This window comes from Aulonocara sp. 'chitande type north' Nkhata Bay, linkage group LG11 (assembly GCF_057382095.1).
Source record: "Aulonocara sp. 'chitande type north' Nkhata Bay isolate Kocher_YH1m ecotype deep benthic linkage group LG11, A_spYH_male_GT1.1, whole genome shotgun sequence".
Taxonomy (NCBI): Eukaryota; Metazoa; Chordata; class Actinopteri; order Cichliformes; family Cichlidae; genus Aulonocara; species Aulonocara sp. 'chitande type north' Nkhata Bay.
Window position 1 is genome coordinate 12,776,628 of NC_141354.1, and position 288,358 is coordinate 13,064,985.

The 288,358-nt window shown below is 41.3% G+C and overlaps 6 protein-coding genes and 1 long non-coding RNA gene across 17 annotated transcripts in view; 4 read left to right on the forward strand and 3 right to left on the reverse strand.

Moving 5' to 3' along the window:
• Window positions 1-8,382: 8,382 nt before the first annotated feature.
• On the reverse strand, window positions 8,383-22,231 carry LOC147318597 (galanin receptor type 1-like). Its single transcript, XM_086310625.1, has 3 exons — window positions 21,253-22,231; window positions 21,094-21,159; window positions 8,383-11,836 (listed from the first exon to the last, which is right to left on the reverse strand). Exons 1-3 carry the CDS (start codon window positions 21,919-21,921, stop codon window positions 11,516-11,518), a joined length of 1,056 nt encoding a protein of 351 aa, XP_086166751.1. The 5' UTR covers window positions 21,922-22,231; the 3' UTR covers window positions 8,383-11,515.
• Window positions 22,232-46,499: 24,268 nt separating this feature from the next.
• Window positions 46,500-95,654, forward strand: LOC147318598 (myelin basic protein-like). Its single transcript, XM_086310634.1, has 4 exons — window positions 46,500-46,805; window positions 65,221-65,279; window positions 77,441-77,504; window positions 95,365-95,654. The coding sequence occupies exons 2-4, from the start codon at window positions 65,235-65,237 to the stop codon at window positions 95,652-95,654; spliced, it is 399 nt and encodes a 132-aa protein (XP_086166760.1). The 5' UTR covers window positions 46,500-46,805; window positions 65,221-65,234.
• Window positions 95,655-95,773: 119 nt separating this feature from the next.
• LOC147318599 (myelin basic protein-like) lies at window positions 95,774-110,107 on the forward strand. 7 transcript variants are annotated; one of them, XM_086310627.1, is made up of 7 exons: window positions 95,774-95,907; window positions 102,200-102,304; window positions 102,991-103,017; window positions 103,620-103,649; window positions 105,322-105,405; window positions 105,532-105,550; window positions 108,721-110,107. In XM_086310627.1, exons 1-6 carry the CDS (start codon window positions 95,788-95,790, stop codon window positions 105,532-105,534), a joined length of 369 nt encoding a protein of 122 aa, XP_086166753.1. In that variant the 5' UTR covers window positions 95,774-95,787; the 3' UTR covers window positions 105,535-105,550; window positions 108,721-110,107. The 7 variants fall into 7 exon arrangements, with proteins under 7 accessions (XP_086166753.1, XP_086166752.1, XP_086166758.1 ...); XM_086310626.1 differs by lacking the exon at window positions 105,532-105,550; XM_086310632.1 differs by lacking the exon at window positions 103,620-103,649.
• Window positions 110,108-113,195: 3,088 nt separating this feature from the next.
• LOC147318600 (zinc finger protein 236) lies at window positions 113,196-167,928 on the reverse strand. The gene is made up of 32 exons (XM_086310635.1): window positions 167,824-167,928; window positions 166,550-166,689; window positions 161,214-161,378; window positions 160,942-161,120; window positions 160,015-160,145; window positions 156,620-156,792; window positions 149,993-150,115; window positions 148,768-148,941; window positions 147,748-147,925; window positions 147,354-147,626; window positions 146,412-146,615; window positions 146,179-146,311; window positions 142,672-142,932; window positions 142,345-142,565; window positions 141,373-141,474; window positions 138,855-138,997; window positions 138,006-138,109; window positions 136,118-136,269; window positions 135,698-135,874; window positions 135,141-135,444; window positions 134,368-134,471; window positions 133,263-133,706; window positions 132,205-132,350; window positions 131,573-131,804; window positions 131,293-131,478; window positions 130,255-130,413; window positions 127,567-127,724; window positions 127,291-127,419; window positions 126,979-127,167; window positions 124,858-124,987; window positions 121,131-121,304; window positions 113,196-114,556 (listed from the first exon to the last, which is right to left on the reverse strand). Exons 1-32 carry the CDS (start codon window positions 167,873-167,875, stop codon window positions 114,435-114,437), a joined length of 5,562 nt encoding a protein of 1,853 aa, XP_086166761.1. The 5' UTR covers window positions 167,876-167,928; the 3' UTR covers window positions 113,196-114,434.
• Window positions 167,929-170,264: 2,336 nt separating this feature from the next.
• Window positions 170,265-236,772, forward strand: znf516 (zinc finger protein 516). Of its 5 annotated transcripts, XM_086310640.1 has the most exons (6): window positions 186,582-186,707; window positions 216,313-218,546; window positions 221,699-223,009; window positions 225,996-226,100; window positions 229,069-229,139; window positions 232,185-232,381. In XM_086310640.1, exons 2-6 carry the CDS (start codon window positions 216,779-216,781, stop codon window positions 232,242-232,244), a joined length of 3,315 nt encoding a protein of 1,104 aa, XP_086166766.1. In that variant the 5' UTR covers window positions 186,582-186,707; window positions 216,313-216,778; the 3' UTR covers window positions 232,245-232,381. The 5 variants fall into 5 exon arrangements, with proteins under 5 accessions (XP_086166764.1, XP_086166766.1, XP_086166762.1 ...); XM_086310638.1 differs by lacking the exons at window positions 186,582-186,707; window positions 229,069-229,139 and adding an exon at window positions 170,265-170,506 and having other exon boundaries at window positions 232,185-236,772; XM_086310636.1 differs by lacking the exon at window positions 229,069-229,139 and having other exon boundaries at window positions 232,185-236,772.
• Window positions 196,965-200,740, reverse strand: LOC147318602 (uncharacterized). Its single transcript, XR_015131387.1, has 3 exons — window positions 200,651-200,740; window positions 197,989-198,041; window positions 196,965-197,217 (listed from the first exon to the last, which is right to left on the reverse strand). It is a non-coding gene; the product is annotated as an uncharacterized LOC147318602 (long non-coding RNA).
• Window positions 236,773-287,284: 50,512 nt separating the features above from the next.
• LOC147318603 (uncharacterized) overlaps window positions 287,285-288,358 on the forward strand; it is a 1,088-nt gene continuing 14 nt past the window's right edge. Inside the window, exons 1-2 of the mRNA XM_086310154.1 lie at window positions 287,285-288,237; window positions 288,317-288,358. The exon at window positions 288,317-288,358 is cut by the window's right edge and continues 14 nt beyond it. Of these exons, the coding sequence (XP_086166280.1) occupies window positions 287,391-288,237; window positions 288,317-288,358 (889 nt within the window). The 5' untranslated portion in view covers window positions 287,285-287,390. The remainder of the gene's footprint in view (window positions 288,238-288,316) is intronic.

Here is a 288,358-nt window from a genome sequence, read left to right on the forward strand (position 1 = left end):
CTACGATGATGTCGGCGTAAATGTGCACTCATATTCGTTGTGTTCCCACTAGTGCTTTCAGGTTAATCTCGTTGAAATGACCTTAACGCCACAAAACGGCAAATCTCCGTTAACGAGCTACCGCCGATCGCCCCGTGCATGGGGCTAGACGGCCAACACGTTAACGAGCTAACTGCGCTAACACACTAGTTCCCACCCATGTAATTGAGCATTGCATGGCACATCCAACATACTGTTTTACTTTCGTCCATGACTCGCTTACCTTCAGGGTCATACGTCACATGAAAACCAAAATAATTCCAAACGCCAGATCTGAATGAGGGTGGGGGAGGTCCATGTTGCAAGGAGAGCTTAACTTCTGTCTTGCTAGCTTGCCCTGCGCTCTTCCTTCTGACTATGCTGTCTGTGTTGAGCGCTCAGTGGATCTGCGCTCGACAGTGCAGCCTAGGCGGAGTAGTCGAACGCAGATTCACTGAGCCTCAACACAGACAGCATCGTCAGAAGGAACGTTGATAAAATAAATTACAAATGTTGTATTGTTCGATACATATGCGTACCGAACCGAAAGCACTGTATCGAACGGTTCAATATCGATACGAATATCGTTGCACCCCTATTATTTTTATAGTGATTCTGTCAATGACTGGGTTTTTAATAATATCCCTAAACCAATGCTGGAATAACTGTTACACTCAAATTGCTGCTCTGTTGTGGAATTAAATGTTTTTAATTTAATTTTTTTAAAATTTTGTATTAAAAAAAATAATTGGCATACATAACTGTTTCTTTTATTGCTGTTTTTCTGTTGAATGTTTTGGCTTTTTATGAGTTTGTTTCTACAGCATAAATATTTATATATCTCTATGTAGATATACAAATCATTAACAGCACTGGTAATTACCAAAATCCTGTTGCATTTTTAATGCTAAAATATAATTATTGTTTTACAAAAACACTTAAAAATATTAAAAAGCACATTATTTTTGATCACGATTTCATAATCACAGTTATTGCATTCGTGAACAGAAAAAATATGTTTAGTGGCTGAATGTTCAGATGATCTGTTCTTTGAAGCAAAATTGTCTCTGGAAGCCATTCTTCAGGAGGGGAAACACAGAAAAGGCTGAGGTATGCCAAATTACTCAAGAACTGGACTGAAAATCAGTTGTGACAAGTCTACTACAGTGAGTTTCTACAGCCTTCTGTAAAACACAGTGGAGGCTTTGTAAAGGAATGAAAAGCAGCCAACATCCAAAGAGAGGTAAATGTCCTTCAAGAAGCCTGGAGAACTATTTCTAAGGACTGCTTGTTTTGCACAGGGACATAAATATCACTATAACTAAGCCGCAGGTTTGCATCAGAACTAAAAAGTGCATACTTGAAGAACACCACCTGCCAAAAAAGAGATAAAGTGCAAGAGCATAATTAGCAAATGCAGAGCAAAATCATTTGTTATAATTCCACATTTGGGAATGTTTTTATTCTTACCGTTACGTCCCCATTCATAGCATTCTTAAGATAGATCTTCATATTTAAATAGTGAAAGAGTACTGAGTTCTCTGTTTGCTCAGATGCAGGTGTGCCAGGCTATTGGAATTCTTGTGAAGATTTATCTGACATGTGCATTAAGAAACAGCGAAAGAATAAGGAGTGTGATGCGGTCTGCTTGACCTTCAGTTATTGACGCTTCTCCGTCATCTTTTACCTTGCTGTAAGTGCATACGAAAAGCTCTTAGCTGATAGTGATAATAATAGAGATTATATGAAACTACAGAGTGCTTGGATAGCAGTGAGATGTTAAGCAGGGGCTGGTAGTCGTGACAACATAAGAGTTCTCAGAAGTTGACACCTGCCTGATCTCACAAGCAAATAATCCCAGACTGCAAAGTCTTTGCCCTGTACTCAAGGTGAAAGAACACTTTTACCTCGGTCGCCAACTTAACTCATCATTACTGATCATTCACAATAATCAAACCATCAAGTTTATGTTTTGGGGGGCGACAGCAAACATAAAGCCAAGTTGTGTCAGATTCCTAAAAACAAATAAAAGGCCAAAATGGATAAAAAGTTTGTGATTTTGCATTAATTACAAGTCACAAAAACAATTTTATTTTTCCTGTCTTCATTGAGCAACTAAGTCATCACTCAGTGCAAGCTGGAACAAAAATTAAGTGGACTCTTTAGTATTTAGTAACTGGTAGACTCTTGGGCACAGCGTGCTCACAAGTGCAGTGCTAACATGCTGATATTTAAAAGGCTGTTAACCTTCTTACTCCCACACTGTACAGCTGAGGCTGATGCAAACCGTTCATTTCGCGGATGTTTTGTCACAAACCGTTTTTTTTTTTAAATGGATTACTTAAAATGTAGACCTGAAAAGTCTTTGAATTCAGATGTTTTCACTCCCACTGCCACAGCACCTAGCCATACCTGCCTTTAAAAACATTTGTGAAAGAATGGTTTGGATGTCACTGTTTCAGCAAGTTTGGGAAAATTCTTCCCTTCCCTTGTAGATATTTCATTTTTAATGTAAAGTGGAAGCACCTAGAAACTACAGCATCTCAGACACTAAGTAACAGACACTAAGTAACAGATGCATACCTCTGGCTTTACACTTGGCACCATTGCACTGATAGGCTTTCTTTTCTCTTTTTTTTTTCTTTTAAGCGCAACACCTATAATTTAGCTTTCACTTAATGATTGCAGATCACAGTTTAGGAGGCATTAGTAGCAAAGTAATGACTATGGGGAAGTCATCATCTCTTATTAATTATGTATTACTGAGAGGAAAAAAAGTCTATTACATAACTTTATTGAATGGTGCTGCAGAGAAGTCTGTGGTCATTATTATGCTTCAGGTATTATCAGCACCTTATTATTCCAGCCTGTTTGCCCGCAGATACAGTATGTGTTCCATTCAGGGTGATTTGTAATAGCTGATGTCTCAGCAGAGGAGTGAAGGAGAGGGAATTAACTCCATCATCAGGGATCTCTTCAGCCTTTGTGGCAATGAGCACAAAGCCTGCCCCGAATACACAATGGCCAATTTGCTTTGATGGATCAAGAGTGTACAGATGGCATTCAAAGATGCCATGTGTTCAGCTCAGAGACCCTCAACATATATGATTTTCAAGTGTTACGAGCAGTCTCTCTATTGTAAATTGTCTAAAACATACTTGAAAGATGACCTTGAACAAAGTGGAAACAATCACTTTTCAGTTTACTGGCATCTATTATAAAAATCGAATTGGCTGAAATGGGCAACTTGTCAAAAATAAAAATGCTATTGTTTCCCTAATCAAGCTGAAATCATCGCCAGTGTTTTCAGTGCCTTCAGTTCTGAGCGGTTCATTCCCCCGTAACCTTGAAGGTTTTCTCTCGTTTACTCTCAATTCTGTCAGGAGCGGAAATAAAGCTTAGCAGTTACTTTTCACTTTCTTCTTCTTCACTTCTGAAGCTGTATAGGTCACATGCGCCTTCATAGCATTTTTCTGGTGTTACGTGTCAGTGACTCAGCCCATGCAGTCCATTTGGGAAAGCCCATGCTGTTTCCCTAATGCATTTCTGGGAACAGACATGTACCTGTTGTAATTGTTTTTTCACTCCATTTTTGAAGTACAGGTGTATTATGCGATCACAGCGACCTGAAAGCACACCGGCACAGGAGGAAAGGTGATCCCGCTCGATGTGTGATATTCTACTACTGTCAAGAGCAAAATATGCAGAAAGGTAGATATTGGATGCCACTGCTGATACTCATTTGGATGACCTTAGATGCATTGTGTTTTCAGTTGAATTAAGCTATTATTCTAAACTAAGGAAACCACTTACTTTAATTGATTCTGGTTTACACAAGCTGCACACTGTTCAAGTTTCAACTGCTCATGCATCACTCATAATTACAAGAGCACAAATATTCACAGTGTGATATCCACCTAATCTGCAAAAAGTCATCATAGCTCATCTTCCAGCAAACACCGTGATACTGTAACACAAAAAGTGTAGAAAGAGAGAGAGAGAGTTCTCAGCAGATACGATGCAGTCGCTGTCTTTATTAAGCACACCCTGCTAGTACGGGGTTGGACTCCTTTTGTCTTCAGATTGATTACAGTGATCTCATTGTAATGTTCAAGAAACCAGTTTGAGGTGATGTGAGCTCTGTGACATGGTCCATTAACCTGCTGGAAGCTGCCATCAGATTATGGGTACACTGTGGTCATAAAGGAATGGACATGGTCAGCAACAATACTCAGGTTCGCTGTGGTGTTTGAAAGATGCTCAGTTGGTACTAAGGGCATGAAAGTGTGCCAAGAAAATATGGCCCACACCATTACACACTACCAGCAGAAACCTGAACTACTTTTACTAGGCTGGATGGATCCATGCTTTTCATGTTGTTCACACCAACATGACCCTATCACCCGAATGTTGCAGCAAAAATTAACATTCATCTGACCAGGCAACATTTTTCCTCTTCATAGCTGACAAGTGCGGAACTCAGTGTGGTCTTCTGCCACTGTTCAAAGGTGCTCTTCTGCATACTTTGGTTGTAATGACAACCTGGATTGAAGCAGCCCATCAGCACATCATTCTTGACCACGTCTATAAGACTAAATATGTTGACTTGCTGCAATGTGACTGATTAGGTATTTGTGTTAAAGAGCAGCTAAACAGGTGTGCCTACTGAAGTAGCCAGATGTGGTGCACACCCTGGACAGATCACGAGTCTGCCCCACACATTCACATCTATGGGCATTGACGTAGTCCCACTGAGTGCTTTTGGACAGCTTTGGAGGAAGCCAGAGTAACCAGAGAGAGCATGCAAACTCCACACAGAATGGTCCCGGCAAGACGGTGAACTTGAACCCAGGCAACAATGCTAGTCACCGTGCCGCCGGGCTGACCTATTTCTAGTGCTAATACAATACAAAAAAATTGATTAAATGCAGCTCATATTCACTATGAAATTGAGAAACAGAGCAATCCACACCTTCTTCGTTGGCTGACTTTTTGATATCCTCTCTGCAGTCCACACAGCTGGAAGTCAAATTTCTCTCTCCATCAGTGTCAGTTAGATAAAAGCCAATTCAAAGGAAATGAGGCTGCACTGTCTGTGCTCGGATGGAGTGAACAGCATCTTTGAGCGACTGACTGACTGATGTGTTTTTCTACCAAATGAAGTGAGGGTGTCTTTTTTGTTTCTTTTCCCCTTGTCGTGTGGAGCAACATGTGGCTTTGATGCTGATTTTGATTTGGATCCAGATGTAAAATTAGCAATAATAGCTTACCTTCAAGAAAGGGAACCTCATTAATCCCAAGCTGCACACGCAATTTTACCCCAACTCTTTTGCATCAGAGGCAGAGATGCTTTTATGGCAGGAATACGATCGCTTTGACATCAACAAGAGTTTGTAGTTCTTCTGTTGCTGCAGCTGCCTGAATAGACGCCATTCAAGCAGGCAAACATGAATGGCAAAGATGATTTATAAATGGCGCTGACGTCTGTTGCATTCATGCGCATGTATTAACGATATTGGACAATAAGCACACATGTAAACTCAGGGGCCGGCAGCAGCGGCTACTTCCGTTAAGGTGCACATCTCTGTGCAGGTGAGTCCATAAACAGACAATGAAAGAATGAGTCAAAGGAAGAGCAAGAGGAGTCATTCACCATACTACACCCTGTGACTCAGGACAGCCTTACACCGAGACAAGACACCCACATCATCGTCAGACAGACATTTAAACCACGAGTAAAAATGTGTTGCTGTGTGAGAATAAATTGGTAAGCAAGTTATTTTCTCCATGACAGCATATTTAATCAGGAGTAGCAGTTACTCTGACAATTTGTGCTTTACATTAAACATTTCAGAGTTTGTCTAGTGCCAACAAAACACCACACAACAAAGTGATTTTGTCATCTCGGTGTTTAAATCACGCAGAAAAAAGAAAGCTTTCCTTGTGAATGTTTGAGCTGAGATTTACATAAAAGGACATGAATTTATTAGTTTATTTGTGTGTGTGTGTGTGTGTGTGTGTGTGTGTGTGTGTGTGTGTGTGTGTGTGTGTGTGTGTGTGTGTGTGTGTGTGTGTGTGTGTGTGTGTGGGGCTCTGCCTCTTTTTGCCTCTGTTACATTATCTTCTTTTACCTTGACATTATAGCTGAAAGTTCACCTCTATGGAATAAAATGTTCATTAGCCTCTAGAGAAGATCTTTGTAAGACTTTTCTTAAAAGATTTTAAAATTAAGACAGCAAAGGTTGAGATATTACATTTTGCTTTTTCTTGGCACCCGAGTTAATTGTAAAGTAACTCGAGAGCTCAGAGCTTTCATCAGAGATTTGGGAGTGCTACTGGTGACTAACGAAAACAACCAGTTTGCCAATGACAGCATATTAAACTGTCTTGGTTCTTCTCTCACTGCTCTTAACTCCAGCCTCCATCCTTCTATTCTCCATTTATCTACCAGATGCCCTCAGATTTGCTTCCAGATCCAGTCACCTGGCTTTGTCCCCTCCTTATTAACGCCCGTAAAGGCTGATCTTCAGCTTTACCATGCACCTGCTTCCCATTCAGCATTCCCATGAGGAATGCTCAGACCTCTACATTGGAGAGACCAAACAGCCACTTCACAAGCGCATGGCACAACACAGAAGAGCCACCTCCACAGGACAAGACTCAGCAGTCCATCTGCATCTTAAGGATAAAGGACACTCTTTCGAGGATGCCAATGTTCACATTTTGGACAGAGAGGACAGATGGTTTGAAAGAGGAGTGAAAGAAGCCATCTATGTCCACTGTGAGCGACCATCTTTGAACAGAGGCGGGGGTTTACGACACCAACTCTCTGCCATCTATAATCCAGTTTTGAGATCCCTCCCCAGACGCCTTAACGCCCACTCACATCCTGGGCCATCTGATTTCAGGAATTCGCATGATAAGGTGGGGCCAGGTTTCACAATGAGCTCACCCGAAACTCTGGCTGATTGGAACCCACACCCAGTTTCACACCTTGGCTCAGGCGATTAGAGGATCATCAGGGGGTCCTTTTGTCCCTCTGTGGGGGGTTACTCCCACTAGGTTTATATCTGGGACTCTCCACCATTTGACCTTAGAACTGAAGAAGCTTCTCGGATGAGAGGTGAAACGTCTTCAAGCAACTTAAAGAAGTCCAGACGCTTTTCTTTGCAAGCTCCTTTGACTACGATGACCTGGATGACTGAGAACCTTCACAGACACTTAGGCAACAACTGGTGTCAATTTGGCAGCCAAGGCAGGAAAACTAGACAGTGGCTCAATGCACTTGAGTTGGAAGTTAGGATTTAAGATACTTAGAAACAGCCAACTACAAAACATGCAAACTCATCTGTGAAAAAGAAGTGGATTGCAGGGGGCACCTAGCAACAATCAGGGCTTGCAGTTTACTCAACTATATTTCCACCTCACTGGTGAGGAAGTGTTGTGATTTTGCCATATTGTAAAAGAAGACGCATTAACTGAGTAAACTCATACCTGTCAAATGTCTGGTAGGAGATTTCTTGCACAAACATGATACTTATTAGTCTGAGTGGGGTTTATTTTCTGTACACTTTGAATAGACAATTTATGCGAAGGGAAACTGAAAGTTGATGGCAATATCACTCGTTTCACTGCTATTTGATCTACAAAAACTATCACAGATATTTTTTGATTAATAACCTTTATTATAATGAGTGTCACTTCACAAAATGTTCGCCTTGATGCTAGAATGTGAAGGGATCATTGAAGATATTGGTCACATGATGATCCAAAGTGGTGGGATAACAAAAATTGCCATTTGTCAGAACCCTCAGCAATCCAACCTCATAGAAAGGAAAATCAAATTCCCAGTTTGCTTCTGTTTACTGTTAGGCTTAGCAATTTCATTAAAGCTAAGAGGAGCCGTTTCTCTTATTTGTACTGATTTTCAAAGCAATAAAAAAATGTCCTTTGGGTGATTTTTATTTCAGCTGCACACCTGTGGATATACTTGGTGTTTCAAAGGGGATTAAATTACTGTTTTTATATTGATATTTGGCATCTTTGTACATAGAACTGCTTTGAAAAAGCTACATATTTACAATAGAAAACATCATTGCAAAGAAACCGGTCATTGGGTTCACTGGGTGGATTTGATGCCAGGACTCTCTATACTGTGTAATCTAAAAAAACAAACTGGAGGGATCTGAACTGGTGTGGGTCTGCTCCATGGTTTCATTCTTTTGGCACTTTGAGTTATACACAGTGATAATCAAGAAGGTGAGAGTTGGTTTGGGGTATAAATGAGGCTTAAGAAAATGCTACTTTTATAAATAAAGCCTCAGTGTGACATAAGAATTCGCTTTTTGAATAAACACAGTGAAATTTCATGTATGTGAGCAAGTGTTGTTTATGGAATAAGACAACTCCACCGAGGAAATGCCAGAGTTTAATGTGACTATAATACAAGCAGCACTGCATAAGACACAATCAAAAGCCTGAATATATTTCATAATACAATCCAGATATCAATATACTTAAAAGAGAGTTATATAATTGTTTTGTCAGATTTTGATTTTATATCACAGCTGTTTTAATACAGGAATCAGAGTCAAAAAGCAAGCCACACTAAACAAAATGCACTAAAAGTTGTACAAATGTGTGTCTCTCCAGAAACTTACAGTTAGAAAGAATTACATTTATTGCATTTACTCACAAAATGGTATGTGCATACATTTGGTTTTACCATACTGTTTTTAATTCCATTTTTATTTATGAGAAAAAACATTTTACTGAGCATGGAGTAGATGAATTTTGAAGAAAAAAAAAAGAAAGAAAGTTTAATCCATAAATCTACATTTCAAAATGAAAATAAAACATGTAAGAAAATAGCCGTCACATTACAGTTACAGTATATTCATTGTACTCATGAAACAGTAAATACCAAAGGGAACGCAGGGATAAAATTCTCATAGAGCCTAGAAATTAAAAGAGCTCACAGCGTTAGCAGTAATAATAAAAAGTACACAAATAAAGCAGAATAAAAGCTGGAACCACTTAGTCTGTATCCTCTGATCTTCTTCTCCTGTACTTAGATATGCCTAAACATATGATTAATATTGATCAGTAGTCTATAATTACTAAAACAGTTATACTGTAATTTGGGGACTGCAATAAAAAGTGATATCAAACTGAAAATACATTCTTGATTAAAAAGAAAAATGTTGTTCATTAACTCTTTTTACGGAAATCAGTAGCTATGTTCCCTACACCATCAGGATGTGGTTTCCAAGCACGTCCTATTTAAAAAGAAAGAAAGAAAGAAAGAAAGAAAGAAAGAAAGAAAGAAAGAAAGAAAGAAAGAAAGAAAGAAAGAATCCTGAGTCCTTTGTGGGTATAATTATCTGTGCAGTCAGCAATACAGTGAGCAAAGTCATCAACTGCATCTCTGTCAGAAAAAGCCTCGACTCTCACATCTAAGAGCCTCAATGAGAGCGAGGGCAAGACTCGGATGACCCTGATTACCGGTATTTGCTGTTCTCAGGAGAAAGATGGTGCTGTGGACTAAAATCTTAAGCAGAGTATTTGTGGTTACAGAGAATACCGAGCAGTACTGTATTTAAAGCTCTCATCTTGTGTACTTTAAATTATTTTGTTGCACTGAGATAAAGCTACTATACGGTGATTTGGCACATCACATATATTGTACAACATTAAAATTCTTCATTTCCATTGTTCTGTTGTTTTCTTGGTTACAAAGATGGCTACCAGGAAAAGTACAACAAGCATCGGTACATTCAACAGCCAGGCTGATTGATACAGCACAACACAATCTGAAAACTGTTTACGTAGCATCATAAGCAAGTACAGCAAGATTTCCAAAGACATATGTGAATATAAGCTTTAGCTTTTAGTATTTACAACCAAATGTAATAATAAAATACATTGTTTCTCAAGCAGAGTGCAACTTAAATAGTAGGTCTTTTATTTTTAATCTACGGTGAAGGACCATCAGCAGGGATGGACAGCTTACTTGAAAAATGTTACTCATTTAATACTCATGTATATGATCCTTGTCATGAGTGCAGTTAAGATGTACCTTATTTAACAACCCCAAAACACACACAGTGATGATTACAATTTCAATATGTAGAAAAACAATTAAAAAAATCTTTTAGTTCCAGTCTTTCATATTTTTTCCTCAATGGGAGGTACAGCAGACTATTTGCCAAACAGATGGCTGTGATACTGACCACAAACTCCAGAGGTCTATTACACAAAAATATTGTCTGTGGTCATATGAAATTTGCTTTAAGATGATTATAAAGCATGTTTGATAGTTCAATCAAATCAAAACAGGCTCTTAAACCCTAAAAATGGACTACGGGGATTACAATCAAGTCATTGCCAAATAAATTAAGACAATGTTGATTTAGTCTATGGGCACCTATAGTTTCCTGGTAAACTAGTTTTGGCACTGGTTTTAATTCTCAATCTGGTGTCTGTAACAACAGACAAAATAAAGAAAAGTTATCCACTACAGAGTTAAATATTAGCCAACTTTCATTCAACTTAACTTGAAACAAAATTGTATGTTTCCATGATATTAGTGAGTCATGCTTGCTAATCTTTTTTAAAAAGGGCCTTTTTGGTACTAATTTAACTAGAATTCACAAGCACATTAGGACTATTAAAGACCTTCATATCCTAGACCCTTTTTATGAAACAAAAGAGTAGCTTTTTAGAGTTATTGCGCCATAATCACACTCCTGTCTTCGGAAAACCATTGTTTGCTTTCACTGTCCAGGTTTTCAGGGTTAACATTAGCATACCAAGCTAAAAGTAGTTAGCAACACGTAAACTGGGCTTAAATGTGTCTAGTTTATGACATGTAATTTGTAGAAACAGTTTTGGATGTAGCTAGGAGCCACCTGTTTTAGAAACAGCTAGCTAAGAGGAGCTCATTCAAGCTAGCTCAGCTAGCATGTTATCCTATACCTCTTTCATCACTAAAGAAACAAAGATGGCAAAACAACCACTGGATCAGATGCATGAATTTTGTGATCCTTTACTACTTCTTCATTGAATAATCCAAATCCTGCAAAATCATACAAGTATTTATTTATTTATTTAAACAGACTGTATTACAGGTATATATGTGTTGCTTCTTTTAATACAACTCTTACTTTTTATGAAAAATTTCCACTTATTGGACCTGCACCAATCTTGTTTTTCTTTTCCTCATGCAGAGTTTTAAATTCATTGATTTGAATAAACTCACTTTCTACAGTTTAAGAGAGGTCACTGTCGAAGAAGGATGACTTTTTCTCAGTTTCAGACAGGTTTTTTTTTTCCATTAGTGATGACATGTACAGTAGCAATCACAGCCGGATCAAAGAGGCAGTAATCGTGTCCTGCAGTCACTGGTGCCTTATCCCCTCTAGTCCAGGTGAAATTAACAGCGCTTATGTGGAATATTACAGCTTTCGCGATATCCATGCGACAGAAAAAGAAAAAGTCAAACATTTGTGCAGTTAGTTGAGGGCGGCGTATCCACTTTGCTACGAATGTCCTTGATGTCATTGAGCGGGGAGTCACTGGTTCTAATCTGGCATTTAAACACCTGCTTATAGGCCTTTCTGAAGTTCTCCGACAGGAAGGCGTAGATGACCGGGTTGACTGATGAATTGCTGTACGCCAGGCAGTGTGCAGCCACCCGCAATACAAAGGAGGCTTGGTTTAGCGGGAAGGTCCCAAACTCCACCCAGAGGTGAACTACATGATGAGGGAGCCACGACAGGCAGAACACCACCACCACCACAAGCACCGTCTGAGCAGTCTGGGATCCACAAAGGAAAGGGAAAAAGGTAAGATTTTGTCAGTATCTACAAGGATAACAAATACAGAATTTAATATTCTATTTAAGCTTGAAGTCTTGTTTACGATAGAAGAATAAAGCTTGGAAAGTCATTGATGAGATAGTGGCATGTTTGGGACCAATCTGCATTGTAAAAATTGTGTGAGATCATTAACATCCTATAATCAAGTTCCTGCCCTCCAGTAGAAGTCTTTGAGACCATGCTCATTTTTAAGTATGCATTGCTTGAGAAACATTATGAGTTATTTTTGCTAACCAATATCTTAGATTTTGGCAGCAGTATGCACATCACTGCATTCTTATCTCTGCATCAGCAATGGGAGTGTGTGGAGAGATCTGTCAGACAGTCCATTGACAGCAAGTGAAAGAGAGAGAGAGTAAGCAGGCTCTGGCTTCAAGCCAAACTAAAGTGCGCTTCAGGAGACTTTGGATGACTAATGTCCAACAACTCAGAAGATAATGGATTAATATTCTTTGTTGATATGCCATTTTTCTTTGGCCTGAGGATCGAGGAGCTCATCACACATCAATAAACCTTCTCATACCCCCATTTACATTTAATCATTTTAGAGTTTAACAGTAAATACTGAGAACTTTGCACTGATAATATTATGATCCCATACCACAGACTTTAATTAATCAACATTACATAAGTGACTTTTAACATCTCTACATGCACATTTGGGTGATTCCTATTTGCAAATGCTACGTGTTATTTTTGTTAGGTTTACTCAGTAGCATGGCAATGTGGCATACTTGTTTAATTCTTAAATCTCATGACAGCTGTGTTGACTGTTCTGTTCTTCTGTATTACAGCTGTTTTCCCCCAAAAAAGTTAAGAGAGTTTTGAACATATTTATCAATTAGAAAACAATCAACTTAAGCACAGTGCCCAAGGCAAATAGTGCGTGAGCAGTGGATGAAGTTAACAAAGAACTGGTATGAACAAAAACAGCAGATCTGACCTTAGACAGCTGTTTAAATATTTTCAAGTACGGCCTAAAAACCTTGAAAAAGCAGACGTACTGTAAATGCCTTTTCACCCGACACTTAATGAGTCACTGGTGGCATTTCATCCACAGTCTGTGTCATAAACTCATTTCTGTAGCTACTTACAAAACCTGTAAAATGATGTGACAGTTATCATAAATCAAATTGTAATCGGAAGATTGCCGGTTCAAGCCCCGGCTCGGACAGTCTCGGTCGTTGTGTCCTTGGGCAAGACACTTCACCTGCCGCCTACTGGTGATGGCCAGAGGGGCTGATGGCGCGATATGGCAGCCTCGCTTCTGTCAGTCTGCCCCAGGGCAGCTGTGGCTACAACTGTAGCTTGCCTCCACCAGTGTATGAATGTGAGAGTGAATGAATAGTGGTATTGTAAAGCGCTTTGAGGGGTCCCGAAAAGCGCTATATAAATGCAATCCATTATTATTATTATTAAATTTACATAATATCCAAGAAGAAGAAATTAAACGATGTTATTCTTCCTACAAACAAAAAAAAAGGAAGAAAAACTAATTACATGCTCCTTGATTTGCTGAGGTAGTAAGAAGATTTATTGCAGGGCTAATTACTTCTCATCAAAGATAACGGAAATATTGAAAATCCTGAATCAGGAATTCAGCTTTCCAAGTTTTGATGGGTATAAGTTAGAAATAATATTTAGCCAACCATCTGAGCAAGTAGCTGTCAGAAGTAACAGAGCTGATGTTAAGTGTAAAGTGAAAATATTCTCAACTAAATGAATATGAGTGCACAGATTTTCACCTCATTGGAGAGCATTCTGAGATGCAGTATTTTTACTGTTATGAAAAATGAAAAGCCTAATATGTCATTTCCTTGTATGACAACTATGCAACCTACAAGGTTTTAAAAAACATTTTTATGGCAAGCACAAAAAATGCCAGAAAGTTGCTAAATCAGCTGACTGTAAGGTCTCGATGGTAACCTAATTGTTTTGGTGTTGTAGATTTCAGCATTGCTGTTTGGTTCAGTCTAAAAAGGCACAATCTGTAAAGCAGAAAAATGACACCAATGAAGAAGTGCCAAAAACTGAAGTTCAGCTCGGTGCCACTTGACTCCAAAAAGCAAGTCTTTCGCCACAGACTCCTGTTTTGAAATGCTCAACTTTACAGCATTAAAAAGTATGATTACAGCCTATTAAAAAAGACAACTCTGAGTGGGGTGAACGTTTGTAGAATTTTTAATGGATTATCTGAGTAATTATGGCTTGCTGTGTGGAAATGTGTGCTGTGTGTGTATTACTTAGCAAAAATGTGTTGCTAGCATAGAGTTTAGCTTGCTATCCAAACTAACGTGTTTGCTATTAAAGCAACAGTTCATACTCTCATCTAAATGTGGTGCTTTTGATCAAAAAAAAAGCTAACATGACTGCCAAATGCAGAGTTTTAAACCAAATGGTGATATCACGGTGGATATGTCTTTTGGTTGGTAATAGCAGCAGGCAGCAGTATTCACGGGCGCTAAAAGAACGCTGCTGTGTGCATCGTTAGAATCACTGTTAGGAACTTCTGAGCATAGTGATGGAGTCAAACATTCCAGCCACTAACCTGACTCCAGATACTGTTCAGTGCTGTGTGTATAGGCAACATGTTCACATGAGCGACTTTAGAGTATAATGCTATTTTATATGGCTAATATTTGTGCGGTCTGATGAAATGCCCTGCGATCCTTATTTAACTGTAACAAAATACAGTACTGCATTGATAAATTACAATAAATATAGTTTTAAAAAAATATTTTACCAGTCACATGATACAGTGGGGCAAAAAAGTATTTAGTCAGCCACCGATTGTGCAAGTTCCCCCACCTAAAATGATGACAGAGGTCAGTAATTTGCACCAGAGGTACACTTCAACTGTGAGAGACAGAATGTGAAAAAAAAATCCATGAATTCACATGGTAGGATTTGTAAAGAATTTATTCGTAAATCAGGGTGGAAAATAAGTATTTGGTCACCTCAAACAAGGAAAATCTCTGGCTCTCACAGACCTGTAACGTCTTCTGTAAGAAGCTTTTCTGTCCCCCACTCGTTACCTGTATGAATGGCACCTGTTTGAACTCATCATCTGTATAAAAGACACCTGTCCACAGCCTCAAACAGTCAGACTCCAAACTCCGCCATGGCCAAGACCAAAGAGCTTTCGAAGGACACCAGGAAAAGTATTGTAGACCTGCACCAGACTGGGAAGAGTGAATCTACAATAGGCAAGCAGCTTGGTGTGAAAAAATCAACTGTGGGAGCAATCATCAGAAAATGGAAGACATACAAGACCACTGATAATCTCCCTCGATCTGGGGCTCCACGCAAGATCTCATCCCATGGGGTCAAAATGATCATGAGAACGGTGAGCAAAGATCCCAGAACCACACGGGGGGACCTGGTGAATGACCTGCAGAGAGCTGGGACCAAAGTAACAAAGGTCACCATCAGTAACACACTACAACGGCAGGGAATCAAATCCCGCAGTGCCAGACGTGTTCCGCTGCTGAAGCCAGTGCATGTCCAGGCCCGTCTGAAGTTTGCCAGAGAGCACATGGATGATACAGCAGAGGATCGGGAGAATGTCATGTGGTCAGATGAAACCAAAGTAGAACTTTTTGGTATAAACTCAACTCGTCGTGTTTGGAGGAAGAAGAATACTGAGTTGCATCCCAAGAACACCATACCTACTGTGAAGCATGGGGGTGGAAACATCATGCTATGGGGCTGTTTTTCTGCCAAGGGGACAGGACGACTGATCCGTGTTAAGGACAGAATGAATGGGGCCATGTATCGTGAGATTTTGAGCCAGAACCTCCTTCCATCAGTGAGAACTTTGAAGATGAAACGAGGCTGGGTCTTCCAACATGACAATGATCCAAAACACACCGCCCGGGCAACAAAGGAGTGGCTCCGTAAGAAGCATTTGAAAGTCCTGGAGTGGCCTAGCCAGTCTCCAGACCTCAACCCCATAGAAAATCTGTGGCGGGAGTTGAAAGTCCGTGTTGCTCGGCGACAGCCCCAAAACATCACTGCTCTCGAGAAGATCTGCATGGAGGAATGGGCCAAAATACCAGCTACTGTGTGTGCAAACCTGGTAAAGACCTATAGTAAACGTTTGACCTCTGTTATTGCCAACAAAGGTTATGTTACAAAGTATTGAGTTGTATTTTTGTTATTGACCAAATACTTATTTTCCACCCTGATTTACGAATAAATTCTTTACAAATCCTACCATGTGGATTCATGGATTTTTTTTTCACATTCTGTCTCTCACAGTTGAAGTGTACCTCTGGTGCAAATTACTGACCTCTGTCATCATTTTAAGTGGGGGAACTTGCACAATCGGTGGCTGACTAAATACTTTTTTGCCCCACTGTAGGTAAACATTTTTGTCTTGATACAAGTTAGCACTGGCCAGAGAAATCTTTCTGACCCCAACACAACTACACACATAGACACAAAGACACGGTGACTATGAACAGGTTCTCACAGTTTTAGCGCAGTATTACAGTAAAAGCAGGGTTTTGTTTGAATGGTGTCCATAAAACATTCACATCTTCCCCTAAACCCACAGAGAGGCAGTCGTTAGGTTATTGTAAACGACTGCAGCAGAAACACCTTCTGTCATAAACTTTTAGCTCATCACTCAAGAACTGATTTACCTAACAACCCAAAGGTGATTCTTTCGAGTTTTTAAAGTCAAAAATGGACACCAAGATGACTTTTCTTCAAAGAGAAACACAAGAAAAACTGTTATCATGTTGGGAAATTATCATTTGGCAAGTTTGTGCTACATTTTTGATATTTCCACAACTAATCATCACTAGTAATCAAAAAATATCATTTGGATTTACAGTTTTCTGCAGCTCTTTTTAAATGTTCATTCAACATTGTTCTCATTACTCCCGAAGTCACTGGGAAATTACTGCATGCTGTTGGGTGTCAGTCAATTCATTCAGTCTCCCAGGCTTCAGATATGCATATTACAGCCTACACACATTCTTAAATAATTTCAGAATGACTTGGCCAAACATTTATTTTTGTAATTATCTATAACCATCTGTGTTTTCCATCTGCATAACAGACTTAAGCTCCTAAGATTTAACACTGCTTACTGCATGGCTCCTCAACCTCAGATTTAAAACAGAGAAAAAAATCCAGACACATATAATCAGAAAGGATTTGTAGCATATATGTGACACATATATAAAAAATCAACTCCTTGCAAAGACCTTGCAGAAAAGAAAGGTTCGTATTCCCTATGGTTTCCTAGATTTGTGTGTTGACAGTGTGTTGTGTTGTGACTTTTGAAGGCTGTGTGATTCCTCCTCTGTGAGGCTGAAGTCGATAAGAACATTGGTTGTGTTTCACAACAGCCATGGGAGCAACCTTGGTCTTCCCAGCTGCTTTTAACAATATATTTCACCAGCCTGACAGAGAGCAGCTGAGACCTAAGTTAAACCCATTTCTGCACAAATTCCCTTTGCTTTCACCAGATGCAATTTATTCTTTTTACCTGTTGATTTTCATCTTTTATGGAGGGAAACCCTTGATAATATGTCTGTGTGCTAATAGTATGAAAAAGAAGATTAGAACCAGAATGTCAGTCGGATTTTTGCTCATCTGGCTCATCAGGATTTGATATGTTTTAGACGTAATGGATTTAATCAGCATTTTGAAAAATATGCAGATTTTCATTCATGTACAGTAAACTGATAGGACTCTGATACCTCTCAGTTATAGCCTACAACCCAGAAAAAGTGGGGAACAGCTAAGTTCACCGATTCATTTTATTGGGGTGTTATTTGTGGGATTATTTTTGACAGGCAGTAAGATGGAGACAACAGGATGTCCTGAAATGGTCTGCTCTTACATAACATCATCTTATCGCAGATTAAACCTTCAGGTCAGCTTTCAAGTTGTAATTGTGAGCCTGAGAAATTTGGTGTTTTTTGGACAAAACAGTCAGGTCCATAATTTACTGGACAAAGATGCATTTTTTTTTAGTTTTGCCTCTGTAAACCACCATAGTTAATATGTGATTGAAGTACAAACCCACAGCTTTAATTCAAGAGTCTGTGTATGTTCCCAGTCATCAAAGTCATGGTAGTCTAGGCCCTTGAAAAGAAGAAGCCTCGTGGATGAGAGGTGAGGCATCTTCGAAAAACTATAATAAGTCCAGTCGCTGTCTTTTTCAAGCTCCTTGGACTTTAATTCAAGAGGTTTAACTTGACCCCAGAGGGTTTGCATGAACTGAGGACTGTTTTAAATAGAATAAGAATTGCAGTGACTGCCTGAAGTCTTGAACTCATGGACATCATGTCTTCCTCCTTTGAGATGCTTTACATTGATTTCAACCACCTTCCGTTGCTGCTTGTTTGTGGGTCGTTTTGTATTCAGTCTTGCATTTATGAACACAAAACGCTGCTCAACTTGGTCGAGCTCAGGTGACTCCGTTGGCATTTGAAGAACATTCCATGTCTGGGACTTTAGAAACTTGGATTGCTTTGCAGCTTTCGCTTATAAAACCATTTGCACTTTGATGCACTGTCTGATTGTTTTTGCAGCATTTTGCTGAATCTGACCAGAGAGTTTTCTTCATAATTCATCCTCCTACTTCTATCATGTCATCAATAAACACCAGTGATACATTTCTACTGACAACCATAAGTTGTCTCCTCCAAGTTTTTACAGATAGTGCTGTATGCTTCACATCATGAGCTGCTTCTTTCATTCTCCATACTGCTCACTTGAGGTTATCCTGGTACAAGTTCATCTTCGTTTCATCTCCCCAAAGATTTCTCTGAACTCTGCAGACTCTTGTAGATGTTTTCTGGCAAAGTCTAAACTGCTGCTAGCGTAGCCAGTGGTAAATCTTCTGTTCTTGCATTCATGAAGGCGTACCGAACTCTTTGAGAGTGTTCTTTAATTGGTTAGATTTTGCAAAGTGGTTTATCTTTGTCATCATGAACTTTAGTTATCTTCTGTTCTTACAGTGTTGCTGAGCTGGCCAGTTCATTCATTCTTTTGAAAAATGAACCAGATTATTGTTTTGGCCTCTCTTCAAGTTTTATGCTATCTCTCTGAGAGGTTTGTTTTGTTTTTTGGCCTCCCTTGCCAAACATCTGACACCGCCTTAGGTCTCATATTAAAAATACAGTGAAAAGCTATCAACTATAAATTCAACACTTTGAATTAACTTCAGATATTGTCCATCCCTCCATCCAGATAATGTGTCTGCTTCTTTTTTCATGAAAAACAAGGTAACGCTACTTGCCTTCTCAGTCAATTGTCCAAATACTTTAGAGCCTCTGAAAATGGGACACTGTGTATATAAATTGCTGTAATTCCTTAACCAGTAAATTATCATTTTTACAAAGCTTCTTGAATTAAAGCTTAAAGTCTGCACTTCAATCATATCTGTTTGAATTAAAATCCACTGTGGTTTATTTGTCTAACAAAGTATAGACCCAACAGTATGTGCTACTTTGTTATATGAATTATGTTTTCAATAAATCTGTGGGAAAATGTCTGCAAAGCCCCCATAGTTTTAATTCATAGCCCAGTTTATACTGTTACGACAGGAAAGAAGTTCATTAGCACTGTACGCGGGTAATAGCAGCTTCCAGTATTTACTGTATGTTGAGATAAGCTAAGCCACCTCCTCGCTGTATTTTTAAAGGACTGATAAGAGATTTTTTTAATTAAATCAAGAAAGCTGTAAAGCATATTTCCCAGCACTCCAAGCTGCAGCCCAGACTATTCTTCATATAATATGACCAAGCCACTGTGGTTAAGTTACTGGTACCAGCCAAGTTAGTCTCTGAGTCAGGCTGCTGAGAAATCAACCAGGGGTTTGATTCACTGTTGTGCTTGTGCCAGAACATGTGTCAGTCCAAAAATAGTTTCCTCTTGAAAGTGTGTTTCATTTAGTGTCTGCCATTTCACACCATAAGAGGAAAGACAAAGAAGTGTAAGTAGCTTAAATCCCTCTAACCTGTTTGTAGATTAAATGATAGAAATAAAAGTAATAAAGTAATAACCTAGAACAGGGGTGTCGAACTCCAGGCCTCAAGGGCCGGTGTCCTGCAGGTTTTAGATATCACCTTGGGTCAGCACACCTGAATCAAATGATTAGTTCATTACCAGGCGTCTGGAGAACTTCAAGACATGTTGAGGAGGTCATTTAGCCATTTAAATAAGCTGTGTTGGATCAAGGACTCATCTGAAACCTGCGTGACATCGGCCCTCGAGGCCTGGAGTTCGACACCTCTGACCTATAAGGACTGTAGGTATTACTAAACACTTCTCCTAAGACACACTGGACTAATCAGAGAGATACTGCCAAGGAAACACAAAACATGCATATTCATCAAAAGTGCATACACATGATCCAGTTTTCAGTATAAAATTCTCATCTTTGTCAGTTTTACACCGGCTTGTATTTTTCCTCACTGCAGCTGCTGATTCCCTCTGAAAGTGTGTAAAAGTGCTCTCTTCTGACATTCATTTTAGTCTCTCAGTACCTGCAAACGTAATTTATGTATTACAGGGTTTAATGATTTGTTGGACGACCATTTATCACAAAGTTATTGGTGTGACAATCTCTTCCAGGACTCCCCGCATAGCAAACACAATAAATCATCAGAACATCAGAAATTCCCGATTCACTTTCCACAGTTGTTTAGGTTTCAGGTCATAAAAGCATGTTTCTAGAGAAGTACGCACGAAAGCACATGTAAATCCTCATCGGTCCATCTCCCCAACTGACCGGGAGTCTGTACTCCTGGCTTTGTAACATTGTAAGCAGTTATCAGATGCTGTGACATATAACAGACAGACGTATCGGTAATCAAGTAGGCGACTGCAGATAGCTACTCTCAGGAAAGTCAAATGACCTCCAAAGAGTATGATAGTCTAGATGGCAGCTTGATTGTGCATTACCTTTTGGCCATCAAGCTCAAGTGCACCAGTTAATAGTACACGTACACAATATTGCATTTATATTTATTATTCTGGCTACAAGGGAGAGTCGGAGGTAATGATTTGGTGTATGGCTATTCCTGCACCAAATTATAGGTGCTGGACTGTGGTCGGCCAAATACTTGAGTGAATTCTTATTCTTTATTCAAAAAAATGAATGCATAAACTATCAATGGCTATACTATAATGGCTATTCCCCAACCACCCAACACATCGCTATGATACGTACCTTTTTCTTTGATGCCTCTGACTTTTTGGACATATTTCTTAGTTTTTTGTGCAAGTGATTTAACACCTGTAAACAAGGGATACAGAAGTCAAATGTACATTTCTTTAGCAGTAATTCCTCTAATTATATCACTGACCTGTGTGAACAGCCTTTTCTTACCTTTGCATAACAGAAAGAAATGAGCAGCAGAGGCAGCACATAACCAAAGATAAACGTGCAAACCACATAGATCTTCTTCTGGTTCTGATCCGGCCACACTTCCCAGCAAAAGGTGTGATTTTCCCCTCTCTGAAAAATATTCTGGTAATACATGATAGGCGCAGCCATGGCCAGGGAGAGTATCCAAATCACCACCACACCAATAAGAGCGTGCTTCGCCACCCGAATAGAGGACGACTTTCTGGAGTGAACGATGGCAATGTATCGGTCCACTGACATAGCGGATAGGGTGAAGATGCTGACCAGCATAGAAACAGTGAAGAAGTAGTGGATGAATTTGCAAATAAACGCACCGAGCACCCAAGTGGGCATCATGTAGATAGTGGACTGGAAAGGGATGCAGAAGAGCAAGTAAGACAGGTCTGCTATGCTTAGGTTCAGGATGAATATGTTGGTGGTGCTTCGAGGTTTTCCCGGTTTGCTCCGGGCCAGCACGGTGATCACCATGGAGTTGCCCAGCACGCCGAGCGTAAAGATGAGCCCGAAAACCAGAAGCGTGATGAAATTATCCGTGCCGATCCCGAATAAAAGTTTCTCGTCCTCCTCCTCCTCCACACGGCTGAGGTTCCAGGGCTCTTCCAAGAGCCAAACAGAGTCTGTCAAGTTCATTATTTATTCTTTGCTCTTCGGATTAAGTTAAAAGGTAAGCAAAGGCACCTGCAGCTGGTCTGTGCTGCTTCATTGCACGGAATTTTCTGGGCAAGGGTTTATGGTCAGGTACGTTTCCATCAGCGTTCCTGCAGACAGTATTGTTGCTCTCCTGTGTCTTTGTGTCGAGACTTCGGTAAATCCCCCTCTTAGCTTTCTATATTATATTTGTGTATATTTCAAAGCGATCTCGGTTTTTGTGCAGCGTTAAATCAGCTTTGCAGCTGCGCGTTTTGGAGTCGCTCTCCCGGCGCGCACCTGACCCGAGCGCGCAGCGACCGCGCCGATCCAGTCTGTTGCTTCTTTCTCCGCGTCGGGACTTTTTCCTCTCAGATTAGAGAAGGGGCTGGGCTCTACCGCTGCACGTCAGCATCAATACCACCTCCCAAGAAATAGGGGAGGGGGGGGGGGGGGGGGGGGGGGGGAGCGAGAGAGAGAGAGAATTAATGGAATACTGTTTATTCTACGTGTTTCCGAAACCATCCCATTAAAACTGAACGTCAAAGTAATTTTCCTTGTCAGATTCAGTTTGTTTGTGATACTTTACGGCCAAGGTGCAAATGCTGCTCTGATCACAGGGCTGGTCTGTCAAATGTGCAATAAACCACAAAACAATATCGTTCGCCAGTCATGGTCTGATTGGCTTAAATGGCTTTTATCATAGAAAGAAAATAAACTGCCGAAACATGTTATAACAAATGGTACTTGGTTGCAGTGTCATTTTTATAATGTCTGCCTTATTTCACCCAGTAAAAAGGAAATGTACATTCTGATGCACTTTTCTGATTAGGAAAGCTCTCATTTGTCTTATTTGACCAGTTTTTAAGTTTTGGTTACTCAATAATATGAACAATAATCAAATCACAAGCAGACGAAGATTGTTTAGCAGATGTTGACCTTAGTGTGCATGTGTGTGTCTGTGTGTGTTCCCTCAGATTGTTGTGATCCCTCAGAAGACTTGGGGAGTCTTTTTTCAAATCCAAGTTGACAAGAATGTCCTGCATGAACTGTTAACTTATTGTTCTGTGAATAACGTGGCGGAAAAGCGACTAAAAATACATTATGGAAATAACACAGGGGCACGCTGACTTTTTTCCCTCTAAACAGCAACAGTGAAAATAAATTTATACCAGCCAATTTCCAAGAGTCCAAAGTGACATTTTCAAGTCGCTTGAGTTGTCTTGCAGGCAGCAATCAAAAACTAGAAGATGCGCTGTGTACTATTAAAAAAAAAAGCAACGACAGAAATGCTGCAAATTCTTGCAAGAGAAAAGCAGTTTGACCGTTTTATTTTTTGCAGTAAAACTGCAAAATATCTGCCATTCTGCTAATAAATGTAACCACTAATCTCCAGCATTACTCAGGATTTTTAGAATTTGCTCTTCATCTATAGAAATGTATTATTGTTGAGCACTACAGGTGAAGCTCAGTGAATTTTAACCATGCATGCTCAGTCATCCTTACCTGAATGATTGAGCATGCATACAACCAGTTAATAAGCTCAAAGACCCTTAACAAGAATTGTACCTGATGTGAATTGCTTTAAATAAAGAATGAGTCTACCATGGTGCTCCTTACCCTCGTGCTGATTAGGAAAATGGATTTTACTGTGTCGCCTTTTTAATCCACTCTGTAATAAGTCAGCTGTTTGCACATGTGATTTTGTAAATTGTTGCTTGTTTATAGGTGAAGTAGCTTCAATATAGCAATATCGTTCATTTGGAGCCACATTTGGAGCTTCCTTGAAACTTTTAATTAAATCATTCAGACATTTTTTCCTTTGTGCGAGCTCCCGTGGGAACTTTTTATACAAAGCCAATTGCAAAAACGTTGGGAAAATGTTTCCAAAAATGTAATTAAAAACAGAATCCAGGAACATATCAGCCTATTTTAAATTTCATGACTGTGTGTTTCATGTGGGTTTTTACAAACTTTAGACAGGGTCATGTTTACCACTGTGTAGCATTCACTCTTTAACAACATAGACATTTGGGAACTAAGGAGACCAGCTGCTTGACTTTTGGGAGAGAAATGTTATCCTATTCGTGTCCAATACAGGATTATAGCTCCTGGAGTTTCTTTGATGTGTTTTCCTTTTCATCATGCTCCAAATGTTTTCGGTTGGTGAAAGGTCTGGACTGCAGGCAGGCCAGTTCCTCACTCTTAACTCTTCTGGTATGAAGACACGCTGTTGTGATAGATGCAGTGTGCAGTTTAGCATTGTTTTTCTCAAATATGCAAAGCCTTCCCAGAAAAGTCCCCACACTATCAGAGATGCAGGCTTGTTAAAAAGCTGGATGGCCAATCTTTGTCCAGAAGACAATTTGTTTATGTTTTCCAAAAGCAATTTCAAATTTTGAGCACAGAGCAGTATTTCACTCTGCCTAAGTCCATTTTAAGTGAACCTAGCAGCATGATCTTTATATAAGGCTTCTTCTTTGCATGACAGAACTGTAACCTGCATTTGTGGATGGCATGGAGATTTGTGTTCACAGACAGGGCTTTCTGGAATTGTTCCTGCACCCGTGCAGTCATGTCCATGTTTTCAATGTAATGCTGCCTGAGGGGCCAAAGATCACTGGCATCCAATACTGACTTTCAGCTTTGTCCCTTGTGTATACAGAGATTTCTCCAGGTTCAAAACACTAGAAGTATTTGCAATTTTACATTGGGAAACATTATTTTGAAATTATTCCAAAATATTATTTCGTAAAATTTAGATGTAGTTCTTTTTTTTCCTTTTTCCTTTTTTTTAAGAGTGATGAACCTCTGCCTCTTTAAGATGCTCTTTTTATACCCAGCCATCTTACTGGCCTGTTAGACATTTGAGAAGTTTTCTATGTTCTGTTACGATTGAATAAAATACATGCTTGTGAGATTTAGAAATCAATGCATTCTGTTGTTTACATTTTACACTGTCTTTAATAAACTTTTTGGGAACTGGATTTGTAATACACTGTATTACTGTTTGCCTTTCAATGACACAGACAGGAAACATCCAGGAAGAAACCACTTCTGGCATCAGCCTCAAATCCTGAAGGAACTAGAGATTTTCTTGGAAATATGGCCATCCTTTTTGATCTCAGCTACACATCTGCAGAGTGTTATTACTGCATCCTGCACAGCTTGACATTACTGTGTTAGCAAGTAGGCTCCGACAGAAATCAAGACGGACCTTTGCTGAAGCATGCTAAATCTTTGAATTGGACATATGGCTGCGTTGTGTCAAAGTCATTTGTTTACAGTCTTTGTAATTAGTTTATTGCTATCAAATGCAGCAGGTTAAATTGGCAGCATATTTGTTTCACGATGCTGTTAAGCTACTTGAAAGGTTACTCGCATCCATCTAACTTTACAGCAATCTGCCGCCCCTGCCTTGAATGTCAGGCAGCCCTTGTTTAAATCCAGTTTGCTGCCTTCACCTGACATATTTCATAACGTGGACAGACTTTTTTTGTCTTTTTTTTTAATGCATTTACAGCATGTGGCAAGGACTCCAGACCATCACAGACTACAGGACCACCAAACCCTCCCCCGCATCCTCTGATGTCTCCTTCCTCAACGAGCTCAACAACTTTTATGCTCGTTTTGAGCGAGGGAACCCCACAACCACAACCAAAGCAGACATGACGCCAGACCACCAACCTATGACTCTCTCCCCCACCGATGTAGGAGCGGTGCTGAGCAGGATCAATGTCCACAAGGCTGCAGGCCCTGATGGCATCCCCGGGCGTGTTCTCAGAGCGTGTTCTGGGGAGCTTGCAGGAGTGCTCACAGACATATTCAATTTGTCCTTGGCCCACGCTGTGGTACCGGCCTGCTTCAAATCCACCTCCATCGTCCCGATACCCAAAAACTCCAACCCATCTTGCCTCAATGATTACCGCCCAGTAGCACTCACCCCCATCATCACTAAGTGCTTAGAGCGACTGGTCCTAGCACACTTCAAATCCTGTCTCCCCCCCACCCTGGACCCCCACCAATTCGCATACCGCCGGAACAGGAGCACAGAGGATGCAGTCTCCATCGCAATGCACTCTGTCCTCTCACACCTGGACAACAACAACACCTACGCCAGAATGCTGTTTATAGACTTCAGTTCAGCATTCAATACAATCCACCCCTCACAACTCATCAGGAAACTGACAGATCTGGGCATCAGTTCCCTCATCTGCAAATGGTTACTGGACTTCCTGACCAACCGCCCCCAACATGTCCGGCTGGATAACCGCTGCTCATCTACCATCACAATGAACACCGGTGTACCACAAGGCTGTGTGATGAGCCCTTTCCTCTACTCCCTCTTCACCCACGACTGCAGACCTGCTGATGGTTCCAACACCATCATTAAGTTTGCAGATGACACCACGGTGATTGGCCTCATCAGTGACAACGATGAGGCCGCCTACAGGGAGGAGGTGGATCGTCTGGCTGAGTGGTGCGACAGAAACAACCTGCTGCTTAACACCGAGAAGACCAAGGAGCTCATCGTGGACTACAGGAGGAATGCTGACCCACACCCACCCATCCACATTAAGGGGACGGCTGTGGAGCGTGTGAGCAGCTTCAAGTTCCTGGGAGTCCACATCTCCGAGGATCTCACCTGGACGACCAACTGCTCCAAGCTGGTCAAGAAGGCTCACCAGCGCCTCTTCTTCTTGAGGACTCTGAGGAAGAACCACCTGTCCTCAGACATCCTGGTGAACTTCTATCGCTGCACCATCGAGAGCATCCTGACCAACTGTATAACAGTCTGGTACGGGAACTGCTCTGCCTCGGACCGGAAGGGGTTGCAGAGGGTCGTGAAAACTGCCCAGCGCATCGCCGGAGCACCACTTCCTGCCATAAAAGACATCTACAGGAAGCGGTGTCTGAAAAGGGCTGGGAAAATCATCAAAGACCCCAGTCACCCATCACATGGACTCTTCACCCTCCTGCCCTCTGGGAGGCGCTACAGGAGCCTCCGGACTAAGACCACCAGGTACCGGAACAGCTTCTTCCCCACAGCTGTCAGACTCCTGAACTCTGCCTCCTGACATCTGACCCACGTTAAACTCATGGACTGAACATACACACACCCACAATGGACAACTGTACCCTCAAACACACAATAATAACATGGAGTGAACCACCACTCACAACCACTAGCACTTTATATAGCCTCTGTAGAAATTATCCACACCCTCACTTATCTTAACTGCACTACTGTATAGCTCTGTGTAAACAATCATTCTGTACATTCGATAATCTTTAATCCTACAACTGTTTACAACTTGCATAGTTCCCATTTCTGTATAGCTGTATATCTCAGATTCTGTAAAGTTATTTATTTCATATTCTGTATAGTTTTTCATATTTATATCCTGTTCATAGCCTGTACATAGCTTGTACTCACTACAGCCTGTACATACTTATAGTTATAGAATATTCACAACATACTTCATACCGTGTACATTATAACATACCATAATAGACCCATTTCTGTAATATACTCACATATCTATATTATTGCTAATATATATTGTAATATATCTATATCACTAAAGCACTTCTGGATGGATGCAAACTGCATTTCGTTGCCCTGTACCTGTGCATGTGCAATAACAATAAAGTTGAATTCTATTCTATTCTATTCTATGTTCTGCTTGTAAAGCGTTTCCTTGTGGACAGTGATTGCTTCCATGTCAGAGAGTAAAGTCTTTTTTCCTGTCTATTGTTTGCCTTTCTTCTTCTCTCCTGACAGCCTTGCCGTTGGTTTTGTGCTCCGTTACCCTGAGCTGTGTTGGAAAATGAAATGCTCACGGGTTTATCGAGCTCTTCCGGCAGCAGCGGCAAGGCGGGTGAAAGGCGTAGATGAGGACAGGTCAAGGTGGAATAACTCCGTACTTTCTGCTCCTGCCAGATTTTCAGATTATCACAAGTGCAACTCGACACTCGGCGTGCCTCCCGGTGAACAGTAACTGGTGAGGCCGCAAGCAGAATGGAGTGCACTCACATCTCAACAGACATTCAATTTGGGCGTGATTCAATTGCATGTGACCTCTGAATGCTCAAAATAATTGTTATTTTAAAGGTCAGGCGCAAAACAAGCAAAGCAAACAGACACAAGAGTATTTCAGTGTAATAAAACATATCATTTGTGTGCATGCTATTAATATTTTGGATATTGTGTGCCCGCAAAGGGCCTGGCAAACAGACTTAAATGTGTTTTTTAGACCTTAAGAATTCAACAACATTGGTTTTGGTGACAATAATGAATGTAAAATCCCATTAGACGGCTCTAACTTTAACAGATGCCTGTGTTTTGGTACCAGGCTTTAGGGGGCTTAATGACAAATTGCAAAAAAAATAAAAAAAATAAAAAGAATGGTCACAATCAAAAGCAGCAGAAGCCTTTTAGCCCTCGTTTGTGTCCCACTGACTCACAGAGGATGTATTCAGGCTGCAGAGAATTCATGCATGCTGCTGTTCCATGCAAATCTCTGCTGGAGGTGAAGCTTTTTTCTTGATTTTCTTGATATCAGAGCACAGGTTTTGTAGGGGTTTCCAATGAGTAGAACGTGCCTATTTTTATGAATTAGAAACACTGCATGAACTGGGCATGCTTGAGAGCACTTTTTTTTTGCAAGGGGAAGGATAGATTTCAAGCATCATTGCTCTATCAGATATTGGCAAAAAGGAAAAGGCTGTTATCAGTTATTGAGAATTTCAGGAGTTAGGGCTGGAAGTAATGCAGTCTTTTCATTACTTTTATTGCTGAACTATTACAGACAGTTGCCAAGCCACAGCTTTACAAACATCTTGAGGTAATGTGTGTGACGACTGGTGTAAGACTCACAATATATTGGCTTTTTAACACACTGAATGGTGAATTTGAGGAACCAGCTATCTAACAGTAGCTATTAGCCTGTTAGTCAGACATTGCCTAAGATGAGTTTTTTAAAGTAATTTGAATTTTACCATGCATAACCATTGTGGTGGCTTCTGTGTGAGAGATCTTATCTCTTCTTCTTCTTCCCTTGTAATTAAACCTAGCAGGGTGAATCCAGGTAATATTTAATATCAATCAGGTTTCTTGGAACTCATTTTCCAAAGTGTAGAGATAAAGTAGAGCTGCTTGTATAATGAGACTTTGTGCCCTTTGGGTGGTAACCTTGTTAGCCTGACCATTCAGAATGAACTCAGCATTTCCACCCTCATACCTTTGATTATGAAAGAATTGAAGCTTTTTCTGAAAATAGATAGAGCCCTTGAGTCAAAAAAGTAAAGGCCAGTGTGGAGGTGGCTCAAATCTGATTAATTTTAACAGTAAACAGTCTGGGACTAGTCAGACTGAGTATGGGTCTATGAGAAAATGTGTGGTCACATTATGTGATTTAACTGTGTATGTAGTGCACAGATTTGTGTGACTTTGTTCTTAGTTTTTGTGACGCTGTTAAGGCATTTTAGCCCCAACCAAAGAGTTTGGTGTACAAGCTTAGCTCACCACACCCTTCATACCGGTGTGGGACTGTTGTTGGTTTTGTACACATTCTCAGTGATTGAAATGAATTAATGTAATTATAGAGGGAATAAAATGAGAGTGTCCACACATCCAAACATCAAGAGTGAGCTTTTTTTTTATCTATTAAAACAAAAATGCATGTAAATTGTGTGTATCAGAATGAGTGAGCAGCAGCAAGAATCCATTAGCCTATGGAGGTGATCTGCAAAGAGAAGAGGGAGGAAGACTGGTGAGCTCTTCTCCTTATATATTCTATAGGCCACACTCAACCCCTGATGGAAACCAGCTGACTAGGCCTCCTCAACACTACCCAAGGATCACATGACCTACAGTAAAATGTGGCTCATCACGCTGCATTTCTCTGTGCCTTGATAATGATAATCTCTGGAAATAGAAATATTACATCTGAGATGTGTTTTGGGTGCAATGAAAACACGAGAGAGCATGAAAATGAAGAGAGAGTGAGAAGCACATTACAAAATATAATCCCTTATCCACTGGACTGTTACACTTCTGCTGACTGAATATTTATAAAATAGGTTATCATGTCAGTCAAGTCTTTCTTAATACAACTTTATGGTCATTTTTAAAATGTTGGTCCCATTTAGAGGTCACAGCCTAAAATTAATTTTAGCCAAAATATTATTAAATAATAATTCCTTCATAGCTGAAAAGAGGACATAGTTACACTGGCAGTCTGTAAGTTCGACGCACGAGGAGGCTCAAAGTCATGTGGCAGCCATAGATCAATGAAAATTTTACATGCTAAATGGCCTGCATTTTGTATAGCGCTTTTCTAGTCCCTAAGGACCCCAAAGCGCTTCACACTACATTCAGTCATTCACCCATTCACACACAGGCGATGGCAAGCTACATTGTAGCCACAGCTGCCCTGGGGCGCACTGACAGAGGTGAGGCTGCCGGACACTGGCACCACCAGGCCCTCTGACCACCACCAGTAGGCAAACATGGGGTTAGTACCTTGCCCAAGGATATTTGGCATGCAGCCAGGAGGCAGCCTGGGATCGAACCACTGACCTTCTGATTAGTGGCTGATCTGCTCTGCCACCTGAGCTACAGCCACCCCAGGCTGCAGGATAACTGTTAGTGATGAGAAGTGGGCAAGTACTGAGTCTTAGAGGAAAAACACTGAAGCAACAGATGATGTGGTAAACACATTAGACAGTTAACTTCACATCTGCAAATCAGTGTTGTTTTGGTGACAGCGCAGCAACATTACACAGTGAATTGACAATTTTAGGCAACACTGTTACTGATGAAGGTGGTTTACAGTATATGGATGGCTAGGGATAGCTGATTGCATTTTCTTTTCCTTTTTATGCAATAGTGGTAATTACGTTTTTCAACGAATAACTAATAATTTGTTCTGTGGGAAGCGCAGTGGTGCACAGCGAGAAGTTACGGGGACCTTTCTGTGTGGTATTTGTTTGTAGGCAAGTCGTTCCAAATGTCCTTTCAGAGAAATTTTTCCACAGGTTTCTCCCCACAGCACATCAGCACAGAGGGGAAGCACCAGCGCAACGGGAGAATCGGGTAAATCCACAGCAAACAAAACGTTCACTCACAAAAATTCAAAACAAGAGGAGCCTGAGTTATGCCAGCCCTGCTGGCACAACAGTCTGGCACTGACTGAGTGGGATCTTCAGCCGTAAGTAGGGGGTGAGTAATCACAGACTGCACACAGGTGAGTGATTGCCAGATTGCTTCCAAGGTATGCAGATGGAAAAATGGGAGCCGGGAGGAGCCTTTGCCCCTAAAACTCACAAGCAGAGTTAAACACACACAGACACACACAGATAGAGGAGGGCAGAGAGCAAAAGGGGAAAAAAGTGGACCATAAGACCAAATCGTCTTGGCCCTGTGATAGACCTGTCCAGGGTGTACCCCACCTTTGGCTCTGTCACACTTCAACTCAGTTCACTCCAATTTTATTATATAGCACCAAATCACAACAACAATTGCCTCAACGTGCTTTATATTGTAAGCTAGGCTCTAGCCCTGGATGGATGGATGGATGGATGGATAAAGCCAGAAACTTCCAGTGTATGAGGCTGAGTTAAGCTGTGAATCATTCAAGCATAAAAACAGCACCAAAACAAAGGAATCAACCACTTTTGTGTCTACATAGAACAGACATCTTAGCAAAGAACCAAATTTAAATCATATCTTGAGTGGTTTTGTTACTACCAGCCGGTTACAAAAACCTATAATATAGTCCCCAGAGATAACACAGTTTGACAGGAATAAAATAGCATTTTATGACCAACAAGCTGATTCTCAAAGAACTATTTGCAAAAAATTGGGCATATCTCAACACAGTGGGCAGTGTGTTCCTAAAACCTTTGAGGAAACCGCATGCAACAAAAGCAGCAGGATAGTAACAGATGAACAGACTCTGAAAGTCATATCCTTAAAAAATATAGAAGAAAAATCCAATACAGGACTTGAGAGATGTAACCGGGCGACAATTGAAGATCGCCAGTAAGGGTGGCTGTCGAGAAGCCATTCTTGTTCAGATTGATGAAATTATGAATGCAGAAAACCATAATGAGATTAAGATCCACCGTGCAATATCATTTGGAAAACATCTGATAGACACAGCCAATGCAGTAAAAGCATAACTGGATAGAAAAACATACAATCACACACATAAAACACTCTCATTCATAGCTTGCCCTCCCCAGAGCTCAGACCTTGACATCCCTGAAGCGGTGCTTCAATAATGTCATCTTCACAGAGAAAACAACAAAAGGCAGCCAACATGCAAAGAGGAGCTTTGAATGTGTTCCAAGAAGCCTGGAGAACTATTCCTGAAGACTACTTAAAGAAATTACAAGAAAGATTGCCTACGAGCGTTCAGGATGTGTTGAAGAAGAGGGTGGTTGAAGATTTCCCCCATTCTGCTGCCTTCTAAAAATGTCAGTGTTTTTTCGGTCTGCGTGTTAGGTTTGAAGATAGCATTTGTTACACCCCCTGACAAAATGTTTAGTAACTGAGCAGAGGTTGGTATCGCAGTCCTGCAGCCTGAGTAACAATAACAGAGTCATCTGCATACTTTAAAACAGTCCTGCTTTCATACCTGCTCTGACACGTATTTGTGTATTGGGATGAATTATTATAATGGTAAGATCACACATCCATGTGAGGAGTCTGTAGAGGAGGAAGTGTGGTCAGGCAGAAATCGACTCTCATTTTTCTTTTCAGTGTGTTAGTTGAAAAGTCAAAATTGCTGCACGGATCAAATCGATCTGAAGCCCAATGGTTAAACAGTGAGGTTGAAAGGTTAAAAGTGGAAGAAACAAAATAGTAGTCTGGCATGAGACCGGATTCACTGTGTTGTGTTTAAGAAGTAAGTTAAACAAAGGGACTGAAACATCCTCTGCTCTCCTGAGGGGTCTGTAAGCAAACCTCATTGGATTAGGCACATGATCAGCTGCCCCCCATGAGATTTAAGTAAGCTAAGAAGTCTTATTTACTCTTCCCATCCGGAACGTTTTTAGCTTACTTACAAGGAATGATGCAAAAATCAGCAAATAGGTGTGTTACATCAGCGTGTTTCAAAAGTAACCACAGCACAGCCACTTCCCAGTCAGTGCAGTCACAGAACTCCTGCTGGGACATACATATTCCCAGTTATCACCTTACTTGCATACAGTACATAGTTTCAACATTCCCTAAAGCCATCCTTTTCCATGATCTGATTTGAAACACCCTCAGTGTGTGATGTTCTCTAGCACCCGGACAACAGTATAAAATTTTGTAGCTATTTTGATTTTTGTGTCACTTTAGTTCAAGTAATCAAATTTCATGCTAAAAATAATGGCATTTAGGTTATTTCTACTGCTGCAAAATGTCAAAATGGATCAAACGTGAACTGTAAGCCATGTAAAGATCAGATACAAAAAGAAAATCCTGTTGACCGAAGAGCAGCTAAATAATAAGTAACAGGACACAGAAACCTACCTTGAGGGTGACGGCAGATGGAGGTATATTTGAAGTTTTCACTTCACAGCTTTTCATCAGAATCCTCGTGCTGATTTAGTCTTTGATATTTTGGTATTAAAATGACTATAGAAAGCACTCCACTTCATCAGTAACACTATAAAAGCACTATATAAATCACAGACATTTGTGAGAATGAAAGTGGGAGGAGGGCAGATCATTCCTCTTTATTGTGGTTTCTCTAGACATATTCACTCAGCTTTACTGCGTTCTCTCTCAAGCCCCAATGTGCTCATTAATCCACGGAGATGGATACTTTTTCTTTTTGGATTTGACGGATGAGGTGGCATCAAGCACGAAGAAGCATCAGAGCACTGTTGTTACCTTGAAAAGGTTCAGGTTTGGAAGAGAACTTCATGAAATTTACCGGTAGAATAAAAAGAAAACAGACAACGGGGCTTGTCACTGGGTGGAAATAAAGCAACACTGAAAATAATAGCACTATGATGTGAGATTTTTTTAAAAAAGTCCTCTAGCGATGTTTGACTCCTATTAACTGCGGTGGAGTTTTAGAGGGGAGCAGGAGGATGGAGCAACAACAACAACAACAACCTTTATTTATAGAGCACATTAAAAGCCTAGGCATACCAAAGTGCTTTACAAAAAACAATAAAATAATACAGTTAAGAACATTAATATCAAATATAATAAGAACAGCAGACAATGTTCACAGTAGAAAGCCACTAATAAAATGGACTGCAGCACATAGATTATAGCAGACCCAGTGCCGCATGATAGAGAACACCAAGAATGAAGGAATAGTAAAAAGTTAATGCAATAGGTCGCAGTTAACAGTCAGCATTTAACGGGTAGAAAAGGCAAGTTCAAAAAGATAAGTTTTAAGGCGTGCTTTAAAAGAAAAAATAGAATCAGACTCCCGAATGCCAATCGGGAGGCTGTTCCATAACTCAGGTGCAGCAAAAGCAAACGATCGATCGCCTCTAGATTTCAACCGAGATCTGGGCTGAACTAACAATAACTGCGAGGATGACCTTAAAGCCCTGGCAGGGACATAAGGGTTTAAAAGTTCCTTAAGATAGGTTAGTGCAGTATTATTGATAATTTTAAAAGTAAGCAGCAAAATTTTAAATTGAATACGGTATTTGATAGGCAGCCAATGCAGCTCAGCAAGAACCGGAGTAATATGGTCAAACTTCTTGCCTACACAGGTTTTAAAGTCAATATTTTTTTAGGGGAGGGGTTTTGAGTGCATTGGAGTATGATAACAGTCACGCAGCTACCCTAATTATAGTGTTTTAGTGAATACTGAAAAACAAAATGTGAGAATCCAATTGGTTTGGATGCAAACTATCCGTTTTTGAGAAGCGCATTAGATGAATATTGTCAGTGTCGTGCACCCTGCAGTGATGCTGGATGTGGGAATAGTCACCCAGAGATGGAACCAGAGATAAAATGTTGCATTTTTAATATTTTAAATGTGATAAAGATATGAAGGAAGACACAGAGAATACAGTTAGAAGTGTTGCTATTTATTAGCAGAGTTGTACATGCTTATGTGGCTTTGAATCTGCTTTTCTATTTCTGAACACTTAGGTTTCACATTTCCTCACAAATGTTCACCAAAGCTCATGTGGAAACACCTGCTGCCAGTCTTCATAATGCTTTTGTCAGTTACGTGGGCAGTTAATTTAAAGGCTTTATCTAAAATAGGGGTGTCAAACATGAGGCCCTTGGGCCAGAATCAGTACAGTGAAAACTGTGGCCCAAAGGAGGGCATAAATTTTAGCTGACATTAAACTATATGCTCACATCTTTTTTGACTTTTGCTACTGATAAAGACCTCCCCCATGGCCACTCATAGTACACCAAAGTAACTAAGTAATAATTAATTCTATTGTTTTACACATTTCTTACAAAGAGAAGCCCAAAGTGCTGACTGATTTCCTTCTTTGCTACAGCAGCTTTTTCTTTATCATGTAGAAAAACTCATTGTACCAACTGCACTTCTTTTTCTCATGTTAAGATATATCACAGGGATTAAGCGTGCAGTATACCTATTTTCAAGGACAGAAAGGGGAGTTTCAGTTCGGCCCATTTAGTGACCCACGATGGGAAGTGAGTTTGGCATTACTGATTTAAATAAATACGGAGAGTTTTACCTTCACTTTCAATGACCACATAAGCAAGTTGGACTTCTGCTGTGATTGTCCAACGTTACACATGATCATGGCTTTACTGACTCACCCTATGCTAATACTAAGAGGTGTCTGTGCTCACTGCACCTTAGCACTGAACAAGGTAAACTAAGTAAACATTCCCAGATCATTGATGTTGATGAATGATTTTTAACATTCTTTTCAATAATAGATTTAAAAAAATTAATGCTTTGAGATAAAGTCTTTTAATATGAAGCACCATAATTACTGAAATTAACAACTCTGCTCTATACCTGAACAAAAGGAAGAGGAGATGACTTGCATACTTATTTTGGAGAACTTCTTGCCTTCTGCATATGGACCTTTTATCAATACTGAAACTCCAGTGATTTATTTCCAACCCAAATGATAGATGCAAAAAGAGGGGTTGCTCTACAGGTAGATGAACATTCATAAAGAAGCTGGAAGACCTTCAGATTAGTTAGGATAATAGGAAACAGGAAAGCAGGAACTCTGTCTTGCTTCTCTATGCATGAACACTTTCAATCAGAGTAATAACCTTCCAGAAAGAAACATGAAAGTAAGACCCCTGGATTTATTCTTAGTAAATCCAGTGATACATAAAAATGCAGAATCACAAGGATGCGTCCGTTCCCAGCTCTGTAATTCACCATCTGTCCTTACAAGCAACTGCTGAAAACAGAACCTCTGGTACTCATATTTTGTTTTCAGTCAATAACCCCAGACATGATTTGTATAAAGGAAATATGACCCCCACATATCTTGCTGCATGCTTTCCTCAGCATGGATACATAAGACGACAAACAACTGCCCTCTCCCCTCAGTTACTGTGATGGATAATCCATGTTGTTTTAGACCCATTACCTCGACCGAGGGCTGGCTATTTCCATGACAACGAGTTACTGTATCTCAGTCAAAATCGGTCCAGGCTCTAAGCTAATGGGTTATTATTATATGACTGATAATGTTGAGTCATTTTCTGTGCCTTGGGCTGATCTCCTTGGTAAGCAATCAGATTGTTGATTCTGCCAGCGTCCCCCACCCCACATAATTCCCACTCTTCGCATAAGTCCCACAAAGCCCAACTTCTACAGTCACAAATCAGGAGCTCTGAGTTGGACTGGATACATTATCACAAGCTATTTGATTTCTCTGGCCAAAGCAGAATTGTGTTACAGCCTAAATCCGATCATCCTCAAGTAGGACATTTATGGGTATGGTTAAAATGTCCTGAGATAACCTATGATTCCAAAAACCTTAAAGAAAAATGGATAAACAATTGTAACTGTTGTAAAGGCAAGGCAAGTTTAGGCAAGGCAAGTTTATTTGTATAGCACAATTCAACAACAAGGTGATTCAATGTGCTAAAAGGCTCACCTTTTAGCACATTCACTTCACCAGATGCACCTTGTTTCTTTTCCTCACCTTTGATTGGGTGTGGTGCTTGGCCTTAATTGCACTCACCTGTCACTCGTTTTAAAAGGACTGCACTCACCTACCCCTCACTCTTTCTTCACTCCCACATGGGGCGGCAGCTGAGGTGAGTTTCTCTTTGAGGCTCCTGAGTTCATGTATCATTTTGAGTTACTTAAATCATACTTTGTCCTTTTTAGAGAGAGCAGTCCATGTGTGTCTTTCTTTCCTTTACCCGTTATACAATAAAACAACAAAACCTGCAAATGATTGATGACTGCTTATTCTCATTCTAATCGGATGAGCCCATGATGATGACTACTGAAACCCTGAACCTTCCTTCCTCCAAAACATGGTCCTCCGAGCCGGAGTAGCGTTAGCGTCATGGATTCACAGCAGCCATCGACTGAAGATTTGAGACGTTCCGGTCATGATAGTCGACCTCCTGCCCACCTGCAGCAGTATGATGTTCAGTATCCTGGAAGTAGAAGTGCTAGATGTGATACAGAGTCAAACAGAATGCCAGCATAGTGACAAAGACACACATGGGCTGCAGGATCCTGACGGGGAGTCAGAAAGTCAACCAGAGACATCCCCTGCTCCTTTACCCACCAATCAAGATGAGGTGATGAGGGAACTCCTGATGACAATGAGGGAGATTAGGCAACTCATGATTCAGTTATCTCCTCCCCATTCTCGCAGTTCCTCCAGATCTTCAATTCACACTGTCTCATCTGATGAAAGCAAATCCTCTGTAAGCGGTTTACAAGCCATTCCCCAAACGCATCAGGAACATGAGTAGTTCCCAGTGATTGAGCCAGCAACATGTCAATCACCCTCTCAGCCCCCCCCCCCCCCCCCCGGTTAGCCATCACTCTGGTGCAGTTCTGGCTGCTAGCCCTCCTTTCCCTAATTCAACAATATTAGATGCTGCAGTTCCTTCAAGTGGTTTGCCTAGACCAGTTTTTCCTACACCAGATGAGACTCCTTTTAATTTCCTGGCCACACCACTGCAAGGTCCCCACCAGATTTCATGTGTTCAACCTGCTATTCCTCTAGATGAAGACCCCGCTCAACCTCTCGTTTGCATTCCAGAACCAAGGCAGCACCCTCCTGTAAAGCAGCAACCAGCTACATCTGATGGTTTGCATGCACAAAACCCTTCAGTACCCATTACTGCTAGTTCTAGTCACCCTGTTAGCACTAGAACACATGTGTATAAGCTTGAGGGTCCTTCTTTCCCAGACCTTACCAGAGAAGATGAAATCCAGTATAGGCTGTTACGAATGGCCCTTACTAACCTGCTTGACCCTCATGAGACAGAGCACTTTAAATATCATGTCCTTCTCGAGCATCTGAAAGTAGACCAAACTAAACGGTTAGCTATTTCCTTTTCCTATGCTCCTGACCCATACACTCAAGCCATCAAAGCTCTTGATGAGCGTTATGGGCAACCAAGACAGCTGGCATTGAAAGAGCTACGGAATATACTGGAGCTTCCTCCTATCAGAGCAGGTGATGGTCGGACTCTGGATAACTTTGCTCTTCGTGTGTGTTGTGATATTTTGATACCATGGTAGCATTTACAGGATATTGTTTTATTGTGATATTATACAGAAAAGAGTTACTCAATAAGGCCCATTTAATAGTTGTTTTTCTCTTTCTCTCTGACCCAAGAATTGATGTGTAAGACTCACAGGCTGGTACCCCAAGGTCGAAAACACCAGAGACGAGACCACTTCCTTACTCCCATCCTCCCTTTTTCTTTATCTCTTAGAAAAAGGCTCGTTAAAGGCCAGGTGGTTTGTTTCAGAATTCACTAATGAAAGAACTCTGTATTCTATGTCTAGGAGTGTATTTTGCTGGGATGATCATAAATTGTAGCTGAACTGATAAACTACACACAGGATACTTCTTTGCTCACAAGGCAGGAAGACGTTTCCTTATTTGGTCTGTACCGGAACTTGCTGACACACGAACCTTTTTTTCTCTATATAAGCTGTTGTATACTTAATAAACCTTTGAGTCGATTTGGGAAGGCAACCTGAAGCAGTCTGTGTTTCCTTGTTCTCCCAAGCTGCTCCCGACGTCGTAACTAACCCAGCTGAGCGGCATACCTGAGTGTTACTTTGAATAATTAGGAATCTTATAAGGAAAGGACAAAACTCTGCTTATCGCTCACGCCTTGGAGGAAACCGGGGACGGAAATTTCCTTCAGTGTGCAAGCTTTAGTTGGTTTGCTTAGCACTATGGGTGATCAGGACGGACAGAACTAAATTGTGGCTCCCATGTCGATTGCCTACTTGAAAAGTTGCCCGCAGAGCATTCCAGTCGCTTCAAACGGCACATTTACAGGGAACAAGGAGATATGACGTATGACTTACCTTTGTTCTCATCCTGGTTGCAAATGGAATGAAAGTGTCAACCAAGAAAGGACAGTCCTGTTTCATCCTTTAACCAGCCACTACCTGCCCATAAGTACACCTCTCCACTCACAACAATATTACATGGAACAAATGCATCCGATCCTGTACAGGCAGCACAACCCATCATAACGACTAAGGCAACATGTGCATATTGCTGCTCACCTGAACACCACATTAGCAAGTGCCCTGAGTTCATTAACAAGACAAAGGATGAGAAAATAAACTGGATAAAGAGAAACAAACTGTGTTGGTGTTGTGCTAGAACTCATCAGGCTGCGAAGTGTGATCTGAGGAAAGCATGTGCCACCTGCATGGGAAGACATCTACAGATCCTATGTGAGGTGAATTAGAGACCTAGAACTGAAACTAATCCTGTAGTGAGGACACTGTACTTTGATAGACCTAGCGATTGTCCTAGTGTACTACTAAAGGTTGTGAAAGTGCTCCTGCGTAATGGCAAAAGAACCCTGGAAACATATGCAATACTTGATGATGGCTCCCAACATACCATGCTTCTGACATCTGCAGCTAAGAATCTCCACCTAACTGGGAAAGCTGAAAAATTATCACTCAGAACTGTCCATCAAGAAGTTGAAACTATTCAAGGTTCTTGTGTGAGTTTCCAGATTTCTCCCATCGCACATCCAGAGAAAACTTACACAATTAATAATGCCTTCGCTACAAGTCACTTAGCACTTTCAGACCACACCTACCCCGTATCCTCTCTTCAATGGAGATACAAGCATCTTCAAGGTATCCTATTAACCTTTATTAACAAAGCAGCTCCACTACTGCTCATAGGCTCTGATCATACCCACCTTATTACGCCTATTGCACCAGTTAGACATGGACAGTTTGGATCTCCTGCAGCAGTCAAAACCCGCTTAGGATGGACACTCCAAGGTCCAATCACAGACTTCCAACCCCAGAGCAGTTCCACGCATGCCCAATGTTTGTTCACATCTTCCAGTTCAGGTTCAGGAGAACCGCTCCAGCACATCCTTGTGTCCGCTGATGGCTCTGAATTCATTCAGCCACCTCATACTCTACCATCAGCAGTACCGGCAGTGCCCCTATCACCAGTTCCACCGCCTGTGGCTGCCATTCCACCAGTGGTCAGGGCGCTGCCTGCTCCTGCATCACCTGAACCTATATTAGACCTGTAGCATGGCTGATTCCTCTGCCCCCGCTTTGTGAAAAAGAGCATCTCTAATCTTTTGAACATATTTCTCAGTAGAAATATGGGGGTGGCTGTTGTAAAGGCTCACCTTTTAGCACATTCACTTCACCAGATGCACCTTGTTTATTTTCCTCACCTTTGATTGGGTGTGGTGCTTGGCCTTAATTACACTCACCTGTCACTCGTTTTAAAAGGACTGCACTCACCTACCCCTCACTCTTTCTTCACTCCCACATGGGGCGGCAGCTGAGGTGAGTTTCTCTTTGAGGCGCCTGAGTTCATGTATCATTTTGAGTTACTTAAATCATACTTTGTCCTTTATGGAGAGAGCAGTCCATGTGTGTCTTTCTTTCCTTTACCCGTTATACAATAAAACAACAAAACCTGCAAATGATTGATGACTGCTTATTCTCATTCTAATCGGATGAGCCCATGATGATGACTACTGAAACCCTGAACCTTCCTTCCTCCAAAACAGTAACCCTTTTTTAAAGTAGCACAACAAAGACTGGCTGAAACGGATCCAGTCTTGGTGAGCCCAAATAATTTTTCCTGAAACTTTGGGTCAAATGTTTGTCTTATTTTGAAATACATGGACATAAAGTACTGGGCCACCTACATCTTACACCTATAGGAGCTGCTTAGACTTGGAAAGCCATGCCATGAAGCTCCCAGTACAAGGTTTTTGTGCTGATGCTAATCCCAGAGGTGGTTTCCCATATGGAAAAGATAAATATAAATCTTATAAAGTTTGTATCTGTCTTGTGTGAAACTTGTGTGAAAAGCATACAAGAGTGAAAACAGATATAAGATCCCTTGAGAAAAAATTATATAATGAAACTTGTATGTTTTGGATACTTACTAAAACAATGAAAGTAATGAGAAAGTGGCCACTTTCAAGAGTAAATCATATAAGTTTTTACTATTTCTTTTCCATATGGGTTGGAGGTCTGCAGTTATTGAATCAGAGGAGCGTTGGCGACTTTTACATACTATGTACCTCAGCACTCGACAACTCCACTCTATAACTTTATGGGTCACTTTGTGGCTGACTTGTTGCTTTCACCTAGCAGATGGATGCAGAATACTTAGGAGGAAAACTCACATAAACTGACTTATCGCCAATGGTAGGATCCTGCTATAGCAACAACTAGACTTCAGCTCTTTAGAACGACCCGTTTTTGTCATTTTTGTAAAGGCAGCCTGCATGGCTATTAGCTTGATTTTATACACCTGTGGCAATGAGACTAAAACACCTGAATTTAAGGATTAAGAGCCCATGTGGCCCAATTTTTTTTCCTCATAGTGTATGTGCACATCTATACACACACAGTATGTATAATAACATTCAAATGCTTGAACAATACTCTCAAACCCTGTAAACAGATTTTATTGCTTTCTTTCTTCTTTATAGTCTGTTTTTCCATTTTTGCCCCCAGATGTGTTCCTGCATCATTACCCAGCACAATACACCACTTTCAGATTATACCAAATGCACTTTATAATGTTCCAGATGCCATTTTTTTTACCCACTGCAGCAGCGATATCCCATTAAATTGTAAGAACAGACATGATGAACTGTAATGGTGGCTGTGGTGCTAAAGCATGGCATCGTTCAGTTTTTATCTCCAAGTTACTTCCAGCTAGGGTAAATTTATATTGTTGCTTACATTCACGGCCAACAAGTATCATAATGTCATCTTTAGATTTATCTCTGAGACCTGCTTTTGGTCATTTTAGAACTGACTTTCAAAGTCATGTGTGAATTTTTTTTTTTCTCTGAAAAAAACAACGAAAAGAAAAAAGTGTAAGAATGTAAGACAGTGCAGCAAACAGAAGACGAGGGAATAGAAAATGCAGAAGAGCATGAACATGCAGTGACATTTGTCACAGCTTTGTATTGTTAGTATGGTAAACCACTGTACATAGGAGCCATTATGTTTCATTTCCATTGTACGTTTTTGGTATTTTTTGTTCTGTTTTGTGTGTGTGTGTGTGTGTGTGTGTGTGTGTGGGTGGGTGGTATGTTGGAGTAAAAGTACTTTCACCTCGCATGACGTGGAAATCTGAAACTATGTCGGGCAAGATCTTTAGGAAAGACAATGAACAATACCCTTCTTGAGTCTACTTATACTCTGAAAATGTTTCTAGATATCAGCATAGCTTACACAGTATGAAAGACATTTCTATTGGGTGTTACTGGCTTACAGTATTCATCTACGCAAAATTCAGACAAAAGTTTGGGGAAAGCTGCAGCCTTCTGCTGGATAATCTGTCACTGTGGTAAGTGTAAGTGTTGATTTGGCACTAAAATCTTCAATGGTGAAAACTACTTTGAAACATTTGCTGCTATCATTTGTTGCCAATTTGTATTCACTTGATGGCTTAAATGAAAAAAAAATCATCTTTTTGAACTTTCAGTTGGATACATTTTTTTATTAATTAATTATTTTTTTATTTTTTGCTAAATTTCGTGCTGAGTGTTTTGAGAGTGGAGTTAAGTAGCGATGGGTGGCTCTGAGAAACAAAGGATACTTCACAGTTAGGGAGATTTTTGTGAATCACATGGTAGACAAGCCCTAAAGCATACCCTGCTTTCTAATGCTTTTTGGCTCTAATAGTGACCATAAATTACAAAATTCAATTATTATTTTTATTTAATAAGACTTTTTTTTTTTTTTTTTTTTTTTGCCTGTCCCATTTGGTTCTTTAGCCATCAGAATTGTTGTCTGAAGACCAACAAGGATACCCAATGGATTTACTTTGCCAAATGGATCATCGTGGCATTGCCGTATTGGTCCATTTGGTCGATCTTTGTTTTTATTATTTATTATATTTTATTTTCAGATGTTACAGACGGGACAGACATGAGTGAGGGATAGGAAAGGGAGAAAGAAAGAGGAAGGAAAGGAAAAACAGAAGGGGAGAGGGACAGTGAGAAAGGGGGGGAGAAAAAAAATAAAAATCTCCTGGATCACCTGTTGAGAGAAGAATAGAAAACAAGCAGAAAAAAAAAACAAAGCAACATACTAAACACAACACCATCGCATTAATCTAGCTAAGTGTAAACAGCAGTAAATACTAAATATTCAATGTTGTTGTGCAGCACGCAGGACAGATGTGCTTCGAAGTAGCAGCCAAGAAAGGTGTAATTTGGGTCTACGAGCAGTGAACACCCGTGTGCATACCTGTGTGGATCCGCGCGCTTGCATTCCAAAGGTTTCTCCATGTAATGATCTGCTAGGGAGTGTGTGGGGGGGCCACAGCCCCGTCCTCCAGGGTGTGAAGCGGGTATGGAGGAGATCAAAACTCCAGACATCCAGAGGCCCCCAGAACACAAGAGACCATGGAAGACCAACAGAGGGGCAGCCGCGCCACTGTTCCAGTAAGAGCTGAGGAGAGTCCCCGATGAGGGCTCACTCAGCAGCCGCGGAGCAGAAGCCAGGGGGAGTTGCAGTGGCGCCCATGAGCTCCGCCGGCCCCCAGCTGTGCCTGAGTGACCGAGCCCCAGGCCGAGAGGCCGGGGGCACCCAACCTCCGAAGGGGCCCAAGCGAGCCCTAGGCTCCAGGCCCCGATAAGCAGCCGCCAAGGAGTGAGCCGGTGTGTACCTGGACGCCCACCCCCAGACACAAAGAACCACCAACGCACCGACACCTGAGGGAGTCCGCCACTGGCAGGGGAAGTGGTGGTGGGCGGAGATAGGCCTCCAAACCTTGGAGGGCCTGAGGTGTCCCCAGAGAGGTGGCGTCTGATACCCAACCTGACATATAGACACAGACATACAGGCACACACAGACACAAACATCCATCCCCCCCCCCCCCCCCCCCCCCCCCCCCATGCTCTCATATGCACTCACTCCACACTCAACCAACATGGAGACAGACATAAAGAGACGCTGTACACACGATCACACTCCCCAAGCATACTCTACAAACCGGGTCTAGGTACCCTTGCCCCTGGAGGGGGAACTGCACCCAGACCCAGGTGGTGTTACCCTTTTCCCTGCGGTGGGGGGAGGCAGACCACCCCGACCCCGCAGCAGCAGGGAGGCCCCACACTCCAGACCGCAGTCGGACGGCCAACTCCTCCTCCTAGCCCCCCCGCTCTAGCAGGTCGCAGAGAATGGGGGTGAGAGAAGACTCCAAACCTCCCTCCACCCGCTCATTGTAGTGTTGATGCATGTGTGTTCTAAGGTGCATTTAAAACCCAGGAGGGCATGGAGCTACCTGCCAGAGAGCAGCAGGTAAGCGCATGGTCCCTCCTGCTAGCCCTCAATGTCTACGTGTATTTAACATTGAGAGGTGGGCAACGACGCCAGGGGTGGGGTGTACACCCTGATGGTACTTTGGATTCCGTGTATCGTGCCCACCCCCAAGATCCTATATGTATGTGTAATGAGAGTGTGAGTAGTGATCGATGTAGCGGTTCCGAATGACAGCAATATCAGGAAGAAGGAACACGAGAAGCTGGAGAAATACCAAGGGCTCAGAGAAGAGCTCGAGAGGATGTGGAGGGTGAAGGTAACAGTGGTCCCCGTGGTAATCGGAGCACTAGGTGCGGTGACTCCCAAGCTAGGCGAGTGGCTCCAGCAGATCCCGGGAATAACATTGGAGATCTCTGTCCAGAAGAGCGCAGTCCTGGGAACAGCTAAGATACTGTGCAGGACCCTCAAGCTCCCAGGCCTCTGGTAGAGGACCCGAGCTTGAAGGATAAACCGCCCGCAGGGGTGTGCTGGGTGTTTTTCTTTTATATAATGCATCAGAAAACAGACAAAGAACACATACTCCATCTTTAAACAAAGTACCAACTACTGTATAGTCCTGTAAAGTCACACTACATACATACAGCAACCACTTTATTATGTACGCCTGTTCAACTGCTCATTACATTAATCCAAATATCGAATCATCCTTTCACATCAGCAGCAACTCAAAACATTTAGGCATGTAGACATGATCAAGACAGCCTGCTGAAATTCAAACCGAGCAATTAATTAAGAAAGACGACTGAACTGGGCACGGTTGCTGTATGATGTGAATAATTCAGATGTTGTTGATGTATTGGGATTTTCCCACACAATCATCTCCAGGGTTTACAGAGAATGGTCTAAAATGAGAGTGAGCAGCAGTTCTCCGGGTGAAAATACCTTGTTGATGTCAGAAGAGAACGGCCAGACTACTTCGAGCTGATGGGAAAGCAACAGTAACTCAAATAACCCCTGGTTACAAAGGTTCAAGGTAGAAACAGCCACAACACATCTGATCTTGAAGCAGATGGGCTACAGAAGCAGAAGACCACACTGGTCTTTGAAATTTTTATTAAAAACACTATCAGCAATGCTGGGAATTATTCAGGAAAGCAAGTAAGAGCTGTGACTGACAAAAGTACAAACTTTTTTTGATGAGTTGTCAGATTTAAGTAAGAAGTGCATAAACACAGCAACAAATATCTATAGTAGTAAATTATGTGTAGAAACCACAGCTGTGTAAAAACAACAAGAATGTCTAGCGTGGGTGAGGCAATGCATTACTGATTTGAGAACTGCATTTGCAGTGGTAAGATCGACATTTGTGATATGAGAATTGCGCCAAAGCGATCGATGGGGGGAAACCCTGTTAATTAACCTGTTGGAGGCTTTGAGCGAGGCATGAACCTGACTGCCTGTCTGTATTGTGCAATCGTTGACCCTGCTGGCTGTAAAGCTTGCTCTCAGAGTGCGCAAATCCTACAGCCGTCTGTTTTCTGTGCTCGTGAGATCCACTTTAAAATCACGTTTATTTAACCCTCCCCACCGTGAACCACGAGTCACTAATCATGCACAGACGTGCACCAGCGTGCTTTTTAGTCCATATTTCTTGGCGGATTACAGCTGCACGCCGCCCCACCCCTTAACAAACAACATCATCACTACCACTGTACCTAAATCAGGAAGCACCGACACGTTTTTCTTTTTTTCCCCTTTTTTGTTTTCTTTCCTTTTTTCGTAACGGAGACACTTTGGTGATTACAGCAACTGCGAACCATAAAGGGGGAAGAAGGCGTTATCTTCGATGCTGCTGACGACCACCGGTGACCACTACTAAAAGAAGACTGACACTTTGTTTCATCCAGTACAAGGCACAGCTGTGGATGCATTTGACACAGTCTAACCGGAGAAGGGTATGTGCACAGTCAAGGTTGTAAAATTCACAGGGAAACAAACACATACACGTAAAAGAAAGCAAGTGTAAAGACAGTGGCATACACGCGGGGGATACGACACTATTTGCATTTTATGTGGACTGCAGCTCGTGTGGTTTAGCGATAGTAAACATGTTTCACACGTCGACGCCTTTACGGCGCGTAACAAAAGCTGAAGCGAAAATATGCTCGGAATGTAGTTCCTGAGTAACTTTAGAAGACAGCGACGGAGTGAGAGCCGTGTTAGCATCCCTGTCATCACACTGTGACACTGCGTTTGTCATGTGCTTCGGTGGTGTCGCCCCACCACCAGCACTACTACAACAACTCCCCCGTCCATCCATCCCCGCGGCTGTCTCCTCGCGCTCCGAACACAGTTAGCATACCGTGCGATTTGACTCTTCTTCGCTTAACCGCAACATGACAAAGCGTTTCGTGTGAGAGCAACGCCTTGTTCACAGTCAGCCCTTAAGTGCCTTTAATTCGGCGTGCACCTAACTCGACAAGCTGGAATTTAATGTGGTAAATTTAAGGGTTTATTATTTGCTTCCTAATGCTTGCCACCGGAAGCCCCACTTTGTTGTTGGTAGCAGTCGTCCACTGGGCTAGCAGAGAAAGGAACTATTTAGTCTAAACAGCGTTAATATCACTTTCGGTAGATGGCTTAAATGTTTTCCGAATTTATCCGTGGTTTAAATCGACTCGTTATGTCACGTTTCCCTCGACACGAACACACGCACCGAAGTGCGGCGCCTTTAAATGGCGAGAATTCGAATGAGGATTTGCGCCCAAACTTCAGTGTGGATCACTCTGGTTACATGTTATTTACTGAGCACCTTAATGCATGCGTAAAGCTGTTGAGTGTACCTTTCAGTTGCAGCAGTCAGCATTGCTACAACTGTTTGTTTTTAATGCTAGACAAGTCTTTAAATTGGACATTCTTTGTAGGTGTTTATCATGGGTTAGGCTTTAATTATGGTGGTGTTTTGACTAGGCTGCTGCCTTTCAGCACACTCAACCGTGTAAAGCAGAAGGAAATTGAAGTATTACATCACTGCATCCCAAGCAAAGGCTATTCTACAACAAGCTCACCTCCTTTCCTCACTTTTCATGAAACAGGCTGGTGACAGAAACCATAAGCCTCTCTGTGACTATGACGAAAGCATAGAATTTTTATCCACACACTGTTAGTGGAAGGAGCAGCAGCTTGTGCAGCTCAAGACCCAACGATAAGCTTTCCAGCTATGTGTGTATTTTTACTCTTTGCCAGTTATATATAAAAAGGGACATTGAAGCTCAAAGCTGTTATGACATGCTCACTTATTGCTGCTTTCCTCAAGCTCTAAATAAAGCACTTACACATGAGTGGGCGCCTGTGCCTGAACTACAGTGATTTATTAAAGCCTGCTGACCCTCTAGCAAGGGAACATTGTGCAAGATAACCCCTGGCTTTGTTTGATAGAAATCCCATGTAGGTTTAATCCTCACCTTTTTTCTATTTTGCTTCAGATGATGAAAAAAGTTATTAATAGTTATCGTAACATAACACAATTACACTCCGGTTTCAGTTCTGGTACAGATTGAAACGTGGATATTTTTAGTATCGCTGACTACACAGACATAGCTTTTACCAGCGGCTCCAGGTTAACCTTCGCAAAGTTTCTGGAGCCAACTCTATTTTCTGTGGAAGTACCTGAGTTGCGAAGGCCACAGGAATGCATTTGTCTAGGCCAAGAGAAAGAAATACCAGGAAGGTTTGCTCACATGTCCCGGCTGGCATTCCTTTGCCTTTATGAACATGCTGTACTTGCACCAGCAAGCCCCCCCCCCCACCCCCGTGAGTATCATGCAATCAGTTGTGCAAACATTCAGAATTTTTTCCTTGTCAGCCAACATTTTCGACCCCATTTCTGCACGTGCACTGAATCCACTTGCTACATCTGTGTTTTACAGGTGATACACTGAGGTTTGTCAACTTCCGTGCTCAGAGATTCACAAACTTCCTCCCGTTTCTCACTTCCCCCTTCCTGTCTGTGCCTGCTCTGGCAAACAGGTTGAGTCACATTACCTTCACCTCCTGCGCAGCAGTGCACTCGTTTTGTTAGTTTTACCCTAGGTGGGGTGTTGGCAGCGTTGCTCTATGAAATTCTTGACAGCATATGTTGTCATTGAAAGTAGCGTCACAGCCTTGAAAGTGTTGCTTAAACGTTATCCCTCTGGGCCAAGGATGGGCAATTAATTTTCTAAAGAAATGAAATGAAAAACTGGGACAGTTGTGGAGGGCTGCAACAGTGAGCTGAACTCAGTCCTGCTCAATATTAATTTTATGTCTTTGTAAGAGTAAATGTTATAGTTTTGTCCTAAATATAGCCCCTTGGGGAAAATGAATAATTGCCCATCCCTGCTTTAGAGTCATATTATAGATGGCAAATGCAAGCAAGTTGCTTGGGTCATACATCTTCATTGTGGAGTTCTAAGCTAGTGTTCAGGCTCCAGGTTATGTCAGTAAGGCCCCTGTGGGAGTGATGGAAAGTTCCTGTGCAAAACATCTCAAAACAAACATGAATTAACAAAGCAAATTGCTGTGCTTAGTATTGGACCACTGGGAGTATTTTTTTTCCAACTGATGTCTGGTATTCCCATAGAGCTATATATACCAATTTTTTTTTTTTTTAAAGACAGGAAGATCCCACAGCTGTCTTCTCAGACATTTCTATGCAATAGCAGCTCTGTATTTATACAGAGTATATTTGTAGTCTATGTTGTCATGGCCCTCCTTCGAAACAACATCAGAGAATCTTTGCTAGTTTAAGATGAAAAGTGCCACAGTTTGATATTTTAGTCAAAGAAAGGGGAGCTTATCCAAATAAATCACTCAACCCTGAGACCAATTATCTCATGTTAGGAGAGCAAGAAGCGAAGAAGGCAGTGACTCTGGTGTTTTAGGCAGACAGCTGGAGCCCGCAGGCTAGCATCACCTCTCTCTGTGGTGGAACTGCTGTAGTTCGGGCAGATGCGCGTGGCCAACTGCCGTTTCATTCAAGAGGAATACTGATGAAAGGGGAAAACGACTTGAAGGGTTTTCATTTAAATTCCGTTCAGCTTGTTTTGTTTTTGCTTTTAATGGCGTCAATGCAAAACATGCAAAACCCAAAGCGAAGGGCGCTTTACATAGTAAGCTAAAGATGCTTTGATTTTAGAGAGAGAACTCTAATGATCTCATCTGATTCTTCTCTTTGAGCAAGCACTTAAGAGGAGGAAGAGATCTGTGGCAGAACCAGAGGGGCAGTGAAAAAGATGTCAGAAGAGCATTGAGAGACATCACAAATATGGAGAAAAGGAAAAATGTCAAATTCTGAAATTTCAGATTCTTAATATAAAATTTCAGGCTTATTTGCTTCTAAATTACTTAATTAATCCCTTTTTAATTGGCCAAGTTGTTAGTCTAAACTACAAGTTTGACATAGTCCAAGAAAGTTAGTAGGCACAAACACATTTTAATTTCAAGGGGTTTTGGCACCCTGCTCTAACTTTATCTGCATAGTCAGCCTGTACAGTTGTGCCAGTTTCTCCATATTGTAGCCTTCATAATGATTCAGCATGAAAAGGAGCTATTCAGGCAGTGCATGTGCTGAGTGCCCTCAATAAAATAGCTATTTAAAAATGTAGACGGTAAATATGTTGTTATTGTGTTAGGCTGCCACAGATGAAAAACACTGGCATGACGTTCCATTCCCCAGCTCCTGCAGTCCACACACTGAATAGTTCTTGGAAAGGGCAGAGAACCCCAAACTTCTCCCCACCTTGTAGTGTAGAATCCTTGTGACTGCTCCAAATACCAGTCCATTTACCATTTTAAAAAGTTAAGTCTTTGAGTAAGGTGACATGTATTCTGCAAATCAGTGCTGTCTCAGAAAATGCAGTCTTCTTCTTACGGTAATGATTGCAGCGTATGTTTGTACTAGGGCTGGGCCATATTATACCGTTCACGGTAATACCGGTATAATGTTAGGCAACGATAGGAAAATGAAATATCGCGATAGAATATGAGTAAAACGCGCATGTGCAGTGCTTTTGTTTTCATACGCACATGGCCGATTGTTGAGTGAAACAGATGAACCAGAATTGGTTTGTAAAAATGGTGCAACTTCAGTGATGTGGAACTGGTTTGGTGTTTGTCCGTCAGATACACGACAAAGCACATTTCTTTGCAGAACATGCAAGCGGCCGTCGTTATTGTCGTATTTGTCGGACTAAGATGCCCTTAAATCTGGGAGTAATCTGGGTCCTAAACTCCGCAAACTTCAGGTCAACACTGCAGCATCACTAAGAGTTAAAAACTGTCTAAATTCTTTCATCTTTAATAAAACGATCAGCATTGCTGCTTTACCAGGTGTAACTATGAAGTTTAACTTCCAGGCATCCATGAAAACAAAATGTATTACATTTAACGGAGTTAGAAGCTAGCAGGAAGCTAGCGGAAGTTAGCTCGCTAGTTTCGCTAGTTACCTAAGCATGATATAGCATGTTCTGACTGAGAGATTTCTGAAAAAAATCAAACGTACAGCTCTGCTATCACTTCCAACATAAATGAAGACAGGAAACTAAACAGCAGTGACGTTTGTAGGGTTACTAGAGTTGGACTAGTTGGTATATAATGATGTGCTACGTGATCGCTAGCGACACAGCTATGTTAGCATAACATAAACAGTGAAGCTGGAGGACGAACACTAACACTTTACCACTTATAAAAGTTAACGTTAAGGTTCCTGATAGTTAAAGACAAATGCAATCGCATGGCAGGATGCTGTAAACGGACCAAACTTCAGTCAGGACTGAGATAATCCATCCACAATACGAGGTTAGTCATTAATATACTGCAACAACATGGGAATAGAGCAGCTGCCAGAGAATTCAACATTAATGAATCAATGGTACAGAAGTAGAGGAAGCAAGAAGAATGAGTTTAATAAAGTTTGATTTATCTGACTGCTTTGTTTCGCTTAATGTGCCTTATAATCCCGTGCACCTTATGGTACGAAAAATATGTACTGCACACTGCAGTTTAATGTTGCAAAGCACCTCTTTTTAACTTCAGTGGATATTATACATGGTTATGCTCAGGATATGTCAGCCCATTTCTACTGGAAATGCCTTTTGGTTAAACTTTCAGCAAGGAATTTGCATTTGCACTGTTACATTTTTATAAAGCTTTAATGTACATAAAAACCAGCTTCTTGTTTAAGTGAAAATAAATGGAAGGTTGTCTTTTTGCGCTAGTAATGTTGTGGAGTTGTATTTTGTCTCGCATCAATTATATCGTCAGTTATATCGTTATCGCAAATTTTCAAATATATATCGTGATAAATATTTTTGGCCATATCGCCCTGCTCTAGTTTGTACCCTACCTCCTCCTCAAAACTTGGGCCAATCTGAACGAAACTTTGCTTGAAAATTGTTACACATGCATCGATCATTAATATCCAAACAGCACAAAAGTGAGGAAATTTGTGTTTGATTTGTGCTAACAGTGCTACTTTGCAATAAATCTCATACTGTTGGAAAGCCTGTTTATTTCTCCTGAAATAGTCCCACATTTATAAGGAAAATGCATTTTTGGATTGAGGTGAAACTTGACAAAAAAAAATCTTTTTGCCAAAGAGCTTATTCTGTTACCAAATATTGTTTGGCGTTTATTGGATTGACTGAAGTCTGTAGAAACAAGTCACTGGCAAATTAAGAACTGATTCATTAACAAACGGGGGCCTCAGCAGATGTAGAGAACCATGACATTTCTTCCCCATTTCAGTCACAAGCTTGGTCACCCAATACTGTGGGATGGCGTCACATTCTTCAACCAGCATTTGTCACAAGTCAGCTAATGTGGTTGTGTTGGTCAGTCTGGCACGAACAGCACACCAAAGCTGACCCCACAAGAGTTCGATAAGGTTGAGGTCAGGACTGTAGGCAGGCCATTCCCTACTCTCTACTCCAAAATTCTGGAGGTAGTCTCTGCAAAACCTCACTCCGTGGGGTGAGCGTTGTCATCCTGGAGGACAGAGTCCGGTCCCAGTCTGTGGTGATATGGGACTGACACTGGTTGTAGAATCTCCTCTCGATATCTCTCCACATTGAGATTGTCTCCAGTGATGATAAGCCTTGTTTTTCCAGTGAGGGAGATGGTGCTCCACATCATCACCACGCTGCCTCCACCAAAAGCTGTTACCCTATCAGTGCAGCAATCAGCATAGCGTTTTCCACATCTTCTCCATACTTTGACCCAGCGATCCAGCTGCCGTAGGTAGAATCCGGCCTCATAGCCGAACGTAACGTCCCTCCACATGCTCAAGTTCCAGTGCACATCTTTCTGACACACGGGGCACCAGAAGCTCAAGATCAGCCATAAATCCCAGTGAGTTTGATTTTCCTATTCATCATCTCCCTGCTTATCCAGTGTTACCTTCTCTATTTGTGCTTATTTCACATGTCATGTGAAACCAGGGTTGTATTTATTAAACGGGTTGTTTTAAACGATCATCTCATGTTGTTATTTTGTCCTTTGGAAAAATTGCTGGGTAGTAACTAATTCATTGACATTTTAGACTAGGTAATTGTTGCAAGTTAAATAGTTTTGTCCATTTCCATTACTTTTGCTATTGTGCTTGTGATTATAGAAAGGCCAGGGATAAAAAGGCACGAGCCTCAGAGCCCTTTAAATGTCGAGTATTGCTCTTGTGTGGTTGCTAATCAGAAAAAAGGGGGTTGAAAATGAGTTTGCATGCGCTCCTTTTAAAGTAGGACAAGTAGATTTGGAAAGAATAATTTATTTCTGTTTTTTTTTTTTTACATTGGTTTGACAGATAGTAGTCAATGCTGCATGGAGGAACGGATCCCAGCCTTCGTTTTCCTGATCGACCACATATACCCCGTTTTCTCCATTTGGTGTGATTTTTATTTATTTTTTTTATTTATTTTTTTTTTTTTTTGCATTTGTTTAGGAGCAGTAACACATGGCACTCTCACATCCATTTAAATATAAATTTTTTAGTATTATATGAAAGAGAAGAAGAGAGAAAGGAGGTGAAGACGATGAAACAATCCAGTTTCTTTATAAGGATTGCCATTCTGGCATTGCACTGCCCTCCCTCTGGGACAGATTTTAACCTTTGACCTCAAAGCTATTGTCAAGAATATAGTGTACTTTCCACTGATACATAGGGAGAGCTATAGATCTCTTATCTCATCCCCTCTCTCCACTGCCTTCCGCCCAAAGGCACACATGCACACACATACGCACATGCTCCGTATTCATTACGTAATTGACTCTCGCAGTAGGGCAAAACACGGCGCAGTCACCGAGGCTTAAAAGAAGCTGTTATGTCGAACGCACAAGAGCAAACTTTAAGTGAAACAATGGAACCAAGCAACACATGCTCCGGTTAGAGACATGGGTTTGTCAGTCTGCTGCTGTGTGACGATATGCCACGCAGACGTCGTATCAAGTTATGGAAGCTAAATGAGTCCATCATACACGGGCCTCATGTGATTGTTAATCATAGGCTAGTATGTGAGAACTGCGTGCTGGGATCTGGCTCAGAGATGCAGAGTAGCTGTGTTCCTTTTTTTATTGTGTGCACACACACACACAAAAAAGAGGTAGTGTCTCTTTGGTCACAATGATTCGGTGGAGACGAACTACAGAAATGCAGCATGGACCAAAATGAATGTGTTACTTAAAGAATGTATTGGGACCGTGCAGATTGTGGTTACAGCAGTGGTAGTAAATGAAAGTGTTTTGTTTAGGTTAATTAATGTTACAGCAAGCACTGCATGCCAGTGTGATGCTTGATGTGTTCACCTCAAAAGCTGAATACTTCACTCTGACAAAGCAAGAGAAGCTGGCTTAGACAAAAGCCGAACGCAAAATTAATGACCGGTTATCCTGAAAGCTCCTCCTTACTTACTTTTTGATCTGCTACCTTTTATATATGCATCACGAACATACTATATATGGGTCTTCTGATTGGCTTTGGTGAGGAAGGTGCAGCTTCTGGCACCTCAGTGTTGTCTGTGTCACTTTCAGGCTCATTCTCTTTCATGTTTTTGGCTAAGTGGACTTTTCGACCACACATTTCTTTGGAAGTTTTAACAGTTTGCCAGCTGAGTTTTGTCACAATCTGCTTCATTAAGAGCTTTGCAGACAGTACGGTGGGCAGAGCAGAGAGCTGCAGCAAATGGCAAGAACAGGTCTTTAGTTGGATCCAAGTGCAAAAACATTTCTCCTAGGGCTGAACGATATATCGCATTTGCGATAATATCGCGACATGATCAAGTGCAATTTTCTAACCGCAAAGGCTGCGATTATACTCTGGACATGTCCAAATTCATGGGCTGCATCCTCCTGAGGCCGCATTTGTAGACCGATTACGTCATAGCGACGCGCCGAAGGCTGTCCAAATTACTACCATATCCCAGAATTCATAGCGCGGCCCAGCCAAACTCCAGTTTCCAACAATGGCGGCCGCTACTAAGTTTTAAAATTACTCATACTAATCTTTCTGGGTCACAAAATAAACTTTTAAAATATTTTCAGGCGAGAAAGTAGTTGTGTAAACATCAAATATCTGCTCGGTTTATCAAGATATCCCATATTTGCAAAAGTGCTTCGACGTTTTCAGAGGCGTCTGCTACCCACCAGCTCGACAGCTAGCCGGGAGCTCGAGGGTTACTGATGCGGCCGAGAACGGCACAACTCCCGGCACATCATTTTCAGATCACCGCGGAGTTTCGCTGCTCGGGTTAAACGTAATATATAAGTCACTTAGACAACCTAAAAATGTTATTGTTGGGCTTTTTTCAGTGTTTTGTTTGTTCGTGAGTAAATCGGTTTGGCTGAGATTAAAGTTATTAGATTAGATAAAATAAAACTTTATTAATCCCCCGGGTGGGTTCCTCCTTGGTTTTCACACAGCTGACTAAACGTCAAACAGAAGACTTATTAAACAGAAGTATGAGACAGTCGAGAATTTACACCAGTGTCTGGTTATATTTTAGATAGCAAGAAGCAGACGGCCGAGTTTATTAAACTCCACCGAGACAGCGGTGACGCTAATCAGAAGGCTAGACCGTCCAATTTCACGCCTTTAAACTTTAAAGGCGTGTTTGTGTGTGTGTTTATACAATTGCTATTATGTTTGCACTTTATGTGTAATGTTACTGACTGCAGAGATCAGTAAGATGTGTGTATTTTTTATTTATTAGTTTTATTTATTTAATATTATTTTTTAATTGAATGACTGTCTAGTAGTTCACAGATGTCGAAAAACTGAGTGTGGTAAAGCCACTGATTTTGTTTATGTATATTTCTGCAATCTGCACATTGTACTGACTTTCATTTTAATGTTTACACCAGGGTTCCTTGTCAGCACTTTATGCTCAGATGTTTGTAAGCTAAAAATAAACTATTGTGTATGTTCAAATATACTGTTGTGATTGAAGAAGTTAAATAAAAATGTCAGTCATCAATTCATGCATCACCTCATGTTATCATAACAGAGGTCTGTCTTCCAGGAAAGAACAGTTTAAAATTAATGTAATATAGTATTGGCCATACTATATGATGTATTGCTTGTCTTTGTTTAATAATACAGAAGACAAAGACCTTAAAAAATAATCGCATATCGCATCGCAATCGCAATATTGGGGCAAAAAATCGCAATTAGATTATTTTCCATAATCGTTCAGCCCTAATTTCTCCCTGTGTGTCATATTCTGCACTGGAGTTCTGAGGTCTTAGTAGCCACGGGTCTGTTATAAATCAGTTAGGTGATGGAGCAGATCAAAGAGAGCAGGGAGCAGCAGAGAGGTGTGGTCGTGGAGCTAGAGGATCACACATGCGTGCAGACACAGTATTAGAGCACTAGTGTAAATTTACTTATGTCCAATAAAGACAGAGAAAAATGTGTTGGGTTTATTGTAGTTAACACAAAGCTGTCATGCATTTTTAACACAGATTTAAAGCCAGAGGTCATTTTAGTTTTATCCAAAAGTCAATACCAATAGATCTGTCTGCAGCAGCCAGTCGCTTTTTTGGAATATTTGCCTTTGGTTGTTCCTTAAATTTGCTGCTTTTAAAGCACTTTGAAGAGCTGTGGAAATATTCTCCTGGGATGCACTAGCTTTATGTGGGCTCAATAAGCCATCGTGATGACTTGAAGGTGTTTTAGCTACCCGAGAGGCTGAATAAAGAAGGGAAAAAAATCTATTTCTTCAGCTGTTGCTCTCACCCACTCTGACGCATATTTGTCGTGTTTGTCACATTTTAAGCATGCTGTATTTTCTTTAAATGGTTATTTCTTCCTTTGGTTAGATATTAATTTCAATTTGAGAACAGCAAAACTACCTGATTCTTATTTTTAGAAACTCATTCACTTTTTGATTTTCAGTCTAACGTTAGCAACTCTGATTAGAGAAGCAACACTTCTCTAATCAGAACAGGGGGTTTGTTAGTCTTGAATTGTGTTTAATGAAAACACATACAGGTTTTGCTTCTGTGTTAACTATGTTATTTTTCCTGATCCTTATGTCCCCATTTATTAAAAATGCTGTAAACAACTATGAAGCAAAACAATTTACCATAAATGGTACTGTAAATAAGCTAGGTTAATAGTAAAACTCAACAGTTGTCACTGCTTTTAGCTAACAGGCTTCTGAAACTCAGGTGTATGGCCATGATTTCACAGTGCTATCCATCATAATCGTTAACCTGTTGCATTTAGAATTCCTGGAAAAGCTTGAGCCACTCGGGCGCCGGCGAAAGAATTATTATATTTTGGTTTATGCACGCGCATTAAACACAAATCTTGGATGGCTGGGACAGCAGTTGGATTTTTAGCCATGTCTTCCAACTCGTCCTAACTCCACCTTCTTTGCTGCAGCTGGCAACTGTAATCCTTGTTCTGCTCTTGAGGGCCACTCCAACCAGAAGCTGGGACACAGAGATCTTCAAAGCTACAGAGCAGTACAAGGACTACCTTTTCCAACTGTAGGACATGCTAATATGATGCAGCTTTGTCCCTCCACACTGTTGTTTGCAATAATTTCTTCTTGAGTCTTGTTGTAGTCAGTTATGGTTTCCCTACTTTAATGCATAATTCATCCTGTTTCATCAGCATTATAAAGCATTCACTAGACCCTGATGGGGGAGATTTATGATGTAGAAAACTAATCTCTTTCACCTGTACAGGCCTATAGTAAAGAAAGAAATAGCTTTGCAGTCTGTGCTCACTGAGAAATGGATGAGGGCCTTTAGTGTTACTTGATGCAGTGAAGTAAGCCGGCCAGATATGATAATCATAAAAGCGAGTGTATACAAACCCTTATGCATGCAAAACATATATCATACAACATATATTCCTCTTTGCCTCATCCCGTCTTAAATAATCCTGGCAGTGTTTCTATAGTCTTTTTTTTTTTTTTGTCTTGACACTGTAGAGTTTTAATTTGCATATGTGGATGCAGAAACAGACTGGGTTCAGTGTGCTTTACATACTCAGTCATGTTACTGAACAGGGTTCTGTCAGTGAAGCTATTTTTTTCCCTTAAATTTACATTTTCAACAGGATTGTAGTCATGAACGGAATTCAGTACGTGCAGCAAACAGATGACGCAAAATCTAGAAGCTTTTATTTAAATGTCAGTATGCAGGCGTTTTTCTAAATAATGAGCCCCATTTCTTATCCACATCAAATCCATGCAGAAACACTAGGGGCTTATCAGGATGATGATTTTAAATGGCCTCAGGTAATGGACAGCTCAGATGGATATAATTGCTTATTTATATACAGGCTTCCGCTTTGCATGGTAATGGATCAGGTGGTGGGCTTTAGGTAGCCATCCTATAATAAGAGCTTTTCCATCTTAATGACTTATTTAACGATAAAATGGAAATGTTTCCAGGTACGTGCTGACAGTCACAGCAACTCATGTAGGTTAAAATAGAAAGGGGCACTCGAAATTTGGCTTTTTCCACACAAATCCCTTTGTGTCAGGGACTGTGTGTGCAAAAACAAAATCCAAGTTAGCAAGTCACTGTTAAATGCTACTACTGAGTTGTAATTGCAGCCTTGTGTTACGCCCTTCCACATGCACACTTCCACCTCTCCCTCTGTCACTCGATTATGCAACAGTCCTGTCTTGCAAGTCCTTGCAGGATCTCAGCTTTGGATTGTGTAACGCTGAGATGGGAACAGGCTGTAAGGCCTCACATTTAGCCGCAGAGAATCCCAGCGACGCCTCGCCACATCCAGCAAATATTTGAGTCCTCAGCGGACATTTTTCCGCCACACTGATTGCACAGCCACTGGCACTTTAATTATATCACTTTGTTTAACCAGTGGGATTATGTTTTTCTTCCAGCTTATTTTTATAGTTTTCTGTGGCTGCTTTCATCCACAAGCAGATATGATTGATAGTGAGATAATACTTTAGTTATCCCCAAGGGGAAATTCAGATATCCAGCAGCTTGGTCAAAAAACAAACATCCCTCTGGTCATAAATAATAATAATATTATTAATAATAAAACAATAAGGTAAAGTTTCACGATACCGTCTTACTTCCCTTTGTGGGAAAACTTGGTGGGAACGTTTTGATGAACTAACATGCTATACAGGTAAGGGTGGGGGTAAAAATGTGCCATGTTGTTTACTTGACTCCTTAAATCCATCTTTTCTGTGAGTTACTATCTTGTAAAAGTCAGTTTGAGGAAGTCTCATGGAGACTGAACAATCCTAGAGGTTTGAAATGCTGCACAAAGGTAATACTGCTTTCATGCACACAGGCCTACAGTTAATATAATAAACAGCTTTACAGTATCTGTGCTTGCTTAGTAAAGGAAGAGAGCCTTTTATGTTACTTGAAACCAATAAAGTAAGCAGCCCAGAAAAGATTGTCCTGAAAATACAATTCCAACAGCACTTCTGTTACAAAACCTACCGCTTTTCCTTTATGAAAAGGGAATCTTAAGTTCTGACAGTCATGAAAGTGTGTGCAATGTTGGTCCAAGACTCGTATAAACCCTCCTTTTCACTGTTACAAGAAATATCGTGTCATTTTTAGCTAAATAAAGCTTTCAGTTTTGTTTAAACAGGCAAGAAGTAACATAGCTCTCAGCAAAGAATGTGTTGTGAATGCTTATTCATTGTAAAAACAGAAACTTTATAATTCAAGTCTAGCTGGAGCTAATGATGGTCAGAAAGAGACTGTCCATAGGTGTTTATCATGGCATAGAGGTGCACTGTAAGAAGCACATCGTGTGACAGAAAGTGCAGTTCACCTCGTCGTCTTTTATTGGTTCTAGTGCAACTAGCATGTTATTTATGTTATATTCATTCCCTCTAAGTTTTTGTGCGGTAGTTGTTGTAGGAAAGATTTCTAACGGCATATTTAAAACTGTCATTTTTGTGTTATCCACGTGACAAATGTGGTAAATGAAAGTGGTGCTCTGACTTTAGAATTCTTGTGTTAGCATGATTTGGCTAACTGCTTTATCTTTTTGGCTTATTAAAAAAAATAGCTTCAAGAAATGAATTTAATTTAATTTCAACTTTTACAAACTGATTTGGATGGTTAGAACTTATTTAAACAACCACTTTGTATTTCAAATGAAATTCTCTTCATAAAAGGGCTGTGGCTTAGAGCTAAGTTTCAGTTAGCAAGTAAACAGGAAGCGGATTGTTTACTTTTCTATAATATTCTTCTGTAATATTAAATTAGATGTTCTATCCTTTGATAATATTTTTGCCTATGAAATAATATATCAGTTACTCATAATCAGAAAAAAAATGGTTGAACTAATTACATTAACTTAATTCTTTTAAGAATTTTTTTTTTTTTTTTTTGCCTTTGCTGCTGTTGTTGCAGGATGAGGTCGAAATGACCACACTGGTGGTTCTAGTGTTCAGCTTATATTAGCCACATGATTGGGAGGATTTTTAACAGCCCACAGAATACTTGAAGTGAAATTTCAACATACAAAGTGTATAGATAGTTCTGTTTTGTTTTGATATTGGAACTAGCTAGGTTAGCTAGTTCTTGCTAATACTGCTTTAGCAAATAGCTTGTAATTTAAACGCTAAAGACACAAATGATTTTATCAACATTCACTATTAAAGCTTAGGTTGTATTTACAAGTTGTTCTGATCACAAGAAGATTTCAAATACTACACAGGGCAAACTTACTTTTCACCTTCTCCCTTTTTACATTGCAATTTTTGGTGAAATTTACTCAAGCTCACAGAATAGCTGTTTACAAAACACTTTCCAATTGAAAAAGCTCATTTCGCTCCACTGGGTATAGATTTGTGAGCTATATTATTTATGGTTTCCAGTCATTTTCTAAGCTTATTGCAATTTAACTACACTCATTCCTAAATAAAAAGCCAAACCACTGTGATGCTGCTACTGGCATTAAATCGACGTTCTCTTTTCTGATGACAGTGAATATAATAACACCTTTCAATAGGTGATATTTTTTTTTCCAGTGCAGGCACAGAGGAAACTCATATTTAGTTAACCTGGATTGACCGTTGCAAAAAGCAAACATGGCATTTAAATGTGCTTGTATAATGTGCTGTATTGATTTGTTTTGTGTTTTTTGTTTTGTATTTTATTGTTTAAAAGCTCAATCATTTTTTTTCCCTTCAATTGCTTGATTGACCTCTCAGTACAGAATGTGAGCATGTCAATACGTGTGAAATTTAAATAATACAGCTGACACACATGGTAATCTTGAATTAATGAAGATTCCTTTGGGACTTTTTTTGGTTTTTTATGTTGATTCTCTCCTTCTTGACTATCAATAGACCATCAATAAACCACACTACCGTTCCTTTTTTCCCTCCACATGAACAATGCTGACAGCACTTTTCCACACCCGCCATGTGAAAAAGTGAAGACAGGCCATAAAAGGTGATGAAAGGCTTTCTGATGGGTGCAGATCTCCTCTAAAAGCCAAATACATGCTGTGATTTTCTGAAAGTAAGAATATTCTTTTGGTGTAATTGGATGGTTTTTCCTTCAGTGGTGAGTGTCAGGCAGAGATTTAAATTGTTGCGATTTCTGGCCTTCATTTACTCATCACGTTCCTCCTTTTTGCACCTAAACATTTAAAGAATCTAAAGAAGTTTATTTTTGCTCTTTATTTCCTGCATTTGTTTGTTATTTACACGGCTTCCTTGTGATTTTTATGTTTGGCTTTTTAAGATTTAAGCTTAAATGAATATTCACGCTGCAGTGCACATGTTGGCACACTTAGCAAAACATTGTGTCGCCTCATTCCTCTTGATCAGGTTTCACTTCCATTCTCTGTGGAAATAAATAGACGTGTTGTATCCGTTCTCAAAGACGAACCCTTTCCTTTATAACACAAAGGTGCACACCTGTGCCGAGTCTGCCAGAGGTTTGGAGAATTGTTGAAACAAAGCACTGCACTGTTGTTAATGCTTACTGTATTACAATATCTCATGTCTCATAAAAAATAATGTATTAGATTCAGGTTGAGCATCTTGGAGACCAGTTTAAAGAGACAAGCCTGAGATGGTTGGGACATGTGCAGAGGAGGGATGATGGATATTCTGATGTTGAATACAGAGCTGCCAAGCAGGAAGAAAAGAGAGCTCACAGAGGAGGTTTGTGGATGTCATGGAGGAGGACATGCAGAGGGTTGGTGTGGATGCTCGGGGCAGGGTGAGATGGAGGCAGATGATTCACTAGTCTTTTCTAAAGTACAGTAAGGTTAGCCTAGACATGTTTACTTGGCTTACTTTTAGCTGACCCGTTACAATGATATGCATGATTTCCAGATCCACATGGACAACAGAGGGGTGTAGACTCTGTCACTTTTTTATATTGTATGCACACTCAAAAAAATCAAAAATCAAATGCACAGATCTGATCTCCGGTTAAGGTATCCCCTAACTGTTTCTATTCAAATCACTCCACACGTGTGTTTCTGATGCCAAGAACACAGTGATGGGAAACGCATACAGTCTCACTTTTGAGTGTTGTAGAATTAACTGAACTATTGTCGTCTGTAATCACATGAATCTGGGAATCTGAATCTGTGCAACTGGATTGTGGACTTCCTCACTAACCGTAGACAGAGTGTCAGAGTGGGTAAGAACACCTCTTCCACCCTTGTGGTCAACACCGGTGCCCCTCAGGGGTGTGTTCTGAGCCCTCTGCTATACACTCTCTTCACCCATGACTGTATTTCCTCCTGCGCGTCCAATCTCATTGTTAAGTTTGCAGATGACACTACAGTGCTCGGACTTATATCCAACAATGATGAGACAAACTATAGGACAGAGGTGCAACAACTAGAGTCATGGTGCCACGACAATAACTTGGTCTTAAACACCAAAAAGACCAAGGAGATCATTGTAGATTTCCGGAAGAGGGGTCATAACAACCATCTGCCTCTCTTCATTGGCAGTGAGGCGGTGGAGAGGGTGAGCAGTTTTAAATTCTTGGGGGTAACTGTGACCGAGGACCTGTCCTGGGGCAACCATATCACCTCAGTTGTACGGAAGGCCCAACAGCGCCTCTACTACCTGAGGAGACTGCGGAGCGCACACATTCCCAGATCTCTGATGTTGAACTTCTACAACTGTGCCATCAGCAGCGTTCTGACGTATGGATTTCTAGTGTGGTTCCCCAGCTGCACCAAGGCCGATCAGCAAGCACTCCAGCGGGTGGTGAAAGAAGCTGGCAGAATTATTGGAACAAGTCTGCCAGAGATCAGTAATATCTTCCCCACTCGCTGTCTGAGGAGGGTGCACAGTATCCTGCGGGACCAACATCACCCTGCGCGCCACCTTTTCCATCTGCTGCCCTCAGGGAGAAGGTACAGGTCTATACAGGCCAGAACATCCAGACTGGCCAACAGCCTGTATCCACAGGCTGTGAGGCTCCTGAACTCTCTGCCCCGCTCTCACGGACAATAACCATATCCAACTTCTTAATAGCAATGAACTGGTCTGCATTGGTGCATCATATCTTTATTCTCTTCCCCCTCCTGCCCCCCCCCCCCCCTCTTTCTTAAATAGATAACTATCATATCTGATATCATATCTCACAGTACAATAATATTGAATGGGTTGCATTGTTGTATTTTGTCATGTTTCTCAGGTCTTTGTCTGAATTTCTATGAACATTATTGCTAAGGATTGTCTTATTGCATTGGAGTCACACTGGGTTAAATATGTACACTTGGGTTTTAAGGGGTATTTATTATTTTCTTCTTTTTTTTTGGGTTGTATGGAAGCCCCAAACGCAATTTCATTGTTCTTGACAATGACAATAAATAAATAAATACTAAATACTAAATACTAAATTATCTGAAAAAGAAAGCCCTACAATGCTTTCCTTTTCCCCCCCATTGCGAGAAAACCTTTAGTCAGATGATAATGGTGAGGATGAGACTAATATGTGAGACCCTGCAGCAAAGCAATAACAGGAAGGAGCAACTGTGGAGAGCGATCTAATATTTAAAGATCACATTAATGGACAGGTAGCTACTAGCAGCAGGCAGAAAGTATATTTAAATGAATGGATGAAGGAACACAGAACTATAAACACAAACAGGAGGCTAGGGTTGAGCTCAAACAAGGTCTACAGTGGTTCATTTTTGAATTGCTTTAAATGTTGCACCTCATTTCATTTGAAATAACTAGATTTGTTGCCTGCCTGTTACCATACATTTTTGGCTGTTCGTCTTCCCCTTAAGAGGAAGGACAATGAATTGAATAGTATCTACTGTATTTTTGGATTTTTCTCACTTACAGGCAGTTTTCCAACATCTCCAAACTACCCTTGTTTTGACTTCAGATGATTTAGGCGATCATATTTTAAACCAAAATAAGAAAATTATTAAAAGCCTGCTTTCACTTTATGCACACAGTGTATTGTGCTTTTTTTCTTGTGTCCTCTGAAATACAGATTCAGGGATCATAACCCTTATAAGAGGGGCGCCTCAATTTCAGCTGTATATATTCAGTTTTGTGTTATATACTAGGATATTAATAATTAGAGCTATTTGTTGTTATTTGCTATTGTTTTGGTAGTCGTGGAGCAACTGTGACCACATACTTTATTAATCCCAGAAGAAGGTATTCTGATTCTAACTGTGGCATTTTAAATGCTATTGCTGCCATTAAGAGATGGAAGGGAGGGAAAGCCCCGGTGCCTTTTTTATGGCTGTATGTGAAGCTACAGTTTCACACTGAATCTGGAGCTTGCCTCTCTTGCTGCAATAAGGAGGAGTTCGTAATCTTCACATAATATGCTGTTTACAGTCTTCCCCTGGTGTAAACTCATTGTGTGTGTTTCTTACAGGCTCTGTTAGCAGCATGGGACAGCATCTAGGAAAGAAGGAGCCCAACACAGACGGCAAGGTAAGAGGGCTCATCGCAGCTTTATATTAGTTTTCTTTTATTTGTGTGCGAGCGGTGGCTGTTATCTGCTGGACTTTGGACTCTGTGGCACAAAAGCTGTTGGGCTCCTTCACTCATGCTAATGTACTGCTGCCGCTGAGCTTTGAGCAGGAGTGACAACCAGTTTAGAGAATGTGTGTGTGTGTGTGTGAGTGTGAGTGTTGAATCTCTTTGGATAAAAAGCTGCATAAATGCCTTGCAAGTGTATGTGTGTCTAAGATTTTTGTGGCAAGTGTTTTGGGTTTTTCCTTTGTTTCCAAGCAATTTAGTCGATGACATTGAGGTTTTGTATTTTTAATTGTTGCTAGACTGGAATAAGAAGCATGCTCAGTGTACTTTATATTGATCTCTAAAAATAGGGAAACCCTAAACCTTGGCACACCTGAGGCAGTCATTTTTAAAATATAATTCTGTGTAGACTTGAATTGCTGCAAATTTTCAAGAGATAATATTCGGCACGCTCAGTTTTCAACAGCCGGCATCCCACTCTTAATTGAACCATGTTGCCATGGCGATATCCCAGGCACCACGAACCTCCGCGGTTCTCTTGGGTCATCCCCTCGAAACAACAAGCCTCTCCGCAGCACCACTCTACGAGAGAACCCATTTGAACTGGAGAGAGTAAATGGATGATGGCGTGCATCAGGGCTGACATTAAACCCTCTCCAAGTACACATCTCATTTAAACATTAGCTTTGGCCCAGTGATCAGCGGCGCTCAGATGGGCTACCACCCTGCTAGTGGGTGTAGAAATAAAAACACCACATTTTGGGGAATTTTTGCCCATCTGAGTCGAGAAGATAAACTGTTGCTGTGTCAGTGCACTTGGCTAAAAATAATGAACTGGAAGGTGACGCTGGCTGGTAATTTCCTGTGTGCTGCTGCTGAGAGCCTGAGCACAGATCAGTGAAGTTATAGCCAACAAATACTCCACCTCTAACAGGAGTGCTATAGCTTAAGCAGAAACTATGGTATAAAATAAACAATGATCCAGTGGAGAATTAAGTGTAGTTCGTGCCGCGAGTTGACAAATAGACTTTTTCAAATTGGCTAGGACGCAAGGTGTGCTGCTCTGCCCTGGGGCTAATGCTCCACAGAAACTGCTTCTGATAGTGTTGTATTTAAACAGAACAAATCTCGGTGTGACTTTCTTGACTCATCTGTGTGCTCTGAGACTGCTTCTGTATGCCAAGCGTGGAGGCGTATTTGGAGGCTTAAATTAGGATGTTAATGTAGTTTAATGATATTCGATCATTAACCCGACCTTGTCTAACGACTTTAAGCCATTGCAAGAGAGGCTCCTACCGTACATGAAGAGGTTTTGAGTTTATTGTGAGGTCTCCGACCCCAAACAGTGAGCGAGTTAAAGCAAAAGGAAAGAATAAGGCAGCTTAATGTGTGCAGCGTGTAAACCCTGTAGTCTGCTGTGTGCTCTGGGTTATGTGTCACTACCTGGCCAATGCCTGTGACGGGCAGAGCGGTCATGTGGTGAATGGGGGAGCCCGAACCAGCAGGGGTGCTGCTGATGCAGCCCACGCATGATTTGTCTCCTATTCCTGCAAAAACACACACTGGAGAGCGCGGAGCAGAAGCAGGAGAAGTGGATGTATTAGTCACGTGCCGAGCTGGTGGGAGAGGTGTTGGGGGAAGCGTGTCGCACTAAAGCAGCATTGTTTAGCCTATGCAGACACATATTGTGCCGTATATCTTTCTTTGTATATCAATTATTTTCCCCTTTCTTTCAGCTCCATTATCGTAAATTGAAGTCAATTTTAAAAGGTCTGGCCAAAGAGCAGGTTGTCATAGTGACCGTGGAAAGGGAACAAAGCGTGACAGGGTAAGGCAGGTTGTGTTTAGATGCTGAAGTCAGAGTCATGATCCTTCTCCCAATCCCTTATCAGTTGTACCTATCCCTTCACTCACACACCAGGCAAAGTGTTTCTCTGTCAGCTTTCGGACAATTTCTCACCGCTGTTATTTTTCAGCTCTAAATCCCACCTGGATGTATAAGATGATAACACTGGCCTTTTTATTTTGCCAGAGTAGAAATTTAGCCATAATAAGGTTTGATCAAATGTGCTTTTAGTGGCTAGTGCTTTTGAAGATTTCGCAGAACTCCCGATAGAATACAACCCAGGACTTAAATGAGTCACTGGAAAACATAACAGAGTAACAGATAAGAAATATTTGCTTTTCCTTTGCTGCTACTGTATATTGGTCCTGCTCGGATGTAGTCTGATTGCTGTGTTGTCAACACTTGATTACAGACAGAGGCACAGGCTGTTGCATGCTTACAGTTTGTATAAACATTATTGACTAAATTTCGCAAAGTGTGAGCAAATTTTTTAAATGGGAACCCCAAAAAAAGCAACAAATGCTACATCGACACATGAATAGCAGCCCAAGCTAGCACCCATTTGCACGGCTTCTTGCAGTTTCAACCACCGTTTTGTTTGTGCTCATTAGTGGCCAACCACAGGCTTTGTGGCAATTCATGCTGAGACCATTTTTGCTCAGCGACATTTAAAGAAATTGACTTTACGCTTATCTCAAATGTCAGCAATTTTACCACGATGTGGTAGCATAATGCAGACTCTCTCCCCCTCCCCACCTAGAAGTACCTCTTCTTACCCATGTTGCGGACTCAGAGATACTATCAAAGCCACCAGTTTGTCAACTGACAAGAAGTTTTAACAAAGGGTTACTTTTTCCGCCTTCAAGCTCAAAAACAGCATGGGAAAGTGGCTTTTGTTACAGGAATACTATTTTCCCAGTGCTGCTTCAGGGAATTTGCAGTTACATTCTCGCATGGTTTTGTAAGCCATTCTGGGAAATGTAACAAAGGAAACGACAGTTGAAAATTTTCTTGGTATGATGGTCCTGAAATGGAAAAGAATACATTCATAGAAGTATCTAGTTAGAATAATCAACGCTAGAATGAGAGCACATATTCAGACAGGCAGACAGTTTCCTAGTCTACAGATGTGCAATTTTAAGCAACGATATGCAAAATAACTTTGGGGTGGGGTGTGGGGGCTCACTTTTCTCAACTAAGGTGAGTGATTGAAGTGAACATTAGTCAGAGTGCAGGATGCCACTGATTGGCATATGAGTAGTCATAGATGAGTTGTTCATAAAGGATTTTACCCCTTAGCAGTAAACCTACAACGAGGGCTTTGAAGAGGCAGAAAAAACAGCGTAGAGCTACAGAAGCTCACCAAAATACTCTTAAGTGATGATTAATGTCATCATTATTAAGTGATTAAATTAAATAAACCAGTTTGTATAATCTGTCTTTTTATGTTGAGGTGATCCAACCATCACTAATGTGTCTGTCACATTGATAATTAAATTGTGTTGATTGACTTCCACCTTAAAAAAATGCTGTTAGCTGCTAGTTGCCTGCGACTGGCACTGCAAATTTAGCTTTTTGTCTCTTTAGTGATGAAGGCAGGCGGAGAAGGAGAAGTAGGGACAGTTAACTTCATGAATGAGTCATAGGCTGTGTTCTATTTACATTGATACTCAAGTCAGAGAAGCCCCACCCACCTGACTTTGCAATCCAAGACTGCGGCAGTGTACATGCGTACGAGTAAAACTTGCACTCGCTGTAGAAGCCATATACAGAGCAGTGACCAGATTTTATCACCATGCTTTATTTGTGAATGTGTTTTTAACCATAAAAACATTGCTGTATTGCCAGTGATGCATGAAAGGCTCTGCCTTGCTATGGAGCAAAGCAAAGCTTGTTTGTTCTTGCATTTCCAACTACCTCTACTACTAAAACAACTGTCAGCTCCCACATCTGAACTTTGAGGTAAAAGGAACACAGCAGTTTATTTAACATTTGTGGTTATAGCTGACTAATATATGATGTAAATTTGCTACCAAGAACCTTGGTTGCACTCACAGACATGCAATTATATGCCATCAATGTTCTCAAGAAATTAAAAAAAATTGCAAAGAGGAAGGACTACTGCCGGGATAATGTTTGTGGTCGATCTCATGACAGTCACCCACATCACTCACTGCTGTAAGTTTAGAAATGAAGGTGATCGTCAGATGTTTTGCAACAGGAAAAATGCAACCGAGCTCTTTCACAGTAACCGACTTACAAAAGCCATTCGCAGACATTAAACTGATAAAGGCTGAATGATTTCCTGTGACAGTATCAAATAGACGAAGTACCAGCGTGGTAAATAAACATAGGGTAGGTGAACCTACCTCACAGGTAGGTCTGCGGTTTCAAACACTTTGTTAGCTAAAATAAAGGTGTTAATTACATTGTAGTATTTATATTTACTCTTATGTCTCCAATTAAATTCTATGATTAGGTCTAATGATTTCAGTCGATTGTGCTCTGGATCACTGGGACTAGAATGTTTGTGACTTACTAGGTTCCAGCATTATCTCGTTTGGCTGGCAAGCCTGTGTGCTTGATCAGTGTAACGCCCACCTGGGTAATGACAACTGGTTACTGCAATGCTCACTGAAACGCAGAGCAGAGTGAATGCAGACTGTGTTTTTGATTTCCAGTCTCTGAGCTAAGAAACTGCTTGGACAGGTGATCTGTCTCACTACAGATCACCTGTAGAATTTTCCAAACACCTTCAGCTACACAGGAAATAAAAATACAGTGTTAAAGGAGGAAAGCACAGATTGCAGATGATGAAATTGAAAGTAACAAGTTGTAATTATTCTTACCTTACTAATTCAACTTTATATGAAAGGATTTTAGGACCTTTGACGTTAGCCGTTTCTGTAGACGAGCCATGTGGATATCTTGCAGCTCATAACCTTAAATTAGGTCCTTTTGTAATTTCACAAAAATAAGTTATGTGCTACTTTGTGACTCACTGCAATATAGTTGCAATGCAGCACTATTACTGAAGCTGTTGAATTAAAGACTAAGGTCTCCAGATGAGGGAGCTGGATGCCCACTTAGTAGACGGCCAGTCTACAGAGACACAGCTGTGTGACTGTGACTGGTATGTCTGTTCCTGTGATATATAGCTACAGGGTTTACAAACCCTTTGACTAGTTATTTGCCTTGGATAACATTTTACCATTGGATACCATTGTATTCAATGCCCATGACTGGTAAAACTCTGTGGCTTTTTAGCCCAGTTAAGTCTACTGTGTCTCACTTTACTGACACATTTGTGCTTGAACGACACACTGCTCATTTTATATTGCTGTAATTGTACAGTATATTGCTCTTTGGTCTTAATTGGTTTATCTAATGGTGTTCTTACAGCTCTAATAAAGAAATAAATGTTGGGTACATTCGGTCAACATGGGGGATAAAACTGACCTTGAGAAAGTAGAGCTCCAGAGACTCCAGTGTCTTTTTATACAGTACCTTACAAATGTGAGATGAAATGTCTTCCATCTGTAAAGAATGGACAGGATGTAACACTGAAGGGTACAGTTATCACCAAACCACATGTACGAAGTGGAACCTGGATCCCTTTGAAAGTCTCAGAAGACCCAAGTGCTGAAATGTGTTCAAATCACTGTGTTCCACTCCCACTCTCTCTGCTCAAATGTCAGGAGTGCTCGGGAACACTGAACCGCTTACAGTATCCTAGTGCTGAATTGGGATCAGAGGCCTGACTGAAGCTGAAGCAGTGGAATTTTCCATTGTCACACAGCAGTACAATTACAGAGGAAGACTTAATTTATTACTTTTGATGGTGATGAGTGGACCAACCAAATAAACCTCCCAAAAAATAAGTACAATAAAAACAAGGCTAAGGCAATTTTATGATAAATGTTTTATTTGGGGGGGGGTTGGCCTTTAACTCTTTAACCATGATATGTGGTTCTGGTCATCTATAGTAGTAAAAAGACATTTTACCAAAGCTAACATCCAAAAGTAAAGAGTAAGAGGAACAAGATCTTGAGTAGAGCCCAATCTGTTTTATGGTGGGCTAATACAGTGGTCCTTCGCTATAACGCGGTTCACCTTTTGCGGCCTCACTGTTTAGCGGATTTTTTTGTTGTTGTGCAATTTCTCATGTTAGCTGTTTATTGTCATATCTTTCTGCTTATCCAGTTTGGGGGGTGGGGAGCTGGCCCAGCTGCCATAGGGCAAGAGGTGGTATACGTGGGGTACACGGTGTCACAGGGCTAACACATTTATAATGGTGATAAATAGAAGTGGAAAAATTAAAGAAGAGCCAGGAGAAACACCATTCAGCCAGGTTATGAGTGTTGATGTTACATTGCTTGCCCACCAGAGGGCACTTTGCAACTTTGCTGTTGGCAACTGGGTTTGAAACAACAAGAACATAACAGGTCCAAGCACAGTCCGACACAGAGTAAATGAGTAATTAAAAAAAAGAAATAAACCAAGGCAATATATTAGCAAAATGTTTTCAGGTTTCGTGTGTCTGAGAGAAGGAAAACAAATATAAAACAAATATCAGTCTTAAAGATCATATATTGGTCAGGCTCTAGTCTTAAGGTACTCTGGGACTTGTTTTGGTGGTCTCACAACTTATTCACCTGATTATACTCTCTTCAGGGTTTGTAATGACAGGGAGAGGGGGATCTGTTTGTGTGATTGTGTTTTATATAATCTAGAGAAATATGTCGCAGTTGGCAAGCTAAAAGTTCAGTAGGTTAGGACTGAGACGGGCAGGAAAGTATGAATAATTGTCAGGTGTTGTCGAAGCTGTCACAGGGTCAGGACGTGCTTCTGTCTCCAACATGAACCTCTTTTGAAAGCTCTACTTGACAAGAACTGTATTTTTAATAAGGCACCTGTGGCGAGTAGTGTCACACCGACAGCGAGGATGGCATTAAGATGTTAGTTTAGTTCTCTTAGTTGCCCACATCGCCCTTTTCATTTTTCCTTTGATGTGGTCGTGTTGTGACAAGTTTTTAACGAGGACCCCTTTAGCTTTGTATATAATGTGTGTCCTTCAGAGGCTGAAAATCCAAGTGTGCCTTGTGGCCAAAATGTCAGCTGTATTTTTTACAGTTGCACTTAATTCAAACTGATTTATTTATTTTTAAATGTGAAGTCATTTACATGCAGATCCAGGCCCAGCATCCTCCTTGGTGGCAAGGACCTTCATTTTAATGACCATCCAAGCTTCTGTGACTGAGGGTTTTGTTTTGTTTTTTTCTGTGTATTCCAATCTGTTTGCATTGCTAATTCTTTACACTATATGAAAAAGGAAAGGCTAAGAACTAAGGCAAGACAGCTAAGTCGGGGTGTGAAAGAAAATCTAGCAAAGGTTGAATGCTAAGGATTTTTAGTTGTGATTGCCATATCAAGTGTGCCGTACAACCACCAGCTGATGGATAAAAATGATGTATTTCCTGACTGCTAAACACTCGTTTCTGGAGTTTGCTGTATCTCATTGGATGAAATTGGATCAGAGATGGTGCTAGCCCCAGAAACTTCCTAGTGATTGCTTTGGTTGGTGGCAAATGATTACCTGTAGTTTGTTTTCAAATGTTATCCTGCAAATACAAACTACCAGCCAAGAAGTAGTAAAACTTAAAAAACAGCCATGCAAACTGGAAATGGAGAAGGTTCACCCTGCAGAGTAAAAGTTGTTTCAGCGCTAGAGCCAAAATCTTTCACAAGGTGCAACTTTGAAGGCATTTGATGGATATCTCCAGTTCCATTTTTGGCATGCTTTTCAGTTTGTTATAATTTATTTATTAAAGTAGCTGAGTCCATAACCCATGAAGTCTATAACTTCACCTCAGGCTAAGATAGCAATATACTAGTGACTAAAGTAATCACAAGGAGGTTTTTGGGGAACACCTTTTTCCCTAGGGACAGGCGGTTGCCAGGGAAGTCACTGCCCAATCTCTAGGCCTGTGTGATTATGTTATTCACTTGATCTTACATTGTCACATGTCCAAAATGGCAGATAAGTTCAAGTCACACGGTTAGAGGTCACATATCTGCAAATCCTCAATAGAAATTTAAGCTTTATCAGTGCACAAAAATACATGTGGTGTTCCTTTTTTTGAATCACTGATTTACAAATCATTTGTTCACCAGCGAAGTGCAGAGTTGTAGACTCATTATTCAGTAAACAAGCAAACTGGCAAAAGGACTTGAGGAGCTGAGGTGGCAACAGTAACCTTGATGTTAGAGTTGTAACCAGAAACCTGAAGTTTGGGTTAGTCTGGGCTGGTAGCCAGGGACCTGGAAGCTAGGCTACACGTTGGCAACCAGAAGCTAAAGCTGTGGCATTAAGATGTCACTAAGGTTTGGGCCAAGAAAATGGGAGTAGAAATAAGCCAAGACAAAGGGGAGCTGAACAGAGAGAACTGACAAGACGGGAGTTTGGGAGGCAAGGGCTGAATCAGCCAAAGAAACTGCATAGATAAGAAAGCATGAATTTCAATAAGCAGAATACTAACAGAACAGTAAAAGTGGCCAGTTTACAGATGAGCACTGCAAAGGCAGAGACTGTGTTCTAGTTGCAAAGGAGTGGCAGGGCAGAGCATTTCAGAAGACCTGATTGTTCAAGTGGCTGCAGCTGGTCAGGCACTGTTCAGGCTACAGGGCACCTGTCTCCAATCCTGTAATCAAGCACCCACTAACACAGAGGCTGCACGCGAAGCAAGAGAGGAGGCAGAGTCCCTGCTTGGCTATTCCTATTTCGATCAAACATGTGATTAACCATCTCATATCCTGGGAGCAGCTCTTCAATCATCCTACTTTGCTCACTGTTAAGCTACGTTCACACTGCAGGCGAAAGCGCATCAAATCAGATTTTTTTTTTTTTTTTGACCCTATGTGACCCATATCCGATCATGGTATGACAGTGTGAACGGCACAAATCCGATATTTTCAAATCCGATCTGAGTCACTTTCGTATGTGCTACTGAATCCGATACATATCCGATGTTTTAGAAAGCGACTGCTGTTTGAACGGTCATGTCGCATTAAATCCGTCTTTTACGTCACTGACACAAGACAGACACCAATTATCAGCGCCGGAGAAGCGCCCGAGAAGACATCGCGAACGCTTCCTGGCCATCCAGTGTAGATGTTAGTGAAACTGTTGGGAAGACAACGTGAACATTTTATTTGTACTGTATAATCTGCAGATTTTGATAGAAATCTGCAACTATTCTTTGAAGCACCGCTCCTCTAAAACAGCAATAAGGATCATTATTAGGTTATCTACATTATTATGTAAATAACAAAATAACTTAAAGCAAAAATTGGGAAACGTAAAGTCTGAAGTCTTTATATTAACAGCCATCAGTCAAACAATATTGTTTGCTCTGGGTCTAAACAGAGCGCGTTGTGTGTGACGTCTTCTTTTGCACATGCGGGCCGCTTTGAGCGTTCACACTAGAGCGCGTTTGCTGTCGCATTTGTAGTGTGAACAAAAAATCGGAATTGAGCATTAAGACTTGCAGTGTGAACGTAGCCTTAGTAGGAGTTGGCTGCATGACAAATATCTCGTTACCCACAGTCACTGGCATGACTTTTTTTTTTTCTCTAGTAGTCATTTTTCTCTTTTTTTTTTTTTTTTTTTAAGAATTTCTGCTCTTGATGAAAGGGGGAAAAAAACGTAATTAAATCTTGTCCAGTAGTAATTTAATCTCCTCTTATCAAGACTCATTTGTTTGCATAATAAAAGGCCAAAAAAAGGAGCACTTGTTGACTTTTAAGTGATTTGCATTAGTAAGTGCTTGCTCACCACACTCTACTGTCCCTCAGCTGTTGCGACTGCGTCACAGTTGCACTTTCCTCTGTTCTGATTTAATGGTGATCAGTGTGCCCACAGTTTTTGAATGTCTCTGATTCCCCATGTAGGCAAGCCCACTAAGAAGCAGGCAAGTTCAAGTTCAAAGTTTATTCGCCACATGCAGTGGCAGGTTGCCCTGCAGTGGAATGAACCCGCCCCCTGACTTACACATACAACACAGACATTACATGGGGATACAAGTCGGAGAACGGTTGCATTACAGGAAAAAAAACACTGAAATGTACACTACAGTGGGAAAGGTACAAGAGGAAAAAAAAGAGACCTCTACTCATGCTGGGCTACAGGAGGACAGCATGAGAACAGGAAACAAAAAAAACTCCTCTGCACAGAAAAACACATAAATGTCCACAGTACAACATTATAGAGCATGTGACCAGCAACAGCACTGTTCATGCCTCTTCTGAGGGGGGATGTTAAGAGGATTTATAAAATCAGAAGGCACTTCACTGTACATGATGGTCAAAGGCTGTAAACATGCCAGTCATAGTGACATAAATTCTTTGGATGAGCCAGAAGTGTGAATACAGACAGAAATAATAATTCATCTTGCATGCTAGTGTAAGCTTAGACTTTGTGTGTTAAAAGTGGGTGGGTTGTTGCAGATGAATCAGTATTTCTGTCATTATGTAACAACTAATGCCATTTTACTTTGTACGTTTCCCGTATCACTTCCTGCTGTTTCAATGCTGTCAAAATGGTCAGCTTACGAAATAAAAGTCACACAACAAACATGTGTGCACAGCTGTTTGTTGATGCTCTGTGAGTTAACAGTTAACATGTCCCACCCACTGCAGAGCCAAAATGATCACGGTGGTTACAGATTGTTTATTTCACAGGCTAACTGGGTTCTGAACAGATGTAATTATGATGCAAAACATTTTAATTGAATGACAGATTGTGTGCGGCCATCCGTATCAAATCGGTCTCTGATGGAGAGTTTTTCGGCCATTTCCCAGGTGACATCAGCAGCTAGCGAGCGACTGTGCTAACAGCGATCATCCGGTTTGAATTTGCTGACTTAATTCGACAAAGTTGGCTGTATGTGGCCTATGAACTACAGTAATTTTGACATCTCTGCAGTAGCCAGATCTCCTAAAGGATTGAAGATGATATTGAACACAGGATTTGCATATCAGAGCATGATCAAAAATGACCTTTCCATGACCTAAAATACAAACTAAGATTAATAATAACACATGCTATATTACACTGTGCTATTATTTATTTAATAAGAGTTAAGCCAAAATGTACAATCAGTGGAAAGAACTAAGAAAAAAAAACTAAGTACACTTCATATTTCAATCAATAGCTTGTGAATCACCTTGACTTTGAGTAACCTGAAATTCTCACTTTCTGCGTGACGTTATTCGTTTCTCATATTGTCTTTTAGGTGTTTTTGGCCCAGTTTTCTGTAGAATGTTTCTTCAGTTCATTGAGTTTTGTGGACATTTGCTCATGCACAGCTCTCTAAATGTCCCCCGCAGCCTTCAAGTAGGTTGAGATCTGGACTTTAACTGACTCACTACAATTTCTTTATTTTAATCTTTCAGCAATTCTTTAGCTCATGGGGAAATTAGCGCAAGTCTGGAATATTTGCCCCTGATATTTGAATAATCTTTCTCATTGAAGAATGGCAGACTTAAAATTATTTGGAAATAGCCTTATAACCATCCTCAGACTGATGGGGAGCAACAACTGCTTCTCTAAGATCATCGCTGATTTCTTTCCTCCCTAGGATTGTGTTAACGCACATTGCAAACTGCCAAAACATCTGCTTTTACACAGCTGCTCACACTTGCTGCTGATCAATCAATGCATTTGATTAGTAGCACCTGGCTGCTACTTATACTCTTAATTCCTTTGGAAGCAGTAAGCATGTACTCAGTTTTTCACTCGCTGCTTCTGCGTTTTGGTTTAACTTCTCTTAATGAATATTAGCAAATAACATGAAAATAATTGAAACCATAATAATGTCATTTTGCATATGCATTCCAGACAAGTTTCTGCCAAAGATTCACAAGTGCATACATGCAATAAATCAATTAATCAATCAAAATAAGACAGATGATAAATAGATAAAATCCTGACAAAAAGCACCGGTCACACATTCAGTGTTGCAACAGCTTCCAGTGTGCACAGGATGTACCCACTTCTTTATGAAAGTTGAATGAAAGGGTCTCAGCTTAATTCTGTTCTCATAAAGCCCCAAAATACTAAATGGGTATAATTACCTCCCCCTCGCATTGTCTCTCTTTCTCATCACCCCTCTCTCACACAGTTGGCCTGTTTGTCTCTGCCTTTGCTTTGTTGCCATGGCACCTCAGCATCTCACCTCTTCAATCTGTTTTTGTGTTCTCATTAAAGGCTCCGTCACTTGAACCCAAAGAAACGGCAGTAGCAGAACCTGAACAACAAGATGAAGTCTTTGGTAAGAGGTCTTTGAATTAAAATTTACATGCATATTACATATTGGAAATACTCCCATCAGACAGACGAGGAGATGTATATGTTTTTCAGTTGTTGATGAGAAAATGAATGACAGTTTGTAGTGTGCATAATCAGCTCTGGAGCAATCTAAAGATTGAATAGAGGCCTTCCCAACCCATACACGTCCACTTATGAGAGTCAAAGCTGGCATCAGTCAATTTACAGAATATCCATCATATTTTTAGCCACATCTGGCTGGTTTTTAAAAAGTTAGCAATGATTTATGAAGGACAGCCTTTCTTAAAAGTACTGTTCCAATCATTCCAAATTTTTTTGTTGATTCTTATAGTTTAGAAAAGTTTTGTCTTTGGGTCACATTCACGGTGATGTTTCGTGTGAAAGGATCAGGTATTACAAATAAGGCCTCTGTAATACTGCAGCTCAGCAGATGAGGGCAGTTGAGTTTGATCCACAGGAGTAGACCCATGTAGGTTGGTTATGATTTGATTTTAGGAGTCAGTGCTTTTGCAAATTAGAATGTATGGGATTATTTTTGCAACCAGAGGCAATTGCAGTTGTGCGTGCAAATATGCAGACTATGTCTTTTTTTTTTTTTTTTTTTTTTTAAAAGCAGACTAAATCTCTCTGGTGGAGTTTGCACTGTAAGGCACTCTGCTTAAAGAAAAGAAATCAAATTTCTAACACAACAAAATCAACATAGTCCCTTTTTTCATCTTCTTCTTCTTTTTGTCCCTACTGTCAGTGAAACAACTTGAGTTTGTGACACATCCTGTTGGCTCTTGTTTACTATGTAAAGATGCACCCTGCCAGGGTGAAGGAAATTGTTTACATTTATTTTTTTGTTTGTTTGTTTAAGACTTCACATACAATATGTGCTCTTCCTAAACATCCAAAGCCATCGGCCGCTGAATTGCAGTGATTTAAGGTCTCTTTAGCCACCTGCTGAAGTTTGTATTTTTGCCTAGAAGCAGCTAAAATACCCAAGAGTCAGAGCGGAAAATATGTGCAGCATATTTACTTTCCTCTCCTGAATTTTGGGACGTTTTCTGGGTGAGGCTTGGTGAATACCAAGCCAGGAATGATTGGCTCACATGTAGGGCTGCACGATTAATTGTTAGAAAATCGCGATCTCGATTCATACTTATGTGCGATCTCATTTCCAAATGACAACGATTTAAAAAAAAAAGAAGAAAAAAAAAGAAAAAAAGTCGACGATTGTACCGCACTTTGATCCGGGACGTAATCTGCATGAAAACAAGCGCTCACTCTTCCTGCTCAACAAATGACAAGGGCGGAGCCTTATACCACGTGATACAGAAGCTGTGCCGTGTGATGCTAAAATTAGCAGGGAAAAAACAACGGAGAGCACGTCAGGGATGACGAGAAAGTGACAGGAGAAAATCCGTCCCGGTCAACCACCCAAACATCAATAACGGGAACCTTATACAGCGCTTCCCTATACCCGTCGAACTTCCGCAGGCACAAAGAAATTACGGAGGATATCACTTATCACCTGACTAAAGATATGGCTCCCATCAACACTGTGCAAAACGAGGGATTTAGGAAAATGATCAACACCCTAGACAAACGCTACACAGTGCCGTCCTGCAACTATTTTTTTATTGTTGCACTACCTGCTCTATACACGCAGTGTATTAAATATTTATACTGGAAAAGAAAATCGTGAGAGAATCGTGATCTCAATTCTAAGCCAAAAAATCGTGATTCTCATTTTATGCAAAATCGTGCAGCCCTACTCACATGTATGAACTAAAGTGTCTAAAGCACAAAAGAAAATCGCAAAAGCTACTTTTTGTTTTTGCTTTAGCCACTTTTGACTGACTAATTTTCATTGAGAGCAGTGTTGTAAATGGCTCAGTCACTGCTTGTAACCAAAATAATTACTCAAAACAAAGATTTCAATATCTATTTTAAGGTTAAAACACTGAAATAATATTTAACTTTAACTCTTATTTCTTTGTAGTTCTTTAGTTTTTCATAGTTAAAAGAAAATATTTTTTATAATATTATAAATAATATAATAATTAAGTTAAACTGTTTCTGGTCTAAAACTTGAATATTAGCAGCTAAGCTAGCTTTAGAGTTGCCAGAAGGCATCAACCAGTAGAACATTCTAGTCTCTATTTATTTACGTTTCATGAAATTTTTTATAACATGCAAATGCGTTTGCCAAATCACCTCAGTCCATATTCAGAATAACCTTATTCAGAAGCTTATTATTGTTATTGGCAGGTTTAGCTTTCTAAGCTAACGCTACTTATCATTTATTGGCAGCGTTAGCTTAGAAAAGTAAAAATGTTTGTACAGTTTATCACATGGATATTTATGCAGTTGTGACAAATATCCCTTTTGACTTTTAGCTATGGAAATGTAACTTGATGGTCTTTCAAAAAACGTGTGATGATATTAGCAACTAGCTGGCTAAATGTGTCATCAATACTTTTCCAAGCTTCATTTGTATCATTTTTACATAAAGTGTTGAGCCCCAACTGTTACGAGCACTTTGGTTCAGTTACCATATCACTACTAATACTAATTATCATCAATTATAATTATTAATCCAATGCTGGGCACTCGATAAAACAGCAGAGCAGGCCTGTTAACATTCCAGCTCTTGAAAGCAGCAAACACTTTGAGCAGCTCTGGCTGTATATGGCTCACATTTGACCACATCTTTTCAAAAGTGTTTCAGTCACTACTAGCAACAAACTATTTGCCATAACTCAATATTTATGTTTGTTTTATAGAGAAATAAACCTCCCCTTACACTGGTCACATGAAGAACTCGTACAAACATGTAATGTGTGTTAAATTTGTGTTGAGCAATAATTTTGCCATAGGGGGTGAAGTTTGAGACTGATTGTTGGGTATATGACTTTTACATTTATGTCTTTAAATGACCCACCACTCAAACCCGGGGGATGCTCTGAAGAAGGAGGAATTGGTCCAGTCTGGCTTCTGCACTTCTCCAACCTTCACACATTAACGTTGGGGGAACATGCAGTGCTTTAGGCTGCTTTGTGTTTTGGTAACAGCTGTTCATAAACTGAGAGACTAGACTACACACAAAAACAATTAATGTAGTATTCAGTGACTATCCAAGAAATACAAAGTCATTGAAGCGTGAAATCACTGGAAAAGATATTGGAGTGCAGACGGCACTAACCGACTCATTTTCTAAGAAAGGTCAGTATTGATTTCCTATAATGCAAAACAAATTTATCAGTCCAGCTGCAGTGTGTTCGTATGCATGCATGTGAATGAAGGCACAATTAAATTTTTCTTTCCATAATGCTGTTATGTCATGGAAGCTTGTTTGAGTGTGTAATCACGCCTGTGTGCGCAGCACCAGAGAACCACCACTCTTGCTTGTTCTCACTGATTATCGGCAGGAAAGGTATACCACGCAGAAGCTTCATCAGATTGGATCCACTCGATATGCTCCTCCTCCTACAACCTCAGTAATTCATGTCCCTCCTGTTAAACACTCGTCATTGATCGGAGTGGAACAGACTTAAAGGGTCCGCTATTGACATAAGTGTTTTTAAGAGGCCACGTAGCAGTTCTGGCAGCTCATAGGTATACACAACTTAGGATACAGGTTAAAGTAGCCATCTCTTTGTAAGGCAACCTAAAACATAAATGACTCGACTGCATACCACACTCATTACTGAAAAGGGAAGAAAAATAATTAGTTTGGTATTTAGATTGATTAAGACTTTGCCCTTTCCATGTCAGCTAAGTTTTTGCTCAGCTTTTCCTGCAAACAGACTGGTTTAATTAGGTTTTTCATTGAAAGGACACCACCTCTGAGCACCTCAATATTATTAATGTGTCGATTCTGCTTCAACTCTTAATGTTTAACTGGATCTTTGCTCAGTCTGCGCTGGCCTCGGGTAGTGTGTAAAAATCATGTTTTCTTATCAGTTTCTAACTCATTGCTGCTCTGGCTTGTGCACCAAGGGTGAAATAATTTAGTACCATTAGGTGATTCTAAAGTGCTGGGCAAAGGAGGAAAATGAGGGATTTCCATCATATTGGCCCAATGTGAGTGGTTTATGACCAGCAGGTTAGCAGTCTCTATTGGAGCGTGTTGTAGGGTGTAGTGGTCATCAGCAGGTATCATGACTCATGTCTCCATACTGCACTTCCTGTTTGCAGTGCTTTTTTTTTTCTTTTTCACTGAAGGGCAAACACCACCATTGGCTGTATGGCTCTTAAAAGCCCATTATGACTCCATTACCTGCCCTAGCTTGCAGCAGGCCCACAGCAGAGCAAAACGGGCCCCCTTTAGCTGTCAGGGTGAGGGGAGGAGAAACGAACAGCAGCTGTGGATAGAAACCAGGAGAGGAAGTATAGTGTCAGGTGGGGAAAGGCTTAGCAATTGTGGCCTGGTCAAAAATCTTGGGGCAAGATGGCTTTAGGTTGTCATTTTTTTCTAAATTGTAGGTGGTCTGTAATGGAGAAACTCGGGAGATCAGAGTCTTGGCCAAGAACACTTTATCACACTAAGGGGCCTGAGTTTGACGCACCAACTCTAAGATTAGAGCCTGCAGTCTAACAGAGCCACAGCTGCCCAAGGTTGATTTAAAAATGTTGTTCTTAAACAAATGCCTGCAAACCTCAGTGAACTGAAGCAACATTGTCAAGAGAAGCAAACCGAAATTCATCCATAATGATATGAGAGACTAATAATGTCATTCAGAAAATTCTGACTTCATATTATTGCTGCTAAAAGAGGTTCTGTACGCTATTGAATTGTTACCTGTACCCAGGACCTGACAACAGCCAAACGTTCCTACTAAGTTGTGGGGTCACTTGGTGGGGACTTCTATGATTAAAAAAGAAAGGGACCTTCCACTTATCAAATACGTTTAGTGCAGGTGTGGGGAACTCCAGGCCTCAAGGGCCATTGTCCTGCAGGTTTTAGATATCACCCTGGGTCATCACACCTCAATCAAATGATTAGTTCCTTACCAGGCCTCTTGAGAACTACAAGACATATTGAGGAGGTAATTTAGTCTTTAAATCAGCTGTTTTTGTATCAAGGACACATTTGTAACCTGCAGGACAGCGGCCCTTGAGGCCTGGAGTTCCCCACCCTTTAGTGGAAGTGGCCACCCCATTTGTTGGTTTACTGCTAAAGGGACTGCTAATTGCTTGTTTGCTCACAGAAAAGTGAGTACTGCAGGCACCAGTCATGGGCCAAGGTTGCCTGGATAGATTGTTTGTACTCTCTACAGGCTCAGTACTGGGTTGTTACTCCATTATTTTGGGCAATGAACATGTAACTGTCCACCCAGGCTTATTGTTGAGAACTAGTCTCAACACTTAGCTTGGTTGGACCGTATCAGTGTATGAGAGTGTATCAAAGCTGTGTTTTTCCTACAGAGCATTTGGCTTGAAAAAATTCTTTTCTTTGTAAATGCTTGGTTCCTTAGCAGCCTCTTTCTGCACTCACACTTTAAGACGGCTTTATTGTGATGAATCTGTTTAGATAACCTTAGCTGGATAATGTAAGGGGCTCTGTTATCATGCAAAATTACATGATGACAGGCAGCCTGAGGGAGCCGGAGGATCTCTTGTCTTCCCCCCCTCATATTGAAATGTGTGGGGAACAATCCTGCCTTCTGTTGGGAGGAACCAATTCTGGAGCTACTGTGAAAACGCTCTGTAGCAGTGCTCCTGGGAAATTGTCTCTAGCTACAATAGTGCTTCATAAATAAGCAAATGAAGATGAAAGATCTGACTGGAATGGAAATATCCCTGCACAAAGCAGCAGATATAGTTTTTATTCTGTTGGTGTCCCATTAAATATATTTAGTGCATATAGTCATTTTGTGGTGATTTTAATTAAGAGCAGGAATCAATATCAACCAAATATTGTTCCATTAAATACTTTAAGTATACTAAATATTTAGGAAATGCCTTTCTCACTTTAATAATCTAATTTGTTTCCCTTTGTCCACTTAATATTGTCTTAAAAAGATCCCATTTAGCCAATACTGCTGTAATATATGTGGCTTGCTTTTGTCGAACTGTGAAGAATGCTCAATATGAGTTTACACAATCTGCTATAATTGAACCATTTGAACTGTTACAGTCTCTCTATACACAGCCAATCTGTCATTAATCATAAACTAAAAGCAGAGAGCTGTTTCAGTTTGAATAAAGAACTATTGGGAATAAATAATACGCTGCTGAAATACTGGGCTGTTTTTTACAGCAGGGGAAATGCACGCATTAGCTCTTCACCTCCACATGTCATTCAGTAGAACCACAAAGGCTTTAAGAACATTATCCAAAGCATTAGCCAGATTACACTATTTTCAGTTTGATTCTTGCCTAAAAGGAATCTACTATGTGAGAGACTGTACTGTACCAAAAAGGTTTCGGTCATGTGCACGGGGGGCTTTTGCAGCATGAAATCAATATAAACCAAATGAGTGCACTCTGAGTTCTCATTCAGCTTGGTTATTATTTTTAACTTTAGCAGCAGGACCAAAACTCTTAAGAAGAAAAGGGCTTGATGTCAATGAAGTCGTACGCCGGTTTGAATTCTGCTTTTTCATCTGCCTTGGTCACGTAACTTTTGCTTCCATTTATGTGACGACGTCTTGTTTTTTTGAACTTTGACAAATTTGAAAGTGAGCGTCTTATAGATCTGACATTCTCTCTTTTCACCTCCTTTGATGTCACGTCCCTCATCTCCTCCTCGTCCTCTTCTGTTCTCCTCTAAAAAAAAATAAAGAAAGGAGGAAAAAAAGAATGCAATTTGTTAGTTTTGTTAGCATATGCTAAGTCACATATTTTCGGATGCCATGTATACATATTATGGGGAATTTAATTTATCTATATACAAGATAATTTGTCAAGTTGTGACTTGGAAATACTTCTAATGGGGCCTTGTTCCGATAACATTAAAGAACCACTGAGCTAAACTAGCCAGCTAACTACAGAGCAGAGACAGTGACTAAAAGTTGAACATAGATACTTTGATGTCACCCACTTGTTTCTGAAGCTTCGAGATAAGTGTTTTATAGCATACCTATCTTTGTTTTGAAGCTGTATATGATGAGAAAGGGGCAGGTCAGGGCATGTTGTTAGCCAGTGAACATAGTGTACTACAAATGCTTATGTTCTCTGAAACATTGCATGACCAGTATTTTGAAAGGACACGTCCTTCAATGTGCATATTAAGGAATTATGTAGCACTTCCACTGCATCTGCACAATATCTCTAAAATTACAAACAAAGAGTCTCAGAGTGACGCTGAAGAACTAGTTCATTTGTTTTTTACTTCTAGGCTGAACTTTTATGATTCGTTATTATCAGGCTGTCCTAAAAACTCTTTGAAACTCCTTCAGTTGATCGAAAATACTGCAGTGAGTAGATGCGGACTAGATAGAGATCTTTTTTAAAAAGTGGTTTGTTACTGATGCATTCTGTAGCAAGCTAGCTTGCTAAAGTAAAAGAAAATGTTAGTCACAGACTGCGTCAGTAACCATGAAAAGTATTGCGTAGACATACCAATAGCCATTTTTAGCGCTGTTCTGTAATTTTGTTAAAATTGGACGTGTTCTGGGAAATTTGGTCTGTTAGGGCGAGGCTGCTTCAGACTCCATTGATCTACTTCGAGCCTGCTGAGGTTAATGAGAGCACTGGCTGATCGGAGCAGGCGGAGTGGCTGAGACTGATTCACCTCTCTGTTTGCTCATTACTAACTGTGTAGAGAAGCTCCTGAAAATACAGATCGAGCCGTAATTAAAACAGAATCGGAGGATGCTCGCTGGAAATTGGATTTCCCCCTCATGAAGTCGGGTGCATATTTAATATCTGATTTAGTCTCTGGGTGGAGTTAATGCGGCGTTGTGTGTGTGTGTGATGTACACAGCTGGCTTTTCATTTACTGACGTGCCCTTCAGCTGACCCACAAAGCTCCCTGTGCTTTCTTCAGTTATCACTATATATCTTCTTTAATCGGCTGGCTTCGCTGTTTGCTGGAAACAAATTTATTTATCTGAGAATGAGAGAGGAGAATAAATGAACCGAGACACCTCCTATAGTTACAAATCGCATCAACGTTGAGCGACTTCTCTTTAACAAATTGTGCAGCATGTTACAACTTCCGTAAATAAAAATTAATGTTTCAGCTCGTTGCTTTGAAGTTACTGGAAAAAATACTTCACATTTGGCCTGCTAGAGATTCTTAGCTTTCCGTGAGTGTATCAGCTTATGCAATAGACATTAACAATGAAAACTGGTATAAAACATTAAAATTCATGTACGTAGGGCTCTCTATTCATGACTTTTCTCATCAATATTACATCAACAACTTGCAGTGCGAGTATTGTGTGTCACTCTGCCAGATGCCACGCTTCTCTTTGACCTCATAGTGACATCATCACTATGGGTAAGTGAATATCTTAATGTGCCTGTACTGATCCCTGTGATAATGGAGGCTATAGTCAAACTTGAGGTGAGTGTGAGCAACTCAAATTTAACCTAATTTTTGCATGTTGGATTTGGTCTTCTGTGATGCGCACACATGGCATGTTGTCACTGAGATTGTGTAAGCACTGCTGACTGTGCATACAGCGCAGTATTGACAATATGTTTGGTGCTGTGGATTTGCCAGTCGCACATGTATAAAAGTGCAGTGGCTCAGTCATTTGTCTCCGTGGCGGAGGCTGACTCTAGCTGGTACGGGCCCTGGCACCGCCGATGTGAAGCACCTCCTCTCCCCTCCCTCCACCCTCAAAAGCTCTGATTGTTAAAGGGCAGCATCACTGGACTAGTGTTCTTTGGTTTGACACCATTGTTCAGTCTCCTTTTCTGTCCTCCTTCACCTTGCATTTCCTTTTTCTGACCCACTTTTGTAGTTCCCCCTTTTCTTTTCTTCTCCAGTTGATGAATTAATTACTCGGAAATTTAAAAGCCGCGCTGTTGCTGCTCTAAATGTGCCTGTGTTTATGCAGCCGTATTCATGACCTTCTGCATGCAGCCTCTGAACCAGCTCCCTGTGTATTCTTCATCTTTGTGCGTGAAGAAATTGTGCCTCATTGTGGCCATGAGTTCAGGAGACCACGTCATCTTGTCTCGGTCATCTGGCAGGACAATTACTGAATTTGTGTGTGTGTGTGTGTGTGTGTGGTTCTGAGGCTACAAGAGTCCAAAGGGAGGGGATAGATGGGTAACAAAACAGTACAAAGGTACTACTCTTGCTACTGTGTCCCAAATGTCAGACAAGATTATCTAGAGTCTTTACTCTTGGAGAACAGACATGCAGGTTCTGTATGGTAATCCCGATTGAGAGGGGTGTTTCAAGTGTTTTTCTGTAGTGGTCATGATGGGTTTGTATTAAAAAAAACAAAATGCACAGCTGATCAAGTGGTCCTTAAGTGCCACTAGAGACACATTTGAATTCATAGTTCACTGCCTGCAATATGTGGTTGTGTGCAGCTCTAATCACTGCCAAATGTTGTTTGTGTAGTGCTTTTTTTATGATCTGCTTTTTTATTGCTTCTCTAAGCTGTTTGCTGAACCTCCTCCATGCAAGACACAAGCACTGTAACTTCCAGAAGTAAATCAAATGCTCTATTCTAATACAGTAGATAATCACACTTTAGATTGGTTTACAGCTCTAGGATTTTTTTTTTCTTATCCTAAATCACCCCCACACACTCCCTGGATACTTTATTATGCACACCTTGGTATTACGCAGTTGGGCCCACTTCTGCCTTATTTATCAGAGATTTTGGTCGATATTGACATGTTGGTGTGGCACAGTGGAGTGGAGTTGCAAAGGCGCTGTGCTGAATTGAAATCTGGTGACTGTGAAGACCATTTGAGTACATTGCCATGTTCAAGAAACCAGTTTGAGATGACTTGAGCTTTATGACATGATGTTTTATACTGCTGGAAGAAACCACCCGAACATTGGTCAGTGTTCTTACAGTGTAACTTTCTCTGTAAACCCTGGAGATGGTTGTGGAAATTGGATGCAAAGTGTGATATTTCAGATTTGTAGTCTATGATCTAAACCAGGGGTGGGGAACTCCAGGCCTCAAGGGTTTTATAGGCGTCCTTGATCCAACACAGCTGATTTAAATGGCTAAATTACCTCCTCAACATGTCTTGAAGTTCTCCAGAGGCTTGGTAATGAACTAGTCAGTTGACCAAGGGTGCTATCTAAAACCTGCAGGACACCGGCCCTTGAGGCCTGGAGTTCCCCACCCCTGATCTAAACTGTGTTGGGAACAGTCTGCTTTATTTTAATGTAAGAAACTGCAGTTATTTCACTGTAAGATGTCTTTTTCTCATACAGACTGTCTGAACTACCTGAACTAGAAAAAGCCTTTTGGGGGTAAACCAGGACTTTCTTTTAGATCTAGTTTAAGAAATCCTTACAGCAGGTCTATCTGTCTATCTATCTAAAGAAAATAGTTCTGCTGTGAGAGAAAGGAGAAAACTGATATCATATTATCAGCACTGGTGATGGCTATATAGGATTCATAACCTTCTGTTCCATTTAGTCTACTGTGGTTATTTTTAGCAACAGATTCTTATAAAAAATACTGAAAATGCTTTCAGGTGCATAAAAACTAGCACTGGTGCTCTTCCACACATAGAGTTCATCTTCATTATGGTGACATTTGGATTTTGAGGTCTTGGGCGCTCGGCAGAGCAGAGTGTTTCAGAGTATGTCGGTCCTGTTTGTTTGAGGTTTGTCTCAGGTTTGTTTTTGGAGTGTAATGTCTCATCTCAAGCCTCAAGCATCCAGCTGGCTTATGAGTCCGGGACATTAGTCATGCTCACTCCCTTGCTGAAATGTGTGTATCTATAAATGTGTTTTGGCCTCTCCATGGGTGAGGAAATGTCCCTGAGCACTATGCTGATGGCATCAACCCATGTTGAGCTGCTCTGTGTGCTGGCTCTCTGTCATACTAGAGACAGCCATTCATAGTGGCTGCCAGGGAAAACCTCATCCTCCACAAACACGTCTGGCATGGCAGATATAGTTCTTTATCAAAACACCAGGCTTCACATGAGTTTACTGCGATTTGAATTTTTAAATGCTACAGCTAAGTGCACACTCAATACACTTTAATTTGGCATGGTTGTTGCCAGATTTATTTTGGTTTGTGAGCTGTATGTGACCAAACATTTAACATGATGTTCAACCTGAGATTATAAGATTTAGTGTTAAGTTTGGTGTTAAATGTGATGATAACTTTGGATGGCAAAAATGGGCCTAAAGAAGCTAAGCGGCTCTTTTGAGTCTCTTTTAGGACGCAATCATAACTTTAAGCTATAATATAACTTAAACAGTTGAGATATACAGTATAAAAAGTAATAGTTTCACTACAGCTGAAATGAAGGGGAAGTATCTAGAGACAGCGAAAACATTTGTGGAACATGTTAACATTATAGAAAGGCTCGTTTTTAACATTTGCATGTATGACTTTTAGGGACTGCCTCCAGTAAGTGGTTGGTGGTTTAATTCCTGGATGTTTCAGTCTACATCCCAAAGTATCCTTGGGCAAAACACTGAAACCTGAGTTGCTCCCTATGTGTTCACTGGAGTGTGAGTGTCTGAGTGTTAGCTTTAAGACACTGGTGTAGGAAAAGTGATTGAATGTGTGTGAATGAGCCATGTAGTAAAAAGCACTTCTTGATCAAGTAGAGTAGAGAAGCGCTGTACAAAAATCAGTCCATTCACCATACAGTGCAGAATGTGTGGGTTTTTCATCAAAACAAAATCAGACAATTAATTATATGAGAAAATGTCATCCTAACGTCAAGAAAACAAAGAGAAAATTGTCCCTGTTTGTCAGAAACAAGTCATTGTGAGGAGCTGTTCAATTAAAAGTTTATTTGTATAGCACATTGAAAAACAGAGTTGACCAAAGTGCTTCACGATCGGTTAAAAACACGAGAAAAAAATAGACTCAATTAACAATTAAAAAAACATAAACCAGTCTGATGGTACTCATACTGAACTTGAATTAAAAGCCAAAGTGAGTTTTAAGACGCAATTTAAAAGACTGAATAGACTCTGAAGTATGAATCTCCTCTAGCAGATTATTCCAGAGTCTGGGTGCTGCTACTGCGAAAGCCTGATCTCCTCTATGCTGTTGGTAATGACAAAGCATTGAAGCACTTCAAGGTCAGCCTTACAGCTGCTTGAATAAAAGCAGCAGCTGTGACACTGCTATGTGTATAATGGTGCCTTGCATCATGCATAGCAAACAAAAATCCAACTGTGGTGGGTCCTCACTCTTTGGATTTTTCAGATTAAAACCAAACAGAAAGACTGTAAGCTATATCTCATGTTGATTTATAATCACTCGAGCTTAACAGCAATGTGCATTGTTTCCCCAGGATGAAGTTCTTTTCCATTTAAAATCACTGTTTCAAGTGAAGTTCGGAGGTCATGAACATGGCTTGGATAATCAGGGAATGGTTCTACTGCTTATCTCTGCTAGGGAAATCTCTGGAAGACTAACGCCCTGAATGCCAGCGGGGGTTACAGAGACAGAGGACGTCTTTTTTTCCCGCTCTTAGCTTGTGGGTGCTTCAGATCCACCATCAATGCAGCAGCAGATAGATTTTTGCCCCTGGGTAGGAGGGTTGGTCCGGGGCCACATAGCGATGGATGTTTTTTCAGAGGAATGCTTCCCGTGCCTCAGTCCCACCACAGTCCTTGTTCTTGTCCCAGATGCTTGGCTGCACATCCTCTTCACACTGAGGAAGAGGAGGAAAAATGAGGAGATTGAGGCCCACTCCCTGCATGCCTTCCTCCTTCTAGATGCTGAAATTTCGCCTCTTGCACGGTGCTGAATTTCTTCATTGAACAGATCAGACAGGCCAGTTGTCTTTACCTCACTACTGAATGTAGATCCTGCAGGAAGCAGAGGTGGTGATGGTAATTGTTCATGTCACAATAATCAGAGATTTCAAAGGTGGGAAGGGACACCTGTAACTTCACCAGCATTACCCGCCCATCTAGGCACTTTTGTCACCTAAATTTTCATCGGGATATCTTGAAGCTGGTGTGGAGAAGTATTAAAGATGACATATCTAAAGATGAAAAGTTTATTTTGAATAAGACGAGCATCTCTTAATGCAAAGAAAATAGCAAAAACCTAGAGTGATATGTTTGAAAGAGCATGCACAGCAGTCTGACATTACTCACTGGTTCCTCTGCAGTGGTTTAAGGAGCCCTCGGCAGAAGCATTGATGGTAGGGCTTGAGGAGTTCTCATTATCTCCCGTCTTCAAACCATGAATAAATGCAGTATTTATGAAAAAAAGCCAACATGGTGAAGTGAGCACGCTTTCAGCAGATGCTTGCTTCTCTCCACCCTGCTATACATCATACTGCTGGATATGTCGTGTCGTCTCAGGTGTAGCCACGCAGCTGGATAAAAAGTTTTTAATATAGTCAAAGACTACATGGGGGAGAAACTATGACATGAATTGCTTGATTCTCTTCTCTTCAAAAATGAAAAGAAGCACTTTGTTGCTCCAACTTTTCTGTGACTTCAAATCAAACTAGTTGTCAGACTGAGCGGCACAGACAGTTGCAATCAATGGAATTGGCGAGGTGTTTGAAGGATATTTCTTAGGTGTTGATTGAGTCACCGACTCCCGGAAAATGCTATTAAAGGGTAGATTGAATCCTGGAAGAAACAAGTCATTCTGTATTTAGATGAAGAGCCTGGGATTCGCTAAAATGTCAGAGTTCACGCTGTCGCTCAGCCGTCAGTGACCTAGCAGCTGAAACTAGAGGCCTTCAAAGCATTTACCTACAGTTCAGCTTGTTTAGAAGTACTGTGCGAGCTGAACGTAATACTTCTTGACAGCAGCAAGGAATTATCAGTGAACATGTCGCAGAAAAGTTACCGAAAATCTGTGAGAACACACAGATATTTGAGAAGCTAGCTAACAAGGACATCTTGTCTTCCCAGCTTCATTACCTGGGATTCTGAGCTTGTTCTATTACTTTAATTGCAGTTCCATGGGCCACTGTTGTGCAAGTAGTTATACAGCAGGATAGTGTCCTGTTTCTTCTCCCAATTAAATTTGACAACTTAATATGAATTTGGGGGATTTTAAATCAAAATCTTCTATCTAACGTCCATCTAATTTCACTCTCAGCATGTTTTGTTCGTTGAGCTAAAACCGTGTGTCCAAAGCAATCTGGTAATCTTTCAGAAAGACTCTTTCAGCAGTTTAATTTTTTATAGACAAATGATAATAGGGTGCAAAATAAGCAGTAGACAAAATGAAAGCAGCAGGTCACAATCACAATTGATGGCTTTTTGCCTCGGCTGTTGTTTGATCAAATAGAAGACTAAGGTAGATCAAAAACACAGATGGCAGTCTGCTCCACTGTACGCAGAATGGTAATGGACACAAAACAGCCTTATCTCATAAGAGATCCAATAGAACCACTTAAAGGTGACGATGATCGATCATTGAACGGTAACAATAACATTTTCACAGTTTAGGACTTAAACAAATGGGTTCACGTCACTTTGTCATCTTCTACCCTTCATCATTAGGCAGCTGATGATATGTCTGCATGTTAGGGAGGAGGGGGTGTGTTTGTCCACCAGAGTATGGTTTGTTGAGTGAGTCCAGATTGGCTTCAAATGCCAACATATTGGTTCAGTAATCTCTGAGTCATCAGCATTGATCAACAGCCCCGTCAGTCACCCACATGTGTGCTATCCAGCTGTCATAAGCACACACAGAGTTCACTAATTAAGCTCTTACTCACAAGCATGCAACCTTATTTCTGGTAATATAAGATGAACATGTAGTTAATACTATGCTGGCATGTTATTGCCTGCAGTTACTGCACGTCAGGATATTATTCAGTGTAATTTGTATTTTCTTGGTATTGCGTTAGGTGATGCCAGCACCACTGTGCTGAGGAAAAAAGCAGATGATGGAAATCTAAAAGGCCTCATGGGCAGACCACTAAAAAAAACAAAAAAAAAAAAAAGTCTTATTAATTCTGCAGTTTGCTGTGCAATAACTGATACCACAAAACCTGTTGAGCATTTTAATATACTATCCCTGCTTTGTGTGATATATAACATTTTGTTCAAGAGGGAAATCCAAACAACAGAGGGTCTCATTCCCTCACTCGTCTGAAACTCCCGCTGTCGCCATATTTTTTTTCCTATCTGGTAGATTATAAACATGCATGCTCAGTATGTGTTTATATGCTAGGTAGAAAATTTTAGAGTTGGGATGCATTCGCTGGATGTTGGGGAAAGAAAACTCACAGTGAATTAGATGCAAACAGCTCAATATTTCCCTGGCAATTTATACTCGATGGTTACGCTAAAGCCATTTTAACCATCACACGTGGAAGAATTCGCAATACATCGAGTATATTCGATATATCTCCCACCACTACCATTAGGTTTAAAAATGGACAGGGAAAAAAAGAACAAAATGTGAAACTAAGTCAAAAAGCCAATGTATGGCATAAGTGGCTACATCCATCATATATAGCACTACTCCAGCACCCGGGGCTTGTTGTTGCTTATTGCTCATGCCTGTGAGGAAATTTCTTATGGTATCTGGCTCTAACTTTCAGGTCATTGCAATGCTGCAGAATTTGAAGGCCATCAAATGGATCCCTGATGGTATTCTTGTTGTAGATAAGAATCTAAAAACAATCTAAAAATCATTTTTTGTCGTAGTGCAGTATGTATTTGGTGCTTCAAGCAAATGAGATGACTAAGACTTTCCTTTGGAAATGCCACAGATCAATACAGCACCTCAAACACAGAGTTACACTGAGCCTTACTATTGGCTGCATATGTGAACAAACTGTAGTAACAGCACACAGGCTATTGGCCTCACACCAATTTGGTGGTGAAGAACTGAATCAGTGCTAGGACTACAACTTAAAGCAGCCTGTTTTTTTTTTTTGTTTGTTTTTTTTGTTTTTTCCTAAGGAAAAAATGAGAGTAATACAGTGAAATAGGTTGTTGTGGCAATTTTGGCTTTAATATGAGCTGCATCGTATTTGACTAGACCTTTTTTGCACATTTTATTTATTCGTAAGTATTTCTGTAGCTAATATAAACTCTTTATAAGAGGTCTTTGAACTGGATGTCTCACCTGCCTTAAAGCAAATGTTATGCCTGAAAGATTTTTATTAGATTACAGGGCCTTGCTTTCTCAAAATGGCCTTTTAAAGGATATGGCTTTCTTCAGAGGCTCTCACACCTTTCCTGGCATTAAATTGCAAGGGTATTAGAGGTAACTGGGCAACCTGAAAGTATTGGGATTGAATAAGTGATGAAAAAGCAGCACTGGTAGCAAAATACCTGCATTATTAGATCTGTTTAATAAGGCACTTTAAACGTCATTTTAGAAATGGTGGTGTTTTTTTTTTGGTTTTTTTTTTTTAAAACAGCTTCTTTCTTTCTCTATGGTGATGTGAGACTTTTATTGCAAAGCCTTTTGGACAGACACAATCAAAAGCAGTGTGTATAGGCATTTATGTTTTGTCTTTAAAAAGCTGGGTGAGAGGCTGATCATCATTATGTGTCAGTCTGTCTTAAAAGCTGTAAGTAAGAACAAAATGTACCCCTTTCACTTTTTTTCTGAGATCTGAGACGATGTTTGAATGTGAATATACTTTTTTTTTTTTTTTAAACTAATAAAGATAAAAGCCTGAAAATTTTCACTGGTCTTTGTTACCATTATAATTAATCAGGATCTGTAATTTGGGACGGATACATCAATAAATGTCTGAGTATTGGCTTGTTAAAATAGGCGGAATAATGGATGATGGAATGACCCATCTTTCAATTGATCTTTAAGTGATTCACGAGATGTAAATCTTCCAGAAGAAAAGAAGATTCATTGGATGTGTTTCTGTAGAAGTAATTCCACCTAAAATTGTGGTAAATCAAAGCTTAACTTCTGCATAGACTAGATCCAAACTTGCTCTATACCCACAGCCAGCAGCCTGGTAGCTCTCGGGTCCTAAATCGGATAAGTGTCACCGTGCATCGGGCTGAAAATCCATACTTATAGGAGTTATTTTAGTGACAGTGGGCCCTTTGTTTATTTGTAATAACTATGCAGCTGTGACAAAAGACCACTGTTTCAGCCAGCATTAGCATGCAGATTCTCTGGTGTAGTGCTACACCATTTCTGTCAGTACAGTGTGCGTATTGTTTTGGACGGAGGAATGCACTGGATGTCCTCTGCTGTGGGAGCTGGCCAGTTTAACGGATAGCTGTCAAAGTGGACGATTCAGAGAGTGTGGGGGGGGGGGGCAAGGCTCTACAGCAGGGGGGAGGGGGATTGCCCCCCGTAGAGCCGCCCCTGAGTTGAAGCGAAAAAGTGCCACGATGGGAAGATAATCCGTTGCCATTGTCAAGTTTCAGAGTGATTGTTTTAAAACTGCTCTTGTAAAGTGAAATAGTTGAATTATTGCAAAATAAAAATAAAAATCAAGAGTCTAATTACTTGTGTTTGAGTCAAAACTAGTGATCCCACCTACTACAGCATACAAGTAGAGCCCACAATGTGGTAAGAGCCCCTGAGAAGGGAGTAGTTAACTTACTGAACATCTTTGTTACTCATGTCTCATTCACACCTTTTCCAGCTCACTGGTTGGTTTCATTGCAGCTAACATGTAAATTGTATTAGCTCTGTTGGTCTTCGCTGCAGCAGGAAGGCCCTGCTCTCATCAAAAGAAGCCATTGTGCTGCTCTGGGTTTGTTGTGTGCCATGCAGGCCCAAGCCCATAGATGACCCTTGTTGTTTCTCGCGCAGGCCTGAGTGAGGCAGATGCAAACCAGAACAATGGCTGCGTCTCGGAGAAGCCAGCGGTGACTGACTCCACAGACCCCCACCAGTGTTGGAGCCCCGCCAGTACAGCTGACCCTGACGCTGCCACACCACGCCCCCACCTGGTCCGCCTCTTCTCCCGAGATGCCCCGGGCCGAGAGGACAACACCTTCAAAGACCGACCCTCCGAATCGGACGAGCTGCAGACCATCCAGGAGCACAGCGGAGCGGCTTCAGAGTGCGGGTCGGAGAGCCAAGAACAGGACCTAGATTAGGCTAGCTTTTTTTTTCCTCCCCTCCCTTTCCTCTATTTTTTTCTTTTTCCTCCTCTGTCGGCTCTCATTTAAGAGAGACGCAAGAACCCCACATTTGACAAACACAAGCGTAATACCAACTGCTAATACAACCATGGCATCCGCAAGCAGCTCTGCACAGGCCGCCTTCGGCCTGGGTCGGAGGAAGAAGAACCCCGGCCTCCTGGATCAGATTGGAAAGTTCTTTGGAGGGGACAAGAAGAGGAAGGGCAAGGTGAGGAAACCAAGAGATTCAGTCCTTCTTATGTACCTTAGTTTGTTCTGCAGAGTGGCTCCCAGAACCACTTGTTACTTGTGATTCGCTAACACACATTGTTAGAATCTGTTGTCAGATATCTGTCATGTATAATAGTGTTGGTTTTACTGTTGATTTTATGTTAAACCAAAGTCTGACATTGTCATGCGATTCACATTACCTGGCTGATCCTGAATCGACACTGGATAATGACTTTGGGCGGGGGTTATTTTCTTCGTTTTGTTTTTTTGTTTTAATTCTAAAGACGCTGTGATTTTGACCCATTTAAGAATATTTCTTTATTCTGTTTATTTGAATGGTACTGACATTAATAACATTTTCCTCTTCAGTCAGATCTAATATCTCTAGATGTAACGTTATAGTGTTTCACATGTTGCTGTCATTAAGCTTGTTGTTAATTGGAACGTTTGTCAAACTGGAGAACAGCTCAGTTCAGGTACTTTTTGCAATGATGGTGATGATAAGCTGGGAAATTCACCTCCTTGTATGTAAAAAAATTTTTTAAGCTATAATTTGATAAACGAGCCACAGGGAGGTACTTCACTACTGTTTGCACGTTGCCACAGTCTGCTAAGTCACTTTCAAAGTTGAGGATGAAATGATGCTACAACTGATCAAACAAGTAGTACATGTACAGTGTATTAGCATATAAATAAGTATATTAGTGTAGGAGCTTAATATCATCCCAGGTTTGGGAATATACAAGTCTGCATCCTGTTAAGAAAGAACAGGCTTGTCTGGCAGGCGAGCGATTATGAAGCATCTGAGCCTGCGCTGCTTTCTAATAACCATGTACTCCGATGTTGTTGAGATGACCTCCTTTATGAACAGTAGCAAATCTTTAACAGTATTCCTGTGAGGCCCACTTTGTTCAAAAAATTAAGAAAGAGAGAAAGAAAATCCCATTTTAAAACAAAAACAAAAAACAACAACAACATTTTTTTTTATATATGTTGCTATAGTGCCTGCCAATAGTCTGAACATTTGTGATAGCAAATGTTCCATTTATTCTCCTGGCACCAGTCTTGGCAGCGTTGCCACAGCTCAGCCGGCTCCACTCGCTTTCGGTCCATTCAGCGATGCCCTCTGGAGGTGGTGACGAAATAGAAAATTCCAAGCTTCAGCACCTAATCTGGTTTATGAGCGCAGAGAGTTTACCACACAGCGCTGAGTATATCTGCTTGTCTTGATGATGCTACTGCAGCAAGCTGAGCCTGCAATGTAGTTCTCTGAGAAAGAAGGAATGGAAGTGCGCTTGATCTGTATGATCCATCACGAGTCATGTCTACTCACTGTGACAGCTGTCTGAAAACATGATAATAGTTTGAAAGGAATCATATGGTATGGCGAGCTTATTCCTGGGGGCAACAATATCTCTCTGATTGTATGCTTTTTCCTTTTGTAAAGCTCTTCTAACCCCGCAGAGTGCTAATCAGAGTGCTTTGGCACATAATAATTGCAGAGAAATCATTGAACAACATGAAAATATGCATTTTTCCCTTTGCCTTATGCCAGCCATGAAATTGTTTTCAGTGTAAGATTCAGGATAAAATGGGGTTTTATATATATATATATATCTATATATATCTATATATATATCACAGTTCTTTTTTTTTTTCCCTAGCCTGTTCAGCTGATCAGACATTATTTTACTTTGGAAAATAAATTAAGGGAACGTGTCGACAGAACAAATTATGAAGCGTTCATGTAATGTCAGCTCTTAATTCGCTGCCGTGTTTGTTTGGTTTCTCTCATTTTTGCCGTGGCCATGAAATTGTATCTTGTTTCTCGTATTGATGGCGAGTCTACAAAAGACAAACTATAAATATATATTTATGTGTTCACCGAGGATTTGCCTTCAAATGAACGAGTGCTCACATCTCAAATAAATGATAGGTTGGTCTCACCTCTGTTGCCTCTAGCAAAACAAACAACACAGGAAAAAAAAAAAAAAAAAACCTGCACTAATTTTTGGCTGCAAACATTTATTTTTCCAGAAAGATTTCCTCTTAAAGACAGATATTTTTGAATCTCAGTATCTAGTCTGTGTGCACAGATTCTCCACAGACGTTCCTGATGCATACTTTGATTTGCGGGCTGCAGTATTAGTAAGACAGATTGTCTCAGTGTTTCTCGTTGGATTGTGAATATGCATGCTTATTTCAGTAGAGTTGAATTGTTTTCATACCGGCAGATGTGGAGTCTATTGCACACTGATCCCTCGTGCTTATTAATGTTCTTTCTGTCTGATTTAATTACATATTTTTCAATCTAAACCTGAGTCGGGGCTTTGAGAAGATATAAAGACCGTCCCCAAGTAGTCTAAAGTTGTGAGAAGACGCCATAAAAAACAAACTCAGGTCTTAGGACACAATACAGCTGCAGTTAATCTGCATCTGAATAGTAACGGGATTTGATTATTTCAAACAGGGATAATGATGTGCTAATTGGATAGAAAATTACGTTTGCATGAGCATTAGCTATTCAAGCAGAAATGAAGACTCATAAAGAACTGAGAATAATTATGAAGTCTTAATTTGCCTCCTAATTTTCTGAATGACATGCATAGTGAGTCATATTCTAGTGCAGGAGTAGTGTCAGGCTTTTTACAGGACAGCTCACAGTTGGAGCCCAATGTTTTGAGGACTCTTAAATGCCAGTGTCTTGGGATGGGGGAGAGGGGCTCTGCGACCCCCTGTCTCATTGCTTTGCTCACCTCAGGTTCTCATGTGATCCATGATCCAGTCTGAGATTTTATTTAAAACAACAGTGGCCCAGCAATAATCCACTGCTGTGTAATGCCTTTGTAATAACTGTATCTGCTGTGACCGGTGATCTGTTCCTAACCTGATCCTGTTTAAGCTTTTTGGATATTTGCTTGATTAAAACTCTTTAACAACATCAGCGCATTGTTTTTGTTTTAACTGTGTTTGGCTCAATGTCTCTTTCTAGTTCTAAGTGCAATAAATTATTTTAACTGCTCTAACAACTGTTCAACTCGTATTTACTGCAGATCAGAGGGGAAATAAGGGTGGAAAAAAATCATGTTAAACTATACTTTTTGGTTGTAAAGGCTGAGCCAGAAGACAAGATACTATATTTAACTGTTCAGTCAGTCATATAAATATGAGGCGTTATTGGAAAGCTGATCTACTTTTTATTTCTACTTGGAGCTAAGTAATGGATAACTGGATTGAATTGTTTGTATGAGTCTGAAGATGAAATTAAAAGATAATACAACAGAGCTGAGTTCAGTGATTACCTAAAGCTGATTGAAAACAGAAGTTTATGTTCAGCACTATAAGACCAAGAAACAAGTTGGCCACTGTGGCACAGTAACTTACTGCAGACTAAAAACAAATGCTGTCTTTTGAGGAGATTGGCCGGCGGGGGCGGGGGGGGGAATGTACAAGCATTTCAAATGTTTCCTCTGTGTGTTTGGGTTATGCACCACTTAGCAAATATAATCAATCTAATAATGGAAGTGTGTGTGTGGAAAAGCATGAGGTGGGAGGAAGGACTGAAGATGTTTCAATTAAAACAAACAAAAACAAATTGTCTTGTATTGCTATTAATTGGTATTATTGACTATGACTAATGATTATTGAATACAAGTAATTTTGACTTTAAAAATGTGTTTGTTCTGTTTTGGGCTTGTTTGTTTTTTTGTTAGTAGTAGCTACTGTAGCTGGTTTACCTCCAGCTCTTACCTCCGCTAAGTTAAAAAACAAGTGGGTTATAATTTTAAATGTGGTGAAATTATAGTAATACTGATCATTATTGGAATTTAAAATGAATAATAAATGTTCCCCAAAACTTGGAACCACATTCAAATGAATGCTACGCTACTTGCAACTTTGGTTGCTCTAAAACAAGAAAAAAAAAACTGCATAGGCTACACGGAGTACTAAGTGATAACCACAGTGGGTTGACAATTTAAAAAGAAAATACAATTTGTAAGTTACAAATTACAAATAACCAAATATTAACTTTATTGTTGATATGGTTAGTTTTGATATGGTAACCAGTTATCTTGTAAGGTGCCAGTCACATTTATAATTTCATAGGTAAAAAGAGACAGTCTATTATAGAATATTTGTAAGTCTTATTAAAGGCAGGATAGGCAATAATGACAAAACGTAAAGAAGTAATGAAGCTCTTGACAAGTGACCACTTTATTGCAGGATTAAGCTAGGTTTGCTGCTAGCTAACGGGCTAACATCGACCTGCTTCTGCTGCATAAATGGCTGCCTTGCTTAGTCACTACAAAACCGGTAAGGGGGAGCCAAAATTGCATGGTTGTAGACTGGTGAAGAGGCTACAAAAGAGATGAAAATTTACGGTTGAATTTACATAATGTTAGCCCAGCTAACAAAACTGAAAACTCGAGTAAACAGTTGTTGTAGTCCTCAAACTGTCATGTTAGTCTTTGTGCTAAGCTAGTAGTCTCTTAACTACATCGCCATAGTTAGCATGAATTAGAGCTCTGAAGACTCGACAAATAAACATGAGTATATTTGACAAATGTTAAACTATTTCATTAAAACAATAATGGCAGCTCAGTGCAGTCTCAATTAAGGAATGGAAATAGAAAAACATGTAGGTATTTAACATGAAAAGTGGCTGGCACAAAGAGCTAAAATCTCAAGGAACTTTAGCAGGCACTTAAATGAAAGCAGCACACAAATCCAAAAAAACTCCGTCACACCTGCTTGCTTGATGTCGTTTCTCTTCAGACATAAAGCTATCAGTGATTGCAACCGCCCTCTCTTTCAGATGCCAATTAAGTTTAAAAAGTAGTTCCAGAAGCTGAACAGAACCACTGCAGGAACTTGGTTTTAATGCCTCCATATCATTTGCTCAAGAGTCGAATGGCTCCATTAACAGCAGGAGAGGCACTAATGGACGACCCCGCCCCCTGTTTTTTTTTTTTTTTTTTTGGTCTTCTCAAAACTAATGTGTAATATTCATTTGAAATGTAGATGAAGCACTCACAGGAGCAGTTACAGAAGTTATTATGCACATGTTTCACCAAATGATAAAGAAAATGGAAGAGAGCAAAACAGAGAAAACAAAAGGAAAAGGATTTACTCTCCTCAAAGGGGGCAACTGACAGAAAATGAGGATATAGCAACAAAAATCCTGCCAATTTTTACTTTTTCTTCTCCTCTCAGTCACCGAGATCACTCGAATTCCTCAACTTTTTTCATTCACACCTCCACTCACACATAAGCATTAAAGGGTCAGCACTGAAGCAGCAGAGAGCACACAAAGACATCACTGAGGAAATGCAAGAAAAAAACAGGGCGTCCCTGTTTCTGGGAAGTTTTTATTGTAATTTTACATTTTTTTTTTTTTTCTTTTTTTTAAACAAAACCCATTAAAGTTAGTGTGTGTGACACCAGATGGCTCTCAGATTGCGTAATGGTGTTGGCAGTAAAGTTTTCCCCCTTTGGTTACCTTAAGGTTCTTTGATGTGAGGTAATGGATGTGAATCCTCCTCTCCCACACACACACACACACACATACAGAGGTTTTCCTGTTACATTAGTAGGGTCACTGAAACTGATCAACGCACTAACATTAGCACACAGTGAGTAGGTGGAAATGAATTTTGTTCCTTTTTCTCTGGGTTGCTGCTTATTGCCGCTATTTGTGTTAGTTTTATGCATTTCACCTGCCACCTTTTTGTGTCCCCGTGATGTTTCCATCAGTTAAATATTTTAAATGCACCACAGTTCTCACACAGGCATAAAAAGTCACCTCGATGTACCCTTTAAAGCATGACTTTAAAGCAATTAGCTGCATTTAATTCTACTTTGGGATGATAATTACTCTTTATTTTTGACATCAACCCTTTGACAGGAGAACACAGACAACTCCAACAGCTCATTTGTACCATTTTTGTTTTGAATAGCTTGTGGCTAGAGGTTTTGCCCCTAAAGGTTATGAGGTGACGTGCAACGATTTTGCACAATGATATCATCAGCCACTTCTGAATACACCACGACTTTCAGGAGTGAAGACATTCACACCTTGATGCAGCAGCACTGTCCATTATGAAACACTCTAAAATTAAAACTAAAATTAGTCATGTTTCAGGTAGTTAACACCATATGTGACATTATTTTCAATTGGCTAAATTAGAGATTCATGAAATCCCAACCTTGCTGACATTTACTATTAGTGACACTGATTAAAGGTCAGTGAAGCCATATTACTGTTATGCTTCCTTCCCTTTTTTTTCCAGGGCTCTTTCCGAGGCGCTCTCTCCCCGGGCCCTCAGAAAGCTTCTGCAACTTCCCCACGTAAGCGCGGGGCCGAGAACGCCGTGGTCCATTTCTTCCGCACGATTGTGAGTAATCCCTAAAGTGAACTGTACCTTAGAAACACTCATATCCTCTCACACCAGACATTTCACATTGAGTCAGACATGTTTTTTGTCAGCGTGGGCTTTTCTTCCATTGTTATTCAGTATTTGTGTCTTTACTCTCCTATTACTTCCTTTGGTCTCTAACTAAAAGCCTTTTCCGCCTGCGTCGTGAAGAATGAGTCAAATAACGTTGAGTCAAACAAAGTTGAGTCCTTGCAGCGATTTGATGACACTGCAGAAGTGGTGGTGGTGTTGAAAATGTCATGAGAAAACCCCGCTTTGATTTAGGGACTTGTATGATACAGAAAGTAAATCAAGATAATCGCCTAAAAGTAATCAAAGTAATCGCCTTTAATAGAAGTTCTTGCAGTTAACAGTCTTTGCACCCCATTGTGGGACTTATCGAACAGTGCCAGCTGCTGGTTGGTGGACCAGATTGTGCGTTTAGCATCTCGCGACATAAAGTGCCAATTCTTATTGGCTATTCGCCTTTTTATCAATTATGGCATTTTGTAGTCACAAGATCTGTTTATTTAATTGGAACCGTCTCATTTGCTGAGGTCGACGTTAATATGCTCGCCGTTATACGTGATGAACGATTCAAGTGGCGGGAACAGGCCACCGCTCTGTGAAAACCTTCTTACCTTCTGTCATTAACTCTTCTTCAGGTGTCCCCTGCCCCTCCCAAGTCTAGGGTGAGTCTTTCTTACTTTGTTAAAAGGATTCTGCATTTATGTTTGATTCGAAATGACAGCTGCGATAGGCTACAGACCCTAACGTGCATAAGCAGTTAAGAGGATGGATGGTGTATCTTTATGGTGTATCATAAGGTCTAAAGACACTGAATAAAGGTACATTTTTTAAAAATGTAATATTTTATTTATTGTTTTCTAATAGAATCAGTTTCAGGTAGTAAAGGTCAACTCGTTGAGCATCAGTTGAAACAGTAAATACAGATGAGATGTGTAAATGTGCAGAAACAGCCTTGGGGAACATATATGTGCAGCTTTATGCTTTGTGGGCAATGCTTTCCTTGCTAAATGTCACTAAATTTGTGCTCTTTTCGATGTGAGCATCTGCCTTGCTCCTCCTTCCTCTACCTCCCTTTGCACCTCCTGTGCACCTGCCTTCCCCTCTGTGACCCTGTGACTCCCCTCCTTCCCTCTGGATGGACTCTCCTACCTGCCTCCTCTCCTTCCCATCCCGCCTTTGCACTGAGTAAGACACCCTTTTTTTGCTATTTGTCTCCTCTCTCTCCTATCTCTTGTCTTTGTCTTTCGCTTCTCTACACACCCAGTGGAGAGGACTAGCAGCCAAGATAGGCCTGGTAGGTGGTTTAAAACACACAAAAAAATCCAAATGGAGGTATCATGCCTAATTAAACTTGAAGGAAGCTGAGTTCATCTTCTCAAACTGCCTTCAGCATGATGCCTGTGGCTCTCTTTCCATTTACTCTCCATCATCCACTTAAGCCTTCATAATCTGTCCATACATCAGCGATAATGCCCTCATTTCCTTCCTTGACTTAAGTCCATTTTCAAAGTATATCAGTTCCATTTGGTGACCTCGCAGCCCGACTCATCCACATCATGTGCGCATATTGTGCATCCATGATAACACAGGCCTACTCCTCTTCATCATCCTTGTTGCATTTCCGAAATTACTTTGAGAACGACTGAAGCGAGGCCGCCTTCTGCTTCATTTGGCAAGCATTTAATTTAATGTCTCCATCATGTATGTGAAGCAGCAGCAGGATGACTGTGGGTAAAAGTGAAAAAGCAGACTTGCTTAGGGGCTGTGCAGAAATTACTGGCAAGGGAGAGAATGAAGTTGTTCTTTGGACCCGAGGTAGACGAGTATTCAAATTTGTTTAAATAGTTATTTATTACACAAGTATACTCACCAGCTACATTATTAGGCACACCTAAAACTGGTTCAGGCTTGTGATGGTCTAATGATGTGAGGAATATTTTCTTGGTGCATTTTGGGCCCTTTAGTACCAACTGGGCATTGTTTAAACCAGGGGTCTCGAACCAGGCCTCGCTGGCTTGTGTCCTGCAGGTTTTAGATGTGTCCTTGATCCAACAGAGCTGATTTAAATGGCTGAATTAGCTCCTCAACATGTCCTGAAGTTCTCTAGAGGCCTGATAATGAACTAATCATTTGATTCAGGTGTGCTGACATCTAAAACCTGCAGCCCACCAGCCTTCAAGGCCTGGTGTTCGAGACCCCTGGTTTAAACACCACAAACTGCCTGACTATTGGTAGCAAGGTGCACCTAATAAAGTGCTTAATTACACTTTTAGAAAAAGCCTTTGTTTTTGTTTTTATCATGTGTCAAGTGTCATAAGGGTGGTACATGAATAAAGGCAATGGAGTAAAAGGATTTGAATGTGTTGCGAGGACAGCCTAATTTAAGCTCAGCTCCCTGCTGTAATTTTCAGACGGTCCCTAACTGCTTTTCTCAGAGCAGTCCTCAGTATGTTGGGTTGATTACATTTTTACACCTACTTGAAAAGAATGTCCAAGGACTTTCATCCTAGTGTCTGAAATATTACCAGATTGAAACACTGATTATGCTGATTAACAATCAGCACTTGGGGTGTTTTTAAAAGGCACACCGATCCATCAATGCAGGGCAGTTTTAAATGTCAACACCTATGATAATACGAATGGTCCTCTTCTATTTATCAAACAGAAGAAATGACATTCAAATAATCAGCAAAAACTGGATATGCTGCTTGATGGTTTTATGCATAATTCAAATATTTGGATGAAAACCTCACCAGCGGATTGCAGCATATTCTGCAAACATTTACACAATTTTTGGAAAGCACACCAATCTGTCACGAAGAAAACCATCCCTTGTAACTCTGAATTTATCATTGTCATATGCTGGGCTGGAAATTTCTTCAGGGCTCTCTATCAGAGGATTAAGAGATGGCTGAGCTTTCTGCAGAGTCCTTTAACACACTTTAATTCTTCCCTCCCACTGCCAGGGCCCCCAGAAGTCACAGTCTGCTAAAGGCAAGAAGGCCAGTGCAGGGGACGGCAAAGGCACCCTGACTAGGATCTTCAAAATGGTAAAAAAATAAATAAAATCACACTGCTTTCTCTGTTTCTTCATGCTGATTTTCTTCACTAGTAATGCAAACAGAAAATGATTCTCCCTAATCCCTCTCCGTGCCTTGTCTTCTTCTTTGCCACAGTGATAATATCAGCAGCAGAGTGAGTAACCGATACTTGGTGGAGGGATACTTGAGTTTGAGTCGCTGCTCGTTTGTTCAGCATTGATATGCTTAGAAGCCATTGTAATGTCATTGCTAAAGCAGGCAGCAGCAGAATAATAAGAGGCTTTTAGACACAAAATTGTTCATCGTGCACGCTACAAGCTTTACGCCAGCGCTGATATAATCATGCAGAAGATCCACTTTTGATGAGGGTTCGCTGGGACTATTTCTAATGCTTATAATATAACCCCTTTTTTATGCTGTTACAAAATAAGGTCTGGCATTAATCATGTGACAAGCAATACAGTGTTTAGTTTAGTTTAGTCCTTTTTTTGTGTTCGGGAATGTATTAACTGGCACAAAAAACACATTAGCAGCCAAAATATAGGAGCTGCACAGGAGCTGCTGATCTCCCGCTGCCTCCATCTGTTAATGTGTTTTATTGTGTGATTCTCTGGTGTTTAAGACGCAGGTAATTTACAAACAGATGAGAGAACTGATGCAAAAATAATAAAGAAGCTGAGAAAATTTTAATGAATGTCACATAGACAGACAGCAATAATGTTCCAAGTCTGTACTAATGCGTATCCCATAGATTAGCACTGGCTGATTGCATGTTTCTGTTATGTTAAAAAAAAAATTATATTCACCATCATTTATATTTTCACCATCAGCTTCACATTGCTGCCTTCACGGCCCCTCCAGAGCAGTTCCTAATAACCAGATTTGTTTTGGTGCGTCTTGAAGAGGAGTGTGAGTCTTCATGCTCTGCTAGTTATTTCCTGACAGGATTTAATTAGCCAGCCACTCTGACTGTACCTGAGATTGTTATTTAGCTTAGCGATTACTGCTAGTAGAGAGATATTCAAATTTCCCCTGGGCAGCATGTCTGTAGTGCTAAATTGTTGTCAGTGAGCTACAAGAGTGTAAACGCACTCCTGGGACGCTCCATTTGAATCTTCCTAATAAGGCTGATTAGTGTTGACTTAGTGCTGTCACAGTAGCATTTCTACACATAAATGTCAGCAAGGCCCAAATGGAAGTAAGATATTTTTTTAAGTCCGAACACCATCGCTCCCTTTCGGGACAGATATCGAGTTTCATGTGAAATGGCTAGAGCAGTCAGCAGCCGCTGTTTTATGAATAAAAAGCCTTGTACATTGCAGGATTATCTCCTACTGCAGTCTGTAAAGATTTGTCTCATTTGAATAATCTTTATGCCTTTTGCTCTGCTTGCTTTTTCTGGCAGAGTAGCAGGCACGAACAAGAACAAGCGAGACAGGAAAAAAAAATAAAAAATTCAATAAAGTCTGTAAGTCTGGACTCTTTTTGGGATGAAAATCAATGGGTGACTGGAAATCTTTGCTTTGAAGATGACAAAGCAAATGTATTTGCAACTGGCCAACGATCTTCAACCTATCCTGCTCTCATGTTTCCTCTGTGCTGGATGAGCCCCAGCTTTTACAAACTCTGACTACATTTCTGATACCTTTCACAGACTTTTTCCCTATTTTTGTTTCATTTTCTTACAATTCTGTTTGGCGTTCACATTTTTTTTTTTACTTTGTGTCATTTTAAAACTCACATCTGTCACTTGCATAATCACGTTTACTTCAGCATCAGAAGCTTTGCCATATTGCACAACATTGCTTAAATATATTAGATTCTGACACACTTTCTCATAATTCTAAATCCTTTTTTTTTTTTTTTATGGAAACAGTATCTCTGTGAAGGTTCTCAGTCATCCAGGTCATCGTAGTCTAAGGAGCGTCTGGACTTCTTTAAGTTGCTTGAAGACGTTTCACCTCTAATCCGAGAAGCTTCTTCAGTTCTAAGGTCAAATGGTGGAGAGTCCCAGATTTAAACCCAGTGGGAGTTTCCCCCCACAGAGGGACAAAAGGACCCCCTGATGATCCTCTACGTAATCACATGAGCCAAGGCATGAAAACGGGTGTGGGTCACAATCAGCCAGGGTTTCAGGTGAGCTCATTATGAAACCTGGCCCCACCCTATCATGTGATTTCCTGAGGTCAGATAGCCCAGGGTGTGAGTGGGCGTTAAGGCGTCTGGGAAGGGATCTCAAAACTGGATTATAGATGGCAGACAGTTGGTGTCGTAAACCCCCGCCTCTGTTCAAAGATGGTCGCTCACAGTGGACATAAATGGCTTATTTCACTCCTCCTTCAAACCATCTGTCCTCTCTGTCCAAAATGTGAACATTGGCATCCTTGAAAGAGTGACCTTTGTCCTGTAGGTGCAGATGGACTGCTGAGTCTTGTCCTGTGGAGGTGGTTCTTCTATGTTGTGCCATGCGCTTGTGAAGTGGCTGTTTGGGCTCTCCAATGTAGAGGTCTGAGCATTCCTCGCTGCACTGTACAGCATACACCACATTGTTACGTTTGTGTTTTGGAGTTTTGTCTTTCGGATGAACCAGTTTTTGTCTGAGTGTGTTGCTGGGTCTGAAATACACTGAGCTTAAATCTGGGACTCTCCACCATTTGACCCTAGAACTGAAGAAGCTTCTCGGATGAGAGGTGAAACGCTTTTCTTTCCAAGCTCCTTAGACCATGGAAACAGTTGCATATCTCAGCTACATTGTTATATAAATGCATTTATATAAAAAATGAATTGAAACTGGCCAGAGGAGGTGGTTAGTTTGTCATATTACTCATTACACTGACCTAAATTTACTGCTCTTGTATTGAAGTTTGTTTTCCAGATGCAGGTGGGTGACACATTGGTCTTAACACATTGCTTATGACTTTAACTTTAGCTAATAAGATTTTCAAGCAAATGTTAAGGTCATTGTTCAGTTTGAGAACGTATGGGAGATAAAAAGCCTGAAGGTTGGTTAATTCATCAATGTGTGTCAATTTCAGGCTTAATGGGAAAGCTGATGAAATCATGTATTCAAAAGAGAAACAGCAACTTATCTGGGCAGCTTATCTTTTCACAAGGCTGATGGTTTATAATGACCGTCATTCACAGTGAAGGCTGTTTTTTTCATTCAGAAGTTATTAGCTGAATGATCTATTCGTGGATTTGTCTGCAAAGTGCTTAAGTGAATACTGTAATTACACTCTGTGCAAAATGACCGGAGGGCTCTCTTTTAGTGCTGAAGCCGACATGTCATGTGCACATTTTCATCATGTGTCTTGTCTTATGCAGGGAAGCAGGAGTGCTTCTCCAGCCAAACGCTGAGGTCCATCTGTACAGCCCCTTCCAACAGCACGACGGAAGACGTTCAAGAGCACGGGGGGGTGTTTAAAAAAAAAAAAAAAAAAAAGAGAGGAAGAAAACGAGGAAATCTTAGTCATCCCTTAGACTCACCTTCCCTTCCACCTCTGTTAACACTGTAATGCTCACTAAATCCCTCATTTCTTTCCACCCCCCCCACCGCCCCAAACACTCTTTTGGCTGGTAGATAGCGACACAATCTGTCTCCTCCCTCCTTTCCCTGCATTGCATTGTGCTAAGTCTATGCAGTCATCATCACCGGTGTGAACCGTTTGCTGAAGTTGATCCCGAAGCCGCTCACATGTGCAGCCTGAACGCCCCCACCCCTCTATATTTACGTGTATTTGGGTTTCTGTGGATGTCTCCATGTATTTCTTTCTAACACAAGGTGGCTAAAACTGAAGCAGACCCGGAGAGCTGAAGGTTAGGGCCGGTGCAAGTCCGACTGACTTGACCGTCATTGCCGTCTGCCGATCGGGTGAAAAGACCGGGTGACTTCTGTTTTAGAAAAGAGCGGTTTTCTGTCTCGTCACGCTGTCTACGTCACTTAAGTTAAGCGTCCTGTCCTACATGTACGTTGATCTGCGTTTGTCATCATAGGACCTAAGGCTGAATCTGGAGTTTTGTTGTAAAAGTTTCTAAATTTTCTAAATTGAGTTTCTCCTGTAGTCTCTTTCAGTCTATGAGATAATGACTAATCTACCTGTCCACACATAACAGTGCAGTTTTCCACCTTTTTTAAAACCTTGAATCTGAATCACGATGCCACATTCAGACCTTTCTTCAGTGCTTTAGTGTACTGTAAGTCTCCTCATCTCATTGCTTCTGTCTCCTGTTTGGCACAGATACTGTAAACTGAATTCATTAAAAAATAAAGCTCAACAATAAGTGCCTTTCCTCCTGACTACCAAATACAATGTGCTGTTTTTCCTTCATGTGGATAATAAAAAACACACAATTTCAAAAAGGTGCTCTGTAACTAACTTTGTAATGACACATTATGAGGTGTTTTTGTTCTTTTTGACAATTTGTGAGTTTTCTGTAAAAAAACAAACAAGAAAAAGAAGAAGTTTTGTGCTGTTCCATCCATCTTCCAAAAGCAGCCACGTGTGATCTGCAGCATCCCCACCCGCCCCCTGTTTGCTTGAGCCTTCTGAGAGCTGTGTTGTTTTTCTTTGTTCTGAAAGGACCCTGAGAATGAATGTAAACTTCCTCCTCATTACTGTATGTGTAATAAAACACGACCTGCCACTTAACTGAGAATAAAACATTTAAAATATATATATATATCTATATATATATAAATATATAAAACCAGCTCTACTGACTGCAGTGTGTCTTTTTGTCTAGAGCAGCAAATGATGTATCTTTTAAAAAAACAAAACAACAAAAAACAGTGAAACAAAGTGATATAACAAGGTCACACCAAACAAAGACATGCCAGTCTTTTTTTTCCCATTAAAGTATGAATGCATTTCCCCCAAGAGGATACATGTGAAATTCTTTTTACCACAGCTTTCATAATTAAAGATAAACACGGCCCTCCAAACATGTTTTTTTCTTCCTTTTCCACGTCATTTTGGAGTGGTTATTCAAAAGTGAATCAGAGGCCACAGAAACACCAGCCATGTAACAGCTGTATGAGTTCTAATTTGAACCTGGGGAAATCTATTGTAGTTGCACAGTGAATGGGGAAGTTAATGGAAAACAGGATGGAGTTACCCAACATGGATATTTGTCTGTTTTATGCAGAGGTGTGGACTCGAGTCACATGACTTGGACTCGAGTCAGACTCGAGTCATTAATTTTATGACTTTAGACTTGACTTGAAAAAATGTTCTAAGACTTGTGACTTGACTTGGACTTTTACACCAATGACTTGGGACTTGAATTGGACTTGAACCGGTTTACTTGAAAAGACTTGATATTTTACCCCAAATATAAAATTTAACATGCATATTATATAGAGATTGAAAATGTGACGTCATTCACGGGTAGAACCGCAAAGGATTCTGGGAACTCGTGGCAAGCGGTACTAGCGCACGCAGGCTTTCAATTGAAATCAGTCACACAGCGATAAAAAGAAACACAAAAATGTCAAGAAGCCGTTGTATTATTAACTGCAATAGCCGGTCGCATGACAGCCACGGGAAGCCGACGGGTAAAGAGATCGGTTGTTATCGGATTACGTCGTTGAAGAGAAATTGTTCAAGCCATGTTTCCGAAGTAACAAAGACGCGACGGATGGCCTGGATTGCAGCCATTCAAAGACCAAATATAACGTCCCAGAACACTCCAGCTCACAGGTTAGTCTGCTCCAAGCATTTACACGAAGGTCAGTCTGCTGTTGTAGTTAATACGTCATTTTCATAACATAATTGGTGATATAGGTTACAAGCAAGTCTGGCGCTGAACAGAAATTGTCGCGCTATGCTCCTTTGTTTATTGTACATAAATAGTGAATTGTCCTGACACAATATTGCGTTTCGCTTCTGTTATTATGGTACATTGACAAAAACACATACTTTTATTCACAGGATAAAACAGGGTTTTTGTATCACTAATTGTCCAGTACGATTACAGCATACAATATTATTGTCACTGCTACATTTCTGTGATGCTACCAGAAATTATTTCCACTACTAATTAATTACCGTTGAGCTCAAAGGTCCTATTAATAAACGGTTAAGGAATGTGTATTTATGACGACGATTTGTGAGACTGGTAAACTTATGATACGTACGATGGTCTTTACTTTCTACACGGTGCATTTCAAGGTCCTGCACCCATCCGTCGGTAAACTGTACCTGGGCTTGTTGCAGTGACCTGAAGTTACTAAACTTCATGAGTGTATGCACTCACTCCAAGAACCGTATGATTATAAATATGCATATAAATATGCTACGATGAGATAGCTGACTTCATCTAACTAGCAAATGTTGTCCAGGCTACGTTGGTGATACAGTTTTTTTTTTAATGTGTATGATATTTTTGTCATGCGATTTTAAAGCCGGTCCTACAACCGCATCCAAGAATAACATGCAGCTTATCTCAGAACTGTCGGTGAAAATTATTCTTGGAGCTAAGTTTAATTGAGCTGCATTTTAAAGAGGTGCAATTTCACAATTTGTGTATATTTTCTAAGTTCACTATTTTGTCATGTGTTGAGAAAAACACAGATTTTAAAATTACATGGTCTAATATTTACATTTAGCATATAACTGCAACATTATTTTTTCATTATTTTTTTTTAAAGACTCGAAAGGACTTGAAATTCAAAGTTTCAGACTTGTGACTTGACTCGAATTTTACACCAGTGACTTGAGACTCGACTCTGACTTGCCTGACATTACTTGAGACTTGACTTGAGACTTGAGGATAAAGACTTGAGACTTACTTGAGACTTGCAAAACAATGACTTGGTCCCACCTCTGGTTTTATGTGACGATATAGCAAAGAGGTACAGATAGGTCCAGAGTTTGCTGTGTAGACTTTCAAAGACTTTAAGAAAAGTACTGCATTAACTGTTCAGGAATTACAACCATTTTTAATATGTTGCTACTTCAGATGCTCTGAAGTAGCTGGACAAATTGACATGATTTTAATTCCAAGGTCTGTTTTTAAGACATGCATGAAAATCCTGACATCTATAACCTGAAGTTTCCTCCCTTGAGATGCTGAAAGTCTGGACTTCAATCGCATATTGATTGTTTGATTTAAAATCCCCACTGTGGGTTTACAGAGACAAAAAAAAAAAAAGACATTTTAATTGTGTGAAAATTGTGCCAGGAGTTCCTACATCCAGATCACAAACTCACCAGTGAATAGATTACATCATGTTTGGTCCAAAAAACTCAAGAAAAAACAGTTGTTGACTAGTTTTATATCAACGCTGGTGTTGGGTCAAATCCAGCAAACAGCTACTTTGTATTTTTATGTAGAAGCACTGCCTCTACCCAACAAATCAGAGCAAGGCCGGGCTCGTTGCTCAAGCCGACCACGGTTGTGACTCCAGGTGCCTTCTGGAATTTTCTTGTTAAAAATGCTCCGTTTGAATTCACTCGCCAAAATCTAGTGTGCAGATCTTGAGTGACTTATGAGCACATTCCCTGTCACATTTCGCACCTGGAGAGGCAGTTTATAAAAATAGCTTGAACCCCCCCTCCTTTTTTTTTTTTTGCTTGCACACTGACTCAGATAAGCAGCACAAAATCAGCAGGGGACCACCTTTTTATATTGCCTGAATGCTCCTCCTGTGCAAAAGCAACTGTCCTCATTTGACTCTTGGCAACAAAGCCGATAAGCCCCCATTATCCAAAACGTCAAAACAGTTTATTCTATCTGTAATTCATAGTAATGAACAAACAACCAGCTTTAATTAGTAGAAAAATTACTTTAATCTTAACTTATTATGGACAATAGAAAAGAAGAAGAAACAGCTGTACATTGGCTTTGCTTCATAACAAATGCAACCTAATGCTCAAATTATATATATCCAATAATCTGTGTTGTGGTGGTTCATTAAAAAATATACCCCATCTAACTACACTATTTACAAAGTGAGACAGTAAAGAAAAAGTGTTGCAGTCCTCAATCATGAATCTGGAAAATGGCGCAGCTTTCACAGTGAGCCGCTGTTTTCAAACTAAAACATCAATCGAAAATAAACATTTCACTCGGAGATGAAATATGTACAGTATAAATATGACAAAAGTAAACCAGTAGAAAAGAAGTGCTTTCTGTCTTATGTACTGTAAGACGGTTGCTTTTAGGCCATGACAGCGGTAAGCTGCCTGCAGCTCCCTGTGAGCACACCACCGAAGAAGAGACGACACTGGTCGCTAGGAAGTTTCTGCAGCACGCTCCAGTTTCCTCTATTTCCAGCAGGGCCGGCATTAGAGGGAGACCTCTGTCTCCAGAATGGAGACTTATCTGGGATGCCTGTGTTCCCTGAACCAAACCTCTCCAGCGGTTATCATACTGATGACAATCAGACCGCAGCAGAACGGATTAAAGTCATTAGGCCAATCAGAGGGAGCCAGACTCCCCTTGCTTTGATGCTGAATTGAATAAACAGCCAGGGACCGCTACAAGGACAGAGGACTTGAATGTACAGCATTAAGACCACCTGACTAATATTGTGCAGGTCCTCCTTGTGTTGTCCTTCTGAAACAGCTCGGACCCATTTTCAGATGGAGACAGGAGCTATGGGGGTGTTTGTCCACAGTCGGGTGGGCCATGGAGTTCTCCCAGTTCAGATTGTAGCTGCACAATCCAAGTGGGATTTGGGGAATTTGAAGGGCTTTTTGATAAGTTTCTTGAGTAATTTCTGAGAGGTGGCGGGGCTCCACTGCCCTGCAGAAGTAGGCCGGAGAGTAGAGGTGCATTTGGTCGGCAACAAAGCTTAGCTGGGTGCCAGGTGTCAAAGAAACATCCACATGAATGCCGAGATCCGAGCAGAACAGTAACGAAAAGAAATGATGAACGCTATTCACTTCAGCTGATGGTAGGGCCTCAAATCCGTTTTCAGCCACACAGCCCCTTTCAGAGGATTATTGTGTTTGGCAAAGCTTTGCTGTTTAGCCAGTAAGTGCTCATGAGACTCTGCAGTGCTTTCTGATACTTGGCAGTCATGCGGGCTGCGGTCAGGAGAAGACGTTCGGCCAGTCTCCTGTTGCTTCAGGAACCACTTCCAGGTCAAGTTCAGGGGTCACCTCGACCCGAGGCGCCGCTTCCTCTTGGCCCAGGGGCACATCTTGTATTTGACCTGGAAGCAGAAAGAGGGAAAAAATGAGTGGATTTGCACGATTCTTCCAGTGAAATTCTCTTTAGCATTGGCAAAAACACATTAACACACACGTTGGTAGAGCAGCACCATCAGCTCTGATGCCTGACTCAATTTACCAGTGGCTGTCATGCAAATAAGAATCAAAAGCAGCCTTTCCCTCTCTGCGCTGTTCCATCATTTGTTTTAATGTACCCTCATCCTCACTGTTAGCCTTCAGTCTGTAAAAACAGCACCTGAGACTCGTGTCACAGTATAAAACAACAATAAGTCAACTTGGCGTACGTTTTTTCTACCGCTACAGACCTCACAGTCCTTTACTAATATTTTAGAATCATTTCATTATCTGAAACACTTCAAACAAATATTCATTAGGCTGAAAACTGTTTTTCAGAACAGAAAGGGCTGAATCTTACTCTTTGAAGCAGACACATGACTCGAATAGCAAAGAGACAAATTTTTCCATTTTTTTCCTGAACATTTTAACCTTGCTGATGAGCCTGCAGTTGCGTGAAGTCACAGATGGAATACTAGGAAGTATTCATATTAAAATATATAATATAGCTTTCTGCTTTAAAAGCTCTTTTTGAATTTTTCAATTTCACAATGACAAAATGTATTAAGAGCAAAAAGAAAAGGCTGTCAGATCATATCGAGGCTGTCAGGAGTGTTTCTGCCCTTATTCCTCACTGAAACAATGCTCAAGTCTGACTGAAAAGTGTTGAAATGAAAAATGAAAAGAATAAAAAAGATTAAAAGATTTTTTTGGGAGGGGGGTGTCCTTCATCTCTTGTGGTTTTACAAAGAATAAAGTAAAAGTTTTCTAAAGGGGTCATGAGAAAAATACTCAAAGTCCTTGTGCCCATCATACATTTTGAGATGACTTTGAAAAGACAAGTCTGTCACCTTCTTACATCTTGCAACATGTCGATGGACAAAGACTTGATAACTTTGCAACGTGTGGGGATCTTGCAGGGTCATGAATGTAGACATTATGTTTCCAGCCAGACTTTTTTTTATGTTATAAAATAGTCTTGAGCAATAGTTTGCCAGGCTTTCTGAAGGTCTTTCCAAGTTAGGCACTTAACACTTCCATCCATCCATCCATCTTCTTCTGCTGCTTATCCGGGACCGGGTCACAGGGGCAGCAGCCTAAGTAGAGAAGCCCAGACCTCCCTTTACCCGGCCACCTGCTTTAGCTTGGGAACACTAAATGGGTTCCCAGGCCAGCCGAGAGATATAATCTCTCCAGCGTGTCCTGGGTCTGCGCTGGGGCCTCCTCCCAGTTGGACACGCCTGGAACACCTCACCCAGGAGACGCCCAGGAGGCATCCTTGTCAGATGCCCCAACCACCTCAACTGGCTCCTTTCGATGTGAAGGAGCAGGAGCTCTAGTCTGAACCCCTCCCGGATGGCCACCACCTCATCCTATCTCTAAGGGAGTATACAGCCACCCCTCTGAGGTAGCCTATTTCTGCCGCATGTATCTGCAATCTCGTTCTTTCAGTCACTACCCAAAGCTCATGACCATAGGTGAGGGTAGGAACATAGATCGAACAGAGGGGACCATGGCCTCAGATTTGGAGATGCTAATTCTCATTCCCAGCGCTTCACACTCAGCTGCGACTGTTCCAGTGCGAGTTGGAACTTAATACTGATCTATGAATTATTCAAGCTTAAAAAAGGCACCTAACTCTTGGGAAGAACCAGTGTTGTGCCGACACACAAAGAGGAGACGGTGTCGCTACTAGAATTTTATTAAATTACTGATTTTTGTCTTTTCATCGTGCAAACCTTCCTCAGTCCATAATCGGTGGCCTTAAACTTCCTAATGCCAAGTGTCTGTGTTAATAAATCTTCCTTATTAACACAGACTGCTCTCGTCTTGCCTTTCTCTTGTGCGTGTCATGTGGTGAATATAAGCACTCCAAACAGCACCATGACAACCTTTCTCTCTTTAAATAGATTAAGGAACTTAAGGACCATTTGATGTAAAGTGGTCATTAAACTGAGTCTATTAACAAGATTCCTGTGGGTCAGGTCTAAAATGAAAATCAAAGAAAATGAATCCATATTTTTAGACATTTTTCTGTGGTTATACGATCTGGATACAGTGTGTTTAAGACTGAAGAAAACAAATATTTTCTAATGAGATGAACGTTTTGTCATTTTTAAATCTGTTTAATGGTTTAATTCATTCACTCAGTGTTGTTCCTTTGTATTCATCATCCCTTTATTCAGGCTAAGGTTAAAGAATTACATGTGTTAGTGAGTTAATTGATCCATTCATGCATGTTAACATTTGCTTATATTAAACAATCAGGTTATAATTGATTATAAACCAGTGGGGACGACAGTGGCTCAGGGGGTTGGGAAGCGCATCTGTAACCGGAAGGTCGCCGGTTTGTTCCCCGGGCTCTCTCAAATTCAAATTTATTTGTCACGTACACAGTCATACACAGTACGATATGCAGTGAAATGCTTAGACAACTGCTCGTGACCTACAGAAAAAAAAAAGGAAAAGGCTATGAATAAGATAGGAAATAAATATGAAAAATTAAAAAGGGTAAATTTAACTAGGAAGGAATAAAATATAAAAAAATTAAGGTTAAAAATGAAATAACTGTACAACACAAATTAGAATGAAGGGTAAATTTAACTGGGAAAGAATAAGATAAAATATATAAATTAAAGTTGAAAATAAAATAACTGTACAACAAAATACACAATACACAGTATAGAAATATATAAAAATGTATGAAGAAATATATCTATATATATATATATATATATATATATATCTATATCTATATCTATATATATCTATATCTATATATATCTATATATATATATATCTATATATATATATATCTATATATCTATATATATATATATCTATATCTATATATCTATATATATATCTATATCTATATATATATATCTATATATATATCTATATCTATATATATATATATATATATATATATATATATATATATATATACACACACACACACACACACACACACACACACACACAATAACAGCAGCTGTACAAGTATTAACTGGAAATGAAGAATATAGTGCCCAGTGTTGTACAATCCACATTATGTCTTGTGCAGTGCAAATATGCTTAAAGTCATTTAAGTGATGAAGTGAAAACAAAGTCCAGAAAGTCCAGTGTGTGTGTAAGAACTATATGTGTGGGTCAGTACTGTGTGGTGTGTGATTGAGAGACCGTATCGCCTGCGGGAAGAAGCTCCTCCTCAGTCTCTCTGTGTTGGTCTTCAGGGAGCGGAATCGCTTTCCTGACCTCAACAGAGAGAACAGTCTGTTGTTGGGGTGGCTGAGGTCCTTCACGATCTTCCTGGCCTTGGTCCAGCACTGCCTGCTGTAGATTGAGTGCAGGTCAGGGAGCTCGGAGCGGATGGTGCGCTCAGCTGAGCACAACCCTCTGTAGAGCTCGTCTGTCCTGCATGGTGCTGTTCCCGAACCAGGTTAAGATGTTTCCCGTCAGGATGCTCTCTATGGTGCACGAGTAAAAGTTCCTGAGCACCTTGGAGGGCAGTTGGAAGTCTCTCAAGCGTCTGAGGTGATAGAGACGCTGACGGGCCTTTTTCACCACGGTGTTGATGTGACAGGACCATGACAGGTCCTGCGTGATGTGAACTCCGAGGTATTTGAAGCTGTCCACTCTCTCCACTGGGCACTCGTTGATGACGGGGGTCTGGTAGTTCCTCTCCTGCTTAGTGCTGAAGTCCACTATCAGCTCCTTTGTCTTACTGACGTTTAGAAGGAGGTTGTTCCTCTGTCCTGGTCGTTGTGTCCTTGGGCAAGACACTTCACCTACCTCCTACTGGTGATAGCCAGAGGGGCCGATGGCGCGATATGGCAGAAGCGGTGGCAGAAGCGAGGCTTCTGCCCCAGGGCAGCTGTGGCTGCAACTGTAGCTTGCCTCCACCAGTGTGTGAATGTGAGAGTAAATGAATAGTGGAATTGTAAAGCACTTTAGGTGCCTTGAAAAGCGCTATATAAATGCAATCCATTATATTATTATTATTATTATTATTATTATTATTATTATTATTATTATTATTATTATTATTACTACTACTACTACTACTACTAAACCCCGTATTTGACAAACTTAAGTTCACTAAAGACCTCTAAATTCCAGTGTACTGATACAGCTGGCTCATGATATGAGATAGGTAGACAAATAAAAGCTCCAAGATTTACTGGCCACCTGGAAAATAGTGGTTAGGACATTGGAGATGAATCTCAGCTTGAAAAACCAAGAAGATGTGCTGAAGACAGTATACTGCTTGAAAACTGTCACTTTACTCAAATGTTTGTACCTTGATCACATGGTCCCACACAAGCGTCTAACCGTTCTTGTACAAGATGTTGATGAAAAGCTTATAAAAAACCCTCATTGAGAAGCCAGGCCGCTAACACAAAGAAGAGCAGGTGGCTGCGTTTTGAATCACACATTAATATTCTGCCCTGTCGCTGTGATTTGCACACGCTGTGTCTGTAAGTTGAAAACACAGTTTTCAAGTGCGTGGACACGGCTGCTTTGTGTCTTATCTGCACTGTAGCAAGAATCAGTCACGCATTTCATGCTGTGTGACTTTGTTGTTTTCTGAAAATATGAGACATTAGTCAACCTCAAAACATATTCTTTTAATTTCGGCATGTCTTTAAGATTTGGATAACTATAAAAGTAAAAAAACAACTTTGAAAAAGACACTTGGTTTTCTTTATTCAGCCAGAGGGTACAGAGCAGGAACCTTTTGCGGAGCTGGATTTCAAGTTAAATAAGCTGTTCTGTTAAACAGATCTGACAGCTCTGTTCTCCTCCTCAGGCCCTCCTCAGTATGTACCGCTCAGGTTCCCAGAACAGCGAACACTGTGTATGTGTCCAAGGTTAAACAAAAGAGGGTCTTGGGTAGGGATGGGTATCGAAACCCGGTTCTTGTTGAGAACCGGTTCCCACTGTTTCAATTCCTTGGAATCGTTTGCCATTTTTGCAAACGATTCCCTTATCGATTCCAGTCGCCCCGAATGACGTCACCACGTTGCGGAGCGTCATTTACCCGGCAGGAAACACGGCGCCAGTGGCTCAAATGCTCAAAAGCTTGGTTATACTTTACGAGAACGGATGACAACAGGGCAACTTGCAATACTTGCAAAGTAGATATTTCATTTAAGGGAGGAAACACTACGAATATGCAAAAGCATTTGCTCACAAAACACGTGATGACCTTAAATGAATGTCGTGTTTTTAATTCCGCTCCGGACTCGTGAATCTCAACCCAGCAGCAGCGGTAACGTTTGCACGTCCTCTCCCGTTAATGCGGCAGGTAAATAATCAACTAACAGTGCATATTATGTTAGCGCGATCTGCCTTATTACAAAACTTGCCATTACTGTGCATTTAGGTGACCGTGATGAGAGAGACAGACAGAGTCTGGCTGGCTCAGATGCTGGCAGTTCTCACTGCAGTCTACCGGTAGCGTCTCCTTTCAGGCCAGGATAGACGAATGTCACCAAGCAGTGACTAAGTTTGTGGTCAAAGGCTTGCACCCATTTGCCACAGCAGATGCCCCCGATTTCACTTTGGTAAGTGAATGTGTTTAATTGTAGGCAGGGACATTACTGGATATTCTTGTGTAATTGCTACAGAATAATTTATGTTACACTTTGTTATTGCTACAGGAGAATATTTATTTTATTATTTTACATATCCATTTTTTTTCCTGGGGACCCTGTGACACCCCATTGAAGAGCCGTAGGCTGGATCTCTTAAGATCTCACTGTTGGGTTTGTAAGGCCATGTTACTCCTAAATTTCTATCTTGTTCAAAGAGAAGATAAAACAAAGTTCTAAGCTAATCGACCATTAGAATCGACATGCTAATCGACATGTTCTCCTTTTTTAAAAATAAGAATCGATAAGAGAATCGATAAAGAATCGAATCGTTAAACAGAATCGAAAATGGAATCGGAATCGTTAAAATCTTATCAATACCCATCCCTAGTCTTGGGGTAAACTTTGAAAGACAATAAATTAACATTCATGTCAATGATAGATATCAAAGTGGAGGCTTCTGGGAACAGCTGATGGACCACTCAGCAAAGCTCCCCTGCTGTGAAGCTTCACCAAGCCTGCAAGATGAAGGCGACTGCACGTGTGTGTGTGTGTTTGATGAGACTGAGTGTTGGCATTCTAACAACTCATTCTTAATGAGAAGGATCATGAAGTGAAGCCCCACAGATACTACATGCGAGGATGAGAGATGGTGTGTGTTTTTTCTAATGGGGACAGCCTGTAGTGCTTTTCAATCATTTAAGCGCTCAGAGACACCTTTTAATGTTCACCATTCCCACCGTGTAGGAAATGTAACCTTGACACTAAGAGACACAAAGACTTTTTTGTGACGCGCTAAATTCCTCAATGACCTTGGAAACATTTTTTTTCTGACTGAAAGAGAATCTAACAGGAGAGAGATGCGGGTTTTTTTCTAATTAGTGCCGTGACACCCGGCGCTTACCGTAGCCGTGCGATCTCTTCATGTGATGCTTCATGTTGCTTTTCTGGGTGAATCTGATGTTGCACACCTCACACTTGAATGGCTTCTTTCCAGTGTGTTTGACCATGTGGACCTGCAGAGCGCTCTTCTGGTTGAAGGCCTTGTCACACTGAGTGCACTTGAAAGGCCGCTCACCTGCAGTAACACACAGGCCCACAGTTTAATCAGTATCAACAGATGCTACCCCAATATGTTCAAAAACTCACACATACTGTGTACATTCTTAGTAAAGATTCTCCTCTGATTCACAAACAGCTGAACAAAACGCTCCCATTGATGGATAATGATATAAGGATTTTATTCCTGTAAATAAGCAGCTGTGAAGTGAACTGCATTGTGCACAAACTGCTTTCACAAGCTATGTTATTAACAAAAGTGTACTACAATCTGAGTAGGAAACAAAAGCCACACAAATCCTGACATGTTTCCTCTTGTGAGTAATTTTCTAGGTGTCGAAATTAAATTGCCATAACCCGCTGCGTCCTTGATGAGGGTGCTGAAAGGTCACTGTTACTGTAGGAGTGTGCATTTAGAGGTGGTGATTTTCTGGTTTCATTAAGGAGAGATGGTGAACCTAAAGCAAGTGTTTTTAATGCTGCAGTCTCCTGCAGTTCAGTTACTGGGATCTAAAATGCAGACCCTTCAGTACGCCAGATGTAAGAAAACTCTTCACGTATTAATGCCGTGTCCTGCTGAAACAAACAAATCAGCATCCAGCTGAACCGAAGCAGCTGGATGCTATTGTGATAATGGCCATGTAAAGAAATCATATTCTTTTTCCCCTCAAGACACAATTTATTTCACATCTTCTGACACACAGGCAAAGCAGCTATGCCTACATTGTTTATGCTTAAGCTACAACTCTTTGCACTAACTTGCTGTACAAAACTAACCAAAGAAACAGCTCCTATTCCTAAGGAATTCAGGGCTACACAACCAGAGTCGCTTCTCCTCAAACATTTTTCATTTCAGGGCCTGTCACGTCTGTTAAGCTAGGCATGAGATAACAAGCAGTGACAAACGTCAGTCGTAAGCTGGGAGCAAAGGGGAAGTGGAACATTTCTGGGGGGTTTTCTGCTAAAAGATAAAGCATAACAAACCCCGCAGCACAAAATTATGAGCTAACCCAGCAGAGAGAGATCCAATGAAAGATAGGACAGAAATATGTTTTTTATGTGCTTATAAACTTTGCATAAGTTTTTGAATTAGTGAGCCTGAAAGGGGAAGATTGTAGCTGCTTAATATGACACACACTGCTTGAAATCCCACTTTTTTTCAATAATCATATTATTAGTCTCAACAAAGGAGTTAATGTACGAGGGTAATCCCAAAAGTAAGGTCTCCTATTGTTTTAGAAATACAAACAACCGTGTATTTATGACGGGCGACTTGTGGACGCGCGGTGTCGTGGAGAATGCTTACGCCCTTGCTCAGTATTCCTGTTCTCCAGTTCTGAAATGCCCGTCTGAGTTTTTCCAGTGTTTCACAGTACCTGTCAGCATCGCCACAGCCCTCCACGCTGTGCTGAGTCACCTAGAGCAGTGGCAGAACTACGTCCGAATGTTCTTCGTGGACTACAGCTCAGCCTTTAATACAATCATCCCGGACAGCCTCATCACCAAACTGGTCACTCTTGGCCTCCCTCCTTTCACATGTGCCTGGATAAAGGACTTTCTCACAAACCGGCCCCAGACTGTAAGACTCGGCCCTCATCTCTCCTTCACTCGCACACTGAGCACCAGCTCCCCACAGGGCTGTGTGCTGAGCCCCCTCCTGTATTCTCTCTACACCCACGACTGCAGTTCGACCCACAACAACACTCTCATCATCAAGTTTGCAGATGACACCACGGTAGTCGGACTCATCTCAAAGGGAGACGAGGCAGAGTACAGAGAGGAAGTCCTGAAGCTGGCAGCATGGTGTTCAGAAAACAACCTGGCACTGAACACTAAGAAAACCAAAGAGCTCATTGTTGACTTCAGGAGACACAGCACTGACTTGGCCCCCCTTTACATCAATGGGGAGTGTGTGGAGAGGGTCCACACCTTCCGGTTCCTTGGTGTCCTCATCTCTGCTGACATCTCCTGGACAGACAATATCTCAGCGGTCGTCAAGAGGGCCCAACAGCGGCTGCACTTCCTGAGAGTCCACAGGAAGTACAAGCTGAACTCCAACCTGCTGCTGACCTTTTACCGCTCGTCCATTGAGAGCCTGCTAACCTACTGCATCACGGTATGGTACGGCAGCTGCACCAAGGCGGATAGAGTGAGGCTTCAGAGTGTGGTCAAGACAGCACAGAAGATGATCGGCTGCCCTCTCCCCTCCCTGATGGACATTTATTCCTCCCGCAGCCTCAGCAGAGCAGCAAACATTATCAAGGACAGCTCCCACCCTGGTTTCAACATGTTCAGCCTGCGCTACAGGTGCATCAGCACAAAAACCCACAGACTCAAAAACAGTTTCTTTCCCAAAGCCATAACTGACCCCCCCCCCCCCCCCCCCCAATTTTTTTCTTCCCACTTCCTCTATGGACCACCACTGTGCAATACCAATCCTATGGGCAATAACTCAACTGTATATACACAACACTATTTATTATATATTACTTTTTTTTTTTTTTTTTTTTTATTCTAAACGGCCTGTACTACAACCCAGTGACTACAACATGTTGCCAAGGTTGAAAGAACATTTGTCCGGAAGGCGATTCTGCTACAGTGGCAGCAAGCGGGTATGACATGGGTATTATAAAACTGCCACAGCGTTTAAAAATCGACCAAAATGGCGATTATGTCGAAAAATAAATAAGTCTTCAAGCTTTGAAATGATGTTAATATTAAAGAAAATACACGGTCGTTTGTATTTCTGTCACGGTCTGCAGAGGCAGGTCGTGCGGTGGTGTGTGTAATGGACCCAGGAGCATACACAAGTGAGTAGACGGGAGTGAGTTTAACAGAAAGCGAGCCTTTAATATGACTGAAGACCAGGAATACAAACACAGCAGGGGTAGCGTGGCTAAACTATAACTAAACTGGGGAAACTAATACTGTGACAAACTAAGAGAACTCTGAGACGAAGATGATCACAAAAGACTGATCGTGAAAACATGGGGGTGAGAACACAGACGACGCGACACAGACTGTACGAAACACAGAGACTAAATACACATGAGGGAAGATCAGGGGAAGTGGATGCACACGGGGAACACAGGTGACACTGATAATCATAACAAGACACGGCAGGAGTGAACGTAACACTGATGGGAGATGGGCAAAGTAAAGCAGGAAGTACACAGAGGTTCAAACAGGAGGAGAGAGAGCACGGGGAGAACGCAGACATAACGGGCTGGGGAAAACATAGAATAAAGCACAAAGAGAGACGAGGGCTCATAAATACACAGAGGGGCACACAGGGGGTAAGAGTCACGAAGGGAAAACACATAAGGAACAACGTAACAGATCAACCCAGGAAGCATGGCCTAAATAAAGAACAAAATACAAAAATACATGAAAACTAAGAATACTGGGCCCACATGGCCCAGGACCATGACAATTTCTAAAACAATAGCAGACTCTTTCCTCTTATCTACCACCCCTCCTCTGAACATGTCCAAACCATCTCAGCCTTTTACATCTACTGTCAGATTAGGGTTTGGGATTTTAAACTATAATGAACGACAGTGTTTTGTCACCTGTGTGCGTTCGATTGTGTCTCTCCAGCTGACTGCGCTTGGCGAAGGCTTTTACGCAGGAGGAACAACTGAAGACTCTGGGCTTCTGGGAGCTGGGTGACGGGCCCGGCTGGTGCACTCGTTTATGTTCCTGCAGATAAAATGAGTTTACAGTTACAGTCTAACTCTGTCCTCAGCAGACAGGCGCTCACAGCATCAGTGCGAAAAACCTGCACAAATATTTGTATTTCATCATTTGTATTTGTATTCCTCAAAGAAATTAGCAGCATCCTTTGACCTTGTCACAGAGAATTAGGGCTGCTTTGACAACACAAGGAGATTAATTACACCCAGTATTAATATACTGCCAGGTCTCTCTTGGAAATGAGATTTTTAATCTCAATGAGATTTTTTACCTGGATAAAAAAAAGAATTAATAAAAATATGCTCATCTCAGTAAATGTTTATTAAGATCAGTGTTGATCAGGAGTACTGATCTCAATGACATAAATCTATGTAAGGTAGTCATCGTTTCTGAATTACTGAAGATATATTACCTCTCACATTTCTGTGCTCCACGTTCTATTTATATATTACTATTATCAGACAACATTTTAAGCTAGTTTTAGTACCGTGGTAGTGCTTTTTTGTATTATCAAGGAAATCTAACACTACTTATGCTAACACTTTGTACTCAGTTTTCCAAGTAACCAACACTGACCAGCTATTACATCCTAGCTGTACAAATGCTAAACTCTAATGAAGTAGAAGTCAATAGTGCAGCCCTCTGAATATTCATACATGTAGCAAATGAAATTCGAGGCTATCACGATACTGGGTTGCAAGTACACTACATTGCTGATATGAAAAATAATGTTTGGAGGAACATTTTGTTCACTGTGGCTCTAACAGTTAAGCAGTGACACTTTTATTCTGTGACTATCTAGTATCATAGCAACAAAAGTAAAAGAGCTGACAAAAAACACACTATGGTGTACACTGAATAACTGATAGGGTGATTTTGTTGCATCTGGCGTGAGCTAGGCTAGTCAGTCTCCCATTTCTACACTGTAAGCTATCCTGGCTGTAGATTTATCTCTGATATACACACAAAAGACACCTCCTTAACTTTTGGCAAAAAAGGCAGTGAGTTATTATATATTAATTGAGGTAAATATTCTATTGCAGCTTAAAAAGCTCCAGTGATTTATGACAGTGGACTACTGTACAATTGTACCACATTATTAATGTATCTGTATTCCTGATATTTCCGGAGGAATTTGCTTTGAAGCAAAAACGGATTGGGTATTCTGTAAGTGTGCAGTTAATTTTTTCAGTATATTATGAAGCTAAAGTTTTTGGATGTCTGGCTGTAATTAAAAAAGCCAAATCATTATCTGGGGTCCAACAGGAAAAATGAAAAATAACTGCAGGACTAATTCATTTTAAAAAACCCGTCAACATCCAACTTCTGGTTGTAGACTAATAAAGAGTCTCAGGGATGTGGAAAGAGGTCAGCCGCTCTCTGTGTGACAGCAATTAATCTCCACCGCACTACATTCATGGGAGACAGTTACTGTTCAACGCACTGGGGCACATTTACAGAAAAAAAAGGGCTTTCACTTTGTGGCCTTTGAGAAGAAAGACGAAAAATAGCAGGAAGAGGGCTTGAGTACAGAGCTGTGTCTTCCTTCTCCCTGGCATTTGTGTGCTTGACTGTGAAGAGGGTCAGTGGCAAAGAGAAGCATGCACGCTCCTTCACAGTCTGATTGCTTTGTTGTGTAGTTAAAAGTGACAGGGACTGCAACTTGAAGATTTACCCGTACACAGGCTGTGCTGTATTGAGTTTTTTGATGCATTAAAATGTGAAGCTACTTTTCTTACAGTCTTCAAATCTATAACTTTCACACCTAAGGTAGAGGCACTGACTAATAAAAATAAAATAAAAAAACAAACCGTGCCATGCAAGTTGACATACTGCTTTAATAAAACCTAAAGAGGGTCATTTATCATTTCTATGTCTTTATATAAAAAGCAGGGTTTTTTTCCTGTATTCCAATAGCTGGATGATTTAGATAAATGCTCTCAGCAGCTTAGATTTAAAACAATTTTTCAACAGGCTGTGTCTGTATAAGTTCTTACTTTCAGGTGTGTAGCTCGCTTGAAGGCCTTTCTACAGAGGCTGCAGACATGACAGCGGTCCTTGCCGTGAGCCTGTCTGCAGTGACGTCGCAGTGTATTGGCATTCTGGCACACTTGATTACAGTAGAAACACTGATTTCGGTTATCAGTATCCACCTGGAGCTCTTTCCCACCCTTATCAGTGGAAATCTGAAGCACGCACAAAGACAAAGAGCTTACAATGCATAATGGTGATGGTATAAACATCAGCTGACAGGCACTCTTTGAGCTCTTCCCCTGGATTGGTGAAGCAAGCAAAACAAATATACTTACAGTATATCCATTGTCTGTTGCTCCATTTGCGGACTGGGACTGGTGGCTAACCAGTATGACCTGCTGGCCTGTGGTCCCTGGCTGTCCTGTTAGGCCAGAATCATTCAGTACTGCAGGGAAAGTCTGACCCTAAAAAACAAAATATACATTGAAAAAGCGCTTCATGACATAACTCATGTCTGACACATTTTGATTGTCATGTTAAATTAGTAATAATGCAAAATAGCAGCTACTACAGTCTGTAAATTGTGCTGGACATTTGGGGTTTTTTTATACCTGTGTATTGAGGTTTAAGGTGACGCCATCCAGCATGCCCTGAGCATCTGCAAGGGTTAGTGTGACGCTGCCATCACTGGCCACAGTTCCTGGTGACATCACTAGGCTCTGGGAGGCAGCAGTGTGAGACAGGGTGGTGCTTGGTGGCAGACTGGTGACTGACAGGAGAGAGTGGTTAAAAGGTTAATACCCAGCTGGTTTATGCCACCAGCAACTGTGCGCAAAATGCAGACATACAAAGAAACTGTGTTTAAATGAACATTATCCTCTTAGACACAACAGACCTGGATGCCATAAAAAAGCTCATTTTTCACTTATCCACAAAACCTTTTTGCAATATTAGTGTCTCCATTGGTGTAGTGGTTAACAAATGTTCTTGGCAAATGAAGGGTCACTGGTTCAATTACAGACAAAAATCCCCTTTGGGGTTACGTCAGGGAGAGAATCCGGCGTAAAACTCTGGCTGTCTGTGACAACGGAAAGCTGCAGTTTTAGCCCACTTACATTCACTAACCTCGCCTCTCATACTGCCTTATCAGAGCAGTTTTCATTTCCTGTTGGGTCTATGAAATCATATCTCTGGCTGGCCAGAATGAAGGATAATTTCACTCCACGTTTTAAAGAACAGTCTTTTGACAAGTATCCTCTCACACAAATCTGGGACACCTGAGACAGATGAGGGTTTGGGCTGGCAACCACAGCTCTTTTGGTGCTTTGCTCTCTTACTGAAACTAACACTGGCAGATTCATTAGGTTTGGGAGGATATTGCATTAGAGACGCACAAAACTAGACAATATTTGGTTTGAATAAAAATACAGTTTCTCAGTCAAATCACGGGTTGGACCGTGTCTGCAGACAGAGTGACAGGAAGGTTTTAGCCAAAGCAACAAAATCAAAGATGCTCTGTGTGTCTCAGAGAAGCTGTGGGAACATTATTATTATTATTTTTCTTTCCACTTGAGTTAAGTGGAAGGTAATGAAGAGATATAGATGAGACTGAAAATTTGATTAGGCTTCTAGGTGACCAGCTCTCTGACAGACTGGACTTCATAACTATAAAGTAGTTATTCAAGCTTCCAGAAGTTGTATTAAAGTATGCTGATAAACTGCTAATTCAGTTTGATAATATGTTTAAATTGTACTGCTTGTCCTATTTTACATGGAGGTGAACAGGGGTGAGTCTAAACCAGTATGTACTGGACCATATTTATTTCAAGGCTTTCATTTTTACATTTTATTTTATTTTTCTACCTTTTTCAGATCAAAGCCAGTAAAACCCCACTGACCTCAGCGTTGTTAGGTTTTAAAGGCACAAACTCACTCATTCAGTTGTACACTTGAACTTGCACAGCATAAAAACTCACAGATACAAACGCCACAAAAATCTTCACTTTCAGAACTCTTTTTACCTCCTACTAATGTCAGAAATCTTTCCAAAATAACAAAATTAAGATAAATGTTTATGCCTTTGTTTATATTGCATATATATCTTTTTTATTTGACTTGAGAGTATTTATATATTTTTGCATTTAATATAATATTTTCTTTAAAAATATATATAAACAGGGTCACGGGGTTAAGCTGTTTTTCTTTTTTTTGACAGATGCTGTATGCACTGTAAAACACTGGAATTTCTAACATGGAAACCAATGAGCAGCTCATTTTGAAAGACCTGTAATTTTTTTTCTCTTTCGAATATTTACTAATGCTTATTAAGAAGACAAAAGTATTTATTATCAAATTAGTCATTCAGTCAAAGTAACAATCGATAGCTGCAACCCTAAAATCAGACATAAGTGGGTAGCTAAAGAAAGAGGTGTTAACCATCTGTCAAAATTAGCTGCTAGCATTCGAATTGAGGGGTTCCAAAACACTTGAATCCAGCAGCATTGACAGTCAATTGCAACAATTGACGAGCCTGCTTTAGCTTTTTGTCTGGAGAAAAAATAAAAATAATAAAAACACAACCCTGAGTTGCAATTTTTCTGGCACGCTCCCTGTTAGAGAGCAGAAAAGTTCAAGCTTCATTTTTGTCATAGCAATTTTTTAATATCTCTTGAGTGATCTGGACATGGCAGACGATTAGGGTTTCTCAGGTTTGAAAATCTATCTGGCAGCTTTCCTCGTGCACTTTGATCTCTCCACAGTTGGGGGACCTCTCACAGTTTGTGCTGGTGAAGTAGAACCCTCTACTTCTAATAAAGTTTAGTTTCTCTGAAACCCAAAAGTCTTGTCATATTACAAAAAAAGTCAAAGGAAATCTGTTGGGATCCTGAACAAAATGTGAATGAAAACAAAATGTTGGCAGTTGCAAGTCATAAGAGGATGAACGAAAGAGTGCGTGCAGCAGCACAGAAGGGATGCTTCAGGGCTGAGAGAGTGTAAACAACGTGGAGGAAAAACATAACAGCCTTTATAGGAGTCTGATAAACAGGCATATCTTTTTCAGATCATGGAGAGCAACTGCAAGTCTGCAAGTCATGCCAGCTACTGTAGTTTAGCTTTTGAAAAAACGGCTTTTGTGAAAGAAGGTGCAAGTCAAATTCAGGATCTTCTCTGGTCATGCATGTCTTTCATGACCAGGGCAATATTACATGCAGATGCATATTTGAAGTAAGCTGTAAAAATCGTTTGGAAAGAATGCAACTCTCTTATCACACGCGGTTAGAAGACGGGTATAGTCTTACCAGCATTTCCAGTATTGGCGGGGCTTTGAGGTAGCAGGTGGTCATTGGTGATGGTCAGAGTTGCACTGGTGGTTTGGCCGTTTAGCGGTGACGCTAGCCTGATGCTGCCGTTCATCTCAGCGGCACTGGGATTGTTTGGCTGGGGGAGCAGATCCTGACCTGCAATTGTATTGTAGAACATGAGCTTTAATTATTTTCATGAGGTTATTTGCTTCTATTATAAAGATGCTAAGTGTTTTCTGAAATGTAGTTCATATTTTGAAGGGTGGTCAAACGCAAACAAAGTAACAAAGTAAGATTCAAACAAAGTAACTCAACAAAATTCCTTCAGGGTTAATTGAATTAGGTTTTACACATGATTAATATGCCATGCAATGCCACATACGGTGTAGTTTAATAAGTGCTTAACTTTTATTAACCAAACATATTGTCACACTAAAATAAGAAGAATATGACTGATAACATTTTTCTCTCTTAAGACGATGTATTTCCAGCCCAATAATTTCTGCTGCCTGGGCAGGAAAAAATCTTATTTTTGATGGAACTACACTTATTCATAAATAAAAAACTTAAAATGAGAATAGCTTCTTAAAGCTTTAATCTGAAAGACTGCAATCACGATACAATAAGTCAGAGAGCTGAAATGAAAGAGAGATTGAGCTGAGCTGAGTAGACTTAGCAGGCTTAGTGATACAGCTACATCCCTCCTTCACATTGTTGATGCAATGAACTTTAAATCCCCAGATGATACAGCCAAATGGGTGATGCTGATGGTGTATACAAAAGCTGAAAAATGGCCTCCAATAGAGTGTCTTTAGATCTGGGTTTGTGAAGTGGCTCTGAGTTATTATTGGCTTCATTTTTTCCTCTTTGCCTGCTAGTGTGTTTGCCTGAGTGAGAAAATCAATAGTGATAGTTGAGAGCTTTTTTTAAATTATTATTTTCCCATGTTTGTTATCAATAGCCCCTTTCTGCCTTTACTAAAAAACATGTTCAGCAGAGCTGTGTATTTTTGGTATTTGATATTTTTGTTTCTACCTGATATGGTGAGGGTGATCTCCTGAGGATTTCCTCCTGCTGTGCCAGAACCAGCAGCTGAAGCCTGGACTTGGGCGAGAGCTTGTGTCAGGCTGGAGTTGTTGATGGTCAGGGTGATCTCCTGACCGCTGTTGCCACCTGCCACTAGCGCAGAGCTGCCCATGACATTGCTTAGGTCCTGAGAACCTGCACAACCCACAGCAACATAACACAGATGGTGACCTCCTAGTACAATGTGGCCACTCTGTATGTTTTTTTCACTTAGAGCTGTCATACATACTGGCAGCATCCTGCTCAGATAGTCCAGCCATTGTGACCTGCGCAGGTGTGATAGTGGAGGGCTGCAAGGCCAGGCTGGTCAGTGGGTGGATGACAACGTTGGCAGACACTGAGGTGTCAGTTGTAGACATGAGCTGGCTCCCTGAGTGGGAGACCAGACCTGTATCGACACTCAGGGGCTGCGAGAGGAGGCCGCCTTGCTGTAGAGTCTGCTGCAGGAGGGCGGGATCGATCTGAAAGGAGAGAGTATTACTTAACTTGAAAATGAAGGAGAGCATGTGTGGGGGAATCAGCAACAATGTTAGGATTTTCTTTTCTTTTACATTATGGAATAAAGTAATGATAAGATTTCCTTTCAATGCTTTTAAACATTTTCAAAGTTTTATGTATGACTTTGTTGACTGACACTGTTCTCATTCCTAGCTTGTATCACTATAGGATGTGCCTCCCTGTCGATTACTCAGAAGCATGACTGCCACCCTGCCACCACTCACCCTTCAATAGCTTACACTATTTCAATAACCATTACTCAAACACGTTTTCTTCGGAGCACATCTCAACCTACATTAGGCTGGCTAGACATGGATAGTAATATGGATAATAACACAGAGTTCGGCAGGGGTGATGTGTAACCTGTAGTGTGATGTTGTTGATGTTGCTGGTGTCGATGCCGGAGATCTGGACGTTGGGACACACCAGGTTGGCGGGCGTCAGCTGCAAGTGGATGCCGTCCAGCGTGGTAAGGCCATCTGGGAGCGACACGGTCAAGTCTCCTGCAGCTGAGGCACACACACAGACACAAACATATGTAAATGTTTGACAGGAGAGTAGCTATGTAATAATACAGGATTAGGACCACGCGAATAAGACTATAATTAACGGTTAATGGATAACAGTTCTTAGCAGGAAAATGTGAGTTAAAAGTTTTCTATGTTGGGGGGGGGGAGGAATCCTGAATACTCCACTGTCCTGCTCCAGGTGAAGGGTGGGAAAAGTAAATTTATATGTTGCCAGACTTCATCAATCTAATAGTTTAAACATTTTAGCGAATGTTTGACTGCAGTGCTGCATTTAGAAATCAGAGCTCCTCCAAAAACCCAATTAATAATCACAATGTCGTCCCTGCATCATTTGTTGTTTCCCTTTTCTTTTATTCGATCACTGTGAATGTTTGGAGATGCTTTGATAGACTTTTCTCATCACATAAAGACCGATTTCCTTCAAAAACAACCACGCACTGCGCTGGGGCTTCAATGAAGGCGTGTTTTTGTCTGCTTGACATCGGGTGCTGCGGTGCAACCCTTTTTTGCCCTTGATGTTGCCAACTGAATATGAAGCAATGAGACTACAAATGATGATCCTCTGGGGCATTCCTGTCACAACTGCTGACAACAACCAACTGTTGGTGCATTAATCGTACACCTATCATTTCTACCAAGGAATGTGTAACTCTTTGTGGCATTCACAAGAAATGTGTTGCCAGTGGGTCGTCAATAATACTGCACAGTGATATCTTGGATATTGAAATTTGGGCACCAGTCTTCACTCATTTCGTGCTCTTATGGTGCTTTACTGAAAACATTAGGACCTGTCAGTTAAAATCAAAGGTGTGTTATAAACAAAACACCATTGTTCTTGCTGCAATTCTCTCTTTTACAGCATTAAAGTAATGGCTCATTAATTATCCCTACCTGACATGGAGGCGGGCAGGAGGGCCTGTCCTACTAGTCCTGACTGCAGTAGATTCTGGTCAAACTGTCCTGTGAGAACCTGGTTAGCTGGGAGGTAAATGCTGGGGTCAGCACTGGGTGTTTGCAGCAGCCCCACAGACTGAAGAGCCTCTGATCCAGTTGGCTGCTGCCCCTGACTTGGAGCCACACCCTGCCCAGTCGCTGGGTCTTGACCCTGTCTGGCTTGACTGGAGGACGAGGAAGAACGCTTGGATTTGCGGCCGTCGCCATTTGGACGGAAGTGACACTGGATGTGTGTTTTGCGGTGACCCGAAGTTCTGAAGCGGAGTTCGCAGAAGGGACACTTGAAGGGCTTGGAGCCGGTGTGGAGGCGCATGTGCACCTTCAGGCTCCCCTTTGTAGAGAAGGAGGTGTTGCACATATGACAGCTGAAAAGCTTCTGACCTGAATAAGAAACAAAGAGGATGTTATGTGCGGCAAACTGAAAATGAATCGTTGCTCTTTAAAAACCGCAGGTTTATTTTTGACCAGCATGTGAATTTTGAATCTTGAATCTAGTCTTGGTTCTTTGATCTGAGAAAGAGAAAAACGTCAAACCTTTAATGTCAGCCAATAACTTTTACTACTTTTAATAAACTTTTTTTTTCTTTTTTCTCTTATCTTGATTAACTTGCTTTAGGCGTGCACTTTTCAGTGATCTCGTTGTCCTGTAAAATTCACAATGCATTTTAAGATGCTATTAATCACATCTAAATGGCTACAAATGTCAAGGTCTCAGTAGATGAGCTGTATAAGCCGATCTGCTGAGACTGTATTCCAGCAGTTGGCCTCCTTTTTGGTCCATGCTCTTATTTTAAATTACTAAAGCACTGCATCATCTTGTTACGATGTACAGCCATTTTTATAAAACCTAATGTTATGTATGAATGTATTCTTGACTGTGTGTTTGAAAAAAAGGGTTATACAAATATATGACTAGCTAGGTCTACTAAAACGAACGGAATTAACAGAGCTCAATCTTACTGTGTCAGCTTCTTTAAGGTAAGGTTGGTGTTTGTGGTGACACAAACAAGTCAGCAACATATTCTACTGATTAACCACTAACCTGTATGTGTTTTAACGTGGCAGTCCAGGGTCGACTTCACTGTAAAACTCTTCCCACATTCGTCACACTTGTAAGGCCTCTCTCCTGTGTGGATCCTGATGTGTCTGGACATTGAAAAGGATTGATATAGTTATACTTGCAAGAGCACAAGGACACATGAGAATATCAAAGTGATGATTACATTTCTTTTAAACAAACTAAATGCATTATAAAGTAAAGACACACCCTAATATGAATAGATATATACAAATGGTTATCATCCATGGACATACAGTTTATCTTTCTGGTGAGTTGTTTAGCTGAGAAACTGAAAAAGATCATGAAAAAAATGTGTTTGTGGTGCAGTTTTAATAACATGGAGCAGAATTTGAAGAGATTTAAAATGCATTTATTTTGACCTCCTCTCTGATGTCCTTGATTTGTTTTCCTTGGCTTCATACATATAAACTATTGCTTGTTGTTAATCTATCCAACATCTACTTAATGCATTAAATTATAGCTTGATGATTTATATCTAAGGCTGTTTCTTATTTCCTTTAGATGGTTAATGTAATCTCCACTGCATTTTCACAGCCCAACTGTGGGTGTGAGGACACAGTAGCAATGTTAATGCTATTATGCTGTGTCATTATTCAGTTCAGACAAGTGCTGTAAAACTAAATAAGGTCCACAGTCCTATAAGCCTCCAACCATCAACACTCACACAATTCAGACTTTGACTACTGCAGACAAACAAATTTCTTCTAAATTTATATACGCAGCACAACATTTACCTGACGAGGTCGCTGGGCTTCTTGAAGCTCTTGGGGCAGTAATTGCAGCAGTTGGCAAACTTGGGTTCGGTTTCCAGCTCCACGGCTTTGTCTTTAATCTCACTGATCCGATCTCTTTCAGCTGCCGACTGGGAAAGTATTCGCTCCGAAACTGAGGCCTCCTCGCCGGGATCCTTCGCCAATTCGGCTGCCTGCTCTTCAGTGAACGTGATAATTTCCATACCCCTCCTCTTTGATGTCTTTTGTTCACTTTCCTCTTCATTTTCCTCTTCTTCCACATCTTGACTTGACTCCAGGCTTATAACTGTGATAAACAGAGTCAGTTTTTTCACTTTCTATCTTTGGTTGACACTTTCTTTTGATGCAAGGCAGCTTGGACTGAGACAAAGATGCACTCAGACAAGCTGAAGCCTGATATAATGTATGTTGTACTTGATTAATGTGGCACTCTTCGCTGAAGGAAAAGTGGTGCATGTACAGCTCTGCATAACAGTGTAAGATGGAGAGACCATATAGTTTAATATAAATACAGTATAACTCAATGCAGTAATGCTTACTTTGATCGTCCATGGCGTGCTCCTTTTTCATATGCCTCTTACAAAGCAGGCTGGTCCGGAAGCTCTCATCACACATGGAGCATTTGAAAGACTTGATGTGAATGATCATGTGGCGATTCAGGCTGCCATTTGTGGTGAAGGAGGCGTCACAAACATTACACTTAAAGGGCTTCACTCCTGTTGGGAAGACAGAACAGAGGTAAGGTGTTGTGTGATCCTTGTGACAGCCTCTAGGGTGTCACTACTGTTACTGCCAGTCCCTGAAAAAGACTTACAAATTAAAAAATTAAAATGAAATCAATGTCATGTTTAGTATGTTTAGTTCATAGACTTATTCCACTTTTGAAGGACTAGAGTGTAGATAATTTAGGCAAATTAGGATGCCATTGTGAAACATGGCATACTCGACCTCGAGCTCACCTGTATGGGTATTCCGATGGGACTTGAGTACTCCAGCTGATACAAAGGCTCGTCCACAGAGGTTACATCCGAATGGTTTCTCCCCAGTGTGCGATCTCACATGCTGTTTCAAGTGGCTTGACTTTTTAAAGGCTTTACTGCACCAACTGCACCTGATGATGGAAAAAACAGCAACAACATGAATGAATGAATCGCTGTAAATCTTTATGAATTATTGTTATTCACCAGATCTGGGAGAGTAATTTATGCGAATTGGAACAATTCTTAACATGTAATTATTTTATTACATTTTTAATAACATAGCAATATTTCACTGGACGTATGATCTACACTGCCTTGTTATTTGTGAAATAGAGAAAGGACATACACACAAGACAGCTTAAGAAAACAGCAGCTTGCCTTTCGCAAACATGTTTTATTTTAACTGGTGGTTTTGTGCAACATCTGTTAGTCTTCTCTTAAACATGACCATAAACCACATAAAAGCATAAGGCATTATCTGATAATGATAATAAAAGAAAGAGAAGAAATGCAGGGCATAGGAAGAGGTCATGATGAAGCAAAGGCCCTGGGCTGTATTTTAAAGATAGACCACTCGTCAGTCAGGTGAGCCTTTACATCATCTGCCAGAGCTAAACTGAATAATTTAGTACAAACTACAGGCTCAGCTTTTCGAATATAAAAGAGTTTGGCCCAGTAGCAGTAGCAGTATCCACATAGTGCAGTTAAAGTATTTAGATTTATTTAGAAACTGAACTATTCTCTGGTCAGTTTTTATGGACTGTATGGATAGACAGCAAACTGTCACCAACTGTCTAACTAGAAATAAATTAGAAAACCAATAATATTGAATTTCATTTCAGTTAAATCCATAAATAAGGCAAAATAAGTAGACAAAAAATGATGTCAATCCATTTCAACATAATGAGAAGCCTGAGACACATGAGCGAATAAATCTCTGTAAATACTATTGCTTTATCTGTGCAAAAGTTTAAATTGAAAGACACTGATAACAAAGTTAGGTAAGGTTATTAAGGACAAAGTTATAAACCATCTGCCTTCTCAAGGTCACTGCTTATAACACTTAATATCATTAATCTTTTTAGGCTCTGGAAACAGATTGTTTGGGTGATTTAGGCGACACAAAATTAATAACAAGACTGTAGATCAAGAAAAAAGGACAGGAGAGCCTAGCAGAGGTTTATGATCAATGATCATGTCAGAAAACCTGCAGCACCCAGACTCATCAGGCGTAAGTGCTGCAGAAATCAGCTCTAAATGGTGGAATGAGCAGACTGACACTACCCTCGAATAACCCGTGGTCTGTAAAACTGCTCTCAAACAACACAAGGGCACATTTTCTACTTTGATGAGATAAAAATTGAACTCTTCAGTCTGAATGCCAAATGCTGTGGTGTAAACCAGGTTCTGCTCATTGTACGGTTGAGATCACTTCTGTAATGGATCAGCCTTAAGGTAGTCAATCCAGGAGGAGGTGAGTCATGATGATAGAGGGAGCAGATTGTGGACAACATAAGAATGGGCAAAGATTTACTTTGAAGTACAGTCACATGTAGCAAATATAACAAGAACAGCTTTGGTAATCTCACTGAATGTCCCGAATCATCTGGCCTAAGCAGAGAAAACTGGAGAGGAGACCTTTGACTAGAGCTCAGCTAGTGACCTCTATCCTGACAGATTTCTGAAATAATTTAGCAAAGACAAACTGCAGAACCTGCCTTTGAGAAATATGGGTGCACAGACAGGCAAGGAAGTGTGGAAGCTGTAATTCAAACGAATGATGTTTTTAAAAGATAGTAATTTAAACACTAAAGAGGTGGGAGTCATTTCTTAAGACAGTCGTATAGGTACATGGAAACACACACACCTGTAGGCTCTCTTAGTGTTGTCTTCACAGTCTTCCTGGTACTCCTGTGTCTCTGTAGGCAACTGGAGGTCGTTTTGACTGCTCTGCTGAAGAAGCCCATTCGTCTGCATAAAAAAAAGATCAATACTGGCTCAACTTAAAACACATACAAATACATGTGCACTTTCAAGGACAGGGAATAAATGAGGTTACTGACACTAGTATATGCATAACATATGCATGATAGAGAGAGATACAAGGAGGGAAAACAGTACACCTCTCTGAACAGTGTCTGGGAGGCTGTGGTTGCTGCTGCACGCAATGTTGATGGTGAACAGATCAAAACACTGACAGAATCCATGGATGGCAGGCTTTTGAGTGTCCTTGCAAAGAAAGGTGGCTATATTGGTCGCTGATTTGTTTTTGTTTTGTTTTTGAATGTCAGAAATGTATATTTGTGAATGTGGAGATGTTATATTGGTTTCACTGGTAAAAATAAATAATTGAAATGTGTATATTTTTTTTTTTTGTTAAGTTGCCCAATAATTATGCACAGTAATAGTCACCTGCACACACAGATATCCCCCTAAAATAGCTAAAACTAAAAACAAACTAAAAATTACTTCCAAAAACATTCAGCTTTGATATTAATGAGTTTTTTGGGTTCATTGAGAACATGGTTGTTGTTCAATAATAAAATTATTCCTCAAAAATACAACTTGCCTAATAATTCTGCACTCCCTGTATATCAGATCCAGTGGGCTAATTTGAACCCAGTGAAAACACGATTTTTAGTTTCAGGTGGTTGCACACTAATGAAAATGTAATGATGTATTTAAAATGAAAGAAGGAAAGCTACTCATAACTTACCACCTCAGCAGGTGGGACATGAAGCAGATTTGGAGGGTGATAGCTGGATGAAAGGGCCTGAGACTCCAGGGTGCTGGAGTCCTGCAGCTGCTGGACTGTGGAGAACTGGGACTGATTGTAGCTTGTTTCAGTGATGGTGAAGCCTAGATGGAGTCAGATGAGAATAATCAGTCTTGTTTATAGTCAAATCCAAAGATCTAACCTCTGGCTGACAGCAATATTGGGTCTACCTGAAAAAAACAAAAAAAAAAACCCCAAACACAAGACATGTTTCACTTTTTTTCAACTAAAAACATAATAGGAATAATAATAGGAATCTATGAAATCTGAAAAAGTGTCTAAGATCTGCATTACACCGCATAATATCAGCCATCAGGGAGGATGGCTTTTATTGATTTAAAAAAAAAAAAAAAAAAGCTGAACTCAACACTATCAGTCTTCCAAAGTGTCAGACCGCCCCTGGGATTTCAGCCTGCAGCAGAAAGGTGTTTTATTGTTATAGCTGGTATTGTTTGTTTATCTGTGCTCTTCTTCTCTCTTTGCTTTTTTTCCACTTCTTCCTGATAAAAGTGTTTTTCCCCCTCACTACTGCAAAGCGCCTGCTCATTGGGGACCTCTAGGTTACCTTTATAATACTGGGAGGTCTTTACATTACAATGTAAAGCTTCCCTTGAGATAACAGTTGCCATGCTACATAATTAAAGCTGAACTGATGCTGTGTGATGTACACCCTAGAGGCTGTTACAAGAATATTCTGCAATTATTGCACTGGCTAAAAGAACACAAGGTGACTGTCTTGAATTGTTTTTGCATTCATGCATGCAGTTTGAGGCGATTGCACGGGTTGCCTGAAGGAAAGCAGTCTGTCTCCCATCTGGAGATCGGCTACAATCACCCTTGGACAGAATCGCAAAGGTTTGCAAGTAATTTAATCTAATTTATAAAAGCAGACAGATGTTCCAAATCTATGATGCCCTGGCTGGACTCTGAATGTAAGTAGCTAATGTGAATTTGCATTTGTGCAGACAGCAACAGATCATTGTACACCCCCCCCCCGGGCTTTAAATCTGGGACTCTCCACCATTTGACCCTAGAACTGAAGAAGCTTCTCGGATGAGAGGTGAAACGTCTTCAAGCAACTTGAAGAAGTCCAGACGCTTTTCTTTCCAAGGTCCTTAGAGCAGCGGTCCCCAATCCCTGGTCCGAGGCCCGGGGAGCACCAGTAAAAAGACAATAAATTGTTTGATTTTTTTCCTCTTCCATTTCTGATTTCTCATCTCCAATCCAACTTCAGCATGTCACAAAGTTACTTAACCATGTAAAGGCAGATGTGTACATGTTTGCTTTCATGTAAAAAGCACTGATATGATCTAAAACAGCGGTCCCCAACCCCTGGGCCTCGGCCGGTCCGTGAGTCATTTGGTACCGGGCCGTGAGAGTTGAGGCTCAGGTGTGAAATGTATAGTTTTCAGGGTTTTTATCGGTTTTCAGCGTTATTTTGTTATCGGTTTGATCGTTAACTCGGTTTTTCTGGGTCTTTTCACGTGTGTTATGAATAAATCTTCTTTTTTTCGGTACCGGTACTAGTTTTATTTTGTTGTATTTATCTGTGACACCTTAAAGGCCGGTCCGTGAAAATATTGTCGGGCATAAACTGGTCTGTGGCGAAAAAAGGTTGGGGACCGCTGCCTTAAAGTATCCGATCACAATGTTTTTGTTCGCGCCGCGACCTCAATCACTGTTTTCTCTAGTGTGACTGTAGCGTTAATAAAGTGGCAGTGTGGGCACATTCTTTATGTGACACTTTTAAGAGCCACCAAATGTGCAGCAGAAACAGTGTGTGAACCTTAAATCAACCTTCAATCAACCACAGTGTAGTTACTGTAAACAACACATATATAAAGTAGCAAGAAATACAGGGCTTCTCCCAGAGAACCTCCTCACAGAATTGAAAAGTTCAGTTTGCCTCACAGATGTTTGATGCTGATCTCAAAGGAAGCTGGCTGGCAACAGCAGTCAGCCGCCATGGTGAGTTAGTGCAAGAAGAAGAAGAAAAATGTTTGAGAACACACTGATTTCAAAAGACATATGGAGATACCAGACACATTGGTAGAGGGTATATATAGTTTGATGAAATTAACTGTTGCTCGGTTTGTTGTGGGAATTGTAAAGAGTCTTCCTTTCTCCCACGATCGCTCTGTCATTTGGGACCTTTGTGAAGCTGAAGTAAGGGTTATTCCACCAATTCTATTTATGTGTGACTGATTTCCTTTGGTATTAATTCAAAATAAGAGATTTCATAACTAATATGGCCAATACCTACACTTTGTTAGTTAAGCCTTATAACAGAAAGCGTGCATATAACTAAAGGTACTATGCACGAGTTACTACTACTCTTCATATATTACTGGTTCTTGAATTCTGAAACAGTGAACCTGTGTTTTGCACAGACGATATAGCAAATAAACATACCATGTTATCTTTGTCACATAACAGCCCACACATGCTATGTTTATACCTTGTGTTAGAGCTTGCTGGTCAAACGAAGACTGAGGAAGTGCTGGTGTCTCAAACTGGCTGATATTCTGAGGCAAAGCATGCTGGGTAGTCACATATGAGTCTGTCACGACAAAGAAAGAGATGCAAAGCAACAAGTTAGTTAGTGCTCACAGAAACAAACAGTAGAACAATATTTCCACTGTTAAACTTTCAATTGAGGTTAAAAAAGCAAGTTACATTGCAGATTCCCTAACTAACACAGCTCACCATGCACAGTTACATGCACAGAACATTTTTAGAATAACAAAAATAACTGTGTGTTATGTGTGACAATATTTATTTATAAGTATCATATTAAAATACTGTAAGCTACACTTTATTTTTAGCAGTGTACCTTCTTTAAATGCAAAGTAGATTTGCTTTCTGTATATTAATGAAGTCTTATCAAATATAGAGAGCTGAGGTCAAGATTATGGAACCTGACTACATGATGTACATTTTAAATCTAGAGAGTTTTCAGATGTCAGCTAGGCTGAGCTGCTTCTTTCTGGAGATGACTTTCAATTTACTTTAAGGGACCAGATCCTGGACCTTAGAGAGGGATTACTAATCATTCTATTACTATCCTTGGAGTGCTAAAGCTCTGGAGGCTGTGTGCTGAGCTATACTGCGTGAAACCATATGTGTTGGTCTACAGAGCAAACAGATGGAGACGATGGGGAGGTACATTGAAGTTATTGTGCTCTCTGACACGTTTAAGAAAACTGAAAGTTTTCAGTGCAATGAAACTTAACTCACACAATGCACAGATTACCTCAGAAAACTTTCTTGAAGGTGAGTCGCAGAGTTTTTGGAAGAATTTGGTAATTTAATGCTACGCTTTCTCTGCAAAATGAGGTTTCAGTGTTACAGCTTTCACGAGTTCTACTGAATCTTTCACAACTTGCACATATTCCATTATATAATATGACATGAATTCAGTTGCTCTTACCTTCTCCTTGTACAGTCAGGTTTGCGTCCAGTGTCACTTGCTGGCCTCCATTTACAACCTCTGTCTGGCTCAGTCCCAGCATGCTCTGCTGCTCTGCTGTTTCAGCCGGGGCTTGCTGGAGAGTGTCACCCTCTATTTCCACTTGCATGTCATGGGCTACAGTGCCAGCTCCCAGGGGGTCTTCTCCTGACTGGGGTTGTAGCTGCTGGGCCAGTTCATACCTGGTTTGACAGGACATAGCTCTGATTGATACATTCACAGAGCACAACAACATCCCTGTAAACAGTCCAATCCATCTGTGAAAAAGCAGACTGTCAGAAATCAGACCTGTGCGTCTTCATGTGTTTCCTACAGTTAGGTGATGACTTAAAGGTCTTCTGGCAGTAGGGGCACATGTAAGGTCGCAGGTCACTGTGAGTGGTCATGTGGCGCCTTAAGCTGCCGCTGGTGGTGAACGTTGTGTCGCACATACAACACCTGTATGCCTTTAGCCCCGAATGTGTTCGGATGTGAGCTTTGAGGACTCCCGAGGAGGCAAAACTGCGACTGCACTGGACACACTTGTAGGGCCTTTCTCCTGTATGAGACCTGGCAACATTCAAAAACAGGTTCAGTGTGTATTGGGACATCAAGCAGCCTAAAAGGTACTAGCACACTGCTGTAGATGAGTTTTTGAGGAATGCTGCCAATACTAAGGAACAGAATTCATTGGTATATCCTTAGTACAAGGTGGAAAATCACTATGCATGGTCCAGCATGACCTGTCAGGATGATATATTACTTGGTGAACTTGAATCAAATTCCCTAAATTTTTTAAGTATCAGTACAGGTTCATGGGTAATTCAAGGGCACTGTCAGTAGGGGTAGGCAGACATAGATCCTCAGCTTGCATTACAAGTTAGAACTCAAAATCTGCCAGAAAACAAGAATAATGAGGCACCAGCCATTAAAAAGGCACCACACACATGGCAGCATCATTATTTATCATTATCCTCAAAGACAAATGACTAGATTTCTGTCATAAAGATTGGCTAGAAAGTTCAACAGAGATACACAGAGCAGAGCAGCTGAGTGATTAGACCACTTATTGCTCTCCATCCATAAATGACAGGGTCATTTGAAACAAGGTTAATAAAGTTCAGCCATGTGCGGTGTAAAACAAGCAAATAAATTGGGGGGGGAAAGGATTAAGAGTATATATATATTTACAGGTTGAAGTGGGTTTGCTGAATATAGCTATTTCTCTTTTTCAACTCTTCTGTACTTCCCCTTCACACTCTCTTTCTTCTCTTGCATGAATTCAATCTCATTTATTTCATTCTCACCAAATTCATTATGTCTGTCAACAAACCTCTGACACCTCAGACTGAAGTGTCTGAGGTGTCTATTCACCCTGCTCACTCCCCCCCACCCCCAACAACAGCATCCAATACACACTCAACACAAGGCTCCAGCCTGTCTCTCTCAACCACCCAGGTTAGGAGGGAACTGAGGAGGATTAATGGCAAGAAGGCAGCGGGCCCAGATGGCATCAGCTCGAGGGTCGTCAGGTCCTGCGCGGACCAACTGTGTGGGGTGATGGAGCACCTCTTCAACCTGAGCCTGAGGTTGGGAAGAGTCCCACAGCTCTGGAAATCCTCCTGTGTTGTACCAGTGCCAAAGACTTCACGCCCCAAGGACCTCAACAGCTACAGGCCGGTGGCTCTGAGATCCCACCTGATGAAGACCCTGGAGCGGTTGGTCCTGGCTCAGCTTCGGCGCCTAACAAGCTCATCACTGGACCCACTTCAGTTTGCCTACCAGCCTGGCATTGGCGCGGATGATGCCGTCGTTCACCTCCTACATCGTTCCCTCGCTCACCTGGAGACCGCTGGAAGCACTGTGAGAATCATGTTCTTTGATTTCTCCAGTGCCTTCAACACTATTCTTCCCTCGGTTCTAAAGGACAAGCTGGAGAACTCTGGAGTGGACCATCACCTCACTACCTGGATCCTGGACTACCTCACCGAGTGACCACAGTATGTGAGGACTCAGGGCTGTGTGTCGGACAGGGTCGTCTGCAGTACGGGGGCCCCACAGGGAACGGTTCTGGCTCCGTTCCTCTTCACCATCTACACTGCAGACTTCTCCCACAATTCCACCCAGTGCTTCCTGCAGAAGTTCTCTGATGACTCTGCAATAGTCGGCCTCATCACTGATGGGGACGACAAGGAGTACAGAGGACTGACTCAAGACTTTGTGGACTGGTGCCAGCTGAACTACCTCCAGATCAACGCCAGTAAAACCAAGGAGCTGGTGGTAGACTTCCACAGGCACAAGCATTCTCCACTGCAACCACTGAACATCCAGGGTATGGACATTGAGGCTGTGGACAGCTACAGGTACCTTGGTGTTCATCTGAACAACAGACTGGACTGGACTCATAACTCAGACGCCCTCTACAGGAAAGGGCAGAGCAGGTTGTACCTGCTGCGGAGACTCAGGTCGTTTGGGGTGGAGGGCCCACTCCTGAAGACCTTCTATGACTCTGTGGTGGCTTCTGCTATCTTTTATGGCGTGGTCTGCTGGGGCGGCAGCATCTCTGCTGGGGACAGGAAGAGACTGAACAGGGTGATCCGAAGGGCCAGCTCTGTTCTAGGATGCCCTCTGGACCCAGTGGAGGTGGTGAGTGACAGGAGAACGGCGGCTAAGCTGTCATCCCTGATGGACAACGTCTCCCACCCCATGCAGCAGACTGTGACAGCACTGAGCAGCTCCTTCAGTGGGAGACTGCGGCACCCACAGTGTGGGACGGAGAGATTTCGCAGGTCTTTCCTCCCCACTGCTGTCAGACTCCACAACAAAGACTTTAACTGAACAAACACACACATCCACACATGTGCAATAACACTAAGTGCAATAATCTTTTCTGGCATCGTTGTATTTTTACTCAGTTGTATATAGCATTCGTATTCTATTTTTATCTTATTGTATATTTTTATTCTATTTTATTCTACTGTATATAGTATATTATTTTATTCTATTCTGTACAGCTGTGTACTGTATTTATTCTTATTGTATTCTAATTTTTGCGTCATAACTTTTGCACTGTCCACTTCCTGCTGTGACAAAACAAATTTCCCACGTGTGGGACTAATAAAGGTTATCTTATCTTATCTTATCTTATCTTAAACCTCCAACTCCCTCTAATCTGTTCCACTGTTTCTCCTTCCTTCTGTCTGCAGATGAGCTTAAGACAAGCAAAATGAAACCTTGCTGAGCGGTACACACTTGTTAATACTTCTCTGATATGATTATGTAGACTAACATTATAAGATCAGCTAAGAAAGGATTTGTGGGACACGCTGCTCTGCTGACTTCAGTGTGAAATCATTTCGTGTTAGACGCAAATCTAAAAAGTCAAGCGTTTGCTAAACTTTGTTATTTGGGGGAAAAATATTCAAATTGCAGGTTATTTCCACTTTTAAGGTTTATCCCTAGAGGACCATTAAAAACGGGTTGACAATGTGGATCCTGCCAAAAACTAATTTCAGAACCAAAGATGTCTCTTCTTTTGATGGCCTGTGGTGTCCTCCTGTCATTCAGTATCTGACTTGTTAAATGTCAGATCTATTGTCAGTGATGCCTCCTCTGTTCTGCTCTTCTCACCTCCAGCCTTCAACATACGTGGTTATCCTGACCATAATTCTCTTCACCTGTGTTGTATTCTAAAAAGAAACTAGCAAGTAGCAACAGATTATGAAAAAAAACACTTGCACTGGCCCTCAAAAAGCCATTGTGTTCTCGCTCTTTGAGACTATGCACTGAAACATCACTATTACATAGAAGCTTTACCTGACATGCTGTTTAAGGTGACTTGACTTCTTATAGGCTTTACTGCAGAACTGGCACTTGTATGGCCGGTCATTGGCCACAACATCCAGGTACTGTTGAAAAGCCAGGCGGGGGTTTTGGGATGGGATGAGACCTGTTAAAAACAACACGTGAGCTTACAACAGCTAGCCTTCTGTGTGGTGAAAATAATGCAGCATCGCCCAATATGTGTGCCTGTCACCATGCCCTCTTACCAAAGTCAGTGATGAGGATGGGTTCCTGCAAGGGGATATCTGGTAGCGGTAGGTTGCTTTTGGACACTTTGGCTTTGTTTGCTTTCCGTGGAAATTTATGCTTCTTCTGCTGCAAGCTTTTGAAGTGAGAAGCGATGTGTGTTTTCCTGTGTCCCGACGTACGAAAGATCTTGTCGCAGTGAGGGCAGGGGAAAGGCCTCACACCTAGAACAAGTCAGGGAAAAAAATAGATGTTTTGGAAAATTTATATTTAGAGAATAACTTTTTCTAAACAACAACAGAAAAATAAAATAAAATGAAAATCTAAACTCACATAGAGGTTTTAAAGTTATTAACTAAATCAACATGAAAACATAACACATATAAAAATATACGCTCTCGTAATTTGCTTTCATTTTGGCTACATAAGGTTAAAAGCCTTCATTTAGCAGGTAACAGTGTATGAAACAAAACAGACACAAAACTTTGAAAGCATGAAGCCTTCGGAGACATACGTCTGAAAACACATTTATCAAAACTTTACCTTAGAACTAACACACAACCAGCACTAAAGTAAACACCTAACAGAGTGACACTACACAGCAATTAGAGAGACAAAAACGAATGCACCAGTGCACATAGTAGCTCAAACACATATAGCGTATACAGTATATACATGAATACAAATGAGGGTTCTAGCTTTAGTGGCACCATGAGATTTATGCAGGTCCTGCCTGAGCAATTTGTTGCATAATTTACCACAACATATCTTATTTATTCTAAATAACAGCGGCTGAAACATATTTAGAGCCCACACACTTCTCCTTTAACTTATGCTTAAAGTAACTATGCTAGAGTAACAAGTAAATAATGTAACATACGGAGTGACTCTATAAAGTGAAATGTGCTGGTGTTGCTATGGCTTCAAGTGTGACCCCTTCACAAAGCGGACCCGCTTCTCACCTGTATGCAGCCGCATGTGCACTTTCATGCTGCCAGAGGTGGAGAAGCACTTCAGACAGCTCTGACACTCGAAGGCCTTGATACCCGTGTGCGTCTTCATATGTGCTGTGAGGGTGCTCTTGACAGCAAACGCTCTGAAGCACTGTTTGCACTTGAAAGGCTTCTCGTGGGTGTGGATGCGTATATGACGAACAAGGTCACTGGGCTTCTTAAACTCCTTGGAGCAGTAGGGGCATCCGTGCCAGCGAACGCCATCCTCCTCCCTGATGGAGCCTGGAAAGGGCAGAACATAATTTTATTTTAAAAAAAGAAAACAATTATCTCTGTAACAGTATTTATTAAATGAATCTCACTGAAAGGGTAAACTCATAAAGAGTAAAATATCCCCTCCTACCTGGCATTTGTATAGGTTTCTTAAAAATGCTCCTCTTTTTCTCCCTGTTCAGTTTGTCTGTACTTTGCACTTTCTTGTTTTCCACAACAGCGCCATCGGTCGTTTGGTTCTCTGACTCTCTTGGTGGGGCGTCACTCTGGGGTTGGACCACACTCAGCCCGCTGTTCTCCAGCGCTTGCTGTAGTACCAGAGGACCACCACAACTTTAATATACATGCACACCTCACACACACAAGCAATTTCAAATAACCACAGCAATGGATTTGAAAAGAAGCAATCAACCGAACAATCAAGATGTGATTGTAGTGTAAACTTAGAAATTACAGTCGTCTTTACAAAATCATTTCATTTTTAAAAGTAAAACACACACACACACTAATGTCATTACAAATCAAGGGATTTTTTTTACTTGAAAGAGAACCCTTTAAAGTGCAGGACCTGTGGACATCAGTAAATAACGAGGTTCTTTTAACAAAGTGCAAAGAATATTTCCGGGAAAAGCAAAATCGAAAACACGATTGCTGCTTAAAACTTTGAAAAACACTGAAAGTGATTATTTAAAAATATCTCATTATTCATGTACTAATAATTTTAATATGGCCACTAAAATAAAAAATTAAAAAAGCCATGATGCAAAGCAAAGTTCAGCGACAATCATATCTTATCATGCTGGGGAGTAGAGGCCGTTTTAAACTCTGTGATGATGCTCATCTCTAAAAGTTCCTGGTGCATATTTGTTAAACTGCCCTCTCTCCTGGATGGATGGTGTTTGCAGAACAGTGAAAAAATCTTGACATTCAATCACCAAATGAAAGCAGAGCATATCATTCATCACTCAGGAGTCTTTTTAGTTCAAAACTTCTGTCTGAATATATCATGTTTATCTGCAGTTTAAGTCCATTCTCATTGAGTGAAGATTAATGTCTGTAATGTACAAGCTGGGTCTGCGGATTGTCGTCCAGATTGTTACTGGATACTGCTTTTTATATTGTAACAATCATGCGATTACACGCCACTCACCTGTAGGATGTCCTGGTTAATAGCAGTTTCCATTGTGATAGCTGGCTCTGGGGGCTGGGGCTGGGCTGTCTCCCCACTGACCTGTTCTGACAGCTCTAGAAGTTGCTGGATGACATCTGTCACTCCCTCGCCAACTTCTGGCACCCCTGTAGCCTGACCTGTTGTTTCAGCCTCCTATAAAAAAGACAAAAAAAGAGGTGAGGGGACCAAGAAAGACACAGAGCAACGTGACGAAGAGCTGGGACAGGTCACAATTTGTGGGATGACTTAACTTTGATTAGTGGCTCTGTTGAGCTTGAAACAAAGCACTGGTGATTATTAAATAAAATATTAATGCCCACATTATTTATGCACATATTAACACGGAGATACAACTTCTCAACACAAGGTTCGTTTAAGTGTAGATATGGCAGGTAGATCATCACTGAATAATGAAGGCTGTAATTAATAACCTGCTAACAACCAAATAATGGAAACACACCATTCTCGTTCTAACTAGGGCGACGACTGGCTTTATGCTGCTTTGTATGATTGTACACCAGGTCAAATTTGGCAGCAGCTGTTCTTGATTGTTCTAGAGCAGGGGGAAATATTTTACCAGGTCAAAACTGAAAGACGGTGCTGCTCTTTTAGTGCAATAAAATTGAAGTTTTTAGAGTTTATAGCAGTGGTGACATGGATGTATTGAAATACCAATGGCAAAAAAAACAAACCACAACCATTATCTACCACTAAAAAACAAACTAAAACAAAAAACTAAAACCCTTTATCCTGTGCAGTAATCTTTGGATAAAGAAGGAAATAAAAGTCCACAATTTGAGAAGCATTATCAGTAACAGTGCCTCTGGGGTTCGCTAAAGCTACCAACCACAGTGAATCAAACTAGACTTGTCTGCATTCAATACAGCTGAGGTTTTTTTTTAGTGCTGCACTTTGTTTTTCCTGCTGCTGGCACACTGAAAAAGTGATAATAATTCTGGATCATAATCGAGTTATGGGAAGCTACTTCTTTCCTCAGGGAAAAAAAAAAAGAGAAAAACAGCATAATTTTCTGAAGTATAAGCAAACAGCCTACGTATGAACTAATTTGGGAAACAAACTCCAGGGTGTCTCGTTAACATTAAACATGAGGACCACAGGACACTTAAGAACCCTCTGTTCAGATGCTGGACCAAAGAAATGTTTTCCAGCGGATGTTCTCGTTTGGTACACAACCTTCTCTTACCGAAGTGGTGGATGGCACCTCAATCACGGATATGTGCATTTTGCTGATGTGGGCGTTCAGACTGCCAAGTTTCTTAAATACACAGCTGCAGTCCATGCACGGGAACAGCGGCACCCCTTTGGTCTGTAAGAGAACACAAACACACAAAGCACATTACAGCTAGCTAGCTATATAATAATATTTCCACATATATCAGAGTGTTTAACTGGACACGAGGTAAACCTTTACTTTCCCCTTCATAAAAAAAAAACAAAAAAACTGCCTCATAAACAATGAAATTATATGTTTATGAATCCTTAGGAATCACAGGTTGGGTACTAGTTTCTCGAATTCCCTTGATCATTGTGATGATGATAGCGGTAATCTAATAAAACCACACATCAATTAGATTACTGTGAGCATTGCATATAATGGAGCTGAAGTGCCTGAAGTAGATGTAAAACTGACTCTAAACATCAGGGGAAAAGCCTACAGGGTGTGATCATGAAGCTCCAAAATCCTACATACTGTATTAAAAACTTTTTAAATTAAATAAAAAAATTAAAAAAAAACTTTTAAAACTGGTAAGTCTCCCTTCAAGGTCGTCTTATCATGGACCCGTAATCGACATTTACATTGAAGGTTCTCTTCTGTCCATTCATACCCACAGTTTCCCCACGGACATCAGACTTGCTAACTTAGAAAACAATCGACATGTGAACTTTTGAGTTGAGGATCAGAGCTGGCTAATATCACGAGAACAAACAGCATCTTTGTGCATGCTGTTTTTTAAATCGAGGCAATCTTCACTAACAGCTGACCCCACTCACCACACTTTGCGGTGCACAACTTTCTACGCTTCTTCAAAATAAAATTCAAGCTGAAGCATGTTGATTAGCGCATGTTGCTAAGGACCAGTGCATGGTGTCAGAATCATCAGTATCAGAATCTGAATGCTTTGTTAATCCCTTAGGACAGAGGTTCCCAAAGTGTGGGGCCCGACCCTAGGGGGGTCTATGAAAATTTTTTTTTAAAAAAGAACGCTTGGACACTGCTAGCATAATGGACAGGTTTTCGACGGGGCTCCCACACAAAGGCAAAGCAGGAGATGAAGCATCGCTAAATATGTTTCCAAACCAACTTCCTTCCAAGCCAAAGACTAGAAAATATGGTGAAGTGTATCTTCCCTTTGGCTTCACCTGCACAAGTGCCAAGGTAGGTCTCCCCTGCCGAATTGGTTTTCCCAGTGACTACGTGCTGGGCTCTCCAAATCACGGACAAACAGTATCCCACATTCTTGATTTTTAGTTCACAAACACTTCTTGTAATAACTAACTACTGCTGACATTTTGGAGATGTTAGCTCTTTACACAGTAAAGTTACAGTGGGATACAAATAATATCAGGCTGATCCTGCCACAATTTGTTCCTCCTGTCCAAATCGCAGACAAACAGTATCCCACAGTTGTTTATGTTTTTAAACCCATTTTGCACAGAGAGGCATTTTTTGAGAAATGTATGTTGAATATTATTACACAGGAAAAAACAACTACACTTAAAATAATCACACCGTGACGTCTCTGCCTTTCTAAATGGAGGGACAGTAACTGCATGTGTATATATAAGCGTGTAAAACCTGAAGATAGTCAGATTAACAGTAACAGTATTTTGTCTCTATCTGCCATTCTGCAATTCATCTCATGTAAACAATAACATGGCGCACAGCGTGACGTGGAAAAAGGCACATACCTTTGACGTTGCGTAACGAACTCTGTATTCCTCGTCCACACGTAAACGCAAAAAAAGGGTTTTAAAAAATCTCCATTTTCAGTGATTTGAAACGTCGTTTACGTGTGGACGGAGGCCCAAACGCATAGAAGCAGCTGCGTTTTCAAAAATACCCATTTAAGTGTGGACTTAGTAGTGTATTTTATTACTACCAGATTTTATTGCAGTTTGATTGTATTTGCTTAATTGTTTACTAAATGTATGAGGTGTGAAATAAACCGCAATGGAGTTTGAAAACAAAATATGGATGCGTGTGGTTGGAGGATGTGTTTGCGTGGCGGGGGGGCGCTAACATTTTTCTTGTAAAACAAAGGGGGGCCTAGCAAAAAAAGTTTGGGAACCACTGCCTTAGGAAATGATATGGTTACAGTTGCTCCAAGTCAATAAGAACAGTACTAAAGACTGAACTAAATTAAAGAATACAATATATTAAAAAGTTTGCAAAATATAAGAATTAGCTCTAATGTCTGCATATAGCTTATTTATAATGGACAGAGTCACAGAACTGTAAAACTGCACTCTGTAGACTTCTATCAATATCTATAACTATGTCAAATCTACTTTCATATGAACATAAAGAGTGCATACATCAATCTATAAATCACTCTTTCAAGCTGTTTTAGACCTCAAGTAAGCTTCTTATGGTTGCTCTGCTGCTAGAACCAGCGATCTTTCATGTGTTAGGCAAAAGATTTTTAACTACTACATTATATAGTCACTGTGTCAGACATGAAGTATGATGTTTATAAAGAAGTAAAATATAAATTGTCCATTTAGTTTTTACAATTTTCTTCCTTTTCTAAAAATTCAATCCCTCAAGTGTACACCACAAATGTGACCAGATTTCAGTCAGATGTTGTGTTACTTTGCTGTGAGGGAGCTTTGTGTCTACATTCTACATAGACGTCCTACATATGTCTGTATGTTATAGCTGTAAAATCCTTGAGACTGAGCAAACGTGTAGGCAGAATGCTGAAGAACACTTCCATAACTGAAAACACAGCAGTATATGGAAATGAGGTAAGTCTAATATTTAATCTAAATGCAGTTACAAAAAAAAAAAAATCTATAGGTCTTTTGAGCTTGACACCAAAAACTTTTGATTGCTTTTCCTGTGAGGGTAAACCACTGGTGAAGTAGATGAAGCTGGTTCAAGTCTGTATTCACTGGAAAGGATGCATTTGAAGTATGTTTGGAAGAGTGTGGGGCATATGAAAGAGCCCCAGAAAGGTATCATCAGTGCCAGGATGATGGGCTTGTTGCACTGGCCTGTGCTGGTGTGGAACATATGGGAGAGATGGCTGGACAGAGGAGGAGGACTGTTATTTTCTTGTAGTGGTGGTGATGAAGCGGGAGAAAAGGACTGTCAAAGATGGGGAATAACTAGAAGAGAAGATCATATGGGGAGCTGGTAAAAAGGGTGAGGGTACAGATGGCCACAATGACAAATGAATCATGACAGAAATGTCTGTGGAAGATGAAAAAGGAAGCCGAGTGAAAGTGTAAGAACTGGAGGGCATACTCTTCTATTATTGAAATATATTTCAATGTAATTCACTGGGGAGCTGATCCAGGGGTGGTATGTATATAGTGCTTTAGTTTGACCCCCTTCACCTTAAAGGTCACAGTGGAAAGAATCTGTATTTTTTTTTCCTCTAATTCTGTTAACTCCAATGTAAAAGTCTACACCTCAACTACAGTGCTGTGCAGAAGTCTTGAGCCACCTGTCGTTTCTTTATATTTTGCTTCCTAAAGATTAATTAGTCCTGAGCAACAGTTCTCAAGTCTTTCTGAGAGTTTCTTCAGTCCAGTCCTTGGTCAATGACGTGTACCCATTTCCTATTTTCCTCGCAAAATTTATTATTATTTTTTTAAAGGGGGCAGCTCGTGACTTTTGCACAGTACTGTACTTGTTACCTGGTTGATTCTGGAGCAGAGGAAATGTTGAGAAAATTGTGTCAGGGTACAAGTTACATATACATTGTATATATCCCCTACTAGCTGATATAAATCAAATGAGGAAATAGCAGCATGCGTTTTAAGACAGTAATCCTTGGAAGGCATTTGTAATGCTGCCATTGGTTCTTCATAAAGTTTTTCACAAAGCCAGAAACTGTTTTATCAAGAATGCAAAAGCAAGCTAAACAGAGTTCAAGGTTCACGTTCCCATTTCACAAAAGTCAAAAGCCAGCTATAACTGGAGGTGGCTGTAGTGGATCAGTCTAACTTATAAGGTGTGAAATTGTGGTGAATGAATACGCATATAGGGCTATGTGATATGACCAAAATCTCATATGCCGATATAAGACATTTATCGCCCTGACAACAATATAAATCACAAAAATGTAATATTTTCTGTAAATTCTGTGAATCTCGGGCAACTCGACTTGCGTGAAATTTTTCCAGCCGGGCGTCCTTTACCTGGGGTCGAGTGTTTTAACCGATGCATGAAACTATACATTTTTAGACATAAGTCGAAACGGCCACCATTTTCTTTCAAAGTTTGAGTCTAAGGTTTATTTTTTAGCACCTGACGGCTCTTTTTTGCTTCTCATCCGTAAACTCTCTGCATACTCGTTCACGTGATTCAGTTTATTTTGAAAAGTCTCAACAGGATCTTGAGCTTTATTGTGAAAGGTTTATGTGGAAAACAATCAAGCGGACAGCGGAGCCACGCGATGGTTTTACTGTCGTTGTTGCTAACGACAACACATAAAAACAGGTGCTCGTCCGTCCGTAGTGTGGTTATATTAAATATAAGAGAATGAGAGAACTTTAAGAAATGAATATAGCCACTGCAGTGACCATCAAAACGATGAAAAAAAATATTGCTGTAAACTGTTTATTTTACGACACCACGAAACAAACGATAGCGTTTGTTGTCATCCAATATCGAACAGCCCTATATGCATATGCATAATATTCTGTCCTTTACTTTTAGACAAATTATAATACCATAAATTCATTAGTATTAGGTTAATATGATACTCATATTGTAAATTGGTGTTTTATCAATCAACGAAACGACTAATGTTCTGCAGCTGATTTTAAATCACAGATTCCCAGGAGAATGAGTTTTTTCCAAAAGCTTCAGCACTACAATCTGTGTCAAGCAAAGGCTTTGGATGCCATTAAACACTTTCTCCCCTGACTCCTCAGTAAGCACCAAAGCATGAAATCTTTTGTGAATAACCCCTGACTTTTTCTTTTTTTTAAGTCAGCCAATTGTAAGAACAAACTGTCTACAAAAGCAAAGCTAAAGAACTCTTGTGAAAAACTGATGCATTATTTAAAGGGTCCAGCCGTTGGGCTCTCCAGTTCAATCAACTGACCAAATCACCATCTTTTATCATGGAATGCACAATGGTGTATGCAGGTAAGACAACACACACTTCAATTCATTTGACCGATTGAACCGGTGACAAAAAAGTTATGCAACGTTTTTCTCAAAAGCACTTTTTATTCACAATCCAAATAACAGACCACAACCAGCCATTTAATATGATTGCCAATCTCTGACAGCTCACTAACCTAAGTGTGAAGCTTTTTATTAATCAGTAAAATCTGTTGAAAGAGCCGTAATTAAAACGCCCCCGCTTCAGTAACAAAGAAGGATGTGCTAACATATTTGTAGCAATTTCCTGTATCTCTTCTTTAGGTGCATAATTAAGCTTGATTTATATTTATATTGTTTAAGCAACCCGACTGCAACAATGAGAATTTTACACCTCCTTGCTTCTGACTATAAGAAAGTACAGACTGTGTGTGCTACAGAAAAGATCCAGGTAAACCTATTTCTCTCAGCAGCCAGGTTGGCTGAAGTGAACTAAATTAGTTTAAGGCTTGGTGTGCAAGCACAACACATCATTCATGCTCACCTAGCGCTGCTCATTGTGATGAGGGACCTTTGAGGGACCTTTACAATCATTATGCCACAGAGCTGAGTTAGTTCAGCTTGTAGCCACATTACTGGAAGTAGTCATTAAACCAGGAGATACCACCACCTCTTTAAATCCAACCATTAACTAGTTCAGTTTATAAATTCGAGAAACAGACACAACCACACACATGAGAATTTAGGTCCCCAGAGAGATCTATGATGTGTGTCCTTCGTCTGACCCCTCAACCACAGTGTAGCACTAAGTGGAAGACTTGACGGTCCCCATTTAGCCTCCCTGACAATATGAGGAAGGATAAATCAGCTAGGCTGCAAAAAAATGGCTTCTGCGAGGTGTTTACAAAGGAGAAAAATCAAACAAGGAACCTTATGCCCTTCCTGACACACAAACAATATGACAAAGTACCGTGCTTTGAGTATAACAAGCTGTGAACAGAGGTTCTGGCAATTTAGTGTGTGGCTCAACAAGATGTACAAGAAAAAATACATATATGTATCTGGGGAAACAGTACAACTGAAAGACATGCTAGTGAATTGTAGAAAGCTGGTAAACTTTTCATGAACATGATGTTTTGGGTGTTAACTGTTTACATAAATTTGTGTGAAGTCCTTAACTCGAAACCATTTAAAGTCCTTAGAACTTTTACTTTGAAATGTAGTTTTAGTTTCCTGAATTTAAGTCGATTCACTAAGTTAAAAAGGAACTTGCAAGTAAACAAAACAAGGAGCTCATTAACCGTTTCTAATAAAAACAATGGCTGACTTCACCCAAGGAAAACCTTTCTTTAGGTGAGATTAAACTGGTACCATTTCTATACAATGTGATACCAGGATTTCAGAAATGTAAAACATTATAGCATCAATTCCCCTTTAATGACCATATCTAATCTTTATAAACAAATTAATTACACAGTCTTGAAACATGCATCTGAAGCCATGACTGTGTTTTTACTGTGCTCTTACCTCAGAATGAACCCTCTGAACGTGAGAGTGCAGGTTCCCCTTCTGGGAGAAGGAGGCAGGGCACAACATGCAGAGGTGAGGTTTCTCCCCGGTGTGTCTCACCATGTGAGTCTGTAGCACCACCTTCTGGTTGAAAGCCTTGCCACAGTGCGTGCACTTGTAGGGTCTCTCACCTGCAGAGGAAGAGCACGATGAGGTCAAGAATCAAGCTGTAATAATGACAATATTTATAATAATATCAAATTTATACAATCTCAATGAATCCCTTGTCATCTCCAGAAAATTCAACAACAAAATTAAAACTATTCCTGGAGATATAGTAATTATTATATGTTATACAATACATGGTTGTGTTTAATGTATGATCATTAAAAAACTCACCAGCATTGCTTCAATAAGAATTTGTCCAACAATATTACCCACATATGTGACTGTCAGTGGTAGGATATCTAACTTTGTTACAGTACAACCATGCAATTTTATCACCTTGGTAACAACATAAGGCTGGTATTACTTCAAGCTAAATTAAGATGACTCAAATACAGTCCTGTACCATTCCAACATCACTGCAAACCACAGAGGTGCAAATGAACCATAATGTGTGTTTCTATAGTCTTTACCTCATCAACTGAAAGGTTGTTTGAGATTCAAAGCACAAGAGAAGTCAATTCAATTCTGCATTAAAAAAACCCCAGCTCAGCCCAGCCAAACAATTTAACATGTGGATGATGGGTAAACAACATGTGGGTGGCAGCTACTGGCTACATTAACCTGAACCCAGATGGCTGAACGTTCACAGGAACCACAAGAACATTTGAATTGAAACGGAATATCGAATTCTACCCACACAATCTCTCCATACCACAGCTGAGCAATGGGCCCAGCTGAAGGTGTGCAGTTTTTCCAGATAAGCAGTGCAGCTACTTACGAATTTGTAGCCTTATATGAAAGAGCAAAAGAAAAGAAAACCAGAATAAGCGCTGTTTTTTTCCTGCTCATAAAAATGTTTGTAGCTACCAAAGAGTTTTCCATCAAAAGAAAATCATCAGGATTATTTTTAACCTGTGGTTTTAAGTCTTAATATGTTTTTGTATATCAAATACCCATATATAACAGGAGAAAATGGTAATACAAACTCCATGTTTTAACCATATCAGGGCCAATTGTGGCATAGCTTAAACCCCCCAAACCCTCATTCTGAGCTACAAAAAAGTCCTTGATTATATATGGCTTGTATATTTTAATTTTATTGGACAGCATTCACAGGAAGAAAGTGCCTCAAAGGGACATAAAATTTAAAAACAAAATGAAAGAAAACAAAAAGTCTCCAAACACCTTGAAAGTCCACTGCAGGCTACTGAACCCCCATCAATTCAAGCTGCTGACAGTATCCACTCACTCTTCAGGTTTCTGGAACCTCAAATGCAAAATTCATTCACAAATGAAATATAAGAAGCAACCGCTCACACTGTTTCAGAGAACTGATTCAGAGAAGCCAGAGAAATATCTATACCTCTCTCCACCACACATACCACAAGGGCTCAAGAACACTATAGAGGAACAGTGTCAGTAAACAAAGTTGTTACTGCAGTGCACACACAAAAGAAAGTTAAAACCACAAATGGTCAAAGGAGCTTGCAAAGAAAAGCGTCTGGACTTCTTTAAGTTACTTGAAGACGTTTCACCTCTCATCCGAGAAGCTTCTTCAGTTCTAAGGTCAAATGGTGGAGAGTCTCTGATATAAACCTAGTGGGAGTAACCCCCCACAGAGGGACAAAAGGACCCCCTGATGATCCTCTAATCGCGATTAGAGGATCATCAGGGGGTCCTTTTGTCCATTTGACCTTAGAACTGAAGAAGCTTCTCGGATGAGAGGTGAAACGTCTTCAAGCAACTTAAAGAAGTCCAGACGCTTTTCTTTGCAAGCTCCTTTGACTACGATGACCTGGATGACTGAGAACAACCTTCACAGACAAAACCACAAATGCTTCTTTGGTTAGATTTTAAATTCGTTTTAGAAACTATTGACGGGTTCTGAATAGATGTTTACCAGCACACAGGTCAGTAGCCAGCATCAGTGGTGGCGGTGCATTCGTACATGGGGTTTATTAACATCTTTGCTTAATGGTGTTTACAGATTATATAATTGAAGCCTTTGCTTATTTAAAGCAGGACATAGATCAGCTACATTCTGCTCACACAAATGTTTGACACATTATAAAACAAGTAGCTGAATACTATAGAAGCTATACAAGCAAGAATGGCAGACATCTGGCTTTCAAAACTACACCAGCTGATCTCCTCAGTCCCTAAAATAAGAGTTTCCTCAAAAGAAGACTCAAATTACAAAAACATATTGTTGGCATCCAATTTAACGTGAGCCTGCAGTCTGCTACAAACTATAAAACCCTTCACTTTCAAAGTTTAACATGATGTTTATATCAATTATCCTATATTTAATAGAAATTGATATAAACATCATGTTAAACTTTAAAAGTGAGAAGTTTTTACAGTTAGCCTGCGTGTCTATTGATCCTGCTTATCATTTCTACTTGTATAAATACATTGCATGCGTATGGACTTTTTTTTTTCATTCCACAAACGGAGAGAGTTAAGTGCACACTGCATCCAGGACAGTCTTTTTGTGGTGGTTTTCATCTTTGCTCTGTGTTCATACCTGAATACTAAGAGAAAGATTATGTGTGTGTCCTCATTAGGATAGGGATTTGTGTTGGTGTGTATGGATGTAGCCTGTGGGTTTATATTGTTAACTGGTAATTATGATGCAATGTATTTCAGGTCATTTTATAGAAAAACAGTAAAATAACTTTTTACTTTTAATAAAAGTGTTCTGTGTAATGTATGAATCTGTAATATATTACTTTTTTTTGTGTCACTACAAAAAGGGGAAACACCTCCAAAATGAACAATTATTATTTGACCACACAGCATTGCATAGCAATGTTGGGGATTCCCAAATTTTGTAAACTTTACATTCCTTCACATAAGACTCATAATGCTCATCCTAATATTTTAATTTAACATCTAAGCCAGACCTTCCCAAAGTGTGGGTTCCCGCCCCACACTTTTTTTCTTGTAAAACAAAGGGGGGCCTAGCAAAAAAAGTTTGGGAACCACTGATCTAAGCTAATTAAAACCACTGTGAACTATCAAGGAGAAACAATTAGATCCTCTTCTCAATGCTGAATGGCTGTCTAAAGTTTTTTTTGTTTATAAATTCATTATCCAGAACAAAGAAAATTAGCCTAAAGGATCCTGTATTGGCCTGAAGTAGATACAAATTCTACCCTCCAGTTTCTGCAGTATTTTTGCTCTGAGCTTAAATCTCAATATAAGCACCATAATCAGGTTTTTCTTTTTCCATTCTCACTCACCTGTGTGTATTCGGATGTGCCTGATGAGCTGGCTGGGCTTTTTGAAAGCCTTTCCACAATGATGGCAGCTGTTTGTGAACCCACTGCGATCTATGTTTTTCTTGTAGTTTCTTGAAGTAGAAGTAAGTGGCCTGTAAAGGAAAGAACCATGAGAAAAAAATCTAGTTTAATATAGTGTGCATTAACATAGGACCACGGAAGGTCACTCATAATACAACAAAACAGTTTTTTAAGCCTTATGTTTGAGATTTAGACAATTATCCTTTGTGTAATTATTTTCTTTACAATTAAAACAAATGTTTGTTCTATAAGTAAAGACAAAATGGTATGTGGCATTACACACAAGTGCTTTCTGAATGGTTTAATGAGTTTTAAAAGTACTCAGCTGTACACTTACAGGAAATTGAACTTCTTTAAAACAGGCCTTAGTCCAATAAGTAGCATATTTGTTACTAGTCTGCAAATTAACATTATCATAGAAACCATGTCTAAAAGAATAGCTCTGAAGTAGCATAAAGCATTAAATTGGCTTAGCCTCTAGCAGTAACAGGCTACAGAGAGTTTTGAGAACAGCTGCATAGACTCGCTTAAGCATTTTTGTGCTTAGCTCAAATGAAAGATTATCTGACAATGACTACAAATGTACTTATTTTCCATGAACGCCATGAAAGATGGTGCTTTAATTTCATCACTCTGCAGAGCTGCAAATTCACCTAAAACTGTTTTTGCAAAAAAGTTTTTTTCTTCATAAAAGATTCATCTATCCTGAATCAGACACCCCTCGGTCTGTACAAAATACTAGATATGTCGATGCTTTGAATTTTTCTTTAAACAGCTGCATGATTCATACCAAATTTTTAACCCAAAGCTTTTCCACTTGACTGTGTCAAATGTAATAAATCAGCATCCTGAAGTGTCTTGTTTGACCTCATTTTGATGTGACTCTTCATATGCTCCTTTATTTGCGCAGACGTCTTGAACTCCTTGTCGCAGGTCTTGCAGGTGTAGACCTTGATGCCCGAGAGCTCCTTCCGATGCTCCTCCAAATGCAGAGAGAGCTGGCTTTGAAGAACAAACTCATCTCCGCACTCAACACAGATCAGATTCTGCAAGAATGGAAACCAATAACATAGAAAGCAGTCTAAAAGAGAAATAAAAGTGCATAATATGCACAGAAACCACAGCATGAGGCATTTTACCTCCTCCTTCTCATGCAGCATGATATGGGATTTAAGGCTGGCGATGCGAGAGAACTTCTTATTGCAAACGGGGCAGGTGAAGTCCGATGTAGTGTGTGTGGACCTGTGTAGCGTGAGGTTGAACTCCACGTTGAACGTCTGTGAGCACTGGTCACAACGATGAGGCTGCAAGAGAAAGAGAAATGAAAGAATGGGAAAAAAAATGACCTTCTGCTGTGAGCTTCTTGTTGCTGCTGTCACTATGTGAAGGCAGATGGAGACAGAGAAGAGACTAAAAAGACAAGATGGAACAGCTGAATCTCAATCAATGTACTACTTTGTCTAAATTAAGAAACTGCTTTGTTGTGAAGGGTAGAGAGTACTGTAAAAAATCCCCATGAGGCAAAAATGGCCCCAATATTAAATTTCTTTTCTATTAGGAGAACAAGCTGACTTCATTTTAGAGTGCTTTTTTGAATCTAGTCAAGTCTGAGAGTGGTACTGACACAGTTGAGTCTTACTCACTCTGGCATACTCAGAGGCCACTGCTCTTCAACCTGGAAAGTGGGAGCAAAGGCAATGGACTTGAAATTTAAATGGCCCAGAGCTACAGGTGCAGCTGCAAATGAAACGAATTAAGCTCCAATTGACATCTTTTTGCTCCCGGTCTCTCTATTCTAACTTTCTCCTCAGTAGCATGGCATTAAGAACTAAATCCCTTAACTTGCCTGTGATTGTGCGCAATGTGTGAGATCCTGAGAATAAAGAAGTGAGAGAGGGAGTGTGACCAAAAGCGAGCAAGAAGTGAAGCAGGCAGAGATGTGAGTGCTGCGAGTGCTTTAAAATGCATAAATGAATGTGATGTAGAATGAGTTCCCAAGGAACGCAGTCCGATTATCCTACACCAAGAGAAACCACCAACACAACCATTATCACAGTGTACCCGCTTCATACAACATCGCCATACGTGATCATAAAGAAGTGAAGAGAAGTTTTCAAAATGTTATTTCAAGAATACTTTTTGTCCTATGTGGTGATTCAGGTGCTAGCCATCACACTACCATCATCTTACTTCACTGTTGGCATGATGTTCCTTTTCTGAAATCCTGTGTTACTGTTATGCCAGATGTAGTGGGACACACGCCTTCCAAAAAGTTCAGCTTTTTCTCCTCAGTTCACAGAGTATTTACTCAAAAGTCTTGGGAATCATCAAGATGTTTTCTGGCTAAACTGAGATAAACCTCTTTTTGCTCAGCAGTGGTTTTTGTCTTGGGACTCTGCATGCGGGTCGTTTTTGCCCACTCTCTTTCTTATGGTGGAGTCATGAGCACCGACTTTAACTGAGGCAAGTGAGACCAGTTCTTCGGATGTCGTTCTGGAGTCTTTTGTGACCTCTTGGATGAGTCGTTGCTGCGCTCTTGGATTAATTTTGGTGAGCCAGCCACTCCTGGGAAGTTTCCCCCCTGTTCCATGTTTTTGACATTTGTGGATAGTGGCTCTCACTGTGGTTCACTGGAGTCCCACAGTTTTAAAAATGGCTTTATAACCTTTTCCAGACCAAGAGATCTCAATTACTTTGTTTCTCATTTGTTCCTGAATTTACTTGGATAATGGCATCATGTCTGGCTTTTGAGTATCTTTTGGTCTACTCCACTTTGTCAGACAGGTCAGAAAGTGATTTCTTGATTGAGAACAGGTATGGCATTAATCAGGCCTGGGTGTGGCAAGAGAAACTGAACTCAGCTTTTTGCAAAAAAAAATGGAAGGAAGGAAACAAGTTTTGTTGTTGACTGCTTGAGGTTTTCTTTTAAAATCTTCACATATCCTTCATTCTTCCTTCCAACTTGATGAAATTCTCAGTTCCAGACGTGCCAAAGGATTCCCACAGCCTAATACTCCAACCACCGTGTTACACTGAGGGGACACTGTGGAGATGTACACCTCTCCCTTCTTTCTCTAAACATAAGCAGTGCATCTGTGACCAGAGAGCTCTAGCTTCTTTCCATATGATCAAAGGATGTGTTTCCAGTGTGCATAATCTTTCTCCAGGTTGTTATCGACATACTTCAGTCCGGCTGCAGTCAAGTGAAGATTTTCTTGGTCTTGTAGTCCATTCGTGTGCACGGTTGTAGTGATTGGCTTCTTTGAGATTTCAATTCCTGACCTGGCTAAGTCATTTACTGGCGTCATGGCAGTTGTTCTTGAGTCATTAGATACATCTCTTACTATTTTTCTTTCCAGAATCTTTGAAATCTTTGGCGTCCGATCTATGCCAGCCTATGATAACTTTGTATATCCATCTCCTCCTGTGTTAGCATAAGTGATTCTTTTTCTCAATTTTAAACTGATCTCCTTTGTCTTTGGCACTTTCTCAAGTGACAATTCAAACCCTTTCTGTAGCTTTTCTACTGTGTGTAAATGGGAAGATAACCCTCAGATTTAACTTGACTTTACAAGCTTTGAACATTACAAAGTTAAAGCACATCACTGCACAGCTGTAGTTTGTACTATGGCTAAATAAAAAGGTCAGTTTGTCAGAGGGCTAATAATAGTGACCCTGGTCATTTTTGTTTTGCTTAAATAACTGTGTTATTGTGAGCAAACATAAATAACTTAATATTTTTAAAGAAAACTAATATTTTTTAGACATGTTAAAAATCCCTTGCTCTGTTAAAAGGGCACTAGGGAAAAGTTTGACAAAAACTTTAAATTTCATATTTTGTTTGGATCTGTACATCAGTTAATGTTTTTCAGAAACTTTAATAGGAATGTTAGGACTTTCCTATGTGGCAGCATGACATGTGTTAGGTGGGAAAAAGAACTCTGAAACTACAGAGGGAAGACTGCAGCTGACATCACACAGTAATATTTACTGTGCTGTCACTGGAAAGGTAGGGTGAGAAACCATGGTCTTTTGACTGTTTGTAACAGTACATTTCAGAAGCTTTCAAAGTAAATGGCTGTAAATAAGGTGAGACCTGTGCTAAGACTGCCAAACAGACTACAGCAAGTTTAAACTTTCACGCTGTGAAAAATGATCCAAGCTGAAACATCCAGGATAGCTCCAGCTTTAATGCTAAGCTACTAGAGTGGCCCAAATGCAACCTGTAGCTGTAGCTGGGTCATCCACTGCAGCTTTAACACCATGTCTGTCATTCCCTTCACCTGCTCACATGGTATGAGACTAACACTTTCTTCTTTTTCCATCATCACAAACCCTAATACTCCAACCAATTAAATCAAGTAATTAGCCTAATTCTTTTCAAAAAATTTATTTAAGGATTTTGATTTTTTTTTCCATTTGAGTTGACCAGATTCAGTACTTTTAATCTGCTACTTTGCAGATTATGCAAACTCTAGGTCAAGTATAATTTTAGAGTAATTATTTTTATTGTATGCATCGACTACAAGCTACACTTGACTATTAATATTGTAGCATCCAGAGTGGGTGTGATAGAGCCTGACTGATATCAGGTTTAGAAATCACCAGTATTTGGCGATTTAAAAATCAGATATATCAGGTGATATTTTTTTCTATCAGACTAGGGCTGCCACGATTAGTTGACTAGTCACGATTACATCGACTATCAAAATCGTCGACGACTAATTTAATAGTCGGCGCGTCGTTTGAAGCTTTGTAAGATCACAAAAGACGTAGGAATGAGTCGTAGGATTTAAGAGTGTAATAACGGACTGAAACAGAAGAGGGCAGCACTGCATGTACAAGGATGCCAGCTGCCGTTAAACCCCGAAGAAGAAGAAGAAGAAGCAGCTGTGTCCCAGAATTCATAGCGCAGCCCAGCTCAGTTTCCAACAATGGCGGCAGCTAGTTAGTTTTAAAATTACTCTTATTATTCTTTCTGGGTCACAAAATAAACGTTGAACATATTTCGTTTTCGGAGACGTCTGTTACCCACTAGCTCGATAGCTAGCCAGGGGCAAGGCTCACTAGAGCCCGTGAGAACACCGGACTCCCGGCAAATTGTTTTCAAACACACCACCGTCTTTCGCTACTCAGGTTAAACATACATAAGTCACTTAGATAACTTAAACATGCTATTGTTTGGCTTTTTTTTTGTATTTTATTTCTTCCTGAGTAAATCGGTTTGGCTGAGATTAAAGTTATAGTTTTTACACAGCTGAATAAACGTCAAGCAGACAACTGATTATCAGAAGTGTGAGATGTTCAAGAATATACTCCAGTGTCCTGTTATATTTTAGATAGCAAGGAGCAGACGGCTGAGTTTATTAAACTTCACCGAAACAATCTGTAAATTTCATTAAAATTTAATAAACTATCATCTTGTCTTTATTTTTAGTTAGCACATACCTTAAACACTTAAAGCTGTAAGCTAATGATAGTTATATAAGAGCAGATGCATGCTGGTGCAATATGCTGTACGTTTTACGTCCAATGGATGCATGATCGACTAATCGCAAAAATAATCGGTGACTAGTCGACTATCAAAATAAACGTTTGTGGCAGCCCTATATCAGACAAACAAAACGTAAACATATTCTGCCTGACTATGCTCAGATCACTGGTTGTTGTTGTGGTATTTCAAACATTCTTGCAGAGTGCCCTCTGATGGCCAAACTATGTAACATGAACACTTATAACTTGGTTAATGGGCATTTCTCCTGTATCTTCTTCACTTCTTAAAAATGTTCACTAATCAACTGTTATAAATAAAGGATACAGATATATTGCCAAATAGCTAATATCGGTGTTGGAATTCATTTTGAGGACGTTCTGGGTTTCTAGTAGCAAACTGTAGATGTTAGCTAAAATATTAGGTGTGCTATCATACAGTCAGGTCTATAATTTGTCGTTCAAACACGTCATTTTTGTAGCTTTGCCTTCTACACTTTCACAGTGTCGAGGTTTAAGTAAAACAAGTACAGATCCAGCTTTAATTCAATGGATTTTAAAAAAATATTGTATTACAGGCATTTTTATCCGTAGTGCCCACTTAAATTACTGGACTATGTAAACTAAGTCATTTTAACTAAAAAAAATCTGTGATGACTTAATAAGCACTTTAATTTAGCAGTAATAGAAATCATTTGACATTTAAGCTCGTCAACTTTAAAGTAGTCGCTTACTTTTTTTTAATGTTCCCAACTTTTTGTCAAGGGCTAGATCATTTTCAAGCAAATACAATACACAACAACTAAAACCCTGGACATCATCACTCAACTCAACAAATATTTGAACTGACATTAAATGCTTGAAAATCAATTAAAAAAGCACTACCAGAACTACCCTAAAATCCTGGATGACCGTCAGTGACCTACATCTAAAGTGAGCAGACCCAAGATATTGTGTCCTGCTGACACATCCATCTTGTACCTACCTTATCATTGACCTCATGTTCACGGAGGTGCTTCTGCAGCTGGCTCTCTGTGGTAAAAATCTGGGAGCATATTGTGCACTTCTTATCCTTGAGCTCCCCATCACTGAAGCCCTCTGCCTTAGATTCACTGGGATCCGCATCTGATAACAGGCACAAGAAGTGACACATGAGTATCTTAATGTGCTTTAAGAGGATTTCTCCTGTGAAGGATAGCTAAAGTACATGTTGTACCTCTTCACTAACACAGGTTATGTGTTGCCTGGATATTTTTCTTTGAAGTCTGGATTCAAGCAGTAGGTAGCATTTATATTGTACACGTCACATGACTCTTCATTCAGATAGTGTATTTATGATATAACAGCAGATGTCAGGTCTAAGATTAGCATTAAACATATCTAGAAGCAATATTTGTGAACATAAGTTATCATTCTGATCGTATATGAAATTAACAAAAGTATTTGTCCTTTTCAGCTCATTTACAATCGCATGTCATATGTGCTTTTAGTTATACACATGCACCTGTTTAACTTGATTTCAAGTGTTGCATGTCCACTGGAGTGGATAAGTCGCCGGCAGGGTCGGACTGTATAATCCAGCCATCAAGTTTGATATAATGTCGGGTCCTCCTCGTTTACTCGTCAATCAGTGGGATCACGGGGTAACATTCAGTTTAAGTTATGCGGCCACCGAGCAGCTGTAACAACCTTGTGTTCTGACAATGTTATCAAATTGCAAAATGAATGCATTTCCACAGCACATAATAACATTTTCTTTGGGTCGTGTTAAATGTGCGGTTGTGACAACTTGTTCCAAGATATGCATCGGCAGCTGGACAGCCTCGCTACAGCGCTTCACAGTATCAAAACAACAATGGCCAACATTTTAGCGCGTTAGCCAAGAAGCTAACGATAGCGAAACCAGCTAGTTAGCAACAACATGCTAACAACGAAATACTATTAAATGTATACTCCATGTAAAAAAAAAAAGCGTACATTAACTAACGCCACACAGCACCGAGCTCCGCTCCTCGCGGACACCAATTTAGACTGGAAGCCAATAAGAAGAGGCACCGAAACGTTATTAATATCATTCCGCCTCAATCACTCCTTCGCCGTACAAAGCAAAGCCCACCCGCAATACTATATCCGGGGACTATATGCACTACATTGAAGTGTTATTATATGCGCTACAGGGGTGTTTGGCAAAACAATAGCAGGTTATTTGGATAGCCCATTATATATATATTTTATTCTTTGCATTTTGGCACTTGTTACCTGTTTCGTCGTTGCTTTGAACTCTCAGTTTGCGAGGCCGGCCCCGCGGCATAGTTCCAGTACTCAGGGTGGGTGTGCTGTGAACGATTTGCTTTTCAAAATGGCGACTCTGTCATCAGTAGACAGCAGCGTCCTCGCGAAGACACACAGCCGCACGGACTAGGGAGACATCTACTGTTTGGTTTGTTGTACTTCACTTTTTGTGTACTACAACAGCAACTTTCAAGTTTTGAAGCTACGTTGTTATGAAATGCTTGGAATATGCGCAAAGCCACTTATCTTAGCAGTAAACGAGCCGTAAAAAGATAAAATAACAAGACACAAGTACAGTCAAATTCGTCAAAATGTTTTTTCTTTTTAAAAAAGGAGGTATTTATTTTCATTAATGGCCAATAATAATAAAATAATAACAACAATAATGATAATAATAATAATCAGACCAACAGACTAAAACACACTTTCTTAGGCATTTCAGATACACTGATTGGAACGTTTTAATAGCCCACTAAAAGAGAGAAAATGCCACAAAGTGAATTAAAATGCTAGTGACACATTAAAGAGCCTATCTGTAAAAGGATGAGTGTAATATTGCTGGCAGAGAATATAAAAGCACCCATAAAATGCTCCGCATTAATTCAACTATAAACTTGCTTTTGACGTAGTTTAAATCCTCTAGGAGTATGAGATAAAAAAAATATCATAACGTGCAATATGTTAGTTTGGAGTTCACAATTGAGATCCTAATAATTTTTCAAAGACAAGTTGTAATCTGACTTTAGCTTAATTTAACACCAGCAGAGGGAAGCAATGAGTTATGAATAGCTTTGGTCATTTATGGGCCGAAAATCCTGAAGACACTAACTGGATGATTGTGAAATGTTGCATTACCTGAATGATTGTATACTTCACTCTTATCTCCGGGGAGTCCAAATGATTTGATATCTAGTGAATGTTTTGAACTTTACAGTGCAGACACACTGCTGAATTAAAAGACAGTTGGTGCACACACCCATGCAAATATACCCAGGATGACTAAGGGCATGTTAAAGACTATGCATGCTTCTCATTTGCTTGTCTTTGTCTGATAATAATCTAGGTTTGTATTGATGGCAGCACTTTTCATTTCACACAAAGTCAAAAGGATTTTATTTTATTTTGTATTTTAGTAGGTAAAACACAGGGAAGCAGAGCTCGGAGCTAAAATAGAGGAACAAGACTATTGCTGTTTAGGTTACTGAAACCCCTGCAGAGGTTTGTGGCCAAATATAAATAAATCCTGCTCAAAGTTTCATCCTGGCATTACGGTATATAAGTGTAGAAGAAGAAAACACACCCAAATGCAAATCTAACATATTGACTAACATGTACTCACAGAATTGGAAAAAAAGGCACCACTCCTACTAATTTGAAAAATATTAAAAATACATGCTTTTTAATGAAAAACGATGCTTGTTCAGCTTTGCTCTGTTGCCCTTTTGTTCTGTAGACGTGTTTGGCAGCATGTAAGGATGAGCCTGATTGACTCAGCAACATTTTCCCCAGAGGCCTACAGGTGGAAAAGCAACGACTTTTGTCTGTATTTTTATTTGTTTCCAAAAGGGGAAGTCATCTCCTTGAGTTTTAGTGAATAAGCAAACAACCAAGTGCATGTTCATTGTGTAAGAACATCTGTTCCTGCCAGGCCGCCACTTACTTTGCACGTCCCCTCGTGGCTGCGCAGGCCACTGATCTCACCACTGAAAACAAAAGCCTGGACACATCACTCTGACCTTGTGGGATTGTCCACGCCCCTACTTGCTCCCTTTCCTTTTTCTTTCTTATTCACCCCCCTCACTTTCCTTTCACCACAGTCAAGAGGAAAGTGATCAATCATTAAAACTGTCGTGGGCTCGGTGCAGTGGGATTCTCAGGAAGACCACATCTTTAAGAGATATGCTAAAGCCACGGTGTGATAAAAACACGCTGCGAGGGAAAATAAAGTGAGGGAGCTGCTGTCGTTGGGTCCCATCACTTGCTTTGTCATTCATGCTTAACAAGCCTCACTAAAAAAAAAAAAGCCCACTGACAATCAATGGCACTGGCAGTGCTTTTCCACAGACTGGGCTAGACATGAGTCAGACTTGGAAATGCGGTGCTTGTTTGCAGCACTTCGCAAATTAGGTATCTTGTGAATAACTCCCTCCCAATTAAAGATTTAAACCTTGATTTCTTAGCTGTCAGCCGCTGTAGTTGAACTTTAATGACAAAAGACTATTCACAGAAGCGTCAGCTGTCAGGAGCGGTGTCCTTGCTGCTTCACTTTTCAAACCAAGACATTGTTGTCTGCAGATTCACCACAGCCTCACAGAAAGCACAGAGACTATAACTCAGGCTCAAACAAAGGATAAATTCAGACCTAATATTCTCAACATGTAGCACGAGGCCTGGCTGTAAATTCCTTGATGACGGGGAGGGGGGGTGACAGGTCATACGATGACCCTTGCAATGACCCTGTTCAGTAACATTTCACATGCTGCCAGTGTTTCTTCTCCCAGGTGCAGCCGAGACTCCCCCTGTGCTGCCAGAGAGCACTGTCCGGATCCATGAAACCAATCATTCTTTGGCATCATGGAAACAGCGTTTGACAGCCGTGGTCGCCATGGGCATCCTCCCCTGTGACCATCCTCGACGGGGGACCGGGGAGGTAAGGCCATCGCTCAGCAACCCTCTCTGGATGGCTGGTTCACTGCTCTAGAAAGCAAGCTTTTCTGCACGGAAAAGAAAAGCAAAACCAAAAAAATCCTGTAATTTAGTTTTACTGTGAAAATTCAAAACACATCCAAAGGACGAGGGACTTCTGAATGATTGTTGCATGTGAAAGTCTGCAGCTGCAAGGAGGCGGATCATAAAAATATGGAACATTCGTAAGAATTCGGCTAAATGAATATTTAACATTTCACAGTCTGAAACACTAGAATTCATAAGATGAGGTGTTGCTATCCGGCAGGCATGTAGTGCAAAATAACACCAGCAGAACAGAACAGAGTGTCAGAAAACTCAGTAAGCAATGTACATGCTATGAGGATAAAGCAAGCATTTGAAAGCAGGGCAGTATCAGACATAGTACGTATACAAAGATTGTGCAATGTGTGCATGATGCAAACACAAGGTGCCTAAGTGGAACAGATATATGTCATGAGGCTCAAAATAATGTCAAAGAAATGTCGTTAGATGAGACGCAGTTGGTGTGATAACCATTAGATTGGATTTCACCCTCTCATTGCACCACACTGTCTTTCCTCTGTGTACCTTTGTCTTTCAATTGTCTGTCAGTGTACTGTGCACAGGGACACGGAGAAGATAAGGCAGTTGTTTTTTTGCATATCTCCCATTTAGACTCCCACGTGATTTTGAATGGGTGAGGGGGGGCAACATTGTACAAACAAGTACACGCAACTGCTGGAAAAAAAAAGTCCTTGTACTGATATAAAACAGATCTCAACTACTCTAAAATAAAGCTCAATTCACGGTCAGCCACGCCAGAAAGATGAAATAGCATTGCAGGAGTGTTTTGTAATCAATAATGCATGGCTGCCTATCTTCTGGAAAAGAGAAAGCCCCTCCAAACACACCAGAGGCATCACACACTTTTCATTTCATGCTGAAGGTCAGCAGAGCCGCATGGAAGTCCCTGCAGTCTGTAACGCAAAGAAGTTAACGCGTGCAAAAATGTATTATTACATTTTTTAAATTCATTCATCGCAAGCATTAATCCATTTTTATTATGCTGCCCTGTCATCTGAGGAAAGCTTCCGTTGAAGTAATCTGATCACTAATGTAATCTAATCATTTCAAAAAACAAGATCAGGATAACAAGATGAAGGCTGTAGACTATAATCAAGAAAGTACTTACTGGATACTCAGTGATATGAATGCGAAGTTAATAATTACTATATATCATACATCAAACAAACATGTAGAACCTGTGTGGAACCTAAATTTAACTTCAGTATACTTACAGGGAAAAGTTCATGAACAGTTAAACATGAAGCATTTTTTAACCATGCACAGTTATTAAGTGGATTCTAAATAAATAAAAACCACAGAACAACACTTTCTCCTGCGTTATTTAATGATGATATAAAAAACATAAATATGGCCTTTGAAACAAAGAACAATTTTATGGTTATAGACTAAAAAAGACACACATCTCTAATTCCAGGCTATGCCAAATGACTGAGTAAAGGCTACAGCAGTAGTGTAAATGAAAAATGCATCTGTTTATGTTAACAATTACCTTCCTATATCTACCCTGTAATTACGAAATAGGTTCTCCAAGAAGTACTTAAAGTGTAATTTATTGCCTCTTCCTTCCAAAAATCACCTCACACCTCTTTTTTCATTCTTCCTTTATGCTTACGCTTGGTAAGTACCCAATTAGTGTTTTATTGATATCCTGCGCGCACAAAGTAATTAACCAGATGATTGCAAGTTGTTCTGATTGATATAACACAATTTTCTGTGAATATTTATCCTTGATATGAACTCGCGCTCACACCTCTCAATTTTTTTTATCAACGCCCATCTGTTCAGTCCAGATTACTGTTAAATATTAATCCGTCTCCATCCTTACTGCATTATGACAGCATGCTCATCACCTGCTTGGGAGAGTCATCATCTGTATTGATTTCCCCCGGCATCTGCACATCTGGATGCTAAATTATTCTGACGCAGAGCAGCCTTCTCTCTCCTTAGCTGCTGTAAATACAAACCATGCATACACATATGTAAAATTACCCTTCCAACACGTACGCGCATTTGTGCACACAGCAATACAGACATCTACGATTGCCTCACTGTAGTGCACATGCACCCAGGATCCCATCCCCCATCTTTTTGCAGAAAACGGTTTGTTGTTATATTTGCCTACACAGATGTGCCTAATCACGTACACGCGTTCCTATATGCACACATGCATGCACCCACCTTGTCTCTCTTTCTGCGCCTAAAATGCTGAGCTCGAGGATGGCACGTAGGAATAATCAACTTCCTACCACATGAAGCCACAGCCCCACGACAGCTCAGATCAGTTAGACACCATTAAAGGCTGGTCCCAGAACAGCCACTGAGACTACCTAATGTCTTCTTTTCCCCCTCTGCACGGTGCTAACTAAATCCATCTCCTGCCTCACCCAAACCTAATTACAGGTAGAGATGCACTGTGTGAGATGAAAAGCTAGGAGACGCTTTGATTGATGCTGAGCTCCTGCAAAACAGAGCAAATAGGTAATTAACATGACAATGGGGATGAGGCAGGGGTCTCATACAAAGACAGAAGTGTGGTGGTGTGGGTTGCAGGAGCAGAGGTGTCCTTATGTGTATTGTGTGCTCTTCGTTTAAAGGAAGAAGAAAAAAACACCAGAGTGTAGATATAAAGAGAGTTTAGGAGGAGAAACTTTGATATGTTGTCAGATGTTTTTGTTATCTGTGCAGTGGTGAGGAGGAACAGATAACAGTCTTACAAAGTGCTGCAGGGAATGACCAGACGCTTAATGGAGGTGTTGAAACCTCGTGCGGGGATAAATAATTTAGCCTTTGACAAAGTATACCTCATAAAATTTTCATTACAGCATATTTATGGGTGAATCATGAAGATGTGATATCTGTATCAGTTTAAATTGTCAAGTGTATAGTGTAAGAGCTACGGCTCCTCTGACCAAATCATTTGATTCACTTCTCAGTTAGCAGGCTGATGTCGAGGAGAATGTGGCTCGTTTTGAATGTAAACCATTAACGTGGAGTGTTTAAATGTCACGTTAATGCTGAGATAACGCTAAAAACGGTGATGTGAGAGCAACACTACACAATCCAAGGCTGGCTCAGGAGAATAAAACGCACACCTCATAAGCAATGGATGTGCTGGGGGAGTTGCGTTATAACATGATTCCTCTACGGGCAATGTGTTATACTTTTGCCTGGGTTTCTATGTTGGCAACAATTGCTTGGCAGCAAGTTTGGTAATCCCATACTTCTTGTTAGTTTGACTTTAGATCCCTTTAAAGCCATAGTTACAGACAGGAAACCAAATAATACTCAATTATATGCAACCTAGAGCTGCAAATGCACTAATAAAGACTATAAACATTTAGTTTGCAGACAGATATAACTGTATGATAATACAGTGTTTATCATTTTGGCAAACAACTAAAAGAAAAAAAGGGGTTAAAAAAAGGTCATAAGATATTTACAGCAGTTTTGACAGTAAAAAGCAAACTATAACTTCCTGTGGGAGGAACAGAGATCTCACACTATGAGAGAATGGCTGATCAGCTACGGACGATCCACCACCTCTGACCAAATAAGCTCCGATCTGCGGCCGGCAAATTGCATGTGACTTACAAACTGGCACCAATGTTGTGTCTGTAATAATAACTGTCTAATCTGGAGGCACAGAGCCATACATCCAGTAACTGTTGACAGCTGGCATTGTTCTGAAACTGCATGGTTAGCTATTCTTATTCATATGTCACAACATGATGAAATTTTCCAGGCTTGTCTACCGGCCAGTTGAAAATGTTAAGAAAAAGCACTTCAGAGTAAATTTGATGGGCTGAACGCATTCTGTACTGTACAGGAGACACGGCACGAGATTGAGTGACAATGGTCTACAGCCAATCAGGACGCAGAACACAATGCGCTGAAAAAAACAACAACAACAAAAACCAGCACGCAAAATGGCACAAAAAATTCTGCGAAACAGCGAGGCTGCGAAAAGTGAACCACGTTATAGCGAGGGTCCGCTGTATTTCCTTATGAACTGCAGTGTAGCAATAAATAATATACATGGAAAACACTCAATTACACTTACTTGAGTAAATGTACTTACTTTCTTTCTATATCTAGATAGAAAGAAAGTAAGTAGTCATTAGTCATTGCTAATTTTCTCTGTACTTTTCTTGCACAACAATATGCAGAGAAGCAACGCTAACTCTTACTGAAGAGAAACAGGCCTTTTTTAATAAACAAACAGCTCCGATATAATTAGCAAGATCAAGATAAGTGGAGCACAGTCCAAGACGTCTGTTATATGTTTTCTGTGCGCTGCAAAACAACTCTTCACAATTGCTAATAAAGACCTGCCTATTTATGGTGAATATAGTGTACATGTGCCTAGGAAACATATATGGGATCATGAAGTATGAAGACAAGTGTAATTATTAAAGTTCTGTAGAAAGAATACCCCTGTAAATGCTCACATAACAACTAGAACATTATTAGATTGTAAGTAGTTTTCTTAACTAAAGTAAGGGCCAGGGATTCCCAACTTGTGAATCTGCCCCTGTGGGCTCACATAACAAATTTAAGGGTTTGTGGTGTGATTAATGAAGCTCTGTTACACAAAATTTCTCAGTCTTTTTTAGTTTTCCCCTGAATCTGTAAAGTCTGTTTTGGTTGATTAATTTATAGTATCAAATAGTTATTTGCAAATCCACCTTGCAGAAAATAATCTGCAGCCGTGCCAAGACATCATGTTTTGTTTACCTTTTTGATGATGTAATATGTTGTTTAGAATAAATAGATTGTGAAGTCACATTTTAAGCATTTTTTTTTGTAAGTTGATTTATTATTATGCTTCTTTAAGTTCAGCGATTTATAACTGCAGCGAGGACGCTGCTGATTTTTTTTTCCTGACACACAAAAAGGGGGAAAAAAGGAGAAAAACCCCAAAACATTTTAAGCATTTTGTATTGGATTGACTGCACGCTTGTGGTGCAGCTGCAAAGAGTTTTTCATGATATTAAACATTTTTGCACTGGTTAAACACCCAGTTTCTATACACGAACTGCTGCAGTAACAGTGTACTTAATCAAGGTTAACATTACTTAGCAGGTGACCCCTTACTGACCCATTCTAAAGTACAATCGCTCTCCCTACAATTTGTATAAATGCAGTGATGTGTTATCATGCTGAACTACACCATGTTTCATTCATAGCCCAAACTGTAAAAAATACTGGCGCAGCATTATAAAGTTGCAGCCACTGCCCATCAGCTTAGATTACATTCAGACCCAAGCACACAAGAAAATGCTGTAAACCCCCTGCTTGATGGCCCATCACATGATTCAAAAACACAGTAATTCCTACTCGTTTGCAGAAATGTTCCCCTGGGATTACTGTTGTGGGACAAGACTCCTTTGTTTTAGGTTTTTGGTTTAACATTCCCACTGCTTTCAAATCATTTCACAACTACAAAACTGCTTTCTGTTCATCTACCGAGGGGGAAAAAAGAGCTGTAATCAGCCAAATCACACTAACCTGCCTCCGTCATTTCAGCGTACGTAAGAAGCAGACGCAAACAAAGATAAGACTCGCGCATTCTGCAAATCACCTTTTCATTACAGTAAATCGTTTTCTGCATTTTTCTACATTTTCTGATACCAATTAAGCCACAATGACAATGCGTGTAGAGCCAAGCTATATGTCTACTTTGCACAATGTGGTTGTGTATCAGAGAAGTGGGTGTGAATGAGAGACTTGCAAATGCTTTCAAAGGGGACGCTCTGAAACTTCCAATGCACATTTGTCATGCTTTTAAGTGATTTACAAATGAGAGGCATGAGGGCTTTGTGAGGGAGATGGAGAGAGAGTTTTTCAGAGGGGAGCTTTGTGTGTCTCTGCCTACCCTGAGCATATAGATGGAGCTGGAAATTGTGTTTGTGCGTCATCAGCGGTCATTAAACCAAGACACACACCAGAGCCACTGGCAGTATGGTGATGAAGTGGAGGTGGAAAAAAAAGGCAGACGATCGTGATGCAGATGATAAATACTTTTCTGGGTCTTTTATTATTAATTGCAAGAAGTGACCATGGGAAAATTAAGCGAGAACAAAATGAGAACAAATGTTTTGCTTCTGATAGTTTTTTTTAATACATGTAAACTCCAGATACATCGAATGGAAATGGAATCAGTTTGTTTTCTCATCCATTTATGTCCATTTTACTGCAAATCCCCTGATACCACACCCACTCTTTCCCATGCACACACACACTCATATTGTCTCATTTTCTCTCACACACTGACACACACACAATAACAGTATACGTTATCTCAAGTAAACACCCTAACTCAACGTCACAGATGATGTCTTGCCGACTTTTGACTCATTTCTGATAGTTCAGCATTCAGCAGTGGCGTCTTGTTTAAGCCAAGCAGCACTTGAACAAAGATGAGAGGGAAGAGGGGAAAAAAAGACAGAGGAAGAGGGAGGAGGGACAATCTAAAAGCTACCCATCCCCCCTCTTTGTAAAAAAAAAAAAAAAAAAAAGTAGAAAGAAATGCGTGCCTTGCCATGATTTCCTCTCTCACTTATATGAGGCCACTGTTTTACTTTCTATATTTAAGCACTCAAGAAAATGTAAAACACTCAGACACCCCTATAGCTGTGTCTATACATGCACCGTGGCATTGGTTTCAGTGCTAACAGCTTTGCCACTTAAGGCAACAGGTTTCTATGAGCATAAGCAGTTTTCAAATGACACTAAACTCTAAATGTTTTCTTTCGACATAATCTTCAGTCATTTGGGAGAAACTAACAATGGCCAACCCTAAACTGACACATTTCAACATCAGCTGTTTCTAGCATGGCTTCTGTGTAAAAGCTATTGACAGTGGCCTGAGCTGTGTGTGCTTCTGTGTGTCTTTGTGTGTTTGTGTATATGTGGGTGGGTGATCCAGGCTTTACTTTGCAGAAAGGATTGGGGGTCGGTTGGCTGTTGTGAAGTAGGACGGTGCTGGTGTTGGTGTTGCTTGGTGGGGGTTTCGGGGCTTCTTGTCTCCCTTGCGCACTCATTACTTTGGTAAAGTAAAACTAGATAGGGCTAATTACAAAGTGGGTTTGAGCACTTGAGGGCTATCCAAACAACAGCTGTCTGTGGCATAAGCAGGAGAGTCAAACACACGGTTGTCTATACAGACACACACAAGCATCTTGGATATAATTAGCAAGATAGAGATAAGTGGAGGGCAATTCAAGAAGTCTGTTATAACACTTCTGTGCACTGCAAAACAACTATTTACACCTCTTCACAATGGCTAATAAAAACTTGCTTATTTGTGCTAAATGTTGTGTAAATGTGCAAGAATATATATCAAGCAAGTATAATTATTACAGTTCTGCAGAAACAACCCCTGTAAATGCTGACATACCAGTGACAGTAAGGCTGCACATGTATCGTCAAATAACACTGAGTCTCAGCCTGTGAACCACTGTGGGATCACAAAATAAATGCAAGGGGTTGTGGCATGATTAATGAACCTGTGGCGCACAAATTTGCGTAGGGTTTTTTTAAGGTTTTTTTTCCCCCTTAAAATCTTTAGACTGTTTATTTTTCCTGTTTATGAAATGCTGGACTCTTTTTAGGTCATGGAGGGAAACTCTATTTGGTAAAACAGTGACAAGTTGCTCCAGCTAGAGACTCATTTGTTTTGCAATGGATCCGAAGCCAAAAAGGTTGGGAATAACTGCTTTAATACATTAAAATGACTTCAATTCCATAATAGACTTTGTTCTGAAATATAAGTAGCAATAAAAACAGTTCTTAGAGACAGAAAGTGAAATTATAAATCTTTAAAAAATAAGCATAAAAGTACATAAAGTACAAAAACCTAAACGTTTGCTAAGATATAAAACTTTATAATACTTGCCAACAATATGTGTCTATTAGTTTTCCCACCTGAGGACGGTGAATGTACTGCATAGAAAAATCAAGGCCGCTGAGCCATGTGTGCTGCTTTCTCAGGAACTAATTACTGAAACCACGTGCTGCAGTTTTTATCTGGAATGACAGCTTGCATACACCTGCCTGCACATGTGCACATCACACATGAAAAAGCCTTCCTGTGACATATTTTACTTGAGTATTTATAGCAAGTAGAGAAGAGCCAGGTAGGTAATAAATATCTAGCAAGCAGATCTTTTCAAAAGGACAGGACTGCAGCCAGGCACTCTTACAAATATGTATCCTCAGTGAACTTGAGCACTGATTTGGTAGATGGGCATTTTACAGTACAGTGTCTTTTTGATTCTGATTAGGCATCCTTAATAAAGACCTTATAAGTTTTAACAATTTGCTTTATCATAGTTATTAAATGATTCAGTACTGATTTATATTTCAAAGTCATTACCCATTAATGGGAGGATTCAATCATTATACAAGCATTAGTATATGCTCATGAACTTCCCATTTTCTGATAAGCCATAAACTCTATAGTTAAATAATTAATGAATGCTTTTAATATTCGCTTGTGCAGTTGTTGTAAAATGGATTCAGATCCAGAATATTTGCAGAAATAGAAATAAAGAAAAGTGATAGTCAGATTTTACTACCTGACAATCCAAAATTTATGTCATAGATCAGAAGCATTACTGGAAAGTAACTCATAGAAACTCTATATAAACTGCAGCTTATTTAAGAGAGACCACATAAATCACATGTGCTATATATACAGTATAAATGTGTGCAAGTCTGACAATAGTAGCAGAAAAATAAAAATTCAATTTTTCAGGACTGATAATGGAGGGAGTGTGTGGGGGTGGACACGATGGTGAGTGAGAGTGGTTAAGGGGAGGGTTAGGTGAGTGGGCATTTAAGCAGATTTTACATATAACTCCTATTTATGATTTTGGAAGTGTCTGCAAAGCAGCTAATATAAGAGCCTGAACTATTTTTGCAGCTCACATCCTGTTTCATGCATCAGCTGTAGAGCTGGGCTATGAAGTGGAAAAACTATGATATAGAGATTCAGCCATACTCTGACATCTTTTGATTGATTATTTTTTTTAAAGTTGTGCTTATAATCCTTATAGGACTTTTTAATGTTTCTTTAAAGCACGACCTGTTTATGTGTTTAAAGAATTAAAAAGTTTTCATTGCAATTATTAAGATGGACCTGAATTGAGGCATTAATTGCAATTATAAAACTATTTTTAAGAGAATAATTTTAATTTTTATGATGATCAATAGTTGGAGCCATTAACTGCAAATGAAGCCCAATGCAAACTGAATTTTACATGCAATGTATAATGCGTTTTATTGTGCTAGTTGCACTGGTGGCTACTAGGTGTAATATTAAGAATTCCTTGTACTTGTAGATGTAGTTGTAGACGACAAAATGAGCCTACATGGTTATGAGTTTTTTTTTTAGGTCTCTGGTAAGAAATGATCAGGGCCCCAACATGTGCTGACGCTTTACCACAATACAGTTATTAATTCTCGATTTCTACATCACTAGCTATGTGACCTCGGTTACAATGATGTTGTACTTAATAGAAAAAGGGTCACCTAAAACCACTGTTTGTAAAAAGCCTTCCATCTCAGGCTCACACAAACACACTCGCACCTACACTTACGCATGAAATTGCAGTCATTTATGGGTTTTTTAACCAACAAATTTGTACGTGAGCCTTCCTTGAAGTTCCATCAAAATGTGTTAAAAGCCAACGAGTAAATAAAGAAAAGCTGACAACTTGCAGAGGTGATCTTATATTTTTATCCACTACCCTATCACTGCCTCACATGTGCTCCATTTTACAGCAGGTGCCAGACCAAAAAAAGAAAGAAAGAAATGCTTTAAAAATTTGATTTTAGAATAATGTATGCTTTTTAGCTGATATAGTTAGCAGATCTAACAGACCTTTTAAGATCATTAGCACATTAAATAATTTAGGAAGTCTGTGTTATTGACATTTGAGTGAATTGTGGTGAAATGTTTCGCAGCCTCATTGTTGAATCACGGAAACATGGACATTTCAGCAGTAGTGCATTTCTGTCTACTTGCAGAGCTTGCTAGATTGAAATAATAGAGCCTCATGCCAGACAATAATGTGAGTTAAGTCCTTTAGGCAAGCAGCTGCAGAGATAGCCAAACAAAAGATAATCAATATCATATGGTGTGTCGCCTGGAGTCTAGACTTTAGCCTCTCGCCGGCATACTCATCATATGCCTTTGAGTGGTTGTCTATCACCGCAGTCAGTGTCAGACACAATGTCAAACAGGCAACACGTCTAGGGCTCAGTGTTAATTACAACATCACTGCACAAATAAACACGATGGCAATATGACAGCTTGCGACACAAGGTATCATTGCGGGTGTGACTAAGCAAGTTAGCCAGATTAAAATAGGGCAGATTGAAATTTGGGGAGCTGAAAAAGCTCACATATTAGTTAGATGTTACCAAATCGCACAACGCACACAAAGGTAAAACGGATGTCACTTATAACTGCACATGATTTGCATGAGACCGAACAGCACAACAGCAGTGGCTTCAACATCGCTATGTGAGCTGATGTATAGAACGCATGTACACAAGCTTTATTCGCCTTTTCCTGCCACATCAAATACACATGTGCACATACTACCAGCTCCTTCTCTTTCCTCCCTGCTTCTTTTGAAGCTGAGGACAGACAGAGCTGTCTCTGTGTTTGGATTAAAGGGCTGCGACAGGAGCGGACACTTCCCTTCTCCTGTGACAGGGTGTAAGTGAGAGGTTCGCTGTCGCCAGTAAAATAAACCATGGGTGCATGTTGGTGACTTCCTGTTTGCCTTGTGTAAGTCAGACATGGGATCCTCATATGGCTTCTGCAACACGCTCACACAATGACAAGTTGTAATGATGAAATCCAACCCTGTGATAGTCTATGTAGCCCCCACCTCCCCCTGATCGGTGCTTTTTGTCTTTTTTGTTTGCTCTTGCAGCACCTTGTTTCTGAACATGCATGGCTGCCTTTGAAAGAGCACACTGTATGTGTACTGTCTGCAGGGAAGGGTGAGCAGTAGTTTTGCTTGTAGGGATCATGCAGCTCTGTTTTTTTTTTTCACTTGCACTTTTAGTCATCTTAAAATCCGCTTCATTAGTGTGTCTAATGTGTATGCATTCTTGCAGTGAGTGTAGGGCTGCACTTGCTCCTGCATCTGCAGCTGTGACTGTTCAGAAATTGTGTGTGTGTGTGTGTGTGTGTGTGTGTGTGTGTGTGTGTGTGTGTGTGTGTGTGTGTGTGTGTGTGTGTGTGTGTGTGTGTTTTAGAGTGATAATTCTGCTGAGAGGCAGGCAGACAGTACAGGGGAGGGTGAAGGAGGAGGAGGAGGAGGAGGAGGAGGAAGAAGAGGAGGAGGAGGAAGAGGAAGACAATGTCAGCGCTGCAGTATGATCCTGTATCCATCAGGCTGCCTCCTGCAGTCACCGCTGCTTAAAATGCACTGCCACAAACACACACACGCATACACACACAGGAAATGGCCTCATTCAGTGTAGCACACAGTGCGCAGTTTCTCATTCCAGATGGGATTATGATGTTATTATTTCACGATTACACCAAATAACTATATTAACAACAGAACACAACCTGGGACTTCTCAATCAGTCACCTTCCCTTTATACAGAGAAGACTTTTCAACAACCCCCCTCCCCTGCCTGATACACCGATACACACCTCACCATTCCTGGTCTAACAACAGCAACAGGAGCCAGTCATTCACCTTAATATTCATCATCCCTCCTCGTGCCAGCAAATTAGCCATTACAAGCATGATTTAATGATGTTTGTGCTGTGATGCTAGAACATTAATGCTGATCCGGTGACGTAACACAGATTTGCATTCTATTGGGAGTTTTTTGTTTTTTTTTTTCCTTCCTCTTTGCAGGTGGATGTTCTGGCCCCAACTGAGAACAACATTTCTAAAATAGCATTGAATGATCACTCATGTGGGTGGATCCACCCTCACTTCCCCTCCCCACCCTATGGAATTTGATAAGTTGGAGAGGAAAGGTGGCCGACCAAAACAGAACAAGAGAGAGAGAGAAAAGGGATGGTGGGAGAGTAGGGGTAGAATGAGAGAAATGTGAATTTTTAAAAAAAAGGAAGGGAGGGGAGGAGTGTAAGCAGGAAATAGATGAGATCCAAAAGCAGTGTGAGATCAAGTCAACAAGACCGAGAAAAAGAGAGAGAAAAGAGAGGGGCGGGGGGGCAGCACTTCCTCCTGTATGGCAGTCACAATGAAGAAGTAAGAGAATATAATCTTCCTAAATTCAAAATCATATGCAGCTGGTCTGGCAAGCTTTGTTTCATCACCTAAGAAGACAGAAAAGCTGCGAGCGGGTCACACGCAATTTACCATGAGGAAGAAAGAGAAATGGTTTCTGTACCAACAAGATTTATTTATTTCCAACCTATAAAAGACATTTGATTTCTCTCCTGGTCTGAGCAGAAGTGTCATCTGAGTCCAGAAGACGGTGTTATTTATTTATTTCAAAAGAGAGAATGCGATATATCCCCCATAAATATTTTACATTCTACAGCAAGAGGTGGGCTTCCTCCTGCTGCTCACAGATACTGTATGTGCTCACGGGCTGGTTAGGCAACAAAGCATCCCTCCACACCCCCACCCACCTACCCCAGCACTCCCCGAGGTATCTCCTTGAGGGTTCTCCTTGCACTCCTCTGCCAGCTGACAATTAGCATGCAGTTGCTAATGCACTAGGAGCTAATTGAGCACAAGGGGGCTGGAGGTGTCAGTCACTGGAGAAGGCTTGTATATGGGAGCATATACTAGAACTGCCATTTTAAGATAAGAAGGGATAAACTTGGAGAGGAATGTGGGTCACAGCATGAGGCAAATTAAAGTAAGACAGGTTAGCCCCCTACCAAAAATAGCAAATATTTATCACGTGTTAAATAGAGGAACAAAAAACCCCCAAAAAACAGATAATTTATTGCTTTGTGGGTGTGAGTCATATTTGCTGCTTACTGATGCTTGAAGTAAATTGTGGATTTCACATTCACGTTCTCCTTTTATTTGAAACTCTAGTTAGGTAATACAAATAAATAAATAAATAAACACTGATGCCACACACACTAATGTGAATCAGTGCTGGCTGGAGAACTGCACTATCACTGTGTTAAAACCAGGGGTAGCTATTATAAGAGCTGCCCCAAGCTCTGTGTGTGTGTGTGTGTGTGTGTGTGTGTGTGTGTGTGTGTGTGTGTGTGTGTGTGTCTGCCACGCATGCACAAGTAGATATGCATGCAGCACTTTGGAAATGCATGCATGCACTGTTTATCTAGATGTGCCACCAGTGCAATATTTATCAGAAATCCAAATCCTTTTTTTCTAAAAAGGTGAAGGTTCATTTGGGTATATTTAAAAAAAAAAGATTGGGTGCAGACTGAAGGGCAACAAACGACAGAGAAGCTTCTCTGCTGGCTCGTTCAGAGAGAAAAAGACAGAGAGGCAAAGAGGGGGGAGAGAGAGAGAGAGAAAAGAGGGAGAGGACACCTTGGTGATGTGTGTGTGTGTGTGTGTGTGTGTGTGTGTGTGTGTGTGTGTGTGTGTGTGTGTGTGTGTGTGTGTGTGTGTGTTTGGCCTGACATTCCCTCTGACTTGGAAAGCAGGAATGAAGAGAAAGGGAGGCTGTTTTAAAGACGGCTCTTCTCTAACAGGAAGTATCTGAACAGTGACTCACACGCTACATGGAGAGAGAGTATGGAGGCAACTACATGGAACTACATATCTCTAATGTGTGTGTATGATGAGTTATAAATATAAGTGGGATTGCATAAATATGCATAAAAAAATAACATGATAATAATGAACATCAATAGCGCTAGTGAATGTGTGCGTGCGTGCGTGTGTGCGTGTAAGGAAGTTTACATGCACTCTTGTGTTCTGGTTAAATCAAATTTTAAAAAATGGTGCGTTTTACTAAACAAATCTGTTAGCGTGTGCCAGAGGGGCTATCACTAATTCTCATGTGTTTAGCTCAGTGGATCACATTTCAACAAGGATACGATGCCTTACTCAAAAGCCTCAGTGTGCACGTTCTTTTGTATGCGCGCATTTGGATAGGAGTACTGCTTAATTCTGAGGAATAAGCGATGCGTATCTGGTTTATGATACACAAATGTCAAATGTATATAAGGATGTGTGGATTTCAGCGTCAGTGTGTGCAAGTTCTCAGCACACCACCCCCCCTATGGAGCTCTGGGGGTTTGCCTATATTAAGAGCAGTGCCTGCCATTACAATTCCACGACTTGTCGCTGATAAGATGTCTGTGTATCTTAAGTCACTGGTATATCAGCAGTCAGCAACATGGCTCCCTCTCACTGCGTCGTGCTGAGCAAACAAGCCTGACCTCTGCGCAACACCCACAACAACACAGCAGAGTGACAGTTATTACACATGACTTCAGAGTACAATAAGCTACAGAGCATTTTGTTAGCAGTAGGGTTGATTTGCATAGTATTGTGATGTTTATGCCTGGACAATTTAAAAAAAAAAAACTTGCTCTGGTGGTTTAATGAAAAGCATTTTTTAAAGGTCCCACACTGATATACAGTTTTAAGTGTAATCACAATTGTTGGAACTGAATAGGTATGCGTGTCCACACTTTTCCACACCTTTGGGCTATCGCATTCATTTTTCATGCTTTTCCAGACTTTCCAGTCCTGCAAGGGAGGCACTGTTTACTCGTTCCTGTCTCACATTTTTTGGGGCATGTTTAAAAACAAAGAGAAAAAAGTGAGCCAATTAATCAAACAATTTCATTTTAACTAAATTTCAAAAAAATAGAACTAGCAGCGGTGTGTGTGTGTGTGTGTGTGTGTGTGTGTGTGTGTGTGTGTGTGTGTGTGTGTGTGTGTGTGTGTGTGCGCTGACAGTCATTGAATTTCTCCTATGTCTGTGTATTGGACTTTTTAGTATTGACCTCTCTGTGTTATTCTGTTTGTCTCTGCGTGTGTATGTGTGTGTGTGTTTGTGCATGTGTTTGTGTAACAGGATTAACAACCTGCTTAACTTAAACCAGACTATAGTCATGCATTCCATCAAGAGGAAAAAGAAGAAGAAGATACACGTTGTAAGACTATCCTACCAGTTTTAAATCTTTAAACTGAGGGCAAATTCTGTCTGTAAATCGCTTGTATAGTTACCGTGTCAGGCTTATACTGGCTTTACCACAAGGACAAGTAAAACAAAACAAAACACTCAATGTTTAACAAGCAGAGAATGAGACAATATGCTGGCAGCATATTATCTATGTGTCGTTGTACAGTATGTAACAGCTGTGTTAAAAAAGGGAAAGAGGTTCTCTCAAGGTTAAACACACAATGTAGTTACTCAGATTTTGTTAACCATATGGTTAACAATATATATATATATATATATATATATATATATATATATATATATATATATATATATATATATATATATATATTGCAGTAAGATAAACCTTATCATCTCTATACTCTAGATAGATCTCAACAACATCCTGGATCAACTGTCAATATAATCAGACTCGACGGGAGAAGAGTGAAATTTCATCGGCACCTTGTGTCTTTATGTGTCGTGGCATTAAAAAACAAAACAAAACAAAAACCTGAGCGTTTTTCTAAGAAGTGGTTGGGTTGGGCAGTTTCACACTCCTGACGCACTTTTTTGAGTCCTTAGCAGTATCAACAACTTTTCGCTGATGAGACAATAGCAGATAGTTCCATTTAATGCGTGAGAAACCATTCGGTTGGAGAAGAGGGGTGTCAGGAAATTGCCAAAACACTCACCCAAAGACGAAGTCGAGCATATTTATTTTAAGTCACGAGCCTGTGTGATATGAACGGTAAGAGCTGAGTTTATGCATGTGTTACAAAAACGAAGCACAAGCGTGATGGTCGAGTGAAAGCGGAGAGGAAACCTTGCCCCCCCCCCTCCCCCCCCCCACCTCACGGGACAGAATGGATTCGACCTACTCAATCATACTCTTCAGCATACACTGCAAAGAGCATGCTTTCACCTTTAGGATTGTCTGTGCTTCTTGAAGTCACCCTGGATTATTCTTTTGGATAACGCAGGTACGCACATCTCGTCTTTCCCTGCCTTTTAGACACATAGAAAAACACAGGGGCGATCTCGTCGGTGTTTGGATTTGGTTGTAGGTGGTATGCGATTGTCTGATCTAGATTTATAAATAGGTTACATGCAAGAAAGGGTGTAGTGGTTGGTTTAAATACATATGTATTTCTATATATATAACAGTGTGTGTGTATATATCGTGTATGGCTATCACAATGTAACATAACCAGAAGTATGTACAAGTGTGTATAAATTCTCCACTCTTTACAGATTTACAGACACTGAGTGAGTCACAGCAGTTTGATGATACTTCGAATTTGTGAGACTCCTCATACCTAATGTGATCCTTCAAAAAAAAAAAAAAAAAAAGGAAGGATAGAAAAAAGGGACTAAACCAAACTAACGCGTTTGAATAAAAGGTGGAGTACTTGGTTAATATGCTCCACCGACATCCTTCAGCTCAGGCAAACTTTCCATCAGCTCGACACACACACATACACACACACACACACTCATCTCTTCCTTGAGTAATGTTTTGGATAATAAACTCTATCATTGCAGCATCAGAAACACAGATGGCAGCTGTAGACTTCTGAGTAGTGTTTAAAAAAAGAGGCAGCTCAGAGGCTCAATACAGAAAACATCCAAGAGGAGGAAGAGGAGGAGGAACAGTTTCTCTCTCTCTTTTTTAGAGATTGTTTTATTCACACGGAGGGTGGAGGTGGACGTTAGGGAAGGGTGGGGGCAATATCCATATTAGGAAGCCGTGTCCTACATAATAGACATGGCACAACTGCCACTGAGCAAGGCACAGGTGCCGGGCAGCAGTCGGGGTCCGGTGGCTCTTTTAGACCTTACATATGAGGATCTGAAACCGCTGGAAGCTCTCTGGTGTGTCTCGTTTCTTCTTCTTTCAATCTCTGCGCCTGCTGAAGCTCTCACAATCTGCATGCGGGGTGTGTGCCCGTACGCGTGTGTGTTGGGGGGGGGGGTTGATCGTGTAGTTCGTGTGAGATAGTGTAAGTAGGAGCTACTACTTGCCCCCCCGCAGTTGATGACACACACCTACAGGATGTGTGCCTGCTGTTATGGTAAAGGTTCACAATAGCACTAAGCTCCAACCGGGGGGGTTACTGCAAGACAATTGGGATGACTGAGGCTTGTTTCGCCTTGTTTCACATAACCGTGTACGTGACGTGTACATACAGGTGACTGTGATACAAAAATGAGGGAGTGTATGTGCGTGTGCAAAACTAAGCCCAGAACACCAGTGTCAAAGGGATTTCATACCAATATAACACACGAGCACATTTGCGCACGGGGGTCATTGTGAGATGAGCGTCTTCTTCACTAATCTGTACACTTTATCATTAATTGCCAATACACATGCGGGCGCCAGTTCACGTGTCCCTGATAGGAAGCGATGGACATACGTGAAAGCACGAAGAGTGGAATGTGCGTCCTCTGCGTGGGGGGCAGAGGTTTGGTGACACCGCGAGGACAAACTTTTTTTCTTCGCTTTTGTTCGCCTTCGATCTTGCACCTCACCGTTTCACAAACACAATCTCTCTCTCTCTTACAACAAACTGGAGGCTGGCTTGACTGCAAGTCTCGAATTGGAGGCTGGCTTGACACCAGTTCTCTTACACACACAGATGGGGCTTCTTTCCATGCACGGTGCGTTCAGGTGCTCTCATAACCTCTGCCATTCACATGCTAGAAAATGTGATCAGAAAGTAGTGTGTGGTGGTTTTAAAAGAGGAAGGATTTGTTGAATCTCGCTGTGACATGGGGGATGTTGCATGGCTTATGAAAAGATAGTCTGTGCGGACCAGCCTAGTGTGCTTCCTTTACTTGAAACGCATGCGAATTGTAGGAAATGGAGTGACTCAACGTGAAAAGTAACAAATACATGAAATTATTAATTTTAATGAAGTGACATCAAAAACTACAGGCTAATCTAAATCAACAATGCCCTGCGGAACCTTTATTTCCAATCACTCAATAAATGTCTTACTCAATGCAATCCGCAAAGTGACGTCTTCCAACGTTATTCTGTGTACAAAAGTTATTGACTCAAAAGACGAGCAGATGAGAGAAACCAGAAAATACAGAAACTATATAAATGCCTAAGCAAAAATAATTACCATTTAACTGGCTAGCACCTCTAACAACACACGCCATAATGTACACTATCTTTTAGAGCCGTATTCAACACACAGTAGTATTTGTTTACGTCGCTGCTAAATTTACTACATAATTCCAACCGTGTGTCACTTTATCCCTGAGTCATGACATATCCGACAACACCTAAAAGCATCAACAGCAGCGAAACGACAAGAGACAAGACAGACAGAGAGAAAGAAGCAGAGAGAGGAACCTGTACTGTGGTAGCTACAACACAAGGAGACAGGAATTCGGCCGAGATAATAATAATAATAATAGTAATCGTGCAGGATTGTGGCGAAGTTGATCAGCGGGCTGCTGTTGTCAGTCGCCGCACTGGCTCACACAGCGGGGTCTCCTCTGTATCTCTGCTGGATCTGGACTCTTGGACGCTTTAGGAAACCTGCACCCCCCGCCCCCTTTCTTTCTCCGACTGTTTGAGCTGCTCAGCGTTGTTTTAACTGGTGAGGAAGTGAGTTCACATAATTATTACTGTTTGTAATTTAGAGGGTGTGTTCGTGCTGGCTGGTCTTGCTACTACTACTACTGCTGCTGCTACTACTGCAGCAGCTGCTGGTGCTCCTGCAATCTTTGGCTGTTACACATTCTTTAGTTTGAAACCTTGTCATTTCCTTTAAGTGAGAGGCGAGAGAGAAGTGACTAAGAGAAGGTCAGTAAAAAAAAAAACCGGCATGTGCTACAGTGGAGATAAGGGTCATTTTGGGGAATGTTTGACTGATAAGTGGAACCTTGTGGCTAGGAAAAGCAACAACAACAAAAAGAAGAAGTAGAAGCCAACATAATCCTGTGATACACTTAGGAATGGTGCTATGCAAATAGTAGGCAAAACTGACATCCCAAAGGAGCTTCACGGGGATATTAGAACTATATCATAAAACACTTTCAAACGTCTTAATGGTAGCAGTAAGTGTAAATGATAGCTGCACTGTAGGTGATAAAGGAGGATAAAACAAAATCAATAAAGTGATGCATATTATAAGGGGTTGTAAAGAAAGTTGTCACTGGAGACAGTTATGTAAAAGCATAGTTTGCAGTAGAGATAGAGGAGAAAGTGTGTGCATGCATGGCAGTGTGCACATGTGCCAAAACAGGCTCACCTTCCTGCTTTGTAGTTTGAGCAATACAGATGATGAAAAAACACACAGGGAGGGAGGAGGGGGGTAGCTGTTCTCTTTATCTGCTGGTGTAGGAAGTTTGACTTCAAATAGGAGCCTAAATAATGGTGGCTTTGTATCGAGTGGAGTTTCCACACACACACACACACGTGCGTATACACCAAATACTGTGATATTCAGCTGTTCCCTACAAGTAAGAAAATTTTGGCAAAAGGGTTGTGTTCCCTTCACTGTCCCCCGCTACAACGGCTTTGTTTCTAATTGTGCACGGGACTCTCAGCTGCCAGTTTTCTCTTGTCTATTTTCTTTGAGATTGACTTTCTGTGGCATACTGTTTTCCCCTGTAGCTGTTGAAAGATACAGCATTTTTCTTCTGTGTAAGGGTCACACACACAAACACATACAGAAAGAGAAAGAAGTAGAGGGCGGAGGGAGCGAACAAGGGAGGAGGGAGGAAGAGAGGCAGAGTGTGTTGTTTTGCAGACAGGATTACATTGTCTCCCCCATGTTAGATTTCAGACATTATGTTAAATATTTCTAGGCCTGCGACTCTCGCCCTGTGCTCGTGCCAGCAAATATAACACCCTGCAGCACGGCACAACAACAATAAATGATCTAACTTCCCCAAATTGACTGTTAGATAATAAATAGCAGTTATGTGTGATCTGAATCTCATGGATACTAACAAGAATAGGTGTGATAGGCAAACAGATTTAGTCAGTTATGGAGGGGGGTGTTTGGGGAAAAAAGTAGTTTTTCTGAATGTTTAATTGATTTTTTTTTGTTTGTTTAGTTTTTTTCCTTTTCTTAATCCAAGAGTGAAGGAAAAGCTGTAAACAGGATTAGCTGACGAGTTCAGCGTTGGGGGTATTATTTTTTCTTAGAAGGTTATGTCATAGAAGTAAATAAGCAGTGACGTCACTTGTTGACCATCGCAGCAGAGTGAAAGAGGAACATGACCTGTGTTTAAATGTGAATTATGACGGTTCATCACTTGACTAATACAAATGTAAGTCATGTTCAGGGAGTTGAGAACTTTTTGGAAAGCACAGATGCCTCACATTCACAAACAAGTCCCCGGAGAGCTTATGCATGGCTCGAGTGAAGCCTTTGTGTTTGATTGCCTTCCACCTGCGTGTCTTTGCATAAACCGAAGAAGTGCTGCGTATATCTTCAGTAGAACTGCCTGTCTGTCGCACGTAGTTTGTGCACTCAGTTTTCCATCCCTGTGCTTATCAAGATCAAACTCTGAGCCATACCTTGCCTTTTTTCTTACCCTGACACTTTTTTTTTAATTTGTAAAGTTCATCCAGCCCCTAACTCCTCCCCTCCTGTTCTTCCTGTATCTGTGGGAGTAAAATTAGCAATTTAATTTTTTTTTTTTTTTTTTTTTTTTTTGGAGTGGGGGTTTGTATTGTCCCTTCAGAGTGTAGAAGTGTTTTATTGGTGTGGCGAGAAACAATGAGGACAAGGCAGGGCTTTGTGGTGGCAGAAATGCATTTTTAACCCATGTGAATGAATGGCGCCTCACATTCCACAGCAGCAGGCCCTTTACTGAATGGCAGCACTAACTCGGCTGTTTTCATTACTCATTACTGCCTTGTGCCTTTTCACCATGTACAGAGTCATTTACCTTCACCACACTGGAGGGGGGTTAAACACTATACAGACTCTTGTTTATAGTCGATTTTCAGAACTGGACATGGGGTAAAACTTATGATTTGCCTAACTGTCTCTTGCTCAACAATCAGTATTAAAGCTGCTCTAGGATATAGACATTAAGAAAGGATGAACTGATAATGTTCAGTGGGAAAGTTCTGCTTGTAGTGATATAATGTGCATGATCTATTGTGACTTTTTAGCTCAGTGTTTTGTCTGTCTGGCCTCGAGCTTTATTGTTCCACTTCATTGTTGATGCTCTCATTGAGTCATTTCCAGCATAGACCTTAAGAGAAAAACTTCATAAATAGTCAGTGTAAAGAGCAAATCATTGGCTAAAAAAAGTGTATATTTTTCTTATGAACTGATGGGAAGTAAAAAAAAAAAAAAAGAGTCGGCAAGAAACATGAATGTTCCTCTTCATAAGCAGGGTGCACAGATTTAAAACAACAATAATAATCCCTGTTAGTATCTTTTTCAGAAAATGGCAATGGCTTAAGTGTCTAAATCTTTTAGTAAAGACCTTTGTAAAAATCCTTTTTCCCTGTAATACTGGGGTGTGAGCATTCTCTGTTGGTGGTATCTAAGACCTTGCTGAATTCACAGAGAATGGTTCCAAAGCTGGCTAATTGTGTTGTCCTGCATACACAATTCGTAAATCCGATCCATTCAGTCCATTTTCCACTGTAATTACTACCCTGCTTTGACCGTACTTTCTCATCTCTGTCCCAACCGTTCGTGGTAATGTTGTGTGGTTTGAAACTATAATTGATATGAAAGGAAAAAAAGTAATCAAATCAGAGGACAGATATGTTTTTGTGCAGAGGCATATAGTCTGAAGTCATTCCGTGTGCCCTGCTGCCCCCCCCCCCCCCTTTCCCTCTCTCAGCTCTTCCTTGTTATGTTTTAGATCATATCAGCGCTTTTTACATGAAAGCAAACATGTACGCATCTGCCTTTACATGGTTAAGTAACTTTGTGACATGCTGAAGTTGGATTGGAGATGGGCAATGATGAACGCAAAAACAATTTTCTGGTATGAATCAGAAATGGAAGAGGAAAAAAATCAAACAATTTATTGTCTTTTTACTGGTGCTCCACAGCCACATCATTTTAATACGGGGTCTAGTGTCTATTCTCTGGTGATGGCATTGATTCCCTGCTACATGGTGGGGGTTTCCACTCTGAAAGGGCAGTCTCTCTGTGTTAGCCTAGAAACACCAAGCTCCTGGATTAAATTATAAATGAGCCCTCCGTGGGAAACGTATTGCTTACTGCTTAGGATAATCAGAAGGAATTTTGCATTTGCTGTCATCCTACACATTTCCAGTGGATGTTTTGTCCTCTCTACTAACTTCTGTTCCTGTGGTGCCCACAGTTTTCTTAAAACTTTTGATAACAGGTGTGCAGTTAATCCCTTTATTCCAATTGCACCTGCACCCTCTACCCCCTCCCGTATGGATCAATACAGTCTGTGCCAAGCCAAGCAGCATTGTCCAGGTACTAAACTGTGAAGACAGATATCTGTCTAAATTAGACCCAAATAAAATGATGTAGTAATCAGGGGATTAAGATAGGAGAGGGGTTAAGGGGTTAGAGCTGGTGGGGGGTAGGGAGGGGATTTAGGCACAGGCCATTTTAGTCATCTACTCATAGTGTTGGGGTGGGGAGAGAAAGACAATGGTGTGTTTTTTTTGTTTTTGTTTTTGTTTTTTTTAAATTAAGTACGCATCCATTCAGCAAAGTGTGATCTTCAGACTTGGGAAGGATTCACTTTTTCCCACCTAAAGTTTACTAATGCAGTGGTGGAAAACCCCTCTGAGACAGCAAGCCCTAATAGGAGTGAATAACTTCCCTTTGAAAGCCATATATAGATTTTTTTTTTTTCCAGAAAGAAACCCAGAAAAACCCAGTGTGCACATTTATATAGAGTACATCTGGCACAGCTTACTTTATATCTATCCTTACTAGGGTTACTGATACAATAATGGCAGAGCACAGTTCCCTTCATAAACTAGCTGAAGCTGGTTTAGGTGGGTGTAGGTGCAACCTACAGTAATGATTTTCAACTAAATTCCACATTTTTCATGACATTTTAATACTGTCATTTGCACACATCCACTGAGAGTCTAATGGAAACTGTTTGTGACACAAGGTAGCATTTTTAGTCATTGAGAGATTGCTCATTTCCAAAGTATTTTAGTGATGTTAGGAGTAGTTAGTGTGAGGGGTTCCTCTTACTGCAATGTATTTATTTATTTTTTTACTCAGGTTATATATAAAGTATCTATTTTTATATGTTTACTCTTTTCTTCTTAGGTATAAGCTCCCCAAGAACACATACGTTTGTTTCCATTTTAAATAATGAAATCAACAGCGTAACCCGTGTGTGTATTTGCATGTGCTTTTTATACCTGATGGTAAGAGCTGGATCTTTGGTTCTTGGTAAAAAGAAAAAACAAACAAATAGAATAAAATAACTAAATTAGTACAACACCCCCCTGAAACAGGTCAATTTGAGCTTTTAAAATTTAATACAAATCCTATATTTCCATACTTTGTAGTGCAAAATAGAAAGTACACTAAAATAATGTTAGCAGGCATTTGCAATTGCTGCTGGCAGCCTTAGCTAAATATGGCAGCTCATCCTACTAAACCTAGCAAACAAACATTTTTAAAACATCATCTCCATACCTGAGCTATGTGTGTTGTGTGTCTAATAAGCCTGGTTGCCCTGATACAAGAGCCAAATGCATGCCATTTACAAAGCATGGCAAAGTTTTCTCTTCTCTTTTTCTAGCAGCCATGCTAACTCTACATGCTAACATTAGCCTTCTGCTCTTGAGGCAAAACTTGTTAAAAACTTCAATTAGCGAACCCAAACCTCTACAGGACTCGCGCAGGATGAACCAGATATTAAATAGAAAAAGATATAACAGTCGGACTGTTATATCGACTGCTAAACCAGTGTGTCATACATTTGCGCTACATTGTACCTTTTTGACACGTGTAGGTGTGTGCCAGTATTTTTGCAGTTTTCCACCACTGACAGTTTGCCTGGTCTGATTAGCGCTATTGCTGATACTCCTACTAGTTGCCCTAATAAATAATATTTTCACCAGCTGTGAGTAGGCTGGGACCATCACTGAAATCAGGGGTGGGCCCCGCTGAGTGGCTGATGATCTGATGATCAGTGTTGGATATCGACTCCATTTATCAGTGCCGCCATTTATTAGCGGACGACGCTCACAGCAGGGTTGGGCCTGTAGGGATGCAAGCAGTGTTGCAGAGTCTTGTCAGTGCATAGATTTCTTCAGTTACAAAGAGTGGGATGTGTTGGAGAGTTTTTGCAGAAAATCTGACTCTTGCTTCAGTTCAAACACAAGCTCCTTTGCCACATTACAAGCCACATTGTCCATCACCGTCACTCATGTTGATTTTCCGCCTTACGCATTATTGACGATACAATGAAATAACAACCAGGAGCAACGCAGCGCTGAGCTGACTGCGCTGGATTCATTAGCGGCACTTATCAGGTTTGAGCTGACATAGTGATCATAGTTAATAGATTTCTGCCTGCGTCCATGAACCGAAGCTTGGCATCGTTGCTGTGATTGCTGCTGGATTAAAGAAGAGAAATAAGCTTAGCTGAGAGAAACAGCCCAGAGGACCACGTGGCTATGATTGGGGATTCAGAGAGAGAGAGGAGAGGAGAGGAACGGCAGTCTTTGTCCAGCCCAGATGTCACTGTAGTAGACTGCCCTTATTGATCTGCTGCTTTACACAAACACACACACATATCCTGCACACCACTCACATACACGGTCTAATTAGATAGCTATACAAAGGAAATTTAAGAAGTGAGACCTTCAATTTGGCTACATAAACACCATTTACTGCTGATTTATTACTTACTTTACATTGAAATATGTGTCTCGTTATAGAATATTCTTTTGTGCGTAAGCATACATCAGTTGAAGAATATTTTGAAATATCTCCATCTCTGCATTCTTTCTACCTTGCCTGGCCTGGTTTTTATGTCTGTCCTTTTTTAAGGTTTGATAAACCAAGACGACACAGTCACTTAGCATGTAGGTATCTGTGTGTGTTTCACAGGGCTCGGCAGGGAGGGGACGCAGCACCCAAACTTAATCCAAACTCACAGCAGCCCAGAGGGCATTAAGGGTGGGTGGGGGGTTGGGTGAACCCATTCCTAAGAAGAGAGGTTCATTTTTTAACATACCCATTCCCTGCCGTCTAATAAACACACTAAATGGGGATGCAAGTGCCTACAGAAATTTTTAAGAACCCCATTGCTTACATGTACAGGTTCAGATTTTTTTAAGGCTTGATTTCTTTGGAAAATTCACCACAGTCCAAAAAAACTTATATGCAGGGAAGAAGTTAAGAATAGGTGACTTCCACTTGGGCAGCACAGACAAAGAAAATGCCACTTATGGGAACTAAAAATGCAAACATAAAAAAAGAGGAAGTTATGAATAACCACTTTAAAAGTAATTGTTTTACTTCTTGCCACACTGTCCCTACACATACACACACCTCCTCATTAACTACTGTTGTCGCTCCATTCTTATATATAAAAAAAACTTTAAATACAACACACTTTAAAGTCTGCTGTCTACTTCTCCACTTGACTTGATCCATCTTAAGTGCCCCATATTTACTACTACATTGCTAGCAACGTCTATTAGTTAGAAGAAGTCTTTTTGGGGGGGAGGGGGGGACACAGAATCAGAGAGAAAATGGAAGAGGAGTGGATGTAGTTAGTCCAGATTGAAGGCCAGTGATGTTACATGTCTGACTAACTTAGGGAAACAAGCTGGAAATGTCTCCAGGCTACTGCAGCTAATCATTCAGCCCACAGAGGAACTGATCGTTAGCCACTGATGTCAGCCTAACCTTGCCACGATGTTTTCTAGTGAGTTGTGTTTGTATGTGTGTGCGTGCGGGTTGTGGGGGTTATAGATGGAAAGATGGACTTTACTCTGTTTAAAAAAACAAAAACAAAAAACAAACAAACAAATGCTGATCATAATGGATGAGGAACCGCCTCCTGCTGAGGGAATATAACATAAAAATACAACAATTGCTGTAACAAACTCCCCAAATGTTCATGTTTTACTTTTTCTCAAAATGAATCAATAGAATGAATAACAAGAAAGAGCAAAGAAACAAAAACAGAAAAACATCCAAATTTGGGTAATATTTACTCTGAGACCACTATCTATTCAACTATAGCAAAATTAAAGCCCTCTTGGAGAAGAGGGACAGTCATAGAACAGTGATTACATCATCTCTGAGGCACTGAGGAAGTAGGACCAGGAGGTGCTCTGGGTCAAGCAGGCGTCAGGTTCACTGAGGACAGAGGTGAGGGGGAAGAGGGTCGCCCAAAGACTAGCCAGCTCACCCGAAATCTCAGTGTGGCTCAGACATCCAGGTGAATTGCAAGCATGCATGCGTGATGAAATCAATCTGGATGCAGATTGGAGGCCATGTGCGTGTCTGTGATCTGCTCTCGAGGATTCTCCTGTACATGGAAGGAGAAGGGAAAACAACCTTATCACTTTAACTTTTTTTTATCTTTCTGTGTCTGTTCCATATGGCTGGTAGGTTATAGTTTGCAGTCAGAAGTAGCACAAATACTGAAGCGTTGTTATGACTGGGAGTGACATACGTTGCATTGTGTGCTCTTTCAAGTGAGACCAGCTGAAGATGTAGAGACTAGTTGAGCTCTTTGCCTATGTTTGTCTATTTCTTAGATCAAACTATTATGTAATATTAAAAGTAAAGTTCGCTTTCAAGAGGAAAAAAAGTTACTAAAAGATTTTTTTTTGTCTCCCAAGGGAACAATGAGAAGTCTAACAAATATCCTCAGGTGCTGCCACTTGAGTTAGCATCAGTTGGGACTAAAGACTACAAATCTGACAATATGAAAAAGAAAGAAAGAAATGGATGTATGAAAATTGAAAGAAGTGATCTGACTTAATCAGCTACTGAGCCTGCTTGAGTGTTTGAGGCTATTAGCTGGAGGCAACATTACCTCCTACTAACATCACACACATCATTCTGGACAGTCGGTGGCAAAGTTGCCTTTGTGTGAGAATTTGGGAAAAACTTTGTGTAGATTAAAAAAATCTGCAGCTTCAGTGGTTTTCATTTTTAGTATTCATTTAGTAATATCACAGTTATAACTGTATTTAATCTTTGACAGCATCATATCCAGTGCATTTAGCCTGTTAAGAACAGAAACCTGTTTTTGGTCTCCCATTGTGTTTCCTGGTTGCTGTCTGCTTTTTACCTCTGTTCCCAGCTGTCTCTCTGTTCGTCTGTTGCTCCGGGCCTTGCAGTCAACTACACAGGAAAGAAGAGACCAAAGATAGGGAGCTTTTTAGCACCCCCTCCCCACCTTTCCCCCCACCCCCCATCCACAACACACAACCCTAACACCCCAACATCCACAGCTACTAGCAGCAGATGCAACAACACTCTTGACGCTTTGTAAAGAATCCCTCAGCACACAGACAGCCTCCCTTTAGCTATCTGCCTGGCCTCAGTGCCCTGTTCCTACATTGTATCCAGATGTGAGGAGGATGGTTGAAGGGAGGAAGGTAAAAGGGCCCCTGGTACTGCCCTCCCCAGCCCTAGACCATGCCAGCTAATCCCATCCCAATAGCAAAGATTTATTAACAAACTCCCTGCTAAAAAGAAATGAGGCCAGCAGAGCAAATACCCCAGATTTTCATTTCAATATTTGCACGTTTAAATGCTGCACATAGCAACAAACAGCGCAGTGGCCGTTTTACCCTAAAACTAAAACCGAGGAGATGAAAATCTGTTGCTCTTAAATACAACTGGCTGCGATCATCTAATCCCTGGCTGCAGACCTCTATTTAAAGAGCGTAGCCGCTAATCCCATCGGATTATACCTGACCAACTGTACAAAATCACCTAATTAATAGTCTTAAGGATGGTCACAAAAGGCGGGCTTCCCTTGAAAATAAGACCTTAATAAATCATACAAAAAATCTGACCCATATACAGAGTCATAATCTCGGGCATAATCTCAAACACAGAAACAGGAGACTCAAGGTCAGAACTCCTCATGGTCAGGACTCGTCTAGAAACTAGAATCTGGAAGTGGGTCAAAAAACTCCCAAAACATTTTAATGCAGTAAATGCATTACTTTACACTGAATCATACTGAGACCACTGTGAGATGTAAATTCCCCCTTAAACCACTGCTATAGTTGTGCTATCTGTAACGTCGTACTGGCTTACTGCTGTACATATACTGATATGACTCCTTTAAATGCATATTGATTTTTTTTAAATTTGGTTTGTGTCCCAGAAGCAGGTGGTGTACTCAGATTTAAGTATCTGGGCAGCAAGCTCTGTGCCATGAGAGGTAGAACTAAGGAGGAGGTTTTACGGAGCTGTGTGGGTGAATTAGAGTACTTGTATGAGCAAAAAAAATCAGTTTGGGCCAAATTTAAGTTCAAATTTAGAACTTCTGTTTCTATTTTCAAACGTCAATGGAATTGTTATGGGCAGCTTAAAACAAGTGCTGCTACTAAATGTGTGGAACTAATTTAGACTGCCTTATTAGATCAGTTCAGTGCATGAGGTATTGGTTAATTCTACAATAAATACGTAATTAATTAGGCTGCATCACACTGGAAATATAAGCAACTAGTCTTCTTAGTCTCTTGCCCTGACTCTTTCCAATGCTTCCACATTATTGTCCACGTGTACGACCACATATATGATCCTAAACTATATTTGTTGCTATGACAGTGCCATATTTTTTTTTTCCTTTTTGTATGGTAGAGCCCTGCTTATCTTGAATTGATATTATTGCAAATGCAGGTTTATCAGCAGACTTTGTGTCTGCCTCCATGTGTTTATGTTTCTTATTAGAAGTTAGCTGTGTCCATTTTTAGTAACCCATCCTGCCATCTTCAGTCACTACAATGTGTTGTGTAAAGTTGTCCACTGGTGCGGTTTGGAGAGGGGGACTGTGTGTAATCCTCAATCCTCTGTCCCTCACTTCATGTGTGAGCTGTTGCTTTTTAGCAGTGGTTAGGTGGCTGGTTGCCTGGTTTAAATGGCCTGGGTAATGCAAGCAGCTCCCACTGGAGGTTTCTGATCTCTTTAGGGAAAGCTGTGCAAACATCACTGTTTGATGCAATATTTGCCTTCTCCTATATTATCCTCAGCTGCCTGTCCAATTTAATGACTCAACATTAAGTGGTGAGCTGCGTCAAGCTGCTACAATTAAGAATTTGGGCTTTTTCTCAGACTTTCATTATCAGAATACAAAATTGATTGTTCACTGAAAAGAAGACTTGATGGGTAGATTGCTACAACTACATAACTTGAATGGTTATGGCTAAGCACATAACTCTAACCCTTCGTTGTCTTAGAGTTTTTCTTTAATATAATATACAGTCATCTTGGTGCGATAGACAAAACTTAATTCAAATTCAGTCAGATATCTCCTGGAAGTTAAAGAGTTCATCGAGATCGAGCACAGGCAAAGCTGCCAGACAGCCTTTTTTTCTACAGTTTGACTTGACCTTCAGGAGGTTTTTCATCTTACATTTTTAAAAAAGTTAACACAATAGAAAGGTATGGAACACAGTGAGTTAAAAGATCCTACAAAGTTTCTCTGATCATGAATTGAACCATGGCCATTGTGGTTGTGTGGTATGCCTTAACCACTGGTGCACCAGACATAATATTTCAGGAACAATATGTTCTGTCCAGAATTGAATGATAAACTAACTCATTAGCAGTGTAGGGACTAATGCGTTATTAGGTAACGCGTTACAGTAACTGCGTTATTATTGTGGTAACGAGCACGGTAACTAGTTATTATGCCAAAATCAGGAACGCGTTTATCGTTTCTGGGATTTAGATAGGGTCGTTATTCGTTACTTCGTGTGTTGCGTTCGACTTACCTCAGAAATTGAAACACGGACCTGGGAATGATGTCACACTCGAGTAAACGGCGTTCTGGTTAGCCTCGTCAGAGAAGTCGGGGTTCCAATATGGCGACGCCCTCGAAAACGGTTGTTTTGCTAGCCCTCTACAAAAACAAATTACTATTAAACACATATGCAGCTCATCTGCAGTCTGGAGTTACCTACATCTTCCTACTCGGAAGGCAGAATTTCCGAGTTCCGAGTACAATCGAAAGCACCACGACTGCAGTTTCCGTGTTGGACATAAAAAGTGCACGTGACGCTGTGACGTAGGCTAGAATCTTAGACCACTGAAGCACTAAATCTACCATCATATTTTATTTATCTACATGACCTGACTGGAGGAAATATTATTTTGGTTAAATATTGACTATTTATGTGGCTAAAAATATTTATTATTTTATTTTTCTTTGTGAGGCTGAAAATACTTTTAAGTTTGCCCGCCATTACTGAACATGAGGTCTCCAGTTGGTGCAGTTCAGCTGTTTTCAGTTAAGTTTACAAAGAATGGACAAACCTCACTGTGTTTATGTTGAACCATTTTTGCACTAAATTATTTGCACTATTTTGATACCTACAGCTCCTAAATGGTCTGAGGTACAGTTTAGTGTTGGCACTGCTAAAAGTATACTTTCTACCCATTTCAATGATAAAAATAAATATACCTTTCAAAAGTTTGTCGTGTTTTGTTATCCACTGCTTCTTCCTAGTGATACTACGTACAAAGATTAGATTTATAACACTGTTGCACCAACCCCAAAATTATGTGTTTGCATTTATAGAGGTTTGAAACAATAGAAATAGATTAAAACAGACAGATAAAAAGTGAGACACAAAAACAAACATTGTTCATTTCTAATTTAGTTTCATTCATTTCATCATTAACTTGCACTCACACTACTACACTGACATTTTAGGTTCAGGCCATTAGGTGACACAGTGCATTTGTGGCAGGATAGCACTAACATGTAAGCAAGCTAGAAGACTGGCATCCTTGCTGGTATCCAGTTAGGGAACCAACACATTAATAAGAGAATTCTGAATAAAACCAAAGTTAATTTCCCTAGTAACTAGTTACTTTGAAAGTAACGAATAACTTGAGGTAACTGAGTTACTTTTGATAGAAGTAACTAGCAATGTAACTAAGTTACTAATTTAAAGTAACTTACCCAACACTGCTCATTAACTTCATAAAGTCTGTTGTAGACTACTGTAGCTCCATGAACACACTGTGACAGCTAAAGAAAAAGGCAAAGCCTGACTCTGAAAGAGTCTAAACACACTATTACTCTTTGAGGCCATAATTAGCCCCAAAGTTGCTTTGAGGTAAGCTACCAGAAGCATGGTAGCATATCAATAGCTAGAGTAACAGCATGCTCTTTGTGATTTTTAAAAGAGGTAACACATGCTAACCTTCCAGATTTAGCATCTTAACATGTTTACATTTGCTAACAAATTAAAATTTGGTGCTCAATGAAAATCACATTTAGTACAGGTTATGCTCATGAAAGTATTATCTCAATAAATACTCGAACGTCAATAAAAGTTAATGGAAAGTCATTGTGTAGAGTTTATCTTGGAACACAAACGTTAGCCAAAAAAGGTATTTCTACAAACTAGAGATGTCAAGCTAACTTAATGATGGAACTGTGTGTGATTGTACAGAGCAAAGGTTATGTGGGCAAGTAGGCTACTCTTTATAGTTGTTATATACCTTTGTTGCCATCATGTTTCAATCTGAATCAAAGTACTATGATAAACCATGTTTATCATCAGTCAGTGAGGTGCTAAATATATAAAATTCAACTGTTTTAATAATATAGCGCTGATGCCCAGCAGCTATCACCTCAAGGAATTTTATATTGTATACTACAGACCTTACAAATGAAAAGTACCACTGAATGATTTTTCTACTGAAAGCTTCAGTTTTTATTTAGCAATAATAAATAACAGGAAAATATAAGAACTACAAAAATTATTTCATTACTAAAACTGTTGTTCAAAAAGTCTGAAAACCTAGTGTTTCAGAAGTATTAGAGATTTTGTTATAGTTTCACAAACTCATACACTGCATGTACAAGATACTTGAATACAGCAATTTGTTATCATTAACTTATGTTATCACATAACCTATTACTAGACAGGGTGGCAGCCTGACGTTCATGCCAGTATACGTTCTGCTTGCTTCTACATGTCAATATGGTAAACCCACTACTATGTAAACAGTGCAACTGGTGCAGATCAGGTTGTGGCATGGAGTTTTATTGCAAACAGGCAGCTTGCATAATTCTGCTTGTTTGCCAGTAGAATGAAGTGATCTGGTTTTCTTAGGCCCACCTGCATCTGGAGGGAAAATAAACTGACATTGTGGGCTGATTTAGATGCATATGGAGTGTTTTCCTCCCTGTTTTGTCATATGTATATTCATCTGTTAGAAACACTTGAAGTGTCTTGGATGTAATTTACTTAGTCATTCACAGGTTTTTCATGTTTTGGAGTTTTTGTGTGTCACCTACGCAGGTGTTGTTCATCTTCCTTTTTTTGTCATGTTTTGCAAGAAAACTTGTCAAATGTGACTTTTGGCTGCTGCTTCTTTGAAACAAGCTTGTTCAGTTAAACCTCTGAAGACAGATGTTCCATCAGTATATATAGTAGCAGATTTAGATCTCTTTTTTCACTGTTATGTACAAACATTAGAAATCTGTAGTGGGAGATTTGTTGTTGTTGTTGCCTGTTTGATTTAATATTTTTCAAGTAAAATATATCAAAACAAAGTAAGAAAATTTCCTGTGTTTAAGAGCTCATGCAGGTATATGAAACGTGACAAACAGACATGCATGTTCACACGCACACATCCACATTTGAGCTGCACAGCTTGGTTGGAGGAAGAGGGGAGGGGGTTGTTACAGTGTAACTATACTAGCAGATTGTCTCTGTAGGACTGTTGGATGAATGTTAAGAGACAGTGCATTCTAGCCAATTTCCTGTGCTGTGGTTACTCTGCAAATAATCGCTGTGATGTCTGGTATTGGTGTTTGGACTCTGCTCTCCTGAAGAATTTGATTACAAGCAAAAAAAAAAGGGAGAAAATGCAGTACTAATGAGCTAAAAGTTTTTTTTTCTCTTACCAATCTTCTCAACAGACAGTGGTGATTTGCAGTCCAAATTCCTAAAAATATTGCATACGCCTGTAAAATGGACATCTGCAGTGTGCAGCTCCAACGCTGCAGCTCTCACACTCTCTCTTTCTACCTCGATCTCCCACATCTTTCCTTCTCGCTCCTCTCAGTCAGCTCTTATTATCCTAATCCATCTCCTGCCATGACTTTACATCACTATTTACCACTTATCTTCCCTCTGCTGCCCTCCTTCTCATTATTTGCTCAGCCTTTTCTACTCTCCCTGACATGCATCTATCTCCCTCTCTTGTTTCTGATGCTGCCTTGTTTTCCTCTGTATTGGTTTAGGGTTTTTCCACTGGGCGGGTTAACAAGCCAGCATGATTTCATCAATGTGAATCAGTCAGCCTGATAAGACGTGACCCAGATGGGATCTCCAGTTCTTTTTATACAGCCATCAATCACAACTACCTAGCCACATAAGCTCACACTAACAGTAATGCCTGTCAGCCTGTGCACAGCCTGAAATATGGCATGTAGCTTTAGTGCGCTCTTTAGAAAAACTCTGTCCCACATGAAAGACTAACAATGTTTGTTATTCTCATCTTGCATCCCCAATTCCTGCTTGTTGCTTCTTTTTTTCAAAATTATTTTTGGCTATGAAATCCTGGGCAGATGTTACAGTCAGTGCACACACACACGTGCACACACACACGTGCACACACACGGACACATAAACAACTCCCGGAATATTCCTCATAATGGTCAATAATAAGTTTACAGTAACCTCAGTGAACTTTGTGGAATCTTATATTTGCGGTGGTGTCACTTTCATATTCCCACTGTAATAATCCCCCAAGGCCCACCATGTTTCTAGGTCAGTGATTTTATAGACATTTGCTTTGTATGCTAAAAACGTGTTAGCTTAGGAAAGAAATAGAAAAGTATACTGATACACCTCTCTTGTCTGTGCAGTAAATGTTAATCTAGCACCAGCAAATTAGCTTAGCTTCCAAACTAAGAAAATTTGCTTAGCTTAGCTTCCTAGCTAATGTTGCTACGTCGCTGCAAATTGTCTCTTTGTTCTTTTAAACGCACTCTTACAGCATGGAAACAAAAAAACAAACAAACCAGTCCTAAATTTAAACTTGTTATGTTTTCTCAAATTTCAAATTTTACAGGTTAACAAACAAAAAAACAAATCTTGTTTTCAGTTATTTACTGCAAATTTTCATTTTGAAGATGGCAAACCATGTCTGTTCTTTAAATTATTGTGGTTTACTAACAATACAAGTAGCACAGTCTGTGTAAAAGATGACTGTAACTGCTGTGACATTACCTATTTGTTTTTGAAGTGCCCTTTTAACACCCCCGACCGTTTCCATTGTTGTCATCCTGAGAGCCAAATTACCCCCCAGATGTGATGAGGAGGGGCGGGTCTGACTCTAAACCTACTTGGTTAAAGACCTCTGACCAGTTGTTAGCCAGTGAGTTTCAGTGTGGTTTCATACCACAGATAATCCTCTATTTTGAAAAATAGATTACAAAATAGACTCTATTGTTTATCCAATACGACCCAAAATGAGTAACTGAGCCCATAAATTAAACAGTAAAATGTTTACGAGGGCTAAGTCAGAAATCTGTTTCCCCATAGACTTTTATAGAGCTGAAGTCTTTTTGCAATCACAACTATCACCATCTGGTGGCCTTCAGATGTAATGCAGGTTAAAGGTACTTCTGTGTGAGCTACATCATTACTCAGTGAGCAAATGGGTGACTGGCCAAGTTGTAGCTCTACATTTGTATGGCTGTGCTAAGTAGTGGTTTCCCCCTCATCTGAGAGGTTTGCGAGGATAAGTACCTCTAGAAAAATAGTGCATCAGAAACTACTCAGTAAGCTCTAGTTTTCTCTAATAATTTGGACAGGTATTTACACAGAGATAAATTAAGTTAAACACTGCAAATGTGGGCATCATTACCTGACCTTTGTCTTTGTCTGGCTTTTTTCTTTTTTGTGTGCTATATTAGAAATCTTCATTATAGAAAGTAATGCTTATGAACTTGTTTTCTTCACGGTGTCTTTGAATATTTAGTCCTCGTGGGTTTATAAAGGGGAAGTGCCATTTACCTACTAGGCCAAAAACAATCAGAAGTTCAAGGTATCGGCTAAAAGAAGGAGCGCTAATTAAGCTAATGATCTGCTGGCAGTGACTTCATATCTGTGGAACAGGTTAAGTGTTTCAAAAGAATGTGAAACTTGTGTGGGCTTGGGTTCGGTTATTAATGTAGCTTAGCTTTAACTTAGCAGTACACACAACAAAGTGTTTTCATGCACATTTGACTACTCAGTTATTTAAATGTATCAGCTATATATTTACCTATATATTATTATTGTTTGACAGCTTTACATTTACTTTTAAGTTTAAGCAGCTGACGCACACACACACAGATGGATAGAAATGCTACGCCAGTGTGCTCTGCTATGTTTGCCTACCACCTAACATTCAAAGCTGTATAACTGAACTGACCAAAAATAAGTGAAGTTCCTGTGTGAAATGTGCGTAGACTGTAGTCTGGTGCAATTATTGAGAATCTTACTTCCACTATAGTGTAACTCTGACATTGTTAGAAACAACAGTTATGCACCATGTCAGTGGGCATTAATTCAGCAAGCTAGCCATGACTTTATTATGCCTGATATTTTTGTCATATACCATTAAAACAAGCTATATGATAGCTATAATAATTACCTGCGACGCTCCCATCCACAAAAGCAAAAAAAAGTGAGCATGGCATTACTTTTATTCTACGCTCTTATTCGCAAATCCACATACAACTATGTCTTTAAACTTTTTTTGTATTCTACGTAGCAGTTTTTCCAAGGGAAGTAATTGAATTTTGCCCTGAGGTTACTTTGTTTGGAGTTTTGTTAGTTTATTGTGTGTGTGTGTGTGTGTGTGTGTGTGTGTGTGTGTGTGTGTGTGTGTGTGTGTGTGTGTGTGTGTGTGTGTGTGTGCTTGTACTCTATTTCAGTGTGTGAACACCCCACAACAACAACAACTGGCTGTTTGAGCCCACACACTATTTCTGTAGTAGAACCATCAGGAGATTTCTGTGGAAACCCTCCCATCCTGTATTACACACACACACACACACACACACACACACACACACACACACACACACACACACACACACACACACAAAAAGACTCAAAAACAGATCTGTTGCCCTGTTTGGTTCTCATATGTGCTCTTGACAACTCTTGCAGGATGTGATCTTCAGATTTTGCCCAAAGGTAAAGGTTTGAAAAGAAAAGCACAGCAAGTAACGAAAAAGCAAATAACCAAGCAAATCAGCAGCCAAACAAACTGTATTCAAGCACACACACAAAACCGCCCCACATATTCTGAGAGACACCTAATGCAACACCTCGGCATGGACACCTTTTACGTTTTCCAGCAGAACATTGGACGCTAACACATTTTAAATACTGTGCTGAGGAGGGTGATGTTGAAATTTGAGATAATGTTTGTGGAAACTCTCCAGTCTGAAGTAAAATTTCAGCCTTTCTAAAAAGCTGCAAGGGGAATCATGATAAACACAAGGCCTTTAATAAATCGCATTGCCATAGCTAGCTGGTAAAATAAGCAATAAGTTAGTTAATTGTGATTTTTGTGAGTCGATTACAAAAAGATCTTCTTGGCTGTTGTCTCAGTGATGCTTGGTCTTTGTGCTGTTGTTTGGGCGACTTAGCGCAGGCTCAGAGACGCCCATTAGTATGCAACAGCTTGATCAATACAAAATTTACTCTATCCCTCTCCCACGTTGATTGTGTGCAAGCGACATCTCCACGTGTTTGCACCTGTGCGCAAACTCGCTAACCGCCTGACTATCTCGCCTCAGCAAGCCACAAAATAAAAGGGTTACATCAGAAAGTGTGACAGGGTGGAAGACTGGTGGCCAACTTTGAGGTCGCTGGTCTAATTACACTTCAGAGAGATTGCAGAGGTCGCGCGGGGCTGCGGGCGAGACTGAGGAGAGTGCAGAGGAAGAGGATGAAGAAGGCAGGGAGAGTGGACAGTAGGGAGTGGGGTTAAAAGAGATGGAGAAGTTTCAATTTAACTCTACTGCACGAGTGGCTATAGTGCCTTCGCCACTGTGCTTCTTCATCTTTCTCCCAACCCTAATGCCTTCAGTTTTACCCTGAGACAAAGCATATAAACGAGTTGCATTTGCGGCCTTTCACACAGATCCGAGCAGTAAAGAATGAAACGTCTTATCTTTGATCAAACACTGCTGCGACTCTCTAAATGACTTGTTTGTTTTTGTGTGCAGAACGGTTCTGCTTGAGTGGCCCTAAATGTCTTTCCATGTAAGGGAAAATCAAAAAAGATCCCCTTATATAAGGACATTCTAATCATCCTTACATCCACTCCAGTGCTTTAGGATTAAGACTTGGATTTAGGGGTTGTGGTTAGATTAATGTTGGGCTCGGGGTTAAAGTTAGGTTTAGTGGCTTAGGAACCAACGATTAAAAAACGCAGTCTTGCACAAGAAGTCTTGTCTTTCGCAAGAAACGTGTCTGCTCGTTTTTGAACTTGGAGGTAATTTACGCGAGGGTTATGATGGTTTAGTCTGCGCTGCATGGTGACAGTAGATCCTAGTTTGTGTATGTGTGTGAGGAATGCTGCTGTGGTTTAGGAGAGGGCTAGAGACGGTGTGTGTGTGTGTGTGTGTGTTGAGGGGGGCACTGTGGGCAGGAGCACCCAGGGGTTAACGAGCGGTGTGAGAAAAACAGGCAGAGTTTGAGAAGGAGGGGGAGGGAAATATGCACACACTTATACACACACACAGAGGAAGCCGAAGATGGTTGGGTCCATAAGAGCAGGCAGCGCTTGTTGGCTTTATACTTGTGGGAGCAGGTATCAAACAATGGAAAATGTAGTGTTCTCACAATTCTTGGCAGGGGGGACAAAAGTACTGACCTTTATCCATTTTCATGTGATACACAAGAAACCCCAAAATATTAATAATAAATAAATAAATTAAAAAAACAGGTGTCTCTTTTGATTGCAGTTGCAGCCACAGTGAATCGTACTGAAAGACAAAAGCCTCCATTGCAGTGTGTTTGGTTAGTGTGTGGGCCTGAGAACTGCACTCTTCTTTTTCCTGACCCGTCCAGTAATCCCACAAGCATGGGTGGGTCACTAAAATGTAACATGACAGTACTGACCCAAACACCTGCCACTTCCTAAACACACACACACATGCACGCACGCACGCACGCACACACACACACACACACACACACACACACACACACACATAAACAGAGACCCAGTGGGATCTTTCTGTCCAAAAGGCCCTTCTCACGCAAATAGAGTAGGCAGACAGGATCCCTTCTCAGTCTATTTATCAGAGAAGGGGGGGTGGCGGCTTGAGGAGAGACAGACAGCATGGACCCCCTCTATTGTTCTGGCTGGGTTTAAGGGATGGGTGGGGGGCGTAGGGATGGGACCAGGGATAGGATGGGAATTGGAGACCCCAACAATGCCACAAAACCCCCCACTGCTCTTCCTGCTTATGAGAATGACCTGCTCTGACAAGAGAAGGAAGAGAGGGAAAACTATAATATCACTCAGCCCACACCGGACCCTGATTGGTCAGAGATCTGGTTATAGATTAGCCCTAAGTGGGATTCAGTTTGGAGTCAGTCAAACTCTGCCAGACCTCGTTCAGAGAACACCAAATTCTTTAGGGGTGGGGTGCAGGATGGCAAAATGGAGGAGGTCAGATCTTGTCATTAGACTATGTTTAATTTGTTAAATACACAATCAGAAGAATCAGGCATGAGTGGGTACAGACAGTCTGAGCCAGAATCAAAACAAGTCATTTAAAACTAGTCATTTGTGGGTATCGCAGCTAGCATTACCAGGAAGAATCCAGCACAAAATGGGACTAAAAGTCTTGAACCCACATCTGGACCACATCCATCTGCAGTTCATCTCTAAAGGAAGTCAATCTCCTGTCTAGCTTTCTCACACACACACACACACACACACACACACACACACACACACACACACACACACACACACACACACACACACACACACACACAAGCATATTTTTGGTTTATGGTGGAGATATGTGAAAAATGTTGCAGGGATGATGACATACATTTCTTAGCAGTGCAGGAATAATGTACACAATTCTGAACATATTTTACTGACACAACATGTTTTTTTTTCTAGAGTGAAGAAAGAAAGTTTTATGTGTGTTTCCTTCTCACAGCTGCTGACAGGATTTTTGGTATATGGCATGTAAGTCAATAAATAGTACTTAACAGCAACTGGAGCAGAGACTGATCTGTGAACCACAAAAAGTTGATTCTTTTTTTGTTTGTTTTTTTTCCCAGCTACGGCATTTTTACCCTAAAAATGCCAGAACTCTGTGTGAGTGTGTGTGTGTTTCTTTTTTTTTTTTTTTTTTTTTTTGTGAACATCCTGTAGGTGTGTGTTAGAGATGCCTATCCGGCTGTGGTCTATTTCTCTCTCTTCATCGTGGCACATACAGCAGACCTCTTTGTCTGCCAGTTTAGAGCTGGGTGGGAGGTGAAGAGCAGTTTGTTCATAATGGATTATTGATTGGTCTGAGAATACACTGCGTGTGTGTGTGTGTGAGTGTTTAAGACTCCATCGCCTCTGTCCCACTCTGAGCATTGAATGTCTCCACTTTATGAGCAACTGTATAGAGGATAGTAAGTTTATTTGTAAAGTGCTCCCTGTATGTTATGCTTCCTGAAGCTGTGTGCGTGCGTGTGTGTGTGTGTGTGTGTGTGTGTGTGAGAGAGCCCTTTCTGTATGTGCTGTTAAGCTATCAATGCTGCCTGTATGAAACAGTAGTAAAAGCCAACATTGTGCATATACGGACGTTCAAAAGATGTGTGTGTGTATGGGACATTAAAAGACCCCTCTGTTTTGCTTGTTGATTCCACAGTTCCCCCTGCATGTATTTGTGTGTGTGTGTGTGTGTGTTTATTTTAACAGAAGGTCCACTCTTTATTTTTCTCCCCCTCTGTCTATTTTTTTTTTCATAACCTCAAATGCTGATCTCTGTGCTGCTGTGTGGGAGGGAAACAGATCCCATCTCTGCTGAAGGATGTCCCACATGAGAATGACCTAGAGTCGTTACCAGTGATAAGGTGACAGCGTGAGTGACTGACTGCGTTATGAAAGCCAATCTCCTCAAACCCGGGTATGGGAGATTTGTGCCGTGGACGCCTCTGAGGCGACTGCTGTGATGGAGGCAGAATGGTGGCATTTTCTGTCACAAAAGAGCAAAACGGCGAGGGCGAGCAAACGGTTGCAAAAACTGTGCAGCCAAATGGGAGCATGCCTTTTACTCACATGTTCTCTGCAGGCAGAATATACGGCCTCTAGAGGGTGCTGTTGCAGCTGGTACTCTTAAATAAATTGTGCTTGCCTTGCTACCAGTGGTGGATCTAAATGGATGAAGCTTGGTTTTTACATCTGCCTTTGCGACGGCACTGCTGTGTGAAAACAAATCTGTAAACAGATCCTCTGCTTGCACAGTTTGACACAGTTTTTGTTTTTTGTTTTTTGAGATTCTCTCCAGATGTGAACCCCGGAAGATCCAGAAACAAAAAAACCCCAAAAAAAACGAGCCAAGCTGCTCTGTAAAGGTTGCGCAGGGTTGGGAAAATGAGAACGGATTTCCTCCTCTTACCGGTTTACAACTGCTAGGGTTTGGCGTTCAGAAGGCAGATCAGCTGAGGTGAACGTGTCAGGAAGGAAGACAGGAAAAGGATTGTTTTTTTTTTTCTTCTTATTTGATGCAGCAGTCATTATCAGCTGAGTGTGTGAGACTCAAAGGAAGCTTAAGTGTCCGTTAATGGCATGTCTGATATCTGAGTGGCAGTTTTGCCAACTGGGTTTAGACTGATCATTGTGTTTGAGGGCGATCTGTTTCCTGCAAGTAACCAAAAAAAGGTTAAACACTCCAGTTACGAAGTAGCTGAACTAAACACAGTAAACTAGGATCATTTTCCAGCTATGTGCTCTCACCATCTCCAGTCCTATTAATTCCTCCCCTCTTACTGTGCACGAGGTTAATTAGCTGGAGGATGTCAATGGCAGTCACAAAGTGGAATGGGCTCCGTGTCTCAGAGAAAAACTCCTATCCATTTATTGTGCCACGGTGATCTTTAGTAGAGCTTCTATCTCTTTTTGTTTTTGATGACTTTGATGATTGGTCATTTTCTCTGTCTCTCCTGGACTGTTTCTCTCTCCTTAAGCCAATTTGTCTTTTTTTTTTTTTTTCTTCATCCTTTAGCCTCTATGGCGACAAGCCTGCATTGTTTCCCTTCTGGTGGTTAATCTCATTACATTTCAATTGGCACATGTGCTTGTCTGGTGGATGACAGGCTTACAGTTGAATAGTCTCAACCCCTCCCAACCCTCTTGACCCCCAGTCAGCAAGGCCATTTAATAGCAAATAAGATCATTATCCTCTGTTTTTAGCGCCAGAACTGGAAAAAACTACTAAGTACTAATGAGTAACATTAGGCTGGAGACAGAGAGCAGATGGAACAGATTGAGGGGAAACTGAGGTGGATAAATGGCTGTGGGTAGATGGCTTTGTTTTCCTTATTGTCCCTCATCACTTGAATTTCTGTCTGTTACAGTGACAACTGGAGTCTTCTCGTGATAATATTTGGCTCATATAACAGTTTATGAATATCTTCTCTAAGATAGCTACATAAATTAAACACTGCGCCATGGGTCATGGTGTTAAAAAATAATAAGGGCTTAGCAATTACAGCAGCAAACTGTGGTGCTCTTTCAGGAGGCTGCACAGATGAAATGCAGATCATGAACTTACAGTAGTAATTATTCTACATACAGTGATACTTCTAATGCTTCTGATCTAAATCAGCAGCTATGCTAGCGGCTCTGTGACACTAAATTTAGTGCAGTGCGCTGAAATTCTTAAAATGGCATTGAAATATTGAGCAGGTCTATTGTTATCTAGTTTTCTTTGTATTAGCATGTTAGCATTTGTTGCCACTAAAAACAGAGTGCAGTTTAGACAGATGAGGATTTCATTAGTAATTCATTCATAAACTGACAAACTCTTGTATCAATTCTATGCAAATCCACGACACGACATCAAAGCCCAGTGCATCCAATAGGCCTCAGTCACACAGGCCTAGAGACCTGTCAGCAACCCCCTGTCAACCTCCGTTTGCTAGGGAAAAATGTGTACCTTTTGACCAGCTGCTGTCTGTCACCAGCTAAAATCAGTATCAAAGAGGGTGTGACACCAAAAACCTTGGAGTTGCTTTTGTTTCCATCAAATTGCTGCAGTTTGCATGGACGGTGGCAAACTCCTTGCAAGTGAGCGTAGCAAAAGGTGAAAAATTGCGATTCAAACCTGAAACAGAGAACATTTGACTTCAAATAAAAGTTGTGCTTTAACGCTGCGTCCCGCACGTTTCAAAAGGAACAACTTTTGCGCATGGACTTTTCACAATTTTATTTCTCATTTGGAAAGTAGCTTCCAACTGATTGCAGACTAGTCCGTTTTTCCTTGCAAACGGTTGGTGACCATAGCAACTTGCTAGCAACCAAAGCAATTGCACGGAGGGTTTTCAGTATAGTACAACCTTTTGTTAACTGGTGTTTGCCAAAAGGTTGCCGACCACTATCTAGGCCTGTTTGCCTGGAGCCTTACATACTGAGATCTTTTTAAATTGATAAGCAAAAACTTTGAAAAGGACCACAAAGGTCATATTTGGGGTGGCTGTAGCTCAGGTGGCAGAGCAGGTCAGCCACTAATCAGAAGGTCGGTGGTTCGATCCCAGGCTGCCTCCTGGCTGCATGCCAAATATCCTTGGGCAAGATACTAACCCAGTGTTTGCCTACTGGTGGTGGTCAGAGGGCCCGGTGGCGCCGGCAGCCTCGCCTCTGTCAGTGCGCCCCAGGGCAGCTGTGGCTACAATGTAGCTTGCCATTGCCAGTGTGTGAATGGGTGAATGACTGAATGTAGTGTAAAGCGCTTTGGGGTCCTTAGGGTCTAAGTAAAGCGCTATACAAATGCAGGCCATTTACCATATTTAATCGCCTGCATTTGGGTTATGCATGTCACTGCCATCCACAAAGCCATGCCCTTAACACTGTGTATGCTTTTACAGGTTGACAGTTTTCAGTTAAACAGAAATAAATTATGATTAACTGTATTATGTTTAGACAGTTGTCTCGATCTGATACAGTACTTTATTTCAGGGTAATGTGAGGCACAGCTCCACTTATGGCAGCAATGGTACGTCTTCACTATAAATCTTAGCAGACTAAGCTCGCCCAGAGGAAGCATGGTAGCCTACTGAGGCTGATTTCAATAGCATAAATCATTCTTGAGAGATAGATAGCTTAGGTGCAGGGTAGTCATTTTCAGTGCAAGAATTTAAGACACATGATTGTTCTGGTGCTAACTTTCCTCCTCCACCACCTTATACTCTTATGATTATGATCAATTATCCACTTATAATTAGAGCTCGGCAGTAACTCAGCTCACGGGTTCTGACACTTTATGTATAAGCCTGTAATAATGTTGTCAGTCAGATTTCACATAGTTCATGCTTTCAGGCAGGTTTCCCATGGAAATCTTTTCATGCTTGAGAGTTTTGTGATAGTAACTTATGTGATATGTCCGGTTTTATAAAGGAAAATGTTTCCTTGTTTTAAATCAACAGGGCTGCCTTATGCATTGATGTTTTAATGAGCTGACGGTTAGAAAAGAATAAAGATGTGAATGACCTTTAATCAGTATTGTGAAAGAGTGGGACAGCCCATGAGGAAAAACGTCAATATGGTGAAAAGTAGGCACTTTGAACAGTATTCAGGGTACACTATGGCTAATTCAGGTTAGGCCTGGATTTTCGGGATTATTGGTATAAAGAAATGTCGTAGACACAAACAGTTTAAGAAAATCAGTATTTCACCTGTTCATGGAAATACTGTGTATGCAGTCAACACGGAAGTTTCTGTTTGTCTCATCGCTCTCTCTTATCTATCTCTTTCTGTTTGACTCTCTCTCTGACCCCATTCAACTCCAGTCGAGAAATAGAGCAAAGCAAACTGTCTGAAGAGCCACTTCCTGTTGTGTACTTAAGATCCCTGTCATGTGATAGAATCAGTTGAGACGGGTGCATGAGGCCACTGTGGGGAGGGAATATGGTGGCACTGCTGATGTTGCTGATGTGAAAGCGACCCCCCACCACCACCACCACCACCACCACTCCTCCAGCACAACCCCCACCCAACTCCAACCCCGATTGTGTAAAGTGTCGACTCAGCCATTGTGTCAGAGCCCCCACGCTCTCCTCCCACCCACATCCCCACCCGACTCGTGCACAATCACTGCACACACATCCACGTGCATAGTGGCAGCGAACAGTGCAAGATACAGACTCACAGTGTCCTATAGACACACACGCGCACACACACACACACGAACACACACCTAAACCCTGTACATTTTTGTCAGACTGTTCGGTGGGCAAGAAGGTCAAGTGCTTATCACCACAGTGAGCTTTGAGGTCCAAGAAAGGTTAGGAAGCTGCTTTTTGAATAGGGTAGCCATACATACTATGGTATGTATATGAATACATTATACTTGCTAAACTTGTAAACATTGCTATTATGAGAATGGAACTGCATTCATGATAAAATATTCATACCAAAATGCTTACTGTAGGTTGATAGTAACTGTAATAGTTCTATTATGAAACCTTCAAAAGGAAGATTCTGCAGCTGCTTTTTTTTTTTTTTTTTTTTTAAATGTTCTGCTGCAAAAAGTGACAATTAGTCCATCATTTTAAAGTGTGACTTGAAATGAGAGCTATGGATGAGTCATTTGGCTCATTGTGTCTTTTTCTCAGCAGTGCTGTCAGTGACTGCTGACTTTATCTGTTGGGAGTCTATGTACAAAACAAGTCCATTTGCGCAGGGCTGTGCAGCTTTACATGGCTTTGGAGGTACAATTCAGGGACGCACGTGATGGTTATGAAGCAGATTTAACACACAGACAATTATACGTTAGGGCTACATCATAGTAAAAGATGCAAAGACATCTTTCTTTACCTTACACAAGCGTGTGTAGCTTTGTTAGGTTAGTGACTTTATAATTAAGTCAGCACAAAGTAACAAATCATAAACAACATATCAAATGTTATTCCTCGTTGCTTCGTTTTAACATTTCTTCCATCGGAACTCCAACAAGCAGGATAAAGGTTGTTTTTTTTTGTTTTTTTTAATAAGAATATGTCAGACCCCGAGATCCTTGCATCTGATAAGCCCGGATGTGGCATATACATCTATGGCTGTGTACACAGCCACTACAGTGGCTTGTTGAGGTGGATTTAGAAAACTAAAAGTCTTCTTGAAATGATGCGCTGCAGCTGAACTAACATGCCTTTCTCATTTTTATTCACAGGTGGATAGTATACGTGTGGGTCCCCGCTTAAAGAACGCTCGCCGTTTGGCAGTACAATGAAGACCAGAAGAGTAGCGAATGACCACCTCTGAGGCAGAGACCTTCAGACATGCCACTCCACCGACACAATGACATGAAACTGCGTGAAACTTTCACATTATTTTGACAAAGAGATTGTTTAAATCTCAGTTATTATATGCCGACCTTTTCGACCCTGAGAGAGCAAATGACAAGTAGCTGTTTGTGATTTGAGTCACCGAGGATGGCTATATTGCGTGGCATCCAGTGACTAGACTTCAGCTGCTATATTAGTAGCCTGATCGAATGATTGAAGGCAGATAGTGTTTTCAACGTGCCAACAAGGACGCATCAGACATCTCTAGATGTACAGCTGCAGATAGCAGTAGTTATAAATACTTTTTGAGCTTATGAAAGGCCACCTAGACAGGGTAGTTTAATTCATACCATGAATCCCAGAGACAGTGTGGACGTAATGGAGACTCAGTCAGGAGGTCAGAAGGAGAAGTTGAGCGTAGACAAAGCCAACCCTAAAAATGAGATGGAGGCCGAGGACGACAAAACTCCTGGGAGTTACGACTGCAACATCTGTGGACGCAGCTTTCCTTTCCTTAGCTCTTTGTCGCAGCATATGAGACGCCACACGGGTGCGCGCCCTTACAAATGCCCCTACTGTGACCACAGAGCCTCGCAGAAGGGCAACCTCAAAGTCCACATTCGCAGTCACAAGCTGGGCACGCTGTCTAGCCACCACTCCAATGAGGATGAAGATGGTGCTGCTGAGGAGGAGGAGATGAGGGTTTCAGAGGGTCTCGATGGAGGCACCAGCCCAACCAAGAGCAGCTCTGCCTGTAACCGGATGATAAATGGGGATGGCGGTGAGGAAACCCGTAGGAAAGTCCCTGTGAGGAGCATGAAAAGGGAAAAGTCCGTCACTGAGCAGCGGCCTTACTGTTGCCGTTTGTGCGGCTACGAGGCCCAGCGGGAAGACCAGCTCCTCAGCCACATTGAGAAGGTCCACATAACAGCAGACACAGAAGAGGAGACCGCTGTCAAGGAGGAGGCTGCGACCGAAGCTGACGTCATCCAGCCCCAGAGTGACGGGACCTTCCCTTGTGAGACTTGTGGTCAGGTCTTCTCCCAGTCCTGGTTCTTGAAGTCACATATGAAGAAACACGCGGGGATCCTGGATCACTGCTGTCGCATCTGTGGGAGACGTTTCCGCGAAGCGTGGTTTCTCAAATCTCACATGAAAACACACAACACCAAATCTAGGTCACGGTCAAAAGCAGAGTCAACTGAGCATCCAGCCACCATCAATGATGTAGCCCAGGATCCTGATATTGTTACCGGCTCCGTTACTTCTGTCTACCAAATGTGCTCCAAATGTGGAAACCTGTTTCACAACAGAGAGAGCCTAAGAGCCCACGATAAAGTTCACAGTCTCGGCTATAGCAGGAAGTCCCCGAGCCAAGGGAGGCCCGATGATGATGAGGACTCCCCAGCTGCTAAGAAACGTTTCCTTGACTACTTAAACCTCCAGCCTTTTGAGGGAAAGAACCAGGATGAAGAGGAGGAAAGTGAGGAAAAGATAATAGGTCAAAGAATCCCAGAGCTAGATCCAGTTTGCAGTTACCAGGCCTGGCAGTTAGCCACTAAAGGAAGGGTTGTGGAGCCGGTAGAGTCTAGTTACAAGGCCTCTTGCGGGGCAGGAAGTATCGGAGAGGAAGCCCTAGCCGGTGCTGCTGTGGTTTTTGAAAAGGAGAGCAGCCGTTATGTCCTGCAAGGTCAAGAGAAACGCAGTTCGGGTAGACGCAGCAGCTCCGGTTTGGGAAGCCACACCTCTTCAGGGGACCGGACACCAGACAGCCTCAGTGATTCCGAGTACCGGCCTTCGTCTCGTCAGGACAGAAGGCGCCCATCCCAGTCGCAAGCTTCTTCCTGCAAGTCCAACGAGTGCTTTGAGTGTGGCAAGGTGTTCCGCAGCCGTCACCAGATGATCGTCCACCAGCGGGTTCACAGGAAGGATGGAGGCAGGGCCTCTGTTGGAGACAAGGAAAGAAGCGCAAGAGATGAGCGATGGGGCTCCACCAGTGACCCAGAGTCAGGTTCTCCCAGCTGGCCCAGCACCCCGGGATATGGAGATTCTCCACCAGCTTCCACCCTTGGAGACCAGGCCTCAGAGATGGGTACTGCAAACTCTGGAGAGCTTTCGGGTTAGTAAACAGTATTTTCTATTGGCTTAATCTTGTTTTATTCCCTTTTTATTTGTTTGAAATAACCCTCTTCCATTATAGATGCCACATAATATATAATATACGCAAAGAGCTGAGGATCAATTAATGTGATGATAAGGAGTCTAGTTAAATAAGCTATGACCAACAATTCTATCAAAATATAATGTGAAACATAAGTGTAGAACCATATCCTGAAGGATTTTAGGCTCAGGAGTGATTGTAGTGCTTTTAAAGCCTTGCAGTAAATATCTGCTGATGAAATGTGCTTTGTGAAGCTGCAGCTTCTCAGCTCATCAGCCTTTATAGAGTGGGAAGTAGAGCCACCATGTGGCAAAATGTCCAAGTTACATATTTGTGCACGGCACTCTATAAAAACAGAGTGCCGCTCTTAGATGCCATTATATATGGTCAATAAACTTTAACAGTTGCCGGAAAGTCAGTTTACAACAGTGCCATTATTATGTAATGCAGAACAATGAACGGTTAGCAGTTAAATGAGAGTTTGTGCCTTTCAGCGGCATGTCAACAGAGCAGAGGACATTTTTGGAATGCCTATCATTTTTTTCACCTCCACAACCAATAAACACTGCTAAGCAAAGGGGGGGAAAAAAGGAGAAGAAGAAGAAAGGACACCCATAATCATGGGTTAAAAATGCTAAAGGAGGAATTCCTGCGTTACAGCTCTCTGCTGTTTATCTTTCAAACTTCAGATTTCTGTCTGCACAGCTACGGGACGGCGGATAGCATAGAATTGTTGTGATTGTTTCTATTCCTCCCTGCTAGTACAGAAATGCAAAAATAGCAGCAGCATTTCTTCAGGCCTGATCGAGCTGTGCGCTATTTCAGGTCTTCCTGTCTCAGGAAACTCCCCTCACCTCCCTCCTGCTTATATGTGTGTGAATATGATTTTTTTTTTCTCTCTCTGATTTGTGTCTTAGCCATGAACACATGTTTGCTTGCTTCCCTTAACACACTGGTATTGTTTATTATATAATAACAAATTATTAGCTTTACTGGGAACATCAAAAAGTCATTGAAGGCAGGCTCGGACTGTTTTTTTTTTTTTTTTTTTTTATAGTTGTGCAGCACTGTGAGGAATTCACTCTCTAAAAAGAACAATCTGAGACTGCGCTTGACTGTGTGAGATTGTGTTAGTTATACTAGAAATGCCTAAAATCTCTTTTAAACATTTAAAAAATATTTTTACGTGTGTACAACAGTGATGCAAAATTACAGTTTAGTGTGCACATTGCTTCATCGAGGGAAGGTCAAAGGTAAAATGAAGGTAGCAAACACCGCTGAATCCACCGTTCCAATATCCGAGCAGTGCTATCTAGCTTAGATAACGTCTCTTCATCAGAAATCACTGTCACTGAGGTCAGGTTGGATTTTATACACAGAGGGTGTCAGGATCAGTCTGTTGAAACATTAAATTAACAGTTAGCGATGAAAACGTATTTAGGATTCGGCGATTAACTAATGTGTTTTATTCTCAAGCAGCAAAAGATTTTATTTATCTGGCCATCCATCCTTTTCCTCGTTACCTTTCTTCCTCGTCTGCCTGCTGACTCTTCTAATCTCTAAGGTTACCTCCTGTGACACTTCCACTGTCACTCATCCACTCTCCTTACCACTGAGCCAGCCAAGCAGCCTGATGTTTGAGGGATTGGTTATTTATAGCGTCACTTTCCAGTGAGGGGCCATGCAGGCTGAGAGGACGCTCCTTTCGAGCCACCACACTATTTGTGTTTACTAATACACATATGTTGTGTACTCCACCCTTTATATGATGGCCCCACACCACTGGTTATTAACTGAATAACAAAAGTACTGGTTTGGTAACCAGAAAACATCAGTTGTTCCACTCTAACTGGTAGTCTACCCTGTGCCACGCTTTACCTTTGGCGGGGTCCTGGGCTGTGAGCGCTGGCCAACGTTGCCAACAGGAAGCCAAATGGAAAAACAGATGGCAGATTGCTGGTGCTGTAAAAAAAAAGAGGAAGGATTATGGAGAATACAATAATGTGCTACTTAGAGTATCTGATGTATTTTATCATACATATGAGTCTGCATGTGCGATTACCCTGCCTCTGGCAGTCTTTCATACTGAAAAAGTCTAACTTTAGGATTGTTCTTCCTCACATATATATTTTTTATTTAAAACCAAATATTGCTACTCATTCTACATCTATTACTAGTGTTTCCATTCAGTTTGATATCATCGCCTCTGTCAGCGCGCCCCAGGGTGGCTGTGGCTACAATGTAGCTTGCCATCACCAGTGTGTGAATGTGTGCGTGAATGGGTGGATGACTGGATATGTAAAGCACTTTAGGGTCCTTAGGGACTAGTAAAGCGCTATATAAATACAGGCCATTTTACCATTTACCATTTTACCATCATTATTAATGATCTCTGTTCCTGTTGAAAATTTGGACACTTAGGGAAATCCAGTCATAACAATCACATTCACTGTTAGAAACCTGTCAACTGCCACCTTGTGGGGAGTTTATAGAATTGCACCTGCATGGCTTAGCAGCATTGGCTCAGTACATTTAACACATGCAATGTAAAGCAGTGCCAGCATAAGAGCGTGCCAGTAAATAAACCAGTTTTACAGCCCTGTAACACTCCTCATTTGTTTATATGTCAATAAGGAGTTTATTGAACTCTATGGCAATGTTCGATGCTATGTTGTAACTATTTCCATCCATATGGACTATAAAACAGCCCAGCAGTTGCCAAGGAAATGTACATCTCTCTGAAATAATATTCAAATATTTATACATAACCTTCACATGAGTTTTGCATGGTCACAGACTATTACTGAAGAAATACCAAATCTTAATGAAATGTTAAAATGTAATTTTGTTTTGTTTTCTGCTATTCTGTATATTCTTGCATTAGTAGATATAATTGTTTTATTTTAGTATGCATAAAATAAAAAGAGAGGTTTTGGAAAGACTGATCAATGCTGCAGCCTGGTGGACATTTACTAAAACTACATCTAGTCGAACCAACATGAATGTGAAAGAAATGATCCCTGGGTTAACTATTAAGTGTATTAAACTATAATCAACATGACATCCTTTGTAGCCACTGACCTTTTTGTTGTTGTTGCTTTTCCCTACAGATGAGAAGCCTTACATCTGCAGCATGTGTGACTTTGTCGCCACAGATTCACAGGCCTATTTAACTCATGTCCGTGTCCAACATCCACCTGCCTCTAAAGATAGATCCAGCACCATTCCCAGTCCCAGCTCGGACAGAGGAACTCCCAGCAGTAATATCAAACTTAAGAAAGCGCTTCTTCATGGAGTAAACAACTCTACATCCCCTCCTGGCTACCGTTCAGCTCAGTCCACTGCACTCGATCCCAGCGTAGCACCTTTGGATCTATGTGTCAGGGCTGAGGGCATCAGGGGTATAGCCTCTTTAGCCTTGGACAAGAAAAGCCTCCCTAGCCACAAGTGCTCCTTCTGCTCTCACTCCACCCGCTACCCCGAGGTGCTCTGGATGCACCAGACTGTGGCTCACCGCATTAATGGCAATAGTTCCAATCTGGCTCCTAAATGGGCTCTTAAAACCAACTCAAAAGGCTCCAAGGACAGTTCGTTATCCTCTAGGAGACGCACAGGACCTCCACCTTTCCTGGAAGGGAAGGAGTGTCAGCCTCTCCCTTCGCTGATGCGCACCCAGCGCACACGGCCTCCAGCGTGCTCTAGCGAGGCTCTAAAAAAGAGCAAGCCAGCCAGTTATTCAGCCACACCATCATCATCTTTTGCTCCCTGTGCCTCTTCCTCAAGGGGCCCCTCTTCTAGCTTGGGCACCCAAGCTGGGAGAGTCCCAGCACGGCCAGGCAGCAGCAACATCAGACCCACGGAGGACCACACTCATCAGTCACGCTTCAGACCCAAAGTGGAAGTGTACCCGCGGGGAAGCTCGCTGTCATCCTCCAGCTCCTTGGAGAAGAACACTGGCACCCCTTCACGCCCCTCAGCCCCAACTGCCGGCTCCACTACATCTTCCAGAGCTGACCGCTACTTGTTGCCCCAAGAGGGACTGGGTTTCATGCTGTCTAGCAAACACGGCCTAGCAGAGTACAGTCGAGCTAGGGGCACCCCTCATCAGCAGCTTCCTAATCCTCACAGCCAGGTTCGGGCTAACGCTACGAGGCCCAGCACCATTACCCACAGTTCAACTGCAGGACCCAACTTTGGTGCCTCGCAGGCGAAGGGTGGCGCTTTTCAGAATTCCTCCTGTCCCTCCTCATCCTCTTCTTCATTACCTTCAGAGGCTCGCAGGGAGGTAAAGCAGGAGCCAATTACCGAGACACCAGAGACGCCAAGTGACGTCCTCGGCTTCCTCAAAAACTACAGCCCTCATGAATTTGCTACCATGTACCACCGCTGGGGTGCAGCCAATGCCCTCATGGATCCTACTGGTAGGCATCAATTTATTTATTTTTATGGCTGATTTACTTTTGTTTGTGAAAATTAGCAGTGGCGTAGTCCAAGTTCTGTTTTATTGTGTTTTTATAATGCCAAACATTGGAAAAAAGCTGCACTGCAGAAAGTCCCTCATCATAAGCTCACATCCAAAATGCCCAGAGGGCCTTGGCTTTGCCAAATGTCAGGAGTATGTAGAAGAGTATTTTCCAGTGTCTGAGCAACTTTTTCAGCTGATATGATTAGAAGTGATTAAACCTGACAAGCTATCGAAGAAAAAGACACCAGCAGCCTCAAACATCCAAACTTGTAGAGCAGGCACACATATTTCTCTTTATCTCACACACTTGGCACTCCATCTGGGAGAAAGTGATCGACAGGCAAACACACACACAGTCTGATGAGGTTTTTAATAACGATGGGATCCATTAAACGAGCGCACACGTGTGCTCGCATGTTTGTGAGGCATAATGAAAGTCTTTATCTGAGGCAGCATGTGTGTCCATATGTGCCTGAAATTTTTAGATGCAAAAGGAACGTGTGTTTGTGTGTGTGTGTAGCCTCTATTTATTTATTTTTTTGTAATCGTGAAAGACGTGAGAGAACCTTTGCTACTCTCAGGTCTGCGAGGCATGCCTACTCTCCAGCTCCACTCTCCCAGAAAGCTGTCACAAACTGTTTAGGTCACGGCTCTGCCTGACGAGAGACTCGCACAGATGCGAATGGAGGGAGGGAAAACAGAGAGAGGGAACAGAAGAGGCAAAGAGAGAGATGAGACAGAATAATTACCCCACCAGCTGCTTTGGAAATGGTCATTACCGAACATCCGTATTATTTGCCCATTTTCAGTTGTGTCTCTGAGGTCAAGTGGGGCTGTGTGGAGCCAGGGGTCAAAGACAACAGCCCCAGAGCAGACGCATGACATCGCTGTCACCCGTCCAGGCGCATATCGTCACGATCTGCCTTAGCCCTTTGAGTCACACGCGATAAAGTGACCTTTTTTGAGCAACTGAGTCTTTCTCCCTTTCTCTCTGTAATATGTGCACGAGTGTGCGCGTGTCTGCTTGTGTTTTCCGTCCAGCTCTGTCTTGTCTTTCATTAGTGCGTCAGTGAGAAGGGCTGGCGGCCCAGAGTAGAAGTAGAGTATCCAGAGGCCAGCAGTCGGGCTGCCAGAGACACTCTCTGTCACCTCTTCCGCATCCCTGTCCTCCTTGTTCCCGCAGCTGCCCCCCCCCCACATCCCTCCCTCTCTGCCTACACACATACACAAATGTACCAGAGTTATGGGCACTTCCCAGGTATATGCCAGGCCTTAAGCTTATGGTGTTTATGCGTCCTCTTTTTTGTCAACGAGAGAGGTCCGAGGCAAGCACGCATGTGTGTTGTCATTAAGTAGACCATCCTTAAATGTCTCTCGTCCTCGTGCTGCCCCTGCATTTACATGCAACGCAGGGGGGAAAAGAAAAATCCGGCACGAGTGACGTGTCTTTGCTGCATAGCTGTCGAAATTATGAACACAGAGCGGGTTTTATGGTGAATTCCTGCTCTTTTTAACCACTTTTTAGTATGCATTCCATCTGGTTTACAAAGCACAGGCGGGCTTCTTGTCCCCTTAACAATTAATTTCCCGGTGGCGTTTTTCTTATACTGCCTCGTTATAGCTTTAGAGCTCTGATTAGATGTGGCGAGATAAAAGTTGATTGATTTTCCCGCGCTTTCCTTTTGTTGTAAATCAATTTTAAAGTAAAATCCATGTAGCGTTAAAGGCGTCGGTGAGTTCTCTGTTTAATTTTGTTTACCTAAAAGTTTCGCAGATTCTTCTCGCAGGATGTGTGCTAAAGTAGCATAGTGAACTTTGTGATTTGTGACGTCAAAGTTAATCGGTTCTTTTCCGGCAGTATAAAATTTACAAGTTCGTCCTGTTGACCCGCATTAAGCTGGCATGGCAAATTGATGGTTTTTGTCTAAATGTTTAGTTATTGAAAATAACTGCGTAAAAGCAGGACGTAACAAAAAGGCTGAAGCCAGGGAGTGTCCGTTTAGTCATGTGCCATCAAGGAAAACTGACTTACGAGCTTTGAGCGTGTGTTATCAACAAGTTGATTTCTTTTCGCGTTTTAAGGACATGAACATGTAAAGGTGAGCGGTGCATGTAATGTCGCAGTTATTGCATTATTATGTGTGTGTCTAAATGATGCCAGTGTGTGCCACAGCCCGTGCTTCACTTTCCTCCCTTGGCCCAAGCGCGCATATATACAACTCTTATAACTCATACACATGCCAACACACACATGCGCACACACACACATACCTGACATGTGACACACGGGCAGCGGAGCGGGCACATCACAGCCGGGGCGTTTTAATTGCCTGTAATTTATGCGGTGTGTGTGCACGCTTTGTGTGTCTGGCTGTCAGCCTCTGAGATGATGGTGTGTGACAGCTGCAGTCCAGCCCCTGGAGCTAGCCGCTCATAATGAAACATTAGACATACTAATGATGCCTGCGCGAGTCCACTACTGATGCTACCTACCTCCACCGCTCCAGCCAGGCTCTGCGCTTTATGTACACCCACTCACTTTCTGCCTGAATCCGACCTTTACGTCTTTAGACAAGCTGTGGAAAAACTGCCACGTGAAAATGTCTTCCTGTTTGAAATAATATGACTCTGATGTTCACTCTTGACCCATTTTATTAAAAGAAAAATCCTAAATGTAAAGCCTATGCAAACTCAGAGTATTCTTTGTCCCCTAATAGTCCATTTTCTTACACACACACACACACACACACACACACACACATACATATATAATATAAATTGGTGTTGTTGTTGTTTTATCTCTGTTCTAAGAATCAAAAGTTCAAATTCACTGCATTTGGCCTCCTCTAAATCCAGAATGGCTTGCAGTGGTTTTGACCTCTGGAATTTGCAGAGCCACCATTTAATCCTGTGTTTCCTCCCTCACGTGTTTGTGTGCGCAGGGATGCTGAGGTCTCTCATGCGGCAGGGACAGTATTTCTGCAATGAGTGTGGGAAGAGTTTCAGCCAACCCAGCCACCTGCGAACTCATATGAGATCCCATACAGGTAAATACAGCCATTACGCACTGGGGAAAAAAAAAAAAAAACCCCAAACAGAAGCAAGTACATATTTGTCACACACGTGCTGGATCTAATGTAGAAGTGTCTAAGCCTTGGGTTAAAATCGTCTTCACTCTCACTTTTTTGAGGTGGATTTCACAACCTTTGTTTGTCACAAAAAAATTTAAACAATGAAAAAAAAAAAATCTAACAAATGCACATTTGACTGTGACAAAATGTAAGGCCACTCATATGAACTAAGTATAGTGAAATCCTGTGACTGCAGTAGGGCTGCAAATGTGCTAATTGATAGTAAAAATGACAGATTAGATGCTTATTTGCACCAGTATTGACACCAACGCGGCCATCTTCGCCTCCTCAAATTGACACAACTTCACTAGTGTTTGGAATAATTGGCATTCACAATGCTAAACAACAGTGAAGCTCTCATTTTAACAACACTGAAGTACTAAAACATTTATAATAAATATTAATCTGGCCAGAGCACACCTTAACGTTACCTATTAGCAATAACCCAACAGCAGCATTAGCCGTCTGTTGGGTTCTCGTTAAGGCAGCGGCTGGGGCCTATGGCTGATGATAAAATGATAATATTAATGTGTGAGTTAGGCAAAAAATGTTATCACTCCTGCCTGTCTGTAATATTAGTAGATAGTGACAGGATAACACAATTATTTGTGTCTAAAAAGTCTTAAAATCCCAGACTGAAGCTGATAAAGTTCTGCCAGAAACTACAGAGAAGCAGTGACAGCCTACAGTACCAAATTTATGTGATTAGCAGTGGTTCCAAAACATATTGTCTTTTTTTTTTTGTGCTTTTTTGCATTACAGTCTTAAAATATTCATCACAGATACACACCATTTTGTTTCTGTAGTTTTCTATGTCAGTACTGAGTGTCAAAATCTAGTATCGTGACAACCCTGGACTGCAGCAAGCAAAATATACAATACATTATTCTGCTGAATGTTTGTCACATTACGACATGAGCACCATTTTTTTTATACACAAGTAAACAGAAAATGTGATTGTTTTCTCTAAAATAAAAAAACCAAGCTTATAACAAATGTAATATCATTTAAACCACTGAGCACAGTTAGAAATATTAATTCTTTTTAAGATATCAAATAAAGCTCTGGATCTCCAAACCCTAAACCAAAGATTATTGTTTGAAAAGTTCTCTGCTATGACTTTCTAAAGTTATACAGAGCAACTCAAAGAGGATAAATGGTGTAGTAGTCAAGGTGCAAAAACATCAGTCACAGAAACCATTAAATTACCCAAAATGCAAAAGATATGAAATAAGGGGGGGAAACAAGGGAAGGAAGTCCAGAGCTCTACTTTAACATGTACAACTTTATTTAGCTACTTGCTATTCCTGCAGTATTAGATGTTCCCAGTTTCTAGTTTCTCTCACCAGTCACTCATTCCTGTACCACCTGTGCGCACACAGATCTATCCACCCAGCAACGCCGACATGAGATATAGAGGATATATGCACAGGGATTCACATTCTCAACAATATTTCATCATCAGGCTCCCTGTACGTCCGCTCCGTCCTGGCATTCTGCAAATAAATCAAAACAGATCTTTTTGTTCAGTTGAGTGTGACAACCGGTCTGTGAGTCCTTCCCCGCCCTGGGCTGGGCAGCTGTCTCTATTTTTTAAACTGAAACATGATTTGCTCCGGATACTGACCTGTGACAAATTGTATACATTATTAATTACATGTCAATTAGAGAGATGGAATTGTGCATTCTAATGAAGCAGAACAGCATTTGTCCACGCCAGCCTTACGAATCCATTTGCATGCATCCCAGTGCCATTCACTAAACAGCTTGATTCAGACACTCCGGCTCTTCCTCTACTTTCACTTATTCCCTCTCTTTTTCATTCCCCTCCTTTCTTTCCCTTTCATTTCCTTTCCTAGATCCTTTGTCTTCTTTCTCACTTCAGTTATTTTCCTTTTTGTCTCCACATCTTGTCACCTTTGCGGTCTTTTTATCTCCTCCGTCTGTCTCATTTTGCCTTTCTCCCTATCCCTGCTTTTCCTTTATCCATAGACTCCCCCACTCTCCTCCCCCCTCTTTGATTTCTGGTTCTTTTCTTCCCTTTTCTCTCTTGTTTCTTCCTCACATTCTTTCCCTCTCCTCCTTCTCCCTTCCTCTCTTTCTTTTTAATTTTCACTTTTATTTTTTGTCCTCGCATACTCTCTTCTCCTTGGCTGCCTGATTTCCTGCCTCCTCCTCCTCCTCCTCTTCTTCTTCTCCTTTCCCTCTCCTGTCCTGTCATGTCCATCAGCCGGGCCAGCGGTGATCACAGTAGACAGTGAGATAAGTAGCTTCTTTATAGAGAGTGTGAATGATATGTGGCACAGCCAGTGATTCTAAGTGACAGAGGCCAAATGGTAAGTGATGCAGAGCTCAGCTTCCCTCCAAGCTCTATTGTAAACACACACACACACACACACACACACACACACACACACACACACACACACACACACACACACACAGATGCCCATGCACAGGCTCTGTAAACACTCACAGGGGCTGTAATTAATGTTGTCACCGACAGTTGTCTTCAGCATGGACGTGCACACGCACAGAAAAGGCCAGCCACCCCGAGGCCTCTATTAACATGCGTCATATTAAATCACCGACTCGCCTCCACCAGATTCCATCACCATCATCACCACCACCATCGTCGTCGTCGTCATCATCATCATCATCATCATCATCATCATCATCACCACCATCATCACTGCCAGCTCCCCTCTATTAACAAGGGTGCTGGTGTCAAAATGCTTTTTGTTTGCGTGGTGGTAGACCAAAAAAAAAAAAAAAAATGCTTGTGTGGATCTGGTAGAGCGTTTAACCAAATCCTCCCTCCCCCTTCCTTCCTCCTCCTCTTCCTCTCCCCCCCACCCACCCAATCCTCCTTCTCCCCCCACAGTTGGGTTTGATTTTAACGGACTCCACAGAGGTACTGACGCTCACACCACCGCTTCTGAAGCTCCCAAACAAGTATGTGGCACAATGGCTAATCACTGGGCTCGCTCATCGCTCCCGCATGTTTCTTAATGTTACTGTCTCACCTCTGCATGTGTGTGTCTGTGTCAGTCACTCAGCTTCCTAGCCTTTGTGTGTGTGTGTGTGTGTGTTTGTTTTTGTTTTTTTTTGTTCATGTTTAACATTCACATGTGGCGCCCTCTGCACACGGCATTAACACCTGGCATTCTCACATGCTGCTGGATCACACCTCACGTAAGAGTGTGTATTCACAGTTGTCTCATTGACGAGCTTCACTTTTGCTTTGAAAACAATGAGGTTTGCTCAATTGCACTAAAAGGCTGGGATACTTCAAACTAACGCCTGATTTAGATGTCTATGGGAAAACTACGCCGTAACCTGATGTGCATTTACCGAGAAATGTAACTACACATGAGATCGGAAGAGCCCGCAATGACTGCTGAATGATGTGGAACTGCATAGGGTTAAAAAGGATTTCCAGTTACATTGTAAGTTACAACGTAGATTCCCCCGCAGCTATCTAAATCAGGCAGAAGCATTATTGGTTAAAGAACAGCGCATGCTTTTTACTTGTCATGAGATGCATTTTTCCCCCCCACATTGTCATTACAAATATCACATCCCCCTTTTTCCTCATCACACTGGAAAGGATGTGCAGGCTCTGATCTGACACATTCAGACATATACAGTTAAATCTGCATCCATGTGTAGAGGGTGAATAGCTCTGCCTGGCATTTTGGCTAACCGTACCCATACTTTGACACTTCTTTCACCTAAAATATTGAATTTAGGTGTTTTGATGTATGCATTTGAACTCAAAGGGCAGTTGCTGCTTTGCTGCAGTGCCAGACGGGCTTTGGGATTTGCAGTTTATCGGAATTTCACTGTACATATGACACATTCACATGGGCTCATCAGCATGTTGCAATTGCAAAATGACAGCATGTAGATTCTAATGTACAAAATTGCTTCATTTGCTACAATTCAAACTTTATAAATCTTCAAGCAGCTACAATTCAGGAAAATGATCATTCCTAGCAATATCTGTTAGCAGGTATTTTGAGCATAAACGAATTTCCAGCACTAAAAGCCATCTGTTATCATGTCAGCAGATGTAACTTTACTGCTTTTATTCATCCTGATATCTTAACTGACACTGTAAACTAACTGATGCTGTTAACTGGAGTTAACAGCGGTAACATGGCAGTTTTTGCCGAGAGACTAAGAGGTTGAGATCATACGCATGGCAAGAGGACAGCAAAAAGCTTGGGTTTGCATAGAAATAATAAATCTTAAATGCCAATATACTCAACTATTCAAAGAATGTATATAAAAATGCGATAATGCCTTAATCATGCATTTCTGTTAATGGCCAGCAGAGGGCAACTCTTGTGGTTGCAAAAAAGTAGTGAAATTGTATAAAACTCAGTGAGAAAATGTCCATATTTCTGACTTGTTTTATGATTCCAGTTAGTCTTTTTCTGAAGACTCAACAGTCTGAATTGCTAGTTTCACGACTTATTTAATAAATTTTATTTATTTACTTTTTTTTAAAGTTTATTTTTAATAAATAAAAAAACAATAAAGCGGGGAATGCATCTGCAGTACCATCAGATTTACAGTCAAAGCCACTCATTGCTTCTTGTATCGGGTCTCAAAAATCACTTCAAAAAGGCAGTCCACAAACCACTGGGCAACATCACAGTATCTCCTACTTTCACCGTTCACATACAGTGTACTATAACATCTTTGTTTATGAGCAGGTGTAAATACAACAAGAACCAAGAGGATTGTGTGGAAATGAAACTGAACACAAGTAATTAACAAACTTTAAAAATTGCAGAAACGATGAGTAAGGATTGGGGTCAGTGGGAACATTGGGCTAAAGCTACTCTGCTTTGACATTCGGAGAGACCCGGGCTGTACACGCGGCACCTCCATCATAATTAATCAAGCACGCCCATGTGAACTCAGATTTAACACACACACTGTGAGTGATGGGAGCGGACGCTGCAGAGGGGTCCAATTAAATGTAGTGTTGACGCTGCTTTACGGTGCCGATAACCTTTAGTATAATGTAGTGCACCAGTCCTGTCAGTGATGTTTTCCCTCGCAGGACGGTGTCGCGGAGGTTTTCGCTTCCCCCGCACGTCTCACCCTCACCATCTTTGCAGCTGTTTTTGGGGGTTTTGAAGGGGGGGGGGGGGGGGGGGGTTCGGTGTGATTAATTATACTTTTTTGTTTTTTATCTCTCTCGCTTTCTGTCTTACACCAGCCCCCCACTCCCCCCTTCCTTTTCTCACCGTTGCGTTTCTGATGATGTATGATAACAGCTATATTTCCCTGTTTCTTCTTCTGGGAGAAGGGGTGCGGGAGGGGCACGGGGAGTCATTTGTTTTCCCGCTTTGATATTCTTCCATTTATCAAAATGATAATTAGGTGCAATTAAATGGCACGCTCATTTGTTTTGCTCAGGTGTGCGTTGCTTATTTTTATTTATTTTTGTTTTTTCAGAGGTGTCTGTGCCATTGTAGGTCATTCTAATTAGAAGCGAGAGTATAGGGTGCGCACAGAGTGTGTTTGAGAGGGGGTGTGTTTGTGTAGGGGGCCGCTGGGTGGCCCAGGTGATTGAGAGAAACGTATGGAGACAAAAGTGGGACTCTTTGGACAGGGGGATGTGTGGCACTCTTCTCCAGATGGCAGGAAAGGGCGAGGAACAGTTACTCCATCTGGGTCAGGATAGAGAACTTTTTAAGTGAAAATAGATTTAAAAATAAATAAATAAATATGAAGGCTTCACTTAACCTACAGAGTGTTGCTGTACTTCTAGCTGGATTCCACCATGTGTCTTTGCTTATGTTTGCTTGTGTTCTCTGGCCTCCTCCCCTTCTTTTTCCATTCCCACTGCAGCAAGCCTCATCTATGCTTTGCATCATTTTTGTCTCGTATATTTAAACATCCCTGTCCTCTCTAAATTCTGTGTACGGTGTCACCTCTGGCCGCCATATGACCTTTCAACTTTGTGTGTGTGTTCCTCAGGGGAAAGGCCATTCTGTTGCCAACTCTGCCCATACCGAGCCTCTCAGAAAGGGAACTTAAAGACACATGTCCAGAGTGTCCACCATATGCCTTTTGACAACAGCCAGTACCAAGACAGGAGGAGCTTGTTACTGAGCCAGGGGGAGCGAGGAGGACCGGCTGCCAAACACCCACCAAACCCACAACAGCAACAGTAAACACCTTCAGCTGATCTGATCACAACCTGGACCAGCTTCTTACACAATCCCAAAGCCCTGTCACCGTTCCTGAAATTCACAGATCTAGACACAAGAACCTACGACTAACAGTTCACTTTTTGAGCCTTTCCTCTTCACCGTCACCCTTTAATGATGTAGAATTTTCTACATTGAAGGTTATTGTAGTTTTTTTGTTGTTGTTTTTTTTACTGTAAAAAAGCGTGTTCAAGTTGTGCTAGAAAATTTCAAAATCACAAAGACGGCCCGGAGCAGAAAAAGTCTTTTTAATAGAAATGACACCTGATGGAAATCTGCTTTAAGAAGCTGCGTGGGTCAGGTGTGCACACCTCTCACCATAGAAGAAGTGAAGAGTGAAATGCAAAGTTTCTCTTTGGCAGGGAGGCTGGACTCACCAACATTCAGTCTTTTGCTTCATTGGGTCTTCTTTATCACGAAGGTTGGCTTGTGACCTTTAAATGATTTCTGATCATGGGAGCCCTGAAAATTCGATGAGTTGCCTCTTGCTGCCATTTTTGGAGGTACCAACAAGTAAAGTTGCTGCCAGCTGCTTTACAGGAGAAGGAAAGTAAATGAGGAGAGAAACTGAACTCAGATGCAACTGCTGGCATTGTGATCGAGGACTGTGGCATTGCATGGCTGCTGTAGATGCCCCCACAAACCTTTTTTTTTTTTTAAATTGTTTATTTTTTTTTGTTCTTTTAAGCTTTATTGTACGTGAGATTTTGTGCATTTCTCAGGACACTGACCATCAACACACAGCAAGAGAAGAAAGAAGCTCTACGGTTCATCGACAACCAGCTGGCACATAGCAAGTTTGTCTCCTGTGGGCTCTGACTCAGAAGACTTGCCTCTTTCTGTCAGCGCGTGTGTGTGTGTGTGTGTGTGTGTGTGTGTGTGTGTGTGTGTGTGCGCGCGCTTGTTTAGGTGTGCTAAACTCACTCCCCTTCAGTCGACAGTGTAATGGTGCGAGTGCGGTGACCATTCTAGAGCTTGTGATTAGAAAGAGAGGGAAAGATGGAGAGAGGTAGGATAAGAAAGGGACAAAAAAGAGAGGGAACAGTAATGGAGATGTATGCTCATGAAAAAGGCAATATAAATGAGCATACCATTTTTTATGGCCCTTCAATTATTGTCCATTTAAAAGGAAGGGACTGAGTGGAGTTTTCCTCAGTAACTCGTTCATATTAGAGTGTCACCATCTCAGACTATTTGGGCTTTAAATGAGGCGGACTCCACTAAAGCAGGAAGAAAGTGGCAGGAAGAAGTCGGCTCCAGATTGCAAAGAAAAATACGGTGCTGATCATGTTAGGGGGAAGAGATGCGTCCTAAGATTTTTCCATTGCTAAAGAGCAGTTCTGAACTTTTGACCGCGCTGTCTCTTAAAAATTTCATGATGTCATCTTATGCTGGATTTAGAAAGCATAAATCTTTTGCCTTACATAAACGGTAATGGCTGAACCTTTATGTTGTCTGTTTTCTATCTGGAATCCACCATGATGCTTTGATTTTTAAAAAATAAATGCATCTTGTGCCCAACAACTCGGCATGAGCACGTCACCGGCAACAAACAGTCATACAGAAAAATGACACAAAATTACCGGCCACCTGTCGATTGAACGTTTTCGATTGAATGATAGTCTTTTGCTTAATGAGTCAACTTCAGTTTTTTAAATATATTTTTTGAGAGGAAATGGTTTGAGTTGCAAGACTGATAAAGGATGTTATGGAAGTAACATAGGTAACGATGGGCTACATTACACAAAAATGCAAAACTGTGATAAGGAGCCTTGTAAATAGCTCATGCACTAAGCATGTTGGTATTAACACTGCAGCCAGGAAGTAGGAGAATATTTGGCCCCTAATTCCAGCTTTTACCCTCTTGTTGATTCAGAACCCATAGGCAGGCTGAATACCATCTAAGGGCCCCATTATAGCCGTCAAGTGGCACCTGACGAACGCAGAGTTGACGCCAAATTGACATCACATCCACTGTAGCAAGCCTTCGTTCCTGCCCGTATGCGCCTCCAAGTTTCTGAAACCTGGAATGTTGTGCAGCTGCCGCCGCACCTGGATTGGAGACAGCATCCTGTTGGATTTTACCGCTGTTTTAACAATATGTCGGCACAGAAGATCAGAGATTATACAGACAGATTTTGCAAATGTCTGAAAGGATAAGACTTAAAAATAAACAAAACAAAAACAGCTATTTCTTTGCATCTGATTTTGACATCACCTCCTATTTGTGCTGTAGTTGAGCTACTGGCTGACACCTATTATTCAGCGGGTACATGCACTGTAACAGCAAGCGACCAACTTGACGTCTATGATGAGGCCTTAATAACCGAAGAAAGCAGCAGTTCAAGTGCATTCTTTTTTTTTTTCCCTTTGCAAAGTAGTGTGACCGTTTTTAAACTTGTTCAAATGTTCAAAGTCACGACTGGGCCTGCCGTTCCTTCCTGTCCCCAGTCTTCGTACTAAGTCCCCGGCCATTCTTAGTGGACAGACGTGACCGTGATGTTAATCTTCTCGTGTTAGGATTTAAAGCTGTGCCTTTAATGGTTTTATTTTAAAGATAAAGTGGGCACATAATGAAACGTATCCACCATCCTGTGTAACAGTGTGTTTATTGGACCGACAATGCAGAGCTGATTAGGTTACCAGAACATTTAAGCAGAGCCTATCCCCTGGGCTGTCAGTCTGATTCTTTGAATGGTGATATGACGCTTTGCATTCGAGGGGGTCAGAGAAAGAGTAGGCAGAGGTGAGGAGGTCAGCCTATCAGAGAGTTCATGAGTAAATACACAAGGTGGAGACACTGAATTGTAGAGCTGTCACAGCCTTAACACAGGTGTGTGTGTGTGTGTGTGTGTGTGTGTGTGTGTGTGTGTGTGTGTGTGTGTGTGTGTGTGTGTGTGTGCGCGTGCATTTCAAACCTCTTTATACTGTATTAGAGGTTGACTAAACTTCCCGTGTACTACAGCCTCCGTCTCGATGCTTTCTATATTATCCTACCTCCTGTAATGAAAGCATGCTAACATTTATTGGCTGATGTCAAGCAGGGCTGTTTGTTTTACTTGTCCTTCACCCTTAAAATAGCCCCCAGGATTGAATACGCCATGCCCAGCATGTAGGGGAAGAGGAGAAGTAAAGCGAAGCAGCTCAAGACTCTGAAGAAGAGTAAAGCAGTCGGTTTCTCTGATTCAAAATTCACACCAGTTGTAGATGACGGAGCTTACAGAGTACTGTATTTTCCATCTATTTTGAGACCTCAGTAGTTTTTACGCAAATGTGTGATGAAACAGTTGTTATGCCATTGGGTTGTTTAGTTATGCATACAATATCGTGTGCTTGAATCGGACTAATAATGCACAAACGTGTATGTTGAAGGTGTGGTTAGTGAAAATACTTGAAATGGATTCTCTAGCCTTTGAGGTAGGGTAGTACTAATACCAATGTTGTACAGAAGTCCCTTTAAGATAAATTCCTCAGCTATGAATTTGTACTCCGAAGTGTGACTTAGAAAAACTATGAAGCAGGAGTAAGTGTAATATAAAGTGTATATCTCTAATCTCTTAAACTCTTACCAAACCCTTTATATACAGCGGTAGAAACCAAATGGCATTACTAGTGCACTTAGACTAGGTTAGTGCTTTAACCATTCTTATTTTGTCCAGTTCTAGCTAAGGTTTCTTTGAGAATGTCTTTTTAACGGTGCCGGCTAACACTTTTCTTTTCATTTCTTTTTTGGGGCTTTTATTTTGTTAGAATGATTCTATAGATATGAATGCAAAATGATTTGTTCTGTGACTGCTGTGTGGTACAGCTTTTTAGCTACGTTTCCTCAAGGGAGGTTTGATAATGCTAGGCGCAGCAGTGCTTATTTTTTCATAAAGATGTAAAAGTGTGTTTTTAGTCTATTTGCTAAACTGTAGGATTTGTTGAGTAGCTAGTCATGGTTTGCCCTCCCAGAGGGGCTGGCAGGTGTTTCTTTTTTCTCTTTGGTTGGGTTTGTTTTACATGCCTCTTAAGTTGTATTATTTGTGTCCGTATTCATATTTCTTTTTTTTAATTTGTTATGAACTCGATGATTAATTTACCTTAGAAGACATTATTATTCCAGATGTATTTGGTTGATATCTGTATTTATTATCACTTCAAAACAGGATAAGAGGACAGAAGCAGACAGGAGTGTTTGTTTTAATTCGATTTTTCCGGGTTGTTTTTATACTGTGTAGTTTTCAAGCCAGCAAGCCGATGTGAAAGCTCTACCTCGTCTGAGCCATTCTCAGTTCTGTTATACTTTTGTACATCATTTCAAAAAGATGTAATGTCATGTCCACAATAAAGACACACAAAATGACACCTGTTGGCACCGTTTTATCTTTTCTTCACTTGTTTGTTTTAAATTTACCTCAGCCAGCGTGACTGAGCGAGTCCAAGTTTAGATGAAAAAGCTTCACACGTTCACAGTTTTTAAGATTTCATTTTTCTCGGTTACTTACGCCGCCTGTGTGTGAATGTCACCTAGAACCGTGCAGCCCGTTGTCTTTGAATACTGACGGTAACATTTTGTGTTTGTTCATTTTCCATCACACGAATTATTCTCATCACGATCACTCCTGTCACTGTCAGCTATCGACTAGAATTTTACCATGTTGTCAACAGTGACGCAGCATCACGATGTACATCATGATGCGGTGAAGAACAGCTTGCTGCCATAAATTGCTTTTCCACAGGCTAAACAGTCAGATGAGAATCAGAGGGGATATGTAGACTCAGAACATTAAGATCTTTCAGCTCGACAGTTGCGCTAATCTCAACGACACACCTATTCGCTTGTTTAGTGATCGTATATCAGCCATGTGTCTGGGTGTCAAACCTGAGGTCTGGTTGCACAAGACTCCAATCTGATCCACCAGACGGCTTTGGAAAATATGAATGAGGACATAAATTTTATACTTTTAAGTTTATTTTTGTAGGTTTTGCAGCTTTTCTTTCTAATAAAGACCTCCCTGATAGTAATAAGTAATAGATAAACAATTAATTAATTGAATAACATAAAATTTTCACTATCTACTGTAGATATTTATCAGTTTTATAGTGTGCAAAAAAGAAAAAACACATATTTTCTGTCAATCAATGCATTTTTTTCCATGTTACTTGCACTTCTTTTTCTCGTGTTTGAAAATGTAAAGTTAAACTTCTTTACACTAATGGAAAGAGGAGTTTTACTGGTCCGGTCCACATCAAAGTGGGCTATATATGGCCTACAGTCACTGGTCTACAGCGTTGTTTGAAGCCATTGCAATACTTTCGTCTTATTTTATTTATTAGAAACAAGTCGCCCCCGGTATCTTCGGCTTTTTGTTCACACAACTCGTGTTCCTCACAAGTTTTTGAAGCCTTACAGTGCACACTATAGCCCAGGGGTTCATTATGTCCCGGACGCCAAATATTTGAAGGCTTTAGAAAAGAATAGCTGACTTTCAGTGTAGATGTTAAGCTTAGGGACAGAATATTTTTTTCATAGCGAGTAATCTGAAACACACAGCAACATATTCGTGACTAACCTCGTGTTGTGGATGTTCTCATCTCAGACGTTCCATCTGCTGAAGTTTCCTCCATTTATCGAGTCTTTTTCCTGCAATAGGCCTCTGCCCATCGGACATGCTCAACATGAACTTTACTTCCTCACCCTCATCCTATGTCTCCCCTGTGCTAAAGGGTTTCTATTAGCCTAAATATAGCTCTGTAGTTTCCCACAAGTTAGCACGTCATATGCCACTTAGCCCCACTTCACTAATCCTCCAAATATTGCTGTTATTTAGTTTTCCTTGTCCAAAATTACAAAGAGGTTTACATTTATATTTTTACAAAATACTTCAGTCAGACTTCAGTATATCATTGTTAGGTGGAAACTAGGAAGATAATGTCTAACTTCACCAAACCTTGTCAATCATGGATATTTAAAATCCATGACTGTATTTTAAAAATGTCCACACGGGTCATGTAAACTGAAAGAATGTGGACCATTTTATAACTCACAGTGGTGCCCTAGTGTTTGTTTGCTTTTAGGAACCTGAGGAGCGTTTGGACCGAGTAATGGCTAATGACATGACAGGCAGATAAAGTTTGAAGACTGCATCCTGCAGGGCTCTTTGATGCTGTTGCATGATGTGTGCTGATCATTTATAGAACAGATGCTACAAAATGAGGCTTACACTGTATCAATCAAGTGACTACACTGGCTGTTTATGTGCAAGCATCAATTCTATATGTAAAATTAGACCAGCCTTCTGGGTTTTTTTTTTTTAAATATATTTTACATGAGGTGTGTGTTAATTTTACACAGAATCTTTTCATGACGTGTTTATATATTTTCAGTCACCCGTACTTTTCTCATTTCAGAAAACGACTCCAGCATTTCTTTTGCCAACACCAGATGGTGGTTGTTTAATAACTGCATATAGTTTACTGCAGATGTAAATGTTTAGTTGCCTGGGTTACATGAAAATTTAGCATTTACAGGTAGCAAAGTGGTGTGGTGCTGGTTAGCACCACCACATCACAGCAAGAAGATCCTTGGTTCAAATCTGTGGTTTCAATCACTTTGGAAAACTGGAAGATAATGGATATATATATATATAAATATATATATAAATAACACGTACGCATAACTAGTGTTCAGAATAAAAGCCTTTACAGCCTGGCACCAATTTAACTGGTCTGATGAATAGCTGGGTCTAATTAATCTGGATTATGTTGCTGCTTCATCATGATGTAGATGCTCCTTCAGCTGTAATTGCACCATGACGACACATGTGACATAACTGTAGACATCCTTACTCATGCTGTTTAATGTCATACGTGATAAAATCTCCAAATTTGCTACAGAAGTTTGAATAAAACTCTTGTGCTGCTCGACTACGAATAAAGTCCAGTTTCTCTAACAGACCTATTTTGTTTCTGATTGAGCTCTGCATACGACTCCATTGCCTGCAGAAGAAAGTGAACGTGCCCATGCGTCGTGAAGATCAGGTGAAAACAGATCAGACCTGAGCCACCCTGCAAGCTGTTCCCTTTCATATCATATGACACGTTTGATGGATCGGGACTTTGATGTTCGTCTGGGCCCAGTTTCCACCTTGATGTCCATGTGTGGCCTTGCAGTTGAAGTCGAGCTGCCAAGCAACGGTGATGAGAAACCCGCACCCTTCAACTACGAAGGACCACCTAGGGATTGTTGCTACTTTGCCAGTCTCTTTCATGTTCGGAGTCTATGCGCGCCATCTGTCTGCCGGTTTGAGTGACGGCTGAATGACGGGTTCCCTCTGAGAACATGGCACATAACGTTAATGCCAAGCAGGCCCGCGGGCTGAGAAAAGACTGCAGCTGCCCGTCACTCTTCACAACCTCATCAGTCACAGCGAAGGCAGACATGACGGCCCCGAGCTCCCTGAAAAACCTGTTCGCTGACATCTCTTCTTTCTGTCACACAGCAGAGAGAAGCTGACTGACTGAATGACTGACTGAGGTGGAAAATACGCCAAACGTCAGGCTGAGTCAGACTTGATGGATAGGATAGGTGTTTTGGTGAGCACAGTATAATGTGCTTCTTTATATCACATCTTTACGTGTCATAAAGGAAAAATGTTGTTCAGTTTCAAAGTCTTTGCTTTTACACAGGTATAAACACAGGGGTACGTACAGATTTCAATCTTTTTTTCTTTAAATGCATGTTTATGCATTTATACGTCAGTTTTTAGCTGATATTATGTGCTTATTTCAGTTATTTTAGGTTGAAGGTGTTTCACAAGATGAGAAGTCGAGCCAAAAGTAAGTGGCGCCCCACGTAACACCTGAGGAATTGGTAAGCCTTGAAAATGATGTTGCTTTGGTTTGTCAAAGGAAACCTCTTTCACCAGCACCTCTTCAATCCTGTATGTATGGCAATTTTTGTTACTAGAAGAAGAAAAGTAGTGCAAATTTGGGTAATAATCTGAATCTTAAATGGGATCAGTATTGCTGATGCCCAGTGTTGGGACTAACGCGTTATTAAGTAACGCGTTACAGTAACTACGTTATTATTGTGGTAACGAGCACGGTAACTAGTTATTATGCCAAAATCAGGAACGCGTTACTCGTTACTGGGATTTAGATAGGGTCGTTACTCGTTACTTCGTGTGGTGGCTATCGCGGAGCTTCCACAGATTCAGTAACATTAGCAAGTGGTGGAGGCAGCAGGTGGATGAAGGAAAAGGGACGCAGAAGGAAAAGAGACCCGAGGCGGCCGCCGGTCCAAGTGTGAACTGAACTTCAGGTAAGAAGTTATGACCTGCAGTCTCTCTGGGTCAGATATGAACCAAGTTTAGGTGGAGTTTATTTTCGTTATTCTGACTTTTTCCGTACTGCGTGCTAGCTAGCATGACGGAGTTTCTACACAGCTGGGTGGGTGCTATGAAGTTAATGATGTTGAACCTTATTTTGTTCATAAGTTATTAGAGTTGCCAACCGTCCCGTCTGGTATTCAGAGAAAATATTACGCGTTTCTTATTGAGGTGAAAAGGAACAGTTTGTCCCGTAATTCAGCTACAATGAAAAAGGCACAAAGCTGGAGTTATTCTGTGTCTTTGCTGCACAGCTGCCTCTTCTCCTCTCATTCTCCCCCCTCCCTCCCTCTCCCGTTTCTACTTCAATCATGAAACTGATCAATGATCAGCTGATCGGCTTTTCTCTCTTGTTTGTTTATCGCTCACTTTGCGCCGAAAGAGGAAACCAGCGGATGTCGCGCTAAACAACAGCAGCACGTTTAATCTTGATCAGCTGTTGTTAGAATTTATTTAATATTAATTTCTAGTATCAGCTGATGTTTGCTGGAGCCACAGCTGTAAAAAAAAGCTGCTGGTCATGATATGGTTTGGTTATCTGGTGAGAGGGAAACATGAAGATGAAACCAGGAGATGTCCTTACTGGATCATCAGAGCTGAACAGGTGATGGAGAAACAGGTTTACCTTTTAGGTGACATGAATGAGTTGAAGGGAAGTTATGAACTGTTTCTGAGAGACAAATAACACCAGGATCCTTTTTTAGGTAGCTGACAGCTGGTAACTGTGCAGGTGCGGATCTAGCAAAGTGTGGCCAAGGGGGCATGTAGGGCATTAACAGGGAAAGGGGGGCACAAAGAAATACTTTTCTTTCTTATTCTCATTTAAAATGTCTAGCTTTTAAAAAATAATTATCTGAATCTTACAACAAACGATTGATAGATTGATGCATATATACCATCAAAACAGTGTACATCACTGTCACAACAGTGTTTGTTTTCATTCAAAGGCTTTATGATTTTTCCTATAATGGTGGGCCAGTCTCTAGTCAAAATGCCCGGGCCAATTTTCTTTCCCAGTCCAGCCCTGTATGCAGCTCATCTGCAGTCTGGTGTTACCTACATCTTCCTATTCAGAAGGCAGAATTTCTGAGTTCTGAGTACAATCGAAAGCACCACGACTGCAGTTTTTGTGTTGGATGTAAAAGGCGCACATGACTCTGTGACGTAGGCTAGAATCATGGCAGCAGTCAATGACGGTCCAGGCGTGGGATTTCTCTCGTGGAAATATGCACATTATCTTTTCCTTTCTATTGGTAGGTGGCACAGTGCACTTGTGGCAAGTAAGCAAGCTAGAAGACTGGCAAAGTTATGGAAGCAACACATTAACAAGAGAATTCTGAGTAAAACCAAAGTTACTTTCCCTAGTAACTAGTTACTTTGAAAGTAACGAGTAACTTGAAGTAACTGAGTTACTTTTGAGAGAAGTAACTAGTAATGTAACTAAGTTACTATTTTAAAGTAACTTACCCAACACTGCTGATGCCAGTGCCGGCAGCTATGTAGGTAAGTTCAGTGTGTCATGGCTTGTGAGATGAATCATCAATTTCCAAATTCTAAACATCTTTTAATGACCACAAAATCACAATAATCAGCTGGCACAACAAAACACAGCTTTCAGCTTTTCATGTATTTTGAAAGTCAGAAGCATTATAAACCTGTGTATCTAGACATCATCTTTCTTTTCTTTTTTTAACAGGGAATGACTACTTCACTGGGTCTAGTCTTTAGTTTTCATGTATACCGTATTTTTCAGACTATAAGGTGTACTTAAAATCCTTTAATTTTCTCAGAAATTGACAGTGCGCCTTATAATCCGGTGCACCTTATGTTTGAATTCTGGTTGTGCTTAATGACGTCGAACCAATTTTATCTGGTACGCAGCGCTCAAAAATCTGTCAAAAAATGTTTTAGTATGACTTTGGTAAGCTACAAAGCCGCACCGCTTGAGGGATAGACTATGCGCACCTAAGCATATGCTACTTCCGGTGGGGAAATGCCTGTAGAGTGCTTCGCTCCTTGTTTACGGTCGGGTTTTCCAAAACAAGTCAGCCAAATGGATGAATCAAGTGGCGATTTACATTTCTCAAGATGTCTTGGGCATTTACCGAATATATCTGTAGGTGATGTTCGTCGATGTGTCGATATTTTTTCCACCACGCCTCAGAGCAAAAGGGAGAAAGGATTCAAATTTTATATTTCTTAGTGTTTGTATACAGCGGTCCCTCGTTTATCGCGGATGTTATGTTCTAAAAATAGCCAGCGATAGGTGAAATCCGCGAAGTAGCCAACTTTATTTCCTACAATTATTATAGATGTTTTAAGACTGTAAGGCCCTTCACTACACTCTTAATACACTTTTCTCAGACAGGCACAAACATTTTCACACTTTTCTCTCTTGTTTAAACACTCTCAAAGTTCAAACCAAGTCCAGTATTATAGAATGAAACCAAAGATCAAACTCCAGAACATGGGAATAGAGCAGCTGCGAGATAATTCAACATCAATGAATCATTAATGAATCAATGAATCAGCGATCGATGTAGTGATTCTGTACTGTACAGGAGAGACGGCACGGAGGAGATCGACAGTGGTCTGCAGCCGATCAGGACGCAGGACACAATGCGATGTCAAAAAAAAAAAAAGCATGCAAAATTGCACTAAAAAAAATCTGTGAAACAGCGCAGCCGCGAAAGGTGAGCCGCGTTATAACGCGATCTTTACGTTTTGGTGCTTTGGACATGATTTTGGAGTCCATCTTCGCAGTAGCGATTGACTGCAAAATAAAGCTACCGGAAATGTACAACCCTACATCCGGTCTTAAAACAGGAAGTTAGCATTTTCATGTTCTGACTGAGGGATTTCTGAAAAAATTAAAACATACAGCTCTGCTCTCACTTCTAACATAAATGAAGACAGAAAACTAAACAGCAGTGAGTTTTGTAGGGTTAAGTTGGACTAGCTGGTATATAATGATGTGCTATGTGATTCATAGCGACACAGCTATGTTAGCATAAGATAAACACAGTAAGGGTGTCCAAATTCTTGGCTCCATCCTCCCGAGGACCCGGCCTTTGCGGTCTACGTGGGCTGGGTCCTCAAGAGGCCGGGTAGGCTGCAAGTGAGCGGCTGTGAAATTGGACGATCTAGCCTTCAGATTCGCGTCACCGCTGTCTTGGTGGAGTTTAATAAACTGCCGTCTGCTCCTTGCTATCTAAAATATAACAGGACACTGGCGTAAATTCTTGGTCATGTCAAACTGCTGTTTAATCAGTCTTCCGTTTGACGTTTATTCAGCTTTGTGAAAACCTTAAAACTTTAATGTCAGCCAAACTGAAACGCCAAACAATAACATTTTAAGATATCTAAGTGACCTATATTTATCATGTTTAACCTGAGTAGCAAAAGACCGCAGGGGTTTAAAAACGATGTACCAGGAGTTTGCCGTTCTCAGTGGCTCTAGCGAGCCTTGAACCCTGGCTAGCTATCAAGCTGGTGGGTAACAGACGTCTCCGAAAACATCAAAAAAAAATTGGCGAATATGTGATGTCTTGATAAACCGTGCAGATATTTAAAGTTTACACAGCTACATTCTTGCCTGAAAATATGTTAAAGGTTTATTTTGTGACCCAGAAAGAGTAATAAGAGTAATATTAAAACTTAGTGGCGGCCGCCATTGTTAGAAAGTGGAATTGGCTGGGCCGCCCTATGAATTCTGGGATATGGTGGGCCACGAAGGATACACCTTGACCCATCCTTCTAATCGGGAGAAAAGCTAACCCAGCTGCTGACTGCAGCCTATTGTTTACTGTAAAGAAATGAGTGTTTCCAATAACACTGTTAAATGAATAAGAATATTGAACTAGTGCCTTCAGAGGATCCATTTTTCAAGGTGGTCAGGGATTATTTAAGCCTGATATGTTTTATTGTGCATTAAAAAAAAATCATTGCTTAGGCTACTGCACATTGCTAATTAAACAGCCAAACCTATTTTTGCCTTAATTCATCATGATGACGTAAAGGTTTATTACACAGTGTACTGGCTTTTATTGTCTTGATAAGATCTGTCCACAGACAGAAAGACAAATGGACAACACCTCCAAAAGTACTCAAAAGCTTCTTTGTGGTAATTTCTGTGTTTCAAGCACCACATTTTGTTATGATGGCGCACACACACGTAGACATGTACACTAACAGGCTTACAAGGTGAAAAAAATCTAAGCTTCATTGCTGTGGCTGATAAATATTTCATGTTCGTAGATGAGATGATGTCCCACAGATGTGGGGAAGTACAGATATATACAAAACATAACATGTCGACATGCTTTGAGGCTCGTGGACTAATGCCCTTTACTGAGTACTCATGGGTCAGTCCTAACTCGGTGATCAGTTTTGAGATCTAATTTTAATTTGCACAATCCCAGCTCCTTTCAGTCACTACAGTTCTGTGACTTTATCTTGGACGTTTGCACTACTTTAGCACTGAAAATCTGTGCATGCATACCAAAGTACGTACAACTGTCTCCAAGGTGGTGACTGCTACAGTAGGCCTCATGAGGACTCTGCATACACATTCCACACACAATGCACTTTCATAGTTTTCATCAGGATTTTAATACAGAAAATACTTAAACCTTGAGAAAGAAATATTAACCCTTTACTGATACAAGACTGGACTACAGCCAAGCCTCTGACCTCCTCGCTTCCTCTTTAGCTCTGCAGCACACTGTCCAAGTTGGAGGGTCTGATCTATATCTGCCACTAGGGAGCACTATCCCTCTCTAATGGCTGCTAAACGGCCTTCCTCGGGAGGCCAAGGGCCACGTCGCAGACCAAATTGCACTTGCATGTGTAGATTGTCTGCGTTGGTGTGGGGTAAATATACTTAAAACGCACTACGGCGTATATCAGCGCGGCAGCCTTGACTGCAGTTACCACCGGAGAGTATGACTCCTCCGCATTTCCCAGGCAAAAGGCCAAACACATTTACAACACTTCAAGTGTCTGCGACACAAGAACGCCCTCTCCACTGTGAAATATGTAAATATTGCACTAATCAAAGGGTTGTGGAATCGCAAAATGCCACGGAAAGGTTATGACCTGGAGCCTGTGCTAATAAGGGAGAGAGGGAGGAAGTGAAAGAGGGAGGGAGGAAGAGGAGGATAGAAGAGGTGGTGGAGAGAAGGCTGGGGGTGGAGGGGCGGCGGTGGTGGTGGGAGGGTAGAGGAGTGACAGCTACCACAGGCGTTTCTCCTGCCTGAGGAGGACCTTCACATGCTGACCTCTGCCTCCTGCACTCTAAGACTCTGACAGTAATGAATAGGAAGGGGCTGTTTATGCATATCAAATGTTATTTACTCTCCCACAGTCAACTGTATCCACAGAGGATAGAAAGAGAGGAGCGGAAGAAAAAGACAGGATATTCCCAAAGACTGTGGGCTGCCATTAGAACAATGTGGACAAGAATGCAGAGGCCTCTGCAGTGGACTGGGGTTAATCTATCTATCGCAACGAATTACATGACATGGTTTTACGGAGCTTTGGCTCATCTTGCTTTTAAAATGCTACATTGTTCACTGCCTTGATTTTTTTTTTCTTTTCGTGCAGGACTCGAGCTCTTTGACAGCAACGGAGTACCTACGTGAAAACGAGCAGTCGTTGGAGCTCATAAGTAAACTTGACAATGAGCTCCTCTGAAAATCTAGCCCGCGCTATTATTTGTTTCAACTATCTCCTGCTCCACCAAACTAAAGTCTATATCCCGCGACAGAATCAGGGGGATGTTAACATGCATTCTAGTCGTGTAACATATTTTTAAGCAGGATTAATTCTTTTCCACATTGACATGATTGGTCTTAAATAGCACAAACCTTAAAGCCAGAGGGAGGAAAAGCCTGAGCAGAATTATTCAAGGGAATGACGTTCGACGACGAGCTCAAGAAAATAACCTTGAGCATGAACAATGAAGAATCAGCCGCCAGAAAACGTTTGCGTCCCCCCCACCCCCAACCCTCTCCTCCTTCCCCGAGTGTCAGCGCCGTCGGTTTACGGCTCGGCCTCATTTTCCATCACCCCTTTTGAGAATTAAGTTGGATCTTAAGTATGTAAATGAGAACCTATTCCGTGGCCCCCACCCTCTCTTATACGAATCCCAGGACAGACCATGACATTTAACATCGCCTTCACTAATTTGTGCTTAATAGCCAAAAAGTGATTAGAATTAACATTAATGACATTTCATATGTCTCCCCTTCTACATTCATTACCCGTTCCCTGCTGCTGATACTTAACCAGCTAATGCTGGTGGCCGCTTCTTGCAGCTTAAATTTCCTGTTACACTTCTGGCAAAAATCTTTCAGTCGCTCCTTTCTTTCCTTTGCAACAAGACAACAAGGCAGGAGAATTAAAGTAGGGGAGGGAGTGGGTGTTTCAAAGCCTTTAAGTTGGAAATCTGTTCTATCGGTCACACCCTCTTTTCCAATTGACACGAACATCCTAGCAGATTAAGGAGGAGTGTGTGAATGGAAAAGTGGGGAGGGGGGGGGCATGGTTTTTTTTTTTGTGTGTGTTCCTGCCTGCTCTGTCATCTTCTGCTTCTCTTGTTGAAACAAGTCATATCCAATACCCTTCATCTCTTCTTCTCATTCCTCACCGTACCGTCCTCAAGCAAAGGCAAATCACAGAGGATAACAGGGCCTTAAGAAATACTGGCCTATTGGACATTTCTTTCTTAGATCTGTACATGGAGGAGATTATCATGTGAAAAATGAGCATTGTGTTTGTATCAAACGACAGTCTCCACCAGCCCTCCGCCCTGCGCTCTGGTAATTAGTGAGGGTTTCCAACCTTGCTCAAGGGCGCTGAGCTTTTCCCGTGTGTTTCCTTGCCGAGGTCAACCGATTCTATAGCAAGCATGTTACAAAGGTAATTTGTGGTGATGACGCTTTTGACGGGAGAAAGAAACAAAGAGAGGGGTGCAAAGTGCAAATGAGCAACATAACAATTTTGTGGTATTGTCATTGTAAAAAAAAAAAAAAAAAGTAAAAAACTTTTTGATATTTCCCAGGAATGTTTTAAGAACTGAACAGTGCGTCTTAGCTGAGGGCCATTTTACTTATATGCATTTTAAAAAATGTACAAAAATGTACAGCCTATAAAAAAGAGTTTAACTAACTTAATTTGGACTAAAATTTTAAAGAAACAAGTTTACAATTTATTTTGAAAATGTAAATTCCACAATCTGCTTTGTCTTTTTAGAGGATTTTAACTACTGTAACACTCCAGCATGACTTAAATGTAAACCCAAAGTACAATACCAGGGAGGAACTTTTGTTTTTAAATGGAAAAACACCTAAAGAGACAACATTTAAATTTTGGTTTAATTTTCTCCAGGTTTAACAGCTGTAGAAGTTTTTCTCTCTCTAAAAAAAAAAAAGATCAACTGGAGGGCACCTTTTTGTTTACCACTAGAACATGGTTGTGATACAAGGATGGAAGATCGTTAAGGCGGAAAACACAAGGAATGTCATGGACGAAGAAAAAAAGAGGTGGTTGAAAGGGTAAGGAGAGCTGGGGGTGATCATGGGGTAATGGCAGCGGCCTGGCTGCTGACAGACAGGCCAATCTTCCGTCTGGACAGACTCAAGAGAGATGTGTCAGTCTCCGCCGGCACCCCGGGCCAGCCGCACCACCACGTTGCTAAATGTGTATTGGCAAAGTGTCTGTGCCAATGCCATTAGCCAGCAGACTTAAATTCCCCTGTAATTTTCAGTGGTGCTCCTAGTTATTGGCACCTCTGATGGGTCGAGTATTTGAATCCTGGTTCACGCTTAATGGATGACCGGTGGCAATGAACAGGAAGGCGATCAGTTATCACTCCTACAGGACAGATCCACGTGCACACGCGCACGGACATTCCCTCACACTGCTATTACCGACTGTCCCTGAAACCTTCTTAGAAACAAGTAGATCATAATAGATCACGCTCATTGCTTTGTGGTGTGTTGAACAAAAAAATCAAAGTTTTCATTGTGAATTAAATGAAAGTACTTTATTTTCAAGTGTTTTATGATTTATAGCAATGGAAACAATGAAGTCATAGATTCCAGTAATCGTAATGACGGTTCTTTAACAACACAACTGTAATCTCAAGTCCCTTTCATAAAATAAACCAAGATTTAAAAGCAGTTCTTCTAAAATGTCCTGGTGGAAGAGACACAGTTAAGGTCTAAAGATATCATTTCCAGCATTTTTAGAGTAACTTCCATCAAAGGTAAGGACAAGTTTTAACCCCTGTGTGACATTCAGATCGTTCTCCATATTCAGATGTAAAGAATATTCCCCACTCTTGTTGCTGCAGGTGTTTTCCTTTAAATAACTATTTGGAGCCCAAAAAGTGAAATCATCTGATATTCTACCAGAGCCAGACGATGTTAGGAGAAAAGCACAAGAAATGAATTTACGTTTACGTTAATAGCAGCCCTCGAACATTAGTCAACTCAGGATCCCTCATAATCGTACATAAACTACACCTAAAAAAACATTAAAATAAAATTTAAAAAATGTCCACACGCTGATGTATTGCTATGCAGTGTCACATAATAAGGACTAATAGGGGTGTTTTTCCTGCAGAGGAACCAATTTTATAACACAACAACATACTGTAAAGAATATAGGAAATAATGTGCAGTAAAAGCTGTGATTTGTGAGTCCCCATCGAACAGTGCAGCTGCTGGTGTCTGGGCTCTGTCTGTTCTGACACTGGAATATATTTTCTCTTTATCAAAAACCTCAGGAAGGAAAACAAGTGCAAAACATTCGTTTAGAAGTGTTCTGATGGGCATTTTTTGTTATTTTCTCTTCAGGCTTTGATCGGCTAAACACAGCAGATGGCCCGTAACTGTAAAGTGCAGAGAGCAGGGAGACTGTGACAATGCTGATATAGTGTCGTACTTCAAAAAAGGACCAAAAAACTAAAAAGAAATCCTGAATTTAGAGCACAGGGGTGAGAACATGCAGTAACATTTCATGATGATAAACTGGAGATTCCAGCAGGAACACTAAAGTAACTGCATAGTAAACTGTAAAGGTTATATTCTATAGAGAACAGCACTGCAATATTTTTACACTAAGAAACCTGTTACGTATCAATAGACCCACGCGTCAAATAACGCTGGCTGCCAGTAATTTACTGTAATTTAACAGCAATCCTTGTATAGCTTTCTTTTGAGACATGAAGTACATTTCTGCTAATAAACCTCCCTGTTATTTACTGGAGTCGTTCTCCATTGTTACATGTTAACTGAATTGAAAGATCTGAGTTTGCCTTCTCATGCTACGGTAGATGTGTCTGAGGCACACAGACACACACATCGGCACCCCTGAAAACAGCCCTAACACACACTTTAACACAACTCATTACTCCAGCAGGACAGGTTTAATGAAGGAGAAAAGACAAGAGACAGAGGCTTTGGAGACATTTTTTGACTTTTAGTGCTGATCTGAGATCAGGTCTTTGCCAATCAAACCTCTCATTAGCTTTATAGGGCAACAAGGACAAACTTGCATGTGGTCTGATTGTGATTAGCATTTAATTTAATTTTTAATTTTTCCACTCAATTCTCCCTGGATCGGGATACAATAAGCGCCAAAAAAATGAGACATTTTTACTTCCTCTTACCATCTGTGACCCAAAAACACATTAAAACTGCTAGAATTTTCATGAGCTAACGATTGTGAAGTTGTTCTGGATTCTTGTGGGATTTGTAGCTTTGAATGTCTCTTTCACAATTTTACAGATCTCCCTCGCTCTCTCCCTCCTCTTACTGCTCCCGCTCCCTTCAAGCGACATTGCCCGTAGTGTATCAGGGGAATACGGTCTTCGTCAGCTCAAGACAAACACACGAGTGGAAAAACACACACACAAAAGTTAAATAACTATATACAGGAGCAATTTAGGTCTGCTGTAATTTGTATATAGTGTTTGACAACCTTGCCGGAGAAGTTTTCACCCCAGAAATGCTAAGTAGTCCCAGCAGGAGTCAGTCAGGAAGAGGAGAGGGAGCTCTTTGCTGTTTAATGTATTCTTCGGCAGCCCAGAGGCCTCCAAAACGCTGCATGTCTTTACGATTCACTGTACACACTCGCGCACACACACACACACTCACATATCTGTCGGCAGTCAGACTCTGATGGAACACTGCTAATGGGGCTGTTTTTAATGAGCCAGGAAGAGGAGAGTGACCCTTCGAAGGTGAATATCTCTATTTCTCTCTGTATTTTGCTGTGTGCAAATGTATGCCCGCATGCCATTCATACACACACTTTTGAACGTGCAGGCACACAAGTCCTTGTGAATTTATACCAAGTTGTAGTATTTATCTCTAATTGTTTTTAACTGCCATAATTACTTTCAGCTCTCGGCTCATTCATTCATTCAATCCTCTCATCAGGAGCGAGTGTGCGAGACATCAGAAGGGAGAAATGTGTGTTTTTACGGCTCAAGAGCCTGCATAAATTGTGAGGGTTTGAAAAAAAAAGAGCCCTGCAGCAACAGTCCTCCGCAAAGCTGCAGGAGATCCGTCGATTTCCTCAAGTTCCACTTCACGTTGCAAGGGACATATCCATCCCCAGACAACCATTTCACTTTATTTCACTGATTTTATGATCTTTTCCTGCAAAGCAAAGGGGGGAAAAAGGAGAGGGGGAAGAAAGGGAAGCAGTTCTGTGAGTGGCCAAAAGATGGCACACTATGTATGGAGGGGAGAGGGCTGTGATGAGCGTTGCGGCGGCTGTGGTGTCTGTATTTAACCTAGAACCTGGAGAGCGTCTGTGTTTCCTCTGCTGGGACTCTTCTGCTTCTAGGATTCAGGAGGAGGAGGGAGGAAGCAGGAGCAAGGTAGATGAACGGGTGTCATGCCTCTGCTCATGTTGCTCAACAAGCTATCCCGTGGCTGCTTTTTGCACTAAAATGAGGCCGAGGATATATAGCTGTGACATTTTATCTAAGAGCCCCCCGTCTCATTTTGTCTGCAGAACATGCGGAGTTATGGTGCAATCCGAGAACGCGGCTAGAAATAATGGTTATTCTGATGATTTGTGTTTTTTAACATCTCCAAGAGAAAATAAATGCCCTAACTAACCAGGTAGGACATATTGTATTTTATGCGATAATATTTTTGGTCTCTAAAAAAAAGGAGCAGGGGGAAAAAAATGGAAAATAAAAATGAGAGAGGAATGAAAAAGATCATTTCATACATCATCTTTAAACAGATTTGTCATGAAGCATCCTCATTAATCCCAGCAAAATTGTCTTTTTATGGCTGTTGCTGATTTCATTTAATCTTTCTTTCCTCGTGCCTGTGTGGCAGTTTTATGTCTGTACTAAACACTTTCTTCTTACCCAGATATGAATGATTGGAATGGCCCCCCCTCCCCTTCCTTTTTCTTTTTTTGGGGGGGGGGGGGGGGGGGGGGGAGAGGGGGCGCTGTGGGGTTAATTGGGAATCATTACATTATCATTATCACAAAAATACAACAAGTGCAAAAAAAATGTGGAACTGGCTGTCCTAGAATAGATTATGATTCATGATGTGCCAATATTACAGTTTATCTTCACACATGTAATGAGCACAAGCTGATATGAATGTTTTAAAAATATCAAAAGCACTTTATTTTATCTCTCGTGCCCCATCAAATAGTTATATTATTAACTTTTTGATATTCTACTTTTACATACAACTGTGTGTAAGTTGTGTATGCAAAAGTGGGGATCACACAGCACAGCAGTCTGATCCTTCAGCGTGATTGCATTCGCTCTGTTACTTAACATGGACATGCTCACATACTCATCAAAGGCACACACACACACACAGATACACGCACGCCAATGCTACAAGACCACAGAAAATCAATGTGACAGGTTTCAGTCGTCCCTCAGTGTACACATCCCCACTCAGACTCTCTCCTGACATCTGCTCGATTACCTCCTACAGCCACACACACACACAGACAGAGAGAGAGAGGCGCCCTCCCCATGGCCGCCCTAAGCCCCTCTGAGCCATATGAAATGTAGTTGGTGCAGGAGAAACCAGATACTGCTGGCTGTGTCACATTGCGTTTGCCGCCACCCGTCAGGAGCGGGTCTGTTTGACTGCCAGACGTTATGACAGCGTCAGTCATCCTCCAGCCCAGCAGCAGGCTGTGGGACAGAGAGGAGTAAGTGAAGGAGGAGGAGTGGGGGGGGGGGGCAGACCTTAATCACCGCAGGCAGACTGGGAAGAGAGCAGTCCTGCCTTTACGAGAAAATGATTTGATTTTGTGTGAAATTGCATAAAAAAACATTGTGTTTGCTTTGTTTGGTTTTTGTCTATCTAACATTTGGACAAAGAGAGGAAAAAGGTGATGTAGCTTTCAGCGCTTTGCTTTGCTAGCAAAGGCGGGGTGGTGTAGAGCTCAGCTGATCCAAAGATTTCAAGCAAACGTCCAGTGGCTCTCTGACCTCTTCCATGATCCATGCGTGTGCAGATGCTTGTGTCTCGCTTGTCGATTTGACAGCTGGCAAGTTGATGATTGAGCTACTTATCCTGTCAGACCTGTCAGGTAGACTCACATCTTTATTTAATTTTATGCCTCTCTCTTTCTCAATCTGTCCCTCTCATTATACACACACACACACACACACACACACACATATGTATATATATATATATATATATATATATATGTGTGTGTGTATATATATATATATATATATATGTGTATATATTAGTGCTGTCAATAGATTAAAAAAAACTAACTAACTAATCTCACAATTTTCTGTTATTAATTGCGATTAATCTCAATTACTTTATTAATAGTCTGGCTCCAATTACATTTTTTTATTCTTTATATTTTAAGTAATTATCGTTGTTCACCGAAGTCCAGTGGTCTCCGGTGAGAGCGACATTCCTGACTTGCACAAGCTTGCTGGACTGCTGAGCCCTCTGGTCCCCATACAAAGTGTGCAGTCTCGACACAATGGTTCCTCTCGAGGGCAGATTGTAACACTCATCTCCTGATGCAGCACGAATGACTTCTCTCAGTCCATCATCTTCTACTATGCTAACTGGTCGGCAGTTTTTAGCTATCCAAACAACCAAGGAATTGGTTACCTTTTCTCTCACATTTTTTGTTATTCGTCCACAAGCACCATACTCCTGAAGCGTAGACTGGCGAGGTCCCGTAGAGGTGGATTCAGTTGGGTGTTTTGCTCTCAGGTGATACGCCAGTGATGAACTGCTTCTGTGGTACTTGAATTCAGCGTTGCAAATTGTGCATCTTACTCTCGTTTTGTCCAACAAGCCATCAGGCAACTTCTTAAAGAGAAACTTTCCACCCAAAAGTCCGCCCTCGTCCATGCTTGCGTGTGTTAGCTAGTGTTAGCTAGATAGTAGCATGGTGTCACTTCTTCTTCTTCTTCTTCTAATCATTTCTGTCAGGCCAAACGCCAGCATAGCACACTGTTGCCCCCTCCTCCAGAGGTGCTCATAATTTTGACAGCACTAGTGTATATATATATATATATATATATGTATGTATGTGTGTGTGTGTGTGTGTGTGTATATATATATATATATATGTATGTGTGTGTGTGTGTGTGTGTGTGTATATATATATATATATATATATATATATATATATATATATATATATATATAAGCTGCAAGAGTGTGCTGAATATCAAGCCAGAAGGAGCACAGATAACAGCCAGCTACCAACACACATGCATGACAGTCAAGGACACACACACGCACACTCAAAGAAACACAGGTGTACACTCAAACAAACCTGCACCTCATGCCTCCCATATACACAGAAGATGTGACGGCAGTCCGGTTTGTCAGGTCATCTGACAGCACCTGTGAGCTCCCATGTGGCCAGAGAGTTTCCAGACAGCAGGACAGGAGGCCTGGACAGCAGCACCTCACGCCCTCTCCTCATCTCACCCCTCCCTCCTCCCCTTGCACACACAAACCTTTCCTAGTCTCACCTCCATCCTCACCCATTGCTTCTCACCGTGCAGGACAGCAACCCTCAGAAGAGCCCGGCAGGATAAGAGGTGATGGACAGGCCATCTCTGGTGTGAACTCTCGCCCTCGCCGGCGAACGTCATGGACAGACAGCTCGCTTTGACGTGAGCCAACAGCAGAAGGAAACAAAGTTGAAGCGGTAATCCTCAAAAATATTTTTTTTGGGTGATGTTTTGTCTTTGCCGCGTCTCCGCGATGTCTTTGCTTTGTGGTTTTGCATGTCAGTCGATGAAAGGGGAGTCTGGTAGGACGTCGGGTTTGTATAGGTGGTCTTCTTCTCTTTGTCTGCTAAGCTGCAGCAATGTGCTCAGATGTTTTCTTTTTTGATCTCAAATGTTAAATACATCACAACATACAAAAACATCTTAGTGTTTGCAAGATAAAGTTTCCCAAGTTAAAGGATGTAAATGATTCGACTGTGACTGTTGCACCTTTACTTTTGCTGCTGTGGGTTTAGCTGTAGTTTACTAAGTTCTGTAAGCTAAATCTATATTCATATTTGGATAATGATATATAAGTACTGTAGGCATCAAAAACATTGACATTAATTAAGAAGAACTCTTTACAACTAACAAATCTGAAACAAGCTGGTAAAAATGTTAGAAATTATCCAATTGAATTTTTAAAAATTGTATTTTGTATTTACTATAAATGGTTAAACAGAAAACTAGTAACTGTAGCTGAGAAAAACCACTGAAATGCATGTCAATACAAACATCAAGCAGAAAAAATGAAAATCTTCAAACAGTGAAGTCCAGCACTCGATTAAAAGCTGATTTCTAACACTTTATAAAACTGCCGAATGCTTGAAATCCAAACATGTGAAAGCAAATGCTTGTATTCGGCACAAGCCCTCACTCAGTGCCGCTGTCAGCCTCCTTCATAGCCATTCTATGTATCACTACCTCAGAAATCAAGGCCTTCTGCTATGAATGATTAATAAACAAACCTATTAACAATGCAGCAGACGTTTCACTAAAGGTTCATTTTCGGAAATACAATCTCCCTTTTGTTAATAATGTCCATTAATCATGCAAGGATGTCACTTAACGCAAGGTTAATGAAACACTGCTAATGCCTGGCTAATCTATCCCCAGTCAGAAAGCTGCTGTAACTGTAATTCCTAACCCTCTAAACTATTTTCCCGGGGATTCTCGCTGCGTGATTGATGGATGCGGGACAGGGGATGTCCATTATTTTTAAGTGGAACACAGAGGCAGAATGTGGGGGTCAGCTGCGGGCCGAACTCAGAAAGCTTTACCTGTCCAAATGGCTAATGAACCACTGACAAGATATATGGGAACACTTTGGGGGAGAATTTAAGTATGACATAACAACTTGATAATGGATTTATTGTGGCACTTGGAACCATTCATTCACAATCAGGCATAATGTTCATGGCCTCCTCCCGTCATAATCCTCCGACCAAGTATCGACGGCAAGTGCGACTTCAGCTAGTGCCGATCGTAGCGTGTGCGCGCGCCTTCTTCTGACTTCCATTTTCCAGCTGTCAGGCCGACCTATTAAACAGAGTATAATTTTTTTATGTCTGTGTGCATTGTGTCTGTGTAAGCAAGGCATGGTGTAAGCACAACATTAGGAGAGATGTTTATTGTAATGTGAGTGTCTGGTGCCAGCTGAGCTGAGCTGCAAGCTGTTTGGAGAAGCGGATGACTGTTTGATTGTTTGATGACAATGTGGGCCTTGCATCTCTCTTCCTTTCGTCTGCGTCTCAGAAGAATGCTGACATTAAATGTTTGATGTTGGCATGCACAACTGATGTACAAATAAAAACCTCACCGGTGAGACATGATTTTTCTTCTTCTTCTTCTTTTTTTTTTAGTCTTCTTGCATTTTTGACAATACATTTGTTGTTTCTGTTGTTTCCACGTTCGATTCAAGTTTTACCTTTCCCCCCCTTTTTAAAAGTTTGGATTGTTTTTATCTCTCGCTCTCTCGTTTTCTTCTTTCTTTTTTTTTCTTCTTCTTTTTCTTCTTAAATCAGAAAGTCGCCAGAAGATTCACTCAGGGGTTGCATATGAATTTAAGAATAACTCTTTTCCACTTGAATACGTCTTGGGTTTTTAATGGGAGGGTTGAAGCTGTGATGCCGGGGAGTGGAGGTGGTGCAGGGAGAGGAGAGGCAGGTCAATATGAGTCCTAATAAAGCGTGAGTTCATTTCCCTGCTGCACTCCCCCCTGGCCACCAGCCGCTCCATATACAAGTCAAATCGGCTTTTTGCCTCCCAAAGCCCAGTGATTTATGACCCGGCTCCATTGACCAGACCAGCTAGTTTTCATTTTTGTTAAATCGCGTGGCCTCTTAAATGAAACTATTGATTTAAAGTCAGCTTACTGAGGATTTAATTTGTATTTGGAAAATTAAAGCAGGTAACGCTTTATAATTTCACACTACACTGGAGTCGAACCAGTTATCCTCTATCCCTCGACCTGGCCTCGATCTACCCAACATCAGCGCATACACCTATCCCCCCCCCCCAATTTCTCCCTCCATCTGGTTTTCACCGGCCACTTTGTGTGGCCATTAATGAATTTTGGACAAGTAGAAGAGGGATTTATAGTCCCGGGACTCCAGCCTGGACTGTCCCACACGCAGTACCCCTTTTGTTCAGAGGAAATCAGCATTTAGCCGCTGTCTTTGCTCTGAATTTCAGTGACCTTGACTTGCTGTTTTCTCCATTGCACTTTTTTTCTTTTGTACCTCAACTCCATCAAAATCGGGCTACTGAATCCCTTTATCCGCTTATCAAAAGAAGGGGCTTTTTGTGTCACTTTGCTTGTTTGCTGTTTTGTCACCACTGCTCCACTTTTCTGGAAACTTTGTGGGGGGGAAATGATGTATGAAATCACAGGCAGGAAAACAGTGAAAAACATCATCTCACACCGACGACTGCATTCTGGTATTTTCCAAAATGGCACAGGGGGAAGCTGTTTGCTACTCCCCCCTCCATCACGTGTGATTTCTCCGACAACCTTGCCTCCCATTTTTGACAAAACTAGGAAAAATGATGCGCCTCACCTTTTCAAAAATTACACTTCCTGGCCAGAAGAGGAAGCTACAATTATAGCTCCAAAACACGGTGACATATTTGTTGCTCATTGTCCCTCATTTGTGGGGGAGAAGCCATGCTTGCTGCACGCCTGTCTCAGCTTTGTCTCCAGGTCTGTTTCCGCTGTCTCCTCCGCTGACACCGTGGCAGCCAGGCATCCCTCCCCGCTGCCCCGCTCACCTCACCCCCTCTCCCCCGCCCTTCCATAAGCTCCCTCTCCAAGCCCCTCATTAACCCCTCCCTTTTTCCCCTGGCATTGAAAAGGCGCTGTCTTTAAACCTGTCCCCGGCATCTTCAACAGAGTTTTCAATAGTGAGCATGTGGGCGGAGGGGCGGATCCCGTTCACTGTGCCCCCGCACTGACTGTTTTATATTATATTTAGTAATAATAATCACAGTTATCGCGCCTCCTCCTCATCCTTCCTTTTTGTTAAAGCCTCCTGCTAGTGGGGCGGTGGGACGGCATGGCTGTCTCCCCGGCCTCCTCACCTCCAAAAGGGCTTGTGTGTGTCGTTCACCCTCCATAAAGGAGAGGGAGGAGCAGCGGGTGGGGGTGGGAAGCTCTAGGGTGTCATTAACTCCTTTCTTCTCCCCAGGAGGAAACAGCAGTTTGACTACCATGATCCTGACCCCCCCCCCATCCCCATCCAGCACTGCTCCATCCACCCCACCCACCCACACGCACACACAATCCCTTCACCCTTCTTTGCTTCCTTATATCCCCGCGACCCCAAAGCACCCCCACCCCTGGGGCTCTCCATAACTGTTTATTAACACGTCTTTGACTTCAGTAGACTCTTTAAACCGAGCTCACCCCTCCACCCACCACCTTCAGTCAGACGTCACTTGAAGCCTGCGCTTTCCCCTTTCATTATCAGGGACCTGTTAGAGCTCGGGATTGTTAACCTTTTAGCTCAGTCGATGCAGGGGAATTTCACTTCGCTTGTTTTGTCTGTACTTCCTGGGGTGGCAGTCGCGTTGTTTGATGTAGGAATAAAAAAAAAAACGCTCATATTTATTCCTTTATTTTTGCTTCAGGTAACGCAGCAATGAGTCTTTGGGGTATAGGTGAAACGGGAAATTCCTGCATAAGCTTATCCGCCTTTAAAATATCAGCCGTTTTAATGACTCCTGTATGTTTTTCTTTTTTTAATGAAAATATCTTAATTTGTAATAACGTACATATGATCATGTGTGATGTTTTTTTAAAGGCAGCACATGGAGAATAATTTGCTGTGTAAAGTGTTTTCAGCAAAAATAAAATGTGCACTAAGTATTGCTACACGCAAATCGCCATAAGAAGCAAAATGATAGCAGACTGTACTGCTGCTGCAGCACTGACTGAAACAGTTTAATCTTTCAACTCTTTACAAGATTCTGATTCATTTTAAGTGAAAAAAGTTTCCCTTTCTTGAAATTTCAGACGCAGTTTTAAGCAAATGAAGTACAGCACATGTGGGTAAACAAAATAAAGTATAAATGTGGGATTAGCTTTGCAAACTTTTTGTAAACATCTCCAGTCAGGAATTGACCACAACTGTCTGTCAGTTCTGGCTTTGATTGCTTAACCGTGACTGTGCTTGGGATGATCCAGGACAGTAGTAACTGACTGACTGCATGAGCGTCCCATTGGGAGCTTCCACAAGGGTCTCTGAGCCGGTCTGCCAAGCCTATATCTCTTGCGCTCTCTCCTCCCATAAACATCACACAGCACTGCTGTCTTTAAAAGGCCCTGAATGACATCTGGGAGTGCAGGAACACTGTGATTAATCGCTAAGTTGATTCTCATGGAAATCACTCCAGATCGACACAGAAAAGAGAGGAGGAGGAGCCAAAAACCGTGTGAAACCAACTCTGGCCAAGTACACAAAGATGATTGCTCGCAAGGGGATTTTTATGTTATTAGGAGGGGTGGATTGCTCTCAGTAGAATGGTCTCAATCTTGTGCCAATGTTTAACTCCATATTTCAAATCTATAGGCTATAAATTGGCTGCTGAATTGGACTGCCTTACATACAGCTTAAAGAAATGGCTTTTAAATCATTTCTTAATCACACGCCAATCTGTAGTATCACAAAGAGGAGTGAGAAAAGTGTATTTGTTTGTATTTGAAAGTTCCTTGTATAAGTCATTTTTATAAAATAAAAAATAATAGTAAAATCAACACGTACGCTATGATTGAATGAGCAAGTGGGATTAATGATAAGTGTTGTAAGTGAGGTGTTGTAGCAACAAGCGTTAGGTGGTTAACATAGGATTACACTTGATTTAATGGGGATGCTGGGTACTGAATCAGTGACTCTGATTTCCCACAGGAAAAAACCCTCCATCAATTGTAAATGCTGTGCATGTAGCGGCTTAGGTAATTCATCCGGGGTGGGGGATCATTCAAATAAACAGATTCCAATGATAAATGTGGGCTTTGGAAAGACATAGACGAATGCGCATTCTCAGGTGTGTACCACAGTTGAGGAACGGTGGAATTCACAACAGTACCTCTTCATAACAAAGCCTTGGAAAGTTGAGGCTGACACCTCTAAAAATGAATGAAAGTTCAATGGCGTTCTGAATGTTTGTCAGGCGGTGCAGTTTATACTGTTTGGCATAACTGCCTTCCCCAAGCCATAAGTCTATGCCAGCATTAAAAACAAATAGCTGGACAGAAAAAAAAAGCAGGCAAGGAGGAAATTTGCCCGAGTGAGGAATTGATTTTGTCTGGCCCAAGAGAGTACTTCATTCTTGGTCACGGCAGCAGGAGGGCTCCGAGACGTGTTTTACTAACAGGAGAGCAAAGGCACCCATGCAAAACTATTTTTTAACAGCGCCTGGAAAAATCGCCCCACTCCTGTACACCATTTTTTTCCTTCTTTACAGATGACACAATACTTTCCAGTCACTCGTCACCAGGAGCACCTCACGGCCACTTTTCAGATTTAGAGCTGCAGTAATGCAACATGGCATCTCTTCCTTTGCAAACCGGTGACACTTCATGCGCTGAGCTGCACATGTCTACCTGAGTACTCCCCCACTCCTCCCCAATATGTTTTGTTCTTAGATATTTTCTCAAACAGGCTATAGATTTTGATCCCAAACGATTATAGTGAATGACAATATAATTCACCCCCGTATAACCGAATATCTCCTTTCATACTCTATGAAAACACAGGGTACTGATACAGTGTACGCTCCGGCTGTCACCAGTTTCTGTCCACCTCAGCAGAAGCGGCTGGTTTTATAGGGCTGGTAAGTAGCGGAAAATGTGAATAAGCGAATTTGGAAAGCCTGACTCTCCTCTGCAGTGCTAATTTAGTATGAGAGCTAAGTGGCTCATTTTTATGTGAACACCATTGTGTTCCTAACTGTGCAGCAAACAATCGCTGTTCCAAGGCAAAGAAAGACACAATGTGAACAATGGAACAATGAGGGCTTTTTTTTTTTTCTTCTCTGTTGCTGCCTGGAGGAAAAAAAAAAACAAACCCCCCCCCCCCCCGATCCCTACAAAACAAATACAATAAAAAAAAACCTTGCCTGGTATAATTGTTTTCTAAGGCTGTGATTTGGATATGTTAAGTGTTATTTTTTCAGGGGAAGAGACAGGATGTGAACCCAAAGTGTGTGTGTGTGTCTTTTGCACGCCAGGACGTGGGGGTCGCGTACACGTGAAAACACACAGGTGCATGTATACATGGCGAGCATCAGCCGGCGCCGCCTGTTGTCGTGTGTTTTAGTGTGTATGTTGACAGGGATCAGCGATGGGTGTTAAAACATTTCAGGCCCCTGCTCTCCCCACAGCCATAGCATTGACAGTGTGAGACCTGCCACTGAGCAGCCTAACCTGACACTATCTATCACTGGGAGCATGCAAGAGTCAATGCTACACTGCACACACCGACACACAATCTCCCTCACTGTCTCCTGCACTCTGTCTCACTTCCGCTCCTTGGCTATTATATTCCTTCTCTCCGTATTTATGTATGTCTCTTTGTCCCTCTGCTTCTGCTCCTCCGAAAGACGCTGAAATACACACAGACACACGAAACACGGGATTCTTGGAAGTCTCGCGCACATGTCATCAATCAAAATGATCATATCAGTCTCGCGCGCAAAGTCGTATTTATTGCGCGGAGTGATGATACAATAGATTTCATCCTCCCTCGTGCTCCGTTCGGTAACACATTATCAGCCGGTCTATAAAACTTTGTGTGCGTCTGCCTCAGTGCCTCCCACCAAACACTTCACTCTTTCCAAAAAACCTTCCCCCGGGGCGGCTCGTATAGGGCCTACATCTGTTTGTGATATACGCCGTAATACAACACCTCGCCCACACGCTACAATGTCACAGATTCACAGCACGACAAGGAATTGACATGGTGTACTTTCCCAGAAGGTCTTGCTCTTAAGGGCTGCGTCCAGCCCCCCCACAACTCCGGCCCAACTCCATCGCCTCCTCCTTCAGATTCTTACCCCAGCAACATGGACAGCCCATAATAGCAGACATGAATCTGTGTCTCCCCTTGCTCCAAACAGATGCTGGCTGTCCATAAATCAAATGCCTCCATTTTGTTGAGGAGAACAAAAAGCGTTGCTTCCGTGGGCCTGGTAATAATCCCTGTGCCCCATGTTGTGTTTTGTCTCTGGGCCGGCTCTCGTCTCCCCTCTCCTCTGTCACACTCCGGCTTCTCCACATGCATTACAATAGGGGCAGCCAGGTGATGAATATTTGTGTCTGGCCTGCCGTTAAGATTTCATTAATCACCCCAAGACTTGAGAGCAAAGCAGCATACCTGGCCAGCCAGCAGGCAGCGGGCCTCCGTATACAACCTCCTGGGGACGAAACACAGCCATGTTGTGTTATGTTATGGCAAGGCTTATTTGTTGTATTTGTCTCTTCTCTCTTTTCTGTCGCACTGTTTACACGGTTCCAAGTAACACCGTGTCTCCGAAAAGAATGAATTTGCTGAAAGGAGCAAAAAAGAAAAGTTTTTACTGTCCAGTAGCATAAAACAACCATGATATGCCAGCAGGGGCTTGTTATGTGTGTTGATCAATACCAACTGACTCGACAATTATTTGACCAGCTGAGGAAATTTCTGGCTTACGCAACCCCATACTTACAGATGTGTATCGATGGAAGACAGTGCTACATACAAATGAGCCGAGCGCCAGTTCATTTCAACTGGAAAAGGCTCATTCTGAAGGCTCATTCTGAAGTCAAAACCAAACCTGACAGCGCAGCAAACATAATCTAAAATTAGAATATTTCCTGTCCCCTAGTCAGGTTAGTCAGAGACTGGTGGAAATATGGTGTTATTGTTTGGGTCATTTAGAGGCCGCAGTGACTACTAGACGGGGAAAGCTGGGATTATTCTAACAATGAAAAGAAAATAAATTCGGCTTCAGGTTGCAGACAAAAAAACAGACAAAGGTTAAAGGTCATTATTACTTAAACAATCCAAGCACCATCTTCTTAAGGGTTCCCTTTGGTGTAATCATGTCAGCTGCATGCCTCTAGGGATGGCAATGCCAGTGTGTCAGTTGGTTCAACAACTGTTTCAAGTGCCATGATATCCACGGTCCTCAGAGCGCAAATCCCAGTGACTTTAGTCGACAGTGACATTTTTGTGAAACTCATAATTTTGAAACAAATACATTTGTTGATGTGAATTAATTGCAGATACGTAACCTCCTCAGAATTAATGTTATAATGTCATTGACTTCCTAATATTTCATGTGTTCCCAGAAGCTCCAAATCACAACAACAGTCACCTCAATGCACTTTATAGTGTAAGATAAAGAATCTACATTAATACAGAGAAAAACCCAATAATCAAAAGACTTCCTTGAGCAATCACTTGGTGACAGTGGGAAGGAAAAACTCTCTTTTAACAGTTTTGGTAGAGCTAGGCTTCGGGAGCAGAAGCCATCTGTCACTACCAGTTGGGGGTGAGGGCACGACCAAGTAAGTATTTCTTACCAAATACTTACAAAACCATCAGTTTGAACTGTTTCCATTAGACTTAGCTGTACTCTGTTCAGTGCTAATTAATAACGACTGTGATGCCAAGTTCTTGAACTAGAAATGATGAACAGGGTAAACATGATACCTGTTAATCCTGTTATGTTTGAAGTTAGGTCAAAGCGCCGCTGTTCCTCACTGAATGCGTGCGGCTCTGACTCAATCATCTTAACAGTTTTTCTATCATTATGATGTTGCTCAACAGTCAGGACCATTATCGTTTCGTTCCCCTGTATCAGAAATCAGACAAAGCTCAAATGTTTTTATTCTCTCCCCACCAATACCGCAAATGTTCATGTCAACAGCTTAACCCGACGGACACTTTTCCCAAAATGTGACTCTAGGCACACAACACAACCGCTGTTTCCCCCGCTCTCCACCTTCTTCTCTTGCTTTGTTACATCTTCCCTTCTTTTATGACACTGGTGAGGGAGTAACAGATGGAGAGACAGAGTGCAGGGATGATGAGGACGTAAAATGTGCAACGTTTACTCATTCGCTTCTTTATTGTCTTTCGCTGCAGGAGAGGAGTGAGGGAGTGAACGGAAAACAAACCAGTGGGTACAAGGACACGGGCCTCCCGAGCCTCATTCACCAACCAATCGGCCTTGATAGGATCCACCAGCTGCCAAGGATACACAGACTCCCGCTCTTTATCTTCTCTCTCGCCCTGCCTCTCTCTATCCACCCTTTGCCTCCCCACCTGTTTTCTCACTGTCAGTCAGTTTTTACTCTCTTTTGCCTGTCTATTTGCCCCCCTCCCACCCCCCTCCCTTTACTGCCCTCCCTTCTTTTCTTCCTGTCTGTAATGCAGACCGGTGATGGATAGACATGTGCCGGCGTACAGAGGAACCTATTTGGACTGGTGTGTCAGCCCATCTTTATCAAATGTTGCAGGGGTATATTCTCTTGCTATGCTTCATTACTCTGGAATGGCGGGCCCTGAAATGTTTGACTGCTCTGTCTTCTCCCCTCAGACCCCCTTCCCTCCCCCTCTCCCCTTCTCATTTAGTGACTGTGAGCTGTAGTATTGGAGCTCTGAAGTGAGTGTGAACATTGCTGTCCTCTCTCCGCTGGCTGGTCGAGGGAACACAGCGATGCCTCAGGGGGTAGATATCGATTCCATTGTATGGCTGAGGCGCTAACAAAGCCCCTCCCCTGCCTGCCCATTCTCATGACAACCAGCTGCCACAGTGCTCCGCCATTGGTCGAGCCTTAGCGGTGCCTGTGCCAATCAAACAGCCACTGACAGCTCCTATTTAAGCATGACCTCAGGATGACATCACTGGAAAGGCATTAAAGTAATAAAGGGCTTGGTCGTACAATACACTAAAGGGCAGCGCAAGATAAAGGCTCATCAATCAAAGTAAACAGAATCCAAATTTCAGTGTTTCTTTCGCTCTTAGTTGGCGCTCTCTCGCACAGTGGCATGACTCGGACAAACTTTTCCCCTTGCAGCCCATCTGTTCTGCTATAATATTCTCACTATATCTGCACTGCACACCTTGCGGGTAAAATCGAGACTGAATGCGTGCATGTGTGGATGAAGGTATATCATCTCACAGGAAGTGGGGATCAATAGTAAATCCTCCTGAGCTGGAGCTATTTCTCCAGAGAGGTGGGGACTCTAAGCCAAATCAATGAGGAGCACAGAGAGCTTCTTGGACTTGATGGAAGTTGTTGGAGTGATGGGAATCTGGCCAGGGCGGAAATTTAGCACCTATCATAACAGTTGTGGGGGGAAGACACTTGTCCAATGTCAAAGAGATCTCCAACTTTAGGTGGAGTTCCAAAACAGAAACGACTCCCCCATAGGTCATCGTTAGATCAGCTGCTGCTAGGTCTCCCTTGTTATCGGCAACGTTATTTCAAAGAATGACAACCGCGTATCAACCAGGTCGGAGCCAAACTGGAGGGCAGCCAGTTCAACTGTTGATTTGTTGAAGCTCTCTCCGAGGCCAGTGGAGCCTGCGTTCTTCCACCAGCGCCATTTGGACCTGACTGGCCTTTCCCCAAATAGCCCGTTTTGTCCTATAATCCATGACAGGGGATGGGGGCACTATGGGATCAAAGGGAACGCGTGGAACCCTAAAGAAGCCATAACTCTGGGGTTTAATTGTATTTCGAGTAAATGTCAGAGCACCCCAGACGTCTGGGAATCATCTGCCTCCCTTTAATACCAGTTATTGTCATTCTATCAAACAAAATCACATTTGAACCAAAATATTTGGAGAAGTAGCATGTGGGAGATTCGCTCCATGCAGAGCACTAAATTAGAGGATAAATGTAAACGGGGAGCTGCTTTATGACACACACTGTAAACATGCTGTAAATTGGATTGTCATTGGTTCATTTCTTTAAAAAGCTACGGAGAAATGTGTGCTGGATGTCGAAGGCAGAAGTCATGTTGATCATCTGCAGCAGGATTGCTTTATAACTAGAGTGAAACAGAGTGTCTCATGTGTCTGTGATAATTAGGACTATACTCTGTTTTGCATAATCACCCGGAAAGATAAAAGTTGAGATGAAGCATTATCAAAACAATGGTAACTGCACAGGAGGACGTTATCAATATATCTGTTTCACATCCTGGGTTCTCTCTCATATTTTGACAACCTATATAACACGTTTAACCTTCGGTGTCTGTTTCTCAAAATGAAATTGCGCTGTGGAAAAAAAAGAAAAAATGGAAAAGAAAGACTCATATTACCGTGAAAAAAGATGGCTTTTCTCTGGAACAATAAGCAGTCCTTGAACTCCACGTCATTAAAGTGAACGCCATCATTTCCTTTCATTAAGATGACTGTGTGCAGACACATATTGCAGTTGGAAGGCGAAGCTGCGGCAGGAGACTCATTTAAAAACCGCCCTAATCTGGAAAATGATTCTAATGTTTCTCAAATGTTATATCCTCCCAACCTAGTATGTGAAACACTTAAGAGAGCCGTGAGATTCTGAGGCGTTTAAACGAGTCTCTCCTTAAAAAATGTACCCTGAGAGCTGCTTTTCCTGCTTTCACATATATTGCCAATATTTTTGACGATAAATACTGAAAAAACTGAATAAAATTCATATCCTTTCCCTCAGCCGGAGATTATGGTTATCTCATGCAAAAGAAAAAAGCGGGCCTCTCATAAATTGTGAGCCTCTGTTGCGTCTTTCTGTTGATGTCAAAGTGTAGAAATAGCCATGCCCTCTTCTGTCCTCATTTGACTCAACGGGTGTGAAACAGTCCCTCATATCCTTGTCTTGTCCAGAGATGAAATGACTTTAAGACTGTGCAGCGTTGCCACAGGCAGGTCGGCTGAATGGCTATTTCAGGAGAAATGGACATGGACATAAATATCCTTGCAGGGTGCTTTGTAATAAAAAAAGAAAAAAACCTCACAATGTTATGGAATGCAGTCAAACATAAAGATAGAAAAAAGAAAGAAAGAGAGAAAGAAGAGAGGAGTGGGTGTGGGTAGAGGGTGGGGGGGCGAGGGGAAATATCCATCAAATTAACACATCAGTGGCTTTGATTGTAATCTGTCTGCCCTGGCTCTTGCTCTGCCACGCTAGACAAGCAGCCAAACGTGATTTATCAATGCAAAGCTAATGGCATCAATATGAATCTAACTAAAAATCAATATTTCATTACCAAATTGTTAGCAAGAATGAAGAAAAATGGCCGCGGCCGGAGCGTTCTCCAGGGTAGGAGCATCTGGAGTTCAATGTGACAAGATGAGCGATGCGTGACTCGGGGCTCGAGGAAGGACACGGCGAGGACAGGACTCAGTCTAGGCACACTTTGAACTCTCTCTCCTTCTCTTTCTCCCCTCCTCCTTGTTTCAGTCGCTCCAACAATGTTCCCTCCACTTTATTATGTTTTCGCTGTTCACTTCCTCCCCACCCCACCCCGTCTCTTTCCTTCTTTCATATCTTTATCACACCGTTTCCTCTATCAATCTCCCCTCGTGTGTCAGCGAGGGTGTCGGCGGAGGACCACACAGTGTTTCACATTCCTCCTCAATTAATGACCAACTCGAACATGGAGCCACTCAATCTCCCCCCGCCACCTCACCCCACCCCTCCTGTTAACACACACTCGCACTCTCTCACACACACACACACCATTTCAATTATTTTTGCCTCCTTTGAAGACAAGTCAGCATTTTTTTATCTATTCCCCTTCGCCTTCAGTCTCTCTCTACCTCTCTCCCTCCCAGTGGATATATCTCCCAAGGCTCATCACACGTTCTCCTAACCAGCGCTGCATGGCTTCTCCTGTAATGAGCGTGAGAGAGAAAGTGCAAGAAAGAGTATGAGAAAGAGCGTAAGACAGAGAGAAGAAGAAGAGAGGGAGAGGCTGGGTTGATGGGTAAGACACCTACCACTGGACTAGATCACACCTCCCTCAGATGTGACCTTCACTTTATTTATATTCTAGTTTTTAGTAACGAGTATTTATTAGGGAGGGCCTGTGATTGTGGAGCACTGTCAGGTAAGTAATGATGCACCTTTGTGCTTGTGCAGCAGCCCCAGTTGCAATTAAAAACAAACACTCTTTCTCTCTTCTCTCTCGCTGCACCCTCACACCCCTCCCCACCTCCAAACATACTCATGCACACACACACACACGTACACGCTCCCTCTTTCTTCACTTGGACCAACTCCAGTCGCACCTTCCTCTTTTTCTGCCTACAGTCTCCCCCTATTGCCACCCGCTCATTTATGTCTCCCGTGGGAGGAGGCGGTAATGTCCGAGAGGCCCATTTCTCTCCAACAGGAGCGGACAGGTCCACTCCTCCGAATGAAAAGGGGAAGGGGGTGATTGTAAAACATGTGTCATTACAGTGTCAAAACACCAAGCAGGCACAATGACTCCATCCTCCATCCTTCGCCTCCGATGTTTGGAAGGGAATTCATCCCCTAATTTATGGCTCATGAGATAAGCATCCCTGAACTGTGTTGGTGTGCTAAAGGCCTGGCAATGACGAATATCATACATGGGAAGAGCGGCTAATATGAATGCTAATATCGCCCCTGACATACACTAAATCGACCCTGGGTGTGGAACGTATGCGGCTTTGGATAAAGTGTTCATGTTTCCATTGGCGGGAGATTAACCTACTATGGATTTTATTGACACAGTAGTGCTGTGGAGCAGGAGTGTGGGAAGAGGAGTGGATGGGGGTGTGAGGTGAGGGGATTTCACAGAAACAACTGTTATGTCCTAATTACAGCACAAAACTATATGTAATAAATACAAGGGTCACCAATGACAAAGTTCTGTGAAGAATTCAAATGGTTCATTTAAGTTAATTTAAATCTAAATTTAAAGTAAGATCAAAGTCAGAATCTTCAAATTAAAACATATTCAGAATTTGCTATATATTATTAGTATTAATAAACGTAATATTTCTAATCTAATAATATGTTTTTAAATAAGCAGACTACTTGGTTCTGTGTGGAAGATTTTGGTCTAAAATTGTAACTTGTCAGTGTAATTATAAAATAAATAATACAGAGTACAGAACACAACAGTTCCCTTTGAAATACAGTCAAGCAGAGTTGTTAAGTAGACTGAAATGAAATTACTAAAGTAAAGCACTCTTAAAGTGTATATGCAGAGTAATTAAGTTTATTTTCTTCCTACAACACTCCTCTTCTAATCTATCCATTGCATAAAGATGCACTGTTGAGTACTAATAACAAAAACAACAGGATGTATCAGTCTCCCAAAATGAAAAAAAAAAAACAACTTGTAGAGGAAAAAAAGATTTTAATATTTTCATATTTAAATGGAATAAAAACACAATGTGCTAAGCTAACTTTCTTTTGTATGTTATTCTTACAATAATTCTCGCCTTTCTGACAATAAAAAACATGCTCGCGAGGAAAGAATAATCACCAAACAAATTAATTAATGTGTTTTTCCCCTCTTTGGTCATATAATTAAATGAATCACTGGTGGACTTATCACTCACGCTGCTAACAGCCTGGGAGTCCTCTGTGGCAGTATATAAGTAGGAGTGTATCACAGTGGAGTATAGCATGACTTGGGCTCATGTCTTAGGAATGAGGCTAACAAGACTTTCGTTTTGTCTTAATGAATAAATTAGAAAAGGTAATACATAATACATAGCCGATCCCATGTCGGATGGAGTGATAGATAATACATATCTTTCATTATTTATTTAATGACATGAATGTGGTGGGGAGATCTGGAGCCAAGAGTCCAGCATATATAGAGCCTGATTAGAATAGCAATAGGCTGAATCACCTTACCTCTGTCTGACCAGTACAACAGGCAATTTGGCCTTTAGGGAAATACTAGAAGACTGCAAGAAAAGCAAAGCACTGCCCGTGACCCTGAGTGGCTGAAGCTTGTAGAAGCTTGCCAATTGCATGCTGTTGAGTGTTATAATTACACAGTATTTATCAAAGCTAGACAATCAAGTTACTGGTTGTCCAGTTGTGATTTGTACTGAGTGATCATCTCATGCAAATTAAAACTGCATGAATCTAAGTCATTAATGGATCACTTTCCTTGTCAGATCAATGCATTTGATGTAGAACTACATCACAAGTTTAAAGCTGCATCAGCAGATTTTTTAACCACATGAGGGCAGCAAGAACAATCTGAATTGTACTGAGCATTTTAGCAAACTGTTGCATTGGCACATCCAGCTGTGAAGCAACATTATGATCACTAGTGAGCTGTCTTGCATTACACAAGCTAAAATAAAAATACCAGTGAGTGCTTTATTCAGAGTTACTGTAGGTGTTGTATTTTTACAAGCACTTGTGCTGAATATGCTTCATTTGCACTGTAAAGCATTGAAAAGCTCAAACAATACTGTTTACATAAAAGCAGCCAGCATCAAAAAATTCTAAATGTATTAACAGTGGAAGCAATAAAGGCTGAAAATGTGATCTCTGAGTGGAGACCTGGCTGGACAATGAGACGTCTTATACGGTGATTTTGTTAGCAGCAGCACCCCAGCCCCAAGACTCCCCCTCCCCCCGTAAGCGATTACAGGTTTTAATCAGGCACACAACCCGAGACCAATTAATTGCGGAATAAATTAGCCAGTTTAGCCCAGATCTCGTCGTTCAACAATAGAAACAGAGTAGGGAAAAGCAGGGACTGATGATTATAGCACAGGGCTTCACATTGAGGCAGGCCCATACGTTTGGCGCTCATAAGGATTTAGGGTGCTAATGGGACTGGTGTGTTGCTGCTGGCTCAATTGCTTCATAATATGTAATTAGATGTTCTTTGAATGGCGATGCATTCAAACCAGAAACATATCAACACTCGTGTTAAAGTCAATAGTGATGGTAATCAATAGTCATTGACTTGAGGATCAATTTTCATTCCCAACAGTCCAATCTGCACTTCTATCATAACTATGTCACCTTTTTTAAACACAGTTTTTTTTAATAAATAAATAAATAAAAGCACCATAAACACATCTCAAAGTCCTGAAGCTCTAGACCAAAACCTATAGGTAAATCAGTCTTTCCTCCCTTTACATTTCATTTACGACCAGAGAGGTTTCCATTTTTCTTCCTGCTTTATTTTACTTTTTAAAAATTTTTTCAGCTTGACTTGAGAGTTTGGTGTTAACTTCTTAGGCAAATTAACAATTCTGAGGAAGTTTTTATAACAGCTGCAGTAACATAATGCGTTGCCACCTGTAGTAATGATATCTATACTTGATCTGCCTCTCTTTTCAGGCAAGCAACAACCTCTGTAGCTTAGACATAAGCATAAACGAGGATATACCATTTAATCCTCAGATATTCTCTTCAGTCAGCTGTTTAATTATTCTGGTGGAATGTTTATTTTTTATATATTTTTTTGTTTTATGCTTGTCAATATTAGCCTTCTATTTAATGTATCCACGTACCCTGGCAGGGGTTACATTGTGCCAGAAGTATCTGGAAAAGAGAACACCACCTAATTAAATTTGTAATACAAAATACTGTGAAGTAGTTTATTTTTCCATGTGCTGGAACTTGGTGGTGCTTTTAGCTGATACCACAGACACATTTAGGCCTGTGATGTGTTGTTTCGATGTCAGTTCTGCTAGCAAACTTCAGCATCTAGCTAGCTCTACAAGACAGAAGCACAAGCAGAGTAATCTTTTAGAATACAGAGTATTTTTATTAATATTTTCAAATTCAAAAGTTTCAAACAGTTTGAGATTTATGGCACACACATTATGTCTGTACAGTCTGGCACACAGTCCGCTTGCTAGCTAAAGGTACAGCGGCTATTTTTTCCAGTGAAGAAGAAAGGTTTTGTTTGTGTGATAAGTTCACTCTCAGAGATGGAGAGAGCGAGGACAGGAGAGGAAGATGAGAGATTGTTTCAGAGGTAAGGACTGCTCATAAATAAGTGATGTGAAGTTATCTGCATATTTCATATTCTCAAGAGTTTGAAAACAACCAAAAAAACCCTAAAAAAATTCCATGTGATACTGTTTATACTGAAGTTTATACTGGGTAGTAAGTGCTAAACTGGGTGGATTGCAGTGTCATGGTGCAATTTACAGTGATGGACTATGTTGCACTGGTGAAAGGCAGTCTGTGGTGTCACTGCTAAGTTTGGTCCTGGTAGCAACAGTAATGTTATTAAAGAGAGGCATGTCACTTAGATCTGAATTGAAATTATTGACATAATTTAGCAGAAATAAAGGTACTAGTAGAAGTAGAAGGATATAAAGACTTTAGACAGATTTTATCAGATTGGACTGAATATTCTGTACAGACAGGTTTCATTACTTTTTGACCACTGAAATTAAAGTTCATTTATATTTATACTTCGTTGCGGACACGGACACTGACAGCCAAGTAGTTATTCCTGTTATATATGTCCTTGACATTTGTTTGAAGTCAAATCTACTAGGTGGGAAATTGTAACATGACTTGTTACTGAATGAGTCATATCTCATCTCTGTGCTACAACAACACTTTAGGTTCCTTCACCTACTTCACTTTAACGACCTACACTTAGCTAACCAAGCTAGCCCACCCATGCTACCATTAGCTCGTAGTTCCCTGTGTCCACGCTCTCATCCAAATATGTTCTTGTATAAACCACTGGGTGACTATGTTTAATTGTTTATACCCAATCTATAATCTACTGCTATATATATATAATTCTTGTGATACACTCAGACCTGTGTTGAGTAGAGGAGGCACGCAGTGAAAGAGAAACTAAAGAAGAGCAGCAAAACAGCAATAAAAACTCACAATGAGCTCGAATTGAAAAAAAGGACAAGATTTGATAAAGAACACAAATAAAATGCTTTATTGTTTTGGTTAAATGCCCCGAACTGCACTTTGCAACTTTAAAACCCTTTCAAATGTGGGGTTACAACACACGCACACAGAGGCGGTGTTACTTCATTTTTTTCTAGTAATACCTTTATTTCCCATCTTTACATAGAAAATAACTGCTTGTTGATAAATGTTTAAAATTATGTTTACAGAGTCATTCAGTAGACTTAGATGAAAATAAATCGATAATAGCCTTTATCTAGATATATTTTTCACAGATGTTATCAATTTCCCCCTATCAGAAATTCCCTGACATCAGCATTCAAGTATTAGGCTTTCCACCATTTACCTGGGGTATCTAACCAATCAGCCACTCTGTGGTCCTGGAGGTGGGGGTGGTAGAGGGGTAGAAAGGGCCTCTAGGGTTTATCTGTGGAACATTCGAGGGAGGCAGGCAGAGTTTGATGGGCGAAGCACACTTTAGTGTACGGTGAAGGCAGTATGACTAATGTGTGGAATGGGACATTTACATAGAAGAGGCAGGCTGTGCTTGCAGCCTCCCAGAGGTATGTATGGCTGGCCCAGCGCTGTGTCTGCTGCCTGTCCTCGGGGCTCCCTCTATCACTTCATTTCCATGCTCCATTTTAGATCAAGGCTTCTCTAATATTTCCACATTATCCAAGGAGGCAATCTAAGATTGGAATTTGATCCACTTTGAAGGGGTGTGTCATCACACATTTTCTTCTGTGGTTTTTAAGAGTTTTTTTGTACCTGTGGCGAGACTTAGTTTGGTAATTGTTCCTGCATGTAAACACTCAAATTATTATAATAAAATGAAAGTCATTGCAACGTAGGATTAATTTACTTTCACTTCTCACATGAATCTACGATGACACATCCCTGCACTGATGTTTCTGTTTCTCCTCACTCCTCATTTTCACCTGTGACAAATTTCACACACAAAACAAAATGATTAGGTTAGCACCAGGAGACAATCACATTGCATCGGAAATTGTAAATTACGCAGCACAACAGTAGGTATTTATACACATATTGTGACTACTATAACTCATTCTGCGGGAAGTAATTATTACTGACAAACCTTCTCAGCTTGAACATTATTAGTGCGCATTAACTAGCACTCCCCTTTGTAATTGTACATGGCAAAAGCAGCAGGTTGGAGGGTAAATTAGTGGAGGGCAGAGCCGAAGGGAGAGAAAGAAAAGATTGGAAAGTTAATCTTGAGCAGAAGATGGAGAACCAGAGGGCGCGGAAAACAAGAGGAAAGAGCACTGGGGGAACAATGTGAATATGATAAACAACAACATGAACGAAACCGCTTGTTTTGCAGGCCGTCTCCCTTTGGACCCGTTTTCTAGTCTATACCATATTGCTGTTGTTTTAATTAGGTGTGCGAGGGGTGTTCGCGTTTCCGTGTACTGTATAGACTACACCTGTATTCATCAAAGACTTTTTGTCAGCTGAGACAGATCCGGAGAGCAATGCAATGCGTCTCGCTAACACCCAGCCAGGCCTGATGCCCGCTATCCTGACATCCTACTTTTGATTCTCCCTTTTGTTTGCTTTACGCCCTCTAAGTGTTAAAGATAAAGGATTATTTCGCAGACAGGAAAGAAACTGCTTTCGGAAAAAAATAAAACAGGTAGTTTTTTTCTTCATGTATTAGGATTTACCAATACATGTCATGTAAATGAGGTTGGTGCAATTTTAGTTGTCCCTGGGGCTTGGATTGTGTTAAGAAAAAAACTACATGTAAGAGAAAGACAGGGATAATATTCTTCCAGGCGGTTTAGAAGCGAGTCAACTGCGACCGTGGACCAAAGAGATTAGCACCTTCCGTCTGCTTTTCTCCTCATATCTTTTACTGTGTGTTACTTTTACCAGTGTGGATTACTTTTTAATTAGTGTTTCAAAAAGTTATACATAATAAAGTATCCCAGCATCTATTGCAACCCCTAGGAGATAAAAAAAGGAATAAGACCTTATGATAAATCAGTGGAGACAGTGGGTTTTCCCACATTGGGTTCCCTGGGCTTTGCCAATGAGTGATTTTTAACGTACGAGTCAGTTGAGCAGCAACCTGATTAATTGATTCTATTCAACCACAATTTATACAACGTGGTCCCGTGAGGACAATTCACTTCTCTGCTTTTGGTGGGTGCCTTGTGTTATACAATATATTGATAAAAGGCTGAGAAAAACCAGCTTTACATACAAGCTAAGAAGAAAAGATATAAAAGGTAATCTTAAAAGCACACAGAGTGAACCACTGTAGCTACAGGAAAGATGGCTTTCTAGATAAGTTTCATAAGTTTGTACTTAAGAGTGCTTGACTATAAAGAACTTTTATATTTATAAACATAATTGTGGATGGCAAATGTTCTGAAAAATCACAAGTTCTCATTGAGGTTCCTTTCATCATCCTTCTTATTTCATCAAACTTGTGATGTGTCTAGCTCCTGATTTCATCACTACCTCTGGGTTTGTAGGCGCACAAAGCAGGGGGCAGAATGCTGTCTTGCTGTGCAATAAGAAATCTTAATACTGTCCAGATGGTGGAGGTGAGGATTGACATCCAGGAGAACTCCCAGGCCCAAATGGCACTACTGTGAACATAACAGAGTCATTCAGGTTTCTAGGGAACCACCATCTGCAACACCATTAAATAGGTTGCAAACATCTCTGATGTGATTAACAAGAACCAGCACAGGATGTTTTTTCCTTTAGCTGCCACTACTGAGCATGAACTACATAACTACCTACCTCTTCTTGACAATGGAGGATGTCATTAGAGTTGTTGAGAGGTTTCAGCACTGCTGCCCGCTCATTCCCGCAAAGAACTGTAGGGTGTTAGTGCAAAAGGGCAAAGAAAAGATGACTACTGCTGGCCCTTTCTGGCCAGACAAGCATTTATTTGAGATCTTACCCTCCCGGAAGACAGTTCTGGTGCACGAGTGCAGCACCAGCTGCCACAACACTTTCTTCCCAAAGGCAATCACCATCCTCAATCTGCCCTTCTGAATCTGGAAGTCCCCACCCCCACCCATGTCACACCAAAGTCTGCTCAGAAAACCCACACGTTTGCACCAGCCTAGTTGAATTGCACAAGTTAAACATTAGCTGATCAAACTGGAATCTACAGCATTCCTGCTATTTATCTGCCTTGAAAAAATCAAAGGGATCTATCAACATTTAGGGAGAAATGTTGTGATGAAAATTTTCACATTTACATTGGTACTGATTGGTACATAGATACAGTACCAATCAGTTATGGCTCAGTCACCGTAGAGTACTGGTGGGACAGGTGGGACAGACAGGTTGCCTGGTGGGTGGCAACCTGTCTCTCTACAGACAGGTTGCCTGTACTCTCTACTCCTGTCTCAAACAGACTGGCAACTGTATGGAAATAATAGCCGTCTTATTTATAAATGGAGACTGACAACAGGTTGTAATCAATGTGAATCAGACTGTGCATGTAAGAACTATTTGCAGTCAACAGGTTTTATTCCTATATAAAACCTGAAAATGCAAAGGTTCCTGAAAGCCTGTGTCATTCCGGCATTAAATCGCCATCCCTCAGCAACTGTACCACTATTTGTGGAGGAATCTCTGCTTCAGATCTGTAAAGTTCTGGCTGGACTCTGAGTATGTGGTCCGCAACAGAATTGAACAGATCTTCCATTTTTGAAGGATTGATTTGTTTTTAATAACAGTTAATTGCTGTATTATCATACACTCAACAAAAATATAAACGCAACACCTTTGTTACTGCTCCCATTCCCCATGGGATGGACGTAGAGACCTAAAATTCATTCCAGATACACAATATAACCATCCCTCCCAAACAGTGGTCACAAATCAGTCCAAATGTGTAGTAGTGGGCACATCTGCTATATTGAGATAATCCATCCCACCTCACAGGTGTGCCACATCAGGATGCTGATCTGACATCATGAGTAGTGCACAGGTGTACCTCAGACTGCCCACAACAAAAGGCCACCCTGGAATGTGCAGTTTTTTGCGCTATTGGGGGTCTGGGGACCCAGAACCGGTCAGTATCTGGTGTGACCACCATTTGCCTCATGCAGTGCAACACATCGTCGCATGGAGTCTATCAGATTGTCAATTGTGGCCTGTGGAATGTTGGTCCACTCCACTTCAATGGCTGTGCGAGGTTGTTGGATATTCGTGGGAACTGGTACACGCTGTTGTATACGCCGGTCAAGCACATCCCGAACATGCTCAATGGGTGATGTGTCCGGTGAGTATGCTGGCCATGCAAGAACTGGGACATTCTCAGCTGCCATCTGCCCTGAACAATGTGAACCATGATTCATCCGTGACGCGCACACCTCTCCAACGTGCCAGACGCCATCGAATGTGAGCATTTTCCCACACAAGTCTGTTACGGCGACGAGCTGGAGTCAGGTCAAGACCCCGATGAGGACGACGGGCATGCAGTTGAGTGTCCCTGAGACGGTTTCTGACAGTTTGTGCAGAAATTGTTTGGTTGTGCAAACCAATTGTTCCAGCAGCTGTCTGGGTGGCTGGTCTCAGACGATCTTGGAGGTGAACCTGCTGGATGTGGAGGTCCTGGGCTGGTGTGGTTACACGAGGTCTGCGGTTGTGAGGCCGGTTGGATGTGCTGCCATATTCTCTGAAACGCCCGTGGAGACGGCTTATGGTTGAGAAATGAACATTCAATGCACGGGCGACAGATCTGGTTGACATTCCTGCTGTCAGCATGCCAATTGCACGCTCCCTCATTGCTTGTGGCATCTGTGGCATTTTGCTGTGAGACAAAACTGCACATTCCAGGGTGGCCTTTTGTTGTGGGCAGTCTGAGGTACACCTGTGCACTACTCATGATGTCAGATCAGCATCCTGATGTGGCACACCTGTGAGGTGGGATGGATTATCTCAATATAGCAGATGTGCCCACTACCACACATTTGGACTGATTTGTGACCACTGTTTGGGAGGGATGGTTATATTGTGTATCTGGAATGAATTTTAGGTCTCTACGTCCATCCCATGGGGAATGGGAGCAGTAACAAAGGTGTTGCGTTTATATTTTTGTTAAGTGTAAATTAAATTACCAAGTTGAAGCCATTCAGTCCCAAACTGATAGTCACTTTATCAGCATCTTGGCACACCAAAGTCACTTTGAAGAAAGCAACTCACTGCCACTGGTCACAGACCTGGTCGCCATGTTCAAAGCAACCATGTCAGAGGGAAGGAGACTGTTTATTGCACACAGTTGCAATAATTCTGGTCATGCTGTGTTCTCCAATCACTGTTTTGCTGAGTGTGACTGTAGCACAAGTTTAGCCAAGCATAAGGGCAGGGTTAGTGATTCTGTTCAGCACCACCTCTCTTCTATGCTATTTGATAGGGCAGCCTCACAGTGACAGCAACACTGACTCCTGTGGTTTCTAGTGTTTGTGTTAAGCTAAGCTGTTTGGTGGGCGGCCGTAGCGCCATGTTTATGATGTGACACCAGTCTTCTCATTTCGCTTCACGGATAAAAATGATTTCTTCCCAAACTGCTGAATATAACAAGACTACTAAAATTAAACAGTAAAGTTATTGCATAGATATGTAAAAATAAATAAGTTTGAACGAAGCACGAAGAAGCATACTCAAAGATTTTAATTTATTACAAAAAATGCCAAGCTTTTGTGTTTTCACATGGTAAAACTGCTACATAAAGAAAACATAACTCCTCACAGGAAGAAAAGGAAAAGTTGGAATGCCAGTGTAGTCTAGCATTTAAGATGAGTCACAGTTAAATCAATATAGGATTTCTAAACGGAAAAGTGTATAGAAGTTGTTTCACAAAAACCCATCAGTCTTAGTTATGTGGAACTGGCTTGTAATGCACAACTCCAATTAACCAGGTCAAATTCCCCATAAAACCATCCTGCTTGCGCAAAGTGATTAATGACAATTTTGATGAGAGCTGAAATTTAAAAAGAAAAGAACAGGAGATTTTTTTCCATCAAAGGGGTCATGAGAAAAAGTGGCCACATCCTCTTGTTTGCTTGCATTCCCAGGGTGGATATCTTTCTTCCATCGCAGTCCGCTCCCTCTTTCATGCCTCTTCTTCTCAGTCACAAGCTTTCTTCTTAGCAATGCAATGTTGCACAGCATGAAGCACGCAGCAACAGTTAGTTTAGTACGGTGGGAGGGGGAGCGGGAGGATATAAACACCGCAGTTAAAGAAGCAAATTCTGGCTTTGAAAGCCACACAGATGGAGTCATTTGATTATTATAACCCTGCCTATTTTTTTGTACTGCAGAACACACACACATTAATTTTAATCAAAAGCTTTTGACAGTTCATTTCATATGCCGGTCTGCTTGTCTTGATTCCCTAAAATTTTATGAAATTAGCATGTTGTCTTACAGTGCTTGTTTATGCTGAGTGTCACATCCTGCAGGAGTATAATAAAGATTTATATTGTGTCAGTGATTCATTTTGGGCGTTCTTTTAGTTGAGATCTGACAGCATAAAATACCAGCTGACTCTGAGAGAAGTACCCTTTAACATGTCACTGGCAATGAGATGAGAAGCTGCAGGAAGTAACCTCTTACAAATGTTGCATTTACACTCTGAGTGGCTTAAAGAACGTGGGCTGTCGAGGCGTGCGAATGGGTGACACGTGGGGCGATTCTGGGCAGGGAGGGAATGGGGAGTGTGGGTGAAGCCTCCTTGACCCCGAGTAGCGCAGTGGGTGTGGATGGGTGGGGGTGATGGTGGCCTTTCTGGGGCGCTAAGTGCTCTGCTTGTCCAGCCCTGGCAGGTGAACTGGCAGGGGCTTCACCCTGAGGTTGGAGGGCTCAGCACTGAACAGTGGCTCTGGATAGGGGGTTCTGGGATACATCCTGACTGAGAATGCATGTGTGTGTATGTGTTTGTAAGTGAGTGTGTTTATTTGGTTGTACAAGTTCATATACATAAGAGCACATGCTCATATGGGCGTAGCTTGTGTGTACGGCTGTGCATCTTGGTGTTTAGCCCCTAAATGATGAACACGCTGCTTGTACCAGTTGGCAGATGGGGACCCCCAGCCCTTTCTAAGAGTAGGGTAACATGCTGACGAGTGTTTCCAAAGAGGCTCGACAGGCTCTACACGGTTGCATGTTTGGGGCCCTCTAACCTCTCTGTCGTATCTGAGGGGCCCTACCAAGCCTCCGTAGTGGCTTTTTTCCAGTCAAAAGGGCGTATCGTCTCTGCCCTCGGGACCCCGCTTCTCTACCTGGCATGAAGGGTGACAAAGAGGGCAGCAGAAGTCACCGGATACGAGGGTTCGCGTGGACAGGACAGAAAGGAGTAACACGCCAAGCTACATTGCCCCGCTTCCCAAGCTGACATGATAAGAGCTGTTCCCGAGAGCCACTTTGACCTGTTTTGCCTTTATGAAAAGGAGATAATCCTTGCCTACTGAAAATGCGTTTGATGGCGAAGTGTGTAACACCTCCTGTGCCACATTCACAAGTGAATCCTGTCATTGTGGAGCAACATGTGAGCAATTCCTGCCCGCTTTGATTTCCTCTTTTGTGTGTACATTTATTTTTTTTTTTGCCCGTTGTTGTTGCTCAAAGTCGCACACTTGTATGCATCCACCTCACCATAAACACATGTATGACAAGTTTATAATTGTAGCTCCAAATCAGCGTGTTGGTGTGTGCGCGTGTGCCACATGGAGGCAGAGGAGGCCATAATTGGCATTCCTACCTCTGTGTGCCAGCCGGCTCTCTCTCCTCTCGTCAGAGTGAGAGTTGACAAAGAGAGCGCCAAGCGTTTCCAATCCCACATCCCTCACTTTTTTTTTTTTCTCTTCGCGGCCTGTGACGAGAAGAAGGCGAGATCTGCGTGTGTGTGTGTTGGTGATTGTGTGTGTATGTGCGTGTGTGTTTTGGATTAGTGTCTTGCTGCACAATAAATCTTTGTTAAACAAATGCAAAGCAGATGGCACCGTGGTGTCTCCACCGTGAGGAGAGAAAGAAAGAGAGAAGGAGAGAGAGAAAAGGAGAAAGAAAGAGGAGCAAGGAAAAAAAAACCCTGCACGCCTACTCCTTATTCTCATCCTCCACAGACACACTGATCATGCACATTACACAGACGGTGACTGTGTCGAGCTGCAAAACACTTAATCCTGGAGTGGAAGCTAAAGGTGGCGTCTGAATCGCTGACGGACACCCAAACACATTCTGTTCATGAGAGAGAACATTTTGTTTATCAAAAGGCACTGTCAAGCGTGCCTGTTGATACTAATGATAGAGCAGACATTTTTTTTCTTCTTCTTCTTTTTTGCCCCAACGCACACGAGGAAGACGTGACCGGGCCACGCGCCGCATTAAAGCAAGGTTAGGGGAGGTAGAGGACTCTGTTATGTCTCTACCTTTTCATGTAGAAGTGGCCTTTTCTGCATGAGGCCGGCCACGCTCGGCCCCGGCTGTCGCTGATAGTTATGGATCCTTTCAAGAGCTCCCGTGTTCCCTGACACAAAAGAACGAGCAGGCCCCTGGGCGATATTGCGCAAAGGAGCCGCGTTTACAAGATGGCCACAGACGGTCGCGCGGTGAGACTGATTTGCTCGTCACGAAGGAACGCCGAGGATTCCCGGTGACCATTGTCCAGATCAGGCATATCTCACAGACTGCGGGAGGGCCGCTGTTGGATTCAGGGCATATGCGAAAAAAATCCTCCTGTTTATACTTCTCGATGAGTTATTTATTTTTGCTCATTATAATATTCAACCTGACATCGTGTCCAGTCGGCCCTGTGTAACCTCTGTGAGGAATCATGGGACACACATTTAAAAATAAGAATAACAAAGAGCGCGGTCATAATTATGATGATAGGTGACAGTGTTACTGAGCCAAGCATCATTGCAAATGACAGCAGCCTGTGTGTTTATATTTGCGTGCGGCCGCATCATACCGCACAAAGCGGAAATGTGCTCCCTCGAATCACCACAAGTATTGCTCACAGATGTGAGACTGGGGCTGATTTGAACTGTTCTGCTTCGCACAGCCGTAGTATTTTACCTGTGCTCACCGTGGGTCGTGATTAATGAACTTATAAAGCTGCATACGCTTGAGACTTATTTAAATACATTCGCAAAGTAGCCAGTCTAACAGAAAGAACCATTACCCATGCTGATGAGCCTAACATCAAGGTGCTGTTCTCTTCCCCTCAAAAAGCCGAGACTCATCCTTGGCATATATTTTTAGACTCCGTGTCTGACTGTGAGGCCAGATTGAACCACGTTTTTCAGCACTGCAATCTTTACTCCTTTCATCTTGCCTGGAAATGGAGGGAAAGCATCACTTAACATTGCAGCTTACCACACAATTACCTGAGTACCTGTTCTCACTGCAATTACAAGCCCAAGACAAATAATTAGTCTGACAAATGACTGCTGGGCACATCGCCCTTGTTGTGGTTGAGCCGTGTAATTTGGAGACCCAGCTCGAAATGCTGGCACTGTGGCGGTAATTAGCGATAGGCGATGTAACTTTACACCCACAGAGAGTGTATGTGCACAAACGTGTATGTTTGTACGTGCCACTGTGAGTTCACGTGTCACCGCAGCCTGGGTTGCAATCATAAGCTTCAGAACCTGGAGCCTGGGTTGCGGGAATCTCTGCGTGTCGGCCCTGATCTCCCAGTCAGCGACACAGACAGCAGCAGCCCACCTGCCAGCCTGTCACATCTCCCCAGCGAGGGGCTGACACCATATTGTCAATGCCGCAGATTGAACGGCGATCTCTTTTACAATCCCCCCTACCCCTACCCTCCTTCCCTCCCCTCTTCACTTCATCTGCCATCATCTGTGGTCTGTCTGCACGTCGCCGTGTGTGTTTCTGCTCCTTCCTACCTTCCTTCCTTCATTCACTCAGTCCCGGTTGTCACAGCTGACAGAGGCTTGTCAAATGTTCCCGCAGCTGCAGGTTCATCCATCATTAAGCGGCTGAGGAGAATTGAAATAATCTCTATCAGAGCCCTCGGGTAGTGCTGGCGTCTTTGGAGATGCCGGGTCTGTAGACTGCAAGGCCTCGCTTGTAGGAGGCATCATTACTTCCACATCTGTCAGATTTGAGTAAAAGGTTACATGGTTAGGGGAAAAAAGAAGAGTCGCGCAGGCAAATTCAGGATGATAGAGCAAAGTCATAAAAGTAATTTGAACTGTCTGCGGCGATACATCAAGTCTTGCTTTCTTTGCCGCTGAAAAGACAGCCATGTCTTCACTGGGTATGCATGCACATCCGCATATGGCTCAGCCCTTTTATTATAAATATGCAAAAACAAACAGCCCCCCCCACACGGCACACACATATGCACACACACACGCGCTCATGTTTTTGAGTTCCCGTGGGGGCTCTTTAAGAACATTGGTTCTCAGAAGTAAATGGATCGCAGGTGTTTTCTTCCACATAAGGGAGGATTTTACAGGAACAGGGACCTGACCTCTCTATGGGGATTAAGTGCAGGTAAATCCAGGGTGTGTTCCCTGCCTGGTCACGGCAACCTGGGAGGCCATGTCTGACTCCCCTTAGTGAGTCACAGAGGCCCTGGAGCCCCGAGCGCACACCAGGCGGGCAGACCTCCTCCCCGGATGGCAGCACACAACTGCACAGTAACCGCTCATACACGCTCGCAGACTGCAGCACAGGTGTGGAGCCAAGCAAAACAAAAATATTCCTAATTAGGTTATTTTTTAATCTATGGAGGCACGAAGCCTAATTACTACAAGGTGTAAATACAGACGTTTCCATATTTACCACTCGTGAAATAACTGAATACGAATTAGAAACAAAAGGGGAGGATCAGGGAAATGTTAAACACAACACAGAAGAGAAAAAAAAACAACAACAAACCCTCCAATGAGAATTAACAAACAAAGCCCTCCGTTATTCTTATCATGCTATCTGATCAATCTATTTTTGTTCCTCAACAGCTCTAATCTCTCTCCCACTCCCTCCCGTGTTGCGCCGAGAAACATTTTTTGCACTTCAGAGATAAAATCACAGTCTTCTCATCCACTCCTCTTCTTTTGTCTCCATTTCACACAACAAAGAGATAACACACCCACGTGTGACAAGTCCACCCACATCCATCAAACTTCGCTCAAATCTGCCAGCAATAGAAAACAAAAGGATGACTCTTTCATCAGAGAATGGGCCAGAGAGCATCGATCACTCGCAGAGTGCTTAAGCAGTGAGCGAGCGAGCGGTGTGGAATGGAAACATATAGGCTCCGTATGGATCTATGGATTAGGCCACTTATTTGCACCACTTGTAGCAGTTGTTTTGCATTACACAAAGAATTTTACCGTTGTGTAAGATATGTGCTGTCTTTCGCTGGGTTCCCCATCCTCATTTATAAGATAAATTAAAATTCTCTCTTCAAAAAAACACTTCAATCAAACGTGGCCTGTGTCCACTTCTGTGATGTCGTTTCACTGGGATTTTTTTTCTTTTTGTGGATAAATTTCTTTTTCTGCTTTTGTTTTCATATTTGGAGATCTTCCTATCATCTGATCCACCACAGCTGCTGCTGAACTTCTTTTATTTGTGTTCTTTGATAGCACACCGCAGCAAATGTAAAACAGAACCCCCCCCCCCCCCCCGTGCACTTGAGAGAACTTTTCCAGGGTAAAGCTTTAGTGACAGGAGACATTTATCATGGCAAACGTAGATGCTTTCACGAACTGGATATGGAACGATTCATTAGTTGACAGCAGAGCTGACGTATTTGTCTTGAAAATGTAGCTGATTACAGCTGATTGCCAATTATAGTATATTCACTGGCTCTGGTTTCTTCTAGAGAAATAGCCCTTGTGCACACTTTTGACAGTCTGTATCATGGAGAAGGACAAATGCACTGATTTTTTATTTAACAGCAAAGTTTTAATCAATAACCTGCATTTATCTATGGATTTAAACAGTGCAGACTAGAGAAACAGCATATGTGTTAGTTTTTATGATTTATGATTTTATTTGTTTTGTTTGAGTTATTTCCTGTTTTATTTTGGAATACCTGGCTCTCATGCATCCTAGTATGTTTTATTCCATCCTTTGTTCTCTTCCTTCCAGTTTTCTGCACTGTTAAAAGTTAGCTAATTACCATTTGTAAGTTATATAGACTTCTGTACATCACTCCACCCGTGCCAGAGAGTATGGAAGCCTGTTTCCGCCACTAAATAAAAACAAAAAAGATAGTATCCATAACTCGAAATTTTGAGTTATTTTCTCAAAATTTTGAGTTAGCTCTGCCAATCAAAAATATACGTGAATGAGGTCGCTTTCTTGTTACCTGGAAGCATATGGCGCTTTCGCGAGTACGTTTGCTGATAGTAACACCATGTGATTCAGCTAATAACACAGGGATTTCATCATTTGTGAAGCCAGGCTGAAAACACTCAGCAATCTGTGCATTCACGACTGGATGTAATACCGGTAGCTTAGCTGTAGCATTTGTATCTGAGGGCTTCAGCTTCCGGGTAACAAGGAAATGACGTCATTCACATAGATTACTGATTGGCAGCGCTAACTCGAAATTTCGAGTTAATATGTCGAAATTTCGAGAAAATAACTTGAAATTTTGAGTTATGGAGCCTTTTTGTTTTTTTAGTGGCGGAAACGGGCTTCCATAAGAGTGTGTCTGAACTCATTGTAACATTTTCCACTGATGTTTCTCAGTGATTTCCAGTGCGAACCCTTTGTGTAACTTTATCTATGTTGGTCTTTAAAATGAAAGTTTAAAAGCTGTGAAAATGTTTTGTTTAACTCACCATTCACACCGACCACTTAGCTTAGCTGGACAAATCTGGTGCATTACTTTTTTCCATAGATCTGACCAATCAGAGCACTGCATTTGGCAACAAGCGCATTCGTAGCTTAAATCGCAGAGCGGTACTGAATATATGTACTGTTTGCCATACATTAATAACCCGTGTATGACCTCAGGCTGGATAGTTAAACTGGATTTTTACTCCTTTGCTCTTTAGCATTTGTGTTTCCTGCTCATTTCCCAGTAATCTTGGATAATTGTTGGCTGATGGTCTTTTCTTAGTGCCTAGCCTCAGCTGAAAAGTATGAAAGCTGTCAAACTCACATCTTAACCTTGGCTCTGTCACGGACCCAGCTCTGGAGGACTCGGGGTCCGTGAGCAGTTTTGACTCACCTCCCGTTGATATTGTTGTTATTATTATTTTGGTGATGTGTGTGTTTTTCTGCACTGTGCTGTGTTAGTCTGTGTCCCACTCATATGTATAGGTAGGGTATGGGTGTGTATGTCTGCGGGTGTGGCTGGAGGATGGAGCTCAGCCACCTGCAGGCCTGAGGGGTGTGGCCCTGCGGAAATACTGGCCACACCTGAAGTTCATGCCACACCTGTTGGTGATCAGGGCTCATCGGGGGAGCTACTTAGGAGAGAGTTGGAGCTCCCACCGGCGCGGGATCATTAAGCTAAGACTCCAAGTCAGTGTGTAGCATTAGGAAGTGCGGATCGTGTGTGTGTGCGCGCGGGTTCAGTGTTTAACGGCTGCTTCTGTATTGTCCTGCAGGTGAAACGAGGGACCAGAAGGGCAGCACGCACAGGGTGTGCAGTAACACAACAGCGGGGAGCACGAGCACAGACGTCGGAGGGAAGCACGCACATGGGGTTCGAGGGAGCAACGGGGAGTTATTGTGTTTACAGCTTTCCACTGTAAATAAAGAGCACTGTTTGCATCGCAGAGTCTGCGTTTTGGGTCCTCCTTTCCCCACATCCCCACGGTCTGCCCTCCAGACCGTGACAGAATGATCCCGCCAACCACCATGGACCCAGCAAACTCAGGAGTTGCCACGGAGGAGAGATCGCTCGCGCAGCTATGGGATTACTGCCGGAGCGTAATCCAGGCTGTAGACCCACACAGGAGACACCTACAGGTAGTGTTCCTTGACAATTACCTCACATCCACTACCCTCACCATGAACATTTTGGACATTAACAAACTTAGGCAATTGATCACTAGTTTAAGGGAGAGCTCGAGTTTTGAATTATTTGGCTTGGGTGGCCCGAGCACGGACAGTTCGGCTGCTCTCCTAGAGACTCTAGCCGCTTGGTTTTTCACGCGTCGGCGGAGGGCTTTCCCGTCGATGCTCGCGGCACAATCGTTTGATCCGCCATTACAGAAGGCATGCCGCACTCTCCACCGCCATTCCATTACGCCTCAACCCACTCCTGCGGTTTCAGCCCGGTCAGCTGGCAACGGACCGACAGCACTCATTACCGCAGTGAGTAAACCAGACTATATTGTTTCAATAATAAACCCTGTCATTGACGATCAAAACACAGATGAACAGCGGATTTCCATGCACACGGCCCCGCCTTCACGGAGGAGAAGGCGTCCTCGCAAGCAGCGTTCAACCACATCCACACTAACTCCTGTGCTGGTCGAAGACTTAGGACCAGCGGCTCTGGACGCCACAGTGAGTAAAATGGACTCTGCCGGTGTTATAAATTCCCTTCCTGTAAACATGAAAATAGAAACTGTTTGCTGTACCTCCAAAGACTCAGAAAATGTTCCCTCTGAGACTGTAAGCTGGGAGCTGCGGAGTTCCGAGCATACAGACCCAAATGACTTTTTGGCTCAGTCTGACCGTATGGAGACGGAGGTTCTCCCCAGGGCTTCCCCAGAGGCCAAACTGGAGGTCTCAGTTGCCTCTGGACCCCTGGAATTTGTTGAGCCAGCTGTAACATTTTCATCCTCTCCACCCTTCATAATAGCCATCTCACCCTCACCTCAGCCTGCTGCCCAGCTGGTAGCTCAGTCTTCAGTCCAGTCAGCCTCTCACCTTCATCCTCAGTTGGAGGTCGATATGCCGGCTGGACCACCTCTGCCATCATTTCACCCATCTGTCCCTGCATCGCTGTCCAGTCTACCGGGAGCTGCAACAGCGCCGCTGCTACTGGACCCGGGGGCCCGCCACCGGAGGGACAGCGGTGCCGCCGCCACTGGAGCAGTGGCAGGCCACCAGAACAGTTTTGCTGCTGCTGCCGGACCCGTGGCCGTCCGCCGGAGCTGCAACGTTGCCGCCATTGGACTCGAGGGGGTGCGGTCGGA

Coding starts and splice junctions, on each gene's coding strand:
- LOC147318597 (XM_086310625.1), bottom strand. CDS start 21,921: ATGAACTTGACAGACTCTGTTTGGCTCTTGGAAGAGCCCTGGAACCTC. Junction 21,160..21,252: donor TTTCTTTCTGTTATGCAAAG/GTAAGAAAAGGC, acceptor CCTTGTTTACAG/GTGTTAAATCACTTGCACAA. Junction 11,837..21,093: donor CAGAGGCATCAAAGAAAAAG/GTACGTATCATA, acceptor TGTGGATCCCAG/ACTGCTCAGACGGTGCTTGT.
- LOC147318598 (XM_086310634.1), top strand. CDS start 65,235: ATGGGACAGCATCTAGGAAAGAAGGAGCCCAACACAGACGGCAAG. Junction 65,280..77,440: donor AGCCCAACACAGACGGCAAG/GTAAGAGGGCTC, acceptor TTCTCATTAAAG/GCTCCGTCACTTGAACCCAA. Junction 77,505..95,364: donor ACAACAAGATGAAGTCTTTG/GTAAGAGGTCTT, acceptor TTTCTCGCGCAG/GCCTGAGTGAGGCAGATGCA.
- LOC147318599 (XM_086310626.1), top strand. CDS start 95,788: ATGGCATCCGCAAGCAGCTCTGCACAGGCCGCCTTCGGCCTGGGTCGG. Junction 95,908..102,199: donor ACAAGAAGAGGAAGGGCAAG/GTGAGGAAACCA, acceptor TTTTTTTTCCAG/GGCTCTTTCCGAGGCGCTCT. Junction 103,650..105,321: donor TAGCAGCCAAGATAGGCCTG/GTAGGTGGTTTA, acceptor TCCCACTGCCAG/GGCCCCCAGAAGTCACAGTC.
- LOC147318600 (XM_086310635.1), bottom strand. CDS start 167,875: ATGCCGCGGGGCCGGCCTCGCAAACTGAGAGTTCAAAGCAACGACGAA. Junction 148,942..149,992: donor AGGTGCCATCCACCACTTCG/GTAAGAGAAGGT, acceptor TCTTTTTTATAG/GAGGCTGAAACAACAGGTCA. Junction 130,414..131,292: donor GATCACCCTCACCATATCAG/GTAGAAACAAAA, acceptor ATACAATTGCAG/GTCAGGATCTGCTCCCCCAG.
- znf516 (XM_086310638.1), top strand. CDS start 216,779: ATGAATCCCAGAGACAGTGTGGACGTAATGGAGACTCAGTCAGGAGGT. Junction 223,010..225,995: donor TGCCCTCATGGATCCTACTG/GTAGGCATCAAT, acceptor TTGTGTGCGCAG/GGATGCTGAGGTCTCTCATG. Junction 226,101..232,184: donor TCATATGAGATCCCATACAG/GTAAATACAGCC, acceptor TGTGTTCCTCAG/GGGAAAGGCCATTCTGTTGC.